This window comes from Populus trichocarpa, chromosome 8, assembly GCF_000002775.5.
Source record: "Populus trichocarpa isolate Nisqually-1 chromosome 8, P.trichocarpa_v4.1, whole genome shotgun sequence".
NCBI classification, from domain to species: Eukaryota; Viridiplantae; Streptophyta; class Magnoliopsida; order Malpighiales; family Salicaceae; genus Populus; species Populus trichocarpa.
The window spans coordinates 12,007,680-12,240,361 of record NC_037292.2 but is presented as its reverse complement, the minus strand read 5'-3'; the positions used below and the strand labels follow the sequence as shown (position 1 = coordinate 12,240,361).

Sequence of the window (232,682 nt, the reverse complement as noted above, 5' to 3'; positions counted from 1 at the left end):
AATATTTTAAAAATAAAAAATAAAAAAAATATTATTTAGAAACATGTTTTCATGTGCCTCTTATTTTGAAAATATAAAAATTTATTTTAAAATCATTAAAAATATATATTTATTCTCCTATTTTTATATTTATTTTTTTAACTAAATATATTTTTGTTTTTATTATCTGTGTCCTTTCTATTCTGGACATTAAGGAAGCGCCACCTAAGCGTTGTATATATCCACTATTTTTCTCTGTTATAGAAGGAATCAACCTTAGCTAAAACAAACAAAAACGGGGGGAAAACATGACATCACATGAAACCTTAGCTATCAAATTCAAGCACCGACAGAGGTGACTTCAACACAGAATCTGGTTACCAAATTACAAAAATTGCATATGCTCATTTTATGGACACAGATTGTCCATGTCCGCTCCACCACTCAATAATTGTAACGACAGAGTCCATTGTGCCACTGAGGCAACGAATCTGACTGGTTTTGTCTTCTAACAATGTGCCCACCTAGATCCTAGTTCACATGCTCAAATCTCACCTCCTCCACCACTAGTTTCCTGGCTCGGTGCTGGCAAGAGGAGAGGCGACGGTTTGCCTCCTAATACGGCGAGGACAATTTAGCTTGCGAGAGGGAAAGGCTTGAAAATAAAAAGGAGGAGGGAGGGGGTATTCTCGTAGATAACAATCCTCTAACTTGACTGGCACTTGTCAGCGGATGTCTCCATCACAGAAGCACGGAATCAGAAAGTTGTGAAAATTGCGGGGCCCACCACCGTGGCCATGTTTTCCACCATAGATTCCAACAAGCTAATAACTCCTCGCCACCCAGACCCGCATTTCAGGGAATTCTTTGTAGTTTTCTCCCTAATCAACGGTGAAAAATATCTCACGACGGGCGCTGCTATTGCCACTCATCTGGTTACTAACGACACTCCCACTGACTTCTTTAGTATGTAAGCTGCCCTCTTTTATTTTTTGAAACGATAGTATTATTATTTATTAATAAAAAATAATGTTGATATTTCAGATTAAAAAATAACTCTTTTAACTTATAAATTAAGAATTTACTAGAAATGCCATCCAAGAGTTGCACCGATAAACAAAATACCAAAGAGACAAACTACAAATCTTGCCCACAGCACGAAATAAAATAAATTACTTCTTGGAAGCATTCGTCTCCTCATTGGCTGTTTTTTTTTTTTTTTAAATCACCTTGATGCGGTTTATTTTAACTCATGTGGAATGACAGCTGTATTTAATGACATGGACGTCATGCTAAAAAAATGATATGTGGAATGACAGCTGTATTTAATGACATGGACGTGCATGTTAAAAAAAATGACCTGGATTTTTATAATACTGAATAAATGGCACTGTATATTTTTAATTAACAAAAAAAATCAGTTAGTATATTTAGATGACTTTTTTTTATTTATAGTGAGGCAATACGCTCTTGTTATCTTTCCATAAACTGTGACCAAGACTTCCTTTGGTTTTGTTTGACTCACAGAGTTAATAAGTGACTGTTAATCCAACTCTCAAAGTAAAAATCTATGGTAATTGTTAAAAAAAGAAAAAAAAGCATGCAGCCTCATGAAAAACAGGTAAATGTTGATTACAGGAAAAAACACGTGTTTTTTTTGTTTTATAATATAAAAAATATTAATTTAATATTTTCCAGAAATAGAGATTCAACTAAACACGGAAGTATATAACTGTAGGGCTGAATAGCCTTGATTCTTTTACTCTTGACCAGTCAAAGTTACAGTATCAAGGACGGGAAGACTTGTCAGTTAATAATAATAAAAAAAGACTTGTAAAAAATTATATTCTTATAATTGACCAAAGGGTCTGAACACTGACAATAAAAAAAGAAATGTAATCTCTTGGTCATCAAGCTAGTCCTTTCGCATTCAATTAACAATACTTGGAAAAAAAATACGTGTCATTTAGATAAATATAGTTAAGATAATTAATTACCTAGTTAAATCCCATATAATTAAGAGACCAATAACATGCTATTGTAGTAAAAAACATGATAATAAATCATTCACAGACAAGATTTTTACATTAAATTTTATATGAATTGAGGTGTCAACTTATAATTAAGTAGTAGTGTGAATTCCATATATACATTATAAATAATTTATTTCCAATGAAAAAAAAACAATAAACAATCTGCACGCACTTACATTTGAACGAGAATTTAGGAAATATTTTATGGTGATCAATTAATAAATAATAATAATTCATTAATTATTTACTAGATCCATTTAAAAAATATATATACATATAAAGCTCGTAATTCATGAAAAATAGTATAAGCATCTCGATTTATATTTTTTTTTCTCCTAGTTATATTTAATTTTTTATTTAAAATAGACCCTGATAATAATTAATAAAATCCTACGAATTACCTTTAAATGTAATTTTTTTTAAGTATTGACAAGAAAAAAGAAGAAGTTGCATAACATTATTTAAACGTGATTCCTCAAAATCCATTACGTACTCCACTCGCCGTTAAAAAACAAAAACAGACACGACGCCTTTTTGTCAGGAACGATCACATTGAACGCGCCAGATTCCTGCTTGTCTGCCAATTAATTTTTTTGCTTGGCGGTCTATTAAAAAAAAAACAGACCGACTTTTGATCGGTCGTTAATTAAATATTTCATGTTCTGGATCCAAATTGGTTCCCAGACAACAAAATATTTGTCCCGATTATCACAGTGAGCTGAGAATATTTATTCTGGATGTAAGCATTTTCAATAGAGAAAGAAAATACCACGAGAAATTAGGAATATAATTTCCTCCATCCCAGCCTCAAGTTTTGTCTCGTTTGGAAAAACACTCCGTATTCATTTAGGACAAGTTTCAACCAAGTTTTTTTTTAAAATTTTTTTAATATTTTTATATCGTTACGTATTGGTATTAAAAATAAATTTTAAAAAATAAAAAAAATATGTTAATATATTTTAAAATATAATACACTTTAAAACAAAACGGTGTGGTTATTGTTGTTGTTAGTTTTAGATGGGACACAGGAGGGGTGGGATCTGACCATTTGCTATTCTAAAGCTACTAGCTAGATCATTTAATACGGACTCCCTCTTTTTTATGTCCTGCTTGATCTTTTATACATTAAAAAAAAAAATTACCCAGAATAAAAGCTAAATAAAATTCTTTCAATAAAGATACTCATATTTTGTATATCTAGAACTTCAAGGGGTGTAATAAAAAACTAATCTAATCAAATCTTACAAAATTGTCCTCCAACCCTAAAATAATGGGGTTTCTTATATGGTGTTTTATTTATTATATGAATAATAAAACACCTTAATATATTTTGTATGTTTATTTACATTAATTATTGGTGAATGAATGACATGGGTTCGGTTCTATTTGTTTTTTTGTTTCAAATGTGTTTTTGAAAAAAATTAATTTTTTTATTTTAAATTAATATGTTTTTGGTGTTTTAAGATTTTTTTGATGCACTATATCAAAAATAATTTAAAAAAATAAAAAAAAAATTATTTTAATATATTTTTAAATAAAAAAAATTATTTTGATATATTTATTATTTATTATTTTCAAGTGCTGCTACCCACACTTGATTTATGATTTGCTAAAAGTGGATCGTGCGCGAGGCTTGACCCTTTGCTCTTCTTTTCTCTGTTTTCTTTCTTTGTTTTTTTACACACCAAAAGAATATTTAATAGATTTACTACTCGTCAGCTTTTATATGGTTTTTAGATGCCATTGTAGTTTTTTTTTTTTTGAATTTTAATAATGTTTTTTGCAATTATTATGTATATGATCTGAAAGTATAAATAATAATAACAAAAAAAATTGTTCATGAAAATTCAGTTGAAATGAGTGTTTATTATTATTATTTTAAAATATATTCCAAATATGATTTTATTATATTTATTATTTTTGTTAACTTGTTTTAATAATTATATTTCTAAAAAACATAAAAACTAGTTCTAGATAAAAACATTATATTGATTAAGATAAACAGATGATACACTAATACAAAGATTTATTTTTCATTGAAAAAGACTCTAAACAACTGTATTTTACAAGATTTGTATAATTTTTTTATGATTTTAGCTCTTGCTAAAAATTTTGTAAAGGAAATAATTATTTAATACGATTGAAACTCTAAATGATGTTATAGAGGGCATAAAAACAAGAGCAAGTGTATAAATTAAACTGAGAAAACAAAAAAAAAAACAAAAAAATTAAACCGTGAAAAAAAACTGATTAAAATTTTGAAAAAACTGACCGGTTCGGTTCGGTTTCAGTTTTATAATCCTGAAACTGAAAAAACTAAACCGAACCCAAACTGGAAAAAAACCGAGTCAAACCAAAAAAACCAAGTCAATACCGGAAAAACTAAGTCAAACTGGTTGAACCGATTTTTATCATAAAAAACCAAACTGAACCAAAACTGGTTGGTTTAAATCAGTTTTGATTTATTTTTTTAATTAGATTTAATAATTTTTTTTAATAAAAACCAAAACGAACAAAAAAAAAATTCACTTCAATGAAAAACCATAATGTTTTAACCTGTTGAAGCAGCTAAAATTTGTTATCTGATTGCATGATCCCCGCTGACAATTTTTTTTAATTTGTTTTTTAGTACAAAATTTGCGTGAACTCGTAATAAGTGACGTGTCTTTTTCTTGATTTCAATAAACGATCTAGATTTTTTATTTTTTTCCAAAAAAACAAAAAAAGATTTCGCTCCAGGATGGCTTTCCCGCCTCCCGGTGTATTCTAATTCGATAACATAATTTACTTAAATGAAAAAAAAACTCATGATTATAATTACAATGATCACTAATTCCAAAACATTATTTTTTACAAACTAAAATTTATACTTGGATTTTGTTTAAGAAAAATTATTTATTCTAATTCATTATTTTGTTTAGTTCAGCTCATAAATATTAATACTTTTTAGCTCAACAATTCATATTCATGGCCAGCTCATATTTAATTCTTGATTGATTTGTGTTATTTAATTAAAAATTGATAATAATAATAATTAATTTTGATTATTATCATAATTAATTATTTAATCTTCTAACTTTTAAAATTAATTATAAAAAAAATGAGGAACAAAGAGTTTTCCATGATTTATTTTTTTATGTTCACACGCTTTTACTCACCTCTTTTTTAGTGTTTTTTTTTCAATGCTTTGGTTGTATTTTTTTTTTGTTTAATTTAAACTTAGATATTTTTATTATTAATATATATATTAAAATTTTAAATTGACATCAATTACAAATTTAAAATATATACACACACAAGTCATAATCCAGCCACCTGGACAAGGGATAGATTTTGTTCCATCTTACCTCCGAAGCCAGGCATCTAACAGCCAATCGAGTGGCAGGCTTTTGCATCTTTACCTTTCATGCAAGACCTGTGATTATAAGTCTTCTGCAGGCTGAGGATCACTGGCCTCGCTTACATCGATCGGGTCTACTTCACATCACCCCTTTTGACTACACACGGCAATCAATTGATTTTATGCTCCACACCCGCTTAATTCAGCATGATCAGGGGAAAAATTGAATGCCATGCCTGGCTCTCTTGGAGCACGACATCTGTCGTTGACATGAGGGTATTTTTGTCCCGATTAACGAGTAAGTTTGCTTCTGTGTTTCGAAATGTTTTTAAAATTTTTGAATTTTTATTTTTTATTTTAAATTAAATTTTTATATTATTTTGATAGGCTCATATTAAAAATAATTTATTTAAAATAAAATATTATTTTTAATATATTTTTAAGTGAAAAACACTTTAAAAAATAATTATTACTGCACTCTCAAACACCCTTTAAATAAAAAAAAACTATAAGGGCACACTCAATTATTGGGTAGGGACTGTTTAACGAAATCGGGAGTGTATTTCTACCAAAAGAAATCCATTTATACCTTTTTTTTTTTATTTACGTGTGGTGTCCGGGTCAGCTTACGCGCACCACGACTATTCCCCATGGCCCACTGGACATCCTGCAAGCCCAGGAGCAGGTAAGGCACCGCGGGGTGACATGCGTGCACATAAAGGGTCGAACCCGGAATGGGAGCGGAATAAATCACACGATTGAATACAGCAACTAGACCCTCAAGTGCGGAACAAGTCACATTTATACCTTTTTTCCGGTAAAGAAGTGGATCCATACTTGCTACTCTTGTCTAACATAACAACAATGTGCCGCTTTCAGGAAGTCTTTGATATTGTTGGGGATTTTTTTAAAATATATTATAATAATATTTTTTAATATTTTTTATCAAAACATCATCAATAAAAAAAATTAATCTAAAAAAAATCAGGCCAACCAGCAATAACAGACAGGCCCGAGTCAACACTACAGCCGACAAACTTTGACTTATGTCATTGCCTCGAGTCGTGGAGAGCGCGGAACAAGTCACATTTATACCTTTTTGCCGCTTTCAGGAAGTCTTTGATATTGTTGGGGATTTTTTTATTAAAATATATTATAATAATATTTTTTTAATTATTTTTTATCAAAACATCAAATCAATAAAAAAAATTAATCTAAAAAAATCAGGCCAACCAGCAATAACAGACAGGCCCGAGTCAACACTACAGCCGACAAACTTTGACTTATGTCATTGCCTCGAGTCGTGGAGCACTCATCTCGCCTCCAAAAAAGAAAATCATGGAGGGGGCCATCAGATCTTGCGTATATCCATGGCGGAGGAACGTTAGAGGTTAACATGTTACTAAATTGAAAAAAAGGATTTGGATGATACAAATTAGATTTCTTTTGCTCTCCATAAATCACTATTTTTTTTGTTTTTGCGAAAAACTTGTGCTTTTGCAATTATAAATTAACCTTTTTCCTTCCCTGACGGAAGAACATGCATAATATTACTATTCATCCTTTTATATATTTTTATAGATGTATTATGCAAAAAATTTTGTTTTTTTAATTTGATCTTCAATTTTTTTTGACGATTTAGTCCTAATTAAAAATCATTTTATTTTGATCTCTTATAAAAATGTGAGACCGGAAAAAAAGAGACTTAAATGAAAATGATATCGAATATGGGTGGCGTACCATAAGTTTTGAAAAAGATGTACTTTAATCATTGAACTTAAAAAATAACACGGATTATATAATTTTGGTACCTCAATATTTTTCAAATTTAATTTTGGTATAAAAGTTTATTTTTGTTATTTTTTAGTCCCTAATTAAGAGGGGAGAAAGAAAGGTCGCTAAATTTCGACAGTAGAGAGAGAAACATATTGTTGACATCAATTTAGGTCACCGAAACGGATGATATTTGTATCAAATTGTTTCTTCTACGAGGAAAGTTCATAGTAGGGGGTGATCATTTTCAGTTCGGTTCGGTTTTTATAAAAACAAAGTAACCAAACCGATTTAAAAAAAAACCGAAACCGAACCAAAACCGGTTCAAACCGACCGGTTTCGGTTCGGTTTTTTAGAACAAAAAACAGTTCAAACCGGTTTGGCTCAGTTTTTCTAGTTTGACTTGGTTTTTTCGGCCTGGCTCGGTTTTTTCGGTTTGGGTTCGGTTTTTTCGGTTTCAGGCTTATAAAACCGAAATCGAACCAAACCGGTTAGTTTTTTTAAAATTCTAATCGGTTTTTTTTCACGGTTCGGTTTTTTCGATTATTTTTTTTTCAATTTTCTCGGTTTAATCAATTTTCAATTTTTTTGCTCACCCCTAGTTTATAGTATGTGTTTTTTACCTTTAAAGTTCATGAAAAAACAGATGATAGCTCAGGTAGATTTTTTATATCAGGTTGATTATGGTTTTTGAGACAGTTTTTTGGTTTTTTTAGGCTATTGATAGATTTATCATGATTTTTAAGGTGTTTTGGGTCAAAATAGGTTGAAAACGAGGTTTTTAGATAATAAAACTTGAGCCTTAATTTTTTGGACACCACAATAGTCTAAATTTAGACGAGAGCAGACGACGCATCGTCAGATGTTGTTTTTCAAAAAGAATTGGGGCGGACAACATATTGTCCACCCCAGGTGCAACAAAAAAAAGGGTCTAGTTGTGCGGGCCCTAACAAAATGGGTCAAGCGGGTTGGTCTAGCTTGCCAGACCCAGCAACACCTGTCTTTTTTGTTTTCCTTTTGTTTTCTAAATTTTTCTCCATGAATGGTAATTTTTATATTTTATCAAAAAATATATATTTATATTTAGATTATTACCCATTCTCTCTTTTATTTTCTTTGGAGAGCCTCATTTAAATGAAAATTATTTTTTTGTTATGCATTTAATTTCTAAAGAAAATTTGTTGATTCATTAATAATTTTTTTTATCTTTTGTATAGATGAACTATATTTTTTAAAATAAAAATATTTATTTTCATATAATATTTTCAATACGTGTAACATTGCATAATATTTTTTTTCCTTTTATTTTATACAATCAATTTAAGGTGTTTGTCTATTTCTATTATTGTTTGATTAAGTAAGAAAAATATTGTAATAAACAAAATTTAGCAAATATAACCAGTTAAATATTTCATATTACGAGATTAAATATCTTGGTCTGCAACTGTCTCTTGATTTTTTAAGGTTTATTTTTAGGTATTGTAAATGACTTTTTATTTATATATTAGTACATATAGTTTTCGGTTTATTTGATTTCATGTATGTATGAACTTTTTGATTTGCACTAAAATTTCTTAAATTACAGAAATGCATTGAAAAAACTTGCATATATAATTTTTTTTTATAGAAAATTAAAATATATAACCCATGGTGGAACGCAAGTCACATTGTACACACACACATGATGCATCAACATAATTTGTCTTTATTTTTATTAAGAGGAAACAGAGACCAGGTGATAACCCAACATCCTTTAGTTCAGCCAAGTATTGAACCCAAACATTAATGGGTTTTGCCAGACCCAACTCTCGTGGGTTCAGGTAAGCGTTGGGTTCAAGCATGAATGAGTATCGTGATTTGTCAAGCCCAACTTTCGTGAACTTAGCCAAGTGTTGAGCTTAGTCATGCATGGGTCTAGTGATTTGTGAAACCCGACTCTCTTGGGCTCGGCCAAGCACCGAGCCCAATCATGTATGGGCCTGATGATTTGTCAGACCCAACTCTCTTAGGTTCAGCTGTGCGTTGAGCTCAGGTGTACATAGATTTTCCCCTTCGATGAAGTCATGTATATTTTTCCCTGATCAAGTTAGGTATATTGTTTTTCTTTTAAAAAAGAGAAGATGAGTTATAAAAACCCATTGAAATCCTTGGAAAATAGGTTTTTAATCTTCATTCTTCATTGTATATTTATTTTTATAGTCTCTTTTTAAAATGTCATTGTATTATTCTCTCGAAAATATATTTATTTAAATATCAGAAAGCCTTCAAATTGACCAAAGAGAATTTTTTTGCAAACATAATCACTCACTACATAGAATAAAAAAATAAATTAGATTGGCAAAACCATGAGATTAACGAGTATCAAACATTTAAAACCTTGTTTTCAAGTTATATATACATAGACACACACACCACGCGACCAGAAGAAAGAAACAACGAGGGGTTAGTAGTTTTTCTTCTTCTTAATTTAACGTAAGGATATATAAATCTTCACTCGATTTGATCTTGACTCGGTTATTTATACTTTTTCACATTGTTATCATTATGCTCGAATCTAAAATGATATGTGGAAAGCATTTCCATCATACGACCTAAGCTTGAAGGAGAAGGAGCTATTATGGTATTATATTTACCTATCTCCCTTTCCAAGAACTTCGTATCTCGAGCTTTATGTGCTTTAATTAGAAAATGAAATGACTGGGCTGTGGCTAATAATAATGAGCGAGTCTTCCCTTCCTAACGCAAATTATGTGCTTTATTTGGTCAATGGTTTTGAGCCACTCCAAGCATCGTGCGTGGAATTATGGAGCCGCACGTTAATTAGATACTTAAAGACGCAAATTCAATTTTGATTCGAAGACTAATGCATTTGCAATCCATGCTCCCTGGAACCAAGACATGGTCTCAGCTTTCGGTCATGTACATGATGCTGGCCCTACACCTTCGAACCACTCTCTCGTTTAGCCAAGTTCCTAATTCATATTTTAAAGCAATCAATGGCATCCACACTCATGATCTTGAAATTATGCTTATGCTTATGATCTGATTAATTAATTATGTTCCTCGCGACTAATTTCATGTTCATACCAGGCATGTGCTGGAAATTTATTTTGATTAAATCAGTTTTCTAAGTAAAGAATTCTTATTTTTTTTATAGATTTAATTCTTGATTTATAATTGTTGGTCAAGAGTTGATAATAATAATAATTAATTTTTATTAATTCTTGAAACTTCAAACTTTTAAAATTCACCAAGGAAAGAGGGTGAATGAATGATTTCTCTAACTTCAATTTTTTAGATTTTACACCCTTTTTCTTCCTTATTTTTAGTGTTTTTTTTTGTTCTTTCTATGCTTGTTTAATTTCATCTCAAATCTAGAGTTTAAGTTCATTTTGCTGAGAAATATTTGAGTTATATAATTTTTTGTCCAAATATTTTATTTAAAAGTGCATCTAAATCAAGGTAGTGATGTTAGAATCTCTGATGCATATTACAAATATCTTAATTGTACAAGTTAGGAGCAATAAAACTTTAATTAAAGACAAGTGATTCATATTTGATAATAACAAAAAATTCTTACTTTAAAGTATTTCAACAAGTAAGTATCATTATTATTTTAATTTAAGTTCGATTAATTTTAGTATTGTTATGCATGCTAATAGAGTTTCTTGTTTTATATCAATTATAAGTATGAATATATGCTTAGTATGTATTCTAATATTTTATTATTATTTCAATGTTGAAATCATGTTTGTTATTGATTATACATTTTCATGATGTATAAACACTAATTACATATATTAACATTTGATTTACGGAATGAATATCATAATCAAAGCTAACCCCAATTACATGTATACAAGAGAAGGAATACAATTTTTGACCTAAAAGCTAATGGCAATATGCAGGTTTTTTCTAGTGCAATTAATTGTTCTTCGAGAAAGGGAGTATTATGTCAAGAGTGTGTATCTAATTAATAAATTCTTCCTGCAGAATAACATAGATCTGTGTGTATTATCAAGCGATGCAAATTCAAACTTAATTACTAACCCCAGATAAATATTTTGGATAAATTCCCGATATTTATTTTTTTCTTAAAACTTTGAAGATTTTTTTTTAATTATATTGTTTGGGGATTTATCTTGATTTTGATGATGCCACTAATTAGGATAATTAATAAGTCATTTTTTAAAATTTATTGTTAACCCAATATATTTTATTTATAAGAATTATCACACACACACACACACACACACACACACACACACACACACACACACAAGCCATATTTTGAGTCGAGAGCACAAGGACATGTGAAAAACCTTTTTAGTCGGCGACCAAGAACCACCACCAACTGGTAATGATGATGGAGTTAATTAGAGAGGAAAAGGGGGATTAAATGATAAAAGAGACGTCGTATCATTTTAAGGGATGCATGGTGCTCATGCAGATGCCTCCTTCCTCGCCCGACATCGTTAATAGGGTTAGGAGGTGCGTTGACTGCTTTAATTTTAAAGTTGAAACGAGGGGGGTTCTTTTACATGTAAACTTGTCTGCTCCCACTTTTTCTCGTCCCCAAACCTAATAAAAGCATGTCTGTATAGCGATTTCAATTGCGCCTTAAGAATGTGTTCATTTTTTTAAAATATTAAATTAAAATTCTTTATTATTTTTAAAAAAGTTGATACTTTTTTGACGTCGTTATTAATCTGTATGGTTTGCTAATTTTAATTCTCCTTATCCACCTGGAAAATTGGAAGATATCGACAGAATATTTCTTCAATACAGTGAAGAAGATTTCGTCGGTATTTTTTAATATTAATGGAATAGACGACAGAATGGTATTGTCATTGAAAATTTATTCGTTGAGATTTTTCATTTTGCTGGCAATTATGTCGACGTCGTTGAATAATATCGATGAAATTGCTAATAAAATATTCCGTCGGTATTTCTAATAATATTTTTGTTTTTTTTCTTTTAATAAATTCTGCATTTTCGGAGCTCCAATGCTTTCTCCATTGTAATCTTCTCCGGCCTCAAATTCTGCATTTGTTTCAGATCATGCACACCCAAACATGATTAGTGTTTTATACTGTCTATGGAGCTCCATATGTTTCAAGGGGGGATTTGTAAGAATACACTGTCTAGTGCTATAAAAGAAAGGGTTTTGGGTTAACAATCGATAGTGTTTTATATTCGTCATTTAAAAGCAATCACTTCGTCCGATATCTTATAGAATTCAAAGTAACTCGAAGATAGGATTTATTTCTCGAATAATTAGTTAGTTTTTTAGTTTTAATAATTTAATCCATTGATTTTGAAAAATCTTAGGACATTTCACGGCTTTTAGAGAGAGTAACTTGTCAAATAAGCAACTTGTATCTGTAAAAGGTTGTTTTAGTGAATTTAAAAACTCGATACTCCAATAAAAAAATAAATATGTAGTCGAGAATCAAAATTAATAACCTATTTTTCTAAGGATCTAATGAGTCTTAATAAACCATTTTTTTTTTTTATCGAGGGTTGACTAAAAAATCTTCTTTCTCCTATAGCATTTAACTTTTTTTTAAAGAGAAAAATATCTCTGATTTTATAGGAGGAAAAATATCCTTGACTTCATCAGACATAAAAATATCTCCGACTTTATAAGAGAAAAAAATATCTTTGTATACGTGTTGGCTCAACGCTTGACTGAGCCCAATGATATCAAGTTTGACAGTTCATTAAACTTATTTATATTTGAGCTTGACACTCAGTTGAGCCCAAAAATATATTATTTGATAATTTTTTAGATTCATATATACTTGGATTTAGCATTTGGTTTAGCATAAAGATACTAGATCATCGTAGTTATTTTAAATGAAAATCCTAAAAAATTCAAAATCAAAATAATAAAAATAAAACATGTTTTTTTAGCCTCCCTTCCCCGTAGCGCCAGCAGTTTCCCCACTTCATTGTGATCATAAGCAATGAAGGTTCTTTTCGCCCTTGTCCACACCAAGTTAAAAGTCTAATTCACTATCATGCTAATCCCCTTGGGCACGTTCATTTTGTGGTGGCTCTTTAAATCATTCTTCTATCACTCTAATTTCATGAACTAGTAATAATATCTAATTGCTGTCAATTATATATTAATTTTTTTAAATTTTCTACAAAATTTATAACTTATTAAAATTAATTGTGATCCAACTAATTATCAATTATTTTTTAATCATAAATTAATTTCTTTTAATTAGCATTAATTCCATACACTTTTATCAATTTTCCTCATATTTCCAACATAACCATAAAATTAACAAAAAATAGTTAGTACCATTAAATCACTTATTATTTTTTCAATTCTAACATACACTTAAAAAAATAAATTTACTTCGTCCAAATCAGAAACAAATCTTAAAATACAAATTATATATTAAAACAACAAAATTATCATCATAAAACAAGTAAAACACTTAAACATGCATGCAAACTAAAAATTCTACAAATAAATTTCAATAAATTAACTTTAAAGATAAATGGAAGTTGCAACAAAAATGGAAGAGTTTTATAACTTGGTGGAGTGAAACTTAATAGAAAATGAAATCAAGAGAGGAAGGTTGTGTCGGTGTCGGTGTCGGCGAGGTGGATGGTCGGGTTTTAGAGAGGTTTGTCTAAAGCTTAAAAAAATAAAGTTAGAGTTTAAATTGAAATCAAATTAAGAAAGAAGAAGAGGAGGGGAGGGGGGTACTTTTTGATTTTATCTCCTTTTAAATTTTTTTGTCAAAAATCAAATTGATAGTGAATTTTTTGCTTGTTTTCTTTGGAAATTATAAATGAAAATTTTCTTTTATATTTTTCATTGATAAACAACAACAGAATATTTTCTATCGATGTTTTCATTGTTTTTTTCCCTTTAATTTTATTTTATATATAGTAGTGATCTTTCCAAATACACTATACATATATAAATTGTATATTAGTTATAATTAAACCAGATGTGATTTTTCAATCAATTATTAATGGTTTCAATTTGTCCTGAATTTCGACTTCCGTGATTGAAAATCCTCATTTGTTTTTTTTCCTCCGAGTAGAAACAATAAGGGGTTTAGATATAACATACATTAATACAAAATAAATCAAAGAGATAAATCCAATTAAGAAATAAGGATTTCTTGTAGGAAAGGGATAGAAACTAATTAGAATTTCTTAGAGAAAAATAAAAATAAAAATGAAAAAGTGGGTTTTGTAGCTATTTAAGCAATCATGGAGATTTTAGGCATAATTAATATTAGAAAATTTAAACGACAAATTAATTCAGAGGGCATCTTTTTTATTCTGAAGGACACACCAAGAGGGTTTTCTTCTCGAATATTTATTACACAACAGCAATAGCAGGAAACCAAGACACGATCGAGCTGCAAGAACTGGGAACCCCAGGCTGAAACTGGCTACAACATGCCAGCAACAAGAAAACATGTGCACGTCTGCCATTCATTCCTTTAATGATTAAATTCTTCTTCTTCTTCTTCTTCTTCTTCGTTCTCTCTCTCTCTCTCTCTCTATGATAATCCAACATTCCTCGATTCAAATCTCTTCATTGTACCTGGCAAGAGCTTGCACCAGGCTTTAACTTCTGCTCATATTTCTGTCTGTTTTTAATGGATGAAAATCTTGCTCCTAAAATTATTTAATTCATTGTCGTGCTTCAGATTAGATTTCACCAACTTTAATTCAAGAATGAAGATTGCTTGAAGTAGTTTGATGCTTGGTTTTTTTTAAATAAGATCGTGGGTTCGAATTTTATAAATGAAATACGTTATTATTGGGAGAACTTTATCTCTTAGTGGGCCGTTCTGGCTCGACAAGATTAGTTGAGGTCTAGTGAACTTTTAAATACCGGAGTTTAAATAAAAAAAATAGTTTTCACCGACTTTATGGTTGTAAAAACATACATGGCTCTCGATAATATTAAAAATAAAAAAAATATTATTTTAATATATTTTTAAATAAAAAAATATTTTGAAAAATAAAATTTATTATATTATTAAATAGACACTTCAATTGTCAACAACACGCACCCCCTTTAAAATTGATTTTTATTTTTTTTCTTGTTATTACTTGGATATATACTACATGTCTATAGTCTCGTTAGTCGTTACTTATCACCCAATGAACAACAAAATATTTTATAATTTGTCAATAATTATTTTATTTTATTTTTGAAGAATTATATAGAATTATTCAACTGGCCCAGGAATGACAGACCAATAAGAAAAAAAAATAATTTAAACTGGAAAGCCTAGATTTATTTTATTTATGAAGAATTGGGCTAAAACTCAAATCAAAATCCATGTCAGTTCAGACTCAGCCCAAAAGCCCATGTTACTACATCTCAAAAGGCCCAAATAAAAACCGGGCGCGGAGTCCCTGCTCTTGCCTTGCCTGTTGAACAAGAAAAGATTATAGCTTTAATAAAACCCAGCAATCCAATTCTTAAGCTTGAAATCCAGTAGCCAGTAATCTTACTCGATCTCTGCACAGATTCTTCTCTCTCGCAATCTCTCTCTTCCTAAGGTACATTACATTAATTTCTTAGGGCTTTGCACTCCTAATCACATTTTAGCAACGTTCAATTCGATAATTCTTAGCTTTATATGGTTTTGAATTGATAAAATCTATCAGATATGAGAGATTAAGGTTTGTGATCTCATGTTTCATAAATTATGCGGTTACTTTTGACGGATTGGTTTTTCAAAACCGAAATTAGGGCTAGGTTTTCTTCTTTTCTTTGCTGTTAAATAAATTATTGAATTGTCGTGGTCCTTGGTTTTTTAGATAATGAAGTTTGATACTAGCGGTCTCGAGTCCACTGCTTCGGTCTTTGGAACGGCCGGCAGTGAGCTTGTTGATGGGTTTTCTGCTGCTCCAGCTTTTGAGCTACCCACTACTACAGATGTGAGTTTTAGTTTTGTTTGTTATGCTTTGCGATTTGTGTGGGAGGGAGAAAGTCAGAATTGTTTATGGGTTGAGTTTTATTTTGCGTTTTGGTTTCAGTTTGATGGCTTCCAGAAGGAAGCTGTACAGATGGTGAAGCCGGCCAAGGGGACAACTACGCTTGCCTTTATCTTTAAGGATGGTGTCATTGTTGCGGCTGATTCTCGTGCTAGCATGGGAGGCTATATTTGTATGTTTATTTTATCTTTTTTTGTTGCTGGATAAGTTTTTGGTTTATTGTTTTGTTACGTGGTATATGTGTGGGAGGCTATGTTTGTACGTTTATTTGATTCATTTTTGGGTAAATTTGTGGCTTATTGTTTTTTTTATATATATGTGTGCGTCGATGTGCATGAAATCGTATGTTATTTTTCATATTAAATGCTGCTGGTGTAAAGTGCTCAATCAGATAAACTGGCCTGAGTTATAGGAAAATCTGGACATGTTGCAATTGTTGTTGTAGGATGGATATGCGTTCCACTTAGTGTTGGTCCTTGTCATAGTTTATCAAGTCATGTTGTGCAGCCGTCTTCATCACTTGCATTGTTATTAATCGATGTCTGGAGCATTAATATTGCTGTCTTACATGGTGTATCCAGCTCTACTTTTTTAACCTTTCCTCAATTTTTTTCAGCATCACAGTCAGTTAAAAAAATCATTGAAATCAATCCCTACATGCTTGGTACAATGGCTGGAGGAGCTGCTGATTGTCAGTTTTGGCACAGAAATCTGGGCATTAAGGTAATATGCTTATGTTGGTCTCTTTACTGTTTTCGCTGCAATGCTAGAATTATTAACTAATATTAGATATTCTCGTGGGCAATGCAAAACCTATGGGCATGAAGATTTCTTAGGAAAAGTGTTCCCCTTTATAAATAATTTGGAATTAAGTGTCCACTGACCAGGTAGGAAACAGCATATGTGGTATTTTATTTTAAATCTTAGGCACCAGAGAATAATCAGGCCCCAATGGCCAAACCATCTCTCCCTTTCTCCCTATTAGATGCATTGAGTACAGCTTGCAAGATTGCTTGGTGAAGTCAGGTAGTGGTGGTTCATGCTTCAATGGGTCTAGTCTTGACCGCTTCAGGGCTGTTTAATTTATGTGACATTTGCACTAACATATTTTCTCTTGTTTGCACATTCGATGGTCTTACCTTTTGTTATTAAATTCTTGTTCCTCAGTCACCCAAGGACTGACAAGACTGTAAAACTAATTCAAAATATCTTCTGAAATAAAGTGTGAAATAATAACATTGCAGCTAGATGTTCTCCACAACTAGGCAATCTATATGTCAGGAAAAGAGGGAAGTCAGTGGAAACTCTTATTTGTTGATATTGTCAATTCAATTGCTGAAAATTTTTATCAATGCCCAATGCAATTTTTTCAATGCCCAATGCAATTTTTTCAATGTCTAATGCAAATGCAACTATGTTATGCTATAAATTCTGAAACTAAGGCCTGCTTTATTTCTCTAATACATTCCTGTGTCATACTAGATGAAGTGAAGTTGTATGACAAGGATATATGTTTTTAACTGAAGTGAGTATTCCATGTTCAAGTAAATTATCTATTGCAAGACCTTAGGGCAATGATTTGTAAGGCCAGGCATAGGCATATCCTTTCAGAATAATCATCGAGTGGTTAAGTCTAATGAAGTACAATTGCATGCTCATCAAGTTGTGGAAAATTAGTTTGGGTCTATGTGCCTGGGTATTATTTTCTGCATGACATTGATTCTGGGATTAACCATGTAAATTCTTTGATGTTCATTTGTAATTGTGTTCATAATGCTCAGTGCTAATGGAAGTTTTTTGGTATAATTCAGTGCCGACTGCATGAATTGGCAAACAAGCGTAGAATATCAGTCACAGGGGCATCAAAGCTTCTGGCAAACATTCTGTACTCTTACCGTGGAATGGGCTTGTCTGTTGGGACCATGATTGCTGGTTGGGATGAAACGGTAAAGACTTGTGAATGTGACCTTTCCATGTTTTCCTTTAATAAATTGCATAACCTGTGTTTATCTTTTCTATGTTGCAGGGTCCTGGACTATATTACGTGGACAGTGAAGGTGGAAGGCTGAAGGGAACAAGATTCTCTGTTGGATCTGGTTCTCCATATGCATATGGTATACTGGATAGTGGGTGAGTGCACTTTCTTTTTTATAATTTTTTCCTTACATTTGTGAATTAGATAAGAAACAAGCCCATTGCTTGAGTCTGTCTTTGTTTGAAACATCTCATGGAAACACTTGGAAAATATGACAATGAAGAAGAAAGAAAGAGCAAAGAAGCACAGGCAAATAGTGAAATAAATGCTTAGATGATGTTGAATACATCTGTAGAATTCATGTATTTTCTATAAGAAAGAAAAATTTGTAAAGATGCTTGTTTGTGTGGACAGTTCAATCTTGAAAAACAATGATTGGGAAGTGGATTGTCTATGGCCCGACACATTTTTCTGAAGTTTTATACCATTTTACTTGCATTGCTTTGCTACAAAAATATAGTGCACAGTTTATGTTAAACATATTCTTACACTTATGCCAGGTATCGATTTGATATGTCAATCGAGGAAGCTGCAGAGTTGGGCAGAAGAGCTATTTATCATGCAACTTTCCGTGATGGAGCCAGTGGTGGAGTAGCAAGCGGTACTCTCCCCACCCCCTTCCCTTTCCCCCCTACGTTTGTTTGCTAGTGCATGTCTGTGTACATGCATGCTTTCATGAGCTAATTTGTGGTTTCAATTTGTGCTCTGCAAACAGTTTATTATGTGGGACCTGATGGATGGAAGAAATTATCTGGTGATGATGTCTCAGAGCTCCACTACAATTATTATCCAGTTGTGTCAACTGAAGCTTCAGAACCGGACCGAATGGTTGAAGCATAAAGGACCGCCTTACTGCTCATCTTTCCAAAATGTAGCTCTGTTTCTTCAGCATTGTTTTTTGCTGATGACATTTCAAATTACCAATTAAACTCTCCTTATGGAGGCATTAGAATTTCTAAATTCTCTTGTGCTTAAAACCTTGAAGATGAAATATATTGGATTTGGTACTTGAGGAATGGGATTGTAGATATGCCTTTTATACAGTTACAAGCAACAACCAGTGTAATTCCTGCTTAAAATGCAGGGGCTCGAAACGTGGAGATAGGAGGTTAAACCGTATGCATTGGGGGTCTTACGAGGGCTGTTCTTCTATGTTCCTATTTTGGTATGTGTGAACTGACGACTGTTGAACTGAACCTATTTGGGGGTATAAATGGCACCAATATTTTTCATGATCACATTGAATAAAAACCAAATGCTCATAAGGGCAAGATTTGACATCATGCCACATCAATTGCTTTCCTTCAATACAAAGCAAAGGATTGTGTGATCCTCTCTCCCTCTCTCTGTTGCTTCAGGTCGGAAATTGCGTTCCTAGGCTGAAACAAAGCGTTTCTCCTTCCCGATTCAAAAGGTAAGTGATTTCTTACTATTAATTACTCATCTCTACTCTACATGTCGTGTGTATAAAGGGACCAATTGGTAAAAGTCAACAGCCCACATATATTTTTTTGGAGTTCTGACACTAGTACCTGGCCTTCACTTGACAAGCAACAAATTATATTGCAATTGTATTCAAAATGAAGCTCAATCTCTCTGATTCTTTGAAACAAGCCAGAAGGAAACATTGATAAGCAAACAACAATGGGAGCTGGAAAGAGCATCTGTCTCTCTCTTTGTTAGCTTCTAAGCATGTTTTCATGATTGGGGGTGAGGTGTAATCACTCTTCACTTTCTCACAAAAGAACTGCGAAATATTATTAATAATTAAAACCACCCAGCCTCCACTACAAGTTAATAAATCGGACGAGTACATGAAAACATGAAACAGAAGTGTCAGGCAAGTAATTATTATTATTATTATGCTATAGTCTATGTTAATGCTCGAAAGTGGCGTTGGTTACATGAAAGAGATTGATCTGAGAAGGAATGCAGAGGTGGGAAGTTTTGGTTAATTATTGGACGGATTAAGGATTATACTTTGATTAGTATCCCTTACTAAATGCATCTATTTGATGATGGGCGAGGCCAACCATCCACCAGTCAAATCAAATGTACATCTGGCTATAGTAATTGTGTTCGTTAAGATCAATCTTAATAACTTAATGACACAAATTACCTCTCAAGGTCTGAATATTGACTATCTTGCAAGAATGTATCTGGATAATCGCCTGCAAGCTCATGAACTGATCTTGTCCATCTATTAGGAATATGACTCGATGAGATCCCCAGGCGATGGATGGATATGATCGATTCACATTCATCTGCGTGAAGTATCTGTAACTTAACGAAAATTCCTGCACCTTGTAGATTTAGTCACTTGTTGAGTCTTATCTCTTCTCTTCTTGACAAGGATGGGAGAGCAGAGAAGGTCTTTGTCAGGAAATATACACACAGACACGGAAACCTGATGCAATGCCATTTTCCTCAGGGAAAGAAGACTCCAAAATTCTTGCAAACCCCAGCAACAGTACTTGCTTCGGCCTATTACAGGAACAATGGAGACCAGTACTTCAAGCGACTTCAGAGTGCAGAGAGAGGAGTCATCAGGTTCTGTACTTCTGTTCTTTCATATTTATAGCTAATGATTTTATAAGCTTGCATTTGGTTATTTTCTCAAAATATAAATAATAATAATAAAAAAACATGTTTTATTAAAGATGTACTCACCAAATAAATGTAAGATAATTTTAAAGTGATTTTTTTTTATTTTCAAAATGGAAACATGTATCCACTCTCGATAATAGAAGAAAAATTCCATGAATCTTTTACATGCTGCTAATAAACTTAAGAGGGCGTTTGGCATTGCTGTTGGAAAGCACTTTTCAAAAAATTTGAATTTTTTTTTTTTTTTTTTTGCTTTAAAGTAATATGTTTTTGATGTTTTCAAATCATCTTGATGTGCTGATCTCAAAAATGATTTTTAAAAAATAAAAAAATATTGTTGGCATACTTTTCTGAGTGAAAAGCACTTTGAAAAGCAACCACAACCACACTCCCAAACACCCTCTAAATATGAGAAACTTAGACCGGAAACTTAGACCGGAAATATTCTCATAAAAATAAACTCTTTTTTTTTGCTCCATTAAGAGGTTAAAACAATTAATGATCAAACTGAATGGCGATCAAGCAATCAAAAACAGCAGCTGGTCATCAAGAATTAATCACATCCGTAGTCTCATAATAATCACCTTAGGGTTTTTTTCCGGATGAATTCTATCGGACAAGTCACTCGAGCACAAGCCATGATCAAAACGACTGATGATCAGTTAAGATATTGTTGGTATTATAATAATGGTTATTTTTTTTTAAAAAAATATTTTTTTAAATATATTAAAATAATATTTTTTTTGTTTTTAAAAATTTATTTTTAATATTAATATATCAAAAAAAATTTAAAATTATAAGAAAATAATTTTATATAAATAAAAATATTCAAAAACACTCTTTAATAGGGAAAACAAACACAGCCATAAAAAAGCGGAAAGACAACTATTCCAGTTATAGATTATCCAAGAAGAAAGGGAAGTTTCTAACGTTGCCGAGGTTATATAAGACAAAAGGAAAGACATTTCAGCGTAAAAACAAACGTCAACATCATGCATAAGACCAAACTCTCCGAATCAATTGCAATTGCTTTGCTTCTACTCCCCTCCCTTTCTCCCTTATAGAAACTCCCTTGTCTGCTCTCTCTCTCTCTCTCTCTCTCTCTCTCTGTTGGCGGGAGGTGGAGCCCATTCTGATCAAAATCTCGTCTTTCTCAAGTCTCTTTCCCCTCATAAATCTCTCACACCCAACCACCCCACACCTTCCACCACCACTTTTCTTTCCTTCCTTCCCCTATCCTCTCCTCCTGTAAATCCCCCTCCTCTCTCTCATTTCTACTCTCCAAAACAATAACAAGCACAATGAAGAAAAACCTCTTATTAACGCTAGTCTTTCTCTTCTTTCACTTCCTTGCTAACACCGAACTAAGCCACTCCCTCACACCTGATGGACTCTCCCTCCTATCCTTAAAATCAGCCGTTGATCAAACATCAGCTGGCTCTGCTTTCTCTGACTGGAACGAAGATGACCCCACTCCATGTCTCTGGACCGGAATCTCCTGCATGAACATAACCGGATTGCCAGACCCTCATGTTGTAGGCATTGCAATCTCCGGCAAGAATCTCCGCGGCTATATTCCATCAGAGCTTGGGAACTTAATTTATCTTCGGAGACTTAATCTTCACAACAACAACTTCTACGGTCCAATACCTGACCAGTTGTTTAACGCTACTGCACTTCACGGTCTCTTTCTCTACGGTAACAATCTCTCTGGTTCTCTCCCTCCTTCAATCTGTAACCTCCCTCGTCTCCAGAATCTTGATCTTTCCAACAACTCGCTGTCTGGTTCTTTGCCTCAAAACTTGAATAGCTGCAAGCAGTTGCAGAGATTGATCCTTGCGAAGAATAAATTCTCTGGTCCAATTCCAGCTGGGATTTGGCCTGACTTGGATAATTTATTGCAGCTTGATCTCTCTGATAATGCTTTCAATGGATCCATTCCTAATGATGTTGGTGAGCTTAAGTCTCTGTCCAACACTTTAAATCTTTCTTTCAATCATTTATCGGGTAGGATTCCGAAATCACTGGGAAATTTACCTATTACTGTCAGTTTTGATCTGCGAAGCAACAATTTCAGCGGTGAGATACCTCAAACAGGGTCTTTTGCAAACCAAGGACCGACTGCTTTCCTCAACAACCCTTTGCTTTGCGGGTTTCCGCTTCATAAATCCTGCAAGGACTCTGCAAAGAGCTCACCGGGAAATCAGAATTCAACTCCGGTTTCTGATAATAATTCTAAAAAGGGATTAAGTCCCGGTTTGATAATATTAATCTCAGTAGCTAACGCGGCTGGTGTAGCGCTTCTTGGTCTAGTAATAGTATACATTTACTGGAAAAAGAAGGATGATTCTAATGGTTGTAGCTGCACTGGAAAAAGCAAATTTGGTGGCAATGAGAAATCACACTTGTGTTCGCTATGTTATTGTGTTAATGGGCTTCGAATTGAGGAGTCTGATTTGGAAGATCAGGAAAAGGTGGAAAGAGGGAAACCAGAAGGAGAGCTTGTGGCAATCGATAAAGGTTTCACCTTTGAGCTTGATGAATTGCTAAAAGCATCTGCTTATGTGTTGGGGAAGAGTGGGTTGGGGATAGTGTATAAAGTAGTGCTTGACAATGGCAGCCCTGTGGCTGTGAGGAGGCTTGGCGAAGGAGGAGAGCAGAGGTATAAAGAGTTTGTAGCGGAGGCGCAGGCTATTGGAAAGGTCAAGCATCCAAATGTTGTCAAGTTGAGAGCTTATTATTGGGCTCCAGATGAGAAGCTTTTAATCAGTGATTTCATCTCCAATGGCAACTTGGCTAATGCTCTTCGAGGTATTCTTCCCTTCTCTTTGTTCCTATGTTCTTTTGCAGAATCTTTTATCCTCCATGAAAAGCCATTGACCTTGTATTACACCAAAGTTTTTATGGTCAAACCGAATGCTGTAACGTTCGGTTCAAGTTGAATTATCCTGTCTAAGTTTGATCCATGGTTGCGAATCCTGTTCGAACACTAACTCGATACGTTTGTCTTTGAACACGATGTGCTTGCGGGCTAACCTTAAGGCTAACTGTTGTCTTAGCCAATAGTTATTGTTCCTTTCTCTTGTGGGAATTTCAATTAGATGTCATAAACGGGCTTAGTTAATGGATGTGGGAATGGTCATTATGACTCTGGACATTAGTGGGTCATGTGACCTACCTGTTATGATGCATGCCACTCACTCAGTCAACCATAGCCAGGTCCCAATTGTGGTGCTTTTTCTGGACCATGCTTTATGTAGTCAGTATCTCTCACTCACCAGTCCCTTTCCCTTGTTAATGCAATGCCCGGTCTTTCCTTTCCTTTCACAAATAAAAGGGGGAATTTCGTTTCATTGCTATACCAAGCCAGTCCCCGACTTGCTGGATTTATAATTGGAAGAAGAATTTATTTAGGTTAAAAAAGAGGGGTTGCAGGTTTGTTTTCTTTCTCTATTCAGGTACATTTTTCAGCAGTCAATGGAATAGGGGAAATCACAGATCTTGGATCTGAATTTAAAAAGCTACTCCATAATTGACTTCGTGCATTGAGCTTGGGGGATTTAGGGAGAAGCCTAAAGGAAATGATTGGACTGCATACTACTATATTTAGTACTTGTATTAGTAGGATATGATTGTCTTCACACAAAGTATTTTTATTTATCGTGAATGTCCAAAGTCAGACTCGAATTACTAGCTGCTTGGTCTGTCAGATAATTATTTTAATTCAAAAACTTAAATTACTGGGTAATGCTTCAATAATGGTTTTATATTACTCGCGAAAGCTTAGGTTAGGTTGACACTGTAGCTTCCGAACAAGATGCAATGAATTGGTAGGTCCCTCATCATTGGCCACCCATTACCTGGACCGGTGCATGGTGAATTGTGATGATGATGGAAGGTCTTGTAATTCCTGAATGTCCAATCACAATGAGATGCATTAGTACAGTTTGTCCCCACGAATTCTTCTCTTAGGTGAGCATTCATTGGGATGAGTCAATAAATGCTAGCTGCAGGCAAAACTACAGAATGTCCTTGCTTTTTACCTCCCTGTGCCCTGTAGGATCTTTTCTGTTCGAAACATAAGCGTGTTTGTTTAGGGAAATCAATCTTGATGCCTCAAGCTTCGCTCGTAGGTGCACGTTTCAACTTTTTCCCTCAGTTCTCGTTCACTTTCATCTGGATGTTAAAGTTTTAACCAAAAAGAGTTGAGCTTTACAATCTTTTTTTGTATTTTCTCCAAAAAATTGATAGAAGGCCCCTTCACTGTAAATTTTTTTCTGTTTCTTAGTATCGATCATTTTCTGAATCCTTACCATTTAACCATGAAGGTATAGCCACTAATAAACAGCATTTGTTTACAGGGAGAAATGGACAGCCATCAAGTCTTTCATGGTCAACCAGGCTGAGAATCGCCAAGGGAACAGCCAGGGGCTTAGCCTACCTTCACGAATGCAGCCCAAGAAAATTTGTCCACGGAGACCTCAAGCCATCTAATATTCTCCTCGACAACAAATTCCAACCTTACATTTCTGATTTTGGCCTGAATCGACTGATCAACATCACCGGCAATAATCCCTCCTCTTCAGGTGGCTTTATAGGTGGAGCACTCCCTTACTTAAAATCAGTTCAAACAGAGCGACCAAACAACTACCGTCCTCCAGAGGCCCGTGTTTCTGGTAACAGACCAACCCAAAAATGGGATGTGTATTCATTTGGAGTTGTTTTGCTTGAATTGCTTACTGGAAAATCTCCAGAGCTTTCACCATCCGCATCCACTTCGATAGAAGTTCCAGACTTGGTGAGATGGGTGAGGAAGGGTTTTGAAGAAGAAAACCCTTTATCAGACATGGTAGATCCATTGTTGCTCCAAGAAGTGCATGCCAAAAAAGAGGTAATAGCAGTTTTTCATGTTGCCCTTGCTTGCGCTGAAGCTGACCCTGAGGTCCGTCCAAGGATGAAAACTGTATCCGAAAATCTTGAAAGGATTGGAACATAGGAGGAATGCTGGCGTTTCCAGCAACTAGCTGCCACATTCTTCTGGGAAAAAAGTTAATTTCTCAACAGGCACTCCATTTTTGGCCATGGTTGAATTTTTGAAAGGTCAGGTGGCTCAAAGATTGCTTCGGATCAGACTCACTGGCTCCGAAACCTAGCCTAAAACTTTTGGACAGGTCCAGCAAGTTTTCATGGTATAGCTGGAATGAGAATACAATTTCTTTTCTTTTGTGGGAGGTACGGAAGTAGCTTCGTTTGTAACTCAAATTTCTATTTCCAGTTTCCATGGGAGATCTCTCTCTACTTTTCACAGCTTTTCTTGTTTTCTGGGTTCCTTGCTTGGTTGAGATCAATAGAATTTAGTAGTGATAGTTGATTCGTTTGGTGTCAGCGTTGGGTTATGTAATAAGCACCGAGAAAAAATCAATCCATGCAAGCCTTCAATACCAGAGGCTGTGCTGTCCTATAATACTATAAGAGTATCAAATCTATCTGAGATTTTTTACGCTATTATTTTTATTGTATTTATCATTTATTATTAAGATTTTATAACATTTTTTTATTTAACAAGGGGAGTGGTTTAATAGGAAACTAATATTAGTTTTGAAAAACTTTGTCAAAATTAATTAAATAATTTAAATGGATTGATGGATGCAATAAGAATTATGTAGTGTTTGAGATTTATACTTATTATTTTTTTAAAAGTATTTTTTTGTTTTAAAATTTATTAAAATAATCATTTTTATATATTTTAAAATTTATTTTTGATATTAGTATATCAAATTATTCAAAACTATTAAAAAATTAATCTGAAATAAAAAAAATTAAACTATTTTTAAACACAAAAACAAACACTCTCTAAAATAAGTTCAAATAAACATAAATATTTTAAAAATATAAATGTTTCTTCTCGTAATATCATATATTTATTGTCTAGATTTTACCTTTTTAATTTATTTCTTAATTTAAACAAAAAAAATCAAAATAAAATTAAAAAAAAGAGTAAAATTGTCATAAAAATCAAGATAAAAATAATTGATATATGATAATGTAAAAAAAATTAAAATCAAAGTAAAACAGTTCATTAATGATTAACCTACTAATTTATTTTGAAGTATGGATGTGGTTGCTTTTTAAAGTGCTTTTCACTTGAAAATAAAACAAAATAATAGTTTTTTTTATTTTTTAAAAATTATTTTTGATATCAGCGCATCAAAATGATTTGAAAACATCAAGAAATATTAATTTAAAGTAAATAAAAAAATAATTTTTTTTTAAATTTTTTTAAAATATTTTTAAAACACAAAGAAAAAAAAACAGGATAATCTTCACAAAATCAAGTCTATAAACTTACTCTTCCACAATACATGTGCCGATCAATCCACCTTTCGAACCCAATAATATTAACCACAATTATAAAAAAATTCATATATATTAATCGATCCATTTAAACAAAAATTAGCATGTGAAAAAAAGAGTTCAAGGATTCGTTATCAAAATTAAGAAGATCATGGACCAAGTTGTTATTTTGAGATAAACTAATTTATTGTAATTTTGTTTCTTATAATTTCTCAATTACAATGAATTGATTCCACACATTTAAATTAATAAAACAAAAACACAAGTTTCTCGAGAATGACCAGATATCAATTACCAGCTGGAACGCTGGTTCAAATATTACTACCATCTTTTTTTTTTCTTAAAAAAAAAACATCAAAATTCAAAAGAAGAGTTTAAGAATAAAGTATAGGGACTAGAATAGAATAAGCATGTAACTTTACGGCCCAAAATCTCTTTTGCCGTTTCTTAGCATGGACTCTTTACTAATATTTTTCTGCTGTTGTGCAGAGCCAACAATCTTGGCTCGAATCAAAGCAAGAAAAGCGGTTCTTGGCGATTTTTCATTTGCGAATCCTGAAGACCCAAAATCTGGAAAACTTGCAAGGTAATTTTAACTCTACTTTCTCTTTCTGACGAAAACCTAATCTATCGAAGGATTGATTCGATTTCCTTATGCTCTTCGTTCATTGATTTAGTTTGCTAGGCAGGCGCATTGTGACTTGTAGATTCGAAGGAAGAGAAGCCATCTTCATCAGAAGAAGCAAGAAATGGTAAAAATTAAATCAAATTCTGTTCTTATTAATCTGTGATTGTTTGTTTTCTTGACGTGGGTTTTTTTTTCATTGCTTTTTTCAGTCGGCACTGTTCAATTTCCATTCGTTTCTGACAGTTGTGCTGCTGGGGATTTGTACATGCACTTTTGTGAAGATGCACTTTCCAGCAATCCTTGAACAGAGAAATGGGTATGTCCATTTCTTCCCTTAATGTTTTTCTGTGGATCCATATGTGTAGCAGATGATTGGACTTTGAAGAGGGCATTGCTGATTGCTTATAACAGTAAAACAATAGTTGCACTGTACCACAACGTTGGTTTGCTATGTTTATAGTTAAGAAAACTTAGCTTTTCCCTTTCTTTTTCACCATTTTTTAGAAATCCAGGTTTATGCATGTGCTTTTTTTTTTTTTTTTTTTGGTAATGAGCATTTCTATTTTTGCTAATTAGTCTCAAGTGGGTGGCATTAACATCCTGAATTCTATGAATTGTCCTCATCAATGGCATAAAATTGTTTGATTTCAATGTTTATGAAATAATACCTAGGTTTCCACCACTCATTTTATGCCGTATAAAATAGATGCACACACAGGTGAGATTCTCTAAGCTTTGGATGCTCTTTTGTGCCAAACCTTTTCATTTAGCATACGATAGGATTTGGAGAAATTTAGCTGCACCAATCTTTTCTGTAGTTTTAGCAAGACCCAAACCATTGATAGCCCGCTAGATCTTCCAAACTCAATGTGTTACCGGCTTTACAATCTAACCATCCCCATCTTGCCGCTGTATACTCTTGTGCTGCTATTAGGTTTCACATGGTCATCTAAGCTCACAATAATCATGCTGGCACTCCAACAAAAATAACAAGGTTTGAAGAGGACTTTTAAATCACCTAAAACTACACCTCCTGAAATGCCAAACACTATGGCTTGTCATGTTTGCATGCACAACATCACTGTTGAACCTTGGAGATACCAATTCTATGAGGTCACTGCCTAAGGGACTTCTAGGTTCTAAGATCCACAAAGAATTTATATCTGTGGCATCACTTTGAAAATGTAAGGCCTTCCCGGTGTTATTTTTTAAGTTGTGCTATGTTCCTCAGTGAAACATGTTTAGTAGCATTGGTCAACCTGCTGATTATCAACTCTTGTGTGGAACACTTTAAATCTTCTCTTCAGTAGGGTAAGTTTCAGTGAATGGAAGCCCCATTAGTTACTTCCTTTCCACCTGTCCATAGAACATGAAAAAATAAGTGGGTTTGTTCACATGTTGTGAATCAAAACAAGAGGTGAAGTAGGAAAAGACATTTCTTTTTTAAAACACTGTGCATTAATCTGTGCTGTTCAACTTCATTCATGTATAGCGTTGTATGAAAACGGGTATAACACCTTGTCCCCCCTGATTAAAAGTCTACCATTGACCACAGTAAAGAACAAAATAAATAAATAAATAAAACTTATGACATCATCAACCAATCATATACCACCACTAAAGATGGTCTGGTTATTATCAAATCTGTGACGAGATTAGAGGATTGCTACTGTAAACAAAGCAACAGCCAAAGAACATATTTTATGTGACTGGCTCCCAATTTTCTGTCATTATCAACAACATAGTAATCAAAGCATTTGGAACCGCATAATCAGGCATGTGTCATGGGAATGAATGATTACTCTTGTTTAAAGTTAAGTCATAGTTATCCATGCTTGGCTTTGGAAAATTTAAACCTTGCCACCCCCCCAACAACAACACACACACCCGAGAATTTAGGCATGTATTGATGATTATGGAACTATTAACAAGAGATATTAATATAAACAGGACTATTGTTGGTGTGTGACTGATATGTATTGATGATTATGGAACTAACTGTTGTCATATGCCTTTTAACAGATTTCGTGGTTTCTTTTGGAAAGCAGCCAGAATTGGTAGGCTTTCTTACCGATATTCTTTGCCATCAACACAACTCATTTAGCTTCCTTGGGGCATATCATCTAATTCTTTTTATTTTCCTCCCTTTGAAATTAGTTAACAGTGTGTACTTAATTTGTCAAGAGAAGTTCCAGAACACACACATACATATATAACTAAGGCCATAAAGAAATTACCGTTGTTATTACTTTATTCTACCAAAGATGAACTGTAACTTGCATCATGTGCATATTGGACTTTGGATGTGAAAACAAAGTGCCCTATCAACATTTTTTTAATTATGAAAATAATCGAAAGATTTTTATTTTTGCAATAAATAAGAAGGGGAAAATTAATTTTGCGGAGGGTGACAGTCTCCGGGTATTGGTTTACCTGGTAACAGTTGGGTGTGAGTAGGGTTAGGACTGGTAATGAGGAGAGAAAGAGAGACAGACACTTGTAAGATTGTGGTGGGGTGACCAAGGAGTCTTGGACCAAAAAAGAGTAAAAGGGATTCCTGATAATTGGATCTCTTAGAAGTTTGTGTCAATTGAAGCAGGTTTTTAAACATGGTTGTTAAAATTTATCACGTTAAAAGCATTTGGTGTGGGATTAAAATTAAATGTCAAATTTAAAGGTTTTAACTTTGAAGTTAGTTACTGTGGAGTTGTACATTTAAAAAAGAATGAAGGAATATGACAAGATAATTCCACTTTTATTTGGTGTTGCTGTCAAACTAACACATATAAACCATGAAGAAGAAAATTAGAATGGAAAACATTTCATTATAGATCTTTGGTAATTTAAGATGTGATCAACTATCTGACATTCTGGTGCTTTCTCATTTGATTGCTGAAATAGGTGAACGCTTGAGCCCCTGGGTTGCCGTAGGATGCTTCACAATGGGCGTGTCGATAATTTTTTTCTGAGATAGAAATTTGTTGTCTCTGTATGTGGAAGTAAGCTCCATCATTCTTTCCTGTGGTTAAATTTGTCACCCATGTGATGAAATGGCTTGTGTCATAAAATTGAATTGATAACACTGTTTGGCATCATTTTATGAACTTGTTTTCAAGGCATTTTTTGGCAAACATGTTTATAGATGGTGCATTCTCTTTCATGACCTGATTGATCACCAGATTCCAAAGGATTCTCTGCTGGAATTAGCTATAGAAAAGCATCAGTGTATGCCATATCACCTCGGGCTCTTTCTTTTGTTTTGTCGACATTATGCCTTGCCTGAGCAGGAGGAGGGGATTGGAGAAAGTGACTTCACCTGAAAATTTTATCTTCTGATGCTGTTAGGTATATGATAGCTCATGTATGTTAGCCAAACGTATTCTGAGATTTTCTCTCACTGAACCATGTTGATGTGTGGATTTTCTTTCTTTTCCAGTTTTCTTTTCATCTATACATCAACGATTGAGAGAGAGTCTGCTAGTAATGAATAGAGGAACCCTGTTTTCTGCCTTTTTTGAGAAATTAGAAATTCTGTATTGATATATGTAACTTGTTGCATGCATATTATATATTTTATGCGAACAGTACAGTTTTGAAGAAGACAAAACAGAAAATGCTGGAGTTAAATAGAAACTAGTGCCGTAGGGGGCTTGAAGCTGATAGGCATACAAGCTATGATATAAACCTGGAGCTTATGCATAAATTTCCTCAATATTAGAACCTTTCCTTCGCCCCAGTGAATTACTGCTAAAAACACCCTTCTATTGTTGTAGTCTTCAAAACGAAGGCTCCTTGTTTTCGTCACCTGGAGCTTATCCTTAAATTTCCTCAATATTAGAACCTTTCCTTCACCCCAGTGAATTACTGCTGAGAACATCCTCCTGATGGGTTTCTTCTCAGTATCCTTGTTTGTGGCGCTGACCTTCTCTTCATTGGTTTTCTCATCTTCTGCTCCGAAATGAAGAGGATAGCTTCTCAAGAACACCCTTCTATTGTAGTAGTCTTGAAAACGAAGGCTCCTTGTTTTCGTCCCATTTTCCTCCATATCTTTGCAATCCATGCTTATGATGTTAATGGCGGCAAAGGTGGCTTTTATAGGGTTTTCATGAGAGCAGGGTGAATGTGGGAGAGGGAGTGAAATGTCAATAGAGGACAGGATGATTCTAGGAGTCGAGACATGGGAGTCCGATTAACTTATTCAAGCAGTGAAAATGATGGTGGATTGTTGCATCTCTCTTCAACGTTATCTTATATCATCGATATTGGCTGCCTTCCGTTACGATATTTTGGTATAGCGTCCACTCTGAATGTCTTTATCGATAGGCTTTCCGTATCGCCGACATCCTGGGAGTCCTAGGTTAGGACCTGCCTGGATGCTGCTTCAAGCTTGTCATCATGCAAGGCAGAATGACATAGAGACAACTCTTGAATTATTTCTTTAATTTACTTTTTTTGTCTGTAATGGAAGTTTATCTGTTGAATATGCTCCCTCATTGACTCTTGACAAAAGCTAAGCGAATCACTCTTGTTTTCGTGGAGATGGAAGTTAATCCAAGAAAAATAGAGTGGAGATTGAATAGAGTTCAAGGTTTGAGATATTTTCGTGGAGATTGTTTTTTTTTTTAAGTGTGTTGGAAATAATATATTTTTTATTTTTAAAATTTATTTTTAATATCAATAAATTAAAACGATTATATGTAAAAATAATATATTAAAACAAAAAAATAAAATTTCATTTAAACTCCTGTGCAAATGCAGCCCTAAATGAGCATGATAATTTGGAAAGTATTATGCCTTTAATAATTTAAATGACTCAATTTACATAGTTATGAAAATTTTAGCTCATGGTTGAAAACATAAAAATATAAAAATAAATTTGTTTCTAAAACAGTTTTGGAGTTAATTTATATATTTTCAAAACATGAGGTATAAAAAGGACATATCTCCAGATAAAATATTTATTATTTATTATTTTTAAAATATTATTATAAAATACTTTCAATTTCATAATTATTCAACTAAGATATGCAAGAACAAAAATGATCCGGAATAAAGCCCGGGTTACAAGTTAGGTTGACCCGAGCCAACATAAAAATAAAAACAAAAATAATTATTATCATAATTTTAAAAACCGACTTGTATTATAAGTTCATGTTTTTATTTATTATTTCAAATACAATATCTATAATAAAATACAACAACTTACGGGCTCATGTATTGTTTAAATTTATAAATATTTACAAAATTTAATACATTTTTATTTTGTTTGAAGTTACAGTACCTTTACATAGACGATGAATAAACTACTTTTGGCTAAGTTCTAATAGATTCATGCTCTTTACTCAACAACTAAACTTTCTAAAACACACCCTTCAACGGTGCTTGCAAAAACTAAATTAATTTTACCTGCCCCACGTGTTTATTTTAATCATATGTATTAATAGGGTGTTTTTCTTATAAGATCTTCAAACTAATTCGGGTTTAAGGATCGGCTCCATATCGAATTTGATGAAAAATACTTAGAAAAAAAAAAAGAATTTGAAACATCCATGAGTCATAATATAATAAATATTAATAATCCACTCCAATCCTTTAATTAATTAATTAATTAATTAATAATAATAATAGATCTCCTACTGGATTTATTGTTTAGTTTGACACCAAAGTCCAAGACTAAGATGGTGTTTGGATATGTTGGTGCGACTGCGGTTGAAAAAAAAGCAGTGTCATACATGTTTGGTTAACCACGAACCACAATTTGTTTTTATGTGGATCCCAGTTAAAACTGCGGTTCAATTGCAAAAAATGAAAAGCAATTACACATTGCTTTTCATGCGTTTCTCCTCTCTCTCATCATCGATAATTTTACAATTACTTTCCCAACTGTCCTCTGTCCCTCTTTCAATTTCCCAACGGTTACAAAAAAACCCAACAAATTGATGGTGGAAGGTTGTTGTAGATCAATAACGCCCAGTTTCAACATTTTCCTAAACTGTTCCTTCATGCATTTCACCTCTCTCTCACCACCGAAACTTTCCCAATAACCATTGTCAATTACGGTCCTCGCAACCTCACAATTTTTTTTCTTGTTTCGGTTGCAGATCAATGTATAATTGATGAACTAAAACCCCAATTTCCTTCCCCAAACTGTTCTCCTCTCTCTTCTCTTACTACAACCCCATTTCTATTTTGCCCTAAAACCACCAACGCCGGAGCAAGCTTCTTCCCCTCTGTCCATTCTTTCCAAACGAAGATCGAAAACACAAACCTTCACCGATCTGTCCCTCCACTGTTACAATTGCAGAAAACCCCCAAGAGATTCGTGCTGGAAAAGGTCCACGATCGAGATACCAGTAAGTATTGTGCGTTCCCCTTGTCAATTTTGTTTCACATATTGCTCAAAATCTAATTTCTGTAATGGGTCTCTATTGTTGTTGTTTTTGCAGAACAAAGCTGCAGCACCGTGGTGGTTTGCAGAACAAAGACATAGACTGAGGTCAGTTCAGCATCGTGTTAATTGTTGAATTGATCTACAAATTTCATTGTTGTTGCTGCTTGTGTTCTATTTATTACTGTGCCTTCATCAAATTTTTTGAATTTATAGCAAATTTCATTGCTTCTTCCGCTTGTCCTCTGCTTTGCATGTGTTTTTAATTTTTTTCTACTTGAAAACTTGCATTTCTATGATGCTTCTGTGTACTGTGTTACCCATGTTAATTTTGTAGTAATTATAGCTCAAAATCTATTTTATCTTCTGGGTCTCCATTGTATCTGTTTCCAGGACAAAGCTGCAGAACCGTGCTGGTTTGGACACCTAAAGAGATAGACTGAGGTAAGTTCCTGCCTTATCTCCATCTTCATTTTCAATTGTTTAGATGAAAAATTGCATGTCTGTGTACCTGTATGATCAATTACTGTGTGTTCTGTAATTGACAAATTCCATAGCTGTTGCTGATTGTCTTTTGTTTACTGTACCTTCATCATTTGTTTTGAATTTAAAAGAGTTTAATTGCTTCCATAAACTGCTTGTATGTTGTTCTTTGTTCTGGTTTCGTTTTTTTATGTCTACTGGATTATTTGCTTACTGGAAACAATGTGATGCTTTGAAATTTCATTTATTTGTTGTTTTTCATGATCTGATATGTTTGCTATGCACATTGATATTGTTTCTGTTTGAGCAACCGTTGATGCCTTTACTGTGCGTGTGTTTATTGTAATCGTAATGAGTGCCCTGTTAGCATGTCGTGTAGGATTACTTTTATTTCTACTTGTGCAATCAAAGTCAGAATTTTAAGTTTCCTTTTTTTGTGTTTGCATGCTGCGAAAGAAAGTTGGGTTTCTTTGAATGTAGAAATAGATTCTGTTCTATTTGTTTTTTCCCTATGTTTTTAGCTTCCAAACAGCATGATGGCAATGAAGTGTTGCTTGATAATTCAAAAATTATCTCATGGCTGAAACTGAGTTTTCTGAACAGTTGAAATTAATGGGTTTCAATTAGTTTTCATTACAAATTAACATGAACATTCTCATTCAAATACATGCATAGTTAATGTTTGTTGCTAACCACACAGCTTTTGTAAATGCTGAACATTGAGTGTTTTATTAATGTTTAAGTCCACGGTTTATGTATGTGCCACAATGTAATTCATATCATTTATTAATTTCAAACTTTTGTTAAATGTGTTAAAAGATATCATGGAAGGTCTTGACTCTTTTGATAAGGCTGCTTGGACAAAGGAAATGTTGCATATATTTTGTGATATATGCATTAAGGCAATTGATATGGGAATGAGACCTAATACTCATTTCAATAAAACAAGATGGAAATTTCTTATAACATCATTCAAAGAACAAACTGGCCATGCATTCACTAAAACACAGTTGAAAAACAAATGGGATGGATGCAAAAAGGATTGGAGGATATGGAATAAGCTGGTTTCTGAAACTAGTGTTGGCTGGAATAGTGAGTTAGGCATAATTGCAGCTAGCGATGAGTGGTGGAAACAAAAAATTCAGGTACATTCCTTGTCATCCTAACAATTTCTTTTATTGTTGTCAAATTCCAACCCTAAAATTTTAGTAGTCTGATCCTTCATTACTTGATTTAATTTATATGCAGGAAATTAGAGGAGCCAAAAAATTCAGACATGTCGGTATTGAGCCGTCTTTGAAGAATAAATTTGACCGAATGTATTCCAACATTGTTGCAACTGGAGCGTATGCATGGGCTCCTTCATCAGGTGTACTTGTTGGTAGTGATGTCGATCCTGGTACAAGCAATGCCGACATTGGGTATGATGGTTTGGAAGAGGGCAGCGGGGATTCAGAGGAAGATGTGATTCCAGATTTCCAGACTGACATGGCTCGAATGGTTGGAGGGATAAATATGCCTAGCAGCAACAACACAAAAAGCGGTGGCAAAAGAAAAGAACGAGATCATTATGATGTGCGAGGTGGAAAGAAGAAAACAACTGGAATTGGTGTTCAGCTGCTGTCAAGGTGCAATCATCTACTTGAGAGTATGTCGACCAAGAGTGATTCGACTTCTTTGAATATGGATCGCGAAGGTTGTAGTATTCGCGAGGTGATGGCCGAGCTGCACTCAATTCCTAGAGTTTCAATTGAAGATGAGTTTCATGACTTCGCTACGGAGTATCTCAGTTTAAGAAGGAAAAGAGAAATGTGGGCCAGTATGGGTGATAAGCAACAGAAGTTGAGATCGTTGCAATGAATGTATGCACGAACTAAACGTGCTTAGCTGACATGGTATGATTTAAGTTTCTTAACTGTTAATCAATTAACTATGTTCAAGTGCTTACGATATTTATACATGTTTATTTTTTTGTTGCAGAGTAATGGGATGCCGGTTTTTAAAAGAGTAGTTTCCATTTACCGAAGTTTGTCCGAGACATTGTATTATTCCACATTTCATGTTAAGACATATGAGCATATCCGTTTGCGGTAATTTATGTACTGTTATATTTATTAAACTGCTTTTCGGGAGTTAACAGACTTGTATGAGAAATTGCTGGTTGTAATGTTGTATTTTATCTACGAATTACAATGTTCAATGGTTAATGTTAAATGGTTGACCCTTTAATGGAATTGGTTGTTAATTTACCTTAACTGTTTTGTTCCCTGTATTTTTTTCTTTGCTGCCGTGAGGTCTGATGGGAATAATAATACATGCTGCTGGTGTTTCTTTCCTTAGTTGTAATTTTTTCCATTGGTTAGCTACTGTGAGATTGACATGCTGCTGGTGATTCTTTCCTTGGCTGTATTTGTTTCCATTGGGTAGCTACTGTGAGCTTGTGATGTCTAAAAAGAAACCCCTTTTACAATTGACTGTTGCTGTTTTTTTCTTTGCTGCTGTGAGGTCTGATGGGACTAATAATACATGCTGCTGTGTTTCTTTCCTTACCTGTAATTTTTTCCATCGGTTAGCTACTGTGAGATTGACATGCTGCTGGTGATTCTTTCCTTGGCTATATTTTTTTTCATTCGGTAGCTACTGTGAGCTTGTGATGTCTGAAAAGAAACCCCTTTTGCAGTTGACTGTTGCTGTTTTTTTCTTTGCTGCCGTGAGGTCTGATGAGACTAATAATACATGCTGCTATGTTTCTTTGCTTAGCTGTAATTTTTTCCATTGGTTAGCTACTGTGAGATTGACATGCTGCTGGTAATTCTTTCATTGGCTGTATTTTTTTCCATTAGGTAGCTACTGTGAGCTTGTGATGTCTGAAAAGAAACCCCTTTTGCAATTTACTGTTGCTGTTTTTTTCTTTGCTGCCGTGAGGTCTGATGGGACTAATGATGTTGGTGTTTCTTCCTTTTCTGAAAGCTTGGTCTTGCTGCTGGTTTTTAACTTTTAACTCTGTTTTTATTCCTTTTAACTCTGGTTTGAAAGACTACATATCAGGATGGTGTACATATATGAGCTGTAAAAGTAACATTATATGCTACTTTTATAGCATATATATATACATGTGAATGTACTTATGTTGAAAGCTCAAAAATTGTAAAATAGACGTAAATAGCATTGAAATTTTTCTATATAAAGAGGAATGTTTGCATCATATTTTTCACTGAACTAGCTTTCTTCATAACAAGCTTCTCAAACCTCTCAATTGCATTTTATACAAGCAAGTAGAATACTCCTTTTTTGTTGGCTTTACAGGTATGGAAAAAATTTATGTTGCACCAACTCTTTGATAGTTTTTTTATTGAATGATATTTAATTATTTAAAGTTTTTTATTAACAACATTTTTTTTTCTTGTTTACATGTAATTGAAGTTATGGATGATCTACGATTTAATGACAAATTTAATGAAGATTTCGATGGTAATTATGATAATGTAATGAACCGCATTATAGACCAAATTAATTATCCTAGTTATGAAGGTAGTGGTGCTTCAGTTGATGGTGCCGGAGATGATAGTAATGGAAACGACTCCGACGACAGTAATGACGATGATGATGACGACGACGACGTTGACGATGAAAGTGATGGTGACGATGCATTTATTATAAGGAGGCATTTTGATAGGAAAAAATTAATTATATGCACAACTGGAGCTATAAACATGTATTATATTAATTATATGTATAAAGAACCATGTATGGTTTCCTATAACACAGGGATGCGTTGGTTGTCAGAGGTTTTAAGAGGTCATTGGAAACGAAGTGTTAACATGTTCAGGATGGACGCAACCACTTTGTTGAGTTTGTGCACCGAATTAGAAACGCAACATGGCTTAAAACCGTCAAGAAGAATGAGCGTTATTGAAAAGGTGGCAATGTTTCTATTTACAATAGCAGTTGGGGCGTCAAATAGACAAGTGCAGGAAAGATTCCAGCATTCAGGTGAAACTATTAGTAGATGTTTTAAAGAAGTGTTTAAATCATTACGTTTGTTTGCTGTGGAAGTCATAAAACCAGTAGATCCACAATTTACGAGCACACCAAGAGAAATTGCTATGGATCCAAGATTTATGCCACATTTCAAGGTAAGATGAATTTTTTTATATAATTAAGTAGTTTAATTAAGTTGTTCAGAGGAGTATGAAATATGTTATAAATGTTTATGAGTATTATAAATGTTTTCGTGGCATGTAGAATTGTGTCGGTGCAATTGATGTAACACATGTTCGTGCCTGCATACCATCTGCAAATCAAATTCCATTTATTGGAAGAAAATGTGTACCAACACAAAATGTCATGGCCGCTTATAGTTTCGACATGCAATTCATGTTCATGTGGGCAGGATGGGAAGACAGTGCACATGATACGCGTATTTTTCTTGAGGCTATTGACAATAGCAATATCAAATTTCCAAAACCTCCGGAAGGTTGTGATTTTGACTAAATTGAAGATTTGGTAATTGAAGGCATATAATTTTTTTCCAGTTTTGTTTAAAATTACCATGTTGTTATTTTTGCAGGAAAATACTATTTGGTTGATGTTGGATATCCAAACGAGTATGGGTATTTGGGTCCCTACAAAGGCGAGAGGTATCACTTCCAAGAATTTAGGCGTCGTGGACAACCAAGTGGTCGGAAAGAAGTGTTTAATCGTGCACACTCGTCACTACGTAACGTGATTGAACGTTCTTTTGGGGTATGGAAACAGAGGTGGAAAATTTTGCAAAACATGCATGCTTATCCATACAAGACATAAGTTGAGATTGTAGTTGCATCAATGGCAGTACATAACTATATTAGAAGGAGTTCGCAAGATGATGCAGTTTTTTCTGAGTATGATCGCAACCCCAATTTAATTTCAGATGACTTTTTACCTGATATTGTTCAGGCTTCGGCCGTTCAAGGCTCATAGAGGCCTTCACGTATGGATTTTGTACGCGATGGAATTGCAAATAGTTTAATGGAACAATAAAGGAGTACATTAATGTATAAGGATTTTTCATTTTGTTATGTAATCATAATTACAAAACACCTATGTTTTGGAATTATATATATGTATTTATATATGTCCTTTTAATTAATTCAAATCAAATATAAAATACAAAGCATATTAACCAAAAACAAGAAAGTATTTTTTTTTAACCACAGTTTTATCAAACACAAAACTGCTTTTTTTCGACCACAATTTCAACCACAGTGTTTTAACCAAACACAAAAAACTGTTTTTTTTTAAATCACAACTTCAACCATAGTTTTAACCAAACACCAATTTTTTTTTAAATCAACCTCACAAAAAACACTTTTTATTAAACTACTTTTTTCACACTATAACCATAAAAACTACCACAATACTAAACACCCTCAAGCGTGGGGCGTAGGTCAAAATGAACCCTAAGGGACTTGGAAAGGCCGAAAGAAAGGAGACCTAGCAAGCTAGCTCTCTCTCTTTCACGAACCGGAATTAATTTGTTAATAAAAGAACCCCTAAATCGGTGGGCAATTTCGATCGATGGGGACACCTGAGACTTCTAGAGAGCCGTGTCCAGACCGGATTCTGGACGACATCGGCGGCGCTTTTGGAATGGGAGCTGTTGGCGGATCGGCTTTCCACTTCCTAAAAGGCGTCCACAATTCTCCCAGCGGTGCACGTCTTATGGGCGGTACACAAGCCGTTCGAATGAATGCGCCGCGTGTCGGAGGCAGTTTCGCCGTGTGGGGAGGCCTCTTCTCCGCCTTTGACTGTTCGATGGTTTACCTCCGCCAGAAGGAGGATCCTTGGAACTCAATCATCGCCGGCGCCGCCACGGGAGGCTTTCTCTCCATGCGGCAAGGGCTTGGCGCCTCCGCTCGGTCAGCTGTATTTGGTGGCGTTCTTTTGGGTCTGATAGAAGGAGCTGGGATTATGCTTAACAAGGTTATGGGTGATCAACAGAGCATGCCAATCATGATTGATGAAGATCCTATCCCTGCTATGGCTGGTGGTGGGCCAGGAGGGTTCCCCATGGGCCAGGCCCAAGAGGGTGAGTCGGGTTCGTGGTTCGGTGGGTGGTTCGGTGGAGAGAAGAAGAAGAAGGAATCGACGGCGGCTAGTAGTAAGACGGAGGTTTTGGAGAGTTTTGATGCACCACCTGTGCCAACTTTTGAGTACAAGTGATTTTTTTTCCTCCTAATTCCCAATTTATTGTTATGTTAGTAGGTGATGAATTTTTTTTATAACGTGATGAATGCATTCTATTTGCTGTTTTTATATCCATCCATGAATTATGAATGAAATATATATAGATAGTAGCATCAATATAATGTATGGTATTTAATTATTTTTTGATTTTATGAGATAGCATGGAAGCAAAAGGTCTTGCTTTTTGATTATCTCATTTACTCTTTCTCTGTTTTTGATTGTTTGTGTCATTGATTTGTTTGTGTTAGTTGTGTTGGGTTCAATTTGGTTGCATGTTGCTTCTATGTGAACTTGAATGAGTGCTTCTTTGGCAGCATTCCATCATGTTTGTGCATTGCCATGCATATTAAGGCTCTAATAAGAGAATATGTGTGTGGTTTAAAAGTTAATTCTTTTCATAGTTTAGGCTTGATTTCATTTCTTGTGTACCATTGGATTTTGTGTTTCCCATACCAGGCTTGGTGCTGTTGTCGTCTTCATTGAATTAGGACTTGGTTAGGGAAGATTTTTAAGCTCTGTAATGATAAAAAAAAATGGAGAGGGTGGGTTCAGAGCAACTGGGTTGCAAACCATACTCTCTGCCCTATCTGTTTATATTAACATGGATATTCTGTAGTGAAAGCTACTAGTAACATGATAAGAAGATGCATCATGTCATGAATCTTCTTTAAGATCCCTTGGAACTCATCATAACTTGCCCTAGAAATTAGTGTCTGCTTTAGGATGCTAAAAATCATGATTTTTGCTGCACTGACTCGTGCCTAACTGTCTGTTATTTAGCCTGTAGAATGTTTTTCATGTCGTGCAATTGTGATAATTTAGCAAGATGATTTTATGGGTCACGAGTCAAGTTTTTGCATGATAACAAGTCCTAGTATCAGAATAAAGCACCGAACTTCCACCATTGGGTGCCTGCCTGACAATTGCCAAGTGGAGGCAGAAAAGGTGGAATCTCAGCTGAATTAGGGCCATAGGGGCATTGAAGCTGACATGGATACAAGCCATGATATAAATTCTGGAGCTCATGCTCTCCTCTATAACAGAACCCACCCTTCACTGCACTCCAGTGAAATACTGTTACGATTACCCTCTTTTTAGTGGTGCTGACCATCTCTTCAATGGCTGTCTTGTTTTCTGCTCCACAGTGAAGAGGATAGCTCTTCAAGAACTCCCTTCTGTTATTGTATTCTTCGTAGTGGAAGCTCCTTGCCCTTATCCTAATCTCAGCTATATCTTTGTAATCCATACTTACAAGTTTGATTTCTGAACAATGTTGACTTTTATGGGATTGTGTTAAGGAAATAGTGGGGAAAGTGTGGTTGGAGGAGAGGGATAGAGATATCAGAAGAGGACAGGATGATCCTCGGAGATTCGTAGTATAGATTAAAGAGTAAGAATTGATAGTTCCATTGTTGAAAATGATGGTGCATGTATTGGCTTTTTATATGGTTCATGTGAATAACCTCTCTTCGATTACAATTTCAGCATTGATAGTTCCACTCTAAATTTCTTGATCGGTAGATTTTACTTACACAAGTGCTGGTGACATCCCAGGACCTGCATGTTACTTCCTTGCTTCACTGCACAGCTGCACACCATAGCAACGACTAAATTATTTCTTCAGTTTTTGTATGCGAGGGAATTTTCCGCTGAGTGTGTTCCTCTTTTTCTCCCCACAAAAGCTTAGAGAGTCATGTTTCCATCCAAGAAATATAGAGCGCAGGTTAAACCAAGTGGGGTTTTAGGTAACAATTTACTATTTTATAATTTAAATGATGGTCTCAATCTGCATGCTCTAAATCAAATTTTGGGTTATTTAGGTTCACACAGAAACTCATTTAAAATTAGGTAAGGTGCTTTTCTTCACTAAAGAAGGCACACAGCCACAAGTGGCAAGTTATCCTATCAGAACGTGTAGAAGTGTGTTGGTATCCTATCAGAACGGTAGGAATCATTAAAGTTAGCTTATCTGCACTTTTCAGCAATTCTTACTGTGATATTACTTCCGTCTTTTATATGGCTGTGCCTTTAAGGCAAAGAGATCCATAGAAGACAAAACATCGAAACAGAGAGTTTGATGATACAGTCTACAGGAATCCAGATCCAAATAAACTTCCATTCCGAAGTTATGCATAGGAACACAGGTGAAGGCAAATTAGTAAAATAAAAAAACTCATTGTTTTGATAGATTAGTTTGGATGGAGCATTGAGCATTGATTGAAAATCTTAGTATCATGATTCCTTGTTGAATATTTATGTAGTCATCAGTATTTTATGTTCATGTTGTGGATCTTTATGCTCAATCTAGACTAGCTCAGCAGGGTTCGTGAAATTAAAAAAATAAAAATAATGAGACTGAATCTGAAAAATTATTGTTTCTCGCAAGATTCAAGAGCAAGCCAGGGAAATGGACTCCTAAGATTCGGGATTTTGGGTCTGGAACCGCATTAGATATCCGTTGGTATCAAGATGTCATATGATGTCTGAAAACTTCAATCATTGTTGATTAGCTTTTAACTCAAAATATGTCAACATGCCGCATGCTTTATGCACCAAACCTCCTTCCTTTCCAAAGCAAACCCAAAAGACGAAAGGGAAAGAACAATATTGGGACCAAAATTGGCTAACGACAGAAAAGGAGGACAGCAAACATCATTTTCATCTCATATATATTTGAAGTTATCTTTTCCACCAGAAAGGAATGGCATCATCACTTTGTTGCGTGTTCTTAAATTTCATCACAACCATTCAGGGTTTAATTTGTAGACCAGGTGAAGTTAAGATTAATCTATCCCATATATTAATTCATCCTTCATCACAATTTACATTGCGTCGTGAAAGACATGGTTAAGTTCTTTTTTTTCTTTTTTCTTTTTTGTTTTAGTAATAGTAGATGTTCGGGCTAGTTTACGCGTACCTCGACTAATCCCGTCCTAAAGTTAATGACTATGTAAACCTCCAGTGATCCTGAGACTTGTGGCACTTAAACTAGTGACCTCTGATAAACAAACTCAATGCGTAATCAGTTGAGCTATATTCCTCAGAATTTTCGATGCTCAATTCTTTTTATATATATAAATAATGTGAGTATTCGGGTCAGCTTGCGTGCACCTCAACTAATCCCACGGGTCCTGAAGTTAATGATCATGTAAGTCTCCAATGACTTTGAAGTAAGTAAATTTAAAGTCTGAATAATTGAGTTACACCCCTCGAAATGTTTTGAGTTTTTTCGGTGCTGAATTCTTGAGCAGTTAAGATGTGTATCTCTTGCGGACGCAGTCATCAAGTTAGGTCTGTATTTAGAAATGATAGCCGACAAGCCAATAAGAGATCCCACTAAGAAAATGATTATTTGAAGCCTCATAACAGGAAAACTACGGCGTGATCTTGGGATTTCTGAATGCCCTGTTCATTTTTTTTAAGTTCAGCTAGCTCATGATTGTCATTTCCAAATCCAGATGAATTTCAAGTCAATAAGCGTTCAATAATATAACACCAAAAAAGATCAATAGTAGCAAAAGGGTCTGTTCATTTCAAAGTTAAGATCATGGGAACCACCAAAAAGCAGCTTTTCTTTCCTTGTCTTGCCGCTGCCACTAACAAATAGTGGTGGTGGTGATACACAGTAGAACTAGAAAAGGAAATTACAGTAAAGGGTGGGGTCCCTCTGCAAACGCCATCACTTGGCTTTCAAGACCAATCTACTTTTATCTCAGACTTTAGTTGGAAAGTGACTACCCTTTTCCCCAACAACATTAAGTCCAAATAATGCAAGTTCGGTAATGGATTTATAGAGTATTGTTGCAGACATGGGCAATTGTGCTTCAGTTCAAAAGAAAACAGGCCCTGCTTTGAAACTCAAATGCACCATTGATTCTCAAGGAAACTGTATCCATATTGAATCACCTGTGAAGGACAGCAGCACAGTGAATGGTGATCACTCCATGACTGAACAACTCAATCCCAAGCCCCAGTCCTTGTCGCCAGTGCCTTATCAAGCCAGTGTTAATGACTTGAGTAAGATTTTAAGTTTATTTTATCATGTAAATTTTCATCTTTCGTGTATACCAATATCCTCTCTTGACATTCTTACCACTGTCCCTTACATATCCTTTTTTTTTCTAATCCTGATTTGCTTTCCAATCGAGTGGTTTGTGAGTATGAAATGTTGAGATAGATGTTGATCCTATAAATGTTGAAATGGAATGCAATAGATGTCCCTCATTTGGCTGCGACCTTAATTTTGGTGGCTGCAGCTGGTAGCATCTTGTTTATTGTTAGTGATGGAATCCTTGGCAGTCATGTGATTCGTTGATTTACCTCTTTTCATCTATCCGATGATGAAAATGAAAAGGAACGTTTCAGCTGCAGACTACTTCTTTCCTATACGGGAAATGTATGAATTTCCTTCATGATAATAGTGGGGTTCTGCAGTTTGCTCGTACGTGGACTACATTTTAACAGTCTGAATATATGCTAGGTAGTCTTTCCGAAATCTCCATGATGTCTGCAAAGCATTCAGCAAACTGCAGTTTAAACTTATGATTTACTCTGAAGAAATGTTGAAATGCATAATCAGTTAATCAGATAAAACCTCCTAGAAATTATAGAACTTCATGCTTGAAGATGTTCGTTCGAGGCCAAGGTATCCCAAGGACATTGTCCTTACAAAGCTCTCTGGTTAATATGAACAACCTGACGATCTTCTATTAATCTGTGCCCTATTTTTGTCTTGAACATGAAACACTGATTACCCATTTTCCATTAGCATATAAAATTGAAAATTTTACATGTTTACTCATCAAGATGCAACTTGGCATCAATTAAGATCATATTCTTTAAGGTTCTCACACCGTGTGCTAAGTCCTGCAGTTTTTGTATCCTGTTTCACACCGCGTCTGTACTTGTGTTGCTGTTCCTCTTGACCTGCTCTCCTAACCTGCTTTGCGTGTCTCTTGCTTATTCAGGTAACCGAGAGGATATGTTTTTTGATTCTCATCCCTGGATAGAGTCTGATTGTGAAGATTACCTCAGCGTCGATGGTGGTGAGGTTTCCTTGTATTTCTTTCTGTGGCTTAGTTTCTTCCAAGAAACCTATGTGTTTTAACATAAATCATCGTTAGCATTTCTATGCCTACATCTTTGGTTTAAGATTAGGTTACTTCATTTATGTAGATTTCACTCCATCATGTGGCACTACTCCTATTCACCAAGGCAGCTATATAGAAATTCCTCTTCCATGTGAAGAGTCTCTCTGTAGTAGTAGTTCAGCCAGGTCAATACCTGAACCTTCTCCAGCTGATAGGAAGAAGCAACTAATCGAGCTCTTTCGAGAGAACATCAACGACGATCTGGCTGATGACAACCAAAGTTTCCAAGACACAGTCAACGGCAAGCCTATTGCTGTTTACCTCCCTTCAAAATATACAAATGGAAGTCCATATCAATATGCAGAAAGCTCTGTCCGCAGCAATGAAACAACTCCACACAGTGGTTCCAAATCTGGAAAAGAGAAACCAACTCATTTTTCACATTGCTGCCTTCCAAATATTGTGCGGAGCCTGAGCTTTAGTGAGAGGAGGAAGAGGCTTAGCCCTGCCCATAGTGGTTAACGGTAATAAGCTTATCCACTGTCAAACTTCTTACGTTCTTCTTACAAGCAGCACTGTATCGATGCAACTGTGAGGAACAGAAGTCTAAGATTATTTCACAACTATACTTTGATTTCTTCTGAAGAGAGCAATTCGTGAACTGGGTTCTATATATTAATACATTGTGCAAGAGCTCATTGAGCTTTTCCTCTTGTTTTCCTGTGTTTGTATTGTTATAAAGGGAAAACAAATCACTGAACAGATATAATTACCAATAGAAAGAAGCAGGACAGGTATCACTAAAATGTCCAACATTTTTCCAGTTTGATTTAAGTCTTATCCTCCCTGGCAAATAAAGTCGGTCACGGTAATGTTCAATGAGAGAAAAACACAAGAAATAGGAACATGACAAGGTTACATATATTACAGATTTGTATCAGCTCCCAGTACAGCAATTTTGTGTATACATAGTAGCACAAATGCAGCGAAATGCTCCAGTTTATTCATGACTCTTCTTCCATCACAGTTCCACCCCCCTCGAACAATTTGCACTCAACGAGGAATGATTTGCCTTCCTTTTAGTTCACGTTCTTTCCTCTCAAGCGTGATCATCCATATGACTCGCGTTCTCTATGGTTCTGCAGTAACCAAAACATTAACATATTTATAACTATCAAAATCAATGAAAAAGAAGAAAGGCAAGGAGAAGAAGAGGGTCATTTATTATCTACCTTTGCCTTCTAGTTTCTTGCCATCTTCATTTTAATTGCCAGTGAGCTGTGCGTAATGAACATAAATAGCTTATCTTCCACTCCATCAAGAAACTTGAAATAGGCATGTCTCCAAGACTTCTTGATGGCCAAGCTTCCACAAACAGCCCAAAATCCCACTATAAATCCTGATCCCATGCCCATGTAAAACCATAGATTTTCAGGATCATCTTCACCTTTCTCTTTGTAACTTTTGAATCCAGCTTTCCCATTGTTGGTGATGTCACACATGATTGGCAATGGAGGTCCACGAAGATATGGGTTACCCTCGTAAATTGATGGATCATTGAAGGTATGGAACTGATTGGTGGATGGAATTGTCCAGACAAATTGTTGAACGACAGATTCAAGTTTTTCAAAAAAGTCAATGAAGTCATGCTCGGAGGAATAAGCCAGAATGGTGGTTAGATGAGAGGTCAGGATCTTCTAACTGCTTCAAGCTTCTCTGGTATCATACCAGTTAGCTGGTTCCAGGACAAATCCAGGGTCACCAAAGTTGAGAGATTTGTTATCTCCTCTGGCATCACTCCTGATAGATTGTTGCATGACATGTCTATGATATTTACCACAGAAATTATGCTTGTATATTCAACGAGCATACCTTCCGCGTTCAATTCTGCATGACTAGAGTATGACACATGCAGGGTTGATAGTAGATTTGAAAAGTAATCCTGGCAATTTCAAGGCAGTTAAATTGCGAAGACATTTGGGGATGGGCCCTGATAAATTATTAAGTGCAAGGTCCAAAATGTGTACTCTGGAGAGGTAACACAGAGTTCCAGGAATATTTCCAACCAACATATTGGCTCTTAAGCCTAAATATGATTAAAAAAAGGAGGAAGAAGGGTTTTTAGCAAACAGATTTGGGATGGCCCCAAAGAATTTATCTCCTCCAAGATCAAGTGCAAACAAGCCTGTGCATTTCTGTAAGGTTGATGAAAGCTCACCATAAAGATTGTTATTTCTCAACTTTAGCCAGGTTAGAGACGGTGATAGCCACATGGAGCTAGGAATCCTGCCAGATAGATTGTTACAGGATAGATCTATCACCGTCAGACCTTGCAAAGCCTGCCAGTTGGTAGGTAGTGCTCCAGATAGATGATTGCTTGACAGGTGAAGAAAACTTAAACTTGCCATTCTACTCATGGATGGCGGAATGCTACCGTTCAAGAAGTTTTGAGAAATATCTAGTTTTTCCAACAATGACATCTCGTGGCCAATGTTCATGGGAAGTGGTCCAGAAAGTAAATTCTTTACAAGATTTGGAGGTCCTGATTCTATTTAAGCAGGAAACAAGTGGACTTCATACTCATTCTTTTCGGTCAAGTGCATTTGAATCTTTCAACCACACATTCTCTTTGTTCTTCTTATTGTATATTCAATTATCTACAGTTTACTTGTAATCTTTGATTAATCACAGCAATCTATCAGGTATCTTTGATATGCTAAACCTAAAGAATGGCTTTTGAAAAGAACAAATGCATCTAGGAAAACAAAAAAGAAAATCAAAATGTCAGGGAAAAAAGAAAATAAATCATTTAAATAGCTATAGAGAAGATAAAAATAGGTTGTCTAATCTTTGATTTCAGCAAACGAAAAAACTAGAGTGAATATACAAAATGACAATTGAACTTTCAGTGAACATCATCAAGGAATTAGGTGACCTAGGTTTTTGCAGATTCTCATGTACTTGGTGGTTTGGACCTTATGAAAGCAAAGGGAATCTTCCTACCCTAGTCCTCTGAATTTGCTATAATTTCTGCAGATTCTCATTTGCTTGATGGTTTGGACCAACACCATGTTGAGTTCATGGTACAGAATTAATAACATTTTTATACAGACAGTACTATTCGACTAGCTACCGAGCCAATTTAATTTATTGGCAAAGGCATGACGACTGAAAGAAGGATTGTTCTACCGTGGTGGTCCTGTCATTGACCGAGGCCTTAAAGAATGGATTGATATGGAGCCAGAGCTCAGGTTATTATCAAATAGAAAAGGGAGTAAGAGTTATTGGACTTGCATTATGAGTAGGTAATGAAGTTGACATCAGGATTCAATGATCAAGGAATGGCCACATAGATTTTTTCTTTCATTTCGTCTATGAACTGGAAATTAATAGGCACGTCTCCAAGACTTCTTCGTTATCAATGTCCCACAAACAACCCAAAACCCCACGGCATTTCACAATCATCTTCATCCTCGACCTCATCATTCTTGATTTCTGGTGCTTCATTACCAGGCGTTGAACATTTGGTTGGTAATGGAGACCCGCAAAGTCATATATAGATGGATCATCGAAGGTTTGGAATTGGTTGGCTGATGGAATTGGTCCTGATAAGTTATTGCGGGACAGATTCAGGTGATTCAAGAAAGTCATGGAAGACATGCTCGGAGGAATAAGACCTGAAAGATAATTGTTTGAGAGATCAACAATTTCTAACAGATGTAGGCTTCCAATCTTGTCAGGAATCTTTCCAGTCAATTGATTCCGAGATAAATTCGAAGTACCCAAGTATGTGTGATTAGCTATCTCTTCTGGGATTTCTCCCTCCCAAGTATGTGAGATTAGCTATCTCTTCTGGGATTTCTCCCTTTAAATTATTTCATGTCTTTGCAGTAAGGATTGCATGTTCCTGTTGTGTGGGGACGGATAATAAGAAAGAAATGGCAAATAATGAGCGAGCATTATCTATATCAGTTCATTAGATGCTAGGAGATCTCTATCTTCTACTCTTATCTTGTTATGTTTTTCTGCTTTCACAATTCATCTAACTGTTTTTTCTTTTTTTAATGTATGATTTGCTTGCCATCATTTTTTGTGCCTGACAAAGTCATACAGTTGGCCATTTTCCTTGCAGATATAATAATTTTATTTCATATTGGCCAGCTGAGCTGCATACGGCTGTTCCAAGCCGACCATTCTTTCCTAGGGGATTTTCATGGGATGAAGGTTTTCATCAACTGTTGATCTGGTCAGGTCTAATTTCCAGTTACATTATAAAGTTACTATGTGCTGTTGCCAGGCTAACCAAACATGTTTTTGCGGGCATATGCAGGCGTTGGGATATCCGAATATGTGTGGATATTTTTGGCCACTGGTTAGATTTAATGAACATTGATGGATGGATTCCACGTGAGCAAATTTTGGGCTCTGAAGCTCTAAGGTATTGTGAGTGTATTGTTCAAGTTTTTTAATTGAATTGAAATCTTAGAGTTTGGCTGGCTCCTTCAAAAAAATCTTGAAATTTGGCTGGAAAGAGTGTTTGCCAGATTCATCCTCGAAGAAATTCTGCAATGTCTTTTCTGCTGCAATTGCAGCAAGGTTCCAGAGGAATTTGTTGTTCAGCGCCGAACTAACGGAAATCCCCCCACCTTATTTTTGGTTTTTAGTGATAAGGCTTTCTGAGATTTCATTTTGATGTTCATATCCCTTTATGGTACAAAATTTGCTGCTTCTTTATTGTGTGATAGAATGACTTCAGCTCTGCAAGTCACAAGTAGATGTGTAATTCGAAGAGACCAACACCCTATCCTTCTAAATGTCAAGAAAATTCTTCTGATTTAATGAGAAGTCATCATCCTTAAAGGTACAAATCCTGCAACAATGAAGAAACTTACCTTCTTCCGTCTCGTATACTAGATTCTGGGGTTGTTCAAACAAGTTATTTTCATTGTCCTATAATATATGATGTGCTTCTCTATGTGCACTTGGATTTGTTGTTTGCTTTCTCCCCTACCCTGGTAACTACAACAATTACATGCTTCTTTAAAATTGCTGCTCAGTTTAGCTGTTGATATGAAGGAAAAGATAAATATGCCCATAGCTTTCCAAATATTGAAACTCGTTCATGACAAATTCTTTCAAGGTGCTGACACGCTGAGATGTGTATTAAGACATACTTTTAAATGCAAGGTGCTTACTTTGGGTGATTTGTCATCGTGGATGCAAGGAGAGAGATGAGCAGCTACTGTTGGCACGGGAGAGATGATAGAGCGACTCCTCAGCTTGCAATTCCTCACAAAAGCATCAATCACACTACATAAGCTTGCACATGGTTGAACTACAAGCTATTCTTAACAATCCACGAAATAAAGAGCCCTATTAGGGAAACTCCTTCAGACCCTGGCTCCGACAGGTGTGAGCTTTACCCTCCTCCATTGATCAATTGAATCCCCCTCGACGATTGAGTGGCAGCTGACATGATCCATTTGGTGATGACACCATCACTCCTGATGATGATTTCACAAACAGGCCCCCTAGCAAATTTAAGCCATCGAGGATTGATGAGGAGGGGATAGTGAAGATGGAGGGAGAGAATTTGAGTATGGTTTATGACAACTCTTGTCAGAGTTGGACTGTATTAATCACAGATCACTTGCTAACTGAACCAGTGACAAAATTGCAGCTTGTCAAGGAATTAATCAGCAAGTGCTCCTCGTATCTCTAGCTCAATTATTCTGTCATCTCTGTGCCCTCGGCCATCATAATTTCCATGTCCCTGATGTCTCGCTTCAACACATTGCCAAGCCTTGCAATAGCTTCAGTCTGCTGTTGTAAAACCTGCCCCACAAAACCAGTCACTTGTTATCTATTACATGTAAAAATACTATGAGGATCAAACCAAGAGCATTATAATTGTAATTGCAAACTTTATAGGGCCATATAATTCATCGAAATAGAAAAATAATACTCTTCTCCGCATAAAAAAACAGTATCACTGCAGATCCATTCCTTCTTTATTTTTATTGTTATTAACAATTAGTACAATTTGAAGGCTGGTAATTAATATTTTCCCTCCAGCTAAGGGTTGGTCTGGCAATGAGGTTGAAACGTAAAATGCTTTTAGGTGTGCAACCTAAAATAAACAGGCACTCAATGTTACTATATCATGTTGTTCACGCATCACTGGGTAAAGAGAAAGAAACAACGAGCTTAGCAAGAAGGATCATAACTAATAAAGTAACGTCTATATCCCCACATGAATTCTCACTTGTCCCCCTCTTACCTCCTGCATATCAGCAAGACTTTGTTCATGTATTTTGGTTGATCCTGGAAGATAAAGAGAACCTCCAGCACCAATTCCATTTTCTTGAACACGAGATACAGTGAGTAGGTTTTGAACCCTCCTAGAAAGTTCTGCGCCAGATCCTTTGAGCTGAAATGGCATCTACTCGTTAATATCATCTCCTGATGCAGGTTAAGTGATAATGAATAGTGTACAGATCAGAGAGAGGACAGGAAAGACATACCTGTCTAATTATTGCAGCTAACTTCTCAGCCAACTCAGCTTCCGCTTTTGTTAAGGGCAATCGGAAACCCTTACCCTCCAATGCCTCCATTATTCTCATCACCTTAAAGCATATGATAGGAGAAAGTAGATGTTAGAACAAGTTATCGAGAACTGAATGCATGAATTTCCTATACAGCAACGCTCTGGAGCAGAAACAGGCATTATGAACTCCACAGTTGGATTAAAATATCACTTTGGACCTTGTCTTTTCAATTTGAACAATTTTGAATTAAATATAACTTAGTCCCTGTAGTTTATTGGAACTAATTCCCTTCAGTATAAAAATGATCAAAGTTGAACATCGTCTATTTAGTAGTTTTTTGTTCCAACAATACTCTTTTCCAATCAAATTTTCTAATCTCATCTATATTCTTTTTTCTATTTTTCAAAAAAATGAAATTTTACGGGAAAAAAAGAAGGTTGAATTGACTGAGGACTAAGTTATTTATGGATTTAAAAACATAAGGATCAAACAATACTTTTTGAAAACTCAAGGACCAATTATTTAATTTCATTAAACTACATGGACTAAGTTACAATTCACTTGACATTTTAAATCTTGTAGCAACTATTGATGCAATGTTAATCGTCTACCAATTCACATAAAACTTGTGGACAGAACAGTTGCATGGAGTTGTGCATCCAAATCAATAGGATTTCTTAAGAAGATTATGGATAAAAGGGCAGTTCAAGGAAACAAATAGTGTCTAATGCAAAAAATAAAAAAGTTCACCAACCAGCCTGCTCCAATGAATCTAGGGAAGGAAAAAAACCTTGACCTTTCCTAAATTTCTCTTGTCTAGTGCATACTCACTTTGATAAACAGGTGTCATCCAACTATTTTATGCACAGAACTCAGGGTTGAAATGAAAATAGTGAAAATATACCAAAATGCATTCTCCAAATGTAAAATAAATGTAAAAGCTAAAATGGAATTTCAAATTCTGAAAGCTTATCTCACAACTGTGCACCGTCTATGTTGTAGACTATTCAGAAAATGACAACCATACAAACCACATGGAAAAAATAAATTTAATTTTGTGATTCAGAGAGTGGAGAGAGAGCACTTGTTCTCACCCTTAAAAGATGCCTCTGAAGACATTGCTCTTTCTGTCTCATTCTTTCAATCCTTGGAAGAGCCACAGCTTGAAAATGCCTTTGAAGCTGAAAAGAATACTTGAATGTCAAAACAGTATCCAGAAAATATGATGTGCCAAGTGGAAAGCAGGAAGACAGTACCATTTTTAAGCAGGAAGACAGTACCATTTTTATGTTGCTTTGGGTCATTCGCAATCTCTCTGCATCTGAAACAATTACTTCATCTTGGAGCTGCATCAAATTAGCAAAAAGCATTACAATGTCAGAAAATTCAGTTAGCACAGTCCATTAGCAGAAAAATCTGATTGCAATGAAAAGTGCACAAAGCACAAAACCTTCCAAGATAAAACCTTAAATGTTTTCAGTTGCATTTGCCTTTTACAAGGAATTGCAATCTGCAGTGGGGAAATGTAGGCCACCTAATCCAGCATGAATTAGACTACACATTCTTGATATATAAATGCATGACCTCGCACTAACAGTCATTAAAATGATGATCCATGTCAGTTCTCCTTCACAGAAACATCTCTTGAGCTACTTTAGCCTTTTCTACAGGAAATTTCAACATCTGTTTACCTAATTTTTCTGCATTATCCAGCGTATAAATAGGTATACAATCATTGATTGATATTGGCAGGTAGAAACCAATCACAGAACCTTAAACCAACTTTTACATTATTTGAACTCAAAATCCTCTTCAAGTCACAAAGGACAAAGGAGCTCCATGAAATACAGAGCATATTCTTAATAGGAAAATCTTGGTAGAGCATATCAAATTATAACTATCACTAACCACGTTAAGGAAGGTAAAAAAAATCTAAAAGACATGACCCTCTAACCTCTAACTTGCAAAACTCCTTCAATTTTGATACTTATAAATCTTAAAGAAGTGGATGGCCAGCTGTTAATCACTCACAAGACTAACTGCTAGATAGCAAATCCAATTCATAACATACACCAATGCCTCAAATTCAGAACAACTACCTTGAGGCGGTGTGAAAGATCTTTGAAACCTCGAACAAGCTGAGGCCAGAGGCGTTCTCTATCTGTACCTTCCATACCCTCTAGCTTCGCCATAGACTCCGCCCACATGATCTAGCAAAAGCAGACTATTCACCAAAATTAGCCAAACACAAACTCAAAGACAATCACAAACAAAAACAGAATAACAAAGTAGCAATAAAAGTAACTAAAAGTGAAGTGGTAGACTCACGTCTGATACACCAGCAAGCTTCCCTCTATGCCGCGGGTCAGTTACACTTAACAACAAATACTGTCAAACAAAAATGACCGACACAACAGCCATGTCAGCTCCAAAACCCCAATTCATTAATCAAACCATTTTGAAACAGCAAGAAAAATCATGTAAATTATCAACTCAAATTCAAGAAAACAAAACACCACAGAATTCTACACCTAGGAAACAATTTTATTTCCTTATCTTTTTATGCAGCCAAACACAGAGTCGTAAAAAAAAACATTTAAAAAGAAGAGAAAAGAAAAGCAAGACAATAAAATGAACCTTGAAAGCATACTTAAGGTTCCCAGGGTCCTCTTTATAAGCATCCACAATCGCCTGCAATCAAGACTCGGAGTTTTATCAACATATTAAATAAAAAATGATCTTGATTAGGGTTCAGGCCAAGAAAATGGGGGAAACAAACCTGAATGTCGCGATCGGCGAGAGAGAAAGGAAGAGGAGCAACAAGAGCCATCTGAGTACTCAATTGAGGAGGAGGAGGAGAAGGGAACGGTGTCGTTTGAAGGGGCGTAGCGAACGGAGTCTGCTGCTGTTGCTGTTGAAATCCGAAACCAGTAGTAGACGGTTGCTGAAAAAGCGAAGTTTGTTGCTGCTGCTGCTGCTGCTGCTGCTGCTGCTGAGTTTGAGAAGTAAATGGAGTAGAGAATAAAGAAGAACCGAATCCTCCATTAGCGAAAGCTGGCGTTGAAGGAGTGCCGAATAAGGGAGTAGAAGAGGGGATGCCGAATGGCGGGGTGGAAGACGGCGTGCCGAAGGCGGGGGTGGAAGATGGAGTGCCGAACATTGTAGCTGTTGTTGTTGTTGGAGAGAGGAGGTTTTTTATTGATTTTTGTGAATTTTAAATGGATGGCGCCCTGTAGTACTTGTAGCTCGATCATTGGATATCTAAATCTTTTTATTTAAAACTCATAATAATTTGTGATTGCTGATTAGTGTTCCAAGTTATATATATTTTTGGTTGATATATACGTGTAAATATATATAATTTAATATTATATATATAATAGATATTTAAATTTTTTATTTAATAGATAATGAATAAAATATCGATATTAATATTATTATCTACTCTTAACTTCTGAACTGAACTGAAGCGTACAGGGGTTTGGACTGTGGAAGGCTAGCAACTCTACAACACTGCTTGTGTAACTAAAACAGAGAAACATGAGGCATATACAAGAAGACTATAAACGTACAGATCGATCCTTACAAGGGCATCATTTCATGCCTTGATGGTAACGCTGCACAAGCAGCATCCAGAAGGCTTTATCTCAGAAGTACACCATTCGGAACCTGCAGAAGCATTAGGATCATACAGCAGAGTTCGATAACCTGGTTCTTCCTGTAGCGAGAATAATAGAAGTTTCCCGTCAAGGATTCCAAAACGAAAACCAATACTTGAGCTCCCTGTCAATGGAACAGCTACCGTTTTCCAAGAACTATCCTCTGGATTGAATATTGCTAGTTTCCGCTGGTTCTTCCACTCCATACAGAAGAGTTTCTTTCCCAGAACAGCATGGGCAGTAACCATCACACAACCATTCTTCATCTCACACCAGCTGTGCCTTTCTGGATTGTACACGTCCACAGACCTTGAATTGCCTATGCTGAAGGTTGACCTTCCTCCCATGACATAAAGCTTGCCCTCAAAGCCACAGGCAAAGCAACCCCATCTTGGGCGGCGAAGACTCTCTATCATGGTCCATGTGTTAGTGTCAGGATCATACATCTCAACACTGGAGAGACTATCTCCATCCATTCCATATCCCCCAGCAGCATAAACCTTGCCGTTAACCTCTGCACAGGCAAAATCATACCGGGCAACATTCATTCTTGACAATTTACTCCAACTGCAATTACAAAGAAAGTGTTCTGATGAAGAATTCAACTATAGGAAGTTACTGCATTATAAAAATCAGGTATAGACAAAGACAAAACACTGCAAAAGAAGGTACCAGGCCATCTGGCCCACCAGGTACATGCCAACCGCCCTGACCCTGCCCCATTTACGGGGTAAATCTCAGACTTAAGTCTGCAGAGGTGGCCCAAACATGAAATTCTTTGCCTGTAGCAGTGTTTGGAATCAAATTTAATATATGCCAGGCCCTTAACCCTGACATGAATTATCAACTTCTTTGTTGCGTTCTAGCTCTACAGTTACTTTAATTAGAACAATCTGATAAGGGAGGCCAGTCAATCAGTGAAGTACCTCATTTGCAACCACATGCAAAGGGTTCTGTAAATTGTACAAGTGTTTTGTTGGATTTGAAATGGTAGTTTCTTCAAATATCAATAAAATCACTGACCCTGTTGATATCTCTGTGTGTGCGAGTGTGTGGAAGGTCCCGGTTCTCAAGATCACAGAAATGACTATAGACTTCAAATGAATTTCCTAGTGAGCAAAACATTTCATGAATCCACCTAATTTAAGATCTTAGAACTATGGAACAAAAAGGTTTTCCTACTAACTAGCAGTATATCCACTAGGCTGAGATATCAGTCTCAGAGAAATCCAAATGGATTTGATGATAATTTTGAGAGAGAGAGAGAGAGACCCATGATTGACAGAAAACAAACCTGTTGAGGCAGCAATCATATTCATAAACATCTGCTGATGCAGTGCCGGTCCCATCAATCAATGAATGACCAGCCATAACAAGAAGCTTTCCGTTTAGAACAACAACCCCAAACCCAGCCTTTGTAGGACCAGGCATTGGTGGAAGTAGCTGGCGTTTGTGTCCCAAACGGTCCAAAACCACCCAGTGGCTTTCTTTTCCTTCAGAATCCATAGTTAAGACATATAGCCATTCCTCAAGCAAGCCAGCTAATTTTCGCACAGTGATGAACTCTTGGCTTTTAAGAAATGACCTCCATTTCTTGCAAACAGCACCCATAGCTGGGAGGTAGCGGCGAGGAACAAGTGCAAGGCAATACTTTGCCACATCATCGGGCAATCCAGGTACAATGAGGACATCAATATCATGAGCAACCCTTGAATCTACTACAGGGTTGCTCTTTGAATGCACTAGAGGATTATCTTGTGTGATCAAAGTGAAGAAAGACATGCTTGTGTCTAAGAATCCCTTCTTACTCGCAAAAACCAGGCATTTTCTATAAATGAATCGAGATGGAGACGATTCTTGTAATTCATTATATCTCCGTAGAATCTATCAGGACCTTGTAAACAATGAATACTTGATCAAAGAAATCCATGACGGCTATCACTTATAGGGATTTTAAGGGACCAAGGCATAAAAGAAGTTGCAGATCGAATCACTTGATCGGTAAATGCCAAGGGTTTCCTGTATTTTGTCCAGTTTGATTCCATACCAAAAGTTCTCTTGTAGTAGTTTCTCTCAGTTCTCTTATGTAGAGTATTTTGTATGCCTCTAAAATAGTCTCTTCTCTCACAAATTGCACAAATCCCTGCAGGTGAAGAGAAGGAAAAACAATAATTAATACTAAAAACACAGCACTCATCCATGGAATCAAAATTTGAATGTGTGTATATCTTTTATACGTACCAGTCAAGGCCATAAAACCTAGGAAGCCTCAGCCTGCTGTGACTTCCGCTGTTGTTGAATTTGATCATTAATTACCTGGATCACATATAAACAACATTAGTTGATTCAAAAATTACCGAACATGAACTATTATAGTGAATAAAAGATTATAATAATCCGCGCCTGGAAGCAGGCTCCTTAATGCAAACGCTACCACAGTTTAAAGGGAAAAAAAACTTAAATAGAGCAAGTTTACTCTCAAATTCGGTGCAGCAGTTAAATGCACACATCATATTTCATCACCTATAATCGGAAAAGTAGAGAACTGAAATGGAAACAATTAACACTAATCCAAAGACCTTATCCGAATCCATGTATCTTCTAGAAGCATAAGTTTCATCTTTTAACTTTTAACAAACCAACCCAACAATTACTTGCTGACAAAACAGTTGAAGGTAAAACATCTATACCAGGAGGGGAAACAGCAATCAGAAGCAGCCCTGGTCTCAACAAAATCACTGCAACAAACCCTTCAATCATCATAAAAGGAAAAAGTAACAAAAAAGAAAGACATTTAGGCAGTATGACAGATCTAAATATATTTCCATCCTTGAATGCAGAAGCATAAATAAGCACAGCTCAAAATCAATAGCTGGAAGATGATGAATAACAGAGCATGAATAGATAGAAAGCAAGGAATTAAACAGAGAGACGACAAAAGCAGGACATGCAGAGGGCAGATGGGGCAACAAAAACCACGTTATTACCTTAGCTTGGTAATTTAGAGCAGCATGAGAGAAGCTAGCTAGCTAGTGTGAGATAGCACATGCAACGAGAATGGAGAAAAAAGATAAATAGGAAAAGATAAAGGAAACATGACGGGATGGATAATCCAGGATCAAAAGAGGGAAATGCTCGCTAATCTAAGACAATAAAATTGGAACCAGATGTGCAGCAAGTGTACAAACAGGTGTTAGACTGGGAGAGAGGAGAATTATTACCCGGCGAAGGAAGGAAAGGGGAATTATATATCGTGGAGAGTAGACAGGGGAGCTGGTTTGAACAGAAAGATTTGGTCTTGAGAAAGAAGCATAAGATGAGGCCTTTTATGCAGAGAGACGCCCGCATTGTCAGTTTTCAAGATAAAAAACCGATAGGGCGCCACCACGTCAGGATCAGACTGCCATTCGGACTCACACTGACTACAGGAAAGAAATAAGAAAGGACACGGAGACGACTTGCTCTTATTACTGTATCACTGTGTGTGAGATTGATTTTTGTTTGGGTTTTTTTACTAAACTGTGTCCTGCGACCACGGGTTCTTAAATAACGCTAAATTTTATTACATCATTCATTGCATATGTAATGTGTTCGGTAATTTAACGGGTTGTTTTTAAAAAATATTTATCAATTAAAAATATATTGAGGTAATGATTTTTATAAAAAAAAATTATTTCTAATATTAATATATTAAAAACATCCTAAAATATCAAAAAATATATTAATTTAATATTTTCTAGACAGCAGCGCATTTTCAAATAAACACTAAGTTTATGGTGGCGGGATCTGTCCAAAAATTGAAACTAGCTTTAACAAATATATTTAATAATTCGAAAAGGTTAATAGTAAATATCCTTTTAAGATCAGTATCTAAATAGGTTTATTGAAAAAAATTAAAAGTATCAATCATATATGAATTGGGTTTTTTAAATTATTCAGAGAAAATATTTATTCTCGATTAATACGTACCTGAAAATACCTTAATTATTTTTAAAAAAACAATTATTTCTAAAAATTTAGATGAATTTTTTATCGGTTATATTTGATTAGTCAAATAACTCCTGCATAATTCCAAAAAAATATATTTATTTTATATCTTTTTCTAAACAAAATTTTATCTGTCGTCAATTATGTCCTGATTAACCGAATACAATCTATGGTAAAGGTTAATTATTAATTCTAGCTAGTGTCAAAAGATTCTAAAATAATTTAAAAAAAAATATATATATATATATATATAATAGAATCTGGGTAGATCAATGTGGAAGATGCGTATTGGTGGACCTGGGCAGGAGATGCCATGGTGTTGTAAATGTCATGGACCACGAGGACGATTTGTGGTCTAGTTAGCTAAGACGGTCGATTTCGGTGAGATCCATGGACCGTTGCAAGTGGTTGGAGCCAGCCAATGGAGGTTGCCCTCTTACATGTCCTGCACTATTCAACGTCACTGACGTGTCTGGTCGAGGATCAATCCCGCAATGCGAGACGTTTAATAGAAAGCTATCATATTGTGTAATTAAATATATTTCAAAGCTTATATTTATGGATATAGTTGGGTGGAGTTTTGATGTATAATTGTATTTGACTTAACTTGTATTTTATAAATTGTAAACTTAATCTATTAAAAAAAATGAAACCAGGATAATTGGATATATTAGGTTGGAAAAAATTAATGAATATTACATGTATTCATGGATTGAGTCTATATTGTTAATTTTCATGGATTCGTATTTAAAAACAGACATACAACATATATTATAAGTGTCGTGACACCCAATATTGGATCTAATTTTAACATCATCCACCACCATTCAAATCTAGTTACTTACCTCTCTTTATGAATGACAATTTAATCTGAACCTGATAGATACCGATCCGAATAGATAAGTTTTTTATGAATAGTTGTCTTATTTTATAGATAATGGATGAGGTATGGATATTGTCAAACTCGACTCAAACCAAACCTGAGACATGTATTTGTGTTGTGTGTGTGTGTGTTAATAATTATTTTTCATTGAATAATTAATAATATTCATAAAAAAAGATATTCACATGGACACCTAAAAACCTGACGGATAGCATATGAATATCTAGATTTTTTACTTGATGAATAATAAGTGAATAATAAGTGTGTGTGTGTGTGTATAAAAATGATTGTAGATACTCATTGACATCCCTACTCCTCCCATATAGTACAGAGACGTGTTTATTTTTTGTTATTTTAAAAGAATCTAACATGAAGCCCACTCGTAAGTATAGTCAGCACATTTATAAATAAAATAAAAATAAATATCTAATTTACAAATTGTTAAATATAAAGATAAAATAAGTATTTAATATACTAGCTGGGTTGGGTTGACTGGATTTCAAAAACCCTTACTTGCTACCTGACTCGTTATATTTATTTCTTGGGTTTTTTTAACTCATTATTATTTATAATATTTATATTATTTAATTTTGACGGATTAAGTTAAATAATATAAATATTATCTTATCATTAATTAAAAAAAACTCAAATCACATAAATAGAATTACTCTTATCATTAATTAAAAAGACAATGCTCTCCACAAACCTAATTTTTCATTTTTTTGGGTAAAGACATGTTAATCCAGCTCATGGTGGATTTTAAAAAAGCCCATGGTGGTGCTGATGATAAGTATGTCTGGGACAGAATACTGTGGAATCGGGCAGAAGTTGACGGCTAGAATATGGGCTGTCTCCCCCTCGAAATTGAATCTTGGTGGGACACAGATGGTGGATGGAGGGATGGGAAAGGGGGAAACACCGCTGAATACGGGCAGATTTTTATCTGCATTTTCAATAAATTAAAGAGGCTTGCATCGAGAGGGTAAGTTTCGACTCGGAAAGCGTGATGGATACGTGGCACACACATCTACAAGCCCCATCACTTGACTAGATCCAAGGACCAAATATCCACCTCCATACCTGCATTGACAGGTGTCCGATTATCAGCCAATCAATCAGCTTATCTTCATTGGTCATAGCTACCCTCGTCCTCCTGCACAAACAATCAATTCCAGCAACATCAAGGCAACATACAGAACCTCTTCTGGGAAATTGTAAAACAAGATCAGGATGGATCGGATGGCTGAATTGATGAAATTTAGGTTCCACTTTTTACATTTTCTTTTTTTTTTTAGCTATAGTTTGCTGTGAGTTTTATTTGAGATAATGAATGGTTTTTAAAGTGTTTTTTATTTAAAAATATATTAAAATAATATTTTTTTAAAATTATTTAAAAATATCAAAAAATATTAATTTAAAGTAAATAAAAAAATTAAATTTTTAAAAATAATTTTTAAAATACAAAAATAAACAAGATATTTCATCGATCTAATTTGTTTTTTTTGTAAGTTTCTATTTTTGGATGTCGTTGACGATGGAGAAATTGATTTATAAACAATGCCACTTGCTCTCTCTATGCAATAAATTACATGAAAAGATGCTAAATTGTTTATTGCTATGGAATTTATCATCCAGAATTATTGAAAAAGGCTAAATGAACACGTTTAGAAAAATCATAGGAAAATATTTAAATAATCTATTTAGCTATATATAACTTCAAACTTGGAAAAATATTTAGAAAAAAAAATCTGTATTTGAAACGTTCTTCAAATTCCAAAGTGGGAAAAAGCTTTTCATGTTTAGCAAGTGAACACATTTTTTTGCAAGATTATTTGGAAACAAAAATTGATACAAAAGTTTAATTAAGAGTAAATATGATATTAACCTAATAACCAAGTCCCGATCTGTTTTTGTGTTTTCATATATATATATATATATATATATATGTTTGATTTAAAAAATATAACAAAATATTTTAATATATTTTAAAATAAAAAATACTCTAAACCACAATAACCTATGCCTCTATCATTAACAACCCTGTATCCGTTTTTTCCCCTCTATTACGATGAAAGATAGCTGCATGATCCAAAGCATTCTCTTCCACCTCTTCTCTGGCATGTTATGTTGTGCTGTACTCTAGGTGTGTATTTTTTAATGCAGTACAAAGTTTTTTTAAAAAAATATTTAAAATTTAAAATATGTTTACTTTTATTTTCATAGTTCATCAAAACTATAAAAAAAATACTAGAATAAATTAATTTAATGCCTTTTCATATAAAAAATAATTTAAAAAAATTAATTTAATTGAAAAAAAACAAAAAAAAAACAATATAAAACACAACAATCAATTCTTTTAAGAACTAGAGACGCAACCATCTAGGTGGTGGTCCAATGGTAAGAGATTGAGACTAAAAAGTTTGCTTTCTCTGTGGTCTCAGGTTCGAGTCCTGTGGTTGCTCATATGATAGCCACTAGAGGCTTACATGATCGTTAACTTCAGGACCCGTGGGATTAGTCGAGGTGCGCGCAAGCTGGTCCAGACACCAACATTAAACTAAAAAAAAAAAAAAACTAGGGACGCGTGGTGTGACAATCACAAAGTAGTTACAACATGGAAATAGTAATTAACGCATTAATCTTTCATTCTAAGCTGGAGATCTCACTCATGAGTATTATTGAGTTGTCAATCATTTCATCCACGGCTCTTTTTAGACTGATGTTCCGGTGAAGTTTTTATGAATATAAAAAATTATATTTAGATGTTAATATTTTTTAGTGGAAATATTAAATTAAATCTTGCAAAGATTAATTTAATACCAATTGATTACAAGTTCAAAAATAACTTCAACAATCCATTATCATATAAAATCCACGACTTGAATTATAAGACTATAATAACCCCATATAAAACAAATAAAAATAAATTATAAAATCTAATTCTCATGATGAAATTGAAACAAAAAAAATCAATAAAAAAACAACATAAATTAACTCATCAAATATTAAATCCGAATCATAAAACCAAGATAACCTTATAAAAAACAAATCAAAATAAATTATAATATCTTATATTTCAATAAGCCACTGTTGAATGAAGAATAATCCTTTGTGACTGGAGGTCCAGTAAAGCCCTTGTATGTGGCACAAGCAAGCAAAAATCCCTACTAGGTCAATGAATTTACATCTTTATACTTTTGTTTTTCCTTAAAGTGGTGGGAAAAATAAAACAGTAGATAGTTGACAATATACTCTGCCCTAAGCACTAAGCAGAAAACTGCAGCGAGTTACCGGTTAAAGAAACCTTGCATTGTGTGTTTTACATGTTTAAAATTTTTGGTACTTGAACTATAATCACAGACAAGATATGGAATAGAAACAAAGGCAGCCAGTGCCATGATGATTCCTGTGGCAACTTGGAGCTTATCTAGCAAAAGCTGAACAGAGGCCACACCGGAAACATTCATCTAACAATGGGCAGCTTTTACAGCTGTTGTCTGTGCCTATTCTATGGGTGACCTTTTGGACCAAATACCTGTGGTAGGCTTGGTAGCACATACTTCACTCACCTTGAGGTCACGTAACAATTTACAGCCCGAAAGAGGTTCAAAAATCTTCTATTCTGGTTTGAACTACAAACTCTTAACAACCTCCTATATCAACTTCATGGGAAAAAAAGAGAGAAAAGTTCAGCTTGACTAACGATTTGCCAAAGATGAAGCAACTCTGGCAGCCAGGAAGAATATAGCAGGTCCACGTACAAAACATGGACAAAAGGTTAAACACAGAATGACAAAAATAAATGGGAAGCATCCCCTACATCAATTTTAGACAAATTTTCATCGCATATCACCCAATGTTGCAGTCTACGGGTTCTCCACTGTCATTACTTGAAAGGCTTTTGCTTCTCATACCATGTATAACCCACTAGTGTCATCAATTAAACCATGGTCATCCAAACAATGAATCATATAGGGGGATTTGGTTGCTTATTCTGGTATCATTTTCCCTTCAGAAAATTATACTGGTAAATGATCATACATTTTCAACCAAACAAAACAACCAGTTTCAGCATTTCTTAAAACTATGCAGGAAGACAAATCCTAGAGAAAGAACAAAAATTATTCAATGAGCTATATGTGGTATGTATAGTATACATCCATGTGTATATGTAACAAATCATGATGTATTGCAAACTGAGTGATGCAATTTTAAATTTATAAATCAAAAGGAGTTGGATGTCAATACCAGAAACGGAAATCAAATGAAAGAGCAGCTTCATGATTCTTCTCAGAGAAATTACATAGCCTGCCGGACCAGACAGAAGGCATATGACATCATCCTACTATTAAGAAAATCAACATTTTCATCACAAATGAAGCTCAAAAGGGGCAGTATATGAAGTTAACAAGAATCCAATCTTTGCAACTCTGCTTGGATAGTTATAATGTAACACTTTGTTTCTCAGTTTTCTGTTAATAGCTTCAACAGTTTACTCTTTTCTTAAGGTTCTTTAACTGAGATTTGTATCAAACGGGCACCCATTTCAGCCATAGCAGTAGGTTTAGCATTGCTTCTTTCTAGAATGAAAATTTACTCATCCAAAAACTAGAATCAAACAAATTATATACCTCAATTTCATCATTAGGATTCTGTCTCGATAATGAACTCAATTATGTTTAAAAATCAATAGTATTACTTATCAACAATAACAGCAAGTCCGCATAAAAAGCAAACCCACTTCATCCAAAACTTAAACAGGATGCATTTCATACATAACTCTAAGGATCTGTCTCGTATAACACCCCTTTCGAGAGCGCCATTGGATAAACATTGTCTATCATTTTTTAATACATTTTAGTAATTAGTTTTCAGAATCCAATGGCAAAGAAACATCTGCGCACAAAGGAACTTGTGTACGGTACAAAACAGTAAAATGAATTCAGTCTCATTCTCGTCTATTGAAAAAAAAACAAGAAAAAAAGAAAAACTAAATGCAGTACTCTTCACATTGTCTATCCATTCTGGTGAGCAGATTAACCTACTGCTATCACTCTAATAAACCAAGAAAAAAATAAGCAGATATAAAAGTTTTTAAAAAAAACTAATCGAAACTCGAATGTAATTGTCCAAGAGGTCTAAATTAATAGCAAAGCAAAGTTATTCTATCATCCAATTCATCCCATAACATTTCATCTCATCAATTCATTTGACCAATTAAAAACCCTAGCAAACAAATGCTAAGACTACAAAACCAGTCAAAATCAATAAAACAAACCTACTTCTTGGACGATTTCTTCTTGTCCTTGGAAGCCACAACCTGCTGCTGTGGCTTAGGGTGCTTCTCGGCTTCGCTTGGGTCCAACCACTTGAGAGGATGGCGATTGAAGAAAGGCCAATTAGGGACAGTAACAAGTGAGGTGAAAACCACTCCACCGGCGTAAATTAGCATCATTGTTCGAAACGATCCCATGATATAACCGGTAGCGAAGGCCACCACAGCGAAAACTATCAGCAGTACCTGCATCCATAGCTCCGCTAGTTTCTGCCCTTGCCAATCCATCTGATTACCAAAAATTCAACAATCACCCAAATATAATAATACTTTTTCATACCCTAGATTATGACTAAGAAATTAAAACGCATATCGGATGGAAGCATGACTGAAAGAGAGAGAGGAGGAATCTTACTGGGGATGTGAAGAGATCCCGAAAGCGAGAGGGAGAGGATGTCTGAAAGAGGATCGGATCTGCAAAATTACGAAAAAGTGATACAAGTGAAGATTTTATTTTATATATTAGTAGTATGATGTAATTCCGTTCTTTTTTGACGGATGGAATGTCTTCGTCAAGATGTTTTGGAAACCTTGGGATCAGACTCATGGGACACGTAACGCATAGAGGAGGATGTAACTGAATAATTAACGGCGGAGATTAGGCCGCTCGTTGAGAAGAACCCGAAAATTCTAATAATTAATAATAATTAGATTCATTTTTTATACCTAAACCCGAAAAAAGAAATACATGATAAAACGAGAAAATTATAAAATAATAAAATTATTTTTACTTAAGTTGAAAATACTTTTATTTATTTATTTTATCTATGTTTACCTCTATTATGAATTAAGTATTAATAATTACTATTCCAACAGTCTAAAATTTCTCGAGAATAGCCCATCATTATATACTAGTTTCAACGCACAAAATTCTCGCGTTTCTTATTTAACTAATTTATTATATTATTTTCTCCTTTTTATAAAGTAGTGTGTACATACTTAAATTAATTTGTTTAGATTTTAATAATACAAAATGAATTTTAATGGAAATAAGTAAAAGTTCAAACTTAATTTGAATTATCTTTTAAAATTTAATTACTAAATTTGGAATAAACTTGTATAAATCTTGAAAATATAACTTACTGAAAAATTTTAACTAGGGTTATATTATATTATTTCCTCCTTATAAAGCAGTTTATTGATTTCGCAAAAAATAGAGAGCGAAGCTATAAAACTTGGGAACTAGACTTGTTGGGCTTTACCCCGAGGGGAGCCCTTCCAGAAATTCTCAATGGCCTGAGCCAAACCCAGGCCAATGAGGGGGTTTGGAAATAGTTTTCAACCAGCAATTGACGCGCCTCGGTTAGAACCTCACTAGCTGCGTCATTGCCCCAAGCGCAAAGATGAAATGGAAGAGATCGTTGAGGCATGTTTTATAGTCAGCGCCCCCTTTGACAAAGCTCTATTTCTTCGATGTGGGACACTTAGGAAAGATACGGTCGTCTCCAACACCCTGATACAAGATAATAATAGCAGGTGCACGAGAGAGTAACGACGGAATGCTACAAGTGCTCTTTAGGTAGATTTACATCAAATATGAAAATAAAAAAAAAAACGAATATCAAAGCTCAATACTTCATAAAATTAAGCAGATCAATAACCTTCGATGTGACGCCTCGGCGACTAATTAAACAGTCATCGTATCCAAATTCTATGTTTCTTAAATGTCAAGTCTTTGGGCCTTTTAGCTTTCTGTTGTTGAAGTTCCTAGATGTTTCAGATTCTGTGGACTTCGCAGTACTGAGAAATCTAAATCTGTCTCAACAAGTTGATGTGCAAAGGCAAAGAGGAAAAACAAATGACCGTCCCAGTTGCTAGGATTGGTCAGTCTTTGTTTTTTAAGGTAGACTTCGAAGATTTCGTAATATAATGCTAGGCAAGTACGTAACAATCAGCCCAGTTTTAAATTTACATCAGCAATACAATTACCGGAATATTTGATCCAGAGGTTAAACGGATTGTTGCGTCCGGCCAGATAGAAACAAAGACAGTTGCATAGCAAATCTTCCCTATTTCTTGATAGGACTGATAAGCATTTTCCTTTAGGAAAGACAACGTCGTAGCAAGTCATTGAGAACAAACCACCAGCCATGGATTCCTAAGTTTCAATTGGGTCACCAAAATAAGGATTCACATAAACTTGGCCGGTGGCCCATGTTCTTATATGTTTTTGGTAACGAAATACAAAACATGGAAATCCTTCAGCAGCTCAGGCTTACACTTATTAGTTAAGTATAGATAACAGGAAAGACGTCAACTATCTTCACTTACATGCAACAAATTAACATCTTACATTGCATACTTGTTATAAAAGGAAGCCCGTTAAGTCAGCTTAAGCTTTGCAGCACACATCTCCATTGCAAATTCATCCTTCCTTTCCCTTTTGAGTCCCAGTATTTTCATCATCCTTCAAAACACACTTGGGGTGAAGATCAAATTCACATCGTTTGCAACAGAAAGACCAACCAGATCCCATATCCCTACAGCCATCGCAAATATATACATGTACTGTGTTTAGTGTTTAGAACGTATAAGCTCATGTTCAGCATGAAGTTCGTGTTTCACTTTCTCTGGCCACCCCTTTGCTTGTTCCTCAAGCTTCTCCTCCAATTGCTTTAGATGTTCCTCGGTGAAGGGAAAAGCATCTGCCCTGTAAGCTGTCAAGTGCATCCGAGCTTCCTTAATAGTGGTCCGGCCACTGGGACCAATTGCTACAGCTGCAGGGATCCCTTGAATTTTGAACTTCCGCACCAGGATTTGTTTCCTTACGTCGCCAAATGGAAGGGCTAACCAAGGCATTTCTGAATAGAACTTATCAAAGGTCGGTCACGGTCGCTTGAGATGAAGATCACCTCAAAGGCATTGTCTTTTGCTTTAATTGTGTGGTATGCTTCAATTAGCTCGGGTAAAAAGGAACGACAGGGAGGGCACCGTTGATCTGAGAAGTGGAGAAGAATGTTCTTTCCAACTAGCTCAGACACTGGGACCTAACCAAGAGTAAACCATGTATATGATCAGAAAATACCTTTGCTAATACATTCAATTTGTGATAATATTCAAGTTATTGGTAGCATGTATACAGTAAATCCAATTACTAGATGCAGGATAAGCTTAGAACAAAAAAACATTACCTAGGAACCGCTTTTGTCAGTCACAAAATCATTTTCCCCATTAAGCAAAACTGCTTCCAGTTTTGCCTTGTCAATCACAGCTAACTCATCGAGTTTCTTCGGTGTAAATGGATAGACTTCAAGACCACGGTCTTCAATAACTTCAGCCACATTTGGGTTCAAAGTCTTTCCATCCTGCCAATTATGACTAGAGTAGGAAAGGTTCTAAGCTCAAAATACTGTGCTAGCTTCTTACAGCTCCTGTTCTTAAATGGCAAAGCCAACCAAGGCATTGTCTCAAAACTTTGTTTGAAGTCTTATTCTTCATTGTCTAGAGATATCATGACTACCTCAAAGTTCTCTCCTTTTTCCTTGAGCACCTTATAGAATTCCACTAGTTTAGGAGTGAATTCACGGCACGTCCTATGACCATGCGCTGAAAAATACAAGCCAACCAATTTTCCTTCAAGGTCCAACACAGGGATCTGTAATTTCAAATGGCAAAAATCGTGAATTATGGAATCATCAATTTAATATCAAAGTCAAAACTAGCTAATTGAATAAACCATCTACCTTGCTTCATCTTTTGAAATCATGTAATCACGTGAGTTTGAAACCAAGAAAGAGCTTATGGATATTCCTCTTAGCGTCCTCCTCTTGCTCCTTGAGGAAATTCAGCCTATCAATGGTGATCAAGGGTGAATGGATATCCATCCACACCATGTTCCCTGATGGTTCTGACACCACCATCACATGAAACCTTCGCATGAGCATCGAATAAAATGACAAGATTAGGAATCCCTCTTACTTTGAACACTTCCTTGAGATGTTTGCAGGTCTCCGTATCAGAAAATGGAATGGCAAGACATGGCATTTTGGAGAAGTACGTATTGAAGGACTCGTCATCTCTGTCAGAAGAAATGAAAACCAATTCAAATTAGTCCCCTTTGGATGAGAGCTGTTCATAGACTTGTATCAACAATGGGGTGAAACTTCGGCATGGCCCGTACCATGCACCAGAGAAATAGAATCCCACGATCCTCCCACCCAAATTGCTGACTTTAACCTAAGTAATAAACAATGGCAAGAGTAGAGCTGCATAAAAGAAGTGCCTAATCACCGTTGTTGCGGATGAGCAAGCCCCTCTCTACTGAAGAAAGAAGAGATTAAAGGTCAAGAGAAACGTCTTCGTTGGTCATTTTTTTATATTTTTTTCCTCACTCTCCACTACAAATTCAAGGTGCTATGTAATTGAACCACTTGCAGGCTAGAAATCAAGAATAATTGTGTAAGGTTACTTCCATTTATTTGGACAGCAAGCTTACTTTATTATAATATAATATTGATCAACGATAAGTTCATTGATTGATTGGTGATGACGGAAACATTATCATTTTTAACTGAAAAGGTTACTTTCAACCCTTGAACATAGTGGTAAACACTTCAACTTGTGTTTCCAAAATTACATTACGAGGGGAAGGAGGGTAAGTATCTACGAGGGGAAGGAGGGTAATAATACATTACACGAGTATTAGAATACATTCCGAGCAGAAGGCAATTTTCCAAAGGTTGCGTGGATGTCTTTTTAGTGGAACAAGAGTTGGTGAATCAAAATTATTCATTCAAAAATCTATAATCTGAAAGCTACGCATGGTTCGTAAACAAGATATCAGTTAGACCGATCATTGAAATTATCGAGGACTATTTGTCAAATTATGATACAACAAAACTCTGATGAAAACAGACTTTCATCTAAGCTCTCCAAGAAATTTCTCATGGAACAATGAGCATAGCTCGATATAAACAAACAAGCTGTCCACTCAAGAAGAAGCTTGCGACTTCTTTGACTTGCTGGTTGCTATCTGGGTCTCAGGCTGTAATGTCAGTATACATAATTAGAGAAGAAGAAATAAAAACACAAGCAATATATCATCATACTTTGCCGTCTAGATTACCTCTTTCTTAACTGGCTCTTCCTTCTCAGACAAAACCAACTCAATGTGGCACGGGCTGGACATGTAAGCTGACAAGAGAGAGAAAAAGATTCTAATGAATACAGAGACAGAAGTGTATGTTTAACTGGTATAGTCTAATAAAAACAAACGTACGATTAATTCTTCCATGTGCCCTATATGTACGACGCCTCTGCTTCTGTGCCTGATTCACCTGGATGTGAGATATGTAGAGTGCATCCACATCCAAACCCTTGAGCTGGAAAAGAAAGTCATAAAATCAGCAAGTGAAATGCAGAAGATGATAAAAAAATGAAGATCAAACAGATAATAGTGATGTACCTCAGCGTTGCTCTCAGCATTCTTGAGCAAGTCCAGGATGAACCTTGCAGACTTGGCAGGCCAGCGTCCTTGTCCGTTTGAGTGCCTGTTCTTTGCTTGAGCAGTTCGCCCAACTCCACCACAGAAACGTCGGAATGGAATGGCCTGCTTGTGAGCCAGGACATCTTCCAGGTACCTCTTGGCCTTGGCCAAAGGCAACTTCCTCAAAGCAAAAGCTGTCTCCCTTGTATTCTGCATAAACATTAAAAAGGATGCACAAGTCAAAACAAGCTAAAAAAATCTCTGAAAGTGAGAAACACAAAAGATAAAAACAAAATTGCAATCAAACTCATCCAATACATGTTGGGATAACTGAATTTTTGAGAATTCAGAATTTAAACCAACTTGAGAGGAGAAGTTCATCAGGAACAATGGACTGAACATCAATGAATAGCAATTCATAAAGATATAAAAGAAAACCACCACTTCAACAACAAACACGTAGATAAAAATTGATATGAAAACAATTGTACCATCATTTACTGAACCTTCAGCCACCAATAACAACAGAGGTTCACCCAATAACAATGCAATTAATTTCCCTGAAGTTTACGAGAGCCTTGTTCACAAAAGGCAACAAGGCCCTGCTTTTTTCATCAGGTTAACAACTAGAATAGAAAATATGTGGAGCAGTTTTGGTTGGTTAAAACGAAAGGATAAAGTGAGGAAGAAAATCATCCAATGCTCTTCATTTCTTACTACTGAAATCCACAAAACCTCATTTAGATATAAACAAAATCGTAACATCAAAATGTGTCATCATTTACTGAACCTTCAGCCACATAAAATAAAACAGAGGTTCACCCAATAACAATGTAACTGATTTCCCTGAAGTTTACGAGAGGCCTGTTCACATAGGCAACAGGCCCCTGCTTTTTTCATCAGGTTTTACTAGCAAAATCAATAACAAGCAACGGTCATACAAAAAACGAAACCCGTCTAAACCCTAAACACAATACCTTAAAATGAACTCTGAGGTCACCGCCCCTTGCTTTGCAGGCTGCAACATAAGCATGGACACAACAGTATAAAATTAAGATCTCCTCCAATGCACAGAAAACCTAAATGGAAAAATATTATAACACTTACACTTAGTGGGATTATCAGGCTCCCTAGAGTACTTCACCTAAAAAAGAAAGAGCAAGGGACACAGTGTGATTTAGAGATTAATGCAAGAAACAAAGGACGAATAGGGAGCAAAAAGCGGAGATGTACCATGGTGACTTATGCTGCAGCACCTTCTGCCTTGTTGAAGATACAGACGTTGATGCCGGTGGCTCTAGCATAAGAGAAGATGTGACACTGCTGAGTGCGGTTTATAAATAGGGTATTAGGGTTGCTAAATGAGAGAAACCCTAATTCTTGCTGCAGAGACTGCCTTCGACGCTGCTCTTTTTTTGGGCTGGGTTATTTGGGTTTCAGCTTTTGTCATGTGAAGCCCACAACTCATTTTCAAAAAATTAAAAAGAAAAGAAAAGCAGGAAGGGAACTTTCATTGGTCCCTAATGGGCTCTACAGCCCAGCTAAGCTGCAAGATAGGTCTTATTTAAATGACCCAATAGCTAAATAAATAGTTTTTGGTATGATGGACAGTATTGATCGAAAAGAACTGGACAAATGGCTGACTTATTTTGTGTTCAGTAAATATTGGATGAGATCCGACCAATCACAGAACTAGACTAGTTTAGATTTAAGAAAAAATAAAAAAAAGTTGACCCCCCTAACTCGTGATCCAGATCAACCCGAGATGACTCTCATGATCCGTGACTTGAACCTCACCTCAGGTTGACCTTTAAATTGAATTTTAAAACTATGACAATACTCATTTTTATTTTTATGTTGTCTCAAGTTACCCAGATTGACCATCCCGACTCTTAACTTGGGCTTTGATCCTCTAATTAGATTTTAAAACTATGATAATAATTAATTTTATCCTTACATTGACTTTGGTTAATGGTCAATGTGATTCGTGACTCTAGCTTTGCACCAAGTTGATTCCCGAGTTAGGTTTAAAAAATATATCATTGACCATTTTTATCCTTATTAACTCACTCAATGGTCAACTTGACTTGGGCCTGTCCCCGGATTGGTCTTTAAGTTGGGTTTAAAAACTATGATAATAATCAATTTTATTCTTATACTGACCTGAGTCAATGGTTAACCCAACCTGTGACCTAGGTCTAGCTTCGAATCGACCATCGAGTTGAGTTTTAAAACTATAATAATAATCATTTATATACTTAAGTTTCCCTGGGCAATGATCAACCTAACTCAGGCTTGGTCCTAGGTCGACTCCAGGTTGAGTTTTAAAATTATGATAATAATTATTTTTATTTTTACATTGACTCGGTTAATGGTCAACCCGACTCGTGTCCCTGACCTTACCCGAGTCAATTTCTAAGTTGGTTTTAGAAATTACAATAATAATAATTTTTATCCTTACGTTGATTCAGTCAATGGTCAACCTGACCCGTGTCCCAAGCCTTACTCCGGGTCATCTTCTTAGTCAGGTTTTAAAACTATGATAATAATCACTTTTATTCTTATACTAACCTGGGTCAATGGTTAACCCAACCTGTGACCTAGGTCTAGCTTCGAATCGACCATTGAGTCGAGTTTTAAAACTATAATAATAACCATTTCTATACTTAAGTTTTCCAAGGCAATGATCAACCTAACTCAGGCTTGGTCCTAGGTCGACTCCAGGTTGAGTTTTAAAATTATGATAATAATTATTTTTATTTTTACATTGACTCGGTCAATGGTCAACTCGACTCATGTCCCTGATCTTACCCGAGTCAATTTCTAAGTTGGTTTTAGAAATTACAATAATAATAATTTTTATCCTTATGTTGATTCAGTCAATGGTCAACCTGACCCGTGTCCCAAGCCTTACTCCGAGTCATCTTCCTAGTCAGGTTTTAAAACTATGATAATAATCACTTTTATCTTTATGTTGACCCAGACCAATAGTTAACCCGACCTGAGACTTGGGCTTTGCTCCGGATCGAACCCCAAATCAAGTTTTAAAATTATGATGATAACCATTTTATTATTGTGTTGACCCGGGTCAATGGTGAACCTGATCTATGACCCCAGGTCTTGCCTATAGTTGATTCCATATTCGGGTTTTAAAACTATGATAATAGTTGTTTTTTTTCCTTACATTGACCCAGGTAAACTTAGGTTAACCCCTGTGTAGATAATTGAACAAGTTTGTCCTATCGTGTAGATAATTGAACAAGTTTGTCCTATCTCTTTTAATGACATAAAAATTTCTTCACTAAAACAGTATTGATATGACATAAATTAATTTTTGTATCGTTTAAAGATACACCAAACAACTTTACAAAAAAAATTATATTGTCTAATTTATCATTGTCCAACATATTAAACACTACCTTAAGGAGCATGTATTTTTATTATAAAATATTTAGTCGTGGTAATTTATCAAAACAATTGCTTATTTTAGCATAAAAAATAAAAATAAATATTTTTTTAAATATTTATCACACTTAATTTAGTAGTATTTTATTCTAAAAAAACCTTATTTGTTCAGCAATCTTTCTATATTATTTACCTTTTTTCCTTTTCTATTTCTTAAAAACAAAAAAAGTTTTAAAAAATACAAAATGAACAAAAAAAATATTAATTATAAATGGATTTGATAATATAAAAACTAATAAATATATTGTTTCTGAAATGATAAGAATTGATTGATTAGTTCTGATAAACTACAGCAATTAAGTTATAATTAACTCTTCATATCAAGAAGATGGTTGCCAGCAGAATTCTTGTAATTAAGCTGCATCTATTGGCAACAATGGTTATATATATATATATATCACTTACTTAGCACTTGTTCAGCAGACAATCTCCTGGAAGGATACTTGCGAAGCATCCTCTTCAAGAGATCTATAACTGGAGTAGGGCTACGTTTGGGAGCCAAACGCGGTTGAGGCTGCGTTCTCAAAAATTTTGATTTTTTTTTTATTAAAATTTAATATGGTTTATATATTTTGGATGGTTTTGATGTGCTGATATTAAAAATAATTTTTAAAAAATAAAAAAATATTATTAACATATATTTTAACACGAAAAGTTATCAGGTAACCTCAAATCCTTCCTCGAAACCCCTCAGAATACCCTTAACCGTTTCCCAATTAAATGGAGAAAACCCCACCAACATAATATCAGGAAGGAGATATGGTATATAGCCTTTGTGTACTTGATACTTGCTCATCAAGAAAACTGTTTTTTCCCCTCTCATAATTAATGTCTCTAATCTTTTTATTACATAAAATTCTTTCTAAAATATTACTATTTTTTATAGTTTTTATAGTAATTAACGAGAGAGAAAATTATCAAGTTCAAGTAAGAAATCAATGCTGATGACGTAAAGTAAAAAATATATATTTTAACTTACATTCTTTTTAGTGTAAAATAATTACATATATTTGATATGATATATTAACGTAATCAAATTATTAATATAATGAAAAAAATAATATAATGTAATTGGATAATTTATTACATTGGTTGTAAAATAATGAAGGCTTCGGTAAAGTTTTATTCTAGTCGTTATAATTTTCAAAATAATTTATTTTAATCCCTGTATTTTACTTTTATTCACAAATTGCCTTATTTGAAAATATTTGGTCATTATAATTTATGAAAGTTACAATTTAGTCCTTACAATGGGATTTTTTAAATTAGATCCCTCCGTGGTCACTCTTAATCATGCAATGTTTTATTACCTACTAGTTATTTTCTATCCCACTTTTAAAAAAATAAATAAAGACAAGTAGAAGAAAAAAAATCTTAAATGAAGATATTATTATTATTATTTATAAGTCATGAATTTTATTTTCTCTTTTTTTTTAATCAATTTTTTTTTCTTTTTCTTACTAATAAGATACTAATACTTCATCAACACTGAAAGATTTTCCCTACTTTTATGGGAGCTAGGTATTTAATTTTCTATTTTTACCAAGTGGCAGAGGCTCAGGTTGCAGAACCTGAAACCACTTGAAGCAGATTCTATTCATGTTGGTGCATATATTTACTGGCTTCAGGATTACTGTCATGCCACTTTGTAATCTTTGCAGTTCCAAAACTGAATAATGAAACAATTTAAATTAAGCTTCAAAAAGTATGCAAATTGAACTACATTTCCCATGAGTGTCAGTCATCTGGGTCTAAATAATTTTCAAGCCAATGTGTGGGCAAGTTTATGCATTGGCAGTCAGAAAATGTAGCTGGACATAAAGGAAGAATAGGCAATGACATCAGCCCACTCTGGGAAAAGGCCCTTCAACCTCCTTGCTTCATCATCTAAAACTTGGTCTACCACAGCAACTTCCACCCTTAAATCATCAGAACTGCTAGCCTGTACTTTCCAAAGAGAATTTATAACTCTTTAACAAAATTGAACTATGTCTAAAAAGAATCATCCTCGTAGACTAAGCTAATCAAGGACAGAACTTTACCTCTAACCAGAAAGTCCAATTTCGTTGGCTGTTTCCACTAAGTCTTAGTATGTAGGATGGTGGACCACCATCAACTGTCTCAGGAACTGCCCGGTTTCCAGAGTGATTAATTACACAACAGAGCAAAATACTCAGAGACAAGTGGAATCTTAAAATTTCGTACCTGAAAGCATGTTGTCTGCAAATGACCAGCTTGATAAAGGACCGGTTATGTTAAGGACTGCTACCCAAACCTCCTCCAAGTCACTAAAAGACACAGCGTATGAAGATTAAAACGATATCTATGTTTTATGATATAACATATGCACACGAGTATTCCAAGCGAATTAAAATAAAAATTTTAAACTGAGTTTTTCTTAGATGTTTCTCTCCTGTGCAGTCAAATAGCATTCCCGATGTTGATACTTCAATTTTTGCCGTGTCTTGGATCTATAGAACATCTACCAATTATCCATTGAAAATACAAACTTCTAAAAGCAAATACGCATATTTTCCACGATATATGTATATGAATGATAGATTTATAATTAATCAGGCAAGAAGCATGTGGACAGTTTGCTCATTAAACAGAGCAATAATCTTGTTAAAGTAACACCACAATCTTCTAACATCGTCCTATGGTTCAAGGCAAGTGGGTGTAGCTGAGCTAGACAGCACACCCTCACCTGGAATAATCCAGGTTTGAATTCCTCCCCTAGCAACACTGTGCGCTCCTGTCAGAAAATGTTCCAACAGTTTCTTGCATGAGCTGACAGTTGAACCGAGTATTCCTGTATCCTATCCCTCCAAACCGAGGACGCAAAAAACTCAAAGAAGTATATTTTTTAAGCACAAGACAAGTTTTCGCGCACTTCCATGAAGATCAACAGTACATTCTACTCACCCCAAATAAAATTCCAAGTAAACTCTCCGAGATTTGTCGCTGGAGACGGTATGTGGCTTGTAAATAGATAAGTGGGGGAAATATCTATAGCGTTTCAAAATGCCATCACTCCTTGCCGGGAACTTTAAGCTTTGAGAAAACAAGAAAGGCACTGGAAAAATTCCCTGCCAAATAAATTATATAAAAAAAACAGAAAGAAAGTTACACAAAATAAGGTTTATCAATGAATTTTATTGATTTGCAACACTTTAGAACATATAATTCAAGATGAAGTAACTTGCCCTTGATGGGCACTAAAACTAAATCTACCACTCCATTGAAAGATGAGAAAACCTGGCACACCATAGGAAATCAACCCCCCTCCCCCCTCTCTTTAAATGAGGCTGTTATGGAAAATGCCCAGGTTGGGGAGAGAGGAAAGATTAACAAATTGAAAGAAAATTATCACGTGCTTCCAGATTTGAATAAAAAAGGGAATGTTGCCTAAGGACAGGTACTTGTGATTCAAATACCAACACGAGAAACCAGCCATCTGTTGTGATTGTGAGTTATATAACTTGTTATGTCTAGACAAGGAAAAAGAGCCACCTCAAATCATAGATTTGAGGTAGCCTTAGCTACTGATATTAAATGCGAAATTTGCTTACCATCCAAGTCTCTCGGTGAGACATATTAGCAGTTTCAAAAGATAACTCTTGGCCAATATGCAATTCCTTTGCCACTTCGGGAGCATATTTGAAAAGAAACAATAAAGAATTGGAATCTACAACAGAAAATTCATAGCTGGAGTCCACAATCCTATTTACACCTGTCAATCCACAGAAGTAAAAGAAGTTTTCAGACAAGATGGCTGAGAAAGGGGGCTTAAAATCAGAACGAATAAAGAAGCCTATAACAGAGCTAATAATTGAACTGTGTTCATAATTCACACATCAATGCAAAATCTATCTAGCAGTTATAACTAGCTAGAGTTTTAAAAGGCTTTAAATATCAAGTGCTCTCTTCTTCATACCTGTAGTAACAAGTGTATGCTGAAAAACAACCCTCTTTGGTGCGGCATTGCTGTATGGAAAGAATTGAGATGAGAGAGCCAGAGCAAGTACACTAATATGCGACAAGAGCTGCAAGATCGAAGACCGAGCTAACCAATGACTACAAACAGGTATTAGTGGGCCCACACACCAACCAGTTACAACCCCAACTGATGCTGCCACTACAACATCAGGAACATAATAACCTGCAAGAAGGGATCTGGTAATCATAATCCACACTTTACTTCAGAGCATATAATTGATTGCTCAGTTATAACTGTACAAAACAATCATAATGGTTCTGTAGATTATTGACTACTGGAAATAAATATCTATCCTACAGCATACTTGAAAGTCATCGAGAGAAGAGTACAGGCAGAACTTTTAAAGGGATATAAGTACATCATCCTCTTTTAGCCATGTCAAAGTTGAAAATACCACCATATGACACATAATGAAGGCAGTCTATATAAAGGCGATCCAATAAAATGAAACATCACATCAAGTATTTTTAACATTTGCACCTCAGATAATAAACAAATAGAAAGGATAATTCATATAAGAATCGGTTGGAAGTATCTGACAGTCCAATTCTTTTTTTTTCCCTCTACACCTGTCCAAAAGTTATCAACAACCAGCAGTGTAAAAAAAAACACTTGCTGACAATATTATTTATACAAAATTCAATTTTCCAGTTAACGTACGGAAATGAACATATATTGATGCCTGTCTCACATTCAGAGGAACAACCAGAAAAATCCATTTGATATAAACAGCATCAGAAAAAATAGTTCAGGAATACTAACCATAGGGAGGTGGGACGGCACCCATCATGCCCATCTTCTCAATCAAAAATTGGGTAAGAAACCCCCCAAAATATACCGAGTATGTGAGACATGGAATTAGAGGTATTACATAAAAAACTGCTGACCTGAAAGAAAGAGCATCAGTCATACCACTTCTGTTTTTTTGGCTACCATTTGCCACCTTTCTTCAATTAGAAAGTGACTAAAATGCAGCCAAAAAAAAAGGAAATGCGAGAAAAAAGAGCAAAGAGACAACAATCTATGTTCCATTTGGCATGTTATCACCCCCATCTCCTGCAAGACTGTTTCAAGTCTCGTAAACAAGAAGAAAAAAGAAAAGAATGAAAACACTTAAAAAAAACAATAAGAAAGTGCACAAAAAAATTGTGATCTCTCAAAATGTTCCAGAATTAGCTAAGACAACAAGCTGTGCTTTGGATCCAATTAACAACAGTCCAAAACCATGTGCAGCAGAAAAAAACATATGATGCATTTCAACAGTCTATTAAGAGGATCACAAGGAGTGGTTCTTGAAAATATTCAGAAATAGCAAATTCGATGTTATCTTTCAATTAATTGAGGAATCTTTTAAAAAAGTTAAGGACAGCTTGATGGCAGCTGTTGTGTCAGAGTTCAACATGACATGTCTTGAAGAAATCTAAAAGACATTCCGAGTCAACACCTATCTTTCAAGGAAGGCTCCAAGATGATGCTATAAGAACACTAAAATGGAAGTCCAGCATACTTGAAAGGTGGAAAATCAGCCAGAGTAGATATTTTGAGGCAACAAGAACTTCAGTGTATTAAAGTTCATTAAAAAGTCACCAAAGGATAACACCTCACGTATATGGGATATATAAATAGACACAAATCACTGAACGGCTGATATTTTGCAGCATGCTTCAACTATTTATAGCAAAGATAGCATTATAAAGCAGTTCTAAGAGACATTAAAATAAAACTCTCCATGCACAACAACACAAACCAGCAATGCAACACATGCAACTTCAATATAATAACCAATTGAGAAGAAAAATCCAGCCAACATTCACAAGAAGGAATTTGATTGTGATCCATCGAAACCAGTACCTTGGTGATTGATGATCACTGGACTTGATAGATAGGGAAAAGAAGATCCATGCTGGAAGCATAGATGCAGACACGGAAAAGGTCAAAAACCCTCCACTGAGCCCAGCTACAAGATAAGCCTGTCTTTACTATAGTTAGCCGTTGAAAATTTTAGAAACTATCAAAATCTAGAAGGCATGTAGATTTTTTCTAAAATAGTAAACTAAAAATAGCGATTACATACTGAAGTTAAGCAAGCATAAAATCCAAATGCTCCCCAAAATCTTGCTTCTTCAGCTAGTGCCTGCAAAATACACTCCATTTCAGATATCTGCTAGCTTCTGTGATGGATGATGCAACTGGACTAGATTTAAAACACCCAGAAGATGCATGCGAAACTCCATCAAACTCCAAGAAAGGCATAGTGCTACCAAACAATTTAAAAAGGATGTAGAAAAAAATTAGGATTAGCCGCACAACACAAATCAAAGAGTCCAATGAATCAAATCACTAACAGTTGTAGTGGAATCGCATATTTTATGGAAAGTTTATCTTGGCAATTTGGACCCTTAAAAGGGGAGTCTTCGAAAGAGAATTTGGAGGCAATCTTACCCTTCTACCTTTTAACATGGAGTTGCTTGCTGATCTCAAGGCTCAAAACAGCAACCTTGAGGTCACAAGCCAAAAGGTTTACCTTTACATTGTGCCAAGCAATAGCCCATTGTAAACATAGTAAGGAAAGAAGAAAAAATTTTATGAGAGAGAAGTGAAACATGTCCACCATCCATATGAAGTAGCTGACGTAATTCAAGAAGATAGTTTTCAGCAATTGGTTTTTGGAGAACTTTTCACAATTATCAAATATCCTAATTAGGTCTGCTATTACAATTAATGCTTTACTTTTCAATGAGGCCCTATTAAAGGAGAAGCTCAACAATATAGTAATCAAAGTAAAGACAGTGACCGAAAATTGGTCACCGAACTCTACTACATGCCATGCATATCAAATGTTTGTCATCCTTAGCAACTAGAGGACATCTTGCCCCATTTATAAAAGCAACCCGTCTCATGATCATGTTTGTCTATTGGTTTTCAATTCCTAATAAATTGGTTTTCTATATTGTTTCCTCATATTCTAATGCAGACTTGCATTTGAATCAATTATTTTGAAATTTCTTCTCATTGGTGAAGTCAGTAAAATGTAGCACAACTTGAACACCATATTAAATGGTATGTATACTCGTTATTATCAGTAACCAAAGATGTTCCATATGAATATCATTGCCTAGGATGCACAAATTCAAAGAAATCCTCATTTGCGAACACTTCTAGCCATGTGATTAAAGAAAATGTAAAAAGCATGGCCTAACTAAGTGATTTCTCAAAAAAATATATGCTATGTAATTGTACCTCCTCTGATTTCTTGATAACTGAAACATCTTGAGAGAGGGGGAAACAACCCCAAACAGTTCTTGGAATTAGCAAACCAACAAGTGAGCAGGGGATGAACATCAAGAATGCCAGGTATGGATGTGCAAACCTGCATTTGGATCTTGCATGTCAATGTGAACCATGACCAACAGTTACAACATCATCTCTCTCTCTCTCTCTCTCTCTCTCTCTCTCTCTCTCTCTCACACACACACACACACACACACACACACTCCTCTCACAGTTGAAGCTACAGCTACTCCTAAGATACAGAAGAGATTTATGATGTGTCCCATTGAAGTTCATCATTATAACATCATCATCCAATTGAAGTTCATCTTGTTGTTGAATACAATGAAACTACTGAAAAAAACCATGAGCCACAGTTAAAGCAGACGCCACGCTCACAACTTGTGAACTTTTTCCCATTCAAAATACCAGGGAGAATAAATCAAAAGAACTAGAGAACAAACTCACCAGCTCAAAGCATAACTAGAGAAGAACAGTTGCAAAATAGAAAGGATAATCGGGAAAATAATTGCCAGTATAATCCCAGCAGCATGGAAAAGCAGTCCTGGAAAGTAAACAGGTTCTGAGTATTATCGACAAAATCTTCAATATGCATGTCTTGTGTCTATTAACTTATCAATGTGGAGGTGGGTGTGGGGTATCAGAGCATGGAGATTCAGAAGAAGAAATTCAAATAAAAATCAGCAGTAGAGAATCAACCTTTCACAAAATCATAGAAGATTGCAAAACAAGAACGTGACCTAGAATCCCAAAAATGCAAAAGGAATGGCATTACAAAAAAGATGGCGATGGGAATACTATGGAGTACCACAGCTACCCTTCTTGAATAGAAAATCTGAAAAAAAAAACATTATAGATAAAAGGACGATGTTATGCATTGCTCAAGGTCATAAAAGGTCATATAGTGAGTCATAAATGTGTTAAAATTTAAGAAAGAAGAATGAAACATCGGATAGAGAAGATGTCATAAATTTTGCAGCGTACAAGGAACCATGATAAGTAATCAAAGAAAACAGCCCTCTCATCCTTGTAGTCATTGGTTGTGGCTTTAGATTCTCTTTCTCGAGCACTTTGTAGCTTGGAAGAATTTGTGAAGGCTTTGAGTATGCTAAGCAAATTGTCTCCACGAGCTTGAATGCTCCCAGGTCTGGTATGAGTACATTCAAATGCATCAGAGGACGCACTTAAGAATAAAGCGACAAAAGAATTCCAATGAAGTATATATATATACCAAAATAGCAGATGTAAAGCATACAGTAATTTGTCCAATGTATCATAGGATGTATGGTAGTAATAACCACCAAGAAGAAAGATGATATCAAGGCTTGGAATGTTCCCATGATCTTGGGAAAATATTCTGTAATCTGTATCTCCAGGAATCACAGGAAAGATGTCCTACATAGAGAAATAGATCATTTAGAACTGAAATAATTAAATGCAAAGAGAGGACATGCACAGCAGATGGGTATTGGAATAAACCACACATATATGTTAGGAGAATTTTAAAGTGGCCCAGGTGAATATGAAACAAAATCATGCAAAAAATATTTGTTTCTTTGTTTCCTTACAAGTAACCACAAAATAAAATACTCATCAGAAGGTTTTGAAGTTAAATTTAAAAAACAAGAAAAAGAAAAGAAAACCTGAGCAGCACTATGTGCCATGGGATATACTGCAGACTCTGCATATACTTGAGAAGGCCAAGACCCAGGTCCAGATTGGCAGACTAAATCTGTTAATACAACAGTATTCACATTAGCATGGAGCAGCAGGACCATTACACGGAACTCTGAATCATTAAGAAAAGTCAAAAACTTATGTTCCCAACTACCAACAAATAAAATTTTAATTCATTTCTTATATTTTCATATCTGGCAGTTTTGGAAGTGAGTGATGTCGAGAACATGGTACATTTATTCTGATATAATGTGAATGTATGTTGAGCTAACTTTAAGAGGCTGCCCCCTGGATCAATCATGATATAGGAAAGAAGTTGTATGTTCTGCAGATCACAGGCTGCTTTCTGTTTTCTGCTCTAAATGCAGTTCCCTCTTCCCCAAATCATTGAGTCAATGTTCCATATGCATTCTAAAAAGGTTGAGAAAAGTAACATTGGAATTGGATCATATCCTACCAGGACCAGCAGTCCCAGATGCTTCCACATTTATAGAAGCTCCAACTGAATCACGCCATTTATGTGTCGTCATGAAGCCATGTGAACCCTGAGACATCATAATCAACCAAACGCTTTTAAGATTAAAGTGAGAGAAGTTAAATAGAAAATAACTTGATAAATAATGGTCCACTAAATGTGTTTTGACTGCAAGGAATTTGTTGCGGTTGTCCAACAAAGTAGGAAAAAGAAAGCTGCATTCAGTATGTTCAGAAATATGACTTGTCCACGATGGAAATGTCAACACAACAAATGTTATTTTTTTAACAAAAATACTCAAATAATAATATTGCTTACAAACGGATACTATACCAGCATAAAAAGTTCTTCTGCGCCATTAAAAAGAAAAATAATTGGCCGGGGGGGGATCCAGCCAGATTCTACCGTAACTCTAGCTAATTCCAGCATTGATGCTGCAAAACAATGAAAACATGTAAACTAACGTCTTTAAGGCAGTCCAAGTGGTTACGAGATACAATGTACTCACCAACACATGAACCACAATCACCAGCTCCTGGTGAACCAAGAGGACTATCAAAATGGCCATTAATTAACACAGATGGGTCAGTTTCTTGCAAATCAGCTGATGATATCCTGTTATCAAGTAGAAGTTAGTCCAAATGCTGTTTTCCAAAAATCTAAGATAAAATTCACTCTTTATTATCTAATAAGGCATACATTATAACCAATTATAATACTGCACATGCAAGATAAAAGCGCAAAGCATATGACACAATCTACTATCATTGATCTCCTCATCCAATAAGGCACCATTTCCTCATTTGTCGTTTCCTATACATCACTTAGAGCTTCCCTCTAAAATGTAATGTAATACCTTTCTTAATATTTTTTCCAGGGTAAAAAAGAAATGGTTCAGCATTTTCCCTTCCCTTCACAGGATTCAACTTCCTAGCTTTTGTTCTAGCAGTGAACAATAAAGTTTCATACGACACTTCGGAATGCAATTAAAATTTCATGTGCTGAATAGCTTATATGTAACAAGTCCAGAGGCCACAATTTTTCGACGAAGTTGCGAAGTCCAGTCCTTTCAAAATGGAAGACACATCCTTTCTTAGAGGATGTATCTCACCTCCAAGTGAAATCTCCGATCATGCTTTCAGGGGAGTTCCATATAAAAATAGTGGTCCCAGTATGCAAGGGAAAAAACACATCCCATTCCTCGATGATTCTAGCACGAATCGAACGTCAGCACATGAACACAAACTTGAACAGGCAATACCATTTGAGCGAGTAAAGAAATTACCTGGCAACAATATTTATATGGTCTCTATAAGCAAAAGATATGCCGTGGCCTAGAAATATCATATTGAAGGAACCATTAACAGTGGTCTCCTCAACCTCAATCCTGCAAATAAATAAAAATTAAATAAAGTAATAAACCAAAATCATAACTAAAAAAAAAATTATCACTTAAACGGTCAGCCATACCACCAGCATTACTGAAGAGAGAATAACAACCTGATATTGGATTCAGCTCTCTCCTTCAGCATTTCTAACTGCTCTTTAATATACGCCGCGGCTTTTCTTAATCCAGGACGCCCTTCCTTTTAATTTATCAACATTAAAAGCCAATGAATAAATAAATAATAAAATTGAAAACTCCGTAACAAAACAAGAGGGACATGCAAACACAGAAATGAGGGCGGGACTGACTTGACGATCGTCTTTGGTTAGAACTGCAACATGGTGGATGGCTCTGGCCTCGGAGAAGCGATCGAGAGGGGCGTCGATCGAGAGGGGCGTAATGAATTTCATGTGAAGTACGGAGTGAACAAGAAGCGAAATGATAGTGTAGATAATCGCTAGAAAGAAGATGAATTTGAATCCAGATACGTCTCTTGAGCTCAGCCTCGACGCCATTTCTGGGTCTCTCTGTTTTTTCTTTTTTCTTTTCAATTTCCAAGATTGGAACGGGAAATATTATTTAGTATATTGGAGGGAGAGTAGAAGAAGAATGCGTTGAGATTTTCAGCTCAGAAGAGTGTGGGCGCTGAGTTTTGTATCGGTGCCTCAAGTGGCAGTCGATTTAAAGAACTCCCTCTCCTCTCCCTCCAGTTCACGCTTGGGTGGGTGGGCTCCTTCTTCTGAGCCGAAGCTAAGCTTGTCTAGTTTGTTTGGGCCTTAATAAGTAAATGGACTCGAAACGGAGGTATCTCCTGCTACCTTTCCTTAGAGCTTGATATGCAAATTGCAAGTTGCTTCCCTTTCGTTCACCTTAGAGCCAAAACCCAAATTACATGTTGCAAGCTTGCAACCACACTACCATGGAGGGCAAAGGCTTTACAGTGAGGCCTGGACATTCTGATTGTAAGTATGTGAGAATTTCTCGCACAATGCCTCGTATGCATGTTGATTTTTTTCTAATAAATTAGTATATATTAATTATTATGATGATATGTGTCTACACGACATGGCAGGCACTCCAAAAGATATAGTTGATGTGGGTTTAGCCACGTAGTGAGTTTTGTCATTGAAAAAACATTTTCTGCGAAGAAATGAGACTTGTATGTTATGCAATCGACCCATTGTATGAGATGGTGACAAAGATCCTTGTCTCTTAGCCAATATGGGATAATAATAATATCATAACTTTTTCATGTGAGGGCTTAGATAGCACAACATGATTTACATTCTAACAAATGACGCCAATAATAATATTTGTCCATATCTACACAAAGTGGGGCCCCAATAAGTATTATCCTAGTTTACACGGGTTCTACGACACATTAGGTTTTATCATTGAAAATGCGTCTTTTGATGAGACAGGTGACCCTTATGTTATATAAGTGTCTAAAGCCTTTACATCTTAGCTGGTATGAGATAATGACATCATCATAACTCCCTAGGTAAGGGGCTTGGGTGGTGCATAATGGTTGGCATTTCCACATACAACGTCAATAATGATATGTGTTCACATTCACACGTAGTAAGCTTCCCGAGAGGTATTTTCTCAGTTGACATGAGCTCATCCACGTAGTAGTTTTTGTTATTGAAAAAACATCTTTTGAGGAGAGAGGTAAGACTTTCATCTCTTAGCAAATATGAGATAATGACACCATCATAACCCCTTGGAGGAGGAGTTTGGGTAGCGCAACATGGCTGACTTCTCCACTAACGACACCAATGATAATGTGTGCTCATATTCACACATGACCGACCCCCCAAAAGGTATTGTACCATCCAACATGGGTCCGTAATGAGTTTTGTCTTTAAAAAAGTGTCTCTTGAGGAGAGATGAGATCCTCGTGCTAAATAAATGACTAACTCCCTTGTCTCCTAGCCGATGTGAGATGGTGACATCTTTATAATCCCCCAAACAATGGGCTTGGGTAGTCCATCATGGTTGGCGTTTCCATGTACGACATCAATGATGATGTATGTCTACACTCGTACATGATAAGCCTCCAAGAGGTATTATCTTAGTTGACGTGGGTTCGGGAATGTAATGAGTTTTGTTATTTAAAATGCCTTGACTGTGGGGAGAGAAAAGACTTTTATGTTATATAAGCGACTAGGACTCATGTCTCCTATCCAATTTTAAAATTATGGTCAAGATAGAATACTATTTCAATCACAGCTCAACTACATTACCAAACAAACTTTAAAGTGACATTGAGTAAGAAGCATTATGGATATAAATCAGCATGTCTAGTATTACGATGCAAGATATTTTCTAAAAGTATTTTTCTACTCTAAATACATTGAATTTTTTTTTTCTCATTCTTGACATGGTTACATTAAAATTATTCAAAAATATCTAAAAAGAATTAAATCTAATATATTTTTAAACTAAAAATAAATTTAATAACACCTTTATAAAAAAAAGTGTGTAACGACAAAATCAAACACACTCACGTAAACTTTGTTATAGCTCCACTACGGTCCAAGGTAAAAAAAATGAACTGAAGCTCGAGTTTTTTACCTCGCAGTGAAAAGCGTTTTTTATCTCCTATATTACCCGTGACATGCATGTCTTTGTCTCTCTTATATAGCGAAACCAGGGGACAACATCGAACGAAAATCCAAAAATTACCATTCTTATCTGATGGAATCCACCAATCAAAGCTTCAGACAAACCAGTTCGGAGAATGACATTGTGAAATTTATCTCCAGCCTAAAGAGACAGGGGAAGGCAGCAGGATCCCCTAGCGCTATTTTTTTTTTTAAAAAAAAAAAAAAACTATTGTATACATCCAACCCCTCTTACTTTTTCAATCAATTCAATTTAATCCCCATGCCTCATAATTTATTAGAAAGTAGATCTTTTATTTCATTTTTTTTTTCAAAAATAAAAAAACCCCTCTCCCTATGCGTTATTTCCAAACAACAAGATACGCATTATTGAAAATATAACCAATATTATATACATTAGATAATATTTTAAAAGCCACAATTAAAAGTTTTTTTAAACCTATTTTTTAAAATTATAATCATAAAAATTATCGCTTGTTTTTTTTATATATTATTAATAGTTAATATCCATGGAAAAAAGAAGAAGAAGAAAGTTTCCGAGCTAGGAAGTGGCGAGTTGCATTGCTACTGTTATAGCCATGTGGGGAGTTAGGTAGCGTGGGTGACATCCATGATTCTCTGTGTTGGCTTGTTGCCACGCTCTCAAGTCTCGAAAAGTTCCTTCCTCTAAAAAGTTCTTTCCAAAATGCCTTTTCTGCCCTCTCGGAACCCTTGCCACGTGGCAGTTACATCAAGTCTGCGATTAGAAGACCAAGCAATAAAGTGTGAGGTAGCAAACTCCAAAAACATAACGTAATTATCCTTGTTTTTGTAGTCGGCCGAACTTCCATTTATCTAAGGCGCTATTCAAGCTCGTGGAACGCACAGCTGCAGTTACTTTTTACCTCAACAAGGAGGGTGCTGGCATAATTTTGTCAATCGAGTTAAGTTATTTTTTTAAATTTAAGATTCATAAAAAAAAATTTAAAATATATTTAGTTATGAATAACTTGTAATTTAATTTATTTATAAAAAAATATTCTACATGACTTAATTTTATCATAATTTATTTATAAGAAAATACCTTTTGAATTATGATTTAAAATAAAGAAAATCTAAACTAACTCTTAATATCTTATGCAACTACCAGTCATTTAGTATAAAAAATTATATATTTTTATTAGCTACGCTAACACTAAGTTACCTAGAAATCTAATATTCTAATGGATAAGTTATAAGTTTTTTATTTAATCATTTAATATTTACCATTTAAAAAATTATAATAAACAACTTGTGGTGATTATATCACCTTAGATATCCACCACTTGTTTTAAAACATGATCAGTGCATAAAAAAATTGCTCTCACTATCATGGAGAAAAGGTTAATTTAAAAAATCTAAAGTATATATAAAAGTGTAATAATAATTATTTTTATTTAAAAATATATTAAAATAATTTAATTTTTTTTAAAAAAATTATTTTTAACATCAACAAATAAAAAAATCTAAAAATATATATAAAAAGTAATTTAAAATGAAAAAAATAATTCAAAATATAGGAAATTATCGTTTGGAACAGTTCCAAATGTCCCCTCATCAGGAACTCAGAATTTCCCGCTTTTAGCGCGGGGCTTCCACTCTCTCGAACGAGACTGGGCATGGCATTCCCAGATTGTATAGAGATAACACTGATAAGTTTACTCGGGAGTGTTCCGAAAACAGTCTGCCATGTGGAATCTGAAGACTGCTTTAGACTTTTTGTCACCATGACCACAGAAGTCTGCCGAGTTGGAGGTTTGCCAAACTACAAACAAGCTAAAAAGTCTGTACTGCCCTTTCTTTGTTATCTACAAATGATGAATCATCCGGATTTTTCTGCAATAATCCTCTTAGATTTCCTTCTCGGCTCGCGATAAGTTCTAAAAATGAAAGTACAGGAGCAGCAAAACGAGAAGGGAGAAGGATCTAAAATCATCAGGCATATAAGGATTTCAAGGATTAAGCGTTCAACTATTCGTAATGTAATATGATTGGTGTAAACCATTACCTAAAGCAACTAAAAGATCCGGGAAAGCTCGTGGAGTTAAATTTTTTTTTTTTCAATCTTAAATTTATTTTAATAATTGATCGGGCTATGTTGAGACTAATTAAATTGACTCAATCATGTGAAAATACTCACTTGATTTGATGTTAAACCCGAGCTAGATGTAAAGTTGAGTCATGAAGATTTATTTTTATCAATTTCATTTTTAATTTTTTTTTATTGGCGGTTGAGTTGCATATGAACTGACATAATTAATCGAGTGACATTAGACCAACTCATATATGATTTAATTTTCAACTGAAATTAGATAAAAAATCAAATCAGAAGATTTCAAAGTTGATCAACAAATCAATTAACGGGTTTAATAACAATATCAAATAATTATCAATGATCTAAATATTTTTCTTTTTTACATTTGGTTTTCTATTTAAATCACAGCGTGTGTACTTGAAATTGTAAACTAATAATCATTTAAATAATCTCGTACATATAAGCCCCGTTAATTTTTGTAATTGTAAAGTATTTTGTAAATTTTATATTTTTAGATCGTTTTGATGTATTGATATTAAAAATAATTTTTTTAAAAATAAAAAATAAATTATTTTAATATATTTAAAAAAACAAAAAACATTAAAAATAAAAAACTTACCACGATCCAAAACTGGCCATATTAGATAACTGTCGAGAGCATAAGAATTCGTAATTGATTAACAGCAATATTTAAAGAATAAGATAATAATGTCAATTGAGTTACATCGTATTGACAAGCTGACCTCTCTCTGGGCAATCCGTAAATTCGTCTCTATATGTGAAACGGGACGAGGAAGGGACCGGGGTGTTCTCGGCATTTGCAATCTCTTTATCATCCCCCCCTCAACCACCAAAGTCGGGACCAGAAGGAACCGCTCCCTCCCTCCCTCCCTCCCTGTTTTGTTTTTTCCTCCACAGAACTGGGTGTATTCAGTAAATTGGTGGATTTCAATAATTTTGAGATGAGCGTGGTTAGGAGTGAGGGCAGCTGCGTAGCCATCCGTAATCTCTCCCCTTCAACATCCATCAACCGATCATGCGCTCACGGTTCTGCTTCTTCAGGTATTCTCTTTCTCCTCACTCTGGCATGGCGACCTCTACCATTTGATCCCCTTGCATTGATTAGCTCCTCTGTTTCCACATAGCTTCATGTCCCAAACACACACGCACACACACAGCCATCAACTGCAGTATCAACTTCAAAGACTCGTAGTGTTTTCGATTTCCAGAGCTCTGCGTGTGTTTAATTCTCCATTCATTTGTATTGCAATCAGACACTCTGGATTGTCTTCTCTGTCAAATAATATTCTCCTTGATTTGTTTTTTTTTCTTTCATGAATTTGTAATCAATGAATTCTGTTAATAATAATAAAAAAAAACCTCTCTGCCAAGTGTTTGTGTAATTGGATCTAGATCCGTGTTTTACGAGAACATTACTGGCGATTTAGTCTCAATATACTAGTGGTGGACACGGTTTTACCATAAATCTATGCATTGCATGCATCGGAAAATGAACACATGCCACTTGATATTTTAATTTAGGCCAGTTTCTTTGCCGGAAACTTTTTTTTTTTTTTAGAAAGTAGTTCTTATGTAAAGTAAATTCATGTAAAGTAATTATTTTTTAGTGGATAGTTATTTCATAGAAAATTAGTTGTAAAATATTTTTTTATATTTGGTCATGAAAATCAAGCTAAAAATCACTTATTAATATTTTTTTTTAAATAAAATTGAAAAAAAATAATCTAATGTTATAAATTACTTTAAATAAATAAATAATAATTAAAAAACAATGACTAACAACTAAAAAAGCTATAGAATAATAAAATAAAATAAAAATCTAATTTTAGAAATTATTTTAAATAAAATAAATAGTAATAAAAAAAATATGAACAAAATCAAAAGAAAAATAAATTTAAAAAAAAAGTAATTGAAGAGGTGTTTTGAGAATTTAGAAAGCTAAACTTGAAAATCAAGAAGAAGAAGGAAAAAAAAAAAAAAAGACCATCAATGATAAACTAAAAATCAATAGGCCACACACACGTTACCTGAGGATGGAGTTGCCGAAATGATTCTATCCATATCAAGAAATGCTATCTTCGAACACTGCACACTGTCTAAAGCGTTGTCTAAATGTTGCGGCACGTCTAACATGCTGGAGTGTTCAATGTATGTTTCAATAAATTTTTATTTTATATTTATCAAAATATTAAATTGTTTTTTAGTATTATGGATCTTAGTTTAATAGTTGATTTTAAAGGCTAATTAATCATTTCACTTTATTTTTTAAAAAATACAAAAAGTGTTTTTCAAGTTTCGAGAAGGAAAACACTTTCTTATTAAAAAGGCTTGTTTTTTTATATTGAAAACTATTTTTTATTAATTAATTTCTTTAAAGTTAAATAATTACGAAAAAGAGAAAGTTTTGAAAGTGTTTTTTTTTTAAAGTGTGTTTTATAAAACAAATGCCTCTTTAATAAAATATAATTATTATGTAAATATGATAGGTCGTTACAGCAAATTTGGGATTAACGTGGAATGAACTGGTTATTTGAATCTGTCCGGATTCGGCGCAATTGAGAGTATCAGAGTAACTAACTCTGAGCGAGGGAGAAGGGGACCAAAGTGCACCGAAAAGGGAAGCGAAGCCCATTCTCTTGCGGGCCAGTGACGGTCCTTGATTGGACGGGTGTACTTCCCACTAAAAGGTCGCGCAGGTATAGTATAATTGCCAAACAAAGACCTTCCGTTAAACAAATGACCGCCTTTTTTTAAAGGAAAAAAATTATGTTTGGGGCCCTTTTCTATTTTTTTTTACTTAGGTTATTTTTTTAAAAAATACACCGTAAACATTGGCGGAGAGTGGAGGTTTGTCTCTATTTGCAACTAGGCGCAAAGGAAAAACAACAGCGAACCAGTGCTTTGAGATGATTGGATGGTTTTTTTTTTTTTTTTTTTTTTTTTTAAATAGGGCAACTTGACGCACTTTCCATTATTAGTGCGTGTTGGATCGAGCGCTTACATGGATACCATATGTTCCCCATGTGGTCGGATTCGTGGTCCCAGATTTCCTGCTCAGCGCGTGTCCACACTCTCTCTACTGTTTGACTGGCATCAGGCATTGAGACGAAAAGGATAGTAAAATACCACCGGACTATTTATATACGCACGTATTTGTACGAGGACATAGCACAGACCTCCCTAGCATCTCGAGCAAAACTAGAAAAGAAGTTTTTTTAAAATATTTAAGAAATATTATTTTTATGTATATCTGTAAATGGAGTTTTGAGCAATCTTAATTTGATATTTGGATTTTTTATTAAATAAAGATAATTTTTATTTTACAAAGTATAATTGATAAACTCTTACAGCTTTTTTTGTCAAGTGAATCTTGTATCATTGCTAAAGTTACCCATAGCTTAAGTCAGCTCTAGTTTGTAGGTCCCCACTGCCATTCCAATGACAAAACTGGTTAGGTAGCAGACTGCTTCATGCCTATCACCAGAAATATGTTTCTTTTCATTGTCTTGTGCTGTAATAAGCTTATGTTATGTAGGATTCATCACCTTCTGAAACTTCACTTTTTAGAATTGGGAGCATTGCCTTTCCGTATTGCTGATATGAATCCTGCGTGTTGGTAGCTTTTTAGAAACCAGGTGGCTAAAGATTGTCTTGCTCTGCGTGTTGGTAGCTTTTTATTTTTCTTCCTTGTTCGTTCTTGTATTTCGGCTAAAATAATGGCTGGAAATATCTTGCTAATCGTCATTGGTTGCTGAAGTGATTGTTGTACTTGATAATTGAAGCAAGGATTTTTATGGTTGTATGCAGATGATGATGCAACTTGTGGGACACCTACTTGGATCGGTAAGGGCCTCACCTGTGTTTGCTTCAAGCGAAAGGGAGCATATGAACGAATTTGCATTAACTTGACCCCTCGACAGGCAAGTGAACACCTAATAAGAAACATTTTGTATTGAAGGAATAAAAAGGATGATTTTTGTTGGTTTTTCCTGTTGTTTTTGCTACTATTTTTCTTTTCTTCTAACACTAAACTCTAAACATCTGGCTTATGTCAATTCCTACCTGTAAAAACGCCTTCCTTTGTCATTGATGGGCCAAGTGGAGCTGAGCTATGTGATGCTCCAACTTGGTCTGCTCTGTCAAACTTGGAAGTTCAGCTTGATAAAGCTTGTTTCAATAGTTTGATCAATCATCCTTCACTGCAATGCTTCTTGACAAACCTAGAGTCCTAGTCCTTGTTGTTTAAGTCTCTTGTCTCTGTCAGGGGTTGCTTTCACTTTGCAATTAGTTAAGCAAGATCAATGCTATACGGTCACAAATGCAGGCAAATAGAAGTATAGGACACACTGAGATTTACACATTGTCCTCCCATGTCAGCCATATGTGCCGTGCATTACCAATTTCATTTGTTTATTCTTAGAGAGTTTTCCATGCTTGCATTGTCACTAAAATGCCTTTGATTATACAGGTAGTGTAGAGATAGGGCTCAATTTTACCCTAAACTATACCTTTAATCTGGTTTATCCACAATCACGAAATTGAGACTTCAAAGAAGTTTATTATTGCTTTTCCAGTTTTGTGATCTGTTGCACTCCTCTCCCTCTCCCTCTCTCTGTCTTTTGTTTATGAAAATCCACCATGATAGATTAGTTTGAAATTCCGCAGGAAGAAAGATTCAAAAGGTTGAAGCATAGAATGAAGGTTTATTTTGATGCTTCCAGACCAGATCACCAGGTATGGTTTTATTTCCTTTTTTAAGTTATTGGAATTTGCATAGGAGCACCTAACTCCTGACTTGACAACTTTGTTTCATATCTTAAGCCAGAGATATGGAATGGGATATCTCATAGAATTAAATTGGTAACTTAGATGCAGTGGTTAAAACTAAAATCCTAAAACTGCATCCTGCTTTTAAATTTTTCTGCCAGAAAACTTGGCCAATTAATAAGTGAAGTTTCATGAGAACAGGATGCTTTGAGAGCTCTATGGTCTGCCACGTATCCTGATCAGGAACTAAATGGATTGATATCTGATCAATGGAAAGAAATGGGATGGCAGGGAAGAGATCCATCTACTGATTTCAGGTTGTTTTTTCTGCTTGTCATCCATTCAGCATATCTGGTGTAATTATTTTCACTTATTTAGCTGAGCATTTTTCCCTGGTGAACAGAGGAGCTGGATTCATTTCTTTGGAGAATCTATTATTCTTTGCAAAGACATTTTCAGTAAGATACTTATCTGGCTGTCCAGAGATGTTTGAATAAATTGGCTGAACCCTTAGCTATATCAGACTGTGTTTTGCAATAACATCTTCTTCTTCTTTCGTTACAGACATCATTTCAACATTTGCTAAAAAAGCAAGGAGGAAAAAGATCTGCTTGGGAGTATCCATTTGCTGTTGCTGGTGTAAATATCACATTTATGATTATGCAGATGCTCGATCTCGATGCCTGTGAGTGTGAAATGAATAGTTGTTCTTCAGAATTTCACATCAACTGCATCTTGACAAACATCATGATTATTCTCATCCTTTAATCTCTTCCTAAATCTTGATCTTCTATGGCCTCGTGCTCCTAGAACATCTACATGAACCGACGCATGTCTTTATTTTGGCCTTAATTTCCTGCATCTTTTACACCCGTTTTAATTTGGCAAACTTATTTGTTTGCAGTGAAAACTAGAAGAACATTTGTAAGATCGGTTTTCTTACAGATGCTATCAGGTAAGAAGCAACAGCTATATCCAGTAAAATATTAAGGCCATACAATCATATATCCTAACAAACCCTATGCAGCTCCGATACATTAGAAAGGCTAAGAATAGGTGTCTTTGTGTAAAGGACAGCCATTTAACCCTGTGATGGTGAAGTGGCTGAAAGTAGAATTGGCTACTTAGCTTTGTTAGAAACCCAGGGACATATAAATTCACTTGTTTATATGACTGCCTAGTGACTAGTCCATGTGTTTTCAGAAAATGAATGGGCATTTGACCTGCTCTATTGCGTGGCGTTTGTGGTCATGGACAAGCAATGGCTAGAGAGAAATGCTACATACATGGAGTTCAATGTGAGAATCTATACAATCTACTTTTTTTGTGTTCATAGAGATACATGGTTTAGTTCTGTTTACCAGTATACCAATACCTCGTGGTCACTTCAATTCAAATTTCATGAATCCCTCAAGACATTATCCTTGTATGTTTATGTATTAGGATATCTTAAAATCTACTCGAGCTCAGGTGGAGAGAGAACTTCTAATGGATGATGTCTTGCGGATTGAAGACATGCCTTCTTATAGCCTTCTTATTTAGCATTAACCTCCTTCAGTTTCAGGCCATGCTGGTTCAGACCACTCATGTATTTATTTAACATTTAAGTTGCAAGTCCTTGTCTTTTTTCCTTCATCCAATCCATCTCCTCTCGTGTTAAGTTAATTTGCGATCCTGTTGTTTCGATACATATCAAAATCTAATGGGTATAATCTGTCACTCCAACTACAACATTTTGTTTTAAAGTTGTATGAGGTGGGCAAAGATGTAGAGTTATGATACTGATAAGTAGTTTTCTACTAGATTTTTGTCTACGCTGCGGGTTGAATCAAAAAATTTTAAACACGCAAAAAAAATGTACAAGTGTTACTAACATTTTTTTAATAGAAAAACCTTGCAGAAATTGATCCAATATGATCTACAACGACGATAATTGGTAGAAACATAACTTGTAAAATTTTTTTAAAAAATTAATAACTTGAGTTTATTTGCGTTAACCCGCAACAAAGGATGGAAAGAACTGAAAGCATAACTTTGAATTCCATCTGTGACATTTGTATTTTCCAGGAAAAGAAAGGAAAGGAAAATTGAGTTTTGGGAGTCCCAGGAGGGATTCATAGACACATTGCTGAGAGAGAGTGACCAGAGATCTATGATTGAGTATTTGAAATACCATGAATGATCAGAATGACATGATAAAAAGTAAACTAGAATTAAATCATAGAGTAAAGTACAATTCTAAACCTAATTCCTGTATAATTGGTTTTGCCAATATTGTTATGGAAGATGAGCAATCAAATTATGCTCCACAGATGAAAGTTCCGTGAGCAAATAACATGATGCGACCCCAAGGATGTAAAAGAACAAGAATACACACTATACTGTGAAAATCGCATGCACCAGACGGAAACAATTCTTCTTTTGTACAGTACAGAGAAGCTTTAGGGTCAAACATGTAATCATGGCCTGTGTATATCCCTTGAACTCTTCAAATCTTACCGAAAGAAAAGTTCATCCTATTTTTATGGATACCTATGATATATTCTGTACAACGCACAAATCATATGTCTCAAGCATGACTTACTAGCACTATGTTATTCACATAAACCTGTATAAAAAAGCTTGCAATTTCAGTTACAGTTTCAAGCAGGGTGCTGAATAGAGGAAGCTAAAATTATATATGAGGAGAAATATTTACATAACCAAAAATAGTGGACCTGTTCCACCTTCCTTGTAGGCATCTGGAACACTGGAGTAACAGTAGAAGTTATTGGACATTTCCCAGCCCCAGTCCTGTTTTCTGGACACGGCAAGAGGAAGCCACCGGTTTATCCGAACATAGTGCTCCCTGATCTTTCCTCCACCAACCATACTAGTCACGATGGAATAACAGCATTCATGACCACCCCAGACCTTGTCGTCAGGATCTGCAGTTTGGCTTCCATCTTGATGAAAGTAGCGGTGCATTGGAGGGCCATTGCCTTTCCAGTAGGGATCAAGATTGCGCCAGTATTCTGGAGCCACCTGTGGGCGCATTGATATTTGTCAAACTAAATGGGCTAATAAAGAAAGGGTAGCAATGAGACTCAAGCAAGATATGAACTAAACTTGAGAAACAAAGTCAAAAGGTTGATGATTGTCCAAATTGAGAATTATTGGTTTAGATGTCATTCACAACATTAGATGCAGACATTATTGGAATGATTGGAAAATCCACCAGAGAAAAAGGCTTTGAATTATCAAGAGCTTTCACTAAGTAGGAAAATGTAGTAAAGCAGGTTATCACATAAACAAGTGAGCAAGGATTAATCATGAGAACATGTGCACTGAAACATGACATCCCTCAGAATTGGAATGAATTTTATCACAAGGCTGCTTTGCATGCAGGTATTTGTAATCAAACAATAAACAAAATGGCAAAGAGCTTTGGCTTTGTAAACTATTAAATCCTTCCATAATTAACACTTTTTAAGGCCAGCAAGCTTAGCTTTGTTGAATCATCAATGCACTATACTATGAAAATTTAGGCACCATATTGATGGCAAAAAAATTCACAACCTGACTTGGGTTTAACTCTTCCAACAAGTATAGAAGAAGCATACCTTGGTAAAATGAAAATCCCAGACATGATCACACAGATCATCCTTCGCAATTCGAGTCTGACATAACAACAAACAAAACAATCACTTTGGTCGGGTCTTCCCAAGCACATTCACATGTAAAACATGTATGCACAAGTTTCTGCTTGAGTGAGGTCTGTATGAAATGGAAAAGGAGATAGAGAGTGGGGAATAGGGACACAGGTTATTCGATACTCACACGTTTACCGTCCATAACAGATAGTGAATAGGCATCTAACTTGGAAACTCCCCGGACAAGAGACAAGCGCGGTAAGTGTGCCTTCCCATGCCACAATTCCTCACACTAAAACAGACAGCAAAAGTGGAAGTCAAATTTCATAATGGACAAATAAATTATTCCCAACAAACAATACAGCAGTTTTTCATCATGAACACAGTCAGTACATGGACCACATAACTAGAATGGAAGCTTCTGATAGCACAATAAAATTCTTTGCTCAGAAAGGAAAGGATGTTCAGTTTGCGGGATTAGCAAAAGGCACCGAGACCCATCAAAATTTCAATGGAAATGGTAGCCTTCTCAAACCTGCATCGAGGTGCTAACCTCAAGGTCCTTCCCTCCTCCCCCTCCACCACCAACGACTTCGTTCTGTATACTATTCGTTCCACTTACCTTAACTTTAAATTCTCTCAACCTTCCACTCTAACTTAACAACACATTAATCTTTTGGTTATTAGCATAAATCATTGACGAAAAGATCAAAGCAAGCAAACTAACAAATAATGATTAATTAAAGACTTAGCTACAACACCTCAAAATTCCCCAATTAAATAAATGATAATCAAACCCATCACAGTATCGGAACAAACATCAATTAAGAAGGAAAGACAGAAGAAAAACACCTTGGAGGTCCAGAGAAGATCACTAGAAGCAACACAGTTCCAGCTACGAGAGACGACGAGGCATCGTGCCACGCTGCGTGCATCGAGGTTGTTCAAAACCCTCAACATCAAGTCCCTACCAAGCAGATCCAATGGGTCTTGACAAAGGGGAAGGCCTCCTTCCTCTCTCATCTTCTTTCTTTTCCTTTCCCGTTCCTTTCCCATCGTCTCCATTGCTAAAGCCAATCCCTCGTCCATATCCTTACTTTGGTTCTCCTGTAATTCTTGATTGTTGGTCTGTGCCATCGAAGTGGAAGAAGCAAAAGGAGGAGGAATGCGAATCATATTTGTATTTTTTCTTTTTAGCATATTTGTAGGTTTTCTTTGTTGTCGTGTTGTGAGATTGGCATTTTGCCCAATCCCAGTGATTTACATTGCTTTGTGAGTAAACACCGTGGATTCAGACAGTGTATTTACCGTTTTATCTTTTATTGCATTTATTGATTGCCTTAGCATCATTTTTTCCATGTGATTCAAATGTTATTTAAGAATTAGTTAGTGATAAAGTTTTTATTCTGTGTTTTTTTATGCACAGTATAAATATTATATTATTTTGGAAGCTCAAAAAATTAGCCTTTGATTCAATGGCTTTGCATCTTTATAAATTTATATGTATAATTAAATAATATTTTTGCTCTTCAAGTCTAAAAAAATATTAGTCTATAAATAAAAAAAAAATTGCTTTGTCTTTGAACAATTTATATACAGTCAAATTTCATATTTATCCTTTAACTTTGAAAAATCAAAAGTTATTCTAAAAGGATATTTTTATATTTGGATCATTATTTTTTCCCATAGTGTTCATATGCTTTTAGGGTCTTTTTAGTAATTTATATTATTATAATATTAATAAATCAATAAAATATGCATACGCGTGCCACATACGTGCAGGCGCATCATCGCCCCCCATGCTATTCTGGTGGTGCTTGGGACAAGTACAGTGACTAAAAAAAATTGATCACCTACTCACCCGACACAAAAGATGGTGACACATCTTTTAGGGGGTGTTTTGTCATTTGAACAACATTTTTTGCGACAATTGATTTTTTTCCTCCTTCCTTTCTTTTTTCTCTCTTAGACCTTGGTATACGTGTAGAACTTTGATGAATTCAATTGTGTTCTTCTATTTATATTTGTTTTGGGTTTGGTTCTTATTCTTTTGATTTCTATTTTTAAAAAAATTTGATGCTTTTTTAAGTTTGTTTTGTTTTTAATTTCGTCCCTTATCATTTAATCTCATTAGATTTTTTTTTATCCAATCTGGTCCTGATTCTTTTGATAGCTATTTTTTTTTATCATTTTTTTTTTAATTTTGTCCTTAGGAGTTTAATTTATTTTTATTTGGTTTCCAATTTTGGTCCTTATTTTTTATATTGCTCTTTTTTTTTTTATCATTTTTATCATTTATTTTGTTTTTCAATTTAGTCACTGATTAGTTTCTTTCAATTATTTTTGTGTATTGTTTAGTCCTCATTGTTTTAATTTTAATTATTTTAATTTTTAATTTTTTATGGTTTTTTCATGTTTATCTTTTATTAGGTAATCCAGTCTCATAATCCGGTCCATCAGTTTTGGCGACGAACCCGGTTTAAGTTTGATTTTTTTAAGGTCTTTTTTAGTATTTTTTTTTTTTAGTTTCATCATTTGATGTTGAATTATAGAGCCTTGAACTTCTTGATTTGTTATGCTTTCTAGGGGTGATCATTTTCGGTTCGGTTCGGTTTTTATCAAAAAAAGTAACCAAATCGAATTTTTTTTTTAAAAAAACCGAAACCGGGTCAAACCAACCGGTTTCGGTTCGGTTCGGTTTTTTAGGGAAAAACCGGTTCAAACCAGTTTGCTCGGTTTGCTCGGTTTTCCAGTTTGGCTCGGTTTTGGCTCGGTTTTTTTCGGTTTCGGTTTGGTTCGGTTTTTTGCTTATAAAACCAAAACCGAACCGAACCGGCCGGTTTTTTCAAAAGTTTAATCGGTTTAATCGGTTTTTTTTTTTCGGTTCGGTTTTTTCGGGTTTTTTTTTGGTTTTCTCGGTTTAATCGGTTTTTTGGTTTTTTTGCTCACCCCTAATGCTTTCCTTTTTGTTGGGTTATTCTTGCCTCATATCTCAAATCGCAAATTAGTTGAGTTAACCTGAATTGATTTGTTTTGTTTTTTAATTTTATCATTTGTCATTGAATTATTGACCCTTAAACGTGTTTTATTAAGTATTATTTAAAAATAAATGCACGCATAAGCTCGTGATGGGTTATCTCTAGTGTGATGTAGTAAAGTTAACCCGGGTTAATTAACATTTTCTTATTAAGTTATTTTTTGAACTTTGGTATTTTTTGCCAAATGCTTCTTTTGAAAGTTTGATTTTTTTCCTAGATTTTTTTTATTTTTTTTTTAATTTCATCGTTTTGCATTGAATAATTTGCTCTTAAGCTTTGTTATTTTTTTTATTTTTCTTTTTGTTTGTTTATTACAATGCCGGGTTGGTAAAGTGAACCCGGGTTAACTCAATTTTTTTAAAAGTTTTTTTTTGTTGAACTTTGTTTTTTTTGTTAGATACTTCTTTTGAATTTCTTTTATTTGTTTTTATCCTGATCTCATATTGTGAGTTGTGGGTTTATCAAGTTAACCTTAATTGACTCGAGTTTATTTCTTTTGTATTATATTTTTTTTATTTTTAACATTAAGTTATTAGATCTTAAATTTTATGATTTTTTTTTGCGGGATATTTTAATTTTATATTATGAGTCATGCTTTAATAAATTTAACCCAATTCTTCTCGGATTATTGTTATTTTCCCACGCTGAGAAAATTTAAACCGGTATACATCGTGGAACAAACCACCTATCTAGTCAAGATCTAAAAAAAATAATATGTAACGGTGTTATAGATTCGTTAACAATGTCGATGAAAAACAAAAACAAGAATAAAAAAAGCTAATATTATTTGGATTCAGAGAATATTTGATATGAAGATCCATAAAAATTAGTATAATAAAATCTTTTAAAATATCTAAAAAATATATTTAATATTTTTTAGATGAAAAATAATTTAAAAAATAAATTGAAATAAAAAACAAATACTCTCCCAAGTACTCTACTCTACATATTATTTTATATCAAACACTTTCTATTTCTGATTTTGGTTAACTGTGGAGTATTTAAGAATATAGTGTTAGTTATTTTTTAAAATGTGTTTTATTTAAAAATATATTAAAATAATATATATATTTTAAAATTTATTTTTAATATAACAACATCAAAATGATAAAATATATAAAAATCAATCTTAAACATTTTTTTTTTAAATTTAGAAAACCTCCGTTCGGAACAAACTGCCCCTAAATTGAAGACTTGTTTAATCGTTAGCACAAACAAGAATCAGAAGCTATGGAGTCCTATATTCCTTGTTATTTCACGCATGTACGGTACAAAACGACCGCACGAAGGAAAAGGAGGGCAAGACCCAACACAAACAAAGAACAAACCACGAACAGCTCAAAGATGACACGAAGGCAAGAAGAGACTGGACACAGCACCAGAACCCCGGAACACTGAAGAACACAGATTTTATTATTGCCAGTATAACTGCGATCAGGCGGATGCAAGCCTCTCTTCTCTGTGACTCTTAAAGTAGGAAACAATCCAATCCCAATCCGGAAGGTTTTCTTTAACTGCAGGCAATTGCTTGAAATTTTCAATCCATTCATGCAGGCGAGGAAATTTATGCGCTTCAAATACTTTTATCCCTACTATTTCTTCAATGATTTTCAACCAGTGAATAACTGCACCAAAAGCTATGTCTGCTATCCCTACGTTGTCTCCACCAAAAAATTTCTTCTCCCCTAACCCGTGCTCTTCTACAGTTTGCAACAAATCCACGGTTTCCTTCACTCTCTTCTCAAGTTCTTCACCTTGAGCGAGAGAGATTTGCCACACTGAAGAACACTGCAGCCAGAATAAATCATGACATTAATTGATAGAAACTAATGCAGTAGAGAAAGTTAAGCATGGCAAGTCCGGTTTCATAGTAATATTATATGTAATGTAAAATGATGCATGTACTCTTTACCTTATCGTCGGTAAATTTGACCCAGAAACGAGCCAGAGCTCTCTCGTAAGGGTCATTGGGCAACAAGGGATTTTGGGGCCATATCTCATCGATGTATTCGACAATAATCATGGACTCGCAAACTGGTTTTTCACCATGGAGAAGCACTGGGATCTTCTTAAGAACAGGGTTATTCTTCAGAAGCAGAGGACTTTTGTTGGTAACATCTTCTTCTATGAACTCATATGGAATGCCCTTTATTTTTAGTGCCCATATCACTCGGAAAACAAATGGGCTGGACCATGCTCCAAGCAGCTTCACTACCTCCGCCATGACCAAGGGATTTATATGGTGATTGTTCTTTACCTGCCATAGTCATTTATAGTGCTGATTTAATGAAAGAGTCTTGCTTGGGCAATGGGCAGTACACATTTGCTATTGAGGGCAGGTGGGAATGCATTTCAAACGGTATTTTTTAAAAATTAATTTTTTATATTTTTATATTATTTTGATTATCCAAAGTTAAATATATATTTTTTAAATAAAAAAATATTATTTTAATACAACTTAAACAGACTTCCGACCATCAATATTCTTTTGCCTTTGCTTTTGTGTGATGGGTCAGCAAATTCAAAAGAATTTGGTTAATGAAAGGGATATACCTCGAAAAAAAGTTGTTCTTCCTCCATTTTTGATATATTTGCTTACATAATCATATTCATAAGCAAATATATATTTTATATTGATATTATCAGTGACCAAAACCAGAGATAATCTAGAAGATGCTAAAACATAGTACTTAAATATATATTTTTATCCTTTTCTATGCTCAGAGTAGTTAGACGCTTGGGAGAGAAGTTTGAGTGTCTCTCTCCGATTACTTTTTCACTTCAATTCTCTGTCGAAATAAGACTTGACTATGGAGATTAGAAATGCAATAATTAACGCGATGCGTGCTCTTTCTTTTTCTATTGAAGTTTCTCAGCAATCTCTCACAGTTTGCGATTTACTTCATGTTTTTCTGGGTTAAATAAGCATTATTAATGTTAATAAGGTTGACTATACATATCATCTCCTGGACTTTGCTGTTTTGATAAACGCCATGCATGATGGTATCGATGCTAATCTTCTTTGGCACGCCTCTTGACAGCCAAGAAAGGTAAACGGAAGAACCAGAAGGGCATTTTGGTTGGACGGAGAGGGGTCTGCTGTGAATTGGACACACAGAATAGAATAACAGTGCTCATGAATTTGTATGTGGATTTCGTATAAACACTTAGCCAAAATTCATGTATAAACATGTATGGACCGAGAGACAACGCTGGATGGATTTTTCTCCTGACCAGGCTTATCTAAGCAAAGACCTTTTATGTTGTGGAGTCAATAAATTTTAATCAGACTGCAAGCTTAGAATTTCCAGTGATGTTAGATTATTTTGGTGATATCCATAAAACTTGTGATCATTGTTATTTGTTTTTCAATTTCTCCTTGTCTGTTGGAAAGACCAGTGCGTAGAGCCAGGAGTAAATTCTCTGTAATCTATATGAAAGCAAGCTAAGCAGTCAAGCAAACAGGAGACTCGCCATGGAATTGAGTTTTCCAATTTGTGCATCTTAGTTAGGATTTTCAAGGGCAATCTCAACTTGAACAGAGTTGGCCATGGATAAGAGGGGGCAGAAAAAAACCTTCGTCAAATCATGCAGCCTAACTTTGATTCTTCCTCTTCTAATTTTCCATTTATCTGGACAGCCAAGAAGAAAAGTCTGCAATAAAAAGAGAAAAAGAAAAGAAAAGTCTGCAATGAATAATTTAAAGCCCCCCTTAGCCGAACACAAGTCACAGTTCAGTTATCAATATGGTAGGTGTGAAGCTCTTCGGATTGAGTCCAAGCCCATTCAGCCAGCGGGTTATCTGGGCACTAAAAACTAAAGTCGCCGTCAATTTTGTTTTGATCGTATGACAAAAATAAAATAAAAATAAACAAAAAAAAAATATAATATTTAATGTTTATAATATTTATAATTTTAGTAATAAAATAACTGAAATTTTAGCTCTTTTAAAATAATTCTTTTAATTTGCCCCCTTAATTTATTTTTTCTTGCTCCGCCCCTGCATGTAGGATGAAACCTGGTTTCGGTTTGGCCTGTATCTTTCTGTTTTTCCTTCCTCTGTTCTTTTTTTTTTATATATATATATGAACTTCCAATGAAGATGAACCCAGCTTCGAGCCCTACTTTTATTGACTTGGCCACTTTTGTGCTTGTAGACTAAACCGATGATGAGTTTCTTCACGTATGTTGGAGAGCAACAGGAAAAGGCAATAAACGACAACCTCCAGACCTTGAGAATCATAGAAGAGCATGGACTAGGAGAGCAAAAATTTCTTAGTGGAGACAGAATTGGACTTGTAGATATTGCCTTGGGATGGATCATTCATACATTAGCAGCGATGGAGGAGATTGTTGGCGTCAAGTTTGTTCAAGCTGATACATTTCCTCTCTTGCATGCGTGGATGAAGAATTTTAGGGAAATTCCTGTAATTAAAGACAATCTCCCGAGTCATGATCAAATCTTGGACTACTTCAAAGGAAGGAGAGAGATGTTCGTCAAATCACCTCATGCTTGCCACCATCACCATTAGATAAGACAGCTGCCAGCAAGTTGTTTACTCAGACAATCACTTTCAAAATCTTTGATATATTGTAATAAAGGCCATATTTGTTTCTTAAAATTCACTTTCTAAAATATCACTTTTCAAACTTTCCTGTGTTTGTTTGTTATTAGAAAAATTGATCAACGAAAAACACTTTCCAGTCAACAGAAAACACTTTCCAGTCAAAAAAAAATTTGATTTGATTTTCAGGAAAATATTTTTCCTTTTTGCTGTGTTTGTTTTCCGGAAAGTGGTTTTCGAGAAACCACTTTCTAAACTTTCCTGTGTTTGTTTGCCATTAGAAAAGTTGGTCAACGGAAAACACTTTCCAATCAAAGGAAAATTTGGCTTGGTTTTCAGGAAAATGTTTTCCTGGAAAAATTTGGGCGGAAAACACTTTCCGGAAGTTGTGAAAAATTTAGAAAAATCATTATTTGCTGATTATATCAAATTTGATCCTCAAACTTTTGATTGCTATATATAATTTGTTTTGAATATTTTATTTTTATGGCTAGTTTGTGCATATTTTAATTAATTTTATGAAATCTAAAATTAATAATTATATAAGATTTCAATAATCTATTTGTGAAAAAAATGCTGCTGTTTTTTTTTTTCCTTCCTATAAAGATAGTACCGACAGGCTGCCATAATTGTTATGTTTGTTCGTTGAATTTAATTCTCCTTGTAAAGGAAGATCTAGATCCCTGAGTTCTTTGACCCTCATACTTTTCGTGGTTGATTGACACTGGATTCCCAATCCAAGGCTAGGCATGAATACGTTCAAAGAACGTAACTTTCTACATACTAGTCAAATGTTTCTTGAAAGGAAAATAAACTGCACACCGTGACAAAAAAAAAAAAAAAAAACAAGTTCGTAGTATGAATTTTCAACGATATCCATTAATTTATCATATTTTCAAGAAACAAAATAAAAAAAACTTTGAAAAGTTAATCAGATTGTGATATTCAATGATTTTAACATATCTTCGAATTTGTTTGAAACTAATCTTGTTTCTTTTCTTTGTTTATTTGTTTGTTTGATGAATCTCATTTCATCATTGCTAGTTGGATGTCTGCACTAAACGACGATTTCACTTTTTATTTTAATAAAAATTATTGTAAAAATTTATAATATAAAAAATAATATTTTTTTAATATTAATAATAATATTTTTTCAAGTTTATTAATTATAATTATAATAAAAATAATATTTATAACACAAATAATACTATTTTTTATCTAAACACTTTGAATTATAAGAGAAAAAATAATATTTATAACACACATTATTATATTAACACATATGGTTAGGCGCGGACGCGTCCAGACTAACCTTGGGGGTGGGCGTGGACGCGTGCAGACCCAACTTGGTGGTGGGCGTGGCTGTGTGCCCCAACCCCAAGTTGGGCGTGGACGCGTCTAGACCCAACTTAGGGTCGGGCGTGGACGCGCCGATACTTTTAATGATAATAAAAATAAAAATAATTAAAACACAAATAATACTATTTGTAATATTAATACTCTTAATCATAATAAAAATAAAAATGATAATATTTTTAATATTCATACAATTAATTATAATAAAAATAATTATACTTATAACATATATAATTATATTAAAAATTTCAAGGATGATTACAACACAAATAATAAACACTTAGCCAAAGTTCAGGTATAAACATGTACGGACCAAGAGAGAACGCTGGATGGATTTTTCTCCTGACCAGGCTTATCTAAGCAAAGACCTTTTATGTTGTGGAGTCAATAAATTTTAATCAGACTGCAAGCTTAGAATATCCAGTGATGTTAGATCATTTTGGTGATATCCATAAAACTTGTGATCATTGTTATTTGTTTTTCAATATCTCCTTGTCTGTTGGAAAGACCAGTGCGTAGAGCCAGGAGTAAATTCTCTGTAATCTCAGTCAAGCAAACAGGAGATCCGCCATGGAATTGAGTTTTCCAATTTGTGCATCTTAGTTAGGATTTTCAAGGGCAATCTCAACTTGAACAGAGTTGGCCATGGATAAGAGGGGGCAGAAAAATACCTTCGTCAAATCATGCAGCCTAACTTTGATTCTTCCTCTTCTAATTTTCCATTTATTTGGACAGCCAAGAAGAAAAGTCTGCAATAAAAAGAGAGAAGGAAAAGAAAAGTCGGCAATGAATAATATAAAGCCCTCCTTTGCTGAACACAAGTCACAGTTCAGTTATCAGTATGGTAGATGTGAAGTTCTTCGGGTTGAGTCCAAGCCCATTCAGCCAGCGGGTTATCTGGGCACTAAAAACTAAAGTCGCCGTCAATTTTGTTTTGATCGTATGACAAAAATAAAATAAAAATAAACAAAATAAAATATAATATTTAAATACTTGGCTTATCAGTTTAATAAACTCTTTAATTTAATAATATTATTAAAAAATAAAATATCAACAACAAATAAAACAAAAAAATATATTTAGGATGGTAGGAGTTTTACCCCAAAACTAAAGCCGCCGTCAATTTTGTTTTGGGGTAAAAAATATGAAAAAAATAAAATAAAAACAAATATAATATTTAAGTAATTGGATTGCGTGAGTTTCTTAATTTAATAATATTATTAAAAAATAAGATATTGATAACAAATAAAACAAAAAAAATAACGATTCAATACAAAAGATAAACACTTAGCAATATTATTGTCGATACACGATGTCGGGCGACGGCTCCCGCTTTTTTTTGTTTATTTAACAAAAAGGGTTTCTTCTCAATTGGGGGAAACAACGATTTTATTGGAGTCGTCATCTAGTAATTTGAGGGAACTAGAAATCCCAAATTAGACACTGGTCCCAGAGATTCGGGTACGGGGTTAGTTATGATTAAGGGAAGGTAGACACCACCCTTAAAACATCCTTTCAAACGAAAGGTTACCCTTACTTGTGTGTTTTTTATTTGATTCAAATGCGATTATATTTTGGGCTTATTTGTAAATTTTTTTTTTAATGATTAACGTCGGTCCCTAAAAATAGGAGACACGTTAAAAATGACATTAGTCCCTAAAATTTAGGAGACTCGTCTAAAACATTAACGTTTATCCCTAAAAATGAGAGTTACGTCTGGGTTACCAAAAGAAATAATGGATATAATCCATTATATTTTGGGTTTATTGGTAACTTGTTTTTTTAAAAAAAAATGGTTAACGTCGGTCCCTAAAAATAGGAGACGCGTTAAAAATGACATCAGTCCCTAAAAATTAGGAGACTTCTCTAAAATATAACGTTTTACCCCTAAAAAGGAGAGTTACGTCTGGGTTACCAAAAGAAATAATGGACATAATCCATATTTGGTATTTACATTTTTGACATCGGTCCTTTTTAAAAAAAAAAAGAGACGTGTCGACTTTGGTTTTTGTATTTTTTTACAACATGCAAGAAAATTTACAAACATTTATATATAAAAAAAATATCAAAAATACCAGTAGAAACCCAAAAAATTACCTGAGTGTCACTGTATAGGTAAAATACTGAAATACCCTCGAATTTCTCCAAAAATTACGAAAATGCCACTGGCGGCGCGTGGGGCACACGCGCGGCTACTGTTGGCGGCGGGGAGATTTCTGGCCAACCGATGGTCGATCCTGGTAGATCTGATGTCGAGGATTCTTATGGTGGTGGTCGTGACGGTCGTTGATAGCTGATGAGTGAGAATCGACGACTTGAAGCTTCGGTGGAAGCCGACGATCGCGGCCCTTTTCCGGCCAAATGGGGCGGAGACATCGCTGAAACCTGACGGGGTTTTGCTTTATATGAGGATAGCGACCTTTCTGTGGTGGTTTGGAAGCTTTAGATGGCCGGAGATGGGAGATCGGGAGAGAGAGAGGGAGTCGCCGGCGAGAGGAGAGAGATGCTCTGGGTTATGCTACGGTGAGAACGCAAGCATGGTACATCGGTGCAGCTGAGGCCTGTGATCCGTTGGATCTCTGATGGAAAGATCGTGCGGCTGTTATTGGCCCGATCTGCAGGTTGATCGGACGGTCCGGATGAACAGAGGTGGGATCGGGTGCGACGCGGTGCACCAAAATCTAGGTACACCCGGTGATGTGGCGCAACGAGATCAAAGCTTAGATTATTTCAAGGGCTGAGATGTGTCTGGGTTTTAATCTGGTGTGATAAGCCCTATTGTGTTTATTAAATCAACGGTTCAGATCTAAACACTATTAGATCTAACGGTTAGGATATATTTGGTATTTTTCATATTGTTTTTAATAAAAATCAATATCCTACTCTCGTGAAGAAATAGTAAAAAAACCTGAATAGTATGTATGTAATCTCTCTTCTCTTTTTTTTCTTTTTTTCTTTTCTTCCTCTCGTCCTCCTCCTCTCTGGCATACTGTCACTGGCTATTTATAGCCAATGAGAGGGGACAACAAGCATCTGCTTTAAATAAAAAAAATGTATTCATCCAACTGCTCGCCTACAATAAATGTAACTGCCCCGCCTAATATGACAATTCTGTATTATTAATTTTGTTTTATTATATATAATAATATATATTTATATAGGTAAAATTAAAACTTAAATCAGTATTAGAAAAAGCCCGATTCAACCGCTAAAAATTAATTTTAATTATCGAAAATCATGTTGAAACATAAAAAAAAACTTTCAATGGATATAAACCCGGTGGACCGGGTTTTGACCAAAAAATAACAGGTTTGACCCAAAACGGCATGAAACTCATTTTTTATCCTGGTCGACATGGTTTGACCCGTATTGACCCGGTGAACTCGGTTTTGGTAAAAAATGACGGTTTTGACCCGAAACGGCCCGAAACTCATTTTTTACCCTGGTCGACATGGTTTGACCCATATTGACCTGGTGGACTCGGTTTTGACGGAAAGATGCGGTTGACTCGAGAAAAATATTTTTGAATTTTAAACTTTTTCTTAATTTTTTTGGATTTTTATAAATAATAATAGAAATAAAATAACATTCAAGAAAATCTTGGTGAATCCAAAATTGGGTTACAACAGTTGCCCCCTCTTTACAATGCTTACGGTGCAAAGACATTGAAAAATTCATTTTCTTTTGACTTTGCATAGTAAGTTTTGTAAAGAAAAACGATGGAAGTGTTGAAAAATGCACAGATTTTTCAGTTGGTCTAATTCTTATGGGCGACCTCCCCAAGTGAAAAACATGAAGGTGTTTTCGATATTGATCTTGTGAAATACATGAAAATGATTTCAGATTAATGTTGTGAAATACAAGAAAGTGATTTCAACAATGGTTCTGTGAAATACATGAAAGTGATTTCAAAATTGATTTTTTTTTTTGTGAAATACATGAAAGTGATTTCAACATTTGTTTTATGAAACACATGAAAGTGATTTCAGATTAGCATTGTGAAATACATGAAAGTGATTTCAACAATGGTTTTGTGAAATACATGAAAGTGATTTCAACATTGGTTTTTTTTTTTTGTGAAATACATGAAAGTGATTTCAGCAATGGTACTGTGAAATACATGAAAGTGATTTCAACAATGGTCCTATTTTCCAGATGACCAACCCGATGATAAAATGCGAGGAAACTCGCAAGTGGTCTAATTGTTCCAGGCGACCTGCCCGATAGTGAAAATGCGAGGAAACTCGCAAGTGGTCTAATTGTTCCAAGCGACCTGCCCGATGATAAAATGCGAGGAAACTCGCCAGTGGTCTAATTGTTCCAGGCGACTTGCCCGATGGTGAAAATGCGAGGAAACTCGCAAGTGGTCTAATTGTTCCAGGCGACCTGCCCGATGGTGAAAATGCGAGGAAACTCGCACGTGGTCTAATTGTTCCTGGCGACCTGCCCGACGGTGAAAATGCGAGGAAACTCGCAAGTGGTCTAATTGTTCCAGGCGACCTGCCCGATGGTGAAAATGCGAGGAAACTCGCACGTGGTCTAATTGTTCCTGGCGACCTGCCCGATGGTGAAAATGCGAGGAAACTCGCAAGTGGTCTAATTGTTCCAGGCGACCTTCCCGATAATGAAATACTTGAAAGTGATTTCAATATAGTTTTGTGAAATACATGAATGTGATTTCAGCAATGAGCTTCAGGGTTGATGAAAAACTTTTAAAGGAAGTCATACCTGTATGGTTGAGATCTGATTTGTAAATCAATCTCAGAGATGATGAAAGCTTCTCAAGAAAGTCTTGTATCTACTGTTGGGATTTGATTTGTAAATGGATCCCAAAGATGAGGAAAGCTTCTCAAGAAAGTCTTGTATGTACGGTTGGGATTCGATTTGTGGATCCCAAAAATAAGGAAAGCTTCTCAAGGAAGTCATGTATGTATGGTTGGGATTTGAGCTGCCATTCAAAACGATGGTAGGAGTAAATTCCTTATAAATCACGCAGTATTTGGCAAAAGACATCATCAACTTCTTGCATTTTCAATACTCTCAAAGTTCTTAACTTTTGAAGCTTTAACCATGTCTTCCTCTTCTTCCAATGCTAACCCAAACCCTGTTCCTGTAGTAGAGCCTGCAGTTTGGCGTACTAGCTTTGAAGTGAATGGTCGTCCAGTTACAATAGAGGATACTGTAATGGACAATGAAGATATTGCTGTAACCGTGGCTAGAGACATGATCCTTCCTCGTGATGAAATAATGCTGGCAGCCAGGACCGATATTGAAGCAGTGAATCAGTCACTTGCTCTTAGTATCAGAGCTACTTCGTCTTTGGTGAACGTTGTAGAGCGTCTTCATGCCAGAAGACTTGAGTTGAATACTCAGGTTCTTGATCTCCATCATCAGATTGAGAATCTAAGGAATAGACTCCGTGATGAGAGACGTCACAGAAACAACTTGGAGAGGAGAAACCAAGAGTTAAATACACGTGTTGACTTTTGGAGGGACTATGTTAACACACGACACCTCGAGTTCGAGGAAGAGATGGAGCGCATGCATAAACAATTTGAGGAATTTCGAGGCATGATTAACCATCAAGATGAAAATATCCCTGATCGTCCTCGCACTGTTTATCATTTGTACTTGTAAACCCCTTTTCCATGAATAAAAATCCATCTTTCTTGTCTTCATTTATGAATTTTGCTTTTGTGGAATTGCCATCTTTGATGTGATTTAAAAGAACTTCAATTCATGTGAGTCTCGTTGGATCCCAGTGGGAATTTTGTTTCTTGAAATATCTGCAAAACAAATATGCAATGCCCGTGAAGTTAGATGATATGCAATGCATCTTACCTGTTTTTGAAATATAGGTTCCCCCCTCTTTGATGTTTCATCGTCATAGGGTGGCTTTGTTTGCATTCCAAAGCCTTCTTTGTTCTTTCGATGCATTGGCTCATTCATGTGCTAGCCATCCGCTCAGCTGTAAATACAGTGCCCATCTTGGGCTGCCCGCGATAATTACTGCTCTCACTGTTTATCAAGCTTGACAATGCCCCCAGGTGTAGTGTTGCTTGATTTATCATTAAGAAGTTTAACAAATCATTCATCTCCTGGATTCTTTCAAGAATTGTTCTTTGATTGATTGTGCGCATCGTGCCAACACCCATCAAGATTGTCAATCAGTTATGAACTCACCTCCAGTTGAAACATACCCTTCAAGTATATGCGGTCATCCACTTTCATGGAACTGTCATGTCATTCAGACCTGCATTTCATACTTTGCAGTAAAAAGCTCATCGTTGTATGCTCAGTTTCTTTCTCAATAAGTTCTTCTCAACTCATCTAACCAGATTGTAAAAAGAAGTGTCTCGGCCTCATCAATGATGTTGCTTTTATCACCCATACTCATGTGGTGCAGTGCACATTTAAGCTTTAAATCAGATGGTCCCACGGTCAGTCTAGGTGGGTGCGGTGCATCCTCCCAACATTCATTCAAAGCAATTCATGTGATAACATCTTTCAATAGTCATAGCCATATTGGAGATGATAAACCAAGATGAAGATATGAAGATGTCCTTCAGGTACATCTTTGCTCTCAATTGTTGTCGGGGTTTACTGGATCATAAATTGTTCTTGAACATCATTGCCCTTAATTGATCTGAATGTGCTCATTCACTGATTATCTTTCTTTGAACCATATTGTCCTCAGTTTATTGATTCATCATTTGATCATCTCTATCCCCTAGCTGATTTAAACACTGTTTGTTTTCCTTCTCGGAGGTCCATTGTATTGCCCCCAGGAGTGTCGAGGAGAATTGATGTCATTTCTGTCAGGAATTTGCAAACTTGGTCGATGTTTTTCTTTTGAAAATCTTTCTTATTTTGGAATCAAATCTCACATTTCAAAGGTCATGTCTATTCAAGTCTGATTGTTGAAATGAAATCAGAGAGATGTCAATTTTTGAAAGTATTTTTGGAAATCAAGCTTTATTGGTCAAAGATCCAACACACGCTATTCAATGTAGTCCTTTGATTGTCTTGTATTTTGAGAGAAAAGAAATTGACTCGTTGTAAGATTAAAATGGCTTTTCCATGGTTCTTTGTATCCATTTTAAACTCTAATTTTGGGTATATCTTTTGATTGTCTGTGATGAGGTGACCTTTTATGAATTTCAAGAAAAACAAGGTGCCCGAGTCAAAACTTGAGGCTTTATCAAGAAAGATTGTTTCTTTTTCTTAGCAACAATTTTATCAGCATGCATAATAATCAGTAGCTTGATTCATGAAGTCACGACCTGTATGAAACAACTCTTCAAGTTTTGAGATCGCCATTTATCGGTTCAGATTGCTTACTTGATTAAAAAGGACTTTCTAAAGCACGTAATGTAGGCTATGGTTCATGGCTATGAAAGGAAGGAATTTCACAAGCTCAAAAGGTGTTTGAGGGTTTCAAGAACCTAGGATCACCATCAATTACTCATCAATCTCTTTTCCTCACGTTGTCTTTGTAGAGACAGTGACATATAACCTTGTTAATCTCAAAAATCAAAATTTGTTTAGCATAGGTCATAACGCAAATCCAACTTTTCTTTGATGAATAGCCAATCTAATCTTTTGGAGATCGTAAAGGCTTTATCATAGACACACCAAAAGACATCACACTTGATTTTTTTCGGGTTAACTTTTGGCATTTGTTGTGTCTTTATCAATCTTTGGCTTTCTTCTTCTAGCTCTTTCTCAATCATTGGACTTTTGTTCTAAGCCTTTCCTTTAATCCATCGACTCTAACATTTTCTTCGTCTTTTCTAGGAAAAGATTCTCATTGCCCCCAGTGTGGGGTGTGATCCTAGTCAGAGTTTTTTATGAAAGAAATATTCTATCAGCTCAAAATGGGACTGCAAGGGATATATATTTCAAGAATTGTGAAAGGATGAAACAAAAATGGCATTTTCTCATTTCAAGCAAGGTCGGTTAGAACCGATAAATTTTGACCTCATCCAATGTAATGGTTGAGACTTGTAAGAATCATAATTCACGAGTCCATAACTAATGAATCCACTACGTGTCATTATGCATACTGCTAAAACATAGCTACATGGTGTGTGGTTCCATTTCATGTGTGAGCTCAAAATTTTTTTGGTCACCTCATGTCATTTCAGTAAGCATTGAGTCATTCAAGCAACATAATTTTAATCTTCAGGATTGACTAATCTTAAACGCATGTTGGAGCTTGATCAAAATATTTTGTAAATAACCTTTGAAAGAAACATCTCATGCGTTCAGAACAACAAAGGGACACAGAAAAGACATGTTTCGTTAAAAGATGAGATGTGATCCCAAAATAAAATGCAGAATGACAAAACTCATAACAAAAAGGATCGACAGTTTAACACTCTTCTTGGATAAGCTTTTCTGGCGATATCTGTGTTTTGCCAAGCATTTCAATCACTTGTCATTCTAAGGATGTTGAGGTGACAATATGGCCGATGATGTCATTTTCACAAACTCAACTCGATTCTTGAAATTCTTGCAACTGTTCAACTGAATGGCACAAAATCCCCTAATGATATTCAAATATCTTTTCTAGATTATACCACCTAGAAAACAATGGTTGTATGAGATTTGGCGGAGTCAGGGCAATAAGTCCAGAGTCTAACAGATGCTGGTAGACAAACTCGAGTGGTCGAGGTATGTCAATCTTGGCAAAGACATTTGAGTAGTTGATGCTACAGTGAGACCTGGTTGGACCATATAATTAAGGCTTCCCATCGTTAGAGTCATCCCTTGATTCATCTCTCATTATTGTTCTAGAATCCTTGGCAGAATCTTCAATCATTCCCCTCTTTGTAGCTTGTTCAATTCTTTCGACAATCCTCACAACATCATGTCAATCTTCCCATGTTGTTGTGGTTATTTGTGGATTGGTAGAAACTTTCCAACAGCCAGGTAATCTTGGTAGCGCACAGAAACATGCAGCACCACCACTGCCAACGTGTGGAATCATGCGTTGTCTCAACTGGAAGAGAAACTAATGAATCTGAAAACCCTTTTGTCTCTTTTTCGATTCCTCACTGGCAGTACATCAAACAAACACCTATAGTAGGAATTCTGCTTTGTTAAAGTTGCAATGTTTGCTCTTGTTTTTCTTAGATCAGCATCCGATGCTGCTGGACCGGAATGGTGTTCACAATAGAGATGTCTGGAAAGAAGGCCAATGCACCAGGAACAGAAAGCTAGCAGCTATTATGTGCTCTTGGAATATGTGAAGGCTTTGAACGACTATCAGTGCAGTTGAACGAGAACAAGGGTTGTCGTCATTAATTGATGACTGAAGGCATTGCTGTCATTGTTCATGACTAAAAAGGAGAGGTGCAACTTCAATGGAACGTGGACAAGTAGTGTTCCCAGCAAGAGACTGTACAAACGTTCCCTTTCCATTCTTGAAGCTCAACACTTATTCAAACAGATTTATGAGTTGAGCTACTTCACCTTTACTGCTCTCAACTTCCTTTTGATAAGGAGCCTCTAGCTAACCCCTGTCTTGATTTTCCATCTTCATCAGTCCATTAGACCTCAGGTAGGGGAACGTATGTTTCAACCGTGTGCATGCTTGATAAATGAATGAAATGCACAAATGGATGTAAAATGCCATATGTTTTATGCATGCTTGTTATTTGTTTCAAGGTTTCCTTATGACGAGGAATAGACCAGATCAGATTCTCTTAAGAAAGTTCTCACCGAGGACTCCAAACCTACAGGAACTTGAACCGATTTAGGGGAGAAATTTGATGCCACAAATCAGAATCAAAATAAACATTTCTCATGATGGAAAGATGATGAAATTGCCTTTTTATTAATTTATAATATTAAAAGTACAACAAGTCAATCTTTCCAAAGCCTTGGACCGTCATATGCTGAGATCTCATTAATTCCATCTCTGATCAACCTAAAAAAACTGATGGAATTCATTTCTGGTCATTGGCTCACCATCTGCTATTTGTTGGGCTAGGCCTCGTAATCCTAAAGCATAATTCTTGGCATCATCTGCTTGTACATGATAGCGCATAGCTTCAGAAGCCCAACATTCTACTTCTTTTTCTGCATTTTCTTTTTCTGATGATAAGGTTTGCTCAATAGAAAGCAAATGGTCCACATGCTCATCTAAATTGGGGATGATTGTATCTTGATTTTGACACTGTTCTTGAAGTGATTCTTTTTTCTCTTTCAATTTTAATACCATTTTCTCAGCTTTTGATGCTCTTCTAACCCATCTCTTCATGTTGACATCTTGCTTCCTCTTATCTTCTGACAAAAGTACATATTTTTCTTGTAATTGCTGGAACTCAAGTTGTTGATATTGTAGGTGAGCTGACAAGTCATCCTTTTCCAGTTTTATGATAGCCAAAGTTTTTTCTCGAGTGACTAGATTAGATTCTAACTATCTTTTTTTAGCCCATAACTCTTCCACTTCAGCATTCAAACTTAGGTTATAAGATTCTTGTTGGGCGCGAACTTCTTCGTGTATGTCTTCAGTAGACTGAATCAAAGATCTGGGTGACCCTTCAAAAGGAGGAACTTTCTACCCTTTTCCTCTCTTCTTTTGCCATATTGGATATCCTTCAGTTGTTTTTCCTTCTACTCTCTTAGCAGAAGTAACCCTACCAGGATGTTTTCATGCCTTCTTCACTGACTCCAATAATTTCTTCGAGGTCTTGAAATCTTTATAAAATGTTCCCAGTTTGGTAGTCCTTGGAATAAACTGCTCAAATCCAAACTGTCGTAAGACCATGTTGGGACAGTAACTAATACAGCAGCGGGCTCCTATCAACGGGACCCATGGGTACTCACCACAATATGCCAGATAAGATTTGAAATAAGAGTATCGACTTCTCCAATGAAATTGAGATTTACTTAGACTTAGGAACCTTGATTCCCATGTGGTTCTTCTTACTTCATGCAAATGTTTTTCAGCAAAATTCTCTAGCTGAGAATAAAGATGCCATGGGGTACCAACCAAACCTGAAATCTTCCCATCAATCATATGACTCACAGTCCAGACAAACAACAACTGCAAGCAACATCTTAAACGACCCCTTCCGGCTTTTCTACAATAATTCAAGGATGAGAAAGTTTCTGCCAATATTGTTGTAGCCGGGTTAATTTTAAGGGTCACCACATTTTTGAATACATTAACAGCCGCAAAATCAATCATTCCTTCGGCAGATGGGAAAAGAACCAAACCATATATCCCTAAGGCCAAAATTCTCAATCGAATTTCATTGCTTTCATCATGTAATCTCCTTTTGAATATGGCCTCTAGTTCATTCCAAAACCAACCCTGGCTATTTCCTCATTTAGTTGCACGTGATTTTGCTAGTTGACAGTCTGTCTGGGTAATCCAAGCAAAGTTAGAAAGTGCATGCTCTATAGGTGTGTAAAAGTACACCTTTTCTGACTTGGGACAATTTAGCAGGGATTCATACTCCTCGATAGTAGGAGTCATATCCACAGTATCAAATGTGAAGCACCGATATTCTGGATCCCAAAACCCTATCATGGCCTGAAAACAAGCATGTTGGACCCTAATCTTCAGTAAATGTGATAGATCCCCATATTGTTTCTGAAAAGTGATTTGATCATGAGAGGATAACTTTTCCCAGCAGTCTAGCAGTTGTCCTGTACCAAGTGGTATGTCATCTAATTTAACATGCTCTGGCAACTGAGACTCAAATTCTGATGGCAAACAATCCCCTTCATCATGTTGGCTCAATTCTGATCTGGTCAAAAATTCCTCAATAGTAATGGGTTTTTCCATCTCACACTTCCTGAGGATCGGTGGAGACTTAATGAGCATATGAAATGTATATGAACATGTATGTTCATGCATTGACATTTGTTCGTGTCCTAATGGGTATATCCTACTTGATAGGATCTAGCTCATAAGGCTTGGCTCAGTTTAGTCTATCCTTAAAGATATTTTTTGGTTCTTAGATCGCCCGAATTACTCGTGAAGTAATCGGCCTCTTAACCTTATTCAACATGAGTAGGGGAGAAAGACTCCACAGTACTAGTTGCATAGGGTGAGTTACAATCCAAGCAAAAGTCCAAATGAGCATTAGTGGACATAAGTCACACTTGCCACTTGAATCTCTCTTTTCTAACCTTAAACGGGACGAGCTCGGGTCCAGAGCTTTTATGGGTTCACCGTGAAGTGTGTGAATACACAAATAAATAACATGTACATATGTGACGATATGAAAAATTGAAAAGAATCACAGTAGATATTGCATAAAATAAATAATGCAAATAAAATAAATACCCAAAAATAAATAACAATAAGAAAGGGTAAATGAAAAGCAAACACAAGCAGTTGGCTCAACCCTAAGTCCCCAGTGGAGTCGCCATTCTGTCGATACACGACGTCGGGCGACGGCTCCCGCTTTTTTTTGTTTATTTAATAAAAAGGGTTTCTTCTCAATTGGGGGAAACAACGATTTTATTGGAGTCGCCATCTAGTAATTTGAGGGAACTAGAAATCCCAAATTAGACACTGGTCCCAGAGATTCGGGTACGGGGTTAGTTATGATTAAGGGAAGGTAGACACCACCCTTAAAACATCCTTTCAAAAGAAAGGTTACCCTTACTTGTGTGTTTTTTATTTGATTCAAATGCGATTATATTTTGGGCTTATTTGTAAATTTTTTTTAATGATTAACGTCGGTCCCTAAAAATAGGAGACACGTTAAAAATGACATTAGTCCCTAAAATTTAGGAGACTCGTCTAAAACATTAACGTTTATCCCTAAAAAGGAGAGTTACGTCTGGGTTACCAAAAGAAATAATGGATATAATCCATTATATTTTGGGTTTATTGGTAACTTGTTTTTTTAAAAAAAATGGTTAACGTCGGTCCCTAAAAATAGGAGACGCGTTAAAAATGACATCAGTCCCTAAAAATTAGGAGACTTGTCTAAAATATAACGTTTTACCCCTAAAAAGGAGAGTTACGTCTGGGTTACCAAAAGAAATAATGGACATAATCCATATTTGGTATTTACATTTTTGACATCGGTCCTTTTTTTAAAAAAAAAGAGACGTGTCGACTTTGGTTTTTGTATTTTTTTACAACATGCAAGAAAATTTACAAACATTTATATATAAAAAAAATATCAAAAATACCAGTAGAAACCCAAAAAATTACCTGAGTGTCACTGTATAGGTAAAATACTGAAATACCCTCGAATTTCTCCAAAAATTACGAAAATGCCACTGGCGGCGCGTGGGGCACACGCGCGGCTACTGTTGGCGGCGGGGAGATTTCTGGCCAACCGATGGTCGATCCTGGTAGATCTGATGTCGAGGATTCTTATGGTGGTGGTCGTGACGATCGTTGATAGCTGATGAGTGAGAATCGACGACTTGAAGCTTCGGTGGAAGCCGACGATCGCGGCCCTTTTCCGGCCAAATGGGGCGGAGACATCGCTGAAACCTGACGGGGTTTTGCTTTATATGAGGATAGCGACCTTTCTGTGGTGGTTTGGAAGCTTTAGATGGCCGGAGATGGGAGATCGGGAGAGAGAGAGGGAGTCGCCGGCGAGAGGAGAGAGATGCTCTGGGTTATGCTACGGTGAGAACGCAAGCACGGTACACCGGTGCAGCTGAGGCCTGTGATCCGTTGGATCTCTGATGGAAAGATCGTGCGGCTGTTATTGGCCCGATCTGCAGGTTGATCGGACGGTCCGGATGAACAGAGGTGGGATCGGGTGCGACGCGGTGCACCGAAATCTAGGTACACCCGGTGATGTGGCGCAACGGGATCAAAGCTTAGATTATTTCAAGGGCTGAGATGTGTCTGGGTTTTAATCTGGTGTGATAAGCCCTATTGTATTTATTAAATCAACGGTTCAGATCTAAACACTATTAGATCTAACGGTTAGGATATATTTGGTATTTTTCATATTGTTTTTAATAAAAATCAATATCCTACTCTCGTGAAGAAATAGTAAAAAAACCTGAATAGTATGTATGTAACCTCTCTTCTCTTTTTTTTTCTTTTTTTCTTTTCTTCCTCTCGTCCTCCTCCTCTCTGGCGTACTGTCACTGGCTATTTATAGCCAATGAGAGGGGACAACAAGCATCTGCTTTAAATAAAAAAAATGTATCCATCCAACTGCTCGCCTACAATAAATGTAACTGCCCCGCCTAATATGACAATTCTGTATTATTAATTTTGTTTTATTATATATAATAATATATATTTATATAGGTAAAATTAAAACTTAAATCAGTATTAGAAAAAGCCCGATTCAACCGCTAAAAATCAATTTTAATTACCGAAAATCATGTTGAAACATAAAAAAAAACTTTCAATGGATATAAACCCGGTGGACCGGGTTTTGACCAAAAAATAACAGGTTTGACCCAAAACGGCATGAAACTCATTTTTTATCCTGGTCGACATGTTTGACCCGTATTGACCCGGTGAACTTGGTTTTGGTCAAAAATGACGGTTTTGACCCGAAACGGCCCGAAACTCATTTTTTACCCTGGTCGACATGGTTTGACCCGTATTGACCTGGTGGACTCGGTTTTGACGGAAAGATGCGGTTGACTAGAGAAAAATATTTTTGAATTTTAAACTTTTTCTTAATTTTTTTGGATTTTTATAAATAATAATAGAAATAAAATAACATTCAAGAAAATCTTGGTGAATCCAAAATTGGGTTACAACAATTATGAAAATATATCTTCACAATATTCCAAAAACATCTCAATGATTTTATTTGTTAACAAAATAAAAATTAAATGAGAATATGATAATTTCATAGAAAAAAATAAAAAAATATGAATATAAAAAAATAAGACAAAAAAAGTTAATTACTGCTAACTTTTTAAATCATGACCCATGTTATAAAACAAAAAACACTATATATAAAAAAATCAGGATAGTTAAAATCACAAAAAAAAGAACAACATAAAAAATTCAAAATAAAAAGACAACAACGGATTTTAGTTTTGAAAGCTAAATTGAAGAGAATAAAAACATTAATAAAAAAACAAAAATCAAAAGATAAAAAAACGAAAAAAAAACAATACATTATAAACTGGGATTGAATAATAAAACTAAAAACAATGAAACTTTCATAAAAAATTCAAAGAAAAAAATTAAAAATCATAAGAATAAATATCAAATCTTAAACATCAAAACATAAATAAAATTGAATATACAGAGTTCTTCAACGTGTTTTTTTATACTAAAAAAACTCCTAGGTGTAAATCAAATAACTTATGCACTCATCTAATTAAACAATCCAGTAACTATTGTGTAAAGTAATGGAAAAAAAAAATCATCAACAATGGACAAAAATAAAATTGAGAAAACAAAACTAAAAATAAAAATCAAGATATCTAACTTTACAATAAGAGTAATTTATTTGATTATATCTAATGAATTATTTTATCAAAATAAATTTGTAAAAGAAAAACACATAAAATTTATAATAGAAATCGACACACACATAAAATTTATTGAACAATAATTAAAAAAACAATGCAAGGCTACACATATAAAAAATCTTATAAAAAAATCATATTAAAAAAAAACAAACTTAATCTATATAAAATTAAGAAAAAAATCACAGATGAATCGTACTCACCTTTCTAAAAATTAAACACACCCAATATCATTTTAAAATAATCACAATCTTTTTAAAACATAAACCCAAAATTTATTTGAAAAAATATACACGAATAATATATTATTTTTTAAAAAACTAATTTTTTTTAAAAAAGAACCATGACAGGCCTAGTGCATGGCCTAATAAAGCAACGGCCCGCGCACAGGCTTTTATTTTTTAAAAAAGTTTAACGAGGCGAACAGCGTGTTGTCCACTTCAATTATATATATATAAAGATGCATCACCTGTAAAAACCTAAAATCAGACTACTATGGTAGCTAGAAAAATGAGGCCCTTTGCTTTTTCATTCAAAATCTCATTTTTAACTTATTTTGACTCAAAACATATTGATAACACTCTAGAAACTTTATTAAATCAATTCATGATCTTCAAAAACCTAATAAACCACCACAAAACCCAAAAACACCGGAAAATAAAATTCTTCACGAGCTTAAATTTGTTGTTTGAGGTGTTTTCAAGTTAAACAAACATCTAAACATAATCCCCTCATTATATGAAATATTTTGATATAAAAATCAATCGTGTTGGTTGTTAAAATTTTCCACAACAACAATTTTCTTTATTTAAATCGGAATTTGATGACTCTTTCTCTCTCCTCTCAATAGAAAACAGCGATATAAAAGAAAAATAAAATTAAATACCAAAATGTATTGTCTTTAAATTTAAAAGAATGGTTACTTAATATCTAAAAAACATGGGAGAATTAAATAAATATTTTAACAAAACTTTTAACCTGCCCTGTATCACCCGAGATTTTTGCTTTAGTTCCCTATATTTCAATTCAACTTTAGTTTCTTAAAAACAAATGTGATTGGAAGTTAATTTGTACTTGAAAAAACTAAATGGCACGAAACAAAAATTTAAATATCAAAATAAAAATTACTAAAAATACACTATTTCAATTCCAATGAAGTATAAAGAAGTGCAAAATATTTCCAGCATATTATATATATATATTTGTTCAATGCAAGTATTTGAGTTAATTTATGTATATTTTAATTAATTTTATGAGATTTTAAAATTAGTAAGATAAGTTTCTAATAATTCTGAAATTTATAAGATTCAAACTAATAAATTTTAAAAATTAAATCTAAAATTTTACAAGTTAAATTACAATCATCAATATTAAAAAAAACTGATATTTTTAGTTTGTAGTTAATTAGTGATCAATTCATATAGTCAATGGATTATTTGGCAGAGGTTAACAAAAGAAAAAGGTTGTCAAATCAGGGATAGTTTATTTCTGCTTTCCTTAATTCAATAAACATCATGATATTGGTAGGCATGTCAGGTCTTGGAGATGGGCACTGAGATTTCTTCGAAATTCGAAAGCCAGACAGGTTCATGACTACGTGTGTCCATATCCACCACCTAATCCGAAGGCTGGGCATGAATACATTCAAAGAATGTAACTTTCTACAGAGTAGTCAGTGTTTCTTGCCAGGAAAATAAACTGCACACCGTGACAAAAAAAAAAAAAAAAAAAGTTCATAGTATGAATTTTCAACGATATCCATTAATTTTAACATATTTTCAAAAAAAAAAACTTAGAAAAGTTAATCAGATTGTGATATTCATTAATTTTAACATATCTTCAAATTTGCTTTGTTTTTTTGTTTGTTTGATGAATAGCTCGTTTCATCATCATGTGCACATCCGAGATTATTCAAGAATTACTTGCAAATTACGATGTCCAAGTTAAAATAAAAAAATTCGGAATCAAAGTTATGGACCAAGTCAAGCCAATACTTGCAATAGTAAAAAATGTTTCTGCCTTGAGGGTCTAGCTGCTGTGGTCAACCGTGTGACTTGTTCCGCCCCCGTCCCGGGTTCGACCCTCTATGTGCATGCCTGTCACCTCCGCGGTGCCTTACCTGCTCCTGGGCTTGCAGGATGTCCAGTGAGCCGTGGGGAATAGTCGTGGTGCGCGTAAGCTGGCCGGGACACCCCATGTAAATCAAAAAAAAAAAAAAAAAATGTTTCTTGCATCCAAAACTTATCGCCCAAGCCAAGAGTCGCTATAAGAAGACTTGGCACAGCAGTAGACCTTGCATACTGATCTCATTGGAACGATGGCAGATGTGAAGCTGCATGGTTCCTGGGTTAGCCCTTTTAATTACAGAGTTATATGGGCTCTGAAACTAAAGGGCGTGGAGTTTGAGCATATTGTAGAAGACCTCACCAATAAAAGTGAACTGCTATTGAAGTATAACCCAGTTTACAAGAAAATCCCTGTACTCGTCCATGGTGGCAAGCCAATTGCGGAGTCTCTTGTTATCCTTGAATACATCGAGGAAACATGGCCGGAGAATCCATTGCTACCGACAGATCCTTACGAGAGAGCCATGGCTCGGTTTTGGATTCAATATGGAGCTACCAAGGTAACGAGATCCATCTTCTTGTATATATTTTGTAACTGTTCATGAGGCTCACAATGTTTAATTTGATCTGGTAGCAGTCCTGGAAAAAAACAATTGATTCCAAAAAACATTTTCTTCTTGTTATTAAAGTGGAATAATAATTAAAAATTTCTCATAACTTGCCTTCTTTTATTTTTACTCTCCTCAGGCTAAACACCTTCAAATATCTATCCATTTATCTCTGTTCTGTTGCATGTAAATTGAATTCTTTCATTGTTTAGACTGCTGCCTTTGGTGCCCTTTTCCGAGCTAGTGGAGAAGAGCTAGAGAAGGCAGCGAAAGAAGTGGTGGAAGTGTTGAGAGTCTTACAAGAGCAAGGTCTCGGGGACAAGAAGTTTTTTGGCGGTGACAGCATAAATCTAGTTGACATCTCATTTGGACTCTTCACTTGTTGGCTTGAAGCCATTGAAGAAGCAGCGGGTGTGAAAGTTTTGGAACCAAGCACACTGCCTCGATTGCATGCTTGGGCCCAGAATTTCATTGAAGTTCCTCTGATTAAAGAAAACATTCCCGACTATGATAAGTTGCTACTCCATATGAAAGGTGTCAGGGAGAAAATGATGAACAAGTAGCCTATTTTATGCTTTTGGATGCGAAATATTCCATGTATGTCTCACCTTTTCGTTTCCATGGATGGTTTTTCTCTTGTAGATCTTGTTTTTCTACTATAACACTCCATAATGGTTGATGCAGAGCTATTGCATTAAATTCCGGATTGGTGTATAAACACTGTTGTATTTCTTTTATATTCCTTTCCATTTACTTTTTTTTCCTTAATCAATTTTATTAGAACAGCTCGGCAAGTCAACCTAATGATTCATCATTGATCATGAACTAACCACATCAGCAGAAACCAATTTTTTTTAAAAGCCCAGAACTCGTTTAAGTATTTATTTTTAAAAAAATATTAATAGCTTGTTTCACATTATAGTAATAATTAATTTTTAAGATATATTTTTATATTTTTTAAATTTTATTTTTGAAATTAAAAATATTATAAAAACATTAAAAAGAAATATTTTTATGTTTCTACTAACAACAATAATAATAAGGAGTGTTTGGAAGTTCAAGGAATGATTTTTAAAGTTTTTTTCACTTGAAAATATATTAAAATAATATTAAAATATTAAAAATTATAAATTTAAAATAAAAAAAATTAATTTTTTCTAAAAATACTTTTAAAATATACTCAAAAATATATTAAAATAATATTTTTATTTTTAAAAAAATATTTTTCACATTAACATATTAAAATAATCAGAAAATATAAAAATTATTAATTTAAAATAAAAAAATAAAACAAAAATTAATTTTTTTTAAATACTTTTAAAATATACTTGAAAATATATTAAAATAATATTTTTATTTTTTAAAAAATATTTTTTACATTAACATATTAAAATAATCAAAAAATATTAAAAAATATTAATTTAAAATAAAAAATTAAAAAAAATATTAATTTTTTTAAAAAATATTTTTAAGTCCGGTTTCATAGTAATATTATATGTAATGTAAAATGATGCCTGTACTCTTTACCTTATCGTCCGTAAATTTGACCCAGAAACGAGCCAGAGCTCTCTCTTAAGGGTCATTGGGCAGCAAGGGATTTTGGGGCCATATCTCATCGATGTATTCGACAATAATCATGGACTCGCAAACTGGTTTTTCGCCATGGAGAAGCACTGGGATCTTCTTAAGAACAGGGTTATAACCATCAATATTCTTTTGCCTTTGCTTTTGTGTGATGGGTCAGCGAATTCAAAAGAATTTAGTTAATGAAAGGGATATACCTCGAAAAGGAGTTTTTCTTCCTCCATTATTGATATATTTGCTTACATAATCATATTCATAAGCAAATATATATTTTATATTGATATTATCAGTGACCAAAACCAGAGATCATCTAGAAGATGCTAAAACATAGTACTTAAATATATATTTTTATCCTTTTCTATGCTCAGGGAGTAGTTAGACGCTTGGGAGAGAAGTTTGAGTGTCTCTCTCCGATTACTTTTTCACTTCAATTCTCTGTCGAAATAAGACTTGACTATGGAGATTAGAAATGCAATAATTAACGCGATGCGTGCTCTTTCCTTTTCTATTGAAGTTTCCCAGCAATTTCTCACAGTTTGCGATTTACTTCATGTTTTTCTGGGTTAAATAAGCATTATTAATGTTAATAAGGTTGACTATACATATCATCTCCTGGACTTTGCTGTTTTGATAAACGCCATGCATGATGGTATCGATGCTAATCTTCTTTGGCACGCCTCTTGACAGCCAAGAAAGGTAAACGGAAGAACAGAAGGGCATTTTGGTTGGACGGAGAGGGGTCTGCTGTGAATTGGACACACAGAATAGAATAACAGTGCTCCTGAATTTGTATGTGGATTTCGTATAAACACTTAGCCAAAATTCATGTATAAACATGTACGGACCAAGAGAGAACGCTGGATGGATTTTTCTCCTGACCAGGCTTATCTAAGCAAAGACCTTTTATGTTGTGGAGTCAATAAATTTTAATCAGACTGCAAGCTTAGAATATCCAGTGATGTTAGATCATTTTGGTGATATCCATAAAACTTGTGATCATTGTTATTTGTTTTTCAATTTCTCCTTGTCTGTTGGAAAGACCAGTGCGTAGAGCCAGGAGTAAATTCTCTGTAATCCATATGAAAGCAAGCTAAGCAGTCAAGCAAACAGGAGACTCGCCATGGAATTGAGTTTTCCAATTTGTGCATCTTAGTTAGGATTTTCAAGGGCAATCTCAACTTGAACAGAGTTGGCCATGGATAAGAGGGGGCAGAAAAATACCTTCGTCAAATCATGCAGCCTAACTTTGATTATTCCTCTTCTAATTTTCTATTTATTTGGACAGCCAAGAAGAAAAGTCTGCAATAAAAAGAGAGAAGGAAAAGAAAAGTCGGCAATGAATAATATAAAGCCCTCCTTTGCTGAACACAAGTCACAGTTCAGTTATCAGTATGGTAGATGTGAAGTTCTTCGGGTTGAGTCCAAGCCCATTCAGCCAGCGGGTTATCTGGGCACTAAAAACTAAAGTCGCCGTCAATTTTGTTTTGATCGTTTGACAAAAATAAAATAAAAATAAACAAAATAAAATATAATATTTAAATACTTGGCTTATCAGTTTAATAAACTCTTTAATTTAATAATATTATTAAAAAATAAAATATCAACAACAAATAAAACAAAAAAATAACAATTAACACATATACTAAACCGTGTGGGGGAATCACTGTTCCCCCACACACATTTCACTAATCCACAGTGATTCTTTCCCACTTTCTTTTTTTTTTTTTTACTTTTCCCTTTTTTTTTCATTTTTTTTTCATTTTTTTTTCAAATTTTTTTTTCAAAATTACTTTTTTTTTTCAACTTTCCTAATTTTTTTTAATTTATTTTTTCTTTTGTTTTTTTTCAAAATTATTTTTGTTGATTTTACTTTTTAAATATTGACCTGGTTAAAATTTTTGCTTTGTAATTTTTTTCTTGAAAATACTGTGGATTGCTGCGATGTTTTTCCACATAGTTTTTCTATTTTATTTCTTTATTTTAAAAAATTATATTTTTTGATTTTTTTTAATATGAAGCTGATTGAGAATTTAGTTTTGTAATTTTTTTTTTAAAACATTGTTTATTGCTACAGTGTTTCTCTGCATGATTTTTTTTATGATTTTCTCTAAAATTATTTTTTTTTATTTTATTTTTTAATATTGAGCTGGTTAAAAATTACAGTTATAATATGTGAGGAAAGCACTTTAACTTTCCTCAAAAATTACTGTTGTTTGCTACAGTGTTTTTTCCCACATGGTTTTTTTTTGTTTTCGTTATGTTTTTCCCTAAAATTATCTTTGTCAATTTTATTTTTTAAATATTAAGCTGGTTAAGAATTGTAATTACAAGTAAATACAAGTTTTTCCTCAAAAAACACTATGGATTGATACAGTTTTTCCTCACATAGTTTTTTTCCAGTTTCTTTTGTGTTTTCTTTTTTTGTAATATTTTTTTCCAAAATCATTTTCGTCGATTTTATTTTTTTAAATATTGAGTTGGTTAAAATTTAACTTTGTAATAAAGCTTAATCATGTGGGGAAAGTATTGTAGCTTTGCTCATAAAACATTGTGGATTGCTACAGTGTCTCTCCGCATAGTTTTTTTTGTTATAATTTTTTTCAAATTATCTTTTTCAATTTTATTTTTTTGATATTGAGTTGTTTGTGAATTACAATTACAAGTCATTACAAATAAGGCTAAATCATGTGGGGAAGCACTATAGCTTTCATCACAAAACACTATGAATTGCTACAGTGTTTCCAACATGATTTTTTCCCCTTTTTTTGGTGTTTGTTTTTTTTTTTCCTAAAATTATCTATGTTGATTTTTTTTTTAATATTGAGTCGATTAAAAATTTAGCTTTGTTATTTTTTTCTTTAAAACACTGTGAATTGTTGTAGTGTTTTTCCATGTGATTTTTTTATGATTTTTTCCAAAATTATCTTTGTCGATTTTTTTTTTAATATTGAGTTGGTTAAGAATTATAATTACAATAAAGCTAAATCATATGAGAAAAGCGTTGTAGTTTTTCTCACAAAACACTGTGGATTGCTATAATATTTCTCTAAATAGTTTTTTAGTTTATTTTATTGGGAAAAACGCTATAATTTTCCTCACAAAACATTGTCAATTACTGCAACATCTTTTCTCATGGGTTTTTTTCCTTCCAAAATTATCTTTGTCGATTTTTTTTTTAATATTGAGTTGGTTAAGAATTATAATTACAATAAAGCTAAATCATATGAGAAAAGCGTTGTAGTTTTTCTCACAAAACACTGTGGATTGCTATAATATTTCTCTAAATAGTTTTTTAGTTTATTTTATTGGGAAAAACGCTATAATTTTCCTCACAAAACATTGTCAATTACTGCAACATCTTTTCTCATGGGTTTTTTTCCTTCCAAAATTATCTTTGTCGATTTTTTTTTTAATATTGAGTTGGTTAAGAATTATAATTACAATAAAGCTAAATCATATGAGAAAAGCGTTGTAGTTTTTCTCACAAAACACTGTGGATTGCTATAATATTTCTCTAAATAGTTTTTTAGTTTATTTTATTGGGAAAAACGCTATAATTTTCCTCACAAAACATTGTCAATTACTGCAACATCTTTTCTCATGGGTTTTTTTTCCTTCCAAAATTATCTTTGTCGATTTTTTTTTTAATATTGAGTTGGTTAAGAATTATAATTACAATAAAGCTAAATCATATGAGAAAAGCGTTGTAGTTTTTCTCACAAAACACTGTGGATTGCTATAATATTTCTCTAAATAGTTTTTTAGTTTATTTTATTGGGAAAAACGCTATAATTTTCCTCACAAAACATTGTCAATTACTGCAACATCTTTTCTCATGGGTTTTTTTCCTTCCAAAATTATCTTTGTCGATTTTTTTTTTAATATTGAGTTGGTTAAGAATTATAATTACAATAAAGCTAAATCATATGAGAAAAGCGTTGTAGTTTTTCTCACAAAACACTGTAGATTGCTACAAATTATTTTATTCAGTCTCTAAGTTTTTGATCACCAGCACAACTTCTTTTTCCGTCATGAAATATTTGCTCCATCATACCTTTAATTTCTATTACTTATTTAGCGCTGGTTCACAATTATAACACTATCAAGTGCATTTGTTTTATAAGCCCGCGGCAGCGCGCGGGCAAGTAATCTCGTTCAATGTAAAAGATGAACACTTACCAATATTATTAAAATATATCTTCATAATATTCCAAAATATCTCAATAATTTTATTTGTTAAGAAAATAAAAATTAAATGAGAAAAAAATAATTTCATAGAAAAAAATAAAAAAATATGAATATAAAAAAATAAGACAAAAAAAGTTAATCACTACTAACTTTTTAAACCATGACCCGGGTTACAAGATCGAAAACACTATATATGAAAAAAATCACAAGGGTTAAAATCACAACATAAAAACAACTTAAAAAATCCAAAATAAAAACAATGAGTGTTAAAATTGCAATAAAAATAAATCAAAAGACAACAACGGATTTTAGTTTTGAGAGCTAAATCAAAGAGAATAAAAACATTAATAAAAGAATAAAAATCAAAATAACATAGATAAAAAAAACAAAAAAAATAATATATTATAAACTTTGATTGAATAATAAAACTAAAAACAATGAAACTTTCATAAAAGATTCAAAGAAAAAAAATAAAAAATCATAAGAATAAACATCAAATCTTGAACATTAAAACATAAATAAAATTGAATATACAGAGTTCTTCAACGTGTTTTTTTATACTAAAAAAACTTCTAGGTGTAAATCAAATAACTATTATGTAAAGCAATGAAAAAAAATCATCAATAATTGACAAAAATAAAATTGAGAAAACCAAGCTAAAAGTAAAAATCAAGATATCTAACATTACAATAAGAGTAATTTACCTGGTTATATCTAATGAATTCGTTTATCAAAATAAATTTGTAAAAGAAAAATACATAAAATTTATAATAGAAACCGACACACACATAAAATTTACTGAACAATAATTAAAAAAAAAAGCTACACATATAAAAAATCTTATAAAAAAATCATATTAAAAAAAAATTAATCTATATAAAATTAAGAAAAAACCACAGATGAATCATATCCACATCTCTAAAAATTAAACACACCTAATATCATTTTAAAATAATCGCAATCTTCTTAAAATATAAACCCAAAATTTATTTGAAAAAATATATAAAAAAATAATGTACTATTTTTTTAAAAACTAAAAATAAAAAAAAGGAACCAGGACAGGCCTAGCGCATGGCCTAGTAAAGCAGCGGCCCGCGCGCGGGCCTTTATTTTTAAAAAAGTTTGATAAGGCGAACGACGTATTGTCCGCTCCAATTATATATATATATATATATATATTACAACACTATCTAAATGGTGTGGGGGAATTATTGTTCCCCTACACACAAAGCACTGTGGATTACAACAGTAATCCACAGTGCTTTCCTCCTCTTTGTTTTTTTTTTTGTAACTTTTTCCTTCTTTCTTTTTTTTTTTTCAAAATTACTTTTTTTTTCAACTTTCCTATTTTTATTTTTTTTCATTTATTTTTTCTTTTGTTTTTCCCAAAATTATTTTTGTTGATTTTACTTTTTAAATATTGATCTGGTTAAAATTTTCCCTTTGTAATTTTTTTCTTTAAAATACTGTGGATTGCTGCGATGTTTTTCTACATAGTTTTTCTATTTTATTTCTTTATTTTTCAAAATTATATTTGTCGATTTTTTTTTAATATGGAGTTTATTGAGAATTTAGTTTTGTAATTTTTTTTCTTTAAAACATTGTTGATTGCTACAGTGTTTCTCCGCATGGTTTTTTTATGATTTTCTCTGAAATTATTTTTTTATTATTTTTTAATACTAAGCTGGTTAAAAATTACAGTTATAATATGTGAGGAAAGCACTGTAACTTTCCTCGAAAATTACTGTTGATTGCTACAGTGTTTTTTCCCACACGGTTTTTTTTTCTGTTTTTGTTATGTTTTTCCCTAAAATTATCTTTGTCAATTTTATTTTTTAAATATTAAGCTGGTTAAGAATTGCAATTACAAGTAAATACAAATTTTTCCTCACAAAACACTATGGATTGATACAGTTTTTCCTCACATGGTTTTTTTTTAGTTTCTTTTGTGTTTTCTTTTTTTGTAATATTTTCTTCCAAAATTATCTTCGTCGATTTTTTTTTTTAATATTGAGTTGGTTAAAATTTAACTTTGTAATAAAGCTTAATCATGTGGGGAAAACAGTGTAGCTTTACTCATAAAACATTGTGGATTGCTACAGTGTCGCTCCGCATGATTTTTTTTATTATAATTTTTTTCAAATTATCTTTTTCAATTTTATTTTTTTTAATATTGAGTTGTTTGTGAATTACAATTACAAGTCATTACAAATAAGGCTAAATCATGTGGGGAAGCACTGTAGCTTTCATCACAAAACACTGTGAATTGCTACAGTGTTTCCAACATGATTTTTTTTTCCTTTTTTTGGTGTTTATTTTGTTATTTTTTTTCTAAAATTGTTTCTGTCGATTTTTTTTTAATATTGAGCTAATTAAGAATTTAGCTTTGTAATTTTTTTTCTTTAAAACACTGTGAATTGTTGCAGTGTTTTCCCATGTGAGTTTTTTATGATTTTTTCCAAAATTATCTTTGTCAATTTTTTTTGAATATTGACTTGGTTAAGAATTATAATTACAATAAAGTTAAATCATATGAGGAAAGCGTTGTAGTTTTTCTCACAAAACACTGTGGATTGCTACAATATTTCTCTAAATAGTTTTTTATTTTATTTTATTGGGAAAAACGCTATAGTTTTCCTCACAAAACATTGTCAATTGCTGCAACGTTTTTTCTCCTGGGTTTTTTTCCTTCCAAAATTATCTTTGTTGATTTTTTTTAATATTAAGCTGGTAGAGAATTTAGCTTTGTAATTTTTTTTGCTTTTTATTAACTGAAAAGCTAAATCATGTGGCAAAAGCACTGTATCTTTCCTCACAAAACACTGTAGATTGCTACAAATTATTTTGTTCAGTCTCTAAGTTTTTTATCACCAACACAACTTTTTTTCCGTCATGAAATATTTGCTCCATCATACATTTAATTTCTATTACTTATCTAGCGCTGGTTTACAATTATAACACCATAAAGTGCATTTGTTTTATAAGCCCGCGGCAGCGCGCGAGCATGTCATCTTGTATATATATAAAAGATGATGCATTGCATGCGAAACCCAGAATCCGACCACTATGGTGACTAGAAAAATGAGGTCATTTGTTTTTTCATCCAAAATCTCATTTTCAAACTTATTTTGACCCAAAACATACTGAAAACACTTTAGAAACCTTATTACACCAATCCGTGATCTTCAAAAACCTAATAAACCACCACAAAACCCGAAAACACCAGAAATAAAAATTCCTCACGAGCTTAAATTTGTTGTTTGAGGTGTTTTCAAGGTAAACAAACACCTAAACACAAATCCCTTATTATATGAAATATATTGACATAAAAATCAATCGTTTTGGTGGTCAGAATCTCTCCCATCGACAATTTTCTCTATCTAAGTCAGAATTGGACTACTCTCTCTCTCCTCCCAATAGAAAATGACTGGAAAAAAGAGAAATAAAGTTAGGTACCAAAATGTGCTGTTTTTAAATTTAAAGGATTGGTCACTTGATATCTAAAAAACATGAAAGAATTAAAATTAATGTTTTAACAAAACTTTTAACCTGCCCTTTATGTCATCGAGATTTTCGCTTTAGTTCGCTATATTTCAATTCAACTCTTTTTTTTAAAAAAAAATATGTAATTAGAAGCTAATTTGTACCTGAAATAACTGAATTGCACAAAATAAAATTTTAAATACCAAAATAAAAATTACTAAAAATACACTACTTCAATACTCAATAAAATTAAAAAGAAGTGCAGAATAATTCTAGCACATTAGAAAGATGATTTTTTTTTGTAATTATGGGTGCTTATTTAAGTTACATGCACTTTAATTAATTCCATGAAATTCTAAAATTAATAATTAAAATTTTAATAATATTGAGATCTATAATATTAATAACTTTTTTAAAAATAAATTAACAATTCTGATGTTAAAAAAAAGCTGATACTTTTATAGTTAATTAGTGATCAATTCAGATAGTCGATGGATTATTTGGCAGAGGTTAACAAAAGAAAAAGGTTGTCAAATCAGGGATAGTTTATTTCTGCTTTCCTTAATTCAATAACATCATGATATTGGTAGGCATGTCAGGTCTTGGAGATGGGCACTGAGATTTCTTCGAAGTTCGACAGCCAGACAGGTTCATGACTACGTCTGTCCTTATCCACCACCTAATCCGAAGGCTAGGCACGAATACGTTCAAAGAATGCAACTTTCTACAGAGTAGTCAGTGTTTCTTGCGAGGAAAATAAACTGCACACCGTGACAAACAAAATAAAATAAAATTCATAGTATGAATTTTCAACGATATCCATTAATTTTAATATATTTTCAACTAAAATAATAAAAAACTTCTAAAAGTTAATCAGATTGTGATATTCATTAATTTTAACATTTCTTTAAATTTGTTTGAAATGAATCTTGTTTCTTTTCTTTGTTTTTTTGTTTGTTTGATGAATCTCGTTTCATCATCATGTGCATATCCGAGATTATTCAAGAATTACTTGCAAATTATCGATGTCCAAGTTAAATTAAAAAAAATTCGGAATCAAAGTTATGGACCAAGTCAAGTCAATACTTGCAATAGAAAAAAATGTTTCTTGCATCCAAAACTTATTTGCCCAAGCCAAGAGTCGCTATAAGAAGACTTGGCACAGCAGTAGACCTTGCATACTGATCTCATTGGAACGATGGCAGATGTGAAGCTGCATGGTTTCTGGGCTAGCCCTTTTAGTTACAGAGTTATATGGGCTCTGAAACTAAAGGGCGTGGAGTTTGAGTATATTGAAGAAGACCTCGCCAATAAAAGTGAACTGCTATTGAAGTATAACCCAGTTTACAAGCAAATCCCTGTATTCGTCCATGGTGGCAAGCCAATTGCGGAGTCTCTTCTTATCCTTGAATACATCGAGGAAACATGGCCGGAGAATCCATTGCTACCGACAGATCCTTACGAGAGAGCCATGGCTCGGTTTTGGATTCAATATGGAGCTACCAAGGTAACGAGATCCATCTTCTTGTATATATTTTGTAACTGTTCATGAGGCCCACAATGTTTAATTTGATCTGGTAGCAGTCCTGGAAGAAAACAATTGATTGCAAAAAACCATTTTCTTCTTCTTGTTCTTAAAGTGGAATAATAAATAAAAATTTCTCATAACTTGCCCTCTTTTATTTTTACTCTCCTCAGGCTAAACACCTTCAAATATCTATTCATTTATCTCTGTTCTGTGACATGTAAATTGAATGCTTTCATTATTTAGAGTGCTGCCTTTGGTGCCCTTTTCCGAGCTAGTGGAGAAGAGCTAGAGAAGGCAGCGAAAGAAGTGGTGGAAGTGTTGAGAGTCTTACAAGAGCAAGGTCTCGGGGACAAGAAGTTTTTTGGCGGTGACAGCATAAATCTAGTTGACATCTCATATGGACTATTCGTTTATTGGCTTGCAGCCATTGAAGATATAGTGGGTGTGAAAGTTCTTGAACCAAGCACACTGCCTCGATTGCATGCTTGGGCCCAGAACTTCATTGAAGTTCCTCTGATTAAAGAAAACCATCCCGACAATGATAAGTTGCTACTCCATATGAAAGGTGTCAGGGAGAAAATGATGAACAAGTAGCCTATTTTATGCTTTTGGATGCGAAATATTCCATGTATGTCTCACCTTTTCGTTTCCATGGATGGTTTTTCTCTTGTAGTTGAGCTTGTTTTTCTACTGTAACACTCCATAATGGTCGATGCAGAGCTATTGCATTAAATTCCGGATTGGTGTATAAACACTATTGTATTTCTTTTATATTCCTTTCCATTTACTTTTTTTTCCCTCAATCAATTTTATTAGAACAGCTCGGGAAGTCAACCTAATGATTCATCATCGATCATGAACTAACCAAATCAGCAGAACCCAATTTTTTTTTAAAGCCCAGAACTCGTTTCAAGTATTTATTTTAAAAAAATAATAAGAGTTTTTTTGATGTTACAGTAATAATTAGTTTTTAAGATATATTTTTATATTTTTTTAAATTTATTTTTGAAATAAAAAGGCTGAAAAAAATAATAATTTAAAATATCTTTTTTATATTTCTACCATTATTACACTATTAACAACAACAATAATAAAGGAGTATAAAAGTGTAATAATAATTATTTTTAAAGTATTTTTTATTTAAAAATATATTAAAATAGTATAATTTTTATTTTTTTAAAAAATATTTTTAATATTAACATATTAAAATAATATGAAAATAGTAAAAATTATTAATTTGAAATAAAAAATTTTAATTTTAATTTTTTTTTAAAACTTTTAAAATACAAACTTTTAAAAATAAAAACCTTACCTAAACAAAAGATCTCACAGACGTCATTTTAATTTAAACGCAGCGGCATGTACCCAACCCGCAAATTATAAACTCGTAACGTAAAACACCCCTAAAAAAAAAAAAAAACAGAGAGAGGAAACAAAGGAGATCTGCTGGACCTGCTGCTGTGCTGCACCCTCAATTTTATTTGCGCACGCAACAAACAGCACTCTTCCCCTCTCTCTCACTCGATCAAACCGGACCTCTTTTGTTTTTTTTTGGTCCGTACACAAACAAGATTCTAGGGTTTCCTCGTTCCTGACAATTAATTAAATTTCTAAATCCGGATTCACTCACCATTAAACTCTTGGAATTACATATTTCATTTAATTTATTTATTTTTGATCTGGATTCAATTTTCAATTTCTTTCTTTTTTATGGTGATTGGTGAGAGCTACTCTTTGATGAGAAAAGAAAAAAAGTTGTGGACAATTAGTTTAATCGGATGAGCATTGGGGATTTCATTTTCTGAGGGGTAAATGGCGTCGGCTCAGGTGTTGCCGAGCTCACGGAAACTGGAGCATCTCGAAGCAGGAAAGCGACGGGTATGTTGAATTCTTTGATTGGTTGATTTCTTTGATTGGTTGATTTCATGCAATTGATTAAGTTTATTTTGATATCGTGGATTTTCTTTTGCAAAATGTGCAGGAAGAAACATGCATGTGTCTATTTAGGCCACTGATTTGAGATTGTAATTAGATAACTGAGGCGTATTTTTTTTTTGGGAATTGAGTATTTTGTGGTTGTGATGAAATAAAATTGTTTGTTCATGTTACCTCTGTGCTCGTGATCCGAGTTAAACATGTTGCTGCGATTGCCTTTTTTTTTTGGCGGTAGGGGAGTGGACGTGTTTAATTTTCGTAAATATGAGATTATTGGATTAGAGAAAGAACGTAGAATTATATACTGATTTTATTGTTTTTGAGGATTTTGTTATGATTTTAAGCATACCTGGTCTGGCTGGCGAGCCAGAAATAAAATGCAATTCTTTAAAGATGAAAAATTTGTATATCTCCATGAGTAGTGCTTATTATACATAAACAAGTGAAAGCAGTCAGGAAAGACTAGAAACCAATTTTGTGATGATGATTTGGAGCTGAATGAGTTGGAATTAACTTTAAGCCGATGAAAGACATGATTCTCTTCATGCAACTCTTCTTCGGATGATTATTGTGGTCCACTAGAATTCTAAGTGGTTAATCCTTTGGGGTAACAGTCAATTGGGTTGCTTTTTGATGCTTTTGGTGTTGTGCCTTTTCATCTAAAAAGCACTTTTCCAAATACCTCCATTGCAATACAAAAAAACACACATTGTGCACATCCGATCTCTTTTTGAGACTCTGCTTTGGTGAGGGGTCTTTGATGGCCTTCTCAGGTTTAGAAGCAGAAGTTGTTTATTGCCCCTTGCGTGTTTATATGTTTGCATTTATTTAGAGGTGCTTAGACTACATATTTGGCTGACATCTGATTAAAACATAAAGTTTAACTTGTAAGAGTGTTTTCCCTTTGTCTACGTGCTCTTTTGCAGTTGGAGGAGTTCCGCAAGAAAAAGGCAGCAGAGCGAGCCAAGAAAGTTGCATCCACCAACCAGCCTCATGCTTTGGATGTGAGCCTAGATCAGAAGCAATCATTAGAGACTGAACACGTACAGCTAACAGATTCAGATGGAGTTGGTATGTCTGATGGACCTGGCAGAAATGTCGAACCCACTGGTGTATCTATGAACAATGGCAACCCAATTGATATTACAGAGAGAGTTGAAAAAAGTTCTTCACAAAATGCAGATCCTAATATCCCTTCTTTGAGTGCATATAGTACATTTTTCTCAGGTATAACACAGAAACACACAAATAATTATGATTCTAACAGGCATGATGCTTCAGGATTTGTTGGATCACCCAATGTTAGGTATGGCCAAGAGACAGAAAAAATGAACAATGACTCTGGATTATATTCAAGGAGCAAAGAGGAATCTCCATATGGGATTTCATCTGACAATTATATTGCTAGTAGTTTTCATGGCATATCTAGTGAATCTAGCCTTTATGGAAGGGAATTGTTCCAATCAAAAGTAGATAACACCTCTTTAAAGGATTCCGTGGTTATAAATGATAGTTCTCGTTTTCCTACTTCACTTCCAAGTTCTGCCAGCTTTGAACAGCAAGCCTTTAAGCCCAGTTATAGTAGCACCCTTGCCAATGCTGGTATGTCTCTTTCCTATTTTTGGACTGCATTTTTTTTTCTGGATTTCCATGTCTGCCTGTTTGTATAAACAGCACATTATAATGTTTAACTTTGTTAAATATTTATTTGATGGGGAAAACTAAGTAAATAGTCACTTTCTGGTGTTTTACTGTGAACCCTACTCTACCAAATACCAACCCGAGAGATTCTAATTCTGAAGTCGAGCAAGACACATGTTTCAATTAACCCAAAGAATTCTGATCTTGAAGAAAGAAATTTTAGTAGCCTCACTAGTAATTTGCGTTTTGTGCATGATACAGCTTTGCAGACATCTGAATCCACAGGTTTCAAATCAGATGCCAAGATCTCCTCGAATCATGTGCCTCAATATTCAGTCACATCTGAAAGTAATAACAGGAGATCTCGTCCATCTTTCCTTGACTCTCTTAACGTGTCTAGATCGTCTTCTCAGAGTTCTTTTCGACATTCTGAACCAGAGAAGTCATTTATAATCAATACTTCAAAATCCAATGGCATTGATGCTCTAGGATCATCTGCTTTCCAGAAGCTGCCAGTGGAGACTGAAACTGCCAGGATTTTTTCAGAGTTAATGCCTTCAAGTATGCCTAGTTCATTTGATCATGCAACACCATTTTCAGTTTCGTCCACTAATGGGGTCACTAATGCTAATGAGAACAGTATGGAGAGAAATCATGAGTTTTATTTGCCCAAGCAAAATGAAGATTTTTCTGGTCTGGAACAGGTATCCCTATTTTGTGTTATTTAATTTTCAGTGTATACTTCTTTCTTGGCTATTCTCTTTTAGGCTTTGACTTGGAAGTTTCTGAATTTAGCTTCTGGAAGTGCAATCTTTTGAATATTATAAAATCAAGTATTTAAGTTTCAAAACTTATTAAATATATGTTTGTCAATGACTTGGTGGTATCGTGATGCACAAATAAGAAGTTCTCTAGACTATGTTTTGGGTCCTTTGAAATGCTATCCAAATGGAATGGTGCGGAAAACATCACATTACACAGCCCCTGCTTTGACAGGAGTGGTGGGAACAATAATACTAAACTTGATTGGAAGGAAGATTATATGTAGGAATTGTGGTCAAGGTACATTCCATGATGCAAATGACCCTTTTGCTTCAACATGTTTTTTGGTTGTTATAACTTGTTTTCCAGTGAACCATGAGTATACTATCAGATTTTGTTTCATCATGTTTTGCTGGTTATTATAACTTTTTGTTGTCACTTCTCTGAGATTATTGCCATGGATTCATTCCATTACAGTTGCAGTCTTGTTTCTGTTGGTCTTGTTATTGCAGCATATTGAAGACTTGACGCAAGAAAAATTCTCTTTGCAACGAGCTCTTGAAGCTTCACGCGCTTTAGCAGTGTCCTTGGCTGCTGAAAATTCATCGTTGACAGATAGCTATAACCAACAGGTTGGCACTCAAAATCTGTTTCTGCTGTTCTTGCAATCTCATTCTTTTTAATGGTTAAAAGAGGATAAATATCTGTCGACCTTTTTGTTATTCCTGTAATTCCTATCATACATTATTTAACATCTTATGTTGAAGAAAAATATGCTAAGTTGAATTTTTTTTAAGGATGGGATGATTTTTTCTTTGGATAGCATCCGTGAAATAATGAAGGAAATCCTACAAAAGTCTTTTCTTTATTTTTGTTTTCCATTTGGCTAGTTAGGTTAATTAGAAAATTTCAATTTTGAGTGAAACAGAGTTTTAACAATTGAGAAATATTATCAGGCTCTCTTAGGGATGTTGGGTTTATGCCTTTCTCATCTTTTGTATGTGATTACAAAGGTGTTTCTGTAAAGTTCTCATTATATTCGTTACTAGAAATTTCAATGTTAAACTTTGAGACTTGAACTTTACCGTCACAATGTAGAATTTGAGGTTGGAATTTTCATTGCTAAACCAAATATATCTCGGAATTTTTCATTGCTAAACCAAATATATCTCTTGATGTTTCGTATATATTTCAATTCCGAGCACAATATTTGTGGAACTTGAGATTGGAACCATTATTGATAAACCAAACATCTCTCTATGTTCTTTATACATTTCAAATCTGAATAGAGGATTATACTAGCTCTTTGTATGGATTTTGTATGGATTTTGTTGTGAAGAATACACCACTTGACATGCACTTTAATGCAACATGTATTGTTGCATATAATTTTTCAGTTCCCTTCGATGCAAGTGGCAAAATATTTCCAGAAAGCTTAAAGTAGTTCATCATGAGTGTATAAATTGTGTCGTCAGGTTACACTATGTTTTGCTCATACCACAACATCAAAGCTGCTTGGTTGCTAGCTAGTTGGTTTGTGTGGATGTTGAAATTGGCATCCAGTTCCAGAATGTTATAACAATTGCAGTGTTGTGGTTTCTATAATATGCCAGTGGCTATTTGATTACGCCTGACACTTCTTTTGGTTTATTAATTTAATTTGTTAATACTTTCATTGAATTTTTCACTAGAGAGGTGTTGTCAACCAACTGAAATCTGATATGGAGCAGTTACAGGAAGAAATCAAGGCCCATTTGGTTAGAAGTGATTCTCCCTTGCTTATAGCTAGTTATGCTAATATCCATCTTGGTATCTGTGGTCGTTTACATTTCTGTTGTTTTTATGCCCATTGATGTTATCAGGTGGAACTTGAGTCTGCCAAAATTGCATGTGCAAATGCACAGCTTGAGTGCAATGCTGCTGATGAACGAGCTAAGCTACTGGCTTCTGAGGTTATTGGTTTGGAAGAGAAGGTAATAAATTTTCTTTTTATTCTTGGCTCTTCTTCATCTTGCTCTCTTGTCTTTTTCAAGATGACAGTTCCAATCTTCCCCCACCTTTTCATTCTTGGTGAACAATATGTGATTGAAATGGAATATGTTAATGTAGGAATGCAACTCAAGTTTCATTCGGACGTGATAGATGATAACATTGTTTCAATTGCATTTAACCCATTGTTTTTTGTCTTATGTGCATCTTATTCATGGCTCACTCATAATTTTGTAACATTAGTTTCTGTCTACCAAGTAATTATCTCTCTATCAAAAATTGTTCTTTACGGAGGCACGAAAATTAAATTTTTGTGAAGTTAAACATCGAAATCCTCTATTAAATTGCTGGAATGATAACACAATGTTCTAATCTTACTAAAACTGCACTACATTTGGGTGCTTTAAGTTTTTAATTTTCCAAATATGAAAAAGAATCTCTGCAATATATCAGTCAGTTAATGTTGTGGTTCCTTTTGATACCAGTATCATGCAAATATAACATAGTGACTACACTATTGGCCTTTGCTACTTCTCTCTTTCCCTGAAGCTTGTTCTGTAAATTGCTTGTGTAGGCACTCAGACTAAGATCTAGTGAGCTAAAGCTGGAGAGGCAATTGGAGAGCTCACAGACTGAGATAACTTCTTACAAGTATGCTTTATCCTTTCTTGACTGAAGATGAAGGATTTGAGATGCACATCTTCAGTTTACTTGATCTTCTGGTAGTGTTTTTTGTGTGCGTCTTTATGTTGGTGGACTTTTAATTGGGTTTGTTATAAAAAATGATATAAAGGAAAATTTTGTGCAACTAGCAAGATTTTGTTTTATATGAATTCTGGAACAGTTATCCATATAATTGGAGTTTAGCTATGTTGGGAGATAGCAGTAACCATTTTTTGGGAGATAGGGATTCTGTGGTGCAAGCAAACCAACCACATTTCCATGATTGAATGAAATATGCATGCCAAAAAAAGGAAGGCTTTATCTGGGACAAAATGGCAGCAGTTAGCCAAAAGTTTTCCCTTTAGGGTAGGGATTCTTGTTTTTTATATATTAATGATGTACATACCTCTGTTGAAAGAGAACTAAGGACAGGCATCAAGCAGACAGGATGCCACACCTCCCACTCTCATGAACATGGATCCTGAAATAGATACTTAGTTATCAAGATCATGAGCAACCGTTTTTTGATGTAGATGTTTTGGCACTTGGCTAGAGGAGTGAAAATAGTTGTAGTTAGGGGTAGCTTGTTTGCAAAGCCTGTATGGTTTCTTATCTAGGTGCCATGTCTCTTTCTCTTTCATTTTCTTTTAAATCTAAGTTTTATATAGTTGACCTAAATTTTCTTCCTCCCAAATAAATTTTACAGTCTTTTATATATATGTTTTTGATACTTAAGCAATAGAGAAATTGAAACTCCTGTTTAGCTTGTTTCAGTATATTTCCCCTCCCTTTTATTGGACAAAAAATTGCATTAATCCTATATTATCCTTTCCTATTGCTTTTGTTTCTCGTATGTTTCTGAAATTAAAGAGATTTGACAGTTGTTTTTCAAATTCAATCCTGCAGAAAGAAAATGTCCAGCCTGGAGAAGGATCGTCAGGATCTGCAGTCGACAATTGATGCTCTCCAAGAAGGTAGTCTCACATTATTTTTGGTTCACTTTGGAAATTCTTATTGCTATATATATATTGACCATTCTAAAATGAGGTTTAAAAAGACTGGGAAGTGACAAAAGTGTGGGATGAAGAACTGGATGGACTAATGCAAAAGAAATATTTGGTCTAATTCAAAACTGAAAAAAAATATGCCTTGCAACTTCATACCCAATAGGGATGAGAAGTGTTTGTATATCAGATGGAAGAGACACCTCAAATAGATTTTTTTCACCTTGTTTGGCTGAAAAGGGATAGGAATCACCGAGGAAGACATTTCTCCTATACCGTTTTATATAGTATCCTTGTGTTATAAAATTTAGAGAACTTGTTTTATCTATAAAATTAAATCGAATCAGGAATGGTGTTAAAAGAGGGACATCGTGCTGTAGGTCCTCCTATATTTGCATGCACAAAGGGAACCGACACACACACACACACACACACACTCACACTCACAGTTCATCTTATAGTTCTCTAAAAACTTGTGACCCAAAACCTGTCTTAGCATAGAGTGTGCCTGCATGTGTGTGCTTGTGCCTTGCTATGAGAAGGAAAACCAAGAAACGTGCATAAACTTCCTCAAACTATTTTGAAAGGACCTTCTTATCATTAATAAGAAGTACAGCTATTCTATTCTTCTGTTGTCACTGTTTTCTTTGTAATCTAGACGTACAGTTATTCTGTTCTTCAGTTGTCATTGCTTTCTTTAAAATCTTAAATGATAACCATTCATACGAGAGACAGGTTAATGAAGATTTGATAATAACCATATTTTTTTGTCATGACATTTTATGATGCCGTTGGATGCATATTTATTGCATGGGATTCTGTAATCATCTCCATGTTGATTATGAAGAGACAGCATTTCTTAAAACTGGTATAGCTAATTGGTACTTTATTCATCTTAGGAGGCCTTTTCAATTTCAAGAGCTCAGATGACTGTAATAACGAATATGATCTGCATAATTATTTTGCATGATTTAGGAATATACTTATTATGTTTTCTTTTTAGTGCTACGTTTCAGATCAATTGATAAGTGGTATGGTGACTTTTTTTACAGTTCTATCAGACAAGTCTTTCCTGTAATGAGATTTATTTTTGGGTGAAAAAAATGAAATTATCAATTATCTCACATATATTGCATATTCTTTTAATGTTTTCACCCAACTCATCATCATTTTTATGTCACAGAGAAGAAACTATTGCAATCCAAGCTTCATAAAGCTTCTGTAACCGAAAAGTCTGCTTGTGTTAGCAGGAGTGCAGAGAAAAAAAATGTAGCAACATCCACGGAAGATTTAGGTAATGAGGGTTCTCTCTAACAGAATTGATGTTATGCTGATCAGAATGCCACTGAATGGTGGATATCATTGCTTACATGGGGGGGGGGGGGGTCTTCATTAACATAGGAGGAGAGGGGGGTCTTCTAAATGGAATGTATTTGTTTTTGAAATGATGTATTGATCTCATTTTTGGTGGTTCAGTCTTTCAGCCTTTTGTTATGTAAAGGAAATTTGAGAAATTCCACAACTATGGACCATTATGGGGCCGTTTGGGAACGCATTTGAAACATTGTTTTCCAAAATTTTGATTTTGTTTTTGCTTAATCTTTTTTTTTTTTTTTTTGGATCTTTTTGATGTGCTGATATCAAAAATAATTTTTAAAAATAAAAAAATATATTATTTTGATGCATTTCCGAGCAAAAAACACTTTGAAAAACAACCGTTACTACACTTCCAAACAACCTCTATGTCAGCGCCCATTTCTTGGAGTGTGTTTAATTTACTTGCCAGCACAATTGGTCCTAAAATTTATATATCCTCTTGATTTCTGAATTTGTTGTATTCCTGTTTTTGGTTATTTACTTTTATCTGTCAATCAGAGATGGTTAATTAGTTTAAATGCTTTGATAGACTTTGTAGAGAAAAAAATTCAGACACTTTGTTGGTGTGCTTTTGTTAATTTTTTTGCTGCTTCCTTGAGACCTATCGATCTCCATGACCTCCTGGAAATTGTGGGAAGGAGTTTTTAGCTTAAATAGAAGAACAATATGGGATTTGATCAGGATTTAGCCTCATTAGTTGATGCTAAAACATTTTTTTTGTTTCCTAATCATAGTATTCTGGGACGGATAAATTTTACATGTTAGAGATGTAGGGGGTCATCTATTTGTTCTTGTTTTCATCTATAGTTTATCCTTGATGACTATTCTTGAGCTTCGATTTTTGTGTTGGGCATTGGTTTCTTGGTGCATTCTATTTTTCTTGTAAGACCATTGTACAACTAAGCGGTTACAGATAATATACTGGTTATTGCCTTACTGCAGCGAATACCTCTGCAGTTTGTTCTTTAAAGTCTTTTCCTTTTCCTATTATTCATGATTTCCTTCTTCATTTGAATTGCAGGTGATATCCCAGAGACTTCCGGCCAGGAAACCCATGACGCTGCATCATTTCCTGGAAGTGATGCCTCTGATTTTCTCAACCTACCTGGCAGTGGTCAGTTGAATCTTGAAGCTTCATCTGTGTATATTCCACCAGATCAAATGAGAATGATTCAAAACATTAACACAATAATATCCGAGGTATGTTTTTTATGCTCTGTCAATTCCTTGCAAGCCTAAGCGCTCTAGGCATTTGGCAACTTTTGTCCCCTTCTTTCCTGTTAAATAATGAAAGAGCTTATGAAGTGACTGAATAGAATTCATAAATGTAAAGTCTCCAATGGTCCTCTTTTGGTACAGCTTGCATTGGAAAAAGAGTTGATGCAAGCTTTGACATCCGAGTCATCTCAGTGCTCCAAGCTAAAGGTAACTCTGAGCCCAAAATGAAGAATGGAGTTAGCAATCTTGTAAGAAATTTTTTTTGTTGGACGTGAACCTATTAATGACATAATTTTATAAGAAGTGCATGGAAGCAGCTTGGGCAAGGATTTTAACTATATTTAGTTTTGAGAAAAGAGGGGAGGGTCTTGGTCAATTTTAGTTTGTGCATAGAAGCAGCTGTTTCTTGTTTACTTTTAGTTTGTTTGTGTCGGAATCTTATGGTTTATGGTGTTTGGTACCTTGCCTTTCCATTGAGCTCTTTCAGGTTCAGATGATTAGGGACTAAATGCTTGGTGAGGGTTTGGTTTCTTTGTACAGGAAAAAAGAGATACAGGGTGAATTGCTCAGTAAGGTTTTGGGTTTTTGATGAAAGGAGCAAAAACAAAAGAGCTTTTAAAGGGGAAGAGTCTGCTCTCAGCTCTTTGAAAGATTTTTGGATTACCACTTTTTGGGTTGCTGAGTAGTTCTTGATCTCGGAGATCATAAATTTTGCAATAAGTGGCACTTTAAGTTTTCAATGAATTTTTTTTTTTCCTTCTTGAAAATAGGTGGTACCTCCTACATTATTTGGACGTTCAAACTTATTTCATGCTAAAAGATTTTGAAAAAAATTGTATATTATAGGACAGACACTTGTGAAGGTATGCCCACTCCCAGAATAGTAGAAGGGGGTATTGTTTTGCTATAGATGGTATATACTTGAAGCTGTTTCTGGTGTATTTTACACATTCTTGGAATCAATGTCTCACTAGATCAGGAAATGGATATGGATTAGAAATTGATAAGGTTGGTGAGTGTGTTATTCTAGTGATCTGGTCTAAGTCGAATTATTTTCTGAATAATCAAATGTGTTTTTAGTGTTGATTGATTTCCAGTTCTGGATGCTGATGTAAATGCAATTTTTTTCTTCTAGTTTTCTTATATAATTTATTGGGATTTTTGTTTCGAATAAATGAAGGATTTGAACGATGAATTGTCGCGTAAACTTGAGATTCAAACTCAAAGATTAGAGCTTTTGACTGCTCAAAGTATGGCAAGTGAAAATATCCCAGCAAGGTTACCAGATTCACATACTGTGCAAGACAGCACTGCATATGCAGATGAAGGTGATGAGGTATGATATCTAACACCAAATATTATAACTATTGTTGTAATTATAAGAGTCAGTAATGTCTGATTAGAGTGGAGAAATTGCGTTTTTCCTTTATGTGTGGAAATTTACTCAACAAGGCAGGGTAGCAAAATAGTACATGTTGGAAGGGATCTTTCTTTGGGCCTATCCATCGAACAAAACAAAGGAAGCATATCCCATCCCCTCTCTCCCATTTATTATGCCTACATCCTGAACTAACATGGTGTTGAGAGATGTTCTTTAGGAAATAAAAGGTTTTTTGCTCCCCATTTATTGGTCGCTGATGAGTATGTCTTTTTTGCCCCTCAAAACAGGTGGTGGAAAGGGTTTTAGGGTGGATTATGAAGCTCTTCCCTGGAGGACCATCCAGACGAAGAACAAGCAAGCTGCTTTGATACATGACAGACACCCAGTGCGTGCGTTTCTATTGCTGCTGCTCTGCTCCCCCTTATTTTGGCAACTCAACGGAGGTCGTAATCTGTATATTTTGAGTCAGTTATACTACCATCCATTCTTTTGTAACGCATGAAAAATGTGATTTTGGGCGATTCCCATTGATTGGGAAATCCAGCTGTCATTCTCTGGCATATGACAATAAGGGAGACCTCTGGCTGTAATTTTGTGTAGTGAGAAACTTTAGCAGGGATATCTTTTATACATGGAAAGTTAGAATTGAGTAACTGTAGTGTGAATTTGTTCTTTTCAGGTTCTGCCCGCATTTATTGTATTCATGAGCAAACTTACGCCTCAAACCCCTGGAAATGAAACAAGTGATTTTGCATCCCTTCAATTTCGGTTGTGTTTGAAATTGTCATTCAAAATATGTATTTTTTATTTAAAAATATATTAAAATAATATTTTTTTATTTTTTTTTATATCAGAACGTTAAAAAATTTAAAATTCGGAAAATTTTAATGATGATATAACATGTGAGAAATCCTAAAATACATCTAATTATTAGATTCGAAACAGTAGAAACTCTGCAAAAAAAAATAAAATTCAAAAGCCTAAATACCTAATGTAAAAATCACACACAAAAAATCATAATTTAACGAAAGTATAATTTTAAAAAAGGCTTATTTATGTCCACAAATCATTAATGAGCTATGATTTCCATACGGTGTCGTTACTAAGTAGACCTGGGAGCATGACAAAAATGTAACCAGTCAATAACCTCTTTTAAATCCTCCATATATGATATTATAATGTGGTGAAATAAAATATTTTTGAATGTCATAATTTTAAACTGAATCGCGATATTAATTAAAATCATGGTTGAGATCACCATAAAATTTTAATTCAGGTTACGATTTACAATCATTATATTTATTAAATTGAAAATTAACTCATCAATTAATTTATAATGCCAAGATTTTATAAAAAAAATTATGTGCCATGGTATGAAGGCTTGTTTTCTTAGAAGTTGGCTAATTTAGCTAAACTTCTGGTAGCATTAGGTATTCAAGTGATTTGAATGTCTGTATTGTTTGAAGAGCACATTAGAACTATTGTTGGGTAACAGCAAAAATCCATGATCACTACTTGAAGCATCAGGTCATAAGCTTCTACTTTCATTTCTTTTCTTTGTTTTGACTCAAATTATTGTAATGCACAGTGGTTTCCTGAACTGCAGCGTTAAGATCTGTGGAGCAACATTTGAACTTGGACAAGCTTCTGGGCACCGACTGTGGTAATCAAGAGCTATATATATATGCAGTTAGTTATTATTTGAATTCGAGTCTGTCAAGATTGTTTTACTTTCTGGCCATCAAGCCCAACCCTGTTATCTGCTATTCAAGGAACAAAATCACGCATTTCTGGAGCGGCTATGAAATTATGTTTGGTACAGCTTAATCAACTGCAAATACAGCTTACGAGCACTATCAGAAAATTACCTGCTTGATTAATAAAGAGTGTGTATCACAACATTTAAAACTCCATTTTGCAGAGCTGGTGATGGAGCAGGCCTTAACATTTCTTTCTGATTTAAGTTAATGCTCTATCCTAATGGGTTTGATGATACTTGAAATAATCCAAATTGCAAGTAACTCTATTATTCAACAGTGGATAATGAAACTCGAAATGGGCTTGACAAGTTTCTAGAGGTTGCCATTGATGAACCAGAAAGTGTTCACTACAAGGTTTGTGCTCGTTAATTATTTGACCTGGACAGATTTGTCTTCTTCAAATGGATTTCATATGAGCTATTTAAAAAAAAGATGTTACATCCCATGGGAAAGAGCAAAATACAAACTTAATTAAGAGATTTCTTCTGTGTCCGTGGGATATTCATGTAAACAATATATGAGCATGTATGTTGTATAAAACAACTGTATCAGCATGCCTTTTACTATTTGGATGAACATCTTGTTGTTGTGATATCTATTTTCCATTGTTAAGAGAGGAGAAGAGAAGAAAGAAAGAAAATACTATTCATCAATCTCTTTTTAAAGAAACTGATTTGTTATGTGGGAGAGTATGATGGTCTTACACACACAAAAAGCCTCGTCTCTGAAGAAGAGGAGAGCGACCTCACTTGCTTCTGAACTTATATGTGTGTGTAATGATCAGCTCTACGAAGCTCCCATTGCACTCTGGAAGCTTGTAACATTGGTCCTGATAAACCCCAATTTATTGCTTCCTCTGTACTAACAATACCTATTCCTTCAACTCTTATATATATATATATATATATATATAAACACACACACACACGCACATATTGCGTCCAAAGCTTGAGTTCTTTGTTGTCCATTTGAAGCACTTGGATGGCCATATTGAAGAGGTTACACATTCTCTCTATGTTCTGCTTGGCCCAAGTCTCACAATTCTTGCTGTTTCATGACTTTCGAATATGTACTAAAAGCAGGTTCCTTATTTCTGTCTACCAGCAAACGAGTTAGCTGATGTTATTGCTCCATCTTGGTATAGGTAATTCACCTGTCTTAAGATACAGTGTTATTGGACATACTTGATAAATTGACAGGAGCAAATGAACAAAATTTCATGTCATTGGTTTTTCGGAAAAAAAAAAATCCGTATGCACAAGTTGATGGAAGTGTACAAGATGACAGTGATTGCCTTTACTATTTGTCCAATTTCTTCTCTCTCCATTAACAGGATAAAATACATTCTCTCTTCATGAGGTCTGAAAGTGGAAAATGCAAAATACATGCTTGCAAATTGCTCACGCATACACGCATCCAGGACTGTGTATAGCTGCAATTTTTCGTGGGATATAATTGCTGTATTAGAACTTGTAGGCAGTGGTTAATTAACGTCTACTATAAGATTCAGAACCAGTAGGAATGGGCTATTGATGGAACAAGAAGGGATATAAGATGGTGGCCACCCCATGTGTTTTTCATTCTCGATAACTGTGCTGTCTAAGAATGAGGTTACAGGACTGTGAGAACCCTATAAATTCTAGTGGAATTGGACAGCAATATAGCTGTGGTTTTTAATGTTGTAGTCTAGAAGTAGTACAATTTCCAAACTGTCAAATCTTTGCTTCTCTAGCTTAAAACATGTTGACAAAAGGTTGCTGAAGATAGTGCATCTCCTCTTGGAAGATCGAAATTGACTTTGAAAAGTTTTTTTTCATCAAGAGTTTATGGTGGTGAGGAAATTTCAGATGGGCCATTGAGTTACTTTTGCACACGTGAATCAACAGCATGGGTACTCATATGGGTTGTTTTCACTTTCACTTTTCACTATTTTTCCTCCAATATTTTGGTATACTTCTTTGTAATGTTTAAGGGATACTGTTCTAGCAAAACCTGAGGTGAAATGTAAAACAATTGCATAAAGATGTGGCTATGTTTTGGCTGCACATGGCTGTTGGTCTTGCCGGACTACATTAGCAACTTGGCTGCGAGGTGTTTGGTTCTCTCCTTGATTATAAATTCAACAAGGTAGTGGTTCTGGTATTGGTGCTGTGGTGCAAGATTTTTCTTATTTCGGCAGCATAAAGGTCGTTTACACATAAATTTCTCCATGCAAGTTCATAAGAAACTTAGGCTTCTAATCATCCCTAAATCACATGTCCCTCCTCGACTCTCGTGTCTTTAACGAATAGTGCTGGGCTTGAAAGAGGGAGTTGGTGGACGGTGCTTGGCAAGTTGGCATATTAAATTAGGATTCAGAAGCATTGAACATAGATGAATCTTCCTACAAAAGGAAATTTGAGCCAGTACGGAGGCAAGAATCACATGGCATTGCATACAGTGACTTGCAGTTTCATAAATTGGTTAAAATTGGCAGTCATGTTCTTTCCCATTTTCGATTAGAACAACATCTGCATTTCCTTACTGTTCTCATTGTGGGCCCTCTCAATCCATGTGCAAGGCTCTTTCTTTCCTGTGCAAACTGTTCAGGGGCAGGACAATTCTGAAGAGATTTTGCAATTTGTGATGTTGCTGGTTTGATGGACCTGGGCCCACATTATTTATTGGGCTGTGGTGGACCAAGACCGGAGATATAGCCCATCAGCTGTAATAATTTCCATGAGTGGACCAGAGAGAGGAGAGTACTTGAAAGAATTGTCGTTTCCATTTGACTTGGATTATTAAAATACACTGTGATACAAAAGAATTCCTCTGAACCAGGGGAAAAAAATAAAATAAAAAAGTTCATTACACCAGTAAGCCTCATCTTCCTTCGTACAAAAAAAAAAAAGCCCAATTATTTGCAGATCTTGGGTTTTCTTGAGGAGAGGGCTACAGCTATGTTCATTGTTCTTGTGCTCTACATTGTTTTCTGCACAAACTGATCTCACTTCTTTTGCACAAGTCCCTGGACTAAGGAAATGAACAGACGGAAAAATCTTGTGACTTCAGAAATGTGAAATGCATCTCCTATGGCGAGCTGCCACGGTTATCTTTTTTTGCTTGGTTTCTTCTTTCCAGCTCTTGGCAATGTCAAATGCTACGCTAATAGCATCTAGAGATGCACCAGAGAGACCTCTCTTTGTGAAGCCGACTGCATAAAGCCCGGCATTGCCTTTCCATCCATTAGGGAACTGATTTTTGGGAATCCCATCTTCGGAAAAGAACTCATTCTCCTGAGAAGCACAGATAGTCCAAATATATCAGGTTAGCCCATTGATCTTTCCCAAGTAGAAGAAAAAATAACTCCTCAAGTTACATAGATCATATTGTCTTTGTGCAGAGGCAATGTCTGAAATTTAATTTTCCCAGCAAGGAATCATGGTAACGAACAAAGGGTCAAAGAAACAGAACCCCATTACCTGAGAGAGATACCAAAAAAAGGGGGAAAAACAGAGTATCAGAAGCAGCAGCAACCTGACATGCTCTGATTCATTTGACATTTCTAATTCATTAATGTCTCCTGTTTATGTCTGTCGCGGGTAAAAACATCTAGGCCACATTTTTTTTATAACAAGAGAAAAAACTTGTCAACTACAATTATTTTTATCAGATATATTCTGGTCTATGTATACGACAAAAAAATAAACCTCTGAAAAAACCAGCAACGACCACAGTTTTCTAAAATTTCTGAAACACAGATGTCTTTAATCAACAACAAAGACACATGAAAAAACAATTGCAACTTCCATAACTGTCGTATAATAAATCCTAAAAAGCAAACCATTTCCTCACCTTTAGCCATGAAGGTACATTGCTGCGATACCCAGTTGCCAGAATTACAGAATCGATTTGAAGAATTTCACCATTAACTAGCTCAGCTTTGCCACTAGAGAATCTCTTTATTCCAGGGACAACCTTGATCTTACCAGATCTTATTTTTTCTAGTGCACCAATGTCCAATACTGGGGTTTTTCCTTGAGTATTCTTGAGCTGTAAAGGTCCTAAACATGGCCTTGTCAGACCATATTTTTCAAGATTTCCGAGAATTAGCCAGGCAAAAAGTAATAATATCTTATCGACCATCCAAAGTGGCAGCCATTTCATCATTGTTACTGCCAACTCAAATGTTGATCTCCCAAGAATTTCCCTAGGCAAGACATGAACCTGTAGAGTATTATAGTAATTAATTAAGAACTAATTATCGTTTGAGCATGTATAAGCTTAAGGTTTTATTATGATCAGGATAGCAAATTCTGTAAGACATGCTTACTTACCGAGCTGCGAACAACCATTGATGGGCTTGCGTTATGGTTGCATAGATCAAGAGAGACCTCCATGCCTGAATTGCCGCAGCCAACAACTAGTACACGCTCTCCGTGATAACTTTCACCGGATTTGTAGTCACAAGCATGCATAACATGGCCACCAAAGTCCTGCAAGCCTTCAAACTCTGGCAAGAATTTCTCTGCATTCTCTCCGGTGGCCACCACAAGCCATCTGCAGATGTACTCGACTTCACTAGGATTTGAACTGCTTGTTGAAACGGTCTTAACTCTCCATAAACCAAAAGTCTCATCATACTTCGCAGACTGCACAGTCTCATTGAAATGTGGATTTATATTGAAGTGCTTGGCATAAGATTCAAGATAGTTGATGAACTGATATTTTGTGGGATATTCAGGGAAGTCCTCTGGGAATGGGAAGCTCGGTAGTTGACAGAATTGCTTAGGGATGTGAAGCTTGAGGCGATCATAGGTGCGGTTTTGCCAAAGTGAGGCAATGCAGTTTGCTCGTTCAAGCATAACGAATGGCACCCCTTGTCCTCTAAGACCAGAACCAACAGCTAGACCTGAAGGGCCAGCCCCAACTATGACAGGTCCGTTCACCCATATACATCGCCGAGCAAAGAAGTCATGATCAGGACCAGAAGTTTGAAACATGTTTGGTGTATTAAGACAAGTGTTATCCATTAAGAAGTACGTATGTTTGCTTTTTAAAATGGCAAAAAGGGATTAAAAGAAGAGGACAAGTCTTTGAACAAAATGAAGTTTCCAAAGTGGGAAATAGAAGATTAGAGAGAGGCGAGAAGAATGATGGAGACGTTGTCTTCCAAATCAAGAAACTAGTTTGATGTTTTGTGGAAAGACGGATAGGACAAATTAAGAGGAGTGGAGAGAAGAGTTAAATCGAATTTTGCTTGAAGTGATGTGTGTGGAGGGGGGAAGAGGGATTAAATAGGGAAGGGTCATGGCCATGAGAGTGGCGGCATGTGCTTGGGATTGGAAAACGATGCTATGAAAGCATCTTGCGGCCTCCTTTTGTTTATATTAACCTTGTTTCTCTCTATCTTAATTAAGATTACATATTTTGTAATGCCGCTTACATCTATTTCAATATTCAATGTCCGATAATAACATGCGGTGGAGAGTTTTTTTAAATTAAAAATATATTAAAATAATATATATTTTTTTATTTTTATATTAACACATTAAAATCTTTCGAAAAATCTACCTATATGTGGAGTGTCCAATGTGAAATATGGATGCTCTAAAGCAAAGCAAAGTGGAAGAGCAACATAGCATTTGAGAGGTTAATTTAGAACCAATATGATCCGTAGCCCTAGAAGAAATGGGTCTTCTTTGGTCGAGCTCTTAAGTTCTGATCTTTCCAGTTAGTTCATTGTTGAGTGGTCAATTATGAGCACAAAGTCAGCTATCTTATACACCATGAGCATGGCTGCTCGGCTATTTTCATAAATTCTTTCTTCCAGAACAAGGTCTTTATTCTACTGGCTAGAAATCAATTCTCCCCAGGTACACATTCCAGAAATCTACCTATTGGTTCAAATATCTACCATTATTTCATCAAAATTCAAAGGAGAATGCGATGGTGGTCTGCAAGACAGTTGTATATATTTAATGTGTGGAAATAGACCGAGACTGCCTAGCCAGTTGTTTAATTTCGAAATATGACTGATTTTATAGCTTCTTAGAAGTGCAAGCTATTCTTTAAGAGTTAGGGTCGACTTTTATTTCCTATAATCTAAAACGTGTGGGAAAAATATTATATAAGTTCACATTGTGCAAGTCCAAAATATTTTTTCTATTTCCCCTCTATATATATATATATAATAATAATAATTTATTACCTTTACCTATAATCTAAACAGTGTTGAAAAACATTGTGAAAGTCTACAGTTTTTTCTATTTTCCCCTTATATACCTATTTAATAATTTATTATTAAATAAACTAGAATGTATGGGGTTGAACATTATGCAGCTGCACTGTTCACCCTTTTACATTTTACTGTAGATAATACTGTTTATTTTTTTCAAGATTTGCTATAAATTTAAGGGGAAAAAATATTGAGCACAGTTGAATTTATGGTCCGAGTCAGGAGATTTTTTTTAAAAGATTGAACATAAATTTAAGGAAAAAAAAGATTGAACCCGATTGAGTTCATGGTCTAAATCACGGGTTTAACGAGTTAAGCCACAACAACCGGACAATTATTCTTTTCTGATATTGTTTTGTTTTACTGGTATCTTTTTAAATATTTTAAATTTATGTTTCAATTAATTTCACTCATGTATTGTTTTTGCTTCTTTAACCTTTTTTGGATAGATATTATTTTTTTTATGGTGTTATGCGTATTTAATTTTTTTTTATTAAAAGGTTGAATATAAATTTAAGAGAAAAAAATTATTGAACTCAATTGAGTTCATGGTCCGGATCATGAGTTTTATTTATTTAATTTTTGTTAAAGGTTGAATATAAATTTAAGGGAAAAAAAATATTGAACCCGATTGAGTTTATGGTCTGGGTCACGAGTTTAACGAGTTAAGCCACAACAACCAAACAATTTTTTTATGATATTGCTTTTTTACTGGTATTTTTTTGTATATCTTTTTTCAAATAATTTTTAAATTTATGTTTCAATTAATATCCCTCATTTGTGGTTTTGTTTTGCTTATTTAACTTTTTTGGATAGAGATTATTTTTTTATGGTGTTGTTCATATTTAATTTTTTGAAAAACTTATTCTGATTCATCAATAATTTTTTTAATCTTTTTGTATACAAGAACTTTATTTTACAAAAAATAAAATATTTATTTTCATATAATATTTCTAATATATGCAACCTTGCATAATAATATGTTTTCCACTTTTATTTTATTTAATCGATTTAATATGTATGTTTATTTTTAATATTAGTTGATTGAATAAAAAGATTAATTTTAATAAATAAATTCAAAAAATACAACCGGGTAAATGTTCCGTTTATTAACACATTTGAACTTTCTAATTTTATTTTTAGTTATCGTTAATATTTTTTTTCTGATTATTAATTTATATAGTTGTCAATTTATTTGATTACATGTATGCATGAACTTTTCAATTTACACTTTAAATTTTTTTATGTGCAAAATTGCATCGAAAAAACATGCATGTACAATTTTTTTGGCTTTAAAAACTCTATCATTAACAGAAAAGGTACTATCAGGTGCAACAAGGCTTAACTGAGAAACTTCTACCAGAATTACATGATCATATGATTTTGTCATCTTTTCCTTGTTGAATTATCATTGGCTCCAACATTGAGAGTAATTGATGATATTGCTGCTCTTTATAAGATAAAAGGTTCTTGCGTCAAACCAAATACCATCGCCAATGATCATTCACTCATTGACCTATTTCATGAACCAAACCATTCTGAATAGCAGAAACTTTGTAAAGCCCGAGAAAAATGCTATGCAAAGCAATATTTGATTCTATCCACATATCAGACCAAAAGAGAATGGAGGATCCATCATCAATCATGAATTTAATATTTGAATGCAATACTAAGTTAATAACATTGTTTAGATTCAAGATTGATAAAATATCTTTTCAAAATGAAAAAATATAACAATGCAATTTTGGAATTTCATTGTCGAAAGTTAGAGAATAAAAATGGATTGTTGTGTATTTCCATAAGGCATGGCCCGACAAACTTATATAGCCTGTATATCTATTTGAAAAGCAGGAATATATATATTTTTAGACATTAAAAAACCTCTCTTTTTCTAACTTAATTCACCACAATACACCTGATCTGCACCTCCTTAGTACTTTTATGTATTATACGTAATACATTTTTTTTTACAAGAATTTCTATAAATCTTAAACAACACCATACGGGTTACCCTCTCTCTAAATCCCCACCCATCACTTTCAGAATTTGAACCTTCTATATTTCCAGGAGATCCTAGCTAGGTCTTAGGCACTGAAGCATAGACGGAAGCCCGAGACTCAATAGCCATCATTTACGTTTTTTTTGTCACGGACAAGTTATCTAAGACTACGTGATAATTTTTACATTGTAACCCTCGCAGCCTGCCTAATTCTTGTCCTGATAGAGATGGATCATTAAAACTGTGGACTGTGGTGCTCATGGAAAACCGTTGGCTTTGAAGTAATGATCTAATCAATTAATGTGCATGCTCTTGTTCTTAATAATTCACTGGTCCAGGCCATGTGTATTGGTTTACCAAAGTAAAAGTATCGCAAGGTTGTTTAAATTCAGTGGATATTAAGCTACGTAAAAGGAAATTCCCTTGCGATGAAACAGTTATCTTCACCACCCCAGTTATCAAGAATAATGGTCTGATCGAGCAGGATATCGCTCAAGTCTTGCCCAATCAATCAAAATAATTTGTCGTCGACTTCCAAATATGGCAAGAGCAAGTGGGTGCTGACTCTTGGAAAGCGAAGTTTGACAACTATTCTCTTTCCCAACTTAGAAATAAGAGATTTTTTGGATTAAGTACCTTTCTAGCATTTAAAATTAAGAACATCCATCTGCATAAATTTCAACCACCTTCAATGTCCAAGAAGTTATGCCAACGTCGACTAGGAGGATTGGCACGATGTGCCCACATGGAGTGGTTGGTTTTGTTGGTAAGAGGAGTTTGATTTTGCTCTTGGAGGACACAATTCAATTCCTCCATTGGAATCTGGAACCCTTGCATACTTTGTTCCAGCATGCGCACAAACAAGTGGCTCTTGGACCACCCGAAGCGCAATTTCTTTAGCTGTACTTGGCATGATATACAGCTAAAGAATTTCTCGACTTTTCAAATATTTATGAAGAATTTGACATTGAATCAACTGAATGAGAAGCAATAATGTAGCGTATTGCTTATATTATTCTGGCAAGTGGCCGGAAACTACGTCTGTGAAAAAAGAGGCGGCCGCACGTGCATGGAACTTTGGTTTCATAATCTTCACTCTTTTCATGCAAAGATATTGCTAGGGAACTAGTGTTTGAGCTGCTTCTTGGTTTAATACTCTATAATCTTCGGAATGAGCAGAAACCATCATTCCAAAACTGTTATGGCATCTCCTAGACGATTAAGAATGAAAAGAAACAAGACCTAATTATTTGAATTCCGCACATTCACATGATCTAGCTTTCTCTTTATAATTGATTAGTCTTTCCCAAGTAGATTTCCGTGCACTGATCATCATGATCAATTTGTTCAGTTTTCCCAGAATGGCAACTGATAAATCCAAGTAAATCAAAAAATATATAAAGAGTGTGATATTTCAATATTAAAATATAAATTATGGTTTGGAATATTCTTGGGGATATTGGGGTGGGAGTTTGAAGAGAAAGTTCCAGTATAACCTCCAATTGGTGGAGTTGCTATTCAAAAATAATGGGGAAAAAAACTTTCCGAAAAATATATATAGGAGGCAAACATCTTTAAAAAAAAGGTAAATTTGAACTACTTAAATAATAAAGGGCTAAAGTTAATATTTTGAAAAATTTAAAGAAAGCAATTGCCACCTTTTTCTCTATGTATTTTCACCGTTGCATAGAGAAATATTTTTAATATCATATTAAAAAATCAATTTAAAAATTTAAATTATTATATAAAATTTTAAAATATAACTAATTTATATAATTAAAAATACGGCATCCATCGTATAAAAAAACACATGTCTCGTCTAGTTAGCAATTGTTGGTTTCAATTGGTTAGTACTCTTTATTCTCTTTTATGTTTATGCTTAGAAGAAAAATAAAAAATATTCACATCTTTTTACAACTTAACCAGAAAAAAAAAAAAACACCTTGATTAAATTCTATCTCATGAGATAACAAAGAATAGGATATACAAGTTAATTTGTTTGTACTCCGCGAGCCAAATCATTTTTTAATATATATATATATATATATATATATATATATATATATAAAACATTAAGAGCATGATGATTTTTTTACAATGCTATTAAACTTGGATAAGAAAATAAATCTTTAAATTCTTTAATTTAAATCTTTGCCCAGCGTAAGCTTCCAATTAAGCTATATAAAAACTAACTTGATGTAAATTGATTTATTTAATAGATTTAAAGAAGACTTGGATGACCCTTTTTTATTTTAAAAAAAACTAATGTTGAACAATAAAATTAGAGGAAAAAGCAATAAGGTAAAAAATAAAAGAGGATGTTGAGCCAAGTAAACTTTTCAAACCTGTAATTCAAGTTATAATAGATTAGAAATATCATACATGAAAAAACAGTGAAACTCAATTCTCAACAAATCTAGTATCGAATGATGAATTATCACTATTGTATATCAAAAGTGAAATGTCTGAAAAGACTCTTGACTAGAGTTAAATGATTTTTTTTGTTTCTAAAGATAGTAGAGTCATTTTACTCTGTATAAACATGATAAAAAAAATAATAAACCTTTGAATAATTATCAAATGACAAATTGACCTAAAAAAATACTATTTTACTATTAAAATTGCAATATTGAGAGTTTTTTCAAGAGCAAATTAAATCATTATTTTATTATTATACAATCTACATTAAATAAAGATATACTCTACAATAAAACACTTCGTGTGTTTTTTTTTTTAAAAAAAGTATTGTGATGATCACGCCCATCTTCCCGTATCCCATGCCTTGGAAGCTTTGCTTGAGCCAGCTTGGATATTGGCCTACTTTGTGACCATGATATTGCTGCTAATTAAAATGCGATATATAAACATGGGGTCGCAAGTCCTTTCTTCTGATGATGATTACTTTTAAGTTTTTTCTTGGAAGAGCATCAAGAAGCGTGCTCTAAGCTAGGTTGGCTAGCTCCATTAATTCATGATGCGGTGCATGAGCTCGTCAAGGAAAGGATTGCTCTTCAAAATAAGAAGAGGTACCAATCACTCACATGAACAATCATCACGATAATATTAGGATTAATTGATGATAAGCTGAGGATTCTGCAGCAAGACCCATGAATCCTTGACCTATCCGTTTCCATTAATTTGCGCTGTAGCCTGTAGGTCCATCTCTAGCTAGGGTTCATGATCGCTCATCGATCGATGCCGATGAGACCTAGCTTCACGAGCACAGCCTAGCTAAGTGAAACAAATTCTCAAAGTCTTTTTAGAGCATATATTTTCAGCTATTTATCCTGATCGTCGAAACAATAATGTATTAAAGTAGTAGAAATTAAGGTCTGCAACCTATATGTTTTATTGAAACATAGCTAGTCTAATTAAATGGTCAATGACCTGTGTTGCAGAAAATAATTAATTTTACTGAAGGGCTATATATTTAATAATCGGATGAAATGAAAAAAATTAATTTCACAAAATCTGTAAAAATCCTAGAAATTAATAAAAACAAAAGAAAAAACAGTACGAGAAAAAAACCAAGATGATAGGCGCAAGACGAGTTAAATTTGATCTGAATCTCAAATTAAAAGATTTCAAAACAAAACTTAAAAGTGGTATTTGACCTTGAAAAGTTGTTCTAACTTCGAAGGCTGTCTATAAACCCTAAACATATTTACACTCCTATACCCTGTTTATTTTTTTATTTTAAAAATATATTTTAAAAAGAAATATTTTTATTTTTATTTTTATTTTCATTTTAGATATTTTTTAAGTTTTCAAATCGTTTTGATATGCTGATGTGAAAAATAATTTTTAAAAATTAAAAAAAATATTATTTTAATATATTTTCAAGTAAAAAAATACTTTAAAAAACAATCGTTATCATATTCCCAAACACCTAATTTCTTGATCATTTGATAGTACTGTGACTCAAAATAAGGTGAAGGGTCACCCTTTAAGAAAGAAAATAAGCTCTTCCCTCCTGAGTCCTACGTTGTATTTGTTAATCCTTTTAAGTTTCAAGCATGAAGGTGCACCAAATATTACTTTTTCGTCATTTCTTATTATATAACTTTAAAGCATGGAACTCATCATGTATATATATTATCTATACATCTATTTTATTAAGTTTTGATTCCATCAATAATTTAACCTTTTAATGCTTGACTCTACCAAAACAGTACCATGGGCATTTCATCTCGAACAATTTAATTCTTTTTCCACACATGATCATGAAGTTTTGCTGTTGAATCTTCACTCTCGCAGCATTTGTTTTTAAAAAAAAAACAAATTTCACCCATATGACGAGGCCCTTAGAGTATGGGAAATTATCCATTATTTACTAGTGGTTGTTCATTCCGATGGTCAACAAAGAATCAAGGGCCGAATATATGCCTTCAAAATGGGGTTACTGAGATTTGATGGGAGGAGAAAATAAAGAAAGAAAAAGGGGATATCGTTTAGCTAAAACAGTGATTAGAGAAGGGCCCGGCCATATGATTATTGCTTTAGGATCTGTTGCCTTTTTCGAAATCTTTTGGCAATATTTATGTTCCTTTCCAATCCTAGCTTATAGTTTATGCGCACAGGCACGTTCTTTAGCTAGCATTTGGACCTTTCTCTAATTCTACAGGAGAAGAAGTGAATATACAATCCACATTAAACTAGTCAAGGCTCACATGGATACATGAGAAGTTAATTACAAAGTGGAATAATTAATAAATTTATGATTTCTCTTCCTAATTAATCATCAATGAGCCTTAATTAGATAAGCATCGACCATTTGCGGAGACCACATTATTGTTGGACCTGATATATATTAAGTCTCCATGTTACAAAACCATATATATATATATGGTTTTCGATTTATCATTACATTCCTCGAGGATTCACAATCTATATATTTTTCGATTTCCAATCAGATTCAGCTTTTATTCTTATTATGTGTCATGGGAATTCGTAGCATATGAGTAATCTGTTTTTATATTCATGTTTTGCAATTAAATTCATAAAAAAGATAAGATGTCCAATTGGAAAAAAAACAAATTAGGTCTCTTTCGGGTTAATATATATATATGATCCTCTCGATCGTCTGTTCATATTTCTGTTTGTGCGAATGGAACACAAGACGATCATTGTTTTATTTTCAAACGATGGTTTCTCTTTCTCTATTTTAGTAAATTTAATTGGCAGAAAGAATATAGTGAATAAAAATATCAGTTCTCGAAGAACAACCAAGGAATATAATTAAGAATTAGAGAAATCATTAACAAGTATATAATAGCCCCACTAAGTTAATATTGGGATTCTTCGTAAATTAATAAATCGAGAGAGCATATGGGCAGGCTCCATTTCTTGGAAGAAAGAGTATCATTCCCTAATTAATATAGCACAGTCTCCAATGATAGGGTTTGGTTCGATGATGAGGTCGGTTGCGAAGTTTGAATGAAGTCTGATTCAGGCCAAGCAATCCCAATGCCATTGCACTTGGCTCCACCAAAAATCTTTCTTGTGGCTCCGACAACTTTATTTTATTGTCAATATTAATTTCTTGCTATGTGCTAACGATTTGGTTCTCCCAACTCATGTGGGTCGCGAGAGCGGGAGAGTTGCAGAGATATATTTCATAGACAAGGCACCAGAAAAATCAATGAAATGCAGTCTATGTGCTAAGAATTTGATGCTAGAAACTTAAATTAGCTGGCCAGTGTATTTGGCACAAGATATCTCTCCGCTGTAAAGAGGGGGCCTGAGAATTAAGAAGAAGGAAAATCGATCCTCCGTAGGGATGGAAATAACCAAACTAAATTTACCAAAACATGGACTGAGATGGCAAGAAATGACGCCTTCTGCCTATTAATTGATCCTAAGCTCAAGACTTGGCAACAATCTTACTATTTATCCTACTCACTCACGCATATATGATCTTGGCATAAATACATTATAGATTATTTCAATTTCATGGGTATGATATGAAATGTATCATATTTCCTCCATATATCAGTCTAATTCTAGATAATTTTATCGTGCATAAAAGATAAATAATAATATCTTATTAGTTATTTTTTAATTTACTTTTAAAAGAGAGATATACACAAGAAAGAGAGAGAAAATAAAATCAACGACCAATCAAAAGTGATAAGAATATTTTCATATAAAATTTTTCTTTCATACTTGTATATATTTATTTTTTAAAATGGATCATATAAAATAACTATTAGAATATTACTAGTAACTCCTCGAGTACCATAAAACTTCTTGATGAACTCCTTTTTCTATCTATTTTAATAATTGAAAGTTTGCGAAATTTCCTCCATGCTAGAATTAAATAACTCAATGTATTTTCCTATCAAACCAAAATTAAAAAGTCATTGCACTACTACCCATAAGCAAGCAATGTATATCTATTTAGTCAAATACTAGTTGGTATGTCCACGCTACATTACAGGGAATTCAAATATATTTAAATATAAAATAAATTTTTAAGTTTTAGGAAATTCTAGTTGGTATGTCCACGCTACATTACAGGGAATTCAAATATATTTAAATATAAAATAAATTTTTAAGTTTTAGGAAATTCTTTGGTATCGTCATTAAACTAAAAAATACAGTCATTTTAAATTTTTTCTCGTAAGGATAAATTTTCTATTACCATATCTTTTATTTATCTTAGTCAACATAATATTTTTAATTGTAAGTATTGTTTTTTTTTTTAATTATGATTGCTAAAGCATGTTTTTTTAAAAATATAACTGAAAGCTTAATATTTAAGAAAAATTCAATAAAAAAAATATGTGATATTATTTAATAACCATGCCAAAACTAAAGATTCAATGAATCCAGTAAAAATTTCTTGAGGTGTTAAAAAAAAACCAAAGAAAAAAAAGGGTAAAAAAAGAAAAAGAATATGTATACACACACAACCGTTGAATAGTTTGATGCATTCATTTAATTATAAAGAATATGTATATTAAAGTATATCGACGAGCAACTAACTCGATAACTGTAATAACTGAAAGGGCATCGAACATATGATTTTCAGTCAAACGTTCTACCAAGTGAGGGAATAAGAAACTGAAACATGGCAGCACCATGTGAGCACATGAATGTTGGAAGAAATTCGTTAGAAATTGGCACCGAAGAACCAGTCAAACAAAGGCCTTTAATGTTATTGTTTTTCGAATTCTGTGTTGGCATGTGCTGCCCAGGTTAATTAATCATTTGGTAACCATACGTCACTGTGTTTAATTCTTATCTTGTCACAGAAACTGTGTCCTTCAGCTGTTGGCCTCAGCTGAAACCTGGACATAAATCTCAACCAAGCAACTAAACGAAATTATGTTTTTTTAAAAAAATTTATTTTTATTTTTGTTTAAAACTAATTTGTTTTTATGTTTTTATATCGTTTCGATGAGTTGATGTCAAAAATAATTTTAAAAAAAATAAAAAATATTATTTTGATATATTTTCGAGCGAAAAATATTTCTAACCGCTACCATACTTTCAAATACTCCACTCTTACTGAGAGCCGGAGATGATTTCTGCTTTACGAAAAAGCATAGTCCAGAACCAATTCCGAACCGCCCAGGGCCAACTCCATATCAATTCTAACCGTCAGATAATTTATTTCAGCATCCCTTTTGCTTCTGGATGAAACCATGAGACTCGATTGAGAGGAGTGTCCAAGACGAGCGTTGAAGCTGAACCAGAGAAAAAACTGGGCAGATTATAGCACTCTATGGCCATGTCTATTTCTTCATATATATTTTTTTCCAGAGATGGGGAGGTAGATAAAATTCTATTATCCATAATTCTTGGACTTCTCTGTGTTGGATACATTTACGTCTATTCGTGAAACATCCAAGACAGACTGTTAACTGAACAGATTCTGTCGTCAACATCTTGGGCAAGTACTCAAGACCGAGGTCATTGTCCTAGAGGCAACTAGCGCTGCTCTTTCAGACATCAAGGTAGCAAGACTCTATTCAGTAAAGTAACAAGACAAAGGACACCTCCTAGAGTATTAAACTGAGAAAATAAAAATAACTCAAAAATCACAACTAAAAAAACTGAATTAACTAATTAGGGTTTTAATTTTCAAAATCTGAAACTAATTCAACCCAATTAAACCAAACCAGTTCAACTAGCATTTTTTTTTAAAAAAATATAGATAGGATATTTTTTTATAACCTAAAACCTAAATTAGTATTCCCTAAAACAAGAGTAGCCATCCCCCTCTCTCTGTCTCTCGTCTCTCATATTTTGCCTTCTCCTCCTCCTCCTCCAAACCAGGATCTGGGCTTGAGTTGGACATGCGCTCTAAATGCTCAACACAGTGCGTGCCAATCTTTTTCATGGAGGGATATACCAGGCGTGCCGTTCAAAGTAACTGAACACTTTTTTATGGGCTACGGGACCGACTCCTTTCTCTCCTTACTCTATAATCTATAATCAATATTCAATAAGACGACTGAAATGCAAAATTTCAGTTTTTGCGCTTTTAAGTTCGGCCTTTTCTCACATGGCTATGATCCTGTCAAAGAATAGAATAGTTCCAGATCCAATTCCAGGTGTACATCCAATAGCAGAACCTACAAATTGAGATCGAGAAGCAATAGAAAGCCAAAAATTGAAATAATTTCAGTTCAAACAGAGGAAAAACAAACCAAAATTGATCAGTTTAAACCGGTTTTCGGTTTAGTTCGGTTCAAAAACTTTGAAAAAAAAAATTGTTTAGTTTGGTCCAAAACCAGACTGAACTGAATATGCTCAGCCCTAACACCCCCAGGTGATTAATCCACCACCTGCTAGTCCTGACATAATCACGCTGCCAACAGTAGTACACGAGGAAAATGTACAGGGAGGGAGAATTAAGAATCAGTAAAGCATAAAAACTACGCAGAGATGCTTGTCTAGGAACCAACACCAAACATATCAGTAAATATGTCAACAAGGAATGTGCTGATAACCAACTTTACTATAGATATCAAGTCATGTTCTGTATTTGTACAATTAAAACATGGTGGTTAGAGTAATCTTGGGATCAGCTACCTCCCACCATCCTACACTGAAATTTCTTCCCTCCTACCATCCCTACAAAGAATGCTGGTCCCAAGTATTCCTATAAAAAAGAAAAGACGAAACTAAATGGAAACCAGTAAAACCCATCCATGCCCCTTTGACTATGAGAACCAGCCTAATGAAATTTTTACAACTCTAATGTAAAGGAATAACATTACATTTGGGGCAACAGATGTTACTGAAAAAACAAAACTACAAGAGTGAAGAGAGTATTTACAGTGTGGCAATGACTGGATATCTTGACAGAATATCATGAAGAGGCAAAATGCTAAAAAATCACAGCCTTAATCCTGTAAAAATTGGAAGGCTGGATTCTCCAGAAGATCCGCTGCAGGTTTTACATCTGAGAAATCCTTCTCGTGAAAGGAGCCAGATAAGTCATCAACTGAGAAAGGAATGCTGCATATTCAAGTGCCATAATGAGTTGCCATAATGAGTTGGGAGTTTGACTCGTCATCTATCCACTTAGAAGGAATGACTTTCATTTCTTACCTTGAATTGTCATCTATCAAGAATGAGTTGCTATCATCATCATTTGAGTCGTTTGCTAGTGTTTTCATGCTGGAAATCACCTACACAAACACAAGGTGCAGCAACACATCAAATATTAACAGATTTAAATTAATACTTGGCAAACTTAAAATACAGAGTCTAACGAGTAAATGATCAATTCAATCCGACTTACATCAGGAGATACACTTCGAGTATTGTAGTCGTCATCCCAGTATAAAGTGCATACTCTGTATAGCTGTTGAACACTCAGGACCTGAAACCAGGAAGAACTGATGAGAGATAGAGGGGGGAGGGGGGAGGGGGGAGATGGATTTTCGAATGATGCAGGGCATGGCAATCTTTATATATTAATCAGAAAAACTATAAATAACTTGGCAATGGCACAGCAGAAACCCAAGTTGCTTTTCGCTTTTCCTTTCTCATTTCCCTTTCTTTTTCCCGGCAATTGCTTACACAGTAATGCAAATGTAGAGACAATTTGCCAAACCATTCACTAAATTGATTCCAAAATTGACCTACCACATTATATAACGAATTGCACAACACCTATTACAGGCTGCCGCTGCCACTCCCACATCAGTTCTAAAAGTTTGGTACAGCTTTATTCTTGCTTCATTATTGACTAATTGCCAAACAATGCACCCGCTTCCACCCAAGTTCTTTAAGAAGTTTCCTCACTGAATTTTGCTGCCATCACTAACTCTCCAACGGGTATGATATTTTGCAAATTCAAGTTCATTATTGACATGATGCCAAACAATATGCCTGTTTCCATCTAAGTTCTGTAAGAATTTCCTCGCTGGATTTTTCCATCACCAACTCTCCAACAGCTCTGATATTTTGTCAATTCAAGTGTGTGTGTGCGCGCGTGCTGTGAGAGGGAGAGGAGGAAGAAGAGAGGAAAGGAGAGACATACCGGGCAAAGGTCATTGGTAATTTCATCATAGGAAATTCTCGATTTCTGGTGTATAACCTGGAGGCAAATAGCATGCAGAATTAGGATAGTTAAAAATACAATTAAAAGAATAATTTCAATTTGAACAAAACAGAAAAGCACTAAATGCAAAATTTCATATGCGGGCCTACACTTTTCAAAGGGGGTGTTTTATAACAATACTTCAGTATAATTCAACTTAAACTAAAAGGAATTGTAAAATTATAATGTCAGGTGAAAAGAGATTGTTAAGGCTAAAGAACAAGTTAATGTTATCAAAAACTACAGATTTTTTAGCAAATTATGGAATGCCAATGTCCCAATGTATAGGCCATGGTTACAAGAAATGCAAAACATTTGAGACAAGATTCGGGAACAGGGTTTGCACATAGATGAATTCAGAATACATAGGGGTAGGCTTAGTTGATATGTTAATTTGGATTTTGGTATGCTTAGGAACACTTACTCAGTTTGCTTATGACAAGAACATCACAATGTCATGATAAAGGAAGAAACTTCTATAGCACAAGTATTCTTTTTCTCTCTTTTCTAAAAATTAAATAAAAAATGAAACAAATGTTAGTTTCTTTAACTTTTTTAGGTTAACACAAAATATAAGTATGACAAAACAATCGATTTAATAGTTGGGCCAGATTGTAACTTCAAGGAAACCAAGGCCTAAGTGAGTAACTACCACAAAAAGAAAAAACAATTGAACTGACTTAAAACACAGGCTCAACCTTGTCTATTAGGTATGGATTAACAGCACATAAATGTTAGTGTCTAGAAACTTTCTGCCTCCACTTTAGCTTCTCACAGTGCATAGTGCATGCTTCTACTCTCTTTCTCGCCACTGATCATGTTATTGCTTTTCCCCCCACTTTTCTGGCTTTACATCACGGCTCCTCTCTATTCACTGCTCTCCCTCCCCCCCTTAAACAAAAGTGGATCACCCATGCTGTCCTTTAATCCTCAAACCTCTCTCAACCATCATAACTTCTACATTTTCGTTGGAGGTGTTCTTATTGGGTTTCAGATCTTATTGTGTTCCTGTCTCCCATATTTGGTCCATGTTCATTAAATATAAACTATCACATTCAAAATGAATGGCATGGTTTTAGCACATGCTAAGCATGGCAACACTTTAAATAGTAATTATATTTTTCGCTCACTAAATATAGATCATTGAATGTGAAAATTAGTGACATGACCATTCATGTTCCTCTCCAAACATCAGAGTATTTGGATCCCTTCTTACTATGTCCTCGTGTTCCCTTCTTATTATGTCCTCGTGTTCTCTCGTGACATTCTCATTTTATGGACATGTTTCTTTATGGCAAAACTCTACTTTTGCCTCAGAGAAAGAGAAAACTTACAACATAACTAAAGTTATTCTCAGGCAACCTAAAAAGGATTACAAATAAGCAATGAGTGGTAGCAACATTCTTTTCATAACTCAAGTGTCAACCTAATTGTGTCATCTTCGTAAAATCCATAACAAGGCTCAAAAAGGAAAGCAACATCCATAGAGAAAACCATACCAAGAATCCAACAGCTTGCCTAGTGTTTTTAAGTTCATCCCAGGATGCTCCAACATACTGCAATTCAAAAATCAATATACAAACAATAATTAATATGGAAACGAACTGCAAAGCCCCCTTGGAAGGTTATTAACCATAAGCACAAAGACAGAGGTCTAAAGAACCCCAAAAAAATCAAATCTTTTATAAAAAAAATAAACAGTTTTCTCCTTTGCACTGAAGCATACATGATGTAGACGAAGCATGCAAATAGTCATTACAGGATATGAAATCATACTCAGAATTTTATCAACTACATAAAAGCAACTTGCATATAAAATAATAGCTAAACAACATAAAAAACAGAGAAAAATAGAATGTATAATTCTAAAATGTTGGTTTATGCTTTTCTTTTCAACACAACTTTTTGATTTTAATAATTTAAACAAAACCATTAATTGTTAATGCAGCCTTGCTAATTTTGTTCAGATCCCCTACATAAGACTTCTGAATTGGCATGGAAAAACAGCGGCTTCTGATGATACAGAAATAACGACAAAAGATAGGATTAAGGTGAATACAGCATTTACTTGGAGACAAATTTAGAAGGGTACCTCTTCTTTTGCTTGGCCACACCATAATTCTAATTCAGCTAACCCAGCCTTCACATATTCCCCATTGCTGAACGTGCAGCACTCTCGACGAAGCAGAAGGCTGCAATTATACCAACAATTGCATTGTCAAGTTAATGATGTATCATGCAACAGTATCCAAGTATACAGCATTATTTGACATTTGAAAAGGATAGAAAAGCTCTTTACCTATTAAACAGCTGCACATTAATGTATGAGAAAATTTGAGTAAATATCTTCTGCACAAAAATTGGAGGCACCTGAAACAACATTAAGCATAGTTCAGAGCATAAAAAGGACAATAGTATTACTTTGATGTTGTTGAAAGCAACGATTACGTACAAAATTTTCTTTCAATGTGCATAGCAGCCCATCAAGACTATTGACAATGCTGCGCCAGCTATCAGCTGGCGTATTATGGCCAAATGACAGAGATGATTTTAAAGCAGTTCCCCTTGATGCCCTTGGTGCCTGAATTTCATTATTAGTCTTAGAAATTATAGTTGTTGGGGAAATTCCAAGACTAGCACATGAAGTCCATTGAGAACAACTTGAAATTCTTCCAATTACAAGCACAACCACTATCATTTTTCTTGGTAGTGAGAAAGAAGATGCATTCAAGCCAAGGAAAAAACTGGTCTTCAAATTTATATTAAAACATCTGAAAATTATAGCAGAGATCTTCAAATATTTGCATAAGATACACTTCATCAAAAATATATAGATTGAGGAAATTAAGCAATATATATATATATATAGAAATTCAATTGAGGATAACACTTCATCAAAATCTATGGTTAACACTAAAATTAGATTTCAAGATCATGCATTGAATCATTTAATTCTTGTTAGTTTTCAACAAAAATTACAGCATAAATTATGATAACATTTTGAATCATTGAAAAAATGAAATGGGTTTGCCCATTTACTGATAGGAAAAACGAAAGGCACATTAAATATATCATGGCAGGATTCACAAATGAAGAATCAAGGTCAGTTTACCTGGATACATGATGAAAGAAGAGGTGATAAATCCTTTTTAAAATTATCCCGAACAATGCCATATATCGTCTCCACATATGCTGTCAACTGCTGTTTAAAAAGCAAAGCTGGATACTTAGCCTCAACCATCTGTATATCTCTACCAACTCTAAGATTGGCTGAAGAAGGTGAAGAACGGAAACCCTGAAGAAATACCAGGTCTCAAATGACTCATTTGCATAAGCAGAACATTAAATAAAACTTTGAGAACAAAAGAAGAATAGAATCTTGTGAATTAAAGTAGAGTTAGGCATCCTCAAAATATAGTTACATGATATGAGATTGTCAAATCATTTTTATGTACAAAAGAAATTTCAGGGGGGGTTATCTCATTACTTGGGCCATCCTTCCAAAAAATGATGTTGGAGGAGGTGGATTTGAATTGGCACCACTGTCTTTTAAAGTCCGTTGAAGTAAGAACAGCAGCATTGAGGTATTAGATAACCAGTAAGCCATATGATTATTGTCATCCTGGTTCTGCAAGCATTACATATCATCCAGAATGTTAGATGTTGAATCACAGAACTCTAAACAATTCTGTTTTTTCTTCAGTTACCTATGTTGTGGTTTGGTTTAGAGGCAGGATAATTCTAAAATAAACCATGCATGGAAGGAGAAAATCAAGTTACCTCTATTGCAGAACCAATCATCTGAATAAGACGATCAAATACACTGGTTTTTTCTGCTTCAAACGATCTCCACTGGACAAGGCATCTGTAAATGGTAAATGCTCCAACTGGTTTTCCTTGACTAAACCCAGGATTTTGCTCCACGCATTTTATTAGAGCATCTACACTCTCCTACATCACAGAAAAAAGGAGTAAATTTAGGATTACATCACCATTAAACTCCCAAACCAAAAATCAGGGGAAAAAAACTGTTTTTCCATCTTTAAGCACGTACATGTAGCCGTTCAATCTGAGATTTCCTCATTTTTTTGTCAGCATCTGTGCCAAGCCTTTTAGATGGAGTTGGTGGTTCCTGAAGAAGCATGATCACTTAGGACAATAGATAATACAGGAACATTCAGAAATGGTGTATAAATCTTAAATAAAATTAAATTATGTTTGTTTATATTCTTCACTTACATGATGACCATTTTCTAGATGCTGCAGCAATTTAAAATAAAAAAAAATATTAAGTTTCCAAGAGATGACATGAGAAATATAAATGTTTAACAAAAAAAATATTCATGCACTTTACCTGAGAGGTAATTTCCAAATGTTCTGACATTTTTCTTGAAGATGAACTGAACAGTGCTTGGTGCTGCAGAACTTGGTCCTCAGCTTCCATGTCAGAGAGTTTTTCTTCAAGCCTGAAAAAGGAAACTGTCAGTAATTTAAATTCAAATAATTAACACTAAGTTATCAAGGAAAAATCCCATTATCCCATTTCGTGTTGACTTAAAAATGCAATTTAAGTACTTGACTCTTTTGACAAAAAACAAATCACTGTGGAAACCTCTGCATGGCTGTTTTCAGCTCAATTATCTTTGACTCTGCATCCAAAGCCTGCTTCAGATGCTCTTCACTAAGCTTACTCGTCTCTTCATATTTCTTCTCTGTTTCATCAATTCTCTTTTCCAGTGAGCTTACCATAGCCTACATTGTCATCCACAAAACACCATTTAAGTGAAAGTTGAAGCACATGCCTCAAATGGGATTTTTTTGCTTGTTTCTCTTTCAAATTTGTATGCTAAATGCAGTCTTATAGAAGCAATACATAAACAGTCATTTGACAAGCCCTGTACCAGCTCGAAAGTTCATTTAGAAGAAAATAGCAATGCATAAAAAGCTTTACCTTGAGCATTTCATTTTCAGCAGTAAGTTTATTCACCAGTTCATTATCAATAACTGGGACTTCCTGTATGGTTGGGACTTTTTCAGCTTCTTTCTTTATAGACTCTCGTTCCTTGATTAACAGAGCTTTAGATTCTTGGAATTCAAGCTGCATTTCTTGCAATGTTGTGCGTAATTTAGCATTTTCCTGTGTTTTGGATTCCTCTAGGTCAGCCTGCATTCAATAGAACCATCACTTACAAACAATCAATACCAAATAGCTAACAAACTGGAGGGGAAAAAAACCAGAAAACACAAATCCAAACAACTTTGTGCTTCTAGTCAATAGACAAAGCTAGCATATTCATATGCGCATTCTAGATTGTAATTTTAACTTCAACACAATATTCCTCAACACAGTGAATGGCTAAAGATCTTATCTCTCTGGAGCACAACACAGAAGAATTGTATCTTTTCATACATTGTTATTAAATACCATACAAACAAGAGGGAAGTTAAGTTCATATGATGTCGTTCATTTATTTAGGAGAAAAGAGAATTCCAAACAAACAAACATCCCTACCCTCATTCGTTTCTCCAGCTGCAGACGCCAGGTGAGTTCTTCAACTTCCTTTTCCAGTTTACTTTTTGCAGCTTGGAGAGCACCAGTCTCCTTAGCAGCCTGCAGACATATTAGAAGAGTCAATGAAATATTAGCAAATAAAACTGCTTTAGGAAACCACAAGCAATGGGGCAATTTTGAACAGATCGGGAATTTAAGGGATGGAATTTGGGTGGAGCAAAGACTAAATTATGCAGATTTATGTTACCCAAGCAGCTCTGCATGCAAACAAGGCAAGATAAGATAAATGGTTTTAGAAATTGATCATTTTTTCTCCAAGTGCAAAATTCGATTAAAGAAAACTGCACTGGAGGCACCCAAGGACACAACAATTACACAGAAACCCAAGAAGGGATGTTAGGAAACTTGAGAGAGAATTGATCGATTACTTTAGCAAAAACACAAGGTTCCCTTCATGAATAAAATAAACAATTTTTCTGTAGTGGCAATCCCAACCAGCTTTTAGGCCCAACCCAAGTTTATTCTGGGAATAAAAATAATCCTAAAATTCATTATCAGATTATTTATGGAACGGTTGAAGAAAAAAAGAAATATGGACAAAAAAATTTGCAAAGCAGGATTTGCAATCTTAGATATAATTTATTGGAGAAGAAAATAGAAAATAAAGAAAGACGAGATCACCATTTTAAGCTTCCGTAATTCTTTACGAGCAACCCGCCCTCTCCAGGCACATTGAGTGGCAATTGCTGCTCGTTTTAACCTCAAATAATGAAGTTGGGCCGAATGTTTTCGGCATTGACTCTGCAAAAGCAAGAATTCCAATAGATTAAGAAAGCATATATAGTGAAAAACATAATAGAAAATCCAATCAACAGATGTGCAGCAAATGACTGCATTTCCATCAAAGTGTCAGCCATGACAAATAATGTCAGGTGACTTGTCAAAAGCTGGCCCACTCAACTTTGGGTAGCCCTATCTCATCCCTTAAGATCACGGCAGAGAAAGACAAGGTTTAATCCCATGTCCCTAAGCACAATACACCTCACATTTGCAGTCATACACTGGCTATGTCCATTGTTCTTGTGTTGAGCAACCTTTTGATGAATTATTATTATTGAAAACAAAAAACAATGCTATTGTCATATACATTCAGACATGCTCACAATCATCTATTGCCTAACTATATGGAATGGCTAGACAGTTTTTGCAAAACAAGTGTGCTTCGCTCTTTGCCTCCCCAAAATGGAAGAAAGAAGGTGAAATGAAGAGCAAAGAAAAGAAAAAATAACATAAGAAAGCTATAACCAATTTCTTATGAGGTTTTGGAATTAACCTGGATGACAATCACAGCTCTCATCTGCTTCCTGAAACAAAGCTCATTACGAGCAGCCATTCCACGCATGCATGACTGAATGGAGACAGCTGAGAAGCACAAATTGTTGTATGCTTTACTTGCAAGGTACCTGCGAGAATATTTCTGGATTTTCAAACAAGCAGCTTCTCTTCTCAGGCATTCAAACCTATTGCGTGCTACTTCAGCTGCAATCACATTAAATAAAGCATGAGCTGATACGATTTCAATCATTGACCAATACATTCAAAATTCAATAATTTCATGGACTACACCACAGTTAAATTAACTAAGGGGTGGTGCATGAATAGGAAGCTACAGGTACCTCTACACAAAGTTTGGATATGAATGGCAGACTGTCGCAATAAGATAAAGCTTTTGCGACAAAAATACGATCGAACTTTCCTCTGGATGATGCTTGCTGATCTTCCTAACAGCTCACTTCGATGAGCATCTAGCTCCGCCATCTGACCAGCTCTAAGAAAAACTTTTGTTTTGCCAATCTGCAATAGAAATTATTCAATAAGACACTCTTTAAGTACCTTGGGAATTTAGTACAAAACAAATATCCTGGTAGATTCCAAATGCAGAAAATATGCCATAACAGCAACATAGGCTAATCTGTACAAACACCCCTTAAACTATAGGTCTTTTTGATTGACACATCCTAATTTATTTATTTTTTCTAATTTCAACCCCTGAAAGACAAGGTGTTTTGATTGACACCACTTCCATTACATTCCATCCATGTTTCTGTTAAAACATCTGAGTTTCACATGTTTTCTTATAAAATATCAAAATATCATCAATAATTGGTCAAGAAACATTAAAAAATTAACCTTCACCAATATTATATAAAAACATCATATGCTATATGATCAAATTATCATCATGAAATTAGCCCTTGATGGTTTTATGACTTTTTTGTACTTTTTAAGGAAAACATGTGAATTGTATGTGATATTTACAAACTACATTGGACACAACATAATGAGATGGGTGTCAATCAAAACACCTTATAATTCTCGAGAGTTGAAGACAGAAATAATAATAATGATAATGATATTTATAATTTAGGGGATCTCAATCAAAATGGTCCATAGTTTAGGGGATGCTTTTATGGTTTAACCCAACAATTTATAGGGAAAAAAATGGAGATTGGTAGATTCCAAAGAGAGCTCATGATTTAAAACAAGATTTCAACATGCATTCATTGCTTGACTGATAGTCATTCCTTGCATGTACATATCCATGTGAGCATGAACAAGACAGGCATTCAGATAGCTGAACATAGATTATAAATGAATTACTAGAGAAAAGATATACCTTAAGATTATTCATTATTCTTAAAAAGGTATTACTGAAAATGTACCTGATAACCTTTGAGGTTCACCTTCTCTAGAAGCATCTTGCAAGCACTAACCTCATCGCAGCTATCAAGGCATAAATAATAGAAAATGAAAAGGGACATTTAATTCAATTCAAATCCAAGAAAGAATAAATAAATAAACAAAAACTAGAATTAAGAAACAAATTTAAAGGAGAAATTTAAAAAGCTACCCGCCATGCAGCACATCTGGTGCCAGAATGGCAAAACGACGAACAAATTCATCAAAAGTCTTCCTGGTGGGATATCCAGCACAGCTAATCCTAATTGCTTCCATCACTCCCTGGAATCAGAAAAGTATACATGCCGGGCATGGTTTTTATCAATGAAGAAATGCCATGACACATGAAATGACCACAATCTTGAATCTTACCCCACAACACAGCTGTTGTAAAACATTATTATTCTCAAAGATGGATGGCTTTAGAGCATTATTCGGTTTTACACAACGAATGTAATGTGGCTCAGTAGCACTCAGTGTTTCAAGCAATGCTTGTAGTTGTTGCTGTAGAGAGATAGGGTTAAAACTGAAAAATGTTGAAAATGTTAATTAACACACATTAAACTTATGCACGCTTGAACATAAACTGACCTTACACCTAGAACCTATTGATGAGAACTTTGATGATTTGGCAGATTCCTCAGGCAATGGTGGGAACAGGCCTGAAACAAAGGAGCACATGGACTCACTGAGAAGAGATTGATGCTCTGCAACAACATAATCCTTGTTCTTATCCAGAAAATGTTCAGTTTGATATGTCACCTACAATCAAAATTCTCCTGTGATGAGTATTAAGCTGCACTTCACTTTTTAGTTGCTGCATGAAGAACTAGAATTGTGGCACAATCTCATATGTAATCAAAAAGCAGAGAATACTTACATCTCCAGCATAATGACAAATGGTGAAGTCACTGCGAGCTAACTTAGGTTTGTTAAAACGTTTGTGGTCTTTGAAAGTCTGATAAAGCTTTTCTGCAAATGTTTCATGTGTTGATCTAGGAAACATACTGCAAACAACAAACAAAAGCTAATATATCACTACCATATCAATGGAAAATTTCTGGACAGACCAAAATACTCTTTTTAATGTCTGCATCGACTGAATGGGAGGAAGAGTTGTCCTATGTTTTCTACAACATACATACCAAGCTTCGTCAAGCAGAGCAATGATGCCACCAGGTTTCTGAAATCGTAAAAGTACATATTAGAAAGATGAAACACAAAAGAACATCCATCATGTCAGATCCTCTTTTATGATGCTTAAATATGTACCAGATTGAAATGCAACAACAACAAAAAAAAAAAAGCAGGAATAGAGAGAACATTCAATGAATGCAAGTAACACAAAGCCAACATCCAATAGGAATCACAATAACATAAAATCTGAAAACTATTTAACTTGCAAGGAAATATCACGATCAATCTCATCAGTGGTTCCATTTCTACAATCAAAATAGTATTTGATTGTTCTTAGAAGAAAAGAGCACATTTACTTCACAACAAAATAAATAACTGGACAAGAATATAAAGTTACAACAGAAAACACGCTTTTGGATATCAAGAAGCCACTGAGTTTACTTTCTTGACTAATTGAAGCAACAAGGGACACTGCTTAAGATGCAATGACAAGCAAATTACTTGGCAGTCTTTATTGTCCTTGAGTTTACTTGATAGGCACAGTAATTATGAGACACAACAGCACTAACTGTTTCAAAAGGGGGGTATATGACACGTGCTTGTAAATGAAAGGAGAAAAAAATAAATTGAATTGAATAACTCGTCAGATCCCATCCCCACAAGCCAAAGTCAGTATTAGCTTTAATTTAACATCATCTTAGAAAGGTAGATATTGTAGTTTCCACTGTTAGCAATAAAAAACTAACATCAAAGACCCTAACTTTGGCAGCTTACAGCATTTATATGCAATTATGTTAATGGTAGCAATAAATCCGATTAACTGGCATTGTAACAAAAGGCAACCTTTATCTGAATTTGGAGTTAGATATCAACACAGTTTTGGTCTTTGGAATGCTTTGGCACCTCAAACACAAAATATTAACAGCAATATCCCATACAAAATTGAACATTTGTCTATTAAAAAATATAGAAGGAAAATAAAATAAAGGAGAGACATAGAGATGGAAAAGACAACAAAACAAGGTTAATCTGCATGGTTGTTGTATCACAGAACACCACTTATTTTAACTGTAATATAGATTTTGCACAAAGATAGCCAGAGGGAAGCCTAATAACTTAGTTTTTGAGACTGGATCTAAAGCTGATGCAAATGTGATGTAAAATGCTTCATGCCAAGAGAAAATTTAAAATTTAAAAGAAAAATACAACACCTTCTCAATCAGATCAAGAATATCCTGGTTATCAATGAATTCTATGTAACTCCAATCAATTTCTTCCTTTGTATATTCTTCTTGCTCCGCCTTGAAGACATGCTGTCAAACAAAATATCAGGGTAAGATAAATGACCATTCGTCATTCAAGGGTTCTGATGAATGCTAAAGAACTTGAGCAAGTATCTCATGCTCAAACCTGGTTGAAGTGTTGCTGCAGCTTTTCATTGGTCAAGTTTATACAAAATTGCTCAAAACTGAAACAAGCAAGCAACACTACAAAAATAAATAGAAGTATAAACTGTAGCAAACTTAATGATATTAGACTTGAATTTGCATGACAGACAGTAAAGTATATTTCCATGCCGAGATGAGATGCCCTCTTTTTAGAATTACATTATCTATATATAAGTCATCAAACAAACAAAAGGAACCGTGCTTGCCATTGTGAGCAGAGCTATTGTTGAGGTTCCTCGGTTACAAGTGTTTGCATGAGCAAAATCATCCCAACCCACATAATTTATCTCATAAATTATAAGAAAAACAGATCATCACCATCAACTTCCAAATGGCATCATAAGAATAAATATTGACTTTCCCCGGTAAAAGAAACATGGGAATTTCATGCAGTTTTTCTGCAAGAAATTAACCTCCACAAATGATGAAAACAAAAGCATACCAGTTAAGCACCTGTTTGTCTTGAAACTCTCAAATCCATATATATCCAGAACTCCAATTAAAGATTTGGAATTAGGATCTTGACCAATAGAGTTGTTTATCGTGCTTACAATCCTGTGCAACAAATGTTCAAGATATTAGACAACGCTAAACCATTCACTGCGATAAAATGGTAATGAATGATGATGCGTCATGTATGCAAGCATAAAATACATTACAGCATACCAGTCAAATAATCTCGAATAAACAATTTTGGCCAAAGTATCTCTATTGACAGTTGCAGCATCTGGATCAAGCCATTTTGTTATGCTCTCATCACGAGTTACTATCACACGCTTGCATAATGAGTTTTCAAGAGACTTCTCATTGCACCTAAACAAAAACAGTGGATCATAGGAAGTGCTTGACAAATCAAGAGATCAAAATCACAGCAGAAGTTTAAAGAAAGCTAAAATTAATTATCAATTACATCAAAAGTTCAGCTGCTGTCTTGAGATGAAACTGAGACTTATCATCCTTAGGTTCAGAAGAATCTATTTCATTTCCCTTAGCAAACTCCACATTGCCTAGATGTAGTATTGCAGCCACAACTCGGAATATTGCATCCTGTTAAAGGAAATTTTAGTAAATATTTTCATATGGATAATCCATACAACAAATACTCAATCAGATACCCAACCTGTTCATTAGCATTTATCCCAACAATATCCATAGCTCTTCTGGTCGCCAGATACTCCTCGGACTCATTCACTCCATCCAGATCATAGAAATTTGATTGATTAAGATAATGAAATGTTCTAGGATTTCCCAATTTGTACTTCTCTATAACCTGATAGTGGCATTTGGAAACAAGCGATCATAAGACACTAAGCTTACTAGTAGATAATATAATTTTAAGCTAATAGAATATCCAGGTACAAGTTTAGCAGAAAAATTATACAGAGGATGATGTATCAACGTGACAAATCAAACACAATATCCAAGCTTATAGAGAGTGTTAAAAAATGAACTACTATCCCAGGACAGCAACTTTTTAAAATTGACTTGAATAGCCAAATCAAACTGATTGGAAGATTAGCTCTTAGGCTGCTATTTCCTCTGAAATCAAGGGTTACAGATGGAGACATGGCATTCACTTTCACCTTTAACATACACTCAGATGGTATAGGCATCAGATCATCCTTTTTGTTCTGGTTGAAATTTAGATGAATTTCTACTAGCAAAATGGAGCTAAAGAGAAGAATGACACATCAAATGATCTTTGCACTGCCCCGGTCTTTCCCCAAAAACGTTTCAGAAAAAACAAATGAACAGCAACTTACCTCTTCTGGCGCAGCACAGAGCATGTAAAAACAATGATAGTTTCTCTCAGCATCAGACACTTGGCAAACACGGGAGCGTTCCAGTAAATAAGTTCTAATAGCAGCTCCTGAAATCCTCCCACTTTGATCAAACTGAATCTCCACAAACTTACCAAAACGGCTGCAATTGCATTGTATTCAAATTCAGTAAAGTGATTGTCTCAATCAACCAAAAGATTCTATCTTACAACCTTAAAGTTACAAAAAAAAAACAGAGAGAGAACATTTTAATTTAGGTTTCCCACCTTGAATTATTATTTCTCAGTGTCTTTGCATTACCAAATGCTTCCAGAACAGGATTGGACTGCCAAACACAGAATGAAGAGAGAAAAGTTGACAGTCAACCAAGGGGTTAACAATGCAGGCTCACTTGCAGAAATAAACAATGGCATCTCACAACATAACGTGAAATACATTGACTTCGCAAGCCAACTACTTAGATCAATAAATATGTAAGAAATTACCTCTAAAACTTGCTGCTCCACAGACCGTCCCTCAGCTGCAGCCCTCCCTCCCATGTAGGCCAAATAACGCATGAGCATTTTTGTACTCTCTGTTTTACCAGCTCCACTTTCCCCACTAACCAAAATTGACTGGCTTATTCCTTCATTAATCATCTGTCTGAAAATTTTAACATCTTACTATTAGTTCAACCACAAGGTAATTTGAAAGTACTTGATAATTGAGACCAAACATAGCATATGACAAACCACCTGTATGCTGAATCTGCCACGGCAAAAGGATGTGGGCTCAACTCACCAATGGTTGCCCCTTTATACTGTTCCATCATATGATTATCATATAAATGAGGAAGTCTTCGGAAAGGGTTCACAGCAATCAATATATTTCCTGTGTAAGTCTGGAATCAGCACTGGGAGTTTAGTTATTCATACACCAATACTGCCAAAAGTACCTCAAAGGAAAAACTTTCATTAACCATACACAACTAGTGAAGAAGATTAAAAAAGAATTCACACTCAAAAGTAAAGACAAAAGAGGCAACAGAAATCTATATTATTAAAATAAAAGGGAGTAGCTGCCTGACTAAACAGCATCCCTCTTTCAAAGATTTCTGCCAAACATCAAAATTAAGTGATGGGCTGATACAGATCATTTATTAAGACTTACATATATTTCATTTATATCATATCTACATCTAAGATTCTGCAAAACCCCTGGTTCATGCAAATATGCCAGCTTGGTCATATCATCCACGCCACATGGAGGAAATTCAGGATCCTTTGGAAAAACATTAGATGCTTTAGCAACAACCTACAAAAGCAACAAAAGAAAACAGTCCACAAACTTAGTCCCAACTCCGATGTACAGTAATTGAACAGTGGACTAGGCATCGAAACACATTTTATTAATATGGAATTAACATGTACTTTTTAAGTCAATATGAAAGAAGAGGGGTTATTGATATATTCCTAACTTCGACTCTTTTTAATATAAGAATTAGAGTTTTAAATAACAATAAATGGACTAGGCATTGACACACATTTTATAACTGCAGGATTAACATGAAATCTATGCCAATATGAAACGAAGAGAAAAAAACTAAATTCTCCTCATTTCAACTTTTCGATTATAAGATTCAGAACCTATATTGAATTCAAACATTGTTGTATTTGTAGGAAGAAAATCTTTCGATTTGATGTATTAAGGGTTTCATTAAATTATTTGTGAATCCCACCACGTAAATCAATTTAAAACTTTCATGATATAAGCCGCTGAGGATATTTTTGTGGTTTAATAAAATTTATACGACTTTTCTGTCCAAAAGCAAGAACATTTGACACCTTAAACCTCTTTGTGTGGAACATAAAGATAAGTGCATGTGCATTTGTGAATGTATTCTTTTAAAGGGGAGGCAGAAACCATCTTTCTTCTATCAACAAGCAAATTTCACCAATACTCCTACATGTGCTTTGGTGTTATATTTTCAATCACTCAACCAAGGTTCCAGTAATAATGCCAACAGCAACAACAAGCAAAATTCAGGGGGGGGAACAACCTCCATGGCCCCTTGCTGCTTAAATAGTTAACTGAAGGCAATATCAATGTATCTTTATTTGCATTCCTAGTCATTTCTCCAGATAATAATTAGAAAACAAGTTCCTTGAGAGGCTGTTTGGAAACCCAATATTTGTGTGGCATTCAATTGATTGAGCAATTAAAGTAATTTTTTTGTTTGCTAGGCTGGAATGCATATTGAACTCAACTCTTAAATCCATACCAATTATAAGCCTGATCAATATAGTTTGGATTTGCCAAAAGTTCCACCAGCAATGATCATTTCATCTTTTTTATCTTTATTTCAACAAAAAAGATAATTTTACCCTTTACATGTCAAATGTAGAAACTACAAATTGAAGGACAAGATAATAATTTAAGATTAAAATATAAATCCAATTCAAACACTTCTAAATTCATGCAAAACAAAAGAATACAAGACAAAAATCAACTCCATCAATGAATTGGTCCCAAAGAAGTTATAGCCCATTTTCATTCACTTCCCGAGCAGCATTTTAAGAATGTTATGACAGGGAAATGACTTGCTAGTAAATTTATCAGTTTTTATCAATTCATTAAAACTTTAAAAATAACAAAACAGTTCACACAATTTATCATGTAAGACACTGACTTGATTTGACTGCTAACACTTTCTTTTCACAGAGTATAACCAAATTTTAGTTCCTCAACTTCCAGTAAATATAAGGATGAAACCTGTTTCGCTACAAGCCAAAACAAATGATCAAACCTTCACGCAAGAAGCATTTGAATGGATTAGCCAATAAAACCATATATATTTTAAATCAGACATGGAATGTAGAAAGGAAAGCATTTGGATCTATCAGATCAGATATCATATAATGGGCTGGGGTGGTTTTGAAGAGCAAGCTTTTTTAATAAACAAAAAACATTCTCAATTCTGTTATGAGAACTTGATATAAGGTCCTGGAAACAACTCACCGCCTTCCTTGATGCACAGTTTACTGTAATTTCTTCACCATTAACTTCCAAAACTTCCCCATCCATCCAAGCTTCCTCAGGATCCTCCACCCAAACAAAAGATCCAACCATTGAATTGACTTGAGCAGCCTGTTTGGCCAACAAGTTCAACAGTACATCAATCAGAGAGTAAGAGAGTAAGAGAGTAAAGTACTAAAGTCTCATCCATAACCATGGTGCGTCAATATAAACATTGAAAAAAAAAAAGAGTAGCATCCACCCAAAAACAGATATGCTGGCAGCGAGGGTCACTTCTACTGAACAGAATCTATAAACAAAATATTATTCAGCTCAAGTGATCATAATCAAATTACATGATCAATAATTTAAATCAGTTATGAATTCTGACTCCAGCCCTTAACACATCTTACAACATGTTCTAAAAATTACTTTTGGTAAGTCATTCATAGTCATTTTTCTGAGTTTCTAATAAGGTCCACAAAGCTAGTTGGCCTCTGAGCAGAATTAAGAGTAGAATAACACTCCACCAAGGCAGTCACATTATCTAGTCTCTAGACATTGCACAAATCTTTATACAATTGAAAACTTTGCATTAACAACTAAATGGAGAGCAGGACAGAAATTCTATAGTGCTCAGTTACATCAAAACATTTCTGAAAGCATCTAAAACAAGACATGAACAAGATAAATGCAAGGTCAGGAAATGCAATAAGCAACATCTGCACGAGGAAAGGGAAAAATTAAAGCCAAGCCCTTCCACATTGTTCAAATTCTAATTTTCTATCACAAGCAACAAATATTTCAAAACCTTTACCAATTAGTACTAAAAAGGTTCACATTTTAAATTCAATTCAATAATTAAGCTCTTAAGGAAAGAACTAATTAGGAACAAAATTAACAATATTGTCGAAAAATGAGACAATAAATACCATTATCGAGGAGAACGAAAAGATCAGATTTAGATCCGACGCCGACGTAATTGAAACCCTAGATTCCTCCCTCGGGAAACAATGCCGACGAAACCATTAACGATTTCTTGAAGAATTGCAACAAAATGTCGTTACCACAAGATCTCAAATACCTTCCGCGCTGCCCTAAACAAGTTTTGCACACTCTTATACTTGTCTCTCTAAGAATGCAGCAACTCTCTCTATCTCCATAACAGCTGGAGTTTTTTCAGTTGAAATGAAGAAGAGGAAGAAGGGTGAAGGAGGTCACGTGAATAGCACAGCACAATGGTGTGGACCTTAAATCCCCTTCGGCAACAAACGAACCTGCAAACAAAATGGAAATAAAATTTTCCCTTATTATTATTATTTTCCTTCCCTTTCCCTCTCAAATTTCCCTTCTCCTTTCTCTTTCTCCGTCCGTTGTTTTGTGTTTTTTTTTTTTTTTAACAGCAACTACGACGTGAACGCGTAAACTCGAAACATCATCTGTTGTTTATTTTTTCCTACTTCCGCATTTACCCTTGTAAATTCCGTTTATTTACTCTGGAGTGGTGGCACCCCCGATTGGGATAGGAATGCCGCGTAATTATCGTCCACCTTTTATTTAAAAAAAAAAAAAACATTATTCCTTTCTTTTAGGTAACTTTTTATTTTTCGTTTTTTCAAAATTCTTTCCGAGTGCTTTAGATAAGTGCGATGAGGTTGTCGACAATTATTCAAAAACTATGGTTTTTTTTTAAGGTTGTTATGGGCTGAAGGATGTAAGAGAATATTTTGAATAATTTAAAAGTATGGATGATGATGAATATAGTTGGTTTGATTTTGAATTCATAATTATATTCAACTCTATTTTTAATATTTTATAAATTTTAAAATTAATATATTTAATTTTTTTTTGTCTAAATGGGTTGGATACACCGGGTTTAGTAAATTTTTTAATAAATATTACAAATATTCAATTAAAAAACTTTGTAATCTTTCATCCTCTTTACTTATTTAACCTCATACGGGGAGGAGTAAATAAATTTTGAGATGGAAAAAATTCATATTATGCATTCTTTTTTAAAAAAAATATATATATTTAACAATATTCTACTTTATTTTTATTTTTTTATATCCTTTTATTTTAGACCAATATATGCTATTTAACTTTTTACATAGTTAATTTTATCTTTGCTAGTTCACTATTATTCATAAAAAAAATTATCAGCTATTAAATATTTCAAATATTTTATTCTTTAATATTTTTTATACCTTTAACATTCATTCTTAAATTTTATTTATCTAAAATTTATTATATGTGAAACTCAAAGAACTAATTTTTTCTCAAATATTGTAAGTAATATAACTCTTTAATTACAGCAAAAGAAGAGATTGTATTTGATGTTGTAGTAAAGAATATTTTTTAAAAATATTTTTTGTTTTTAAATATATTAAAATGAAATTTTTTCAGTTTTTTTTTATTTTTTAATATTATTACATTAAAATTATTAAAAATATATCAATTTAATATTTATTTTAAAACAAACTTATTTTAAAAATATATTCAAATACAATTACAAACACCGAAACAAAACAAACAGGCTATTACAGGATTTTCCAAACAAAAAGTTAAGATATTCCAAGGTTTGGAGGACTTGATTGGCAAGGACAAGGTACGAACTACGAAGTTAACAAATGTCAGTAACCAGCTTGTCAATGGCATCTCTGTTGTTAAATTATAATCCGAGGGTAATGTTGGGATTTAAAAGAACCGTTTATCTTCACGTGATATGGAACACCATTCTTGCCCAGTATGAACACCAACCCACCGAATCGACGGCCTGGATCTCTTTCATTGATATGGGCCCCAAATTAATTCGTAATCAAAAGCCTCCGTTAACTCCGGAGCCGCATTAAGACCTCTAGCCTTTTTGGTCACGTTCTTTGCTTTTTCCGATTTCTTGTCACTTTTTAATGACGTGTCCGAGAGCCCATCGTTTCTCTCAACGAGGCTGCAATCGATGGTTCACATCCAATGAGCCAGTTACTGTACAATATGGATTCCAACGAAAAGAAAACATTTTAAGAGTATTTTTTAAAAAAGTAAAATATTTTAATATATTATTAAATATACACGGAAATCGAGCTAGGGTTTGCCGGGGCGTGGGAAGCCAAAACTTGATGAGCTAGTAAAATAATCCATTGGACTAGACGTTTTTCTTTGGAGGCTTGGGAAGCTGAAGCATCTTGAGAGTATTATTTTAATTGTTTTTTAAAGTATTTTTTTGTGTTGAAATATATTAAAATGATATTTTTTTTATTTTTTAAAAATTATTTTTAAAATCAGTGCATGAAAACGATTTAAAATACATAAAAAAAATTAATTTTTAACAAAAAAAAATTAAATTTTTAAAGAACACGGTTTACCGTATTTCCAAGCATTCTCTTGAACCAAATTTCACAAAATAGAGTGAACTAAATAAGTTTTTATTATGAATTAAATTATTCTTGGATCGGTCAAACAAGAGGTGGTAAAAGTGTTTCTTCTTTCTTCTGGACAAGACAGGAAAAATGAAAGGGTAGTCACACTCTCTTTTCGTTAATCAGAAGTTGGAAAATATAATATAAAACCAATAGTGACGGTCGGAGGTCACGTGCAACGTTGAAAGGTATCGCCTCCTCACAGGTCATCGTTTTCTATTTTAAATTGTGTTTAGGTGTGCTGTGAAGGTATACTTAAAAAAACATAGATTAATAATTTTATTATATGAAGATTCACGAGTTGGTAATTGAAAAAAATTGGCTGAGGTAATGAATTAAACTAAAAGAACAGTAAAAAAGAATATAAAGAAATAAGTTTATTTTGAGGGGCAAAGAGTGTAACTTTAATGAAATAACCTTCGTGAATAAGGTTGGCTTGGAAGAATTCAAAGTTTTGGAGTTCCATGGACACTCGTACTGTAGGTCAGCCCTAGGGCTCATTCTTTTTCATCTCCGTACAACCGAGTTTTTGAAAGAAAAAAAATATTTTAATTTTTTTAATTTATTAATATAAAGATAAACTTTAAAAAATAAAAAAATATTATTATTTTAATATATTTTTAAAAAAATTACTTTTAAAAATAACATTATCACAATATGAGATAAACGTTGCTTACAAACTTCATATAATGTTTTTTTAATTTCTTTTCAAGGAACTCTCTCCAACTTCCATCTTTTAAGTTGTCCTCTATTTTAATGTTACATCACCAATTAATATCTAAAAAATTCTAATCATATAAATTTTTTTTAAAGAATTGCAATTCAAAAATCAAAATCATTATCACAACAACAATAATAATAATTATTATTATTATTATTATTATTATTATTGCTAATAATAGCAAACTTCTCCTTAATATTATTACTATTTTAACAATCTTAATCTCAATTATTATTATTATTATTATTATTATTATTATTTCATTGTCATTGTATCATCACAACATCATTACTAATTTAATTATTGTTGTTATAATCAATGATATTATTATTTTGCATTTATATTTTTATCATCTTCATCATTATCATTATTGTTATTATTGTTAATATTATTATTATTAGCATCGTCATTATTATTAATATTACCATGACCATCATTACAATTATTATTGTCACTATTATTGTTGTTGTTGTTGTTGTTGCCGCCTTCATCATTATTATTATTAAAAAAAATAAAAATCATGAACTTGATTTGAAAGATCGAATTCAAAACTATAAAAACTTAGATAAAAGAGTAAAGAAAAATAATAAGAAATCAAAAGAAAATGAACCAAATCGAAATTATTACTATCATTAAAAAAGCAAAAATCATAAACTTGATTTGAAGGATAAAATTGAAAAACACAAAAACTTCAACAAAAGAATAAAGGAAAAAAATTAAAAATTAAAAGTAGAATAACCGAATCGAAATACCTTATATATATAATTTAAAAACCAATGGTTAAATTGAAAAGAAATAAAACTTCAACAAAAGAGAAAATGACTAAAAAACAATAATCAAAACTAAAAGGTCTGAATTTGAAAAAAAATACACCAAGGATCATAGTGTATTTACGGGAGTAGGGGAGAAATGAAAGAAGAAGAAAAATGATCCAACTACGTTTGAAGTACACACGCTACTTATAATGAAAGAGAAGACAAAGAGGAATCAACTAAGATGGTGTAAGATTTTTTGACCGCAAAAAACCGTCGCATGCGCTGCCCAACATGTGAGGCAATTTCAATGCCCAAGCAGCTTTTCAATTAAAAAATCATTATTTTAAAGAGGAATTAAATTACTACCCTCGATCAAGCTTACAATTAACAATTAAACATAGGCTAACAGATGCAAATACCCCCGGATTATAATGAACTAGATGTCTTGCATCCAAGGGGTGCATGTGTGATTCTACCGTGTATAAAAAAATAAAACATACCTAAATGCCTCTACCTAAGACCAATATTTTTTTGACTTTTTAGGGTATTTTGGTTATTTTACTATTCACAAAACATTGAATATACATAAATACCCCTAAATAAATCAATAATAACTAATACACCATGATTCAAAGGTATGCAATTTGTTATGGGAATGATAAAATAGGAAAAATAAAACAAAACATGAGAGGAGCTACAGTGAAACCTGCATCTGATTTAGTTGTTTGTTAATATCAATTTAAAGAGAATTCAATGTTTATATTAGGGATCTCTAATAGAAGACTCCAATTGATAAATCAAAATTACATGCAGACAAATTAATGCAAGAATTTATTCAAGAGCAACAATGATACTGACCCAGTGGCCAGTATTTAGGAGTTAGTTTTTGAGGTTTGCACTTTCTATATTATTAGATCCGGGGAAAGGATGTTGGTATGCACGGGTGATAATCTCTTGAAAATACCTGGATTACCTGAACATAATTAGGTGATAAAATCTTAAAGTAATCATGGGAATTATCCAATAATTTAAAGAAATTGGGATAATACAAAAAAAAAACTGGATTACCCGAATTAATTTTTTTTTTTTTGCTATCTTATTATTTATAAATTCTTAAAACAAATATATCCTTTGACCTAACCTTGGCCAGGCAAATCTTTCATCGAGCCTAATTATAGCTAGATGATTGTGATTTTTAAAATATTATAGGAAGAAATTCCACGGGTAAAAAAACTCAGGTATTTAATCGGGTGAAACAAATTCAAATACAAAAAGAAAATCTTTCCATAGTAATAATAATAACAATAACAATTTAAAAAAAAGACGGAATGTTCATTCTTTCATCTAACGATAAGAAATATTTGTTATAATATATGGACTGTGATCACACCTTGATAAACAAGTCGCTTTGGCCGAGTGGTTAAGGCGTGTGCCTGCTAAGTACATGGGGTTTCCCCGCGAGAGTTCGAATCTCTCAGGCGACGCTTGTTTTTTGCAGCTCCTGATTTTGAATTGGCACTCCTTTCCTTGTTCTTCGAGTTTGGGTTGGCGACATTTCTGGATGATTTTTTCTGGGTTTTGGTTTGATTGCTCAAAACATTTAAAAGATCAATGGAAGACCTTCGACAGGTGAGACTAAGACCGAGTCCTTTAACCTTAAACTGGCCCAGAAATTTCTCTTTCAAGTTTTAACCCAGCTATAAACCATTCAACAGGTCCACAAATATCAACCTTCGGTGCCAGTAAAATGCCTTCTCCATTTTCCAAAGAAAATTTTAAGATGTCAAGGGAGGAGGCCCACCACATGATTTATACAGGTACAGCATACACAGTAAGAGTCATTTAAGCTTTAAAATTTACATGAGTTTATTTCCGGTGATATTCGAACTAGTAAATATTTGGTTAACAAGGTTTTGATACCATATCAAAAATTTAATTCAATTTTTTAGCTTAAGTTGTTAATCGAGGTTCTAAGATATGATTTATTTTACTCTTTAATACACACTTCAAGTGAAAGCTCAATTAAACCTGCACAAGCTCACATTACATTATACTTAATTTTTATTAAATAGAATAAGGTATGTGAGAATTGAACTCGTGACAGCTTGGTTAATAAGACTATAATGTTATGTCAAGTAACCATCTCACTTGAAAGGTTAAGGTGTTAGGTGAGGTCCTAAGAATAATTTTACATTATTCTCTAATATACCCCTACAAGTAAAAGCTTTTTAGACTTGAAACTTGCACAAACTCATATTACTTGGTGTTTAATTTTTATCAAATAGAATGGGGTGGTGAGATTCAAACTCGTGACCGCTTGACCAACAAGGTTCATATACCATGTTAAAGAATCTTCTCAACTTAAAAGTTATTGGGCTGAATTGATTTTTTGACATGATATGAGAGTCTTATTGGCTAAGTAGTCACGAGTTTAAATATTATCACCCTCATTCTAATTAATAAAAATTAAGCACGAAGTAATGTATGCATGTGTAAGTTTCAAGCTCAAATAACTTTTACCCGGGATATGTGCTAAGAGAATAATATAAATCATAATTTATTAACAAAGGTTCTTTAACCTGCTTTGTATTCAAAATAATTTGATAAATTTTCTTTAATACCTATCTTTAAAAAACTAAAAAAGCATAACATGTCTTATGAAACACTAAGTGTCTGTTTTATACCATCCATAACTTTATATCCAAACCTTAGGTCTGGAAGAAGCTATGATTCAAGCATGTTTGGGAACGCGGTGCAAATCGTATTCCCTTAAAATTTATTTTTTTATATAAAATAATTTTTTTTAATGTTTTTAGATCATTTTGATGTGTTGATGTCAAAAATAATTTTTTAAAAATAAAAAATAATTTTGATACATTTCTAAGTGAAAAACACTTTGAACCGTCATCACTACCACAATTCCAAACATGCCCGAAATATTGCTTTACACGCTGTCTGAAGAGATGAGAAAATTAGTGTTGCAAATCCGCTATTAGTTTACCAAAATAACCCTTTTCAAGTGGCTCCTTAGTTATTTTATTATCATTATTGTTTTTAATCGAATATCTTTAAATTATTTTTTTATTTAATAATAATTTTAATTAATTATATATTTTAATTAATATTTTTTAAAATATATTTTTTTCAAATCACAATAATAAAAATTCCCACAATACTAAATACACTGAACCAACCTCTCGACATCTCACACGTTAATACCAAATGCAATAATTCCCCGCCCAGTTTTTGGCAAGTACTAGTGAGCCATTAGGTCCATGAATGGAGTGATTGCTGCATGCAAAAACAGCAAATCACGAGTCCCATTGTACTATTTTTCAAGCATAGTTAAGTGCCAAAGTGAATGAAAAGGGACCCTACGGAATTACTCACAATAATGCTTGCCATCCCTCATTTCCTTGTAGATGTCAAATCCAGAGCATTGTTACTGCAGCAAGTCTCTTTCAGGGAGGGAATCCGAAGAAACGCCACCATAATTGTAGTTGTACGCTTATAATGATGTCAATGGGGAGGGAAAAAGATGCCCCAGCTACTTTGATACGAAATTTTAAGAGTATTTTCTGGTTGTGAATATTTTTTAAATAATTTTTTATACTGAAATATATATTAATAATGTTTTTTTATTTTTTAAAAAAATATTTTTGATATTAGTACATAAAAACAATCTAAAACATATTAAATTTTAATAAAAAAATAAAAAAACATTTGAATTTTTAAAAATATGATTTGGACCGTATTTCTAATCATATTATGATGTTACAAGGTCACCTGCAACTCTGTATTGCAAGATTATATATGGGAAAAAAGAGTCGTTGTCTTCTGTACTGATCATATTGAGTTTTTCTTAGCTAGGTTGGCTCTTCCATTGTAAAATCTTTAATGATGCTCATCTTCAGGGTTAAAAATAGACGAACGAGAGCATGGGCCCTGTACTATACTAAACATAGCTACAAGGTCACAATTAATATCACAACACGGTGAAAACTAAGGATATTAATTTCATGAACCGACCTAGATGAACAGTTTTTCCTGGATAGCTATTTTACATGGTTTAAATTTAACCCGGGATATATTGTTAATAATATTCTAGGTATGGCAACAAATAAAAAATAAACATAGCTATATTTAGAGTATTTATTTGTCTCATGTAGAGATAACACCTCCATAAACAGATCCATGATATAATTTTAGTATGAGCAGGATAATATAAGTATATCACTAAATTAATTAAAATCTAAAAAAATTCAAAAATCACAAGCTTCTAATATAGAGTTAAAAAATTTACATGTATTATATAAAGATGATCTGCAAAATTCTATTTTTTCCCCTTATAATTCGCAATTGCTCTCTTTGAAGCTTTATTTGTTGAAAACATTATAGGATTTTCTCATTATCAACACTTTTAAATATTTTTCTTTTCAATATAAGTAATCAAACAATTATTCAGTCAATTATCTTTGATTTGATTGCGTAATTGACTTTCATATTTTTATCATTCAATTCATATAGTCATCCTAAATATACATATAATGAACTACATCAAAACATCCTAAAACCATTTTCACACTATCCTAGGGGTGAGCAAAAAAACCGAACAACCGATTAAACCGAAAAAAAAATAACAAAAAAACCGAACTGAAAAAAAAAACCGAATTAACCGATTAAAAAATTACAAAAAAATTCCAGTTCGGTTCGGTTTCTAAAGTCTATAACCGATTAAACCGAACCGAACCGGTTCAACCAAGCCAGCACTTAAAAAAAAAACGGGCATAAATAGGATGTTTTCCTAACCCTAAACCTAAATTAGCTTTCCTCTAAAAACACAACTAGCCGCCTCCTCCCTTGCTCTCTGCATTTCACCATAAACATTCAATTTTTCCTTTTTAATTATTTTAGAGCCATTTACATCCTATTCCATCCCAGTAACATCACTTTTTCACAAATTCACTTTTCCCCAACTTAACACTTAAGAATCTAATTTAAAATTTAAAATTTTTTCATAAGCTTTGTTAATCTTTACTTAAATATATACAATCAAGCATATAACATCTTACCCGATAATAATATGAACTTCGAATGTTAACTAATTAAAATTTTCTACTCCTCTTTTTTCCTTTTAATGTCGTTAATTTTCTATTTCTACTCCATTTTCTCCACTTGGTTTTCCTCTTAATTCTTGAATTAGATATATTCAAGACTCACTTCCTTATCTATCTTGCTTTAAATCATGGTTTCTCTTTAGGGTTTTAATGAGGAAGCTCTTAATTTTTTTTCCTTCTAATTTTTTCAGCACTATCCGCCAGTTAAAGGGAGAAGAAAAAACTGAATTTCTAGTTTTTCCAACTTATTTACAAAAATACCATTAATAAGCCTACATGTTATTTTTTATTTGATTGTTGATATTCTCGTATAGTTTATCCAAACCTTGATTGCCTTAAAATTTAACCCAAGTAGAGCAATGTGTCAGGAGGGTCCTTGTAAGATCAGCCCAATCTAACGACTGGATTAAGAGTTATGCTCGATAGCATAAAACTGATCAGCAGGTGATTTTATGTCAAAATCCGAATTTTCTTATTCAATCATTGCTAGAACCATTTCAGTTATTTTATTTACTCCTCATGACCATTTTCTTATTCCAAAATATATTTATTTTTTCTTTTCATCATTTATTTTATTTATAGACTCACTATAGTTTCAGGTAACATTATCAATTTTTAATCGGAGTTTACACCAACACCTTTTGGAGCGGTCCTTTCTTAACTTTTATTTCTCATTTCCATTATAATTTCTTGGAATTATTTTCTCATTCTCAAAATACATCTATTTTAAATTTCTCATAATTCTTCTATCAATCGAAACCTATTAACAGTTTCAACATGGTATATACTTCATTTATTTATTTTTTGGGTAGTGTGGGCAAGTGCCCACATGCTGGATTAGTCTATGAATACTTTCAGGATATAACTAAGCCCTCTAAACCTCTAAAAAAATAATAAAAAAAGAAAACTATATTTTTATTTTGTGTATATTTCTCTGTGTAATAACAAGTTTATATAGACTTTAAACATTTTAATGAAACTATATGACTATTAATAAGACATTTATATTTTGAATCAAACTGAATAACTGCTATTCAATTTTATCGTAACAGTCACAAAAGTTAAAATTAATTATGAAAATTAAAAATAAATTAACTCAATAAAGAATTAATCTCACTTACAAAATAGATTCCAAGTAATATCTTTTGATATTATAAATATCATTATTTTTATTTAATTTACTATGTAATAAATAGCTAATAGATACATAGAAATTCGGTCTATATACATTTACTTGGCATTAGCATTTCAATGTTTATCGGATGAAAAAAAATTAGAGACTAGGAGGAAAAAAAAGGTGTTAATATTATTAGACGGAGTGATAATAGAACTTATTAAATTAAAATGGAGCCTCCGTTGAATAATTTGACAAAAAGAGTGTGCAATAAAGCTCAAAAGAGCTCTGTAAACAACATTGCTCTAATTGTTTTAAGCGTAGAAAGTAATCATTGAAAGACTGTACTTGGCTGTTCAAATAAAAATTAAATAAAAGAATGATTACACCCTAAAATTTTTTTGTTTAAAGATATATTAAAATATTTTTTTAATATCAGTACATTAATAAAATTATCAAAAAAAATATTAAAAAATATTAATTTAATATTTTTTAAAACAAATAAATTTCTAAAAATTCCCAAACAAGTAAGTATTACGACTGAATGCTATAAAATATGTTTCTCGGTTGTTGAGGATACTCGTGATTCAAAGAGAATATACCAAGTTCGGATTTAGAAAAAATAATATTCGGTTCTCATAATTAAGTAACCAATATTCAAATTATTCATGCTTCATTTTCAATTATTTAGATGAGTTAGGTCAATTAGCATGAGGCTGCTCACAAGAATTGACGATATATAGCTAACAAAAAAAGGCCATTTAGTGAATGGCAGGGGAGATTATGAAAATGTTAAACATTTTTTTAAAAATAACAAGAAAAAATTTAGAAAATTATGGATAATCGAATCATGATTCTAAAGTGGGATTGGATCCAATAACCCGTACGTACGTATTTTTCAACTTTTTAATTAATTTTTTGCATTATTTTTACATTATTAAATTATATTAAATCCAATTTTTTTTGGCAAACATACAGAAAATTTTATTTCAATGCTTTAGATGAATAATGGATCTTAAAAATGATCAAAGAACAATATGGTTTAATCTCAATTAACAAGCAAACGGACTTAAGATTAATATCATAATTATAGAATTAAAGAAAAATAGCATATCAACACACACAATATATTTAATTTGAGGCAACACCTAAGAACATTTATTCCTTTAAATATGCTTGATTAATATAAGAGTTGTGCTTTAAGAATACCTAGAATGAAGATATACTCTCTTATTACATATATATATATATATATATATATATATATAAATTATTTATTTTTCACCATTTATATTTGGTATTTGATGTTATTTTGTTTTATATTGATTCAATTAGGCAATTGATCAACTTAAAATAAAAAAATATTGTTAGAAACAAAAATCTAAAGTAAGTTGTTGCGAAAATAGTTAGCATGGAATTTATTTTTATAGTATAGAATCACTATGGAGTGGGTCTACGATAATACGAGTTGAATGCTCTAAGGAAAAAAAAATTAAAAAGAAAGAAAAGAAATTTCACCCCTAATTATTTAAGCTTAATGTTTTTTTCCTATTTCTTTTTTCAAGTACAAGCAATACAATTTCATTGCAATGAATGTAGGGCCGACTTAAGGTGTCATTATGCATGTTAATAATTGGATTCTGAATCCTATGAAAATAACACATGTGCATAGCCAGCTGCAGCATATGATCTCCCTCGTATTTGCTTACATTTGTTGCGTGTCTTGTCTTGTCTAATTTTTGTCAACTGGACATTAGAAATGGGCAGCCCTCTTCACGGGCGATTTTAGCCCTTTCAACCATATAATTCGAAGAGAGCTGGCCGAGCTAAATATATATTGTCACGAAGTGCTGGAGATTTGATGGCAGGCTCAGTTCATTAATGGAGGAGCCTCTGTAAGGAATTTATGCAATTCACACACCTTCCTTCTAACTCAAACCCCATTATGGATTGTTTAGGTGGTAAGAAAAAGAGCAAGAAGTGTGAGAAAGGTCTTAGAGGGCTCACAGAGAAGGTATGGCTTTTCCAAGAAGAGATCCAAGCTATAATGTACGAGAGAGAGAAAGAGGCTAGAGCTTATGAGAGAGACATGATAGTTTTTGCATTTAAAAGAGCAGAATGGAAGCAAGAGAGAAAGAAGCTTAAGGAGGAAGTAAAGAGATTGAGAAAGGTAGTGGAAGAGAAAGATGACAGGATTAGAGTATTGGAAGAAAGGTCGATAGGAAGAGAAAGTGAAAAAAGGGAGGAGTTCTTGGGGACTACTAGCTTCCTTGTGGAGCAAATGAGGGAGGAGTTCTTGGGGACTACTAGCTTCCTTGTGGAGCAAATGAGGGAGGAGAGAGTGTGGCGCGACGAGGCTGTGGATAAGTGGAAGAAGCTATATCTTGCCATTAAGGCCGAGCTTGATGATCTCATTCAGAAGACTCACCATGGTGCATCTCTCTCCTTTTTCTCATACTCGCACGCACACGCACACACAAAAATAAAGCCTACACCATTTGCTTCAGAAGACTTCCTTTGCATGATTCCACGCATGGTGCAAATCTTGGCAATCCAGAAACATATTATCACTAGTTTTCATTAACAAAGCAGATATAATCCCCTCATTTCATGTCATACTGTCATTTCCATGGAAGAGTGATTCTTGGGGGCTGAACTATATCCTCTTCTTAAACACACTCCTAGAGACAACACACGATCTAGTGCATGTTTTCACATATTAATTAATTACCTGTGCATTTATGCAATGTCTTGCAAATATTTCAGTTTTATCATTCAGTGCCGCGCAAACCTCAATGTCTAGCGCATGGCACATGCTACCAGAATTGGCATGCTCCACAACTTCCTTTTGTCAAACATCCTAAAAAGTTGATTGAAGTTGTCCAAGAACGGGTCCCAATAATACATTTTTGCTTCTCCTGAAGATAATGTGTTACTGTACATGAGTTAGTGATCAGTGGCCAACATCTCTTCTCATCCCAAGTCGCTTACTGTTTTACCACATCAATCCTTTGTGATAACATTTATGGGGCTTTTCTTTTTCAAAAAAGAAGTTGAGCATTTCTTGTTGCCATCACTTGATACAAAATAAAAATATGTGGGCACAAAATGCAAGATTACAGAGCATCAGAGTCATATTAAATCACTTTTATTAAATGATATGGCCTTGAGTATCTATTTTAACCACTACTTTTCCTTCGGTCAATTGGTATACCAGTTATGCTGATACACTGATTAAGAAACTATGACAGTGCAAAAAATAATCAATGAATGACAGTTTTGTATGCTTGCAACTCGGTTGTGCAGGAGATGGCTTGTACTGGAGAGCAGAGGAAGAAGAAATGATTGAGGAGCTGAAGATGGAAGTGAAGGCCAAGGAAGGATGTATAGAGGAGCTGAAAGCACAATTAGCTTTAGCGAAGAAAGAAGAATACAATAGGGCAAGGGAGGTCGATATTCTGCGGCAGAGCTTGAAAATCATGAGCAGTAGGAAGGCATCCAGCTTTGCTCTTAGCAAACCGAAGTTAGAACTTGTGAAACAGGCTACAAAAGCATAGCTAGCTTTACAAGTAAAATCTATATTAAAATATCGATGGACTGTGTAATCTTTTTCAAGTCAACTTGAGCAAGGACCGTGCAAATCTTACATTACTAAAACACAGTACCTTTTTTTTGCCCCTTTTCGGATTATACTTGGCACGGTAGTTAATAAGTGCACAGATGAAGGGTTTTTGTGTAGATTACGTGAGGTAGTAACCTCTAAAAAAAGGGGACAAAAAATGGTTAAATCGATGAGAGGAGTTAGGCCACTACTATTTTCTCTTATTCCTCTCCAATCAAGTTGCTTAGTGAACCAACTTCATTTGCAATAAAAGCTTGAATTTCAACATTAACCCTTTTGCCAAGAGGGGGTTTAATTAGAAATGTTTTGAAAGGATAAGTTTTTCTATCTTCCTCGAACTTGTAACCACTCTATCTTTCACTTGCACAGTCACTAAGATTCAATTAACATTCCTAATCATATTTCAAATAAATCTAGTTGTTGATTTCACGGAGATCTTGTGAAGGGTTTATAAATTCGACGACCATTTGGCTCTTTTAGGAGACTTCAGTAATAATCCAAGTTGATTCAAAAGCAGAAAGCCCTCTGGCCGTTTGATATCTACCAACAACGATCTGAGATTTGGTGGACAAGATACAGGTCTTAATTTTAGTGAGATTGGATGGCCAACCATCCTCTTCAATTGGACAATGGACTTCATTTTATTAAAGATCTCCATGGAAGGATTAGCGCCAATGAAAAGATGATAAGAGAATATGAGGGTAGTCCAGGAAAAAAGAACTCCGTACTGAATAGTATTTTGATATTGAGATTGTACAACATCCAATCATACAAGTTGTCACGGAAATGTGTGATCTGGATTTGATATAAATATTGCTGTAAAGATACATTTCCTACCCCACAGACCCACCCCTACCTAAGCTGTAGTGCTTTACATGTATTCTTTTGATGGGTTTCCTATAAGACTGACAGACTGTTACATGCTGCATACAGACACATTGCCTGATAACCTCCGAAGAATTATTCAGCATTAATGATAGGACAGGAACGTACATGAATATGCTTCGGCTGCTAGCATTCAGATATTACTGCCTTCTTAGCTGGTCGAGAAGCTATCTCGTTCACTGCTTTCTACCCTTCCAATAGTCTGGTAGTTTGATCTCACATTCTGACCAAAGAAAAACGTATATAGATGAATGTCTGGATAAGCATGGTAACTAGTAATTATGAAAGCTGTTTGGTATACTTAACACTATGCAGTTCAATAAATGGACATAACACGAAAGAGTGAATCTCTGGAACAATGTTATAGGAAATAATCGACAGAGTGATAACTACCGATTATGTAAAAGCTTCACACAGGAACTTGAAACTATTAGCAAATGAATTGATCTCAGGAAAGTAAATTAATTTCCACTTCTACCACAAGTAACCATCAAGGAAATCAAATATATTATTACTCTAATTAACTGGATGAAAATAATCATTTAACAAGATGCCATGTACCTCAAGCAGCGTGATGTAATAGAAATCCTCCCTATGATGCAGAATCCCCTTTCCATCTCGCATTGAACTGAATAGATATATTTCAGTTTGCAATATTTTCTCAATGAGCTCCTTCTCACCTTTCATCTGTTCAAAATATTCACAGCCAAAGCTCACTAATCATATTGGTATTTCAGATGAATATAAACATGAGACACCGAATGCTGCCTGTATGAATGTTGATTTAGAAATAACTCTTTATTATTATCATTGTTCTAACAAGATCCTAAGAATATTTGATCAATACTGCTACTTACTGGTATGTATATTCTTCCCATCAACTATCAACATGCCCCGGGAACTTTTTGCTAATTGGTAGTGTTGAATGCTCAACTCTACCATGGTTGGATGACTAGTCAGTTTAGGAACCACTAGGTCAATTTAAGAACCAGTTAGGTTGAGACAAAATTCCAGCTACTAACCCAACACCAAGTACATTAGAAATTGGCTCACAGCAAAACCCCCAATAATAGAAAATTGCAAGAACATACACAAGGAGGAATCAACATATTGCCTTAGGTAATACCAAAACAGTCAAGGAGGTTAGGAGGAATCAACATATTGCCTTAGGTAATACCAAAACAGTCAAGGAGGTTAAACTATCTCGAGTACTAGGTTACACCAATGAATACTGTGGAGTATTCACAGTCAATCTAGTTGACTAAAAGTTTCTTTCTCATAAGATCACAGTTGAACTGCATTGCCAATGAATAAGTGACTAGCAGTCTGCATCAGCAATAACCATCAATTGCATGAATTTATCCAATGTTAATTGTCTTGAAGTTGAGCCTGATGAGTCAGCCACGTTGAGGTGGCAGACAAATAGCAGACACAAAAGGGGGACATTTTTTAGATTCCTTTGGGGATTTTAAGCCAAACTAAAAAATTTCTTTCACTGCAAGAACTTACCTCCAACTGCAACTTTCCTCCACCGCCCATCCCTTCCAGATTGATCAGCACCTCGTGCAAGTTTCCTGGAAAGGCACGTGCTATTTAATCATTTTTGCAGAAAGGGTATGCAGTCCATATATCCAAACTTTGTCTTCTTTTTACTTTTCATACACATCGAATGAACTTGTACTTGTGGAATTAAACTTAATCACTCGAGGAAACATCCTTTAGTTAGTGCAATCATCAATCTATCAGCTAAAAATCATGCTGGGGTATTATTAAACTTGCAGCAAACCACCGATTCAAGAATAATGACAGCCACAGACAACTTTTTTCAAACAGCTCTGCGCGTGCACATGTTTGATCGAAATCTCACCGTCACATAAGTATTCCAGACCAATGCCTGTGTTACCCATGCGCTTATGTGGAGTTACAAGGTTTGCATCCCAAGCTGCAACCTGAAGCTCAAAAACAAAGAATTAGTAGCGAGTTGCAAGTCATAATGAAAATGATAGCTTCCAATTCTGAAGACATCCTTCAAGTTGATGCATTACATCATCCGTTTATATTGCACAAGAAGCTTCAGTCATAATTGGCACAAACAAAATCATTCACCAAAAATGTCATCAAGACCAAACTAGTAGTGGTGATAGCAGACTAAAATAGGAATAAGATGTGCTAGTTAATTGGAGATAATTAATCATAAGGCATGATTCTTAATAGGATACCCTACTGGAATAAAGAGATCCTGCCAACCAATTATTTAAAAACACCTTCCTAAACAAAGATGCTCCAGTCCGGTCAGCCCAGCATGATTATAATCACGTCAATGGATGGACGTGAGAAGGTAAATTAGAAGATTAATTTTAAGTAATTATTGCCTGGCGGAACCACCAATGTACAGGTACTAGTGCACCCTCTGGTAAGCGATGAAAGCCATTGGAGAACATCTGCTTCATACGCAAAAGGAGGACCCACACATTCAATACTGCATGGGCCTGACCATTTGGTCTATTTACACAGGCTACCATATAGTTTCTAAAGTAACCTCAACACTCATACATGGAAAGTACACGAGAGGGAGGGAGAGAGAGAGAAGACTTCAAATTAATAATAAAAACGATCTCACCTGAGACAGGCGAAAACAAGTGGAAGGACAAGAAGACAGATTTAAAAAAATGAGATCTCAATCAAAAAGCTCTAGTCCTTGAACCATAAGCTTGATCCCTTTAAGTGTTGGGTTTCCTCTCATTCCAGTCCAATTTCTAGTGTTCCTTTCTTCATAGGAACTACAGATGATGTGTTGTGTAAATTCAGAAACTTGTATGGGATATCCATGCTTACTTTTAGAGTGACTATTTAAATTGGCATTATAATTTTTTTTAGACAAATATGCTATTGGAATTTGTTCATTTATGTACTTCTGTCAAAAAAAAAAAAAAGCTAGAAAGAATGATACAAAGTATACAGAAACTTGAAATGCACCCCCAGCACGCTCCCAAATGAGAAACAAATTTATAAATTCAGAAAGAATAAGAATTTACCTGAAGATTTTTGGTCAGAGGCAGCTTAACGTTAATGGTGAAGTCCTTGTCCCAAGTCGGCTCCTTTTTCCTGTTATCAGTAAATGATTTACATGTGTTTATTTTGTTAGCAGTTCAGAGCAAACTTTTAAAATTTTTGATTCTTCTGCTATTTTGCAACGATGTCAGTGTGTAAAATTTATAAACAACTCAAATGCTATACTAAATTTTGATACACTGCTATATTGCATCATGCAGAAGAAGGTCAGATGGGCCCTCCATTAAAATGAAAGGAAAATAGTGATTGAGAAAGCAAACAACTATTAGTGACATGATAGTTGTCACCCAACAGAAGTGGATAGAATATAGAGTTGATTTTTGGGCTTGAGTTTTATAACAGTTCAGGCAAATCTTCCAGTCCATAAGATTATTCTGCAACCCTGGCAAGATCATCCTCACAAATTTCCCAGTTAGCAATAGCCATTACTCTAGCAGAGCATAAAAGCGAATATAGTACCACTCAGAACCACATTTTTATGAGTTCCTTCTCCAATGGAGATGTTAAAACTGCATGAAGTATGGAATGAAAAGCCATTTCAATGTGAAATATCAAGGATTGTCCAAAATCTGAAGGAAAAAAAAACAAGTTGATTGTAAGGCTCGTGCCAATCTCTCAGTCATCTTAGTAATCTGCGTTCCTTTTCCGGTGGAGATTGTAAGTACAGGATTCAGGAAGGCATAAAAGTTTTTCAAGATGCAAGTAGTATCAGGGATTGATGAAAATTCAAACCACAACGGGGAATAAAAATTATAGACGCTACAACTGCCCTCCCATTCGTCTGTGTAACAAAATTAAAACAAGTGCATTAAAATAAATAAAAAGCAGATTTGAAATGGAATTCCTAGCAGGTTTAAACAAACAGGGGGGGGGGGGTTCATAAAGATGAAGTAAAAAGAGAAGAAGAGCTATGGAAAATGGAGCTTATACAATTTGACAATTTTTCCAACTTTTCACTTCAGAGCAGAACTTATAACAAAATAGGAACATTAAAAGAAATTCAGGTGAAAGTTTCCTTTCAAATCTTTCCTGTAGAGAGTTAATGATAATCATCATTCATTTTCAGTTCCATTAGAATCTCACATCCCCATGAAGGTTGCTTCTATGACAAGTTTTAATTTATGCTAATTATTGCCCATTCTCGAAAAAAGGTGCAGTCAACCACCATTCCAAGCTTCAACCGAATTGCTAGGTTCAAAGGAGAAAGAAGAAAGCATATAATACTTCTGCAATTGCTTGAGAGAAACTGTGTTCTCTAAGCCATATATATATATGAAAGTTGTTATAGAATATTCATCGTTAATTACAAGTGTTTTGATACAGAAGGGAAGCTAAGAATAAGCAAGAATCAAAGTTCTAAAACAATTGCACTAAAACTCAATGTCTTTCAGCAGCCTCTGCATGCTGAGGTTTATCTTTATCATTAACATAAGCTTTATCCTTATCATTCCCCCATAAGCTGGCAGGGAGATCTGTTATAGCAAGTTTATCTCGGAGAAAGCAGAATCGGTCAGCTGTATGTCCCTTAGTAAATATATCTGCAGGTTGTAGAGAGGTGGGAACGTGTTGAAGAAGGATATCTTTGTTGGCCACCTTTTCTCGGACAAAGTGATAATCCACTTCAATGTGTTTGGATCGGGCATGAAATATTGGATTTGAGGCAAGAGCTAAGGCACTGATGTTATCACACCATACTACTGGAGCAGAAGCAAGAGAAACCTGCAGCTCACGCAATAGCATTCGCAACCAATACATATGCTATACAGTGCAAAAAATTTCAGCATAGTGGAATTTAGAGCAGGGTAAAAATTGAAGCTTCAGATTCAGTTTGTGTGTGTTTGTGATATGGAAACATCGACAGCTTACCCCCATTTGACCTTGCTTTTGAGAACCTGTCCATCCAGTTCCATAACCACATAAGGATTACTTTTTCCGTATACATCCATGGTTTAATCAGTAAGGTGGTATATATGAAAAGCAGAATGTGTGACCATGTCAGTTCAAAACTTGCTCATAAATCCCAGTCCTCAATGCAAAAGGGTTAAATTCGATAACGCACCCATGGATCCAAGGCTGGAAAATCAAAACCCTTTTTCAATTTTATAAACAATTGTCCATCATATATCTCACGTAACCTGCAAACATATCAATCAGCCTTGGATTAAATTTAGTAAAATGTGACTTTGTTACTCTACTTGATTCAATCATTCTATGCTAACATAATTTCAATAAACAAATAAAGTCAGGCTATACAAATAGCCGGCCTGATGCATCTTCTCTGCAACAACAAGGAGAGCAAGGAGTAAATATTTAAGCTTTGAGTGTTACTGGAAATAAATGATCACATACTCTGAGAGATACACAGTCTTACAACCTGCAGCATCAGCCTCCCACTTCCCTACATTTTTCTGATAAACACACACACACACACACACACTCCATTTAAACATCAAATTTCTTCAATTTCTTTATATTCAATCGAGACTTAAAAAATTGAAAATTAAAAATGGATTAAGAATTTATTACAGGGGAGCTGGTATAGGCTTCGAAAGCGAAACCAGCAAGAGCGACAGCGAGATTGATATCAAAAGGAGGACGTTCGTTGCCGTTCTCTTTCTCTTGTTGAACAGCAACCTTCTCAGTCTCCGTATTATTAGCATTACTCGCTTTACTAATACTCGAGGTCGAGGAGGAGCAAACTCCATGCCCGCTGCCTCGGTAAGTTAAAACCCTAAATCTACCGGAAAATGAAGACGGAAAGCGCCGGTAAAAGTTCAAATTTCGATGCTTATACGAAGTAGGAGTGAAACGGTGATAAAAGGCGTTGCTTGGGTGGAGAGAAGTAGCCATTGCCAGTGTGGAGAAAATACTGTTTAACAAATAGTTTTGAGCTTTGATGGTGGCAGTTGTGTAATAGTATATTTTTATACTTGCACTTTTCCTTCTTTTTTTTGTATGGGTGCTTGCAGTGAAGACACGTGTACGTCGTTAAAGAAGGCAGAGAGGACCCAGAAAAAAAAACACTCCACCGAGCTGGCAAAACGGTCGTTTTATGAGCTCGTTCAAATACACCAAAATAATTTATTAATTTGCTATAAATAATAGATTAACTGTTGATTTTCTTATAATTAAGGATTCCATTAATATTAATTATATATGTCGTCTTTGTGATGGCCTGATGGGAATGGTCCAATATATAGAGAAGAAATTTAATATAGATATATAAGAAAATAATTATATATATTAGGGGTGAGAAAAAAAAACTGAAAAACCAAGAAAACCGGAAAACAATAACCTAAAAACATAATCGTAAAAAAAACCCAATTAAATCGATTAAAATTTTAAAAAAACTGACCGGTTTGGTTCCAGTTTTATAAGCGTAAAACCAAAAAAACCGCCAAATCCAAATCGAAAAAAACCAAGCCAAACCGGAAAAAAAAGAAGCCAAATCAAAAAAACCGAGACAAACCAGAAAAAACCGAGTCAAACCAAAAAACCAGGTTGAACCGATTTTTGTTCTAAAATAACCAACCAAACCAAAACCGGTCGGTTTGAACCAGTTTCGGTTTTTTTTTAAAAAAACTAGTTTATTACTTCTTTTTTTTTGATAAAAACCGAACAAAACCGAAAATAATCACCGAGAAAAAAACAATTCATGATATAGACAAATATATTTTATACTTGTATTTTCTTATTGACAAAATATTTTTTTTATTTCATTGTTTTGTGGATGTTTTACTTATTTAATATTGTTTCAATTAAGATTTTTTCCTTTTCATAGTATCAAAAATAAATTATTGATTTACTAAATATTTTAAATTTTAAGTAATTTTATGAAATAAATTATAATTTAGTTTGGCTAATTAATTTCTAACTTATTCAAATAATTAGAAAATTATTTATATTATTTTTTAGTTGATTATTTTTTTTAATATTCATTTAATTAAATATAAAAAATAATAAATATTTAATTATATGATAAAAATATTTTCAAAACATCTATATTAAAAATATTAGAAAAAAATAGAAAAAAAAGAGAGAAAAGACTGCAAATGGAACCAAGTCCATGCTCAGATGGGTATGTAATAAAGCCCAAGGATGCGACTCAAAATTTAGATTTGAAGGGCATGGTGGATTTGGGATGTGTTTAGAAATAAAGTTATTTATGTTTTTATGTATTTTTTTAAAATTATTTTTTTAATATTAATATTAAAAATAAAAAAATTATTTTAATATATTTTTACTTAAAAAATATTTTAAAAAAACATTACATCACAATATCAAACACACTGTTAATTTATAAAAATACCGTTATATTTTTAATGTATTCACTACCATAATCTCATTAATGCAAACATAAATTTAGAGTACATTTTTAATCTTCAAATCAATAAAAATATTTATTTCAAGTATTTTAGATTTAAAAATTCAAATTCATATATTTCCCAAACTATTTGATAAAATATTATAATTTTTGTATACATGAATTCTTTACGGTGAGATATTTCATTTTAGAGAACATTTTATGAAATTCACCACCTCAACCTTCTAAATGCAAACATAACTTTAGAGAACATTTTTAACCTTCAAATCAATAAAAATATTTATTTTAAGTATTTTAGATTTAAAAATTTAAATTCATAAATTCTTTTTGTACATTTTTTTCTACGTGGACAAAAAATGACTTCTTTTATGTCTGAAGATGTAAATGGATTTTTGTTTCTATTATCATAATAATAATAATAATAATAATAAAAATGTTTAGAAATTAATTTTTGAAAAATTATATTTTATTGTTGTAGAAAAATTTTAATCCAAAAATGACAAATGTATATATGAGAAAAAAAATAAAACTATGTAAAGAATGATCAATATTGGCCAAGGCAAAAAAAAATGCAATTAAATGAAAAATGCCTCGATTTAAAGAACAAGATTAGAAGTACCTATAGTAACTTAGTAACCTCGGTGTCTTCATTTCATTGCGGGGCTGAATTATTTTTTTGTATAAAAAATAATATTTAGATTCTAGAGTAAAACAAAAAATAAAAAAAATCTATGATAAATTTATAACTACACTAATTAGGGTTGAGTCAACCTGAGATATTCCACCAAACCTGCGGCTCATATCATGCGATTGGAATAACCCGACAAAGAAATAAAAAGAATTATAAAGCAATTTTTTTTTTAAAAAAACATTGTTAACTTTTCAAATTCATGACTTGTGTTGTTAGACTCAAAGCATCCAATCTGAAAAAACCATGGAGTTCAATTTCCAATCAATCATATATTGAATGATAAAATTAAAAAAAAAAATTCAATTACACAAAAAGATTTTAAAAGATAGCAATTAAAACAATGAGAATCAATATTAAAATAAAAAATATTATATTTAATTAAATGGTGAAATTGAAAATAAATTAATTTAGTAAAAGGAAAAAAAATAAGGATTAAAATCGACGTAAGAAAAAAAATATTGTAATTAAATGGTTAAATTGAAAAGAATAATAATTTTTACAAAAAGACCAAGAAAAAAAAATTAGAAACCAAAACAATAAGGATCAAATTGGAAAATATGATACCATCAATTTGAATTGAATGATGAAATTAAAAACTGATAAAACTTTCACAAAAGGACCGAGGAAAAAAATAAAAAATTCAAAGAATAAGGATCAAATTGCAGAATATAATATTTGGTAAATTGAGAATCAAGGATAAAATTGAAAACAAAAACTCCTATAAAAGAGCCAAGATAAAAATGAGAAATCAAAAGATTAGGGACTGAAGTTGAAATACCAACAAGCTGTAATTTTCAAAGGAGAAGAGAGAACGAGGAAAAAAAAAGAATGGCCTACTGGTGACAAATCAAGTCACCATCAGCAACTCGCTTCGCACCAATAGCAAGAAGACATGGCAACACTTTCAACGACACGATAGAAGGACATTTATAGACGCCAAGATGCGCAACATGAAGGACACATACGCCTCCCACTCACACATCCTTTTTCTTAGCTAAATACCAAAGTGTCTATGAGTTGATTTTCTAATTTATTTGTCCCTGATTAATTTTTGAAATGAAAAATTGATCATCTAAAAAGACTTTAATACCCTTGAAAAATAGTATAAAGTTTTTTAGGTGGAGAGACAAAACACCATTACAATGTTCTAGTAAACAATACTTATGAATTTGGAGTTACAATGTTTTTTCAAGGGGTTTTAGTTTCTTTTAATTTTGGAAAAAAAAAAGTCTTTTGTATTTGTTATTTTGTTTGTCATTTTCATGCATGACAAATTATTATAACAAAAGCTAAATAGTATGGGGAAATCACTATAAATTAAGAGATTTCTTACTGTGGATTGTAATAATAATTTCATTTTCAATTTCTCTTCTTTTTCACGAGTAGATAAACGTTTCTTTGGCTTTCCTTTTCTTCTTATTCACTGCTTCTTCTCTTTTCTATTCTTTTAACTTTTTACAACTCAGATCACGAAGAGAATGAAAGTGAATTGAAGAAATGTTTACTTGGGTTTGACAATCACACTAGACCCAAGCGTCATGGGTTTGTCAATCATGTTAGACCCAAGCAAAACAAAGCTGCATGTATAGGTGTTTTCGTCATTTTAATATGGTTTTATTGTAAATATCATGTGGGGTTGTCAGACCCAGACCTAAGGCGTGTGGGTTTGACGTGGTTGCCATATCCAAGATACTTGAACTTGGTAATTTGACAAGTCTACAATAACATATGTCTATCATGTTTGTCAGACTCAAAACGCCTGAACCTTACGGACTACCAAGTGTAATTTGAATATTAACACATTCATAAATCTAATTTCTAACTATCATTATAATAACTATTTATATTAATTACAAATCAGTATGCAATAACACGCGTGATATCTGTCTAGTTTTCATTAAACTGAAAGAGATTAAAATTACTTTTATTTTTTTGCTTTACGTGACTTTTGTAGATCAAAAAGTATTTTAGGCTCAAAGAAAAAAAAATCACCAGCAATAAATTATTTTTATGTACGTCTTTGTGAGAGAGGCGCTTGAATTGAAAAATAACAATTAACCTGATGCGGCTCTTATATTTGCATTGATATGTACTCTTGATCGAATATTGAAGGAAAAACAAGATCGAAAAAGAAAAAAAACATGGTACCTCTTATATTTGTGTGCCACTCTTCTCCTTCTCCCTATAGGCATCCACCGTCTCTTTTGCTCCTCTTCTCTTTACCTCAAGAACCCATCTCTTTTTAGATCCAAAACATGGTACCTCTCTGATCCCAAGAGCTCCCTATTGCTTCCTTTTCTTTAATATTTCTTTTAGGCAGGGGACAGGCGTGTGGATGTTACTTTGAGCAGTGCTCTTGATATATTTGGGGGTAATTTTTTTTTTTTAGATTAACGTGGGTGTCTGGACAAGCTTGCGTGCACCTTAACTAATTCCACGGGCCCTGAAGTTAACAACCACGTAAGCCTCCAGTGACCATCATATGAGCAACCACATGGCTCGAACCTGAGACCACAGAGAGAGTAAACCCCTTAGTCCCAAGTTCTTACCACTGTGCCACCACCTAGATTTGGGCGTAACTTGCCATATGAAGATGTTGTCTCTTGGCATACGCAACAGGAGACTTCGATGGTTTAGTTCCTTCTAATTGTTGTGTTTTGTTTCATTTAGTTTTTGAACTTTCTCAGATCTTTATAGATGATGCATGTAGACCGCAAAGGATTCCTAGTTGTTTCTTGTTTCCTGCTGCATTTTTTTTTGGCAACCTCACATGATCTGGGTTTAAGATGACTTTCGAAGTTGGGATTCTGATGTGGGTTATAACAAACGAGAGATACTGTGCATGTTCCAGAGGGCTATGAAAGGAGATAGTCACCTGCTGGAGGAAGCCAGCAATTTGATCCTTCTCTAGCTGGGCAGAATCCCAGGTTGACTGAGCAGCAACTGCTGTCCTGTCTCTAGTTGTATTTGCGGTATCCTGGATGCTGGCAGTCAACTGTTCTACCTTAGCCTACTCCAAATTTTACAAACAAGATTATGTTCGTACGTAAGTGAACCAGATGTAGCCATGACTAAATATACTAAAGCACAAGGGTGTTTTCAATAGCTTCAAACACTGTTCAGCAGTGTATTAGTTGCAAGATTAGCACCCAATTACATCAATTCTATTGGTTAGAAATAAAACTGAAAGAGAGGGGAACAACTTATTAAAAGAAGAGAAAATGGGCGGTGTCTTTAAAGTTGGCTTAAAAAAATATATTAAGCCTTTAATTTATAAAATTAGACATATTTAGCCCCTTATGTTTTTCTAAATTCAATTTTGATATACAATTTCATTTATGTTGTTTTTAAGTCTCTAGAAGTATTAAGATATATTTATTCCTTTTTAATAATATATAAGGGATATTATGCCTCTTTAAAACTATCTAACACTCAAACCTCTCCTCTCCTCTCTCCGTAAAAGAATAAGTTTAATGAGCTGCTAGAATTAAGAAAGATGTTATAGGACCTCGTCGAGCTTTTCTAATATGGATTTGAAATGTATCACTGCTCTTGTATACGTTATAGGCTCGTGAGTGCACAGAAAGAGTGACAGAGGAGTTAGGAAGAGGAGCTGGGAATTCTTTTAGTTCGGGTTTTCCTGCTTTTGAAGTAGAATTTGAGGAACTCCGCTAATTTTAGCGGTGAGGTGGGATTTATGAATAAGAAACGGTCATATCATTAGCAGAGCCCAAGGAACCATTCGGCTTCACAGTTACAAAAACAGCATATATATTTAATATAAATCAACTTATGAAATGTTAATTTAACCACGAACTAAAATTAAGGCGTAATAATTTATCAAAAAAGGAAATGATTGCGATACATATATAATGTCATTGTTTTGATGAGAAGAAGTGGTAGTTGGTAATGGACATGATGCGTATCCTCAGAGTTCCTATAATGCAAGTCCAATTTTTCACATTACATTAGCAAATTCCCCAGTGCTTTGGTGCTGAGAGCACCTCTATAGCCATAGCATATGAAAAGCAGCCATGGCTAGAGCAGGGACTTGGGCTGCTGTTCCTGTGATTTGTTACGAGTAGCCCTCCGAATCCTAGTGCATATGAGCCACAGCCGCCTCCTTTACTAAAGGTCGACTTACATGCACAAAATGCTCCGCTTCCCTCTCAACCTGCTCCAAACACCGGTCAGGACTCTTCACTTCATTCATCTTCTTCACAAATCCCACGAAGCGTCTCCAGTTATCTGGTTGAAATAAGTGAGGGTTCATTCTCAAGTACGTAAAAGCACACATCTCGCTGTCTTTTGAGTTTCCATCAATATTCAATGATGACGCCTGCAAAATTTGCTCATGTGCGTTCTCATCATATCGTGGCAGTGCATTTTCCCCGGCAAGAGGAACCTCTGCTTCTCGCGTTGCTAAAGCCACTTGCCTCACAAGCTTCTCAGGGGCACAAAGGGCATCCTGTGGCTGTTCATGGTCACGCATTTCTATGCAAGTGAAATTGAATATAGCACCATACCGAGCTAACATTTGAGCAATAGGAAGGTAACCATCTCTGTTTCTCGTGTTATAATATCCTGCTGTGAGCTCTGGGGCATGAGACCGGGTTCCATAGTGCCAATGAATTCCTGCAATCTTCACTGAGATCTTTACACCAGTATTCTCATAGATAGCCTTCGCTGACGACAATATTCTCTCAGCGTGGTCTAAGAGCATCTGCGAGTACCAAGAGAGGAAGAATTCACCATAGGGACAAGTCCAGCCACCACCTTCTTTTCTGAAAAACCGGGTGTCTTCCGGCCAGTTGTTGTACTCACCAGCATCAGTTGGGCCTGTGCTACCCCATTCTGGCTTACCAGCAGCTTCCGCCGCTGCTTTCAAGCTACTCAACATATACTGCATCATGTTACAGATACCAAGTAAGAACCAGAAGATTACAAGTCGTTGGTTTAATCGCTTAAAAGTAAAAAAGAAAGTGAATACCTTATCGTAACATTGGAAGGCTCCGATTCCAGGAAATCTCCAAGTTCCATTCTGCTCCGGGTACGAAGGATAGCGGAGCTCACCTGCTGGACCCATTCCCACTTGGATTTCCTGAAAAGAATAAATTCTCAATGGTTTATTCAACAAACCTCTTTCAATACGTATGACAACATGCTCTGATTTGTTAAAAAAATGTACCAATTCATCACCAACGATGACAAATTATTCAAGCAAAGACATCAAACCGCTAGAACCAGTTATTGGAGTATAAAAAGGGTCGTAATATACAGGGTAATGACAATACAAACTGCATCCATAATTATGCAAAGATGCAGCCCAATTACAAAGCATCTAGACAGATTACACTCAAAAGTTGAAAGTTGTAAAGAGACAGAATAATCTAAACATATTCAACCAAAATATTTTTAACACATATATGAATTCTATCTAATTCAAAGAAAAAAAAAAAACAAATAGCAATGGATAAGCAAGTAATTACCACAATGGTGTCACCAAGAAGGTGTTTGAAGTTGTCCCTAAAGGCCCGCATAAAATCAGAGTAACATTGCACAGGTGTCCTCCCCTTGAGAACTGGAATGCTATCGCACCCAAGTGATACATACTCATAATTCCTCCTCCCCCACTGATCAGTGTATGCAAGGTCTTGATCTTTATGAACCTCCTCCACAACCCACTTTGGCAATGGAACCCTGCATTCAAGATTTTAATACAATTCACATTTCCATTACAAATTACTTTCAACTTTGACTGTTTCACCTAACCCATACCAAGTAACAGAAAAGGGAAAATAAGAACGAAAAAAAATTAAAATAACATACGTGCAAGAATCACCAACGTTGCCGCCACACTGATGAAACGACATCACAGCCTGAACCTTAAGACCATGTCGTTTAGCCATTTCTAAGAGTTCGGTATACCCTCCCCAATTATACACACCAGGCGTATCTCTCTCCACTAATCCCCACCAGACATCCATCATCACCCCTTCCACGCCTGCGCTCTTCAACGCCTGTAAACTTGCATTCATCGCTTTCCTTCTATTCAACGTGTTACTCATCGTCACACTATCCAACGGCATCATCACGTAAACTGGCACTCCTTTCTCCTTCACCGTGTTCACCTCTTTATACGTCTTCTCTTGTTCTGTTGTCTCGTCAAAACTCACCAAGTCCATTGTTTCTGTTGCGAATGCTCGGCATGCCACTGATAGATCCGGACGGATGCCGTTGCCGGCGCTTAGTATTGGAGACCTACAAGGGCTTGTTGGTTGTGATTTTTGCTCGGCGGTGTCTGGTTTTGTGATTTTGCATCGGATGTTTGGTATTGGAGTTTTCCACACCGCCGCTGCGCTGGCTGTTGCGGTGGTTTCAGTGTTGGTTATTGATTCTGCTTGGATTGGTGTTCCGGCTAAAGCTCCGATCTGATGTGTTATGTTCATTGCCGTTTCTGTACAAATCACACGGAGAGCTATTTCCTTCCTCTTTCGTTTTCTTTTCCTTTTTCTTTCTTCTATGTCACGACACGAGAGCTGTTGAAATTTGAACGGTGCAGGAAATGAAGGAAGAGAGGGATGGCGAATTCATTTATATAGACTGGGAGGATAAGATTTATTTTTTAAATCCCTGTCGCTGTACCGTAAACGAAAAGACACGTGTCCATATTAGCACGTGGCGGTAAGAGAGGCGCGATGGAAGGCAACGGCTACGATTTCTCTTGTGCACGTGAGATGGACGGTAGGATGCGAATGAGCGTGAAAGTTCAGGATGGCAACACTGTTTTTCACTTTTTTAAGTGTTTTTTTCCCGTTTTTTATTTTTCAAGGAGCGGTGAAGGGAATGGGGTGGCGGGAAAGAACGTGACTAATCACGTGCCCCTCCCCATATATATGGCGGTTTCTGTATCATATAGCAGCAGCATGGTTATTTTTGTTTTTTTTTTTAAATAATTTTTTAATTTTAAATTAATAATTATTATTTTAATATTTTAAAATTATTTAACGTGTTGTTATTAAAAAAATTTAAAAATATTATTTTAATATATCTTTAAATAAAAAATATTAAAAAAAATTATCACTTTAATTTTTTTTTTTGTCATTTTGTTTTCTACGGCTGCTGCTTCGACGCCGACGAAAGGATATTTTGTGGGTGACAAATGGCACGTGGAAGGAGGATTTGGGTGAGTAGTGTCCAGACATAAACCTTGGCTGTTAAGGTACGTGTTCGGACCAGGAGCATTCCAGAATTTGGCCTTCGTCACTTGTTTCAGCTGCCTTGATTGATTGATGAAGAGGGAGCTGCTTCATGGGACTTTCATTAAAGAGAAGGGGTTAATAAGGTCATAAGCACAAGCATAAGGCTCCCAGAAGGCCTAAAAATTCTAAAATTGGACCTCAAATCATTAAAAAAAAAACGTTTAGAACGCAATTCTAAACGGCTGTCACGACAAACACTTCAAATTTACAAAGTCAGCAAAACTATATATGTGTATAAAATCTTTGCCCTAATTGTCCTATGGATACTTTAAGGTGTAATACAAACGCTTACTGGGTAGATATACAAAGATGAATATGCGAATCCCCATCAAACTGGAGTGCGGGGCTCCAATGAAGGTTTTTAGCATATTTTCATTGAAATCTTCGATGAAGACCAATGAATTAAGATCCATTTTTTAAGTAATTTGTTGCTGGGAGTCTGTTTTACATGTAGTAATCCTTAAAAGACATTCGAGAACTGCTGATGTTAGAATGGAAATTCCTCCAAATTTAGGAAAGCCACCATGCCTCAAGGTATAGCTCCAGCTTGTGAGCCGCCACACTCTCCATCCAATGTTAGTAGAGTTGGGTTTTGATTTGTTTCGTCGGTGGTGGGGTGGGATCGGGGACTTTGTGACTACAAATAAGTCAAAAATTGCTGCAAAAGCAGGGGGGATCCCATACAGACACGCAGACAGCTTCCCTCTGCTTCCCTTTGTTAATTTCTCTCAAATCTTATTTGATTCTGCGTGTCCATTAACATCACATGGACCAAAAGAAGAAAAGAGGCAGAGAAAATCCAATAATCCCACACATATTTCCTCCTCTGACTCCCTCTCCCTGCACAATACAGCCCCCTTTTACAATCACAACAAGGAAAGACCACAACAGTTGGTAGTTTGGTGCATGAGAGTTCTGACTTCTCTTTCTTTCTCTTCTCTGACACAACCTTATCTCTTTCGCCTCTCTTTTTTTTATCTCTCTTTTCGCCATGGAAGTGAAGTATCAATCTAGGTTGAACGAATACGCAAGATATAACTGTGAGAACTTCAGTCTGCAATAGGAAAAGGAAGAAAAAGGGACAGAGAAAGAATGTGATGGATGGTGAAATACAGGCTATGATCCCAACTATTAACAAGAGATACAATGTAAGTTTAGAGAGGTTTTCATAGGAAGGATGTTCTTGAAAATTCTTCTAAGAAAGAAAAAGGAGAGAAAGTATGCTGATGCTGCCAAGAACAACGAGACGACGAAAACAGAAAAGAACAGGACGTTGTGGAACTGAAAAATAAAAGAGAGGGTGAAGTAACAAGCCTATTTTTGTTTTTTGTTTTTCCTTTTTTTTTTTTAAATGGATTGAGTTTGCAAGATTTATTAGATCCGGGCTTAAAGTCCATGAAAATGATAAGAAAAACAGGGGTGGCGTTAAGAGAGGACTAATATTAATAGCTAGAGCCTGTAAATGTGGCATCTTCTCGTGATTTTCTCCTCATAAATTATGTAGTGCCACTATAATCTGCAATTGCAATTTGTATGGATAAGCAAGCATTTTCTGAAAAATTCTTCATTTTTGTTTTCACATTCTAAAGGCATGTTTAGTCACATTGTATAATGAAGAGTGTGCATGATTGAATCCTTCCACACTCCAAGATTTTTTAAAAATAATGATGTTCTAAAAATCTATGTAGTCTAGGAACAAGATTTCCGGGTTGGATAATCGGTTAATCAACAGGTTCTAATAATCTTATTCATTCTTTTTAGTCAAGGTGGTTAATAGCTTATATTTGGTGCTTGGTACACCAATATGGCGTGTGACTAATACTTATAAAAGTTATTCTTAGATGAACATGGAGACTCTTTGATACTTAAATAAATATATTTTAGAGAGAGAAAATATAATAATATTCTATAGAAAGATGATCTGAAAATATATATGCAGTAGAGAATGAAGATTATGAACATTTTGTTATGGAGGTCTTATGATGTATTTATAGCTCATGAGTCTTGTTTTTTGGTTGAGAGGAGGGACTGAAGTGTAATTTTACCTTTGTGATACTTTGAGTTGTGTTGTGATTTGTATTCAACTCATTTTATCCAGCTAAAATATGGAGACAATACGAGTCATGAAAGACTTTAATACACTTAATGATGTTGGCGGAATGTAAGCTTGTTTAATTAAGCTTATTTATTAAGAAATAAATGCTTTAAGATTTTATATAAAAATATATAGAAGTGACGATGTTAGATTCAGGTATTATGTTAAAATCTGTTGGTGTAGCAAATCTGGCCATACCCGGGCTGTAATGACAAAAATCCCCAGGCTTGACACTTTTAGGAAACACAAGTCAAACCCACCTTGTTGGCTTGGTAGCACACTAGGCCAAGCTACTAGGCATGACAACACCTGCCAAACCTAAGTGCTGGGTTTGACAGATGTATGTGCATAAAGGTGTTTTCTCTACAAATGTTTCATTGACTATATCTCTCACACAGAGCCTGATATTGCACATCCCTACGGTTAGAATGTTTCAAACATAGCGAATAACAACATATCCAAAGGGAAACCCAATCCAAAGGTGTAAAGTGGAGATATGATTGTCAAGTTGTTTACTCTTGATGTGTTTTTTCTTTATGACCAACTCAATTTCACCTAAAGCTCTCAATCATAGTTGATTCTCTCAAAGTCTTAGAAGAAGATGAAGGCTTTACAAGCCATTTTCATGGCTTCTGGGTTTGCAGCTATAACAACCTTTTGAAAAAGGTTTTTTTTTCCCGCTCTAATGACCATTTTACCTCTCATAATTATATATATGCCTTTTATATCCAATTCGGGTATGTTAATATTTCTCTGAGGCCTTTCTAAATTTCAATTGACCTGAAAATTTAACTCATGGTAAAAACATATGTCGGTGGACTACTCGTAACATTTCAAACTGATCCAATGCTTGGATTAAGAGATATGCTTAATACTGTAAAATTGAATAGTCGGTAATACTTTTCACCAAAAATCTGAATTTCATCTCTTGCATGATTTACTTAAATCATCGAGGTTCTCAAGTAAATTCGTTGAAGATTTCTGTTCATAATTATCATATTTTTTTCCTCTGATTTTTTTTTACTACTTTCAGTCCAAAAGACACGATTGTACATAATATTCATATCGATAATCAACATTTCTCACGCAAAGGGTCAAAAGTTAATTTATTTGAACTCCCTTCTATTTTTCCATAAATCATCCTCCTCAAATTTATAAATTTTTTTCTTTAAATGATATTTTTTTTCTGATTTGAAAATTTAAACGATTTATTGTTAGTTAACATTTTGCATACCCATGCTTGCCATATTTAATAATTACTCTAATTTGCCAATTTTTAGACTGGAGGTTTACATACCATGTTTCTCAATTATTTTATTTATGATTTATCAAGACTTTATACTAGGCCATAGGCCCATGAGTCTAAGCTTGTTTTGATCATCTTCTTTATTTTTTAGGTTGAATATAAATTTAAGTGGGAAAAAAAGTTATTGAATTCAGTTGAATTCATGGTCCAGGTCATGAGTTTAATAAGTTAGATCACAACAACCAAGTTATTATTTTTTTTTTTCTAATATTGCTTTTTCTTACTAATATCTTTTTTAAAATAACTTTTAAATTTATATTTCAATTAACATTTCTTATTTGTGATTTTCTTTCTTATTTAATCTTTTTTCAATAAAGATTGTTTTTTGATAGTATTATGTGTATTTAATTTTTTTAAAAATTATTCTGATTCATTTATAATTTTTTTTATATACAAGAACTTTATTTTTAAAAATAAAAAATATTTATTTTCAGATAAAATTTCTAATATTAGCAGCTTTGTATAATATTTTTTCACTTTTATTTTATTTAATCAATTTAATATATATGTATTTTTAATATCATTTGATTAAATAAAAAATTAATTTTAATAGACAAATTCAGGATACACAACCGAGAAATATTCTACCGTGCATACCTTTTTTAAACTTTCATAGTCAAACATAATTCTTGATTTATTTAATTACATACATACCTTTTTAATTTACACTTCAAACCTTTTTTTATATAAAAATACATATAAAAAACCTGCATGTATAATTTTTTTGTAGGAGAAAAAAAACATCTTGTCCACGACGGAGCTTGGACCAAATGGCTAGTGCTTTCTACATTGAATGAGTTTAGCATCAAGCACAAAAAGACTTGTTACATTCATCTGCTTAAGTGCCACCAGTAAGCTTCCATTCATTTAACTATAACCATTAAGTTACGGTACAAAACACCTAGGAGAGTTTCAGACTAGAAAGAGGCCAAACCGAAGCTGAGATTCAGAACGCTCAGGCTAGTTCTACTATCACTGCATTCAAAGCAACGCAGATGAGAAGTATGAACAATTAATGCCCGCACCATGATGATATCACCATCCAAGTTTTATTTCTGATGAACTGCTCAAACATCCCAAAAACAAAAATCCCCCAAAAAAATATATTTAAAACACAGGATCACAAATCACATAGCTTGACATAGTACAACACAAAAACATCTTTAATTGATCTTGAGTTTATCACTATCATAAAAAGCAATTGAAATTTACAAGGACTACCTCCATCTACATATCCATTACAACACACCAGGAAAAAAATATCCTAAGCAATACTCAACAACAATATGCCATCAAGAGACAGAATAATCAGAGTTCCACAAAAGTCATCCAGTTTAAGATAGGTGACTGTAACATCTGCACTCCTCAAACCTTCATATTCACCGGTCCAAATAGAGGAGCATAAAGTGATTTAAGCCCATTATGTAAGTAATGTTAAAATGTTCAGCCTGGTTCCTAGGTATATTCCATAACTTCCATATGGGCAACAACAGAGATTGAACCATATCAAGCACCCAATCTAATTCTTTTTCCAAATGAACATACATGCTGTATAAGCTTAAAAAGGTTAAGAATTAACAAAGTCTTCATAACAGTCTTACAAAAATACCCTACACAGCACCACACAGTTGTAACAAAACAAAACTTTAAGAGCATTACAAATTTAAGCACAATAAAAGTATCATAAATGATAAAACTGAAGAAACACATGGACTTTATCATATTTAACCAAAAACCAGTGTGAATTTGCAGGCCTATTGGTCAACTACAAAGCCAGAACAGCACGAATTCAAATGCAACTACCTAAAACCAGAAACGGAATTAAACGAAACTTCAGTTTGCAAAATAACGCCATCAGGCTCATCAAACCTCAGCAAAAACAAGGAAAGCGAAGAAAGAGGACTGAGCCTTATGAAACCGTCAAAAAACACCATGATGGAACCAAAAACAATGAGAATTCCTCCAACCCTACAGATACTTTGATGCTTCATACACAAGTACCACTTAAATCTAGGAAATAAAACAATCAAAGCCAAATAAATTTCTTCACATGCTGCTCCAATCATTGTACTGCATCAGCAGAAACCCCAACAGAAGCTAAACCCTAAAAAAACTCAATTTTTCACTGAACCTTCCACAGCAATCAAACCCAATTCCATTCATTATATTAATAATAAGAGATAATATTAATTAAACACAATTCCATCCATTATATTTAATTAATAGTTAAAGCAGAACAAGAGAATCCGGAGACATAGTAAACAACACTAGTCTCCAAAATTAGAAAGCTAGAAAAAGCCAAGGCAGGTAGATACATGGAGGATAGGGTCAGGTCAGATCAGTTGATGTCTGTGTCATCGAAATCGTCTTCGAAATAGTTGAAGAAATCGGCGTCGGCAAGTTTGTTTTCCATGTTGATGACTCCCTCCCCGAACATCTCCAGTGCGTCCACGTCATCTACGTCCATAGCCACTGTTGATCCTTGATCCTCCATGTCCGCGAAGAAGTCTACCTGCATCGGCCTCATCTCTCTTTCTCTCTCTATGGCAGCAGGGAAGGGGTTCCCGTATCGATTTGGGGCTAAAGCTAAACAAATTAAACAGACGAACCTATCTTCTTTCATTATATATATTAGTGAAAATTACAGAAACCTCCCTGAAATACCATGAAATTATATTCAGTACCCGAAGGTTTGGACTTTGTTAAAAACCTCCTCCACATTAAAAAAAAAAAAACATTTGCTCCAGAATGCCTCTTTTTATACCCACAAATGCCCTTTTACTATTTTTTTTTTAAAAAGGATAAATTATAAGCAAAAATATTAGATAAGGATATTAAAGGAAAACTCAAACCAAAATGGACCAAATTAAATTGTGAATGAGAAATTAATATTTTTCATTTAAAAAATAATCATGATTTTTTATATATAATTTGACTATCTTGTTTTAAAAAAATAATTAAAGTATTTTAGAAAAAAATGTATTTTTCATAATTTTTCAAACATATGTATAACAATTTTACTTTTTACGAACCTGAAAATGTTTAATTTAACTTAGAGTGTGTTTGGTATTGTGTTTTAAAAGTATTTTGAAAACAATTTAAATTTTTTTTATTTTTTTATTTTAAATTAATATTTTTTTGATATTTTCATATCATTTTGATGTGTTAATATTAAAAATAATTTTTTAAAAAATAAAAAAATATTATTTTAATGTGTTCTAGAATAAATAAAACTTTGAAAAATAACAGTTATTATATTTTCAAATATATATATAAAAAAAACAGAATTGTTAATGGTTAAATGACGAATCTCGCTCATGTAGAAGAGATTTTGTGCAGCTTTTTAAGATATTATAAAGTGCAAATGGAAAATAATTAAGAAATAAAGATAAATATCATCGCTATTACTGAATTGGATCATGTATTTTTTAACAAAAAAAATATATTTATTCGTTGCTAATATTTTTTCTAGCAAAATTAAATTAAATTATATAAAAATTCATTTGATATAATTCGATTCACTTATTAGATCCAAAAACAACCTAAACGATTGAAAAAAATATAATTTGACTAAAAAATATCAAGATAACATTTTTTTTTAAAATATTGAGATGATATATTGAATTAATTTAAATTAACCTGTCAAATATACAATCCTAATTATGAGACTATGATAACTCCACATAAAAAAAATTAAACAAATTATAAAGTTTAATTCTCAATTAACCCAATGTTGAAGGATGAAATTGAAAAAAAATTAAAAAAAATAAAATTACACGAGTCAATTTAGATTAACTTGTCAAACCCGCGATCTGGATCATGATACCAGAATAAACCCATAGAAAGCAAATCAAAATAGATTATGAAACTTAATTTCTAATTAACTTAATGTCGAATGATAAAATTAAAAAAAAATTAATTAAAAAGGACACAAAAAACAATCAAAGTCAATCTGGGTTAACTCGCCAAACTAGTGACTTATCATGGATAACCTCATAGAAAGCAAACTAAGAAAACGACATGAATCAACTTGTTTTAATCTACTAAACTCGCGACTAGGATCATGACACTTAGATAACTCCTAGAAAGCATATCAAAATAAATTATGAAACACAATTCTCGATTAATTCAATATTGAATGATGAAACTAAAATAAAATCAATTTAAAAAAGGTGACCCAAGTCAACCCGGGTTAACTTGTTAAACCCGTGACTCGGATTATGAGATCGGGATAACCCGATAAAAAATAAATCAAAACAAATCATAAAACCTAATTTTTAATTAATAAAATATTAAAGGATAATTTAAAAAAAAATCATGTAAACTTAGTTAACCCGTAATTTAGATTACGAGACTGATATAACTTGATAGAAAAAAAATTAAAAAAAATTATAAAATTAAATTCTTAACAAAATAAATATTAAAAAATAAAATTAAAAAATATCCATATTTTTAGTATCTTGCTAATGGTCAAGGGTGTGGAATAAAGTAAATTTAAGTTCTTAAAAATAATTAGCAAAGATTAAAACCAATTGTAGCAGCGGTGGTCAGTTTTATAAAAATTGAATGTAGATAAACGCTAGCGATGTATAATATCGGGTTGTAACGACGAGGAATGGCCGTGATATGCAAGAGAAGGATATTTATTTTTATATTTTAAAAATATCTTTTGATTTTAAATTAATATAATATTTTTTGGTGTTTTTAGATCGTTTTGATATGCTGATATTAAAAATAATTTTTTAAAATAAAAAATATATTATTCCAATGTATCTTTAAGCAAATAAATAAAAAAAATAAAATGAAGTAATCAAATAAAATTAAACAAGAAATCGCAATCAATCCATATTAATGTTTTATATAGAAAACCATTGGATCGCAGCACAGCTAATAACTTATACACAAATGTTTTTCTTATTTAAAACTAAGTATTACAACTTAAATCATAAGAATAATTTATTTTTGGAATATATTAAAGATTAAAGAGAAAGGGTTGAAAAATCCTCACAAAACAAAACCGACAATCATGTTTCTGTGAATAAAAATTAATTTAAATATCTCTAATCTTCAATCTAACCGTACAAAATGAAAACTATAACTATATATATCAAACTTGTTATTAAAATTTCAGCTCGATGAAATAATGAATCAACTACCAATCAAAGCTTGAATGGACTCTGCTCAAGCTGCTCACTGGTATTTTTTCTACTCTCCTTTTTACTTAGCGGAGGTGATGGTCGGACCAAGAAGAAGAGCCTCCTGGCATCATAGAGGAAGCTCTCGACAGTTTGTGGGTTCTTCAGGTAATTTTTTCCTCTTAATTTGTAGCTACCAAAATGTTTGTTCGTCTCTGTACACGCACTAAGGTTAGCATTGTTAACAATTTTATTTACTCATATTTACAGCTTACCCTTTTTAGTGTGGCACTGTTAACAATTCGATGATTTTTCACGTTGCCTCTCAACAATCCCACTTCTCATTGCAAGAACGGTCCATTGAGTTTGATTGTTTCATTTCGTGGCACGCAGCTTTCTTTGCTGCTACTTTAGGTCTAACAAAATACTGATATTTTATTTTTCACCTTTGCGGGGAATATCTTTATTGGAATTTCTACTATAGTTTTGACATTAATGTAAGTCTAAGAGGTCGCAAGAGTTTTGCAATTTGGTCACCGCAGCTAGCCAAATCCTGTGGTTGGACATTTCCACCTATCGTCATATCTCCATTGCTTGCCACTGGTCCAAAAGCCTCTGTCATGGTATTACCACTGTCCATTGGACAGTCGGAACGCAAGGCCTGAAAGAGGAGGAAAACAATTGGCGGCACGCGAGATGATGCTGAAATAGGTGATGAAGAACAGGAGGAGGAGGAAGCTGTAAAGGGGGTATCGGGCTTGGGTAGTTGATGATCATGATAGTTCAATTAACAAGGACAAACACTTCAGCTATCATAAATAATTACAGAAATACCATCAAGGTGATGAAGATCCCTTCATGGTATATTATAGTTGTTCCTCGTTCAATTTGTTTCTGAACATAGTATCGACCTGGGATTTCATTTTTAATGAGTTTTCCAATGGATGATATCCACCGACATATTCCTCGTATGAAATTTTGGTAATCGAGGGAGATGAACTTCTCGGTGGTCAAACTTCCTCATGTCATTTTCATGGTCAACCAGACCGAAGCTGGTTGACAACCCTTTTCATAAAATACTGAAGCAAATGTTTGCTCGAGTTAAACTGGCTCCAATAAAGATTAATGAACCAACAAAAGAATGAATCTACTCCACTTGAAAAGGAATTATGATGTCTTTAACCCCCCAAAAAAATGTCAAAACACGAGAATCTGCTATCTCGCAAACAGCTGGCCCCTATTCACGTAGAAAGTAGATGCAGGGTCTTGGAGGCAGCCGCAGAAACCTTCCTCATCCTTCGGAAAAGTTCTAGGAAGTGGATGGTCTGGAATCACACCAACCTAAGTAAAAGAAAGAAGAATTACCGAGAGAGCGAGTGAGAGGGAGGGAGGGAGGGAGGGAGACAGGGAGAGAGAGAGAGAGAGCAGTGCTGCACAAAGAATAAGCCACTGACCTTGTCAATATCAGTGTGATCAGGGGTCTCATAACGAGCAACAGTAACCGCCAAGCCAGAACCATCAGATAGCTGAAAAACTGATTGAATCTTGCTGTGGAACAGAATTAACATGCTGGTTAGTCACAGATGACATAGTTCATAAATGTTGTAGAAGCAGAAGCAATTACCCTTTTCCAAATGTGGGTTCTCCAAATAAAACAGCACGCTTATTGTCTTTCAATGCACCGGCTAATATTTCACTTGCACTCGCAGTTCCCTTGTTCACCTGATAGAAACTCAGAGCAAAGTAAGTGGTCTCTGATTAAAGATTTGATGTTGAAAATGTGAAAATCAAGCACATATAAAATCCTTTCTAGTAAAGCTCTTGCTCAAACCAGAGACAAAGATGCTGTGAAAACTCAATACAAGTGGCAGAACAAATAGTATGAATGGGGCAAATTGCAGATGCATGATCACATTTAAAGCAGCTGCTTTACATTGCAACCAAATTATACTAGAAATTGAAAGAGAGAGAGAGAGTTTGTGACAGCTCATACAGAGAGAAGACATCAAGTTTACTGAAAAGAGCCTTCAAGACAACTGAGAGTTCTTACAAACTTACCTGCTCAAGTCACATACTCTGATGCATCAACAAATGTTATGGATGATCCCAGGATTCGGTATAAGAAAGCTTACCAGTACAGCAAGGGGTTCTGAAGTTGCAATTGCACTACTTCCATCCGTGTCATATATATCTCTAACCCCACGACTATCGCAAATATACACAATGACACCTTTGTCTAACCTGAACAAAACCAGCAGATTAATAGACTAGTATACAGTGAGTCTTGACTAAATAGATGAAAGTATAGGGTATTAAGTGATCACATTTGTTATGTTAATTCATGGTTCCAATAATCTCTTTAGTAAATCCCCGCTCCCCCCCAAAAAAAAATTACAGGGAGAGAAGAAAAGAGGAGAAAAAGAAAGCAAACTATTCAACCTCCCACCCACATGCACAAAAATTACAGCCACACGTAGGTCAAAATTCAATACAATTATGATATGAGACAATATATAATATACTAAAATCAACTATGTGTATTAACATCAAGATACACTCCAAACAAATATGACCACAAGCACTCCCAGTAAACACTGGAGGCTGCACTAAACGTTTGAAGGAAAATAAGTGGCAACAATGCCTAAGAGTTTTCTCTTTTCAAGCAATGTGGTAGAGCCAAAAATACACAGTTGATTGTAAGCCATAGACGTATATCTACATTTTTTTTTTCATTGTTTGTAATAAGCACAGGTTCTTCCTTCAAGTGAAACAGGGCACTGCAACTTCTGAATAGCACTTGCCACCTATTTTACTTATATTTACATTTAGGCTAACAGTATTCTTAATAGCACAGTTCCCACATGAAATGCATTAGGAAAAAAAGAAGTTAACATCCGCTGAGTGAGTAAATGTGGTATCTTGGACAGTGAGTCTAGAAAATGAAATGATGCTGAATTAGATAGAGAGAAAAAAAAATTGAAAAGCAATTTTTTAAGCTGTCAACAACCTTGATTCTAAATTAAAAACAAATTCTCAACCAGTAACAATTCATTTTGATACAAAAACTGTTTATTAGAAAGCATAATGAATACCAGATACAAATTATGTCTGCATTAACTGCAAAAGACAATGAAGCACCTTCAAGCAGTATCCCAGTGTTGGGTAGTCAAGAGCTCAATCATTTTAAGTGATGCAAGTGATAAAAAGAAGCCAATCAACAATCAAGTGAAGAAGGATATATGACATACAAATCATGGACATAATCCTAAATATAAATACATGAAGACACACCACAAACAAACGCATGAAAATATATAATACACACACACATCTCCATATATCCACCTAATCCTTTTCTTTTGGATAAAAACCAAGACACTATATTTATAGATTTGACTATTAAGACATGTCACTGTAATTTTTGGAAACCAATAAACATAGTTCACAGTAGGTATAGAGGAATAGACAATAAATATACATTTTGAAATAAAAGAAAACATAAATCATGCTCATATGACTATGCAGCCAAAACCCCTACCAATCCTGCCTTTAAAAGGTACTGCTACCAATGCTTAAGCTACAGCACCCATGTATTCAAATTCAAATGTATACATTCATCGCAATTTAACTTACCAAATCTTGGCGATCTCAATCCCTTCTGGAAACAAGCCACCACTGCAGCAAATTCAAGCTTTCAGAATGCAGCCGTAGGACCAAGTTTAAAATATATGACATTCAAAACTAATCACCTATTATCTCGAAGGTCCAACACAAAGGCATTAACATTATTACTCCTCAAAGTATTGATAGCTTCCCTGATAGCACCTGCAAAATATCTGAATTCTCAACATGCTATCCTGAAAGGATGGAATTCCCAAAAACATTTCACTCTAACAGACTACTAATTTTTAAGGTGCAATAGAGAAGAACACTTGGCAACCATGAATGTTATATACTGAATACGTACTAAATGCAAAAGCAGCATTATAAAAATCATGTTGAGCTCCAAAAATCATTACAGATGGGGGAATAGCAGACCATTTACAGACAGTTTATAATCCAAATATGTTGAGCTTGGTTAAGAATGCAGACTTTCTAGTGCATTGATTTATGACTGACAAATTCTCTCTTTATTTAAAGGAAAAAATGAATAATTCCTCAGAAATAAAATAGCTACCTCAAACTACCTGAAGCATTTTGGTTAAATGTTGTCAGTTTAATATACCCAATCCTGGGGGAATCCTTCCCTGAACCAGGAATTACACAGAGTCTTGACTTCACTGGATTTAGAGACACTTTCTCTCGCCTGGAAAGCAGCAGTTAGTTTCAAATGTCAAAAACATTGATGATATGTTTGACAGGATGTAAGAAACATATGTATGCCATGCGATGAAATAGGGTAATGGTGGCTGTTTCTTTCTTTTGTTGTATGTTTTTTGCCAAATATGGCAGAGTATGAGGGTGCTATTAAAGTTCTATAAAAGTAGTTAAATTTCCCACAGTAAAAGCATAGTGAAGCACAGATCTTCAGAACAGCCACTTTGAAATAGCAGAATCAATCTAAACTCGGATAAAAGTGGAATCAAATTTCCCTTGGACAAGAAGTTTAAGCAAGAACTTTAATAGCACATCAAAAGAGAGATAAACAATGCAGTACTCTTACGTTAAAGCAAGATGCTTTATTTCTTGCCCACTGCGAATGGTTAATTCTACTGAACTTCCTTCAGGTCCCCTACAATTCACTATATAAGGTTAGGCATATTGCAAATTTGATGAACAATTAAAGGCATTCTGTAGTTAATGCTTGGGAATCACAGAAACAATGTTTACCTTCCAATTACTGCAAAAAATAACAACCATAACCACATTAATAACAAAAAAATGCTGGCAAGATCATTAGCACAATAAACACATCTAACTCAATCAAGAGTTGCTTCCAAATCAAGTACAGTCAGCTTCATTAATATTTTTCCTCCATAATATGCTCTATAGCCATACACAGTGAGATGTTTAGAAATCAAATCCCACTACAAAGTAGTGGTGGTCTATGATTTGTTCATTTTTTCCCATTCATTTGAATGCACCCACTTTTTTCTCATCAGTTCATCATCTAAAAACATGCAGTACATGCCTATGTGGCATGCCTTATTATCATGATTTTGAGTGGGTCAGAGAAGCTGCTCAAAAAAGACCATATGACTTGGATGTCAATTTAGCCATATGAGAAAACTCTATGAAAGAATAAAAAGCACAAGAAGAGGTCCTAATCTTCCAAAGTATAACGTTATACAAAGAATGGCTCTTTATACTCTCACTGATTCTAAGATGCCTTCAGATTATTGGATGAACCACCAGCACAGATGCAACATATCCTTTGAAAACCTCTATTTCACAAGTTCCTTGAGGATCATAAAATATCGATCTCAACAGAATTCTGGCAGTGTGTGACATGGTAGACAAATTGCGTGACCTACTAAATAGATCGACTTTCAAGAAAAGGTGCCTTATAAAAAAAAAGCTTACTGCAACCGGTCTGCTGCTTCATATATGCCCATGCTTTCTGTGCCTGTATCATTTATTGCCAAGATAATGTCCCCAGATACAATGCCAGCCTTATTTGCAGGACCTCCTGGAGCAGCTGAAATGACAACAAGTCCAGCAGGTGATCCATCAGACCCTGTAGGATAGCCTATTGACAGCCCTACACCAGTAACAGCACTTTTTGTTCCAGACTGCCTTCAGAGAAAACATGGACAGGTTTCAGACAAGATCATCAGATTCATAAAACTCCTTCTTAAGTAGACAGCATATACCAACATCTATAGATTTCCTTCCAGTTATTTGGCCAAAATGCAATAGATAACATCAATATGATAAAAATGCCTCATACCCGCAAACTCTTGAACTTCTCAGGTTCGAGAAATCGAGTGAAAGGATCATCAAGTGTGGCAAGCATCTTCCTGATAGCCGTGTCTGATAGCAAATATGCACTAGTGCTTAGAGAGGCAGCACATTCAAAGACTATCCTAAGGTTAACTATTACACAAGAAAATAATTAATTGATTACTCCCTTCTGGTGGAAGCATGGTTGTTAAGACCATTCCAGCTTTCGTTCCTTTTTTTTTTTTTTTTACTGGTACGATATTTTTCAGTTTCGGAGCGACTTGGTGTTCCGTTTTGGGGTGCAATATATATATAATATAAAAAATAATAATTCAGAAAAATATTTCAAGAGTTATAAAATTCCAACGCAAAACTCAAAGATAAGTAACAATAAATAGTGAATACGAACAAAATAACAAGTATCTAAAAATAAATTTCGAAGTTTAAAACATCCCCAGATGTTTAAGAGAAATTAACTTAAACTAGTTCAACATTTTTCACATAAACAATGTTTACCTTTTTTCATTTTTTCTTTCTCAAACCTGCAGTCAGAAACTATATTTATCAACTAATTTTTCTGCCAATGGTTCTGAAGCACGGAATAGCTGAAATTTTATCTTTCAACATGCACGTAGTCACAGATAATTCAACCTAAATCTAGCCAGGTGAGATGCAGCAAACCACGAAATAGAAAAAAATGGATGCTTTTAAGAGAATAGGATCATACATGTCTCTTCGCGCGTGTTCATCGGTTCATTGCGCAAAGCATTTTCTCTGTACCGAAACCAACTTTGTCCATTGAACGTTTTGTCAACATAAGCACGGTCAATCGTCCTCCAAGCCTCTAAGAAGAGAAGATTTTCTTCGCTCAGAGCCCCTAAACAACAACAGAAATTAAACAACCAGCCTCCAAACATGATTTAGCACTACCTCCACGTGTTTTTGGCATAGATATTGAGAACTCACAAGAGGGTGAATTGCTGACCGCAAAAGAAACCATCAACACTGAAACAACCAACCGGGTGAAAAGAGTAGAAGAAACATGTTTTCTCATTTTTTCTGAAGAATTCATAAACTCTCGGAGCCTGCTAATAAACTTCCCCAACTTGAGATTGCATCGATCATAGCTGTTCGAAAACTGAGGCCAAAGGCTGCGCCTAGAAGCTCCGCCACCATTAATGCAGCCCCTACGCTTTCTGCTGTAGTAGTGATTTAACTGTACGTTCATTAACGGGGATCTCCATAACAGAACCTGCGAAAATCATTGCAATTTAATCCCTTTGATTTTTCTTTTTTCGATTAAAAAAAAAAAGTCTTTCTGGATGGGTAGATTGTAGTGCAGTGAAAAGGGTACCTGAGAGTTTGAGGAGCTGAGAGTGGTTTTTAGGTTGGTGTTAGGAAGACAGAAACGGGGAAATGGAGAGAGAGCAAGGACAACCTCCATGCTCATGGCATTGGCAGCGCGCCCCTCGATTTCCGTTGGCTTCGTCCGATTTGTTGTCTTATCCGTTTGGAAACTGGTTTTCGTTTTCTTTTAGTGTTATTGGGCCGAGAGCTTCAAGTTGGGGGCAGGACCAATAACACGAAGCCCATTGCATGTGAGCTTCACTGGGCTCCGTCCATACTTGATTGGAAAATGAGGGAGATGGTCCCATTGATCAACTTCATTTATGTGGAAAAGAGAGAGTACAGGGAAATTACACACCATATTTATTAATTCCTGAAAATTAACTTTCTTCCTCACGATTTCATAGCAGAAAATAAATGAAAAATCTTATAATATTCAAGGAGTAAATTATTATTATTATTATTATTATTATTATTATTATTATTATTATTATTATTATTTTATACGAGAGAGATAAATATATAATAAGAGAAAATTGATGTTTATTATTATTTTATACGAGAGAGATAAACATAGGATAAGAGAAAATCGATGTAAAGGAGAAAAATTATTTTTGAGTCTAATTAAAAATATTATTTTTAATTTTGGTGGTTAAATTTTTATATTTAAGTTTGGCTTATGATGTAATTATTAATAATTACTGTAAAATAAAAGGGTTGATATTTTTTAATTGATACAAGTGTGTGCATTAATTGAACAATTTGAAGAATACATTATTTTATGTTAATTTAATGTATTTA

At 34.2% G+C, this 232,682-nt stretch overlaps 26 protein-coding genes, 3 long non-coding RNA genes, 4 other non-coding genes and 1 pseudogene across 59 annotated transcripts; 14 read left to right on the top strand and 20 right to left on the bottom strand.

Moving 5' to 3' along the window:
- The first annotated feature begins 15,511 nt into the window (after nucleotides 1-15,511).
- LOC7480917 (proteasome subunit beta type-5-B) lies at nucleotides 15,512-19,167 on the top strand. Its single transcript, XM_024607028.2, has 8 exons — nucleotides 15,512-15,678; nucleotides 15,940-16,059; nucleotides 16,159-16,288; nucleotides 16,733-16,839; nucleotides 17,928-18,062; nucleotides 18,143-18,246; nucleotides 18,652-18,752; nucleotides 18,867-19,167. The coding sequence occupies exons 2-8, from the start codon at nucleotides 15,943-15,945 to the stop codon at nucleotides 18,989-18,991; spliced, it is 819 nt and encodes a 272-aa protein (XP_024462796.1). The 5' UTR covers nucleotides 15,512-15,678; nucleotides 15,940-15,942; the 3' UTR covers nucleotides 18,992-19,167.
- A 2,686-nt stretch (nucleotides 19,168-21,853) lies between these two features.
- On the top strand, nucleotides 21,854-26,266 carry LOC7480916 (receptor protein kinase-like protein ZAR1). The gene is made up of 2 exons (XM_024607027.2): nucleotides 21,854-23,569; nucleotides 25,120-26,266. The coding sequence occupies exons 1-2, from the start codon at nucleotides 22,060-22,062 to the stop codon at nucleotides 25,752-25,754; spliced, it is 2,145 nt and encodes a 714-aa protein (XP_024462795.1). The 5' UTR covers nucleotides 21,854-22,059; the 3' UTR covers nucleotides 25,755-26,266.
- A 1,288-nt stretch (nucleotides 26,267-27,554) lies between these two features.
- On the top strand, nucleotides 27,555-31,284 carry LOC7494778 (uncharacterized). Of its 5 annotated transcripts, none has more exons than XM_024606082.2 (6): nucleotides 27,555-27,698; nucleotides 27,790-27,864; nucleotides 27,950-28,056; nucleotides 29,763-29,797; nucleotides 30,642-30,739; nucleotides 30,920-31,284. In XM_024606082.2, the coding sequence occupies exons 2-5, from the start codon at nucleotides 27,862-27,864 to the stop codon at nucleotides 30,707-30,709; spliced, it is 213 nt and encodes a 70-aa protein (XP_024461850.1). In that variant the 5' UTR covers nucleotides 27,555-27,698; nucleotides 27,790-27,861; the 3' UTR covers nucleotides 30,710-30,739; nucleotides 30,920-31,284. The 5 variants fall into 5 exon arrangements, with proteins under 5 accessions (XP_024461850.1, XP_024461851.1, XP_006379932.1 ...); XM_024606083.2 differs by having other exon boundaries at nucleotides 30,883-31,284; XM_006379870.3 differs by lacking the exon at nucleotides 30,920-31,284 and having other exon boundaries at nucleotides 30,642-30,871.
- LOC127905703 (uncharacterized) lies at nucleotides 31,229-32,250 on the bottom strand. The gene is made up of 2 exons (XM_052455524.1): nucleotides 31,546-32,250; nucleotides 31,229-31,425 (listed from the first exon to the last, which is right to left on the bottom strand). Exons 1-2 carry the CDS (start codon nucleotides 31,798-31,800, stop codon nucleotides 31,363-31,365), a joined length of 318 nt encoding a protein of 105 aa, XP_052311484.1. The 5' UTR covers nucleotides 31,801-32,250; the 3' UTR covers nucleotides 31,229-31,362.
- A 3,185-nt stretch (nucleotides 32,251-35,435) lies between these two features.
- LOC7480914 (uncharacterized) lies at nucleotides 35,436-36,471 on the top strand. The gene is made up of 2 exons (XM_002312592.4): nucleotides 35,436-35,756; nucleotides 35,860-36,471. The coding sequence occupies exons 1-2, from the start codon at nucleotides 35,436-35,438 to the stop codon at nucleotides 36,469-36,471; spliced, it is 933 nt and encodes a 310-aa protein (XP_002312628.3).
- Nucleotides 36,472-40,011: 3,540 nt separating this feature from the next.
- LOC7494777 (mitochondrial import inner membrane translocase subunit TIM17-2) lies at nucleotides 40,012-41,030 on the top strand. Its single transcript, XM_002312591.4, has one exon. The coding sequence runs from the start codon at nucleotides 40,171-40,173 to the stop codon at nucleotides 40,813-40,815; it is 645 nt and encodes a 214-aa protein (XP_002312627.1). The 5' UTR covers nucleotides 40,012-40,170; the 3' UTR covers nucleotides 40,816-41,030.
- A 3,117-nt stretch (nucleotides 41,031-44,147) lies between these two features.
- Nucleotides 44,148-46,644, top strand: LOC7494776 (uncharacterized protein At3g27210). Its single transcript, XM_024606993.2, has 3 exons — nucleotides 44,148-44,856; nucleotides 45,807-45,884; nucleotides 46,015-46,644. Exons 1-3 carry the CDS (start codon nucleotides 44,649-44,651, stop codon nucleotides 46,449-46,451), a joined length of 723 nt encoding a protein of 240 aa, XP_024462761.1. The 5' UTR covers nucleotides 44,148-44,648; the 3' UTR covers nucleotides 46,452-46,644.
- Nucleotides 46,645-46,730: 86 nt separating this feature from the next.
- Nucleotides 46,731-47,828, bottom strand: LOC112328445 (uncharacterized). The gene is made up of 2 exons (XR_002983341.2): nucleotides 47,162-47,828; nucleotides 46,731-47,068 (listed from the first exon to the last, which is right to left on the bottom strand). It is a non-coding gene; the product is annotated as an uncharacterized LOC112328445 (long non-coding RNA).
- A 1,355-nt stretch (nucleotides 47,829-49,183) lies between these two features.
- On the top strand, nucleotides 49,184-51,656 carry LOC7494775 (uncharacterized). 3 transcript variants are annotated; one of them, XR_002983338.2, is made up of 4 exons: nucleotides 49,184-49,715; nucleotides 49,821-50,175; nucleotides 50,260-50,367; nucleotides 50,462-51,656. It is a non-coding gene; the product is annotated as an uncharacterized LOC7494775 (long non-coding RNA). The 3 variants fall into 3 exon arrangements; XR_002983339.2 differs by having other exon boundaries at nucleotides 49,186-49,758; nucleotides 50,062-50,175; XR_002983337.2 differs by having other exon boundaries at nucleotides 49,190-50,175.
- LOC18101625 (nuclear pore complex protein NUP54) lies at nucleotides 51,001-55,749 on the bottom strand. 2 transcript variants are annotated; one of them, XM_052454834.1, is made up of 9 exons: nucleotides 55,257-55,748; nucleotides 55,115-55,168; nucleotides 54,806-54,865; nucleotides 54,577-54,687; nucleotides 53,758-53,823; nucleotides 53,572-53,658; nucleotides 52,454-52,555; nucleotides 52,210-52,359; nucleotides 51,001-51,764 (listed from the first exon to the last, which is right to left on the bottom strand). In XM_052454834.1, the coding sequence occupies exons 1-9, from the start codon at nucleotides 55,635-55,637 to the stop codon at nucleotides 51,657-51,659; spliced, it is 1,119 nt and encodes a 372-aa protein (XP_052310794.1). In that variant the 5' UTR covers nucleotides 55,638-55,748; the 3' UTR covers nucleotides 51,001-51,656. The 2 variants fall into 2 exon arrangements, with proteins under 2 accessions (XP_052310794.1, XP_052310795.1); XM_052454835.1 differs by lacking the exon at nucleotides 54,806-54,865 and having other exon boundaries at nucleotides 55,257-55,749.
- A 139-nt stretch (nucleotides 55,750-55,888) lies between these two features.
- Nucleotides 55,889-59,603, bottom strand: LOC7494773 (F-box/kelch-repeat protein At1g67480). 5 transcript variants are annotated; one of them, XM_024606991.2, is made up of 5 exons: nucleotides 59,358-59,603; nucleotides 58,827-58,886; nucleotides 58,378-58,452; nucleotides 57,431-58,279; nucleotides 55,889-56,703 (listed from the first exon to the last, which is right to left on the bottom strand). In XM_024606991.2, the coding sequence occupies exons 4-5, from the start codon at nucleotides 57,916-57,918 to the stop codon at nucleotides 56,076-56,078; spliced, it is 1,116 nt and encodes a 371-aa protein (XP_024462759.1). In that variant the 5' UTR covers nucleotides 57,919-58,279; nucleotides 58,378-58,452; nucleotides 58,827-58,886; nucleotides 59,358-59,603; the 3' UTR covers nucleotides 55,889-56,075. The 5 variants fall into 5 exon arrangements, with proteins under 5 accessions (XP_024462759.1, XP_024462757.1, XP_024462758.1 ...); XM_024606989.2 differs by having other exon boundaries at nucleotides 58,827-58,874; XM_024606990.2 differs by lacking the exon at nucleotides 59,358-59,603 and adding an exon at nucleotides 59,124-59,350 and having other exon boundaries at nucleotides 58,827-58,874.
- Nucleotides 59,604-62,038: 2,435 nt separating this feature from the next.
- On the bottom strand, nucleotides 62,039-66,963 carry LOC7494772 (signal peptidase complex subunit 1). 8 transcript variants are annotated; one of them, XM_052455263.1, is made up of 4 exons: nucleotides 66,697-66,963; nucleotides 66,289-66,569; nucleotides 65,255-65,314; nucleotides 62,039-62,159 (listed from the first exon to the last, which is right to left on the bottom strand). In XM_052455263.1, the coding sequence occupies exons 1-4, from the start codon at nucleotides 66,886-66,888 to the stop codon at nucleotides 62,054-62,056; spliced, it is 639 nt and encodes a 212-aa protein (XP_052311223.1). In that variant the 5' UTR covers nucleotides 66,889-66,963; the 3' UTR covers nucleotides 62,039-62,053. The 8 variants fall into 8 exon arrangements, with proteins under 8 accessions (XP_052311223.1, XP_052311224.1, XP_024461841.1 ...); XM_024606073.2 differs by lacking the exon at nucleotides 62,039-62,159 and adding an exon at nucleotides 64,058-64,668 and having other exon boundaries at nucleotides 66,697-66,926; XM_052455264.1 differs by lacking the exon at nucleotides 65,255-65,314 and having other exon boundaries at nucleotides 66,697-66,944.
- A 572-nt stretch (nucleotides 66,964-67,535) lies between these two features.
- On the bottom strand, nucleotides 67,536-67,686 carry LOC112328529 (U4 spliceosomal RNA). Its single transcript, XR_002983544.1, has one exon. It is a non-coding gene; the product is annotated as a U4 spliceosomal RNA (small nuclear RNA).
- Nucleotides 67,687-68,673: 987 nt separating this feature from the next.
- Nucleotides 68,674-70,970, bottom strand: LOC112328327 (probable nucleoredoxin 1; annotated as a pseudogene).
- Nucleotides 70,971-71,109: 139 nt separating this feature from the next.
- LOC7494771 (60S ribosomal protein L17-2) lies at nucleotides 71,110-73,156 on the bottom strand. The gene is made up of 7 exons (XM_002311677.4): nucleotides 73,000-73,156; nucleotides 72,874-72,910; nucleotides 72,744-72,784; nucleotides 71,746-71,976; nucleotides 71,560-71,662; nucleotides 71,407-71,474; nucleotides 71,110-71,325 (listed from the first exon to the last, which is right to left on the bottom strand). The coding sequence occupies exons 1-7, from the start codon at nucleotides 73,000-73,002 to the stop codon at nucleotides 71,272-71,274; spliced, it is 537 nt and encodes a 178-aa protein (XP_002311713.3). The 5' UTR covers nucleotides 73,003-73,156; the 3' UTR covers nucleotides 71,110-71,271.
- On the bottom strand, nucleotides 72,250-72,378 carry LOC112328545 (small nucleolar RNA snoR74). Its single transcript, XR_002983561.2, has one exon. It is a non-coding gene; the product is annotated as a small nucleolar RNA snoR74 (small nucleolar RNA).
- LOC112328544 (small nucleolar RNA snoR74) lies at nucleotides 72,534-72,663 on the bottom strand. The gene has a single exon (XR_002983560.1). It is a non-coding gene; the product is annotated as a small nucleolar RNA snoR74 (small nucleolar RNA).
- Nucleotides 73,157-76,901: 3,745 nt separating the features above from the next.
- On the bottom strand, nucleotides 76,902-86,735 carry LOC7480907 (uncharacterized). The gene is made up of 21 exons (XM_002312585.4): nucleotides 86,370-86,735; nucleotides 86,175-86,260; nucleotides 85,960-86,061; nucleotides 85,183-85,289; nucleotides 85,008-85,108; nucleotides 84,657-84,744; nucleotides 84,166-84,254; nucleotides 83,778-83,917; nucleotides 83,507-83,669; nucleotides 83,222-83,357; nucleotides 82,970-83,066; nucleotides 82,472-82,601; nucleotides 81,306-81,365; nucleotides 81,083-81,201; nucleotides 79,994-80,118; nucleotides 79,169-79,393; nucleotides 78,804-78,964; nucleotides 78,157-78,320; nucleotides 77,437-77,519; nucleotides 77,274-77,359; nucleotides 76,902-77,173 (listed from the first exon to the last, which is right to left on the bottom strand). Exons 1-21 carry the CDS (start codon nucleotides 86,574-86,576, stop codon nucleotides 77,030-77,032), a joined length of 2,613 nt encoding a protein of 870 aa, XP_002312621.3. The 5' UTR covers nucleotides 86,577-86,735; the 3' UTR covers nucleotides 76,902-77,029.
- A 4,825-nt stretch (nucleotides 86,736-91,560) lies between these two features.
- LOC7494769 (uncharacterized) lies at nucleotides 91,561-97,274 on the top strand. Of its 2 annotated transcripts, none has more exons than XM_052454878.1 (9): nucleotides 91,561-91,803; nucleotides 94,570-94,686; nucleotides 95,432-95,496; nucleotides 95,731-95,846; nucleotides 95,933-95,987; nucleotides 96,094-96,214; nucleotides 96,434-96,484; nucleotides 96,733-96,827; nucleotides 96,973-97,274. In XM_052454878.1, the coding sequence occupies exons 1-9, from the start codon at nucleotides 91,704-91,706 to the stop codon at nucleotides 97,069-97,071; spliced, it is 819 nt and encodes a 272-aa protein (XP_052310838.1). In that variant the 5' UTR covers nucleotides 91,561-91,703; the 3' UTR covers nucleotides 97,072-97,274. The 2 variants fall into 2 exon arrangements, with proteins under 2 accessions (XP_052310838.1, XP_024463674.2); XM_024607906.2 differs by having other exon boundaries at nucleotides 91,567-91,803; nucleotides 94,570-94,682; nucleotides 95,428-95,496.
- An 820-nt stretch (nucleotides 97,275-98,094) lies between these two features.
- LOC7494768 (uncharacterized) lies at nucleotides 98,095-100,408 on the bottom strand. The gene is made up of 4 exons (XM_006379864.3): nucleotides 100,014-100,408; nucleotides 99,349-99,453; nucleotides 99,132-99,188; nucleotides 98,095-98,553 (listed from the first exon to the last, which is right to left on the bottom strand). Exons 1-4 carry the CDS (start codon nucleotides 100,359-100,361, stop codon nucleotides 98,224-98,226), a joined length of 840 nt encoding a protein of 279 aa, XP_006379926.3. The 5' UTR covers nucleotides 100,362-100,408; the 3' UTR covers nucleotides 98,095-98,223.
- Nucleotides 100,409-103,418: 3,010 nt separating this feature from the next.
- Nucleotides 103,419-104,503, bottom strand: LOC18101623 (probable glutathione S-transferase). Its single transcript, XM_024606708.2, has 2 exons — nucleotides 104,112-104,503; nucleotides 103,419-103,987 (listed from the first exon to the last, which is right to left on the bottom strand). The coding sequence occupies exons 1-2, from the start codon at nucleotides 104,421-104,423 to the stop codon at nucleotides 103,634-103,636; spliced, it is 666 nt and encodes a 221-aa protein (XP_024462476.2). The 5' UTR covers nucleotides 104,424-104,503; the 3' UTR covers nucleotides 103,419-103,633.
- Nucleotides 104,504-105,447: 944 nt separating this feature from the next.
- On the top strand, nucleotides 105,448-106,821 carry LOC18101622 (glutathione transferase GST 23). The gene is made up of 2 exons (XM_052455160.1): nucleotides 105,448-106,044; nucleotides 106,357-106,821. The coding sequence occupies exons 1-2, from the start codon at nucleotides 105,946-105,948 to the stop codon at nucleotides 106,729-106,731; spliced, it is 474 nt and encodes a 157-aa protein (XP_052311120.1). The 5' UTR covers nucleotides 105,448-105,945; the 3' UTR covers nucleotides 106,732-106,821.
- Nucleotides 106,822-125,851: 19,030 nt separating this feature from the next.
- Nucleotides 125,852-137,789, top strand: LOC18108801 (probable glutathione S-transferase). Its single transcript, XM_006387005.3, has 3 exons — nucleotides 125,852-126,187; nucleotides 126,448-126,769; nucleotides 137,584-137,789. The coding sequence occupies exons 1-3, from the start codon at nucleotides 125,879-125,881 to the stop codon at nucleotides 137,610-137,612; spliced, it is 660 nt and encodes a 219-aa protein (XP_006387067.2). The 5' UTR covers nucleotides 125,852-125,878; the 3' UTR covers nucleotides 137,613-137,789.
- On the bottom strand, nucleotides 126,598-137,738 carry LOC127905610 (uncharacterized). The gene is made up of 2 exons (XR_008059767.1): nucleotides 137,658-137,738; nucleotides 126,598-126,843 (listed from the first exon to the last, which is right to left on the bottom strand). It is a non-coding gene; the product is annotated as an uncharacterized LOC127905610 (long non-coding RNA).
- LOC7480906 (glutathione transferase GST 23) lies at nucleotides 136,615-137,789 on the top strand. Its single transcript, XM_002312584.4, has 2 exons — nucleotides 136,615-136,997; nucleotides 137,262-137,789. Exons 1-2 carry the CDS (start codon nucleotides 136,689-136,691, stop codon nucleotides 137,610-137,612), a joined length of 660 nt encoding a protein of 219 aa, XP_002312620.2. The 5' UTR covers nucleotides 136,615-136,688; the 3' UTR covers nucleotides 137,613-137,789.
- Nucleotides 137,790-138,408: 619 nt separating this feature from the next.
- On the top strand, nucleotides 138,409-149,751 carry LOC7480905 (protein BLISTER). The gene is made up of 13 exons (XM_024607359.2): nucleotides 138,409-138,896; nucleotides 139,880-140,555; nucleotides 140,856-141,298; nucleotides 141,869-141,988; nucleotides 143,048-143,113; nucleotides 143,219-143,329; nucleotides 143,920-143,996; nucleotides 144,915-144,982; nucleotides 146,196-146,306; nucleotides 147,411-147,589; nucleotides 147,749-147,814; nucleotides 148,788-148,943; nucleotides 149,276-149,751. The coding sequence occupies exons 1-13, from the start codon at nucleotides 138,831-138,833 to the stop codon at nucleotides 149,354-149,356; spliced, it is 2,220 nt and encodes a 739-aa protein (XP_024463127.2). The 5' UTR covers nucleotides 138,409-138,830; the 3' UTR covers nucleotides 149,357-149,751.
- Nucleotides 149,752-153,493: 3,742 nt separating this feature from the next.
- LOC7494766 (probable indole-3-pyruvate monooxygenase YUCCA3) lies at nucleotides 153,494-156,231 on the bottom strand. The gene is made up of 3 exons (XM_002311673.3): nucleotides 155,065-156,231; nucleotides 154,583-154,954; nucleotides 153,494-154,023 (listed from the first exon to the last, which is right to left on the bottom strand). Exons 1-3 carry the CDS (start codon nucleotides 155,758-155,760, stop codon nucleotides 153,796-153,798), a joined length of 1,296 nt encoding a protein of 431 aa, XP_002311709.3. The 5' UTR covers nucleotides 155,761-156,231; the 3' UTR covers nucleotides 153,494-153,795.
- Nucleotides 156,232-167,914: 11,683 nt separating this feature from the next.
- LOC7480903 (myosin-6) lies at nucleotides 167,915-186,540 on the bottom strand. 4 transcript variants are annotated; one of them, XM_024607334.2, is made up of 39 exons: nucleotides 186,069-186,540; nucleotides 185,140-185,268; nucleotides 183,292-183,435; nucleotides 182,877-183,022; nucleotides 182,628-182,784; nucleotides 182,409-182,467; nucleotides 182,125-182,284; nucleotides 181,482-181,631; nucleotides 181,272-181,408; nucleotides 181,028-181,174; nucleotides 180,815-180,916; nucleotides 180,324-180,381; nucleotides 180,125-180,226; nucleotides 178,922-178,959; nucleotides 178,657-178,783; nucleotides 178,368-178,538; nucleotides 178,149-178,280; nucleotides 177,949-178,058; nucleotides 177,761-177,821; nucleotides 176,714-176,891; nucleotides 176,371-176,576; nucleotides 175,719-175,838; nucleotides 175,038-175,136; nucleotides 174,477-174,689; nucleotides 174,138-174,277; nucleotides 173,880-173,991; nucleotides 173,765-173,785; nucleotides 173,580-173,657; nucleotides 173,306-173,476; nucleotides 173,013-173,153; nucleotides 172,638-172,820; nucleotides 171,978-172,106; nucleotides 171,825-171,895; nucleotides 171,618-171,717; nucleotides 171,025-171,081; nucleotides 169,466-169,522; nucleotides 168,722-168,802; nucleotides 168,529-168,608; nucleotides 167,915-168,435 (listed from the first exon to the last, which is right to left on the bottom strand). In XM_024607334.2, the coding sequence occupies exons 1-39, from the start codon at nucleotides 186,069-186,071 to the stop codon at nucleotides 168,321-168,323; spliced, it is 4,485 nt and encodes a 1,494-aa protein (XP_024463102.1). In that variant the 5' UTR covers nucleotides 186,072-186,540; the 3' UTR covers nucleotides 167,915-168,320. The 4 variants fall into 4 exon arrangements, with proteins under 4 accessions (XP_024463102.1, XP_024463103.1, XP_052311191.1 ...); XM_024607335.2 differs by lacking the exon at nucleotides 173,765-173,785; XM_052455231.1 differs by lacking the exon at nucleotides 178,149-178,280.
- A 4,890-nt stretch (nucleotides 186,541-191,430) lies between these two features.
- On the top strand, nucleotides 191,431-191,512 carry TRNAS-GCU (transfer RNA serine (anticodon GCU)). Its single transcript has one exon. It is a non-coding gene; the product is annotated as a tRNA-Ser (tRNA).
- Nucleotides 191,513-197,955: 6,443 nt separating this feature from the next.
- On the top strand, nucleotides 197,956-199,936 carry LOC7494765 (uncharacterized). Of its 3 annotated transcripts, XM_052455217.1 has the most exons (3): nucleotides 197,960-198,552; nucleotides 198,598-198,691; nucleotides 199,566-199,936. In XM_052455217.1, the coding sequence occupies exons 1-3, from the start codon at nucleotides 198,166-198,168 to the stop codon at nucleotides 199,814-199,816; spliced, it is 732 nt and encodes a 243-aa protein (XP_052311177.1). In that variant the 5' UTR covers nucleotides 197,960-198,165; the 3' UTR covers nucleotides 199,817-199,936. The 3 variants fall into 3 exon arrangements, with proteins under 3 accessions (XP_052311178.1, XP_052311177.1, XP_002312616.2); XM_052455218.1 differs by having other exon boundaries at nucleotides 197,956-198,691; nucleotides 199,026-199,640; XM_002312580.4 differs by having other exon boundaries at nucleotides 197,962-198,691.
- Nucleotides 199,937-200,602: 666 nt separating this feature from the next.
- On the bottom strand, nucleotides 200,603-206,944 carry LOC18101621 (uncharacterized). 3 transcript variants are annotated; one of them, XR_008059918.1, is made up of 6 exons: nucleotides 206,188-206,944; nucleotides 203,802-205,973; nucleotides 202,634-202,715; nucleotides 202,276-202,340; nucleotides 201,328-201,453; nucleotides 200,603-200,989 (listed from the first exon to the last, which is right to left on the bottom strand). XR_008059918.1 is itself a non-coding variant. In XM_052455219.1 (5 exons), the coding sequence occupies exons 2-5, from the start codon at nucleotides 202,671-202,673 to the stop codon at nucleotides 200,918-200,920; spliced, it is 303 nt and encodes a 100-aa protein (XP_052311179.1). In that variant the 5' UTR covers nucleotides 202,674-202,715; nucleotides 203,802-204,695; the 3' UTR covers nucleotides 200,603-200,917. The 3 variants fall into 3 exon arrangements, 1 of the variants encoding a protein (XP_052311179.1); XR_008059917.1 differs by having other exon boundaries at nucleotides 203,802-206,246; nucleotides 206,365-206,944; XM_052455219.1 differs by lacking the exon at nucleotides 206,188-206,944 and having other exon boundaries at nucleotides 203,802-204,695.
- Nucleotides 206,945-212,670: 5,726 nt separating this feature from the next.
- On the bottom strand, nucleotides 212,671-215,431 carry LOC7494763 (beta-amylase 1, chloroplastic). The gene is made up of 4 exons (XM_024607720.2): nucleotides 214,683-215,431; nucleotides 214,343-214,553; nucleotides 213,844-213,954; nucleotides 212,671-213,756 (listed from the first exon to the last, which is right to left on the bottom strand). The coding sequence occupies exons 1-4, from the start codon at nucleotides 215,300-215,302 to the stop codon at nucleotides 212,950-212,952; spliced, it is 1,749 nt and encodes a 582-aa protein (XP_024463488.1). The 5' UTR covers nucleotides 215,303-215,431; the 3' UTR covers nucleotides 212,671-212,949.
- A 6,271-nt stretch (nucleotides 215,432-221,702) lies between these two features.
- LOC18101620 (small acidic protein 1) lies at nucleotides 221,703-222,129 on the bottom strand. The gene has a single exon (XM_006379858.3). It carries the CDS (start codon nucleotides 222,041-222,043, stop codon nucleotides 221,855-221,857), a length of 189 nt encoding a protein of 62 aa, XP_006379920.2. The 5' UTR covers nucleotides 222,044-222,129; the 3' UTR covers nucleotides 221,703-221,854.
- A 3,529-nt stretch (nucleotides 222,130-225,658) lies between these two features.
- Nucleotides 225,659-232,055, bottom strand: LOC7494761 (carboxyl-terminal-processing peptidase 2, chloroplastic). The gene is made up of 13 exons (XM_002311668.4): nucleotides 231,889-232,055; nucleotides 231,501-231,786; nucleotides 231,262-231,411; nucleotides 230,542-230,624; nucleotides 230,175-230,383; nucleotides 229,315-229,383; nucleotides 228,839-228,957; nucleotides 228,401-228,476; nucleotides 228,285-228,326; nucleotides 226,784-226,892; nucleotides 226,276-226,373; nucleotides 226,106-226,199; nucleotides 225,659-225,992 (listed from the first exon to the last, which is right to left on the bottom strand). The coding sequence occupies exons 1-13, from the start codon at nucleotides 231,982-231,984 to the stop codon at nucleotides 225,867-225,869; spliced, it is 1,557 nt and encodes a 518-aa protein (XP_002311704.2). The 5' UTR covers nucleotides 231,985-232,055; the 3' UTR covers nucleotides 225,659-225,866.
- Between the last annotated feature and the right edge of the window lie 627 nt (nucleotides 232,056-232,682).

Coding starts and splice junctions, on each gene's coding strand:
- LOC7494768 (XM_006379864.3), bottom strand. CDS start 100,361: ATGCTAAAAAGAAAAAATACAAATATGATTCGCATTCCTCCTCCTTTT. Junction 99,454..100,013: donor ATCTTCTCTGGACCTCCAAG/GTGTTTTTCTTC, acceptor TGTCTGTTTTAG/TGTGAGGAATTGTGGCATGG. Junction 99,189..99,348: donor CTGTTATGGACGGTAAACGT/GTGAGTATCGAA, acceptor TTGTTATGTCAG/ACTCGAATTGCGAAGGATGA.
- LOC7494769 (XM_052454878.1), top strand. CDS start 91,704: ATGAGCGTGGTTAGGAGTGAGGGCAGCTGCGTAGCCATCCGTAATCTC. Junction 95,988..96,093: donor TCTTTGCAAAGACATTTTCA/GTAAGATACTTA, acceptor CTTTCGTTACAG/ACATCATTTCAACATTTGCT. Junction 96,485..96,732: donor TTTCTTACAGATGCTATCAG/GTAAGAAGCAAC, acceptor ATGTGTTTTCAG/AAAATGAATGGGCATTTGAC.
- LOC18101623 (XM_024606708.2), bottom strand. CDS start 104,423: ATGGCGGAGGTAGTGAAGCTGCTTGGAGCATGGTCCAGCCCATTTGTT. Junction 103,988..104,111: donor TCAAATTTACCGACGATAAG/GTAAAGAGTACA, acceptor TTCTGGCTGCAG/TGTTCTTCAGTGTGGCAAAT.
- LOC7494776 (XM_024606993.2), top strand. CDS start 44,649: ATGGGCAATTGTGCTTCAGTTCAAAAGAAAACAGGCCCTGCTTTGAAA. Junction 44,857..45,806: donor AGCCAGTGTTAATGACTTGA/GTAAGATTTTAA, acceptor TTGCTTATTCAG/GTAACCGAGAGGATATGTTT. Junction 45,885..46,014: donor TTACCTCAGCGTCGATGGTG/GTGAGGTTTCCT, acceptor TCATTTATGTAG/ATTTCACTCCATCATGTGGC.
- LOC7480907 (XM_002312585.4), bottom strand. CDS start 86,576: ATGGCGTCGAGGCTGAGCTCAAGAGACGTATCTGGATTCAAATTCATC. Junction 83,918..84,165: donor TGGCACATAGTGCTGCTCAG/GTTTTCTTTTCT, acceptor TTCTCTATGTAG/GACATCTTTCCTGTGATTCC. Junction 81,366..82,471: donor TTATCAAGAAATCAGAGGAG/GTACAATTACAT, acceptor TGTATTTTGCAG/GCACTAGCTGAAGAAGCAAG.
- LOC7494765 (XM_002312580.4), top strand. CDS start 198,166: ATGCAATTCACACACCTTCCTTCTAACTCAAACCCCATTATGGATTGT. Junction 198,692..199,565: donor CATTCAGAAGACTCACCATG/GTGCATCTCTCT, acceptor TCGGTTGTGCAG/GAGATGGCTTGTACTGGAGA.
- LOC7480905 (XM_024607359.2), top strand. CDS start 138,831: ATGGCGTCGGCTCAGGTGTTGCCGAGCTCACGGAAACTGGAGCATCTC. Junction 138,897..139,879: donor TCGAAGCAGGAAAGCGACGG/GTATGTTGAATT, acceptor GCTCTTTTGCAG/TTGGAGGAGTTCCGCAAGAA. Junction 147,590..147,748: donor TTAACACAATAATATCCGAG/GTATGTTTTTTA, acceptor CTTTTGGTACAG/CTTGCATTGGAAAAAGAGTT.
- LOC7494773 (XM_024606991.2), bottom strand. CDS start 57,918: ATGTCTTTCTTCACTTTGATCACACAAGATAATCCTCTAGTGCATTCA. Junction 56,704..57,430: donor TATGATTGCTGCCTCAACAG/GTTTGTTTTCTG, acceptor TTGTAATTGCAG/TTGGAGTAAATTGTCAAGAA.
- LOC18101621 (XM_052455219.1), bottom strand. CDS start 202,673: ATGGGTAACACAGGCATTGGTCTGGAATACTTATGTGACG. Junction 202,341..202,633: donor TCTGGAATACTTATGTGACG/GTGAGATTTCGA, acceptor GTGCCTTTCCAG/GAAACTTGCACGAGGTGCTG. Junction 200,990..201,327: donor ATTACATCACGCTGCTTGAG/GTACATGGCATC, acceptor TTCTTTGGTCAG/AATGTGAGATCAAACTACCA.
- LOC7480914 (XM_002312592.4), top strand. CDS start 35,436: ATGGAAGGTCTTGACTCTTTTGATAAGGCTGCTTGGACAAAGGAAATG. Junction 35,757..35,859: donor GGTGGAAACAAAAAATTCAG/GTACATTCCTTG, acceptor ATTTATATGCAG/GAAATTAGAGGAGCCAAAAA.
- LOC7494763 (XM_024607720.2), bottom strand. CDS start 215,302: ATGAACATAACACATCAGATCGGAGCTTTAGCCGGAACACCAATCCAA. Junction 214,554..214,682: donor AACGTTGGTGATTCTTGCAC/GTATGTTATTTT, acceptor TCTTGAATGCAG/GGTTCCATTGCCAAAGTGGG. Junction 213,955..214,342: donor TTCTTGGTGACACCATTGTG/GTAATTACTTGC, acceptor TATTCTTTTCAG/GAAATCCAAGTGGGAATGGG.
- LOC7494777 (XM_002312591.4), top strand. CDS start 40,171: ATGGGGACACCTGAGACTTCTAGAGAGCCGTGTCCAGACCGGATTCTG.
- LOC7494771 (XM_002311677.4), bottom strand. Junction 71,663..71,745: donor ATGCTGAGAGCAACGCTGAG/GTACATCACTAT, acceptor TTTCTTTTCCAG/CTCAAGGGTTTGGATGTGGA. Junction 71,475..71,559: donor GGCACATGGAAGAATTAATC/GTACGTTTGTTT, acceptor CTCTCTTGTCAG/CTTACATGTCCAGCCCGTGC.
- LOC7494766 (XM_002311673.3), bottom strand. CDS start 155,760: ATGGATAACACTTGTCTTAATACACCAAACATGTTTCAAACTTCTGGT. Junction 154,955..155,064: donor CAATGGTTGTTCGCAGCTCG/GTAAGTAAGCAT, acceptor AATACTCTACAG/GTTCATGTCTTGCCTAGGGA. Junction 154,024..154,582: donor ATGTACCTTCATGGCTAAAG/GTGAGGAAATGG, acceptor TGTGCTTCTCAG/GAGAATGAGTTCTTTTCCGA.
- LOC7480906 (XM_002312584.4), top strand. CDS start 136,689: ATGGCAGATGTGAAGCTGCATGGTTTCTGGGCTAGCCCTTTTAGTTAC. Junction 136,998..137,261: donor TTCAATATGGAGCTACCAAG/GTAACGAGATCC, acceptor TTCATTATTTAG/AGTGCTGCCTTTGGTGCCCT.
- LOC18108801 (XM_006387005.3), top strand. CDS start 125,879: ATGGCAGATGTGAAGCTGCATGGTTCCTGGGTTAGCCCTTTTAATTAC. Junction 126,188..126,447: donor TTCAATATGGAGCTACCAAG/GTAACGAGATCC, acceptor TTCATTGTTTAG/ACTGCTGCCTTTGGTGCCCT. Junction 126,770..137,583: donor GTTGCTACTCCATATGAAAG/GTGTCAGGGAGA, acceptor TCCATATGAAAG/GTGTCAGGGAGAAAATGATG.
- LOC7494778 (XM_024606082.2), top strand. Junction 28,057..29,762: donor ATCCTTGAACAGAGAAATGG/GTATGTCCATTT, acceptor GCCTTTTAACAG/ATTTCGTGGTTTCTTTTGGA. Junction 29,798..30,641: donor TTGGAAAGCAGCCAGAATTG/GTAGGCTTTCTT, acceptor TTGCTGAAATAG/GTGAACGCTTGAGCCCCTGG.
- LOC7480903 (XM_024607334.2), bottom strand. Junction 182,468..182,627: donor TGGAGCAGCAAGTTTTAGAG/GTAATTTCTTAC, acceptor TGTGTTTGGCAG/TCCAATCCTGTTCTGGAAGC. Junction 180,227..180,323: donor TGCAGCAACACTTCAACCAG/GTTTGAGCATGA, acceptor TTTGTTTGACAG/CATGTCTTCAAGGCGGAGCA.
- LOC7494761 (XM_002311668.4), bottom strand. CDS start 231,984: ATGAGCATGGAGGTTGTCCTTGCTCTCTCTCCATTTCCCCGTTTCTGT. Junction 230,384..230,541: donor AGAAGTTCAAGAGTTTGCGG/GTATGAGGCATT, acceptor CTCTGAAGGCAG/TCTGGAACAAAAAGTGCTGT. Junction 229,384..230,174: donor GAAGCAGCAGACCGGTTGCA/GTAAGCTTTTTT, acceptor AGTGAATTGTAG/GGGACCTGAAGGAAGTTCAG.
- LOC7480916 (XM_024607027.2), top strand. CDS start 22,060: ATGAAGAAAAACCTCTTATTAACGCTAGTCTTTCTCTTCTTTCACTTC. Junction 23,570..25,119: donor CTTGGCTAATGCTCTTCGAG/GTATTCTTCCCT, acceptor ATTTGTTTACAG/GGAGAAATGGACAGCCATCA.
- LOC18101625 (XM_052454834.1), bottom strand. CDS start 55,637: ATGTTCGGCACTCCATCTTCCACCCCCGCCTTCGGCACGCCGTCTTCC. Junction 54,688..54,805: donor AGCTTGCTGGTGTATCAGAC/GTGAGTCTACCA, acceptor TGCTTTTGCTAG/ATCATGTGGGCGGAGTCTAT. Junction 51,765..52,209: donor GTCTTGCTGATATGCAGGAG/GTAAGAGGGGGA, acceptor TTTGTGGGGCAG/GTTTTACAACAGCAGACTGA.
- LOC7480917 (XM_024607028.2), top strand. CDS start 15,943: ATGAAGTTTGATACTAGCGGTCTCGAGTCCACTGCTTCGGTCTTTGGA. Junction 16,060..16,158: donor AGCTACCCACTACTACAGAT/GTGAGTTTTAGT, acceptor TTTTGGTTTCAG/TTTGATGGCTTCCAGAAGGA. Junction 18,247..18,651: donor TATGGTATACTGGATAGTGG/GTGAGTGCACTT, acceptor CACTTATGCCAG/GTATCGATTTGATATGTCAA.
- LOC7494772 (XM_052455263.1), bottom strand. CDS start 66,888: ATGAGTCTGATCCCAAGGTTTCCAAAACATCTTGACGAAGACATTCCA. Junction 66,570..66,696: donor GGGATCTCTTCACATCCCCA/GTAAGATTCCTC, acceptor TTTGGTAATCAG/ATGGATTGGCAAGGGCAGAA. Junction 65,315..66,288: donor AAGAAGAAATCGTCCAAGAA/GTAGGTTTGTTT, acceptor CTGGTCCGGCAG/GCTATGTAATTTCTCTGAGA.
- LOC18101620 (XM_006379858.3), bottom strand. CDS start 222,043: ATGAGGCCGATGCAGGTAGACTTCTTCGCGGACATGGAGGATCAAGGA.
- LOC127905703 (XM_052455524.1), bottom strand. CDS start 31,800: ATGGATTGCAAAGATATGGAGGAAAATGGGACGAAAACAAGGAGCCTT. Junction 31,426..31,545: donor AATTTAAGGATAAGCTCCAG/GTGACGAAAACA, acceptor CATAAGCTCCAG/GTTTATATCATAGCTTGTAT.
- LOC18101622 (XM_052455160.1), top strand. CDS start 105,946: ATGGTAGGTGTGAAGCTCTTCGGATTGAGTCCAAGCCCATTCAGCCAG. Junction 106,045..106,356: donor CCGTCAATTTTGTTTTGATC/GTATGACAAAAA, acceptor TTGTGCTTGTAG/ACTAAACCGATGATGAGTTT.